The sequence below is a fragment of the Leiobunum rupestre genome, chromosome 11 (genome assembly GCF_980474605.1).
Source record: "Leiobunum rupestre chromosome 11, qqLeiRupe1.1.hap1, whole genome shotgun sequence".
In the NCBI taxonomy this organism is placed as follows: domain Eukaryota; kingdom Metazoa; phylum Arthropoda; class Arachnida; order Opiliones; family Sclerosomatidae; genus Leiobunum; species Leiobunum rupestre.
Genome location: NC_143394.1, coordinates 9,892,445 through 10,148,661, shown reverse-complemented (window position 1 = coordinate 10,148,661; position 256,217 = coordinate 9,892,445). Strand labels below are relative to the sequence as shown.

Below are 256,217 nucleotides of genomic sequence, written 5' to 3'. Positions count from 1 at the left end.
TCGTTTACGCTCTTACCTGTAAAGTCTGCTCGATGCTTTACATCGGTGAGACTGAAAGGCGACTCGCCGACAGGTTCAGGGAGCATCTCAACGTCGTTAGAAAGACGCCAGCAAAGATCCGCGTCACCAGTGTTGGGTAAAATACTTTACTTTCGGTATTTTAAGTAAAATACTTAATACTCCTACGATAAAGTATTTAAAATAATATACTTAATACTCATAGCATTAAGTATTTAAAGTAAAATACTTAATTTTAGTATTTTAAAATACTAAATACTCAAAATACTGCAATTTCTTGTCACATTATACTAGTGTGAACTGGGCTTTAAACCGATTTATCAAAATTTGCTGTTCAAAATGTTCATCTGTTAGTCTATTTCTTCTCGGAGTTTTTACAAGTGAACCTTGGGGAAACGGCATTCAACTGGAGCCGAAGAACACACAGAACCACGACCACGGTTCGAAAGTAGAGTCGTCTTGACTACTCCAACCGAGACTCCAACGTCACTACCAGCGATAAGCGGAATTAGAACGATTTTTCCATTTGCGAAATGTCCGCCGATTAGAGCAGCAGCTTTGGCTTTCGCCCGCTAGTTTTGTAACCAATAAATCCTCCTTCGTTATGAAGAAAGGATATTGTTAAAAGACGGCGCCAGTTTGAAATCGGCGCGTGGTATTATACCATTGCAGAAATCATTATAGTTACTTTCTGATTTCTATACTTGCGGCTTGATGGTATTTTGTCGCGGACAATTTAGTTGTATGGAGACTATATGATGGCTAAAGTATTTTCACTAATAATATTCAGTATTTAGTTCAAAATACCAGAAAAAATGTATTTAAAATAAAATACTAAATACATTTCTTTAAAAGTATTTGAAGTAAAATACAAAATACTGAAAAAGTATTTAAAATAGTATTTAAAATACAAGAATTTAAAGTACTACCCAACACTGCGCGTCACCCAACATTTCAATCACGTTCACAACATCAATGACGTTTCCATCCGCGTCATGAAAACTAGTAATCTTCCCACGAAAGGCCGCCGCACTGAAGAAAACCGCCTCAATTTTAATTTAGCCACAGAGTTTCCGTCGGGGTTAAACATTAAATTAGATTTTAGCTAGGTTGGTTCGTTTTTTAGGGGGTGTTGTTGAGTTTTTTGCTTCACTGAACGTAGCCCTGGGCGTCGAAATGACTATATTGCCACGGAAGAAACACAAAACAATTTAAAATAATAGTTTCTATTCATTTTCATCAAGCCTAATCCTTTAATACGCTTAATTACGTACCATAAGAGAGCATCAAGCAACGAGCTGGCAAACTCGAATAGCGTCTGCTTATACGCTACCTATCTAGTTTTCTCCAGCAGGGGGCGGCGCCAGTGGAGATTTTCCTCAATAGGCGGTCAAATAAAACATCTTCCAGGAAATCGCCGATAAGTAATATATTCGAAAGCCAGGAACTGCAAGTTACTGTTTATATAGTACTTGTTGAAATAATTGAAACTATTAGTGAAAATCTCCGGTAATCTTCGACCTCGACGCCTGACGGAAACCAGTGTTGGAAATAAGCCGGTGGAATCGGTCATAGCCCAGTTTATTTTGGGCTATGACCAGTAAATTAAATGGAATCTAGGGGGTTCACTAGTCATAATGATCAGTTTATTTTAAATTAAAAGTATAATTCTGTACCGAAAAGAGAAAATGGTAAAAGCGTTGCCCTTTCAGCTTCTCACAGCCAATGGAATTGCGGATTTTGACTTATTTCTACTCCTAAATCGAACGTATTTCCTGGCATCTGGCAGTAATGCAATTTGAAAAGAGTAGTCTTGACCAATAAATTATTTTTTAAGTATTGGAGGTATTGTGGTCATATTGACCAATACTTTTAAAAATATTATTTCCAACACTGACGGAAACACTCTGGTTGCCATTGAATATTCAATTGTAGACGTTTTGCTAAACCCAGGTACAATACTAAAACTAATACTTCCAACCAATTCCCAGAAATCAGAAAATTGTGCAATGCGTTATCTGTACCGAGTAAATAATTAAGCTAATTCAGATATCAGATTATCTTTATTTACGCTACTATATCAGATCAGTTTTATTTATAAAAAATGCTGAAGCCCGAAGCTTATCTGAATTTCCAGAAGATTATATATTTGATGAACGTATAAGGCAGAAAACTGTGCAGCAAACTGAATCTGGGGAGATGAATTATACCGGATCAGTTCAGATCGGTTACTTGGGATGTACAGTGTTAACAACGATTTCTGGGTTGAGGATTATAAAAGATTAACCTGATCCGACTAAATGATTAGCATTAAAAGTCGCTAGATGAATTGAGCCAAGGGTGGTGCCTCGGGTATTAGCATAGCTGATTATTTATTTATTTCTTCATATATTAACTTTTAAAACATTTGAACCATTGACAGTATTCGTTAAAGATGATTACCGAAATAATAGCAGGCTCAGTCATAGAAATCTCATAGGTAACTAGAATGCTGCCGCCTATGGCCGAGCTTGACGCCAGTTCGCCTTGAACCTTCAGCCAATGAGAGGCCGTAGAGTGGTTCCGCCAAGGAGGATAATAATCCTCCTTGTTTCCGTTACTATAGCGGGAGATAGGTGACGTCATTCTCTCCGGTGACATTAAATTCTTGGCAGAACCGCTCTTTGAGCTCTGATTGGCTGAGATCTGGCTTCGTCTGCCACGGCGTTTGGGCTATTTGCCAGTTACACGGCAGCATTCTAGTTACCTATGAGATTTCTATGGGCTCAGTCACTCAGACTGCCAGATGTTTTTTTTTTAATATTTTCGAAAAGTTAATTCACGAATGAGTTGCTTTTGGCAGTTGCAGGAATCCATACCTCTACTCGGAATGCTTATCTTGCCGTATCGTGTACGGTAAGATCACTCTGACGACTTTGGCCCCGCCTACGAGATAAAAATCCCCTCTGCGCGCGCTGCCCTCTTACGTAGTTGTTTTTTTAGTTAACATAGTGACGTCAAAAAAAACCGTCAGTCACATCGAGACGAAATGCTGCCGCGATAAGCATTCCAAGTAGAGGTATGGATTCCTGGCAGTTTCGTGAAATTAAATTTCCATTCTCTTAGATCTATCTATATATCTGAGAGGAACTGTCTTCGATCGCCTCATTTTTAGCTCAGTGCATCATAGATAGCGCCAGAATTATACTCCGATTAAGTGACAAATTTAACAAATTTCGTTTTATTTGACACGATTGCCAAAGTATGTCTTCAAACTGACTCCCAGGGTTAGTGAGATAGTATATGAATGGGGCTTTATTCCCCTTCACTTCGTCGCTGTCTGTTCTAGGAATATGGAGCCCTCTTTCTAGTGGGGCTGGAGAATAAACTTAAAAGCGGAATTTTAGAATTACATTAATATTAAATAACATGAAAATTAAAAATAATATTAATATTAAATTACATTAAAATTAAGAATTATATTAATATTAAATTACATGAAAATTAATAATTATATTAGTATTAAATTACATGAAAATTAAGAATTATATTAATATTAAATTACATGAAAATTAAGAATTATATTAATATTAAATTACATGAAAATTAAAAATTATATTAGAAAATTACATGAAAATTTAAAATTATAATATTAAGTTAGATGAAATTTTAAAATTATATTATTAAATTACCTGAAAATTAAGAATGATACTATTAAATTACATGTAAATTAAGATTTATATAAATATTAATATTAAATTAAATAAAATTTAAGAGATATTAATATTAAATTGCATGAAAATTAAGAATTATATTAATATTGAATTACAAGCGAATGAAAAATTATATTATTAAATTACATGCATATTGAGAACTATATTATTATTAAATTACATGAAAATTAGGTATTAAATTATTATTAAATTACACGAAAATTAGGTATTGAATTAATATTAAATGACATGAAAATTAGGTATTGAATTAATTTTAAAATCGATGAAAATAAGTTATTAAATTAATATTAAATTCCATGAAAATAAGTTATTAAATTAGTATTAAATTCCATGAAAATTAGTTATTAAATAAATATTTAATTCCATGAAAATTAGGTATTATATAAATATTAAATTCACATTTCGTGCTAAATTAATAGTAAATTAACATTGTGTACTAAATTAATGAAAGTGTGTTTAATGTGTATTAAAACAATACATGAAGTATCAGCAAGTAAATAAACGCTGGTTTCATATAGAACACATATAAGAATTATATATAAGGTTATCGTTCAATATCTTTAACAACATTTGAAAACGGAGGAAAAAACCCAAAATAAATAATGAATATTCTGTTAAATCGAAAAGACATCAAAATTAAATTATAGTTATGAAAAATTTAAGTTTTTAAGGTCGGAAATTGTGCATTATGTACTAAATTAATAATAAATTCACATTAGTTATTAAATTAATATTAAATTAACATTATGCACTTTATTAATATTAAATTAACATTATGTACTAAATTAATATTAAATTAACATTATGTACTAAATTAATTTTAAATTAACATTATGTACTAAATTAATTTTAAATTAACATTATGTACTAAATTAATTTTAAATAAACATTATGTACTAAATTAATATTAAATTAACGTTATTTACTAAATTAATAATAAATAAACATTATGTAATAAATTAATTTTAAATTAACATTATGTAATAATTTAATATTAAATTAACATTATGCACTTAATTAATATAAAATTATCATTAGGCACTAAATTAATATTATATTATCGTTATGTAATAATTTAATATTAAATGAACATTATGTACTCAATTAATATTAGGAATTAAATTAACAATATGTACTAAATTAATTTTAAATTAACATTAAGTTTATAAATTAATATTAAATTAACATTATGTACTCAAATAATATTAAATTAACATTAGCTACTCAAATAATATTTAATTAAATTAATGTACTCAAATATTATTTTTAATTAAATTAATGTACTCAAATGATATTATTAATTAAATTAATGTACTTAAATAATATTATTTATTAAATTAATGTACTCAAATAATATTATCAAGAATGTATTTATATATACCTAGGGAGAATGTCTATGTCGAGACGGTTTTCAGCCTATCTCTCAATCCACCCAGAACGCTCCTCCACTTAAAATAAAACGAATAGTCCCGGTATTTCATTGGCTGCTTAAAATTTACATACATTCTTGATATTATTAATTAAATGAATGTACTCAAATAATCTTATTGATTAAATTAACATTATGTAATCAAATAATATTATGAATTAAATTAACATTATGTAATCAAATAATATTCTGAATTATAATAACATTATGTAATCAAATAATATAATGAATTAAATTCACATTATGTACTCAAATAATATTAAATTAACATTATGTACTCGAAAAATATTATGAATGAAATTCACATTATGTACTCGAATAATATTATGAATTAAATTCACATTATGTACTCGAATAATATTATGAATTAAATTCACTTTATGCACTCGAATAATATTATGAATTACATTAATATTTAATTAGCATTATGAATGAAATTCATCAAGTTTGGGTAAAATTAAGAAAATTTCAATGAATTTAATAAATTTAATAAAAAATGCTTTTATCAAAGCAGTTGGAAGGTTGATTTAAGGGGTAGTTGGGATATATGAAGGCACAGATATTGGAAATGTTTTAGAATTAAAGAGTTATTTTTTGGAATTATTTTTAAAAGCAAACTATATTTCTAAAATAATTTCCATAAATTTTTCCTCACCTTTTATATATTTTAAAACCCTTTCCTTTAATTTGAGCCTTGAAACTGTAACAGTAAACCGAGCAAATTTTAAATCAACCTTCCAACTGCTTTGATAAAAGCATTTTTTTATTTAATAGCTGTCCCTTTGCTCTGCCTCACAGGACATATTTTTCCTAAAATTATAATTTAAATTAAAAGCCATAAGTTAGAAAATCAGTAGCTTTTATTTTTAAATATATTTTGAACAGACATTTTAATATTATTGAATGTAATTTAATACATTAAATATTATTTTAAATATTTTACTTAACCAATTATCATCATTATTTCCCAATGTTATCTCAAATTGAGTTTTAATTTCCCATTAAGACTTAGATAACAAGATAATAGGTGTATAACTGGTAATACTGGTTCTAGTAAGCAAGTGAAATATGCTAATTTTGGTAAAATGTTCAATCAAAAACAGACCTTTGATGAGATAGTGTTTATGGGTGAAGAGCTTTTAATCGTTTACTTTTATCTCAATCATGTATAAAGAGTTTCCAACTCTGCCGAGCTTTAAAATTAAAAACCAACCATGTGTAATTTAAATTAGATGAGGCTAAGTGTAATTTATATTCACGAAGGTAAACGTGTAATTTTTAGCCACAAAGGCAAACATTTAACAACAGTACTTGAATGGTGGGTCTCCAGCCCTGTTCTGGCTGTACTACCTTACAACGGTATAACTCCTATACTACTGATGATAACTGATCCTCAAATAACAATAATTTCAGTCTACTCACTCTTTAAGCTTTTGAGTAATTAAGACGCCTTTACATAGAGGATTAAGTTTGAATGCCCAGAACGTTTATTGTTATGAAAAATTATTCAAATATTTACCCTACGCATTACTGTAATTAAAATTCCGAAAATTATTTACACAGTGCTAGATGGATACACCTAAATTAAAATTCAATGATTCATTTGTTTTAAATCTGTAAAAAATCAGCTTGGTAAAAAAAACATATGGAAGAGATAAAACAAAACTAACTTTAAACAAAAATTTACTTTCCACAAAATTATTTCTAAACACGTTATTTTTACCTAGAATAGAGTAATGGCACTCCGTAGCTTTGACCATGGTCGCCATTTTGGTCGTGATTTTTTATCTATAGGAAAAGCATGGGTGTCATGCCGTGACGTCACACTGCCATTACTCTATATATGATCGGGTTCTACGGATAATTTTCCATACGAAGCAAAGGCTTAACGGTTAGATGTTAATTACTATTAAACTGCAATTAAATTAATTACTATAATGATAATTTTTTGTTAAAAAAATACTTATATACATATAAATAATGAGATTTAAATAAAGTTCCCATAAGAAATGGTTTATTATTTTTTGAGTAAATTGCGAAAAACAACGATAACTCGAACACGGACAAAATTTTATTTTTGCATTTTTCCGGGAAACTGGCTACGAGCTGATCAGTTGGCCTTCTATGTCAAAAATGGAACACTAACTCATTACAGTACGAAGTTTCTTATCAACAGTCGACTAACTTTCGTTAAATGACGGTATTCTAATACGTTTCTCGCTGAAGTTGACAGTAGCAACAAATCCGTATGTTTATCTCTGTACTGTACACCAACCCTGATACATTAAAATTAATTGTAGAACCGTCAGACAATAATTGTTGGCAAGAGAAAAGTGGGTGTGTATACCGATATGAGGTCCCGCGGGGGTGGGGGGTGAAACAGTATCCCTCGGGGGGTAAGCAGTCCCCCTTTGGGGGTAAACAGTTCCCCCATGGGTATACCGATAGCCCCCCATTTTGCGTACATTTTCGGCGGGGTCAAATGGTAAGCTGATTTACGAGGTCAATAGGTTAGACGATTTACGATGTTATAACCCCTCATAAAGCCTAGGTGGTAAGCATCACCCCCCATTTTCGGCAGGTCAATAGGTTAGATGATCTCCCCCTGTCGCTATTCGGTAGGTGGTGTGGAATCAGCTGACACGATGTTATGCAAACAGCGATAAACCCGAGTAGTTAAATAGGTCCGTCAAAACCTATCCGTCATAGTGAATGTCTGGCCTAGGGCACCTGTCTTTCGAGGTGGTAATAAATAGTTCAATGGGTTTTCGCCTCCAAACCATTATTTCCAAACACTTTCCATCTTATATGGGGGGGGGCTAAGGGTGTAAAAGGGTAGCGTAAAATAGCGGGCGTCCTCGCTAAAAGTGTTTTGGAAAATAGAGCAGAGTGTATACAAATTATAAGTTTTATTTATACATGACATTCAAAGTTAGAGTACATTAAGCGGATGAAAAATAACCGCTTAAAGATATCACAATTTTTTTTTAATATATTTATGGTTTGTAGATACCATAGCGAACAAATTGTAAAAGTTAAATATACAAAACATATTTTGGTTGGCAACGGTTTCTTTAAAATCTTCAATAATTTTAAATGCTGTTACGGAATTAGACGCGTAGCGTACAACGGTATCATACCTTTCATGTTCAACCGATAGAAATAAATTGTTTGGTGCGCATGGTTCTTTATACAATATTTCGTAAATTTTACGATAATTATCGGTTATAACGTAACCCATTAATTCAAAGAGTTTTTGGTCCACTTTAAGGAGTTGAATGTGCGAATTAATGAAATATTTGAGTCTGTCCAATTCTCGAGTTTCAGGCGCTCTGATTACGATCGACGCTTCGGATATCGTACTTTGCAAGGTTAATTCTTTTTGGTCAGACATGGCGGCGGTCACTAGCGCATCAGATAGCGGGAACGGTGATCGAAAGGAGAGCCTTTGTGGATCATTTATTTGTTCCCAGTGCCCGTATAAATCGTCCCAGGCGCGCGAAGACATCTCAAAGACCTGGTGTGAGATTTAATTGCATAGAGCTACAGATATATCGAGCTCAGACGTAAAACCGAAGTAACGAAAAGCTCGGATGAAAGTGAATACCGAGGGTTAATTTTCCGGGTCAAATTAAGACATTTTAGTCGGCCCTGGAACGTTATCTACACAGCTTCGTTTAGACATGATGCTCGAGAAACGGTTTGTAGTGTACTGCCGATGGATGACGGGGATGAATGTCTTATATATAGCGATAATAATTTGATGACGTAATCAGGATGACATAATGGGTTGACTCAATGACTCACGCGATTAGTCAAATTTTGCGGTGTTATGTGTATAGCGACGCCCATATTGGTAAACCAAAGAGATAGAAATTCTACAAGTCCCGGTAAAGTGTAGGCAATAGGTCAAATGATTTATCGATAGTTGGAGGATCCCCCCCCCCTTTAGCGTCCATATTAGGGTCGAGCCTTTTGTGTATCTATTCATAACTATTTTCACCGACAAACAATTTCCCCTTGTAACATTATTTTCAAACACTTTTACTACGAGCAAAGCTATCCGTCTTACGGAATAACCCCCCCCCCCCCCCCTAAGGGACAAAAGGTAGTGAATTGCCCTTAGCCACGTACGAAAAAAAAAACACAGCGGGCGTTCCCCCTTGCTAGCTAAAAGTGTCGTTTTGGTAAAAAAAGAGCCGAGTGTATTATAAAAACGGTTTAATTTTCTACGACATTCTATGATTTGTAGAGACCATGGCGAATAAATTGAAAAAGTGGCCCCCAACGTTTTACATCAATTGTGGATTCTTAGCGCTAAAATGGTTATAACAAACGAGTGTTCCCACCAAAAATGTTTTTTGCGCGTAGAATTTTATGGAGGCCCATAAACTAGTAGCGGGAATAGAACCTCTTAAGTATTTCAGTTTAAACTACGTGGGATTCTCATAGATTTTTGTTTTTACATCCCAAATGGCCCTACGTAGGGGGGGACAAGGTGTGTATGGGGGTCCTAGTGTGTATGGGGGTCCTTTTGGGTATAAAAACCCAGGGATTTGGTCCCTAAGACATCACAACTCTGTGCTTTTTTGTATCCAACCAAGTCCACTAGAAATCCATCTCCGCTGTTCTCGGATGAGGACGTAGCCATGTAAGTTTTTATCAATTTTTATATTTTTAGCTTGGTGATCTATTCCAAAATTAAATGGTAACCCTGTATGCTTAACAATTTTAATATGCAAGATACTCGAGAATATATATGATACAGGGTGGGTACCAAAATTTCAAAATAAAATTTAATAAAAGCTTGCTAAATGAAATTTTTTCACTTCCTGACATATTCAATAGGTGAACACAGCCTTAATAAGATAATTTTCAACTATATTTAACGGTAACTTCCCTTAAATTTCACCCTGAAAACACTAAAGTCTCATGCAATCCAATAACTTTGACTTTTGAAAATTTTTTACTCAGAATCATCACATTAAATGGGAGCCACTCTGTAACGTAAAATTAAAAGCTCAAGCAATTTTTTCCCAAATTCATTTTTAACTTATCTTAAAACACGCTTCCCTAAGTCTAACTAGCTCTGTATATTAATAATAAAATAGCTAAATATTTTTTGGAAGTCAATAATTTTGATTCTGAGTGAAATATTTGCATATATTACAGTATTAGTTTGGCTAATTATTTTTTTTTTAATCTGCTACCATACTCAATGGGGTGAACATAGAATAACAAAGGTAATTTTCCACTATATTTAAAGCCAACTGCCCTTACATTTCACTATGAAAACACTGAAGCTTCTTTCAATGAGATAACTTAATTACATGCAATTTTTTTCACAGAATTACAATAATTGAATCGAAAAATTATCCAATTCAGCTTATCAGACTTGGGCAAAGTGGTTTTTAAGTGATGGTGTGAAATAATAAAATATACTTCAGCTTTTGAATAAGATTTTTTTCTATCCAACCGATATCCTTTATATAAAAGCTGAAATAATTTATCCATTCAATTCAACAAGCATTAAAAACCCCGGTTCAAGTCAGAATAGCAGTGCAAATAACGTAGAACATGTTTTTGGGTTCAATTGACCTGATGAAAAATTTTCATATGGTAAAGTTACTGGACTGATGGAAGCTTCAGTGTTTTCAGAGCGAAGTCTTAATTACATGTTCTAAGTGTTTTTTTAAACAAGTTTATTTCTAGAAATGAAAAGGACATGTTTTATCGAGGCAAACTTTTTCCGTGTGAAGTGAGAAATGATAATTAAAGAATTAGCTATTTACGATACGGAAACGGAGAAGTATAAAGTCTGGACCTTTGAACCACCATATCCATATTCCAGTCTTACGGAAGAAGATAAATGGCAGTGTACATGGTTGTATTGGAACATTTGCGATCTCCGTTGGGATGACGGACGGGAAGACTACAACAGCCTAGGAGCCATCGAAAATTATATAAAAGAACAAGGGTTCACGTTTTTTTTGTAAAGGTTTAGTAAAGGCCAAAGTTTTATCGGATTTCATAGGAGTTAACGTCAAGAACGTCGCGGATTTAGACTGTCCTAAATTATCTACCATTCTTTGTATAAGTGCTCCTAAACATTGTCATTTTCACCGTGACCCTAATAATTGCGCCGTTGTGAAATCTCACAAAATCGCTTTGTGGTACCGAAAAATCGTGTGTAAGAAAATATAAGTCGTTTTAATATTATTTTTGCTACTTTTTCATCACATTGGTTTTACGTTATTTCTGTTTTCTAAAATTACGTTTCTTAAATAGCGTAACGTATTAAAGTTGAATAAAGAGTTTTTCATTTTATTTTCATTTTAGTGTTTTTATAATATCTTTCTGACTATATGTGTATTGTTTAACTACTTTCATTTTTAAAAATGTAATTGCTTGATTTAAATAAAGCGTGAAAATTATTAGTTTCGAAATGATATTTACAAATCTTATCCAATCTAAAGTCCATCGTTCGGGTATTAGTAAGTATTTCATACAAACTAACTTAATTAAGTATTTTTAGAAGTGAAGAGAAAAACATTGTGAAAAACCAAATGAAAAGAGACTTTAAACGGTTTTAAAATTCTTAATATATCTATTTAAAAAATCCAACGTTTCGGAGGAACTTTTCCTCCTTCTTTCATCCCAGCATGTATCCCCTTTTATCATGGTTTCTCTCCAAAAAATAGCCAAAAATCCTAAAATCAGTAGGTCTCGATCCTATTTATCACCCACCGCCCAAATTGTCAGCTTTATTATGTAATAACAAAGAACCAACTGCCCTCCTCGACAAGGCCATCATTTATAAAATCTCCTGTGATTGTGGTGATTATTACATTGGGCAATGCCGTCGCCCATTTCATCAAAGGCTTAAAGAGCACAAAAATAAAAACAACCCGTACAATAATTCTCCCCTTAGCGAACACCTTCGTGTTTTTGGGCCATAATGCTAGGTGGGACTCAATAGACATACTAGCTCAACCCAAAATTACATAAAACTCATTTTAATGTACGCGAATCGATCGAAATTTAAAAAAATAAATCTGCACAATGTTTAAACCGTGACGATGGTCCCTTTAACTTATACACGTTTTCTCCACTTTTTAAACGTGTTTATGGGCCTCACCCTCTCACACACACAACAAACCAATTCCTCCTCTCGAGTAGCCTCGAGCGCGAACGAAGATATCGAGCCCGTTGCTCATATAACACTTCGACGGGGTCGACTCGCCTTTGAGAAAAAACGCTCGCGGCTAAAGAACAGTAGCCTCCACTATATGTATAAAGCGCATAAATATTTTTTCGTCCCAAAGTTTTACCATTGTACTGTCAGACTTGTAAAAATCCCCGAAGAAGGAGGAACAGTTCCTCCGAAACGTTGGATTTTTTAAATAAATATATTGTGAATTTTAAAACCGCTTAAAGTCTCTTTTAATAATTAAGTATTTTTAAATATTTGAATATCGGAATTGTATTTTGTTGCGTTAAAAGTAGAGTTTAGATGTATAGTCGTTTTAAGAAATACTCGTGGTATAGGTTCAAGTGCCCAGTATACTTAAGTACTACAATGATATTAAAATAAAGTTTAAAAATATTTCCATTCTACGTTACTTTAACAACGAATAATCTATGACGTCAAAACACTCAAATCCATGTTTCAAATTCAAATTAACCGCGCAAAACACTTAAATCTATGTTTTCGTTTGATTTTTAAATTAACCACGACGCGCCCCCAGACCGCGCCCCCCGAGAAATCCGCACCCCCACAGGGGAAATCAGCGCACGCGCGCCGCCCGGGCTACGGCGAGGTGGAGAGGGCTTCGTATATCAACATATTGTGTTCAGGCCAACTTGTTCACTATGCAATATTGTTTTACTAGTCACTATATAATCTCTGAGTTTTACGCGCACTGTGATTTTCGCAACTTACCATTAATTTATTAGCATATCTGTATAATGTATATAAACAAGGTATTTCACAAGGCGTCGGTTAACTCGTTTAAATGGAATTATTTTTAAACTTCATTTTAATATCATTAGCGTGTAAGTGGTGCATATACCCAAAATTGAACCGCAAGTTCAGATATGCAAATACATAGAAAATACTATAAAAACATCTTAACTCTACTGTTAATACATCAAAAAAATTCCGATATTCAAATATTTCAAAATACTCAATTAATGTACTAAGTTACGTTTAAAAAGAACCTTTCGTAAACATGAATTCATCCAATTGTTAAACATAGATTCCAGATTAGATGGTGTATGTATGATGTGTAAGACTCTTGTCAGTAAGATGAATTCTGCTTTTAATATGATAAAATACATTTGGACTATACAAATATAGTTTTCGCACTTTAAATTTAAATATAGACTATTTTACCATTCTCGAGTATCTTGCATATTGAAATTGTTACGCATACAGGGTTACCATTTAATTTTGGAATAGATCACCAAGCTAAAAATATAAAAATTGATAAAAACTTACATGGCTACGTCCTCATCCGAGAACAGCGGAGATGGACTTCTAGTGGACTTGGTTGGATACAAAAAAGCACAGAGTTGTGATGTCTTAGGGACCAAATCCCTGGGTTTTTATACCCAAAAGGACCACCATACACACTAGGACCCCCATACACACCTTGCCCCCCCCCTACGTAGGGCCATTTGGGATGTAAAAACAAAAATCTATGAGAACCCCGCGTAGTTTAAACTGAAATAGTTAAGAGGTTCTATTCCCGCTACTAGTTTATGGGCCTCCATAAAATTCTACGCGCAAAAAAAAATTTTTGGTGGGAACACTCGTTTGTTATAACCATTTTAGCGCTAAGAATCCACACCTGATGTAAAAAGTTGGGGGCCACTTTTTCAATTTATTCGCCATGGTCTCTATAAATCATAGAATGTCGTAGAAAAATAAACCGTTTTTATAATACACTCGGCTCTTTTTTACCAAAACGACACTTTTAGCTAGCAAGGGGGGACACCCGCTGTGTCTATTTTACGTACGTGGCTAAGGGCAATTCACTACCTTTTGTCCCTTAGGGGGGGGGTTATTCCGTAAGTTGGATAGCTTTGCTCGTAGTAAAAGTGTTTGAAAATAATGTTACAAGGGGAAAGTGTTTGTCGGTGAAAATAGTTATGAATAGATACACAAAAGGCTCGACCCATTGAACTACTTGGATTTATTACATAACACCGCCAAAGATTCCACTCGCACGCTGAGAAAAGTGTTTGACAGCGACGGATAGGGCTTTGACAAGTGGTTGAGCAATAATGAGGGACCCATTGACCTATAGGTAAGTAGGCCAATTACTCGCGTTTATATCTACTGGCTGTTTGCATAACATCATGTCAGATGATTCCACCACCCCTACCTAATATGGACGCTAAAGGGGGGGGGGGATCCTCCAACTATCGATAAATCATTTGACCTATTGTCTACCCTTTACCGGGACTTGTAGAATTTCTATCTCTTTGGTTTACCAATATGGGCGTCGCTATACACATAACACCGCAAAATTTGACTAATCGCGTGAGTCATTGAGTCAACCAATTACGTCATCCTGATTACGTCATCAAATTATTATCGCTTTATATAAGACATTCATCCCCGTCATCCATCGGCAGTACACTACAAACGGTTTCTCGAGCATCATGTCTAAACGAAGCTGTGTAGATAACGTTCCAGGGCTTACTAAAATGTCTAAATTTGACCAGACTCAGCGGAAAATTAACCCTCGGTATTCACTTTCATCCGAGCTTTTCGTTACTACGGGTTTTACGTCTGAGCTCGATATATCTGTAGCTCTATGCAATAAAATCTCACACCAGGTCTTTGAAATGTCTTCGCGCGCCTGGGACGATTTATACGGGCACTGGGAACAAATAAGTGATCCACAAAGGCTCTCCTTTCGATCACCGTTCCCGCTATATGATGCGCTAGTGACCGCCGCCATGTCTGATCAAAAAGAATTATCCTTGCAAAGTACGATATCAGAATCGTCGGTCGTAATCAAAGCGCCTGAAACTCGAGAATTGGACAGACTCAAATATTTCATTAATTCGCACATTCAACTCCTTAAAGTGAACCAAAAACTCTTTGAATTAATGGGTTACGTTATAACCGATAATTATCGTAAAATTTACGAAATATTGTATAAAGAACCATGCGCACCAAACAATTTATTTCTATCGGTTGAACATGAAAGGTATGATACCGTTGTACGCTACGCGTCCAATTCCGTAACAGCATTTAAAATTATTGAAGATTTTAAAATATGTTTTGTATATTTAACTTTTACAATTTGTTCGCTATGGTATGTACAAACCATAAATATATTAAAAATAAATTGTTTTATCTTTAAGCGTTTTTTTTTTCATCCGCATAATGGACTGTAACTTTGAATGTCATGTATAAATAAAAACTTATAATTTGTTTACACTCTGCTCTTTTTTCCAAAACACTTTTAGCGAGGACGCCCGCTATTTTACGCTACCCTTTTACACTCTTAGGCCCCCCCCCCCCATATAAGATGGAAAGTAAATAATGGTTTGGAGGCGGAAAAGTGTTTGTCGGCGAAAACCCATTGAACTATTTATTACCACCTCGAAAGACAGGTGCCCTAGGCCAGACATTCACTATGACGGATAGGTTTTGACGGACCTATTTAACTACTCGGGTTTATCGCTGTTTGCATAACATCGTGTCAGCTGATTCCACACCACCTACCGAATAGCGACAGGGGGAGATCATCTAACCTATTGACCTGCCGAAAATGGGGGGTGATGCTTACCACCTAGGTTTTATGAAGGGTTATAACATCGTTCATCGTCTAACCTATTGACCTCGTAAATCAGCTAACCTTTTGACCCCGCCGAAAATGTGCGCAAAATGGGGGGCTATCGGTATACCCATGGGGGGACTGCTTACCCCCAAAGGGGGACTGTTTACCCCAAAGGGGGACTGTTTCACCCCCCCGCGGGACCTCATATCGGTATACACACCCACTTATCTTTTTGGCAGTAAGAATAATGCCGCTAGGCATCCACAATACTGAATCTTGGGCATGAAAATCTCTTAAAATAAAGTCTTAAATTTTTTAGCGACCCGACTATTGAATCTCCTGCGCTTGGCTGTATTAATATTAGCCGTAGGAAATGACGCTGACCCCTCAAGGTATATTTGCAAAATTTTACCTAAATAGGGTTTTGTCAAATACTTTTTTTAGAAATCTACAAAAATTGGACAAATTGACCAACATTGGGTAAAAAGACCAAAATTGGGTAAAATGATAAAACGTGGGTAAAATTATCAAATTTCGTCTAAATGACAAAAATTTGATATAATTGTGTTAAAATAACTAATCGACTCGGCTAATACCCAAGGAACCACGCTAGGCCTAAGTCATCGAGCGACTTTTAAAGCCTTTTTAATTCAGGTGGCCGGGTTACAATGCGTAGGAGGGTGGTGGCAAGCCCTTCAAGCCACGCGAGCCAACAGCACCCTACACTAACTATTACCGTTAACCTCAACAAGTTTTTATGGAAGGGGAAACCGAAGACCTCGGGGGAAAACCCCTTAAACCAGAAGGAGTTTTTCCAAGTTTTCACCCAGTGCCACAAGTTGGGATCGAACCCGGCTCCTCTTGCTGCGAGGCGAGAGTGCTAACCACTCCGCCACCCCACCTAATTTCGGATACAATTGGGTAAAATGATAAATTTTTGGGTAAAAAGACAAAATTTGGGTAAAACAGCCAAAAACCTGGTTAAAAATGTTTAAAATTGAAAAAATTATAGAAATTTGGTTAAACAACCGGAATTTGGGTTAAATAAAAGAAATTGACTAGAATCGTGTTGAACTAATTGTATTGACTAAAATGAACAAAATTGGATACAAAAAGCAGTATTTACTTAAAATAAATAAGTTTCGACTACAATCGTCTTAAATCAATTGAAATTGACTAAAATAAATCTGTCAAACTACCAAAAGTAGATAAACTGAAGAAAACCTACAAAATAAGGGAAAGTAAAAACTTATCGATTTCGTTGTAATTTCGTAAACACTAATTAATAACGAAAACTGCTATAACTTAATGATTTTTTCGTTAAAAACGTCCCTTTCGTTCTCATCCAAATTACCCAAATTTACAAATTGCAAAAAAATTGTCTCTCTCTAGCGAGTCAAATGTCTGAATGTCTGTAACGCTGTTTCTCAGAAACTACCCCACCTATTGTAATGAAATTTCACACACCTAAAGATCTAGGCGGCTTTGACAAGGCTTCATTTTCATGGATTTTGGCGGTAAACGAGGATAAATACATTGTTTAAAAAAATATACTTTTCTTACATCGATGATTGTTATTAGATCGATGAAATCATGAATAGAATGATTTAATTATAATTACTACTTGAAAATGGCCAGTTTATCTACTTTTGTTCCTTCATCACTTTTGGTAGTTTGACAGTTTTATTTGAGTCAATTTCAATGGATTTAAGACGATTGTAGTTGAAATTTTTTTATTTTAAGTAAATACTGCTCTTTTTTTCCAATTTCATTCATTTTAGTCAATACAATTAGTTCAACACGATTCTAGTCAATTTCATTTATTTTACCCAAATTCCGGTTGTTTAACCAAATTTCTTTCATTTTTTTCAATTTTAACCATTTTTAACCACGTTTTCGGTTGCTTTACCCAAATTTTGTCTTTTAACCCAAAATTTTATCATTTTACCCAATTGTATCCGAAATTAGTTGTTTTAACACAATTATACTAAATTCTTGTCATTTGGACGAATTTTGATTATTTTACCCAAATTTTATCATTTTACCCAATTTTGGTCAATTTATCCAATTTTTGACGATTTAAAAAAATTATTCAACAATACCCTATTAAGGTAAAATTTTGCAAATATTCCTTTATTAATCAAATTCATTGAAATTTTCTCAATTTTACCAAATTTTGTCTTTTCACCCAAATTTGTCTTTTTACCCAAAATTTATCATTTTACCCAATTTTAGCAGATATTAGTTGTTTTAACACAATTTCACCCAATCTTTGTTATTTGGATGAATTTTGATTATATTACCCAATTTTGGTCTTTTTACCCAATTTCGGTCAATTTATACAATTTTCGACGATTTAAAATAATTATTCAACAATACCCTATTAAGGTAAAATTTTGCTAATATTCCTTTATTTATCAAATTCATTGAAATTTTCTCAATTTTACCCAAACTTGATGAATTTTACCCAAAATAGTTCAAATTTAGCATTTTAGTTGAGATTTTAAAATTTTATTTAATTAATTTTTTTTCGACACATCCTTTTTTCAATGCAGATTTTTTCATTTGAAGTTGTCAAAAACATTTTCGGTTACCATAGCAAAACAGAAGCTCCCCCCCCCCCGGATCGGCGCCGCTAAGAGTCAGGATTTCTGAAATTTACACAGTTTCAAAGTTGCCGTGTTTAAATAACAAAACGCTTTGTGGTTACCAACGGTTTTCAACTTTAAATTCTAACGGCCGGAAATATATTTTAACACGATTCTACTTTTAGTTGGAAAGTTCTTTATCGCAATTTTTAAAGTTTTTCCTTGGAGCTCTATGTTAACTTAGCAATATTTAAACGAAAGGGTTTATGTAAATTACCGTTATATCATAAGAAACACAATAACCATAAGTATGGCACTGAACAACGTCATTTAAAAATATCTCTGTCGCGGGGTGATGGCAAAAATCGGACGCTTTGAAACCAGGAATTAGTCGAAAAAAATAACGGTTATGGCAGAGCTAACAGTCCTTACTTAGGATTTCGGGATTTATTTGGCCATTGTAAAGAGATATTATCAATAAATAACTTAACGTTGGGATAATAGGAAATATAATGGTTATAATTAATATTTTACTTTTATTTATAGTAAGTGTTGAATGAAATCATTGTTTATACAAATTAATTTTGTCTCATTGTTTAATTTGGATTAATTTAGTACACGGACACCACGGACTGCCTTTCAATTTGTTTTAAAAAGAAATCTTTATTTCAAAAATAAATTTAAAAGAATACGATGAAAATTCAAATAACAATACTGTCTTTAATATTATTATTTTTAAATAATATTTTTTTTTAATTACAAGGAATTTTAATAATAATAATTTTTAATAATTTCTATTATTGAGTATCTGATGCTAATTTTCGGAGCTTTTGAACTAAGAGTTTCAACACGAAAGCGTCTACGAATATATAATTCATGAACGACAGGTTTTGAATTTTAATTTATGACAACGTATTTTTTAATTGTATTAAAGTCATAACTTTGGCGTAAATTTTAATATGTAGGCGCGTAAGCCATCGGTATCAAGTATTCGTTACTTAGAAGTAATTGCGTCTGTAGCCTGTATGAACCGCATCTTTTTCAAGGTTGTCAGGTTGTAGGGGAAAGATGAACTTTCGTAGTAAGAGTAGTCCAGGCGTTTCCCCGAATTAAGCTGTTTGCGCGAACAGTAACGCGAACGCCCAGTCTCAATTTCATTCTACGTAAAGTCAACGTCAGTAAAGATCACTAAACTCGAACGTGAAGCATCTCTGCGAGGTAAAGGAAACTCAGCATGTCAACTACACGATTCGCGGCTTCGCGATAAAAAGGCGCGTAGGACACGGAAGAGAACATTACTTGTTTGGAAATTGCCGGAGTTTGCTTCCTTCAAATTTCTTTCTAGTAAGAATTTGCCTAATTATTTTAATAAACGTTTTTGGTAAGATAACCAAACAATCCTTTAAGGGTTCCGTTTCTGATTTATTTTACAAACATTCAAAATCCTGGGAAATAAATTTTAAATAATGTTAATTAATAAATAAGAGTATTAAAGTAATTTAATACAATACCATATTTCAAAATCAAAGAATTGCACTTGATATTACCATAACAAGTTATCTGATTTTTCCGCGACCCTTTAATTTTCACGCACAGTGGTGTTCCTTGATTAAGGAGATCTATTTGAAATTTTAAACTATTTACGGAATGGATTAACACATAGCGAGATTGAGATCAATATTATTTGTAGTCATTTGCTTAAAGTTAATGTTGTATGAACTCCACCAACAAAAGTGCAATGTTGTTGATCACATCTTTTTTCTCCCTTTTCAATCCCCATTGTCATAAGAACCAAGACCACCCCGAGAAACTGAGCTTTTAGAGATGTTAGGCAGGACGCTCTCGGCGTTTGAGCGACAGGAGTATTTAGACGTCCTGAAATTATTTTCTTTAAAATCAGTGAAGGTTGTTTTTATTTACGAAGTGTAACGTTAAAATTAAGCACCTATGGACTGTAATCCAACGATGATGAAATAAGCGATTAGTAGATTAGTCCATTATAAAAAGGGATAAAAAAGCTAAACCCTAAGCAAATTTGAACTACAATCAGTATATAGACCATTCTTTTAAATTTGCAACACGTGCTACAAGAGTCGGTACATAATCATTTTCATACAAAACAGTGTTAATGAATGTACTTCTCCGATCTAAAAAACAGATAAATTTTAAGGAAGCTACGAGAATTTGTTAGTTTCTTTCGAAAATCTCATCTTTTTCAATCCATTGCCTGAAGCCTTTAACCGCCGTGGTTGTATTGATTATTGGAAAATGCAAACGCTGAAGAAGGAATTATATGATACTTTTTAGATAAATAATATTAAATTGAACTATGTTTAAGTAAAAATAATGCTTTTGCAAGGAAATTATTGATATATTACGGTATTTCTTAATCTGCACCTGTCACGTATTCAACTTACACAAAATTATTAACTCTTAATGGAATTGAAATTGATTATAAAAAGCGAAATATTTCTAAGACATAACAAAATATTTAATTCATAACGTGGTTAAGCTAATTAAGTGGAACAATTAAGCCGGGTTAATTTTTCAGGAGTTCAAAACATCGGCTTACTGCTAGATATCTAACAAACATTAAATTTTCGATTTTGACCAATTGATTTCCCCAGCATTCAATGGTTGACAGAGTTTTGGATAAAATTTGAATTTTAATCGGCCGAATTTGAACCAATAACTTTTGATTCGTATTACTTTTCTGTTTTATTTGTAAGGACACAATGTGACCAAGAGCGTGAAGGGTTTATTTTTTGCTGTTCACAAGATTATAATATACATATATATTAAACTTATTCGTTAGATTGCTGTTTAGCTAACCGCATCCGGTGTATTATTTGAGTTATGATTAACGTGAAATTTCAAAATGGCCAATGGAAGCACTAAAATCACGAAATTCAAGCTTAAATTTACCCAATTTCGAGCAAAACGTTTTTTTAGTATTAAATGTAACTGCGTGAGTGGTAGTTACCGTATCTTTATGGCGCCATCTGCCATTCTTGACATAAAATCTCCAATTAAATTTAATTAAACTTCACTAGTTTGAGGCAGCTCACCAAAGTATTTATGAAGCTGACATACAAAAAGAAATTAAAATTGTAAGTTTGAGGTTGCGTAACTTACCATCATACTCCAACACCTCAATTTTGTCGAGTCATGATAATTTCTGGCTAATCATTTTCTTTTTACCTTATTTGTACGTTCAGAAATATTAAATTCAAAATATTAGCGCTCTTAAAACCCTTTCATTAAAAAAATCGATTTGAAAGTAATAAAAGTGGCTGCTCATAAATGAAGTAATAATCAAGCAGATGCTCATAAATGTTTTAAGGAAACTAAAGATGTTTAATATGTAAGAGTTTTTGAACATATTATAAGAAGGTTCTTAATTGTGTATTTAAACTTTATTTACTTTAATCTAATGACGCTGCTTAAAAATACAAAGAGCTAAGCTTTTCAGAGTAAAATGACAAATTGACTTATTCTTGTATTAATATGTTTTCTAATAAAACGTTTTTGATTATTAAGGTTACATTCCGGTGAACTGTACGACATCATGGGCTCAAAACGTTTAGTTGTTTTCTTGGCGTTGACGCTCTGCGCTGTCCTTGAAATTGGAGCAGTCGAAATGCGAGCAAGTAAGAAGTGAATTAAACGAGTGATCACGGATTTTTACGTGCGTAAAGAAAATAACATTATGACGCGCGCTAGTGGAAAACAAGCTTAACAATGAACTTAGCTTTTCCGTAGCAACAATTTTCTGGTTATCATAAGGGTATTTTAAAGAAACATTATTTTTTCAAAATCATATTTAATCCAATTTAACATAAAAGTAGGAAATAGGTTAATTAAGAGTGCTCTAGTTTAGTATCTTTCGTTTCGACACGCAAACCAAGAGTGATCGGGCTCGAGATCAATGACGTGAGATAAGGATTTGAACCATCAAATGCTACCCGGAATCTTGCGGATTATAAAACAATGGCGTAAAAAGAATAAAAAGAAATTGAATATTTTCAGATTGTAGGGGCATAGAAACAATTTGCAACGAGGAAACAAAATGGATTTTGCTTTAAAGTTTATGCTGGGGTATTTAATGACTCTGCTTGCGTTTGCAGCTGCACAACAAACGATGACTGCAAAACATTCAAAAATAAAAAAGGACGAGCTAGTAAATGCATTAGCTTCAATGGAAAAAAATTCTGCGTTTGAATGTATGAAGAAAATATATTATAATTAAATTTAACTTATACTTGAATGTGATAGCACTCTTTTTGTAATAATTAAAAATTCCAATTTAATTTAAAGGAAATATAAACAACTCATTCTTTGTGGAACACCCCCGTCACAAAATATAATATAATAAGAATAAAAAAGAATAACAACAAAAATAAAATAATAATAATAAAAAGAATTTATCCTGGGGTGTATTAACTACTCGACACGGTACTCAATGATATTTAACCATCAAAAGCGTCCTCCAAAAAATTGTTATCCCGGTGCTATTCCAAACAGTAGATTATTTTTTATTTTAATTATAAATATTACAAATGCTATTACATTAAGCAAATTTTCAATATCAATAGAACAAAAAACCAACTTTAGACCCAAAACATTATTAAATTATCAAAGCAACAAAATGAGAAATTCAAAATACAAAATTTTAATTTTTTAGAACGCTCACGAAACGTAAAATATACGTGCAAGAAACTATTTTATAGAGAAAAACCAACCCATGGCACTATAGGTCTTAAGCAATCAAATTTATATGAAAAAACGGCTTATAACGCACACAAAAAACATAACTGAATAGTGAAGGCTAAACAACAGCGTATATCTCAAAATATAAAACCAACGAAACCACATTAATGAAACGCAAACTAAATTACGAAGTTACGAGTAAAGTAAGCAAAACGAAAAAAGCGCTTTGTACACCACTTGAAATTGTATTCATAAATGACCCTTAACGGTTCAAAAAAACCGATAAACAATTTAAAACTAACTAAGTTCTACCCTTTAACCCTCTTATCTATTCTGACTGCGCTAAAACAAGATTTGACCTTTAAAATTTCATACGTAAAATAATTTAAGATTTTAAAAACTATTAATATACTCTTCCGCTTCAATGAGCAGTAACATGTAATGGTGATTCTTTGGTAGAACACTCTTGGGTCATGCTCGGGTTCGAAACCCTCCCGATGCGATCGCCAACTTATACTATGACGTATACCGTGAAAAATTGGTGGAAACCCTGCCATTTAGACGCAGCGATTACACTCTGCTCCGAAATGCGAACGCGTTCACAGCTCAGACAGACAGACCCACACGGTGATTGTATAGCCCCTCCTAAGGGACATAGTCACCTCGGAGAGTTAAAATCGAACTACACATAAGAAAGGTTAAAGGAAAAACACATTTAGTAATGTAAAAGAGGATCTCAGGGAGATAATTAACAAATATCACTAAATAAATTAATTATTTCATTATAATAAATGCTACATATTATTATTCAAAAGTATAAATATTAGCACTCTTGCCGTTGTCTTAAATAAGAACTCTCAGGCTCAATAGATCACCCAACCTGGCTTTAATAACGAGGTGGCCTTAGGCACCTGTAAATCAATTCGCTAAAGAAAATTTAAGTTTGAAAAAACGCCGGTAAAAGCGCTAGAACCACGTGCGTCATATTACTATTATTGATATTGTGAAGGTTTATTCAAATTTTGACTACCAGTGGCGTAGCGGAGCCAAGGTTAATTGTTCTAAGTTTAAAAACGCTCGTGCACGGCTTGCGCGCATTCATAATACATTTCGCGAAATGTATTTCAAAAATGCATAGCTGAGGACGTAGCCACTAGGAGGTGCGGATTTTGAATACCTACCTCTTAATAACGGGTATGTGATCGTCACAAATTTGGCCTAGACCTTTGCTTATGGGGACCTTATGATAGGCTTATGGTGTCGCCAGTTTGATAGTCGAAATTCCCAGGCTGAATGGTAAATTTCCCACAGCCCTACTTAATTAGCCCCGGCAGATATGGCGTATTGTGCTCACCAACAAAGGGTTGTTTTAGTACAGGAAATTTTTCCTCGAAAACTACCGTAAATAGCACGTACGTTTAAATTGTTTGTCTAAAATACCGGTCTCTCAGCCTAATACGCTTGTCTTTACGAACTAATGGCTTATGGCCACTATATCAGACCAAAAACGACGTCCAAGCGCATCTTCGTCTTCGCCCGGAGAAAATACGCGAAATATTGTCGCAATCGATTTTCGGCAGCCAGTTGCGGCTAATTACTCGCGAAATAAGGAAAGGGTGGGAAAAGAAGGCCGAGGCCCGGCAAAGGCTTATCGCGCCAATCTGTGTTCTAAAGAGACGTTAATTACGGCACTGAAACGAACTTAAATTATGAGGTTAATGGTAAATGACGAGGGAAACAGTAACAGCTCGTCATAGTTCATTTTCATCATTTAAGGCTCATCTAACTTCAACAGCGCCCCCTCATGGCCTTTTACGTTTTGGTACCGCCGCGCCCCCTTTTAGCGAGTGACGGAAGACTTTTCTCCATTCATTAACTTTTCGCCATATATCAACCGTAAACAATATAAATTTCGATACCCTCATAATACTCTTATCATTAATTAATAATTAAATTAGTATATTTATGTACTTTCTATGAACTTTTGCCGCCTTCGTCAATTAATGTTTAGGGACGGAATTTAAATATAATTAAAAATGTGAAAATATTTGACTTAACATCAAAGGGTAGTAATAATTCCATTTTAATCCATATTAATATGAAAACTGTCACGTTATTATGTGGCCCTTTAACAAAGATTTTAGCGATGACGCTCGCCATCACATTTTGCATTTTGAAAACTAGCAATAAGGAATAACAGGAATGCATACCTCTACTTGGAATGCTTATCCTGCCGTATCGCGTATGGTAAGATCACTCTGACGGCTTTGGCCCCGCCCTTACGAAAATGACTTGATCCAATTTTGGATATTGGATCCAATTTGTATCAAGCTATATCCTGAAGGGATCAAATAAGTATCAACTATTTCTTGATCAAATAATCTTTATCAAATTTGGATCCAAAAAAATCTTTTAACTAAGAACTGGTTCCAAGTTTGTTCCAAATTGGTTTGATCCAATAGCATTGGATCCAAATTTGAATCTTAATTAATTTGATCAAATAAAATTGTATCAAATTGAGATCCATAAAAATGTTAACTAAGAATTGGATCCAAGCTGGATCCAAATTAATTTGATCAAATAAAATTATATCAAATTTGGATCCAAAAAATCTTTTAAATAAGAATTGGATCCAAGTTTGATCCAAATTAATTTTATCAAATAAAATTGCATCAATTTTAGACCCAAAAAAATCTTTTAACTAAGAATTGGGTCCCAGTTTGATCTAAATTGTTTTGATCAAATAGTATTGGATACAATTTGGATCCAAATTCATTTGATCAAATAAAATTGTATCAAATTTAGATCCAATAGGTGATTCCGAAAAAGATTAGTGGTCACATGATTTGGTTACTTTCTGTTGTATGGTTAAAGTATTTGAGCGCGCGCTTTATTTTTCATTTTCAACGCGCGTGCACAATCGCGCCAGCCACAATCTACTAATAAATCAAGAGCGCGCGCCCATAAAATTAACTCTTTGTACATGTATTTGTCGATATTATATTTCAGAATCGCCTATTGATATTTCGCCGGGACACTTTCTTGGAATCGTGTATGGAATCTTGAAATATGTAGTCATCTACCGCCGGCGGTTAGAAACACTGAGAATAACTTAAGCCGGTGGCTTAAATATATTATTTCTAAAATAGATGACGGCAGGGCCGTGCAGAGGTATCCTGGGGCCCGGGGCAAACTTACTCGCTTGCCCCTTCGATTTGCACCCCCCCCCCTTGAGCCCTGAAAACGTCTCCCAAGTTATCTTGATTTGCACCCCCCCTTAAGCTTCTTCGATGGGCCCTACAGCTATGGGCCCCCTCGTGGGCCCTTTTCACCCAGGCCCCGGGGATTTTGCCCCCCCCCTTCCCCCCTCTGCACGGCCCTGGATGACGGCACCGTATAATGATAAATGACAGCCGCCGTAAGTGTTTCTAGAAAGTGGTCCCAACCGAGACACCATAGCGGAAATCAATTGAGTGTTCAAGAATCTAGAGTTTATATTCCTAACTCAATGGTATAAATATAATTATAGAAGGTGATAGGAGAATTTAGATGACTACTTTTTATGTCTGGCAAGACCGCCAGAACAATATCGATCTCAGTAAATATATTTTTATTTCAATGGTTAAATTTTTCGACAACTAGGAACATTTTGATAAAACTCTACAGCATAGAAATTTGAATGTAACTAGAACGATTTTTTCAATGGACCACGCGCCGATTTGAAACTGGAGGATTAGTCAGTAACGCCCAAGGTTAGTAAAAAATGCTATAAAAGGTAGCCTCGTTTGGGTGGTTTCGGTTTACGCTTTATCTTATTGTAAGTCTGTTCACTGCCTTCTACACTCTAGTCGGTTCTCTAATAGTTAGCCTTCTCAAAGTTGCAGTGACGTCACTCGGTTCTGGCTAATTACATTTGTTTGATTTATTTAATCTACCATCTAAGCGGAACCCGAAGTAAAAACAGGGGATTTGGGTGCGGATAAAATTAATTGTTTTTGTTAATTTTTATGTTTAATTTACCTCAATTATTATCGTTTTCCGCGTTTTGAGCACTTGGACCACGTGGTGCACGTGCCGTTTTTTGAACACTGTCTTTATTTAAGGCCAAAGTAGACGACTTTTGGCAGATATCGTAGGTTTCCTAGGTTTTTGGCCTAAAAATTAGCTTTTCATTATAGTACTTTATAGTTTCTTGGCATGATGTGTTACGTATGTAAGTAATTTTTCCAAGAAATTGGGGCTCGGGAGTCGTTCACAGTCTCTTAACTAAGATTCATTATCACGTGAGTTACTCTCACGGCTAAGTGGAAGGTGTAGTGTCTGCTGTTAATGTTATTAAATATAATTAATGTCACTAAAATTACCTTGTTTTCAAAGTATTGCCTACCGCCCAGATTCCGTACTTTTAATGCTGGTCGCAGTTGGTATCCAAATCCCTATGCATCTCAACTGGATCCAATTCTCATTGCATTAAGAGCGGATCCAAATCTAATTGGGTCCCGACCGGATCGAAATTTCTTTGTATAAAGATTGGATCCAAATTTCATTGGATCCCGACTGGATCTAAATCTCATTGGATCAAGAGCTGATCTGGATCCCGACCCGATCTAAATATCATTAGATCCAGTCGGTATCCAAATCTCATTGGATCCAAAATTTAATCCAGAGGAGTCTGTAATTGGATCCCCGTTTGATCTGTCCAATTTTTGATGAAATTTGGTTCAAATTTCGATCCACCATTTTCGTAAAGGATATTTCGCCTTGGGAGTGTCTGTGCTGAACTAAATCTGGATAACACAATCACTGTGAAAATCAGTGATAATTTTTTTGCTAATTGTCATACCTTTTGGTATTATATTACTTATGTTATTACATATATAAGGGACAGTGGCAAAGCTGATGGTCCACAGGGCCCGCGGCGCTGGAGGTCGCCGAGCTTCGGGGGGCCCCGCTCATTGAGTTTTTTGCGGGGGGGAGGTCTGAGTTCTCAGCTACGCCACTGATAAGGGATGGACTAGAACTATGTCGGCTAATGAATAATGATAGACCGTTGCTGGGTGATAACGATTTCCGAAGTTTCATAACCTGCATCCTTTTTTGGCCATAACATGTAGTGGTAGGCTAATTTCACCCGCAAAACCAATCTTAAAAGCCGCCAATCAGAACTTTGCCCCGTAGGGTAATGTCCATGTAGTTGTTTTGGGCAGACGTTTTCAAATGTAGATTGCAATCTAGCAGCTTTTACATTAAGTTACTTCGGCTGTTTATTATACACAGCATTTACAATATTAAATTTTAGTCTAATTGGAAATTTTATTTGCAATAAATATACTATTAATTGAAATAATTAGTCATTTTAAAACATTATTCAGTATCATACCACCAAAAATCAACAACTACGGGGACCATAGAGAAAAAAATCTTTGAAATCTAAACAGTTTTAAGGATTACACTTTTTTGGGAACCAACGTTTTTACCTCTCCGAGGGGACAAATTCCCCTAGGAGGGATTATACAATCACCGTGTCGGTCTGTCTGTCTGTGTGTCTGTCTGTCCTGCGAACGCGTTCGCATTTTCAGTGCAAAGGTTAATCATTGCGTACGCAGTTTCTCGAAATCTCTGCGTTCGCAGTTGCTAGGACTGTAGAAGGGTTGGCAAAACTACCGTGCGACGGTGAGCGTTAACGGATTAATTTGCGGTTGGGTTTGGTTTGGATGGTTTTTGTTTCGTTAACGCTCACAGTTTTAACTCAGTTTGATTGGATATGTGAATGTTGAGTTTGTGTTCTGACGGTTGTGGGTGTTGAGTTTGTTGTGTTTGTGTTATGACGGTTGTGGGTGTTGAGTCTGTTGTATTTGTGTTTGTGTTTGTTAAGTCTGTTGTGTTTGTGTTTGTTATATTTGTACGGGCGTTTACTCTTCAACCTCTTCTTATTGACTTTTGGGACGGACCGAGTGCTGAGTATTATGACAACCTCTCAACGTCCAATGGCAGGGTTTCCACCAATTGTTCACGGTATTCGTTTTGGTATCAATTTGCGATTTATTGGCGCCGGCCGGGAATTGAACCCGGGTCTGCTGTGTGCAAGAGATCTACTCTAATTTATTTATTCTACATCATTTTAAATATTTATAAATTATATTTATCTTATATTTAATTAAATATTTATAAATTATATGTATCTTATATTTAATTAAATATTTATAAATTATATGTATCTTATATTTAATTAAATATTTATAAATTATATTAATCTTCTATTTAATTAAATATTTATAAATTATATTAATCTTCTATTTAATTAAATATTTATAAATTATATAAACCTTCTATTTAATTAAATATTTATAAATTATATTAATCTTATATTTAATTAAATATTTATAAATTATATTAATCTTATATTTAATTAAATATTTATAAATAATATTAAACTTATATTTAATTAAATATTTAAGTATTTTACTGTAAAATTTGATTGCGATCAGGAATTGGACTCGGGTCGCATTGTTACCATACGGATATTTCACCGCCGAGATATGGACTTCCTTAGGGAAAATATTAAAGTAAAGGAACCATAATGATAAGGCGGGGTTTTTTACTAAACGGATGAATACAATATCTGAGGATATTGTTTATTGAACTTTGTTTTTTATTTTTTACGTATGAAAATTTAAAGGTCAAATCTTGTTTTAGCGCAGTCAGCAGATAAGATGGTTAAAGGGTAGAACCCGTTAGTTTTTTGTAATTTATTTCGTTTTTTCAGTCTTTTTTATCTATTGCGTGTGTTTAGCGTATTGGTTTTCAAGGGTAATAGTTCATTTATGAAGAAATTATCGAGTTGTTTACATAGTGGTCTGGGTTTTTAACTGGGTCGTCATTACTTCGTAATTTATTTTAAACGTTTTCTCGACTGATTATGATGTTTAATGCAGTTCATCAATTGAGTTCGTTTGTTTTATTTATAGAGAGTCCTAACTATTCCGTCTACGGTCATTTATTTATATACGAGCTGTCGTTTAGTCAAGTGGCTTTCTGTGCTTTGTGAATGGTAACCTTTTCGCTTCTTGTTAATTCATTTTTGTTAGTGTGGATATTTGGACATCTACGATTCCTAATGCAGTCATTGATTTCCTGGATGTGCGAGTCATTATATGATATTGGAAATTGGACGGTATTGGTCTTTTTCACGCGGTATGTGTCACAACGTCAACAGGAAGTCTACGAGTCGTCCACTACCAGATGTCGAATATAGCTATTCTACGGTATCTTCATCAAGGGCGAGTGTTGAAATAAAATGAGCGTTAAAGATGCGGCAAGTATGTCGTAAGCGAGAAAAATACAAATACCCTCTGTAGATATTTCTTTCATTAAAATCTGCTTCGTATTATATTTCACAGATAAACTTGTACTGTAAAAAGGGTTAAATTCAATTGTGCATTGTTTTAGTACGTCTAACTCACTGTTGTAACTACTTAGTTTAAAATATTCTGAATAAATTAAACTCGGTTGTTTCGTCTCAATTATTTTAATTAAAATTAAAATTTTATACCGGGCGGGATTGAACCGGGATTACGTTTTTAGTAAATAACTCTGAATTGCGGAAATATCTTTAAGGGTCGTCTCGAGAAATGAACACCACTAGGGACAATTCTTCCGAGGAGAGATATGTTTTGGCTTGCCAACTTGTTTCAATTTAAAATTTAACCGCTTTAAGACGTCTCTATTTTTAATTGGATTGGTAAATATCTTTATTGCAATTTTAAACAATTAGTTTAAAAATTTATATCAAACTGGCAATATTCTGAAATAATTATATAAATTAGCTTTATAGCATTAAGAAATCACAAGTATTACAACGAACGATGACGGTTAACGACGGCGGGAGAACCTTATGTGTCTCGAACGAAACTATACATGAGGACGTTCACCTTGATTCCCCAAAAATGAGTTATAGACCTATACTAAACGACGGTGAAGAGGAATGCAACCCTCCCGGCGTAAATTTGAATTTACAGTGGCGTAACTATCGTCGAACGCCCTAGGACCATTAGAAAAAAAGTACCGGGTATCTCCAATAAAACAACACATATGAGGACGTTAATGTGTTATATTAGTGTTAAAAAACGTTGTGAGGACCTTACTTTACATATGAGGACGTTATTTTTGATTTCCTGACCTATCGCCGTTGAGGCAGGACACAAAGTTTCCGTCTGTACTATGTGAAATTAAATTACTTTTACATCTTTTGGCAGCCTTATTTCTAATACGCTTCTTCATATTCATATTTGGCAAATTGTCATTGGCCCCCTTCTACCTCTAGTAGATATAATATTAATAACGCTATAAATATGTTTATATATAGACATATTTATGTGTGAATATCAAAACACCCGCCAAAAAGTGCGTTACTTTGGATTTCAAGCGATGAAATATCGAAATAGTCTAGAATTTTCAAAAATATCCCAAAATTTTAAAAATTAGATTTACGTTTTCGAAATCAGTGTGAAAACCGCAAAAACACGTAAATCATTGACAAAATCCCTAAATCTAAATCAAACTCCCGATATTCCCGTCAAATCTTGAAATCAAAGTCAAAATCTCAAAATCCCGAAATCTGTCCTAAAATCCTGATATCTGACTTAAAATCCGGAAATCTATGTCACACTCTGGAAATTAACGTCGAAATCTCATAATTCAAAATAGTATTTCTGAATCTATTGTTAAAGTTCCAAAATCACTTAAAATTTGGAAATTACTTTCAAAATCTCGAAATCAGGGTCGAAATCCAGAAATCTGTAATATAATCGCGAAATCTGACTTACTATCTAGAAATCACCGTTAAAATCTCGGAAATCAAAATAAGATTTCTGAAATTATTTTTAAAGTTCCAAAATTTTGAAATCAATTTAAAAAAATTAAAATACTTTCAAAATCTCAAAATCGGTTTGAGATTGACCCTAGGTATTTTTGCTATGACTTGCTTCTTTTCTTTAAATAGGAAAAACTTATGGGGACCAAATGATAAACCTTATGGGGACCCATTAAAAGTGTATTTTACCTGATGTTACGTCATAATAATTTATTTACCTTGTGGTGACACAAAAAAGTGTGACATTTACCGTATGCATATGTGACATACCTTGTGGGGACCATTAATAGTGTGTTTACAATTTATTTCTGTGTTTATCTCTAAACACACCAATCTAGTTTGAACTTTCAAATGAGGACATTAGGTGTGTATTGATAAATCTACACACACAGACACACAGACACACACACACACACACACACACACACACACACACACACACACACACACACACACACACACACACACAGACACACACACACACACACACACACACCGATTACTAGTCTTTTTAAAGTATGCCTGCCTTTCAATGCAATGTGTTTTATACAACAATCTTTTTTTTAAATAACAGAATTAGATGAAAATTTTATTACAAGGAATTTTACCCAATAATTTCTATGATTGATTATCTGTTGCTAAATTTCGGAGCTTTTCAACTAAGAGTTTCAACAGGAAAGCGTCTAAGAATATATAACTTTTATATATATAAATATATAATATTTAATTTATGACAAAACATTTTTAATTGTATTAAAGTCATAACTTTGCCGTAAATTTTAATATGTAAGCGCGTAAGCCATCGGTATCAAGTATACGTTACTTAGAAGTAATTGCGTCTGTAGCCTGCATGAACCGCATCTTTGTCAAGGTTGTCAGGTTATAGTGAGAAGAGGAACTTTCGGAGTAAGAGTAGTCCAGACGTTTCCCCGAATTAAGCTGTTTGCGCAACAGTGACGTGAACGCCCAGTCTCTATTACATTCTACGTAAAGTGAACCTCAGTAAAGATCACTAAACTCTAACGTGAAGCATCTCTCCAAGGTAAAGGAAACTTTGCATGTCAACTACACGATTCACGGCTTTGCCATAAAAAGGGGCGTACGACACGGAAGAGAACATTACTTGTTTGGTGTCCGTTTTTGATTTATTCATAGATATTCAAAATCCTAGGAAATAAATTTTAAATAATATTTATTGATAAATAAGATTTATTAATAAATAAGATTATAAAGTTGTTTAATACAATACGAAATTCCTTTAATCAAAGAGTAGCTCTTGATATTACCTTACAAGGCTATTTGATTTTTCCGCGACACTTTGGCTAACAATTCACGGAATGGAATACCAGGTAGCGAGATCTAGATCAATATAATTTGTGGTATATAAATTACTAGTGCTAGTAGCCATTCGCTTAAATTTGATTTTGAATAAACTTAATTAAGTGGAATTTTGTTGAGAAACAGCTTTTAGAGAGGTTAAGCAGGACGCTCTCGACGTTTGAACGACAGGATTATGAAATTAATTTCTTTAAAATCAGTGGAGCGTGTTTTTACTTTGACTGCTAAGAAAGCATTTACAATAGAATTTTGAAACATTTTAGAAATATTTGATAAACCCGGGTGCATGACGAAATTAAATACGTAATTAAACAATACTAGTGAATCCAATTACCAAACTAAACCCAGAAGGAGAAGTCCCGAGTTCACCCAGTGCCACAAGCAGGATCGAACCTGGTTCCTCTTGCTGCGAGGCAAGAGTTCTAACCGCTCTAATAAGGGTACAAATAAGTGTAGTTCAGAAAGGCGCGTATGTGACCAATGACGTGGAAAGTTTATATTTTTCTTTTTACAAGATTATATATATATATATATATATATATATATATATATATATATATATATATATATATATATATATATATATATATATATATATATATATATATACATTTCAGACATTCCACATTTAATTAAAAACGACCATAAACTGAGTAGGAAAATTATTACCTCTGACGACTGTAAAGTACTACAAAATGATCTTCCTATATTAAACGAATGGTGTCAAAACAATAACATCCCAATAAATAATGACAAAACCATAGTAGTTTCTTACACGTGTAAGAAAAATAAAATAGTTTATAATTATAATTTAAATAATAAAATTTTAAAAAGACTAGATAATATTAAGGATTTAGGTGTGTTATTTGATAGCAAATTTGTGTTTACGTCTCACATAAATCACGTTTTAGTAAAAGTAAATAAATTGATAGGTGCCTCGTACAAAATCTCTAAACAATTAAAGTCAATCCCTTGCTTCATAACTTTATATAAATTGTTGATAAAAACTTCTATTACTTATTGTTCTGTAGTATACAGTAGCACATGTAAAACAAATTGAAAAAATTAGAAAATATTCAAAAGAAAGTTTACCACTTATGCAATGTTATCAATACATATTCCCCTACAAATAATACAATGCACTTAAGTTATGAACAGTTTTTGTTAAAATATAACTTAGAAACCATTATACATACTTTATTAAAAATTGACATTAAATTTTTAACCAACTTACTAGTGTCGCGATCTCACTGTCCAGAAATTTTACATTGTTTATTACTTAACTCTAGTCTAAGATGTAGTAGGAAAAGAAATACCTTCTATATTAGGTCCGGTGAATAAAATTTGACTAACCGCATTATGTCTGTATTTAACGAATGTGGAAGTAGTAATGATATTTTTCATAAATGTATCGCCACAAAACATATCCAAATAACGTTTTAAGTTTTAGGTTTTAACATTTACAACCATTTTAATTTCTAATTGGTATTGTTTACCTTTCCAATATTTTAATATAATAGTTATATGACGTAGGCTTTTATTGAGCACATTATTAATATTATTATTAATTCTATACTAGGACTGTAGCATATTAAATATGTGACGAAATGCTTAGAGCATTATGTGTTATAACTTGTTGGAAATTTCTGTTTTATGGCACAATAAACTCAATTCAATTCAATTTAAGCGCTCTGTAAAAAACAAAACACCACCCCTCAGGTTTAGAAGTTTATAAAAACCAAAACTTGCTCCTCAATTTAAGCGCTCTGTAAAAAACGAAACAGCACCCCTCAGGTTTAGAGGTTTATAAAAACCAAAACTTGCTCCTCAATTTAAGCGCTCTGTAAAAAAACAAAACAGCACCCCTCAGGTTTAGAGGTTTGTAAAAACAAAAATTTTGCTCCTCAATTTAAGCGCTCTGTAAAAACCGAAACAGCACCCCTCAGGTTTAGAGGTTTGTAAAAACAAAAATCTTGCTCCTCAATTTAAGCGCTCTGTAAAAACCGAAACAGCACCCCTCAGGTTTAGAGGTTTATAAAAACCAAAACTTGCTCCTCAATTTAAGTGCTCTGTAAAAACGAAACAGCACCCCTCAGGTTTAGAGAATTGTAAAAACCAAAACTTGCTCCTCAATTTAAGCGCTCTGTAAAAAACAAAACAGCACCCCTCAGGTTTAGAGGTTTGTAAAAACCAAAACCTTGCTCCTCAATTTAAGTGCTCTGTAAAAACGAAACAGCACCCCTCAGGTTTAGAGGTTTGTAAAAACCAAAACTTGCTCCTCAATTTAAGCGCTCTGTAAAAAACAAAACAGCACCCCTCAGGTTTAGAGGTTTGTAACAACCAAAACCTTTCTCCTCAATTAAAGTGCTCTGAAAAAACGAAACAGCACCCCTTAGGTTCAGAGGTTTGTAAAATCCAAAACTTGCTGCTCAATTTAAGCGCTCTGTAAAAAACAAAACAGCACCCCTCAGGTTTAGAGGTTTGTAAAAACCAAAACCTTGCTTCTCAATTTAAGTGCTCTGTAAAATCAAAACAGCACCCCTCAGGTTTAGAGGTTTGTAAAAACCAAAACTTGCTCCTCAATTTAAGCGCTCTGTAAAAAAAAACAGCACCCCTCAGGTTTAGAGGTTTGTAAAAACCAAAACCTTGCTCCTCAATTTAAGTGCTCTGTAAAAACGAAACAGCACCCCTCAGGTTTAGAGGTTTGTAAAACACAAAACTTGCTCCTCAATTTAAGCGCTCTGTAAAAAACAAAACAGCACCCCTCAGGTTTAGAGGTTTGTAAAAACCAAAACCTTGCTCCTCAATTTAAGTGCTCTGTAAAAACGAAACAGCACCCCTCAGGTTTAGAGGTTTGTAAAAACCAAAACTTGCTCCTCAATTTAAGCTCTCTGTAAAAAACAAAACAGCACCCCTCAGGTTTAGAGGTTTGTAAAAACCAAAACCTTGCTCCTCAATTTATTTGCTCTGTAAAAACGAAACAGCACCCCTCAGGTTTAAAGGTTTGTAAAAACCAAAACAAGCTCCTCAATTTAAGCGCTTTGTGAAAAATGAAGCAGTACCCCTCAGGTTTAAAGATTTGTAAAAACCAAAACCTTGCTCCTCAATTAAAGTGCTCTGAAAAAACGAAACAGCACCCCTTAGGTTCAGAGGTTTGTAAAATCCAAAACTTGCTCCTCAATTTAAGCGCTCTGTAAAAACGAAACAGCACCCCTCAGGTTTAAAGGTTTGTAAAAACCAAAACAAGCTCCTCAATTTAAGCGCTCTGTAAAAAACAAAACAGCACCCCTCAGGTTTAGAGGTTTGTAAAAACAAAAACCTTGCTCCTCAATTAAAGTGCTCTGAAAAAACGAAACAGCACCCCTTAGGTTCAGAGGTTTGTAAAATCCAAAACTTGCTCCTCAATTTAAGCGCTCTGTAAAAAACAAAACAGCACCCCTCAGGTTTAGAGGTTTGTAAAAACCAAAACCTTGCTCCTCAATTTAAGTGCTCTGTAAAAACGAAACAGCACCCCTCAGGTTTAGAGGTTTGTAAAACACAAAACTTGCTCCTCAATTTAAGCGCTCTGTAAAAAACAAAACAGCACCCCTCAGATTTAGAGGTTTGTAAAAACCAAAACCTTGCTCCTCAATTTAAGTGCTCTGTAAAAACGAAACAGCACCCCTCAGGTTTAGAGGTTTGTAAAAACCAAAACTTGCTCCTCAATTTAAGCTCTCTGTAAAAAACAAAACAGCACCCCTCAGGTTTAGAGGTTTGTAAAAACCAAAACCTTGCTCCTCAATTTATTTGCTCTGTAAAAACGAAACAGCACCCCTCAGGTTTAAAGGTTTGTAAAAACCAAAACAAGCTCCTCAATTTAAGCGCTTTGTGAAAAATGAAGCAGTACCCCTCAGGTTTAAAGATTTGTAAAAACCAAAACCTTGCTCCTCAATTTAAGCGCTTTGTAAAAAATGAAACAGCACCCCTCAGGTTTAGAGGTTTGTAAAAACCAAAACCTTGCTCCTCAATTTAAGTGCTCTGTAAAAACGAAACAGTACCCCTTAGGTTCAGAGGTTTGTAAAATCCAAAACTTGCTCCTCAATTTAACCGCTCTGTAAAAAACAAAACAGCACCATTCAGGTTTAGAGGTTTGTAAAAACCAAAACCTTGCTCCTCAATTTAAGTGCTCTGTAAAAACGAAACAGCACCCCTCAGGTTTAGAGGTTTGTAAAAACCAAAACTTGCTCCTCAATTTAAGCGCTTTGTAAAAAATGAAGCAGCACCCCTCAGGTTTAGAGGTTTGTAAAAACCAAAACCTTGCTCCTCAATTTAAGCGCTTTGTAAAAAATGAAACAGCACCCCTCAGGTTTAGAGGTTTGTAAAAACCAAAACCTTGCTCCTCAATTTAAGTGCTCTGTAAAAACGAAACAGCACCCCTCAGGTTTAGAGGTTTGTAAAAAGCAAAACCTTGCTCCTCAATTTAAGTGCTTTGTAAAAAATGAAACAGCACCCCTCAGGTTTAGAGGTTTGTAAAAACAAAAACCTTGCTCCTCAATTTTAGTGCTCTGTAAAAACGAAACAGCACCCCTCAGGTTTAGAGGTTTGTAAAAACCAAAACCTTGCTCCTCAATTTAAGCGCTTTGTAAAAAATGAAGCAGCACCCCTCAGGTTTAGAGGTTTGTAAAAACCAAAACCTTGCTCCTAAATTTAAGCGCTTTGTAAAAAATGAAACAGCATCACTCAGATTTAGAGGTTTGTAAAAACCAAAACCTTGCTCCTCAATTTAAGTGCTCTGTAAAAACGAAACAGCACCCCTCAGGTTTAGAGGTTTGTAAAAACCAAAACCTTGCTTCTCAATTTAAGTGCTCTGTAAAAACGAAACAGCACCCCTCAGGTTTAGAGGTTTGTAAAAACCAAAACCTTGCTCCTCAATTTAAGTGCTCTGTAAAAACGAAACAGCACCCCTCAGGTTTAGAGGTTTGTAAAAACCAAAACCTTGCTCCTCAATTTAAGTGCTCTGTAAAAACGAAACAGCACCCCTCAGGTTTAGAGGTTTGTAAAAACCAAAACCTTGCTCCTCAATTTAAGCGCTTTGTAAAAAATTAAGCAGCACCCCTGAGGTTTAGAGGTTTGTAAAAAACAAAATCTTGCTCTTAAATTTAAGCGCTATGTAAAAAATGAAACAGCACCCCTCAGAGTTAGAGGTTTGTAAAAACCAAAACCTTGCTCCTCAATTTAAGTGCTCTGTAAAAACGAAACAGCACCCCGCAGGTTTAGAGGTTTGTAAAAACCAAAACCTTGCTCCTCAATTTAAGTGCTCTGTTAAAACGAAACAGCACGCCTCAGGTTTAGAGGTTTGTAAAAACCAAAACCTTGCTCCTCAATTTAAGTGCTCATTAAAAACGAAACAGCACCCCTCAGGTTTAGAGGTTTGTAAAAACCAAAACCTTGCTCCTCAATTTAAGCGCTTTGTAAAAAATGAAACAATACCCCTCAGGTTTAGAGGTTTGTAAAAACCAAAACCTTGCTCCTCAATTTAAGTGCTCTGTAAAAACGAAACAGCACCCGTCAGGTTTAGAGGTTTGTAAAAACCAAAACCTTGCTCCTCAATTTAAGTGCTCTGTAAAAACGAAACAGCACCCCTCAGGTTTAGAGGTTTGTAAAAACCAAAACCTTGCTCCTCAATTTAAGTGCTCTGTAAAAACGAAACAGCACCCCTCAGGTTTAGAGGTTTGTAAAAACCAAAACCTTGCTCCTCAATTTAAGTGCTCTGTAAAAACGAAACAGCACCCCTCAGGTTTAGAGGTTTGTAAAAACCAAAACCTTGCTCCTCAATTTAAGTGCTCTGTAAAAACGAAACAGGACCCCTCAGGTTTAGAGGTTTGTAAAAACCAAAACTTGCTCCTCAATTTAAGCTCTCTGTAAAAAACAAAACAGCACCCCTCAGGTTTAGAGGTTTGTAAAAACCAAAACCTTGCTCCTCAATTTATTTGCTCTGTAAAAACGAAACAGCACCCCTCAGGTTTAAAGGTTTGTAAAAACCAAAACAAGCTCCTCAATTTAAGCGCTTTGTGAAAAATGAAGCAGTACCCCTCAGGTTTAAAGATTTGTAAAAACCAAAACCTTGCTCCTCAATTAAAGTGCTCTGAAAAAACGAAACAGCACCCCTTAGGTTCAGAGGTTTGTAAAATCCAAAACTTGCTCCTCAATTTAAGCGCTCTGTAAAAACGAAACAGCACCCCTCAGGTTTAAAGGTTTGTAAAAACCAAAACAAGCTCCTCAATTTAAGCGCTCTGTAAAAAACAAAACAGCACCCCTCAGGTTTAGAGGTTTGTAAAAACAAAAACCTTGCTCCTCAATTAAAGTGCTCTGAAAAAACGAAACAGCACCCCTTAGGTTCAGAGGTTTGTAAAATCCAAAACTTGCTCCTCAATTTAAGCGCTCTGTAAAAAACAAAACAGCACCCCTCAGGTTTAGAGGTTTGTAAAAACCAAAACCTTGCTCCTCAATTTAAGTGCTCTGTAAAAACGAAACAGCACCCCTCAGGTTTAGAGGTTTGTAAAACACAAAACTTGCTCCTCAATTTAAGCGCTCTGTAAAAAACAAAACAGCACCCCTCAGGTTTAGAGGTTTGTAAAAACCAAAACCTTGCTCCTCAATTTAAGTGCTCTGTAAAAACGAAACAGCACCCCTCAGGTTTAGAGGTTTGTAAAAACCAAAACTTGCTCCTCAATTTAAGCTCTCTGTAAAAAACAAAACAGCACCCCTCAGGTTTAGAGGTTTGTAAAAACCAAAACCTTGCTCCTCAATTTATTTGCTCTGTAAAAACGAAACAGCACCCCTCAGGTTTAAAGGTTTGTAAAAACCAAAACAAGCTCCTCAATTTAAGCGCTTTGTGAAAAATGAAGCAGTACCCCTCAGGTTTAAAGATTTGTAAAAACCAAAACCTTGCTCCTCAATTTAAGCGCTTTGTAAAAAATGAAACAGCACCCCTCAGGTTTAGAGGTTTGTAAAAACCAAAACCTTGCTCCTCAATTTAAGTGCTCTGTAAAAACGAAACAGTACCCCTTAGGTTCAGAGGTTTGTAAAATCCAAAACTTGCTCCTCAATTTAACCGCTCTGTAAAAAACAAAACAGCACCATTCAGGTTTAGAGGTTTGTAAAAACCAAAACCTTGCTCCTCAATTTAAGTGCTCTGTAAAAACGAAACAGCACCCCTCAGGTTTAGAGGTTTGTAAAAACCAAAACTTGCTCCTCAATTTAAGCGCTTTGTAAAAAATGAAGCAGCACCCCTCAGGTTTAGAGGTTTGTAAAAACCAAAACCTTGCTCCTCAATTTAAGCGCTTTGTAAAAAATGAAACAGCACCCCTCAGGTTTAGAGGTTTGTAAAAACAAAAACCTTGCTCCTCAATTTTAGTGCTCTGTAAAAACGAAACAGCACCCCTCAGGTTTAGAGGTTTGTAAAAACCAAAACCTTGCTCCTCAATTTAAGCGCTTTGTAAAAAATGAAGCAGCACCCCTCAGGTTTAGAGGTTTGTAAAAACCAAAACCTTGCTCCTAAATTTAAGCGCTTTGTAAAAAATGAAACAGCATCACTCAGATTTAGAGGTTTGTAAAAACCAAAACCTTGCTCCTCAATTTAAGTGCTCTGTAAAAACGAAACAGCACCCCTCAGGTTTAGAGGTTTGTAAAAACCAAAACCTTGCTCCTCAATTTAAGTGCTCTGTAAAAACGAAACAGCACCCCTCAGGTTTAGAGGTTTGTAAAAACCAAAACCTTGCTCCTCAATTTAAGTGCTCTTAAAAACGAAACAGCACCCCTCAGGTTTAGAGGTGTGTAAAAACAAAAACCTTGCTCCTCAATTTAAGTGCTCTGTAAAAACGAAACAGCACCCCTCAGTTTTAGAGGTTTGTAAAAACCAAAACCTTGCTCCTCAATTTAAGCGCTTTGTAAAAAATTAAGCAGCACCCCTGAGGTTTAGAGGTTTGTAAAAAACAAAATCTTGCTCTTAAATTTAAGCGCTATGTAAAAAATGAAACAGCACCCCTCAGAGTTAGAGGTTTGTAAAAACCAAAACCTTGCTCCTCAATTTAAGTGCTCTGTAAAAACGAAACAGCACCCCGCAGGTTTAGAGGTTTGTAAAAACCAAAACCTTGCTCCTCAATTTAAGTGCTCTGTTAAAACGAAACAGCACGCCTCAGGTTTAGAGGTTTGTAAAAACCAAAACCTTGCTCCTCAATTTAAGTGCTCATTAAAAACGAAACAGCACCCCTCAGGTTTAGAGGTTTGTAAAAACCAAAACCTTGCTCCTCAATTTAAGCGCTTTGTAAAAAATGAAACAATACCCCTCAGGTTTAGAGGTTTGTAAAAACCAAATCCTTGCTCCTCAATTTAAGTGCTCTGTAAAAACGAAACAGCACCCGTCAGGTTTAGAGGTTTGTAAAAACCAAAACCTTGCTCCTCAATTTAAGTGCTCTGTAAAAACGAAACAGCACCCCTCAGGTTTAGAGGTTTGTAAAAACCAAAACCTTGCTCCTCAATTTAAATGCTCTGTAAAAACGAAACAGCACCCCTCAGGTTTAGAGGTTTGTAAAAACCAAAACCTTGCTCCTCAATTTAAGTGCTCTGTAAAAACGAAACAGCACCCCTCAGGTTTAGAGGTTTGTAAAAACCAAAACCTTGCTCCTCAATTTAAGTGCTCTGTAAAAACGAAACAGGACCCCTCAGGTTTAGAGGTTTGTAAAAACCAAAACATTGCTCAACAATTTAAGTGCTCTGTAAAAACGAAACAGCACCCCTCAGGTTTAGAGGTTTGTAAAAACTAAAACCCTGCTCCTCAATTTAAGTGCTCTGAAAAAACGAAACAGCACCCCTCAGATTTAGAGGTTTGTAAAAACCAAATACTTGCTCCTCAATTTAAGTGCTCTGTAAAAACGAAACAGCACCCCTCAGGTTTAGAGGTTTGTAAAAACTAAAACCTTGCTCCTCAATTTAAGTGCTCTGTAAAAACGAAACAGTACCCCTCAGGTTTAGAGGTTTGTAAAAACCAAAACCTTGCTCCTCAATTTAAGTGCTCTGTAAAAACGAAACAGCACCCCTCAGGTTTAGAGGTTTGTAAAAACCAAAACCTTGCTCCTCAATTTAAGTGCTCTGTAAAAACGAAACAGCACCCCTCAGGTTTAGAGGTTTGTAAAAACCAAAACCTTGCTCCTCAATTTAAGTGCTCTTTAAAAACGAAACAGCACCCCTCAGGTTTAGAGGTTTGTAAAAACAAAAACCTTGCTCCTCAATTAAAGTGCTCTGTAAAAACGAAACAGCACCCCTCAGTTTTAGAGGTTTGTAAAAACCAAAACCTTGCTCCTCAATTTAAGCGCTTTGTAAAAAATGAAGCAGCACCCCTCAGGTTTAGAGGTTTGTAAAAACCAAAACCTTGCTTCTCAATTTAAGTGCTCTGTAAAAACGAAACAGTACCCCTTAGGTTCAGAGGTTTGTAAAATCCAAAACTTGCTCCTCAATTTAACCGCTCTGTAAAAAACAAAACAGCACCCCTCAGGTTTAGAGGTTTGTAAAAACCAAAACCTTGCTCCTCAATTTAAGTGCTCTGTAAAAACGAAACAGCACCCCTCAGGTTTAGAGGTTTGTAAAAACCAAAACTTGCTCCTCAATTTAAGCGCTTTGTAAAAAATGAAGCAGCACCCCTCAGGTTTAGAGGTTTGTAAAAACCAAAACATTGCTCCTCAATTTAAGCGCTTTGTAAAAAATGAAACAGCACCCCTCAGGTTTAGAGGTTTGTAAAAACCAAAACCTTGCTCCTCAATTTAAGTGCTCTGTAAAAACGAAACAGCACCCCTCAGGTTTAGAGGTTTGTAAAAAGCAAAACCTTGCTCCTCAATTTAAGTGCTTTGTAAAAAATGAAACAGCACCCCTCAGGTTTAGAGGTTTGTAAAAACAAAAACCTTGCTCCTCAATTTTAGTGCTCTGTAAAAACGAAACAGCACACCTCAGGTTTAGAGGTTTGTAAAAACCAAAACCTTGCTCCTCAATTTAAGCGCTTTGTAAAAAATGAAGCAGCACCCCTCAGGTTTAGAGGTTTGTAAAAACCAAAACCTTGCTCCTAAATTTAAGCGCTTTGTAAAAAATGAAACAGCACCACTCAGATTTAGAGGTTTGTAAAAACCAAAACCTTGCTCCTCAATTTAAGTGTTTTTTAAAAACGAAACAGCACCCCTCAGGTTTAGAGGTTTGTAAAAACCAAAACCTTGCTCCTAATTTAAGTGCTCTGTAAAAACGAAACAGCACCCCTCAGGTTTAGAGGTTTGTAAAAACCAAAACCTTGCTCCTCAATTTAAGTGCTCTTTAAAAACGAAACAGCACCCCTCAGGTTTAGAGGTTTGTAAAAACAAAAACCTTGCTCCTCAATTTAAGTGCTCTGTAAAAACGAAACAGCACCCCTCAGTTTTAGAGGTTTGTAAAAACCACAACCTTGCTCCTCAATTTAAGCGCTTTGTAAAAAATGAAACAGCACCCCTCAGGTTTAGAGGTTTGTAAAAACCAAAACCTTGCTCCTCAATTTAAGTGCTCTTTAAAAACGAAACAGCACCCCTCAGGTTTAGAGGTTTGTAAAAACAAAAACCTTGCTCCTCAATTTAAGTGCTCTGTAAAAACGAAACAGCACCCCTCAGTTTTAGAGGTTTGTAAAAACCAAAACCTTGCTCCTCAATTTAAGCGCTTTGTAAAAAATGAAGCAGCACCCCTCAGGTTTAGAGGTTTGTAAAAACCAAAACCTTGCTCCTCAATTTAAGTGCTCTGTAAAAACGAAACAGTACCCCTTAGGTTCAGAGGTTTGTAAAATCCAAAACTTGCTCCTCAATTTAACCGCTCTGTAAAAAACAAAACAGCACCCCTCAGGTTTAGAGGTTTGTAAAAACCAAAACCTTGCTCCTAAATTTAAGCGCTTTGTAAAAAATGAAACAGCACCACTCAGATTTAGAGGTTTGTAAAAACCAAAACCTTGCTCCTCAATTTAAGTGTTTTTTAAAAACGAAACAGCACCCCTCAGTTTTAGAGGTTTGTAAAAACCAAAACCTTGCTCCTCAATTTAAGCGCTTTGTAAAAAATGAAGCAGCACCCCTCAGGTTTAGAGGTTTGTAAAAACCAAAACCTTGCTTCTCAATTTAAGTGCTCTGTAAAAACGAAACAGTACCCCTTAGGTTCAGAGGTTTGTAAAATCCAAAACTTGCTCCTCAATTTAACCGCTCTGTAAAAAACAAAACAGCACCCCTCAGGTTTAGAGGTTAGTAAAAACCAAAACCTTGCTCCTCAATTTAAGTGCTCTGTAAAAACGAAACAGCACCCCTCAGGTTTAGAGGTTTGTAAAAACCAAAACTTGCTCCTCAATTTAAGCGCTTTGTAAAAAATGAAGCAGCACCCCTCAGGTTTAGAGGTTTGTAAAAACCAAAACCTTGCTCCTCAATTTAAGCGCTTTGTAAAAAATGAAACAGCACCCCTCAGGTTTAGAGGTTTGTAAAAACCAAAACCTTGCTCCTAAATTTAAGTGCTCTGTAAAAACGAAACAGCACCCCTCAGGTTAAGAGGTTTGTAAAAAGGAAAACCTTGCTCCTCAATTTAAGTGCTTTGTAAAAAATGAAACAGCACCCCTCAGGTTTAGAGGTTTGTAAAAACAAAAACCTTGCTCCTCAATTTTAGTGCTCTGTAAAAACGAAACAGCACCCCTCAGGTTTAGAGGTTTGTAAAAACCAAAACCTTGCTCCTCAATTTAAGTGCTCTGTAAAAACGAAACAGCACCCCTCAGGTTTAGAGGTTTGTAAAAACCAAAACCTTGCTCCTCAATTTAAGTGCTCTGTAAAAACGAAACAGCACCCCTCAGGTTTAGAGGTTTGTAAAAACCAAAACCTTGCTCCTCAATTTAAGTGCTCTGTAAAAACGAAACAGGACCCCTCAGGTTTAGAGGTTTGTAAAAACCAAAACATTGCTCAACAATTTAAGTGCTCTGTAAAAACGAAACAGCACCCCTCAGGTTTAGAGGTTTGTAAAAACTAAAACCCTGCTCCTCAATTTAAGTGCTCTGAAAAAACGAAACAGCACCCCTCAGATTTAGAGGTTTGTAAAAACCAAATACTTGCTCCTCAATTTAAGTGCTCTGTAAAAACGAAACAGCACCCCTCAGGTTTAGAGGTTTGTAAAAACCAAAACCTTGCTCCTCAATTTAAGTGCTCTGTAAAAACGAAACAGTACCCCTCAGGTTTAGAGGTTTGTAAAAACCAAAACCTTGCTCCTCAATTTAAGTGCTCTGTAAAAACGAAACAGCACCCCTCAGGTTTAGAGGTTTGTAAAAACCAAAACCTTGCTCCTCAATTTAAGTGCTCTTTAAAAACGAAACAGCACCCCTCAGGTTTAGAGGTTTGTAAAAACAAAAACCTTGCTCCTCAATTTAAGTGCTCTGTAAAAACGAAACAGCACCCCTCAGTTTTAGAGGTTTGTAAAAACCAAAACCTTGCTCCTCAATTTAAGCGCTTTGTAAAAAATGAAGCAGCACCCCTCAGGTTTAGAGGTTTGTAAAAACCAAAACCTTGCTCCTCAATTTAAGTGCTCTGTAAAAACGAAACAGTACCCCTTAGGTTCAGAGGTTTGTAAAATCCAAAACTTGCTCCTCAATTTAACCGCTCTGTAAAAAACAAAACAGCACCCCTCAGGTTTAGAGGTTTGTAAAAACCAAAACCTTGCTCCTAAATTTAAGCGCTTTGTAAAAAATGAAACAGCACCACTCAGATTTAGAGGTTTGTAAAAACCAAAACCTTGCTCCTCAATTTAAGTGTTTTTTAAAAACGAAACAGCACCCCTCAGTTTTAGAGGTTTGTAAAAACCAAAACCTTGCTCCTCAATTTAAGCGCTTTGTAAAAAATGAAGCAGCACCCCTCAGGTTTAGAGGTTTGTAAAAACCAAAACCTTGCTTCTCAATTTAAGTGCTCTGTAAAAACGAAACAGTACCCCTTAGGTTCAGAGGTTTGTAAAATCCAAAACATGCTCCTCAATTTAACCGCTCTATAAAAAACAAAACAGCACCCCTCAGGTTTAGAGGTTTGTAAAAACCAAAACCTTGCTCCTCAATTTAAGTGCTCTGTAAAAACGAAACAGCACCCCTCAGGTTTAGAGGTTTGTAAAAACCAAAACTTGCTCCTCAATTTAAGCGCTTTGTAAAAAATGAAGCAGCACCCCTCAGGTTTAGAGGTTTGTAAAAACCAAAACCTTGCTCCTCAATTTAAGCGCTTTGTAAAAAATGAAACAGCACCCCTCAGGTTTAGAGGTTTGTAAAAACCAAAACCTTGCTCCTAAATTTAAGTGCTCTGTAAAAACGAAACAGCACCCCTCAGGTTAAGAGGTTTGTAAAAAGCAAAACCTTGCTCCTCAATTTAAGTGCTTTGTAAAAAATGAAACAGCACCCCTCAGGTTTAGAGGTTTGTAAAAACAAAAACCTTGCTCCTCAATTTTAGTGCTCTGTAAAAACGAAACAGCACCCCTCAGGTTTAGAGGTTTGTAAAAACCAAAACCTTGCTCCTCAATTTAAGTGCTCTGTAAAAACGAAACAGCACCCCTCAGGTTTAGAGGTTTGTAAAAACCAAAACCTTGCTCCTCAATTTAAGTGCTCTGTAAAAACGAAACAGCACCCCTCAGGTTTAGAGGTTTGTAAAAACCAAAACCTTGCTCCTCAATTTAAGTGCTCTGTAAAAACGAAACAGGACCCCTCTGGTTTAGAGGTTTGTAAAAACCAAAACATTGCTCAACAATTTAAGTGCTCTGTAAAAACGAAACAGCACCCCTCAGGTTTAGAGGTTTGTAAAAACTAAAACCCTGCTCCTCAATTTAAGTGCTCTGAAAAAACGAAACAGCACCCCTCAGATTTAGAGGTTTGTAAAAACCAAATACTTGCTCCTCAATTTAAGTGCTCTGTAAAAACGAAACAGCACCCCTCAGGTTTAGAGGTTTGTAAAAACCAAAACCTTGCTCCTCAATTTAAGTGCTCTGTAAAAACGAAACAGTACAACTCAGGTTTAGAGGTTTGTAAAAACCAAAACCTTGCTCCTCAATTTAAGTGCTCTGTAAAAACGAAACAGCACCCCTCAGGTTTAGAGGTTTGTAAAAACCAAAACCTTGCTCCTCAATTTAAGTGCTCTGTAAAAACGAAACAGCACCCCTCAGGTTTAGAGGTTTGTAAAAACCAAAACCTTGCTCCTCAATTTAAGTGCTCTTTAAAAACGAAACAGCACCCCTCAGGTTTAGAGGTTTGTAAAAACAAAAACCTTGCTCCTCAATTTAAGTGCTCTGTAAAAACGAAACAGCACCCCTCAGTTTTAGAGGTTTGTAAAAACCAAAACCTTGCTCCTCAATTTAAGCGCTTTGTAAAAAATGAAGCAGCACCCCTCAGGTTTAGAGGTTTGTAAAAACCAAAACCTTGCTTCTCAATTTAAGTGCTCTGTAAAAACGAAACAGTACCCCTTAGGTTCAGAGGTTTGTAAAATCCAAAACTTGCTCCTCAATTTAACCGCTCTGTAAAAAACAAAACAGCACCCCTCAGGTTTAGAGGTTTGTAAAAACCAAAACCTTGCTCCTCAATTTAAGTGCTCTGTAAAAACGAAACAGCACCCCTCAGGTTTAGAGGTTTGTAAAAACCAAAACTTGCTCCTCAATTTAAGCGCTTTGTAAAAAATGAAGCAGCACCCCTCAGGTTTAGAGGTTTGTAAAAACCAAAACCTTGCTCCTCAATTTAAGCGCTTTGTAAAAAATGAAACAGCACCCCTCAGGTTTAGAGGTTTGTAAAAACCAAAACCTTGCTCCTCAATTTAAGTGCTCTGTAAAAACGAAACAGCACCCCTCAGGTTTAGAGGTTTGTAAAAAGCAAAACCTTGCTCCTCAATTTAAGTGCTTTGTAAAAAATGAAACAGCACCCCTCAGGTTTAGAGGTTTGTAAAAACAAAAACCTTGCTCCTCAATTTTAGTGCTCTGTAAAAACGAAACAGCACCCCTCAGGTTTAGAGGTTTGTAAAAACCAAAACCTTGCTCCTCAATTTAAGCGCTTTGTAAAAAATGAAGCAGCACCCCTCAGGTTTAGAGGTTTGTAAAAACCAAAACCTTGCTCCTAAATTTAAGCGCTTTGTAAAAAATGAAACAGCACCACTCAGATTTAGAAGTTTGTAAAAACCAAAACCTTGCTCCTCAATTTAAGTGTTTTTTAAAAACGAAACAGCACCCCTCAGGTTTAGAGGTTTGTAAAAACCAAAACCTTGCTCCTAATTTAAGTGCTCTGTAAAAACGAAACAGCACCCCTCAGGTTTAGAGGTTTGTAAAAACCAAAACCTTGCTCCTCAATTTAAGTGCTCTTTAAAAACGAAACAGCACCCCTCAGGTTTAGAGGTTTGTAAAAACAAAAACCTTGCTCCTCAATTTAAGCGCTTTGTAAAAAATGAAGCAGCACCCCTCAGGTTTAGAGGTTTGTAAAAACCAAAACCTTGCTCCTAAATTTAAGCGCTTTGTAAAAAATGAAACAGCACCACTCAGATTTAGAGGTTTGTAAAAACCAAAACCTTGCTCCTCAATTTAAGCGCTTTGTAAAAAATGAAGCAGCACCCCTCAGGTTTAGAGGTTTGTAAAAACCAAAACCTTGCTCCTAAATTTAAGCGCTTTGTAAAAAATGAAACAGCACCACTCAGATTTAGAGGTTTGTAAAAACCAAAACCTTGCTCCTCAATTTAAGTGTTTTTTAAAAACGAAACAGCACCCCTCAGGTTTAGAGGTTTGTAAAAACCAAAACCTTGCTCCTAATTTAAGTGCTCTGTAAAAACGAAACAGCACCCCTCAGGTTTAGAGGTTTGTAAAAACCAAAACCTTGCTCCTCAATTTAAGTGCTCTTTAAAAACGAAACAGCACCCCTCAGGTTTAGAGGTTTGTAAAAACCAAAACCTTGCTCCTCAATTTAAGCGCTTTGTAAAAAATGAAGCAGCACCCCTCAGGTTTAGAGGTTTGTAAAAACCAAAACCTTGCTCCTAAATTTAAGCGCTTTGTAAAAAATGAAACAGCACCACTCAGATTTAGAGGTTTGTAAAAACCAAAACCTGGCTCCTCAATTTAAGTGTTTTTTAAAAACGAAACAGCACCCCTCAGGTTTAGAGGTTTGTAAAAACCAAAACCTTGCTCCTTATTTAAGTGCTCTTTAAAAACGAAACAGCACCCCTCAGTTTTAGAGGTTTGTAAAAACCAAAACCTTGCTCCTCAATTTAAGCGCTTTGTAAAAAATGAAACAGCACCCCTCAGGTTTAGAGGTTTGTAAAAACCAAAACCTTGCTCCTCAATTTAAGTGCTCTTTAAAAACGAAACAGCACCCCTCAGGTTTAGAGGTTTGTAAAAACAAAAACCTTGCTCCTCAATTTAAGTGCTCTGTAAAAACGAAACAGCACCCCTCAGTTTTAGAGGTTTGTAAAAACCAAAACCTTGCTCCTCAATTTAAGCGCTTTGTAAAAAATGAAGCAGCACCCCTCAGGTTTAGAGGTTTGTAAAAACCAAAACCTTGCTCCTCAATTTAAGTGCTCTGTAAAAACGAAACAGTACCCCTTAGGTTCAGAGGTTTGTAAAATCCAAAACTTGCTCCTCAATTTAACCGCTCTGTAAAAAACAAAACAGCACCCCTCAGGTTTAGAGGTTTGTAAAAACCAAAACCTTGCTCCTAAATTTAAGCGCTTTGTAAAAAATGAAACAGCACCACTCAGATTTAGAGGTTTGTAAAAACCAAAACCTTGCTCCTCAATTTAAGTGTTTTTTAAAAACGAAACAGCACCCCTCAGTTTTAGAGGTTTGTAAAAACCAAAACCTTGCTCCTCAATTTAAGCGCTTTGTAAAAAATGAAGCAGCACCCCTCAGGTTTAGAGGTTTGTAAAAACCAAAACCTTGCTTCTCAATTTAAGTGCTCTGTAAAAACGAAACAGTACCCCTTAGGTTCAGAGGTTTGTAAAATCCAAAACTTGCTCCTCAATTTAACCGCTCTGTAAAAAACAAAACAGCACCCCTCAGGTTTAGAGGTTTGTAAAAACCAAAACCTTGCTCCTCAATTTAAGTGCTCTGTAAAAACGAAACAGCACCCCTCAGGTTTAGAGGTTTGTAAAAACCAAAACTTGCTCCTCAATTTAATCGCTTTGTAAAAAATGAAGCAGCACCCCTCAGGTTTAGAGGTTTGTAAAAACCAAAACCTTGCTCCTCAATTTAAGCGCTTTGTAAAAAATGAAACAGCACCCCTCAGGTTTAGAGGTTTGTAAAAACCAAAACCTTGCTCCTAAATTTAAGTGCTCTGTAAAAACGAAACAGCACCCCTCAGGTTAAGAGGTTTGTAAAAAGCAAAACCTTGCTCCTCAATTTAAGTGCTTTGTAAAAAATGAAACAGCACCCCTCAGGTTTAGAGGTTTGTAAAAACAAAAACCTTGCTCCTCAATTTTAGTGCTCTGTAAAAACGAAACAGCACCCCTCAGGTTTAGAGGTTTGTAAAAACCAAAACCTTGCTCCTCAATTTAAGCGCTTTGTAAAAAATGAAGCAGCACCCCTCAGGTTTAGAGGTTTGTAAAAACCAAAACCTTGCTCCTAAATTTAAGCGCTTTGTAAAAAATGAAACAGCACCACTCAGATTTAGAGGTTTGTAAAAACCAAAACCTTGCTCCTCAATTTAAGTGTTTTTTAAAAACGAAACAGCACCCCTCAGGTTTAGAGGTTTGTAAAAACCAAAACCTTGCTCCTAATTTAAGTGCTCTGTAAAAACGAAACAGCACCCCTCAGGTTTAGAGGTTTGTAAAAACCAAAACCTTGCTCCTCAATTTAAATGCTCTTTAAAAACGAAACAGCACCCCTCAGGTTTAGAGGTTTGTAAAAACAAAAACCTTGCTCCTCAATTTAAGTGCTCTGTTAAAACGAAACAGCACCCCTCAGTTTTAGAGGTTTGTAAAAACCAAAACCTTGCTCCTCAATTTAAGCGCTTTGTAAAAAATGAAACAGCACCCCTCAGGTTTAGAGGTTTGTAAAAACCAAAACCTTGCTCCTCAATTTAAGTGCTCTTTAAAAACGAAACAGCACCCCTCAGGTTTAGAGGTTTGTAAAAACAAAAACCTTGCTCCTCAATTTAAGTGTTCTGTAAAAACGAAACAGCACCCCTCAGTTTTAGAGTTTTGTAAAAACCAAAACCTTGCTCCTCAATTTAAGCGCTTTGTAAAAAATGAAGCAGCACCCCTCAGGTTTAGAGGTTTGTAAAAACCAAAACCTTGCTCCTCAATTTAAGTGCTCTGTAAAAACGAAACAGTACCCCTTAGGTTCAGAGGTTTGTAAAATCCAAAACCTTGCTCCTAAATTTAAGCGCTTTGTAAAAAATGAAACAGCTCCACTCAGATTTAGAGGTTTGTAAAAACCAAAACCTTGCTCCTCAATTTAAGTGTTTTTTAAAAACGAAACAGCACCCCTCAGTTTTAGAGGTTTGTAAAAACCAAAACCTTGCTCCTCAATTTAAGCGCTTTGTAAAAAATGAAGCAGCACCCCTCAGGTTTAGAGGTTTGTAAAAACCAAAACCTTGCTTCTCAATTTAAGTGCTCTGTAAAAACGAAACAGTACCCCTTAGGTTCAGAGGTTTGTAAAATCCAAAACTTGCTCCTCAATTTAACCGCTCTGTAAAAAACAAAACAGCACCACTCAGATTTAGAGGTTTGTAAAAACCAAAACCTTGCTCCTCAATTTAAGTGTTTTTTAAAAACGAAACAGCACCCCTCAGTTTTAGAGGTTTGTAAAAACCAAAACCTTGCTCCTCAATTTAAGCGCTTTGTAAAAAATGAAACAGCACCCCTCAGGTTTAGAGGTTTGTAAAAACCAAAACCTTGCTCCTAAATTTAAGTGCTCTGTAAAAACGAAACAGCACCCCTCAGGTTAAGAGGTTTGTAAAAAGCAAAACCTTGCTCCTCAATTTAAGTGCTTTGTAAAAAATGAAACAGCACCCCTCAGGTTTAGAGGTTTGTAAAAACAAAAACCTTGCTCCTCAATTTTAGTGCTCTGTAAAAACGAAACAGCACCCCTCAGGTTTAGAGGTTTGTAAAAACCAAAACCTTGCTCCTCAATTTAAGCGCTTTGTAAAAAATGAAGCAGCACCCCTCAGGTTTAGAGGTTTGTAAAAACCAAAACCTTGCTCCTAAATTTAAGCGCTTTGTAAAAAATGAAACAGCACCACTCAGATTTAGAGGTTTGTAAAAACCAAAACCTTGCTCCTCAATTTAAGTGTTTTTTAAAAACGAAACAGCACCCCTCAGGTTTAGAGGTTTGTAAAAACCAAAACCTTGCTCCTCAATTTAAGCGCTTTGTAAAAAATGAAGCAGCACCCCTCAGGTTTAGAGGTTTGTAAAAACCAAAACCTTGCTTCTCAATTTAAGTGCTCTGTAAAAACGAAACAGTACCCCTTAGGTTCAGAGGTTTGTAAAATCCAAAACTTGCTCCTCAATTTAACCGCTCTGTAAAAAACAAAACAGCACCCCTCAGGTTTAGAGGTTTGTAAAAACCAAAACCTTGCTCCTCAATTTAAGTGCTCTGTAAAAACGAAACAGCACCCCTCAGGTTTAGAGGTTTGTAAAAACCAAAACTTGCTCCTCAATTTAATCGCTTTGTAAAAAATGAAGCAGCACCCCTCAGGTTTAGAGGTTTGTAAAAACCAAAACCTTGCTCCTCAATTTAAGCGCTTTGTAAAAAATGAAACAGCACCGCTCAGGTTTAGAGGTTTGTAAAAACCAAAACCTTGCTCCTAAATTTAAGTGCTCTGTAAAAACGAAACAGCACCCCTCAGGTTAAGAGGTTTGTAAAAAGCAAAACCTTGCTCCTCAATTTAAGTGCTTTGTAAAAAATGAAACAGCACCCCTCAGGTTTAGAGGTTTGTAAAAACAAAAACCTTGCTCCTCAATTTTAGTGCTCTGTAAAAACGAAACAGCACCCCTCAGGATTAGAGGTTTGTAAAAACCAAAACCTTGCTCCTCAATTTAAGCGCTTTGTAAAAAATGAAGCAGCACCCCTCAGGTTTAGAGGTTTGTAAAAACCAAAACCTTGCTCCTAAATTTAAGCGCTTTGTAAAAAATGAAACAGCACCACTCAGATTTAGAGGTTTGTAAAAACCAAAACCTTGCTCCTCAATTTAAGTGTTTTTTAAAAACGAAACAGCACCCCTCAGGTTTAGAGGTTTGTAAAAACCAAAACCTTGCTCCTAATTTAAGTGCTCTGTAAAAACGAAACAGCACCCCTCAGGTTTAGAGGTTTGTAAAAACCAAAACCTTGCTCCTCAATTTAAATGCTCTTTAAAAACGAAACAGCACCCCTCAGGTTTAGAGGTTTGTAAAAACAAAAACCTTGCTCCTCAATTTAAGTGCTCTGTTAAAACGAAACAGCACCCCTCAGTTTTAGAGGTTTGTAAAAACCAAAACCTTGCTCCTCAATTTAAGCGCTTTGTAAAAAATGAAACAGCACCCCTCAGGTTTAGAGGTTTGTAAAAACAAAAACCTTGCTCCTCAATTTAAGTGTTCTGTAAAAACGAAACAGCACCCCTCAGTTTTAGAGTTTTGTAAAAACCAAAACCTTGCTCCTCAATTTAAGCGCTTTGTAAAAAATGAAGCAGCACCCCTCAGGTTTAGAGGTTTGTAAAAACCAAAACCTTGCTCCTCAATTTAAGTGCTCTGTAAAAACGAAACAGTACCCCTTAGGTTCAGAGGTTTGTAAAATCCAAAACTTGCTCCTCAATTTAACCGCTCTGTAAAAAACAAAACAGCCCCCCTCAGGTTTAGAGGTTTGTAAAAACCAAAACCTTGCTCCTCAATTTAAGTGCTCTGTAAAAACGAAACAGCACCCCTCAGGTTTAGAGGTTTGTAAAAACCAAAACTTGCTCCTCAATTTAAGCGCTTTGTAAAAAATGAAGCAGCACCCCTCAGGTTTAGAGGTTTGTAAAAACCAAAACCTTGCTCCTCAATTTAAGCGCTTTGTAAAAAATGAAACAGCACCCCTCAGGTCTAGAGGTTTGTAAAAACCAAAACCTTGCTCCTCAATTTAAGTGCTCTGTAAAAACGAAACAGCACCCCTCAGGTTTAGAGGTTTGTAAAAAGCAAAACCTTGCTCCTCAATTTAAGTGCTTTGTAAAAAATGAAACAGCACCCCTCAGGTTTAGAGGTTTGTAAAAACAAAAACCTTGCTCCTCAATTTTAGTGCTCTGTAAAAACGAAACAGCACCCCTCAGGTTTAGAGGTTTGTAAAAACCAAAACCTTGCTCCTCAATTTAAGCGCTTTGTAAAAAATGAAGCAGCACCCCTCAGGTTTACAGGTTTGTAAAAACCAAAACCTTGCTCCTAAATTTAAGCGCTTTGTAAAAAATGAAACAGCACCACTCAGATTTAGAGGTTTGTAAAAACCAAAACCTTGCTCCTCAATTTAAGTGTTTTTTAAAAACGAAACAGCACCCCTCAGATTTAGAAGTTTGTAAAAACCAAAACCTTGCTCCTCAATTTAAGTGCTCTGTAAAAACGAAACAGCACCCCTCAGGTTTAGAGGTTTGTAAAAACCAAAACCTTGCTCCTCAATTTAAGTGCTCTTTAAAAACGAAACAGCACCCCTCAGGTTTAGAGGTTTGTAAAAACAAAAACCTTGCTCCTCAATTTAAGTGCTCTGTAAAAACGAAACAGCACCCCTCAGTTTTAGAGGTTTGTAAAAACCAAAACCTTGCTCCTCAATTTAAGCGCTTTGTAAAAAATTAAGCAGCACCCCTGAGGTTTAGAGTTTTGTAAAAAACAAAATCTTGCTCTTAAATTTAAGCGCTTTGTAAAAAATGAAACAGCACCCCTCAGAGTTAGAGGTTTGTAAAAACCAAAACCTTGCTCCTCAATTTAAGTGCTCTGTAAAAACGAAACAGCACCCCGCAGGTTTAGAGGTTTGTAAAAACCAAAACCTTGCTCCTCAATTTAAGTGGTCTGTTAAAACGAAACAGCACGCCTCAGGTTTAGAGGTTTGGAAAAACCAAAACCTTGCTCCTCAATTTAAGTGCTCATTAAAAACGAAACAGCACCCCTCAGGTTTAGAGGTTTGTAAAAACCAAAACCTTGCTCCTCAATTTAAGCGCTTTGTAAAAAATTAAACAATACCCCTCAGGTTTAGAGGTTTATAAAAACCAAAACCTTGCTCCTCAATTTAAGTGCTCTGTAAAAACGAAACAGTACCCCTCAGGTTTAGAGGTTTGTAAAAACCAAAACCTTGCTCCTCAATTTAAGTGCTCTGTAAAAACGAAACAGCACCCCTCAGGTTTAGAGGTTTGTAAAAACCAAAACCTTGCTCCTCAATTTAAGTGCTCTGTAAAAACGAAACAGCAACCCTCAGGTTTAGAGGTTTGTAAAAACCAAAACCTTGCTCCTCAATTTAAGTGCTCTTTAAAAACGAAACAGCACCCCTCAGGTTTAGAGGTTTGTAAAAACAAAAACCTTGCTCCTCAATTTAAGTGCTCTGTAAAAACGAAACAGCACCCCTCAGTTTTAGAGGTTTGTAAAAACCAAAACCTTGCTCCTCAATTTAAGCGCTTTGTAAAAAATGAAGCAGCACCCCTGAGGTTTAGAGGTTTGTAAAAAACAAAATCTTGTTCTTAAATTTAAGCGCTTTGTAAAAAATGAAACAGCACCCCTCAGAGTTAGAGGTTTGTAAAAACCAAAACCTTGCTCCTCAATTTAAGTGCTCTGTAAAAACGAAACAGCACCCCTCAGGTTTAGAGGTTTGTTGAAACCAAAACCTTGCTCCTCAATTTAAGTGCTCTGTTAAAACGAAACAGCACCCCTCAGGTTTAGAGGTTTGTAAAAACCAAAACCTTGCTCCTCAATTTAAGTGCTCATTAAAAACGAAACAGCACCCCTCAGGTTTAGAGGTTTGTAAAAACCAAAACCTTGCTCCTCAATTTAAGCGCTTTGTAAAAAATGAAACAATACCCCTCAGGTTTAGAGGTTTGTAAAAACCAAAACCTTGCTCCTCAATTTAAGTGCTCTGTAAAAACGAAACAGCACCCCTCAGGTTTACAGGTTTGTAAAAACCAAAACCTTGCTCCTCAATTTAAGTGCTCTGTAAAAACGTAACAGCACCCCTCAGGTTTAGAGGTTTGTAAAAACCAAAACCTTGCTCCTTAATTTAAGTGCTCTGTAAAAACGAAACAGCACCCCTCAGGTTTAGAGGTTTGTAAAAACCAAAACCTTGCTCCTCAATTTAAGTGCTCTGTAAAAACGAAACAGCACCCCTCAGGTTTAAAGGTTTGTAAAAACCAAAACCTTGCTCAACAATTTAAGTGCTCTGTAAAAACGAAAGAGCACCCCTCAGGTTTAGAGGTTTGTAAAAACCAAAACCTTGCTCCTCAATTTAAGTGCTCTGTAAAAACGAAACAGCACCCCTCAGATTTAGAGGTTTGTAAAAACCAAAACCTTGCTCCTCAATTTAAGTGCTCTGTAAAAATGAAACAGCACCCCTCAGGTTTAGAGGTTTGTAAAAACCAAAACCTTGCTCCTCAATTTAAGTGCTCTGTAAAAACGAAACAGTACCCCTCAGGTTTAGAGGTTTGTAAAAACCAAAACCTTGCTCCTCAATTTAAGTGCTCTGTAAAAACGAAACAGCACCCCTCAGGTTTAGAGGTTTGTAAAAACCAAAACCTTGCTCCTCAATTTAAGTGATCTGTAAAAACGATTCAGCAACCCTCAGGTTTAGAGTGTTGTAAAAACCAAAACCTTGCTCCTCAATTTAAGTGCTCTGTAAAAACGAAACAGCACCCCTCAGGTTTAGAGGTTTGTAAAAACCAAAACCTTACTCCTCAATTTAAGTGCTCTGTAAAAACGAAACAGCACCCCTCAGGTTTAGAGGTTTGTAAAAACCAAAACTTGCTCCTCAATTTAAGCGCTCTGTAAAAAACAAAACAGCACCCCTCAGGTTTAGAGGTTAGTAAAAACCAAAACCTTGCTCCTCAATTTAAGTGCTCTGTAAAAACGAAACAGCACCCCTCAGTTTTAGAGGTTTGTAAAAACCAAAACCTTGCTCCTCAATTTAAGCGCTTTGTAAAAAATGAAGCAGCACCCCCGAGGTTTAGATGTTTGTAAAAAACAAAATCTTGCTCTTAAATTTAAGCGCTTTGTAAAAAATGAAACAGCACCCCTCAGAGTTAGAGGTTTGTAAAAACCAAAACCTTGCTCCTCAATTTAAGTGCTCTGTAAAAACGAAACAGCACCCCTCAGGTTTAGAGGTTTGTAAAAACCAAAACCTTGCTCCTCAATTTAAGTGCTCATTAAAAACGAAACAGCACCCCTCAGGTTTAGAGGTTTGTAAAAACCAAAACCTTGCTCCTCAATTTAAGCGCTTTGTAAAAAATGAAACAATACCCCTCAGGTTTAGAGGTTTGTAAAAACCAAAACCTTGCTCCTCAATTTAAGTGCTCTGTAAAAACGAAACAGCACCCCTCAGGTTTACAGGTTTGTAAAAACCAAAACCTTGCTCCTCAATTTAAGTGCTCTGTAAAAACGTAACAGCACCCCTCATGTTTAGAGGTTTGTAAAAACCAAAACCTTGCTCCTTAATTTAAGTGCTCTGTAAAAACGAAACAGCACCCCTCAGGTTTAGAGGTTTGTAAAAACCAAAACCTTGCTCCTCAATTTAAGTGCTCTGTAAAAACGAAACAGCACCCCTCAGGTTTAAAGGTTTGTAAATACCAAAACCTTGCTCAACAATTTAAGTGCTCTGTAAAAACGAAAGAGCACCCTTCAGGTTTAGAGGTTTGTAAAAACCAAAACATTGCTCCTCAATTTAAGCGCTTTGTAAAAAATGAAGCAGCACCCCTGAGGTTTAGATGTTTGTAAAAAACAAAATCTTGTTCTTAAATTTAAGCGCTTTGTAAAATATGAAACAGCACCCCTCAGAGTTAGAGGTTTGTAAAAACCAAAACCTTGCTCCTCAATTTAAGTGCTCTGTAAAAACGAAACAGCACCCCTTAGGTTTAGAGGTTTGTAAAAACCAAAACCTTGCTCCTCAATTTAAGTGCTCTGTTAAAACGAAACAGCACCCCTCAGGTTTAGAGGTTTGTAAAAACCAAAACCTTGCTCCTCAATTTAAGTGCTCATTAAAAACGAAACAGCACCCCTCAGGTTTAGAGGTTTGTAAAAACCAAAACCTTGCTCCTCAATTTAAGCGCTTTGTAAAAAATTAAACAATACCCCTCAGGTTTAGAGGTTTGTAAAAACCAAAACCTTGCTCCTCAATTTAAGTGCTCTGTAAAAACGAAACAGCACCCCTCAGGTTTACAGGTTTGTAAAAACCAAAACCTTGCTCCTCAATTTAAGTGCTCTGTAAAAAGTAACAGCACCCCTCAGGTTTAGAGGTTTGTAAAAACCAAAACCTTGCTCCTTAATTTAAGTGCTCTGTAAAAACGAAACAGCACCCCTCAGGTTTAAAGGTTTGTAAAAACCAAAACCTTGCTCCTCAATTTAAGTGCTCTGTAAAAACGAAACAGCACCCCTCAGGTTTAGAGGTTTGTAAAAACCAAAACCTTGCTCCTCAATTTAAGTGCTCTGTAAAAACGAAACAGCACCCCTCAGGTTTAGAGGTTTGTAAAAACCAAAACCTTGCTCCTCAATTTAAGTGCTCTGTAAAAACGAAACAGCACCCCTCAGGTTTAGAGGTTTGTAAAAACCAAAACCTTACTCCTCAATTTAAGTGCTCTGTAAAAACGAAACAGCACCCCTCAGGTTTAGAGGTTCGTAAAAACCAAAACTTGCTCCTCAATTTAAGCGCTCTGTAAAAAACAAAACAGCACCCCTCAGGTTTAGAGGTTAGTAAAAACCAAAACCTTGCTCCTCAATTTAAGTGCTCTGTAAAAACGAAACAGCACCCCTCTGGTTTAGAGGTTTGTAAAAACCAAAACCTTGCTCCTCAATTTAAGCGCTTTGTAAAAAATGAAACAGCACCCCTCAGGTTTAAAGGTTTGTAAAAACCAAAACCTTGCTCCTCAATTTAAGTGCTCTGTAAAAACGAAACAGCACCCCTCAGGTTAGGAGGTTTGTAAAAACCAAAACCTTGCTCCTCAATTTAAGCGCTTTGTAAAAAATGAAACAGCACCCCTCAGGTTAAGAGGTTTGTAAAAACCAAAACCTTGCTCCTTAATTTAAGTGCTCTGTAAAAACGAAACAGCACCCCTCAGGTTTAGAGGTTTGTAAAAACCAAAACCTTGCTCCTCAATTTAAGTGCTCTGTAAAAACGAAACAGCACCCCTCAGGTTTAGAGGTTTGTAAAAACCAAAACCTTACTCCTCAATTTAAGTGCTCTGTAAAAACGAAACAGCACCCCTCAGGTTTAGAGGTTCGTAAAAACCAAAACTTGCTCCTCAATTTAAGCGCTCTGTAAAAAACAAAGCAGCAACCCTCAGGTTTAGAGACTTGTAAAAACCAAATCCTTGCTCCTCAATTTAAGTGCTCTGTAAAAACGAAACAGCACCCCTCAGGTTTAGAGGTTTGTAAAAACCAAAACCTTGCTCCTCAATTTAAGCGCTTTGTAAAAAATGAAACAGCACCCCTCAGGTTTAAAGGTTTGTAAAAACCAAAACCTTGCTCCTCAATTTAAGTGCTCTGTAAAAACGAAACAGCACCCCTCAGGTTAGGAGTTTTGTAAAAACCAAAACCTTGCTCCTCAATTTAAGCGCTTTGTAAAAAATGAAACAGCACCCCTCAGGTTAAGAGGTTTGTAAAAACCAAAACCTTGCTCCTCAATTTAAGTGCTCTGTAAAAACGAAACAGCACCCCTCTGGTTTAGAGGTTAGTAAAAACAAAAACCTTGCTCCTCAATTTAAGTGCTCTGTAAAAACGAAACAGCACCCCTCAGGTTTAGAGGTTTGTAAAAACAAAAACCTTGCTCCTCAATTTAAGTGCTCTGTAAAAACGAAACAGCACCCCTCAGGTTTAGAGGTTTGTAAAAACAAAAACCTTGCTCCTCAATTTAAGTGCTCTGTAAAAACGAAACAGCACCCCTCAGTTTTAGAGGTTTGTAAAAACCAAAACCTTGCTCCTCAATTTAAGCGCTTTGTAAAAAATGAAGCAGCACCCCTGAGGTTTAGAGGTTTGTAAAAAAGAAAATCTTGCTCTTAAATTTAAGCGCTTTGTAAAAAATGAAACAGCACCCCTCAGAGTTAGAGGTTTGTAAAAACCAAAACCTTGTTCCTCAATTTAAGTGCTCTGTAAAAACGAAACAGCACCCCTCAGGTTTAGAGGTTTGTAAAAACCAAAACCTTGCTCCTCAATTAAAGTGCTCTGTTAAAACGAAACAGCACCCCTCAGGTTTAGAGGTTTGTAAAAACCAAAACCTTGCTCCTCAATTTAAGTGCTCATTAAAAACGAAACAGCACCCCTCAGGTTTAGAGGTTTGTAAAAACCAAAACCTTGCTCCTCAATTTAAGCGCTTTGTAAAAAATGAAACAATACCCCTCAGGTTTAGAGGTTTGTAAAAACCAAAACCTTGCTCCTCAATTTAAGTGCTCTGTAAAAAACAAAACAGCACCCCTCAGGTTTAGAGGTTTGTAAAAACCAAAACCTTGCTTCTAAATTTAAGCGCTTTGTAAAAAATGAAACAGAACCCCTCAGGTTTAGAGGTTTGTAAAAACCAAAACCTTGCTCATCAATTTAAGTGCTCTGTAAAAACGAAACAGCACCCCTCAGGTTTAGAGGTTTGTAAAAACCAAAACCTTGCTCCTCAATTTAAGTGCTCTGTAAAAACGAAACAGCACCCCTCTGGTTTAGAGGTTTGTAAAAACAAAAACCTTGCTCCTCAATTTAAGTGCTCTGTAAAAACGAAACAGCACCCCTCAGGTTTAGAGGTTTGTAAAAACCAAAACCTTGCTCCTCAATTTAAGCGCTTTGTAAAAAATGAAGCAGCACCTCTGAGGTTTAGAGGTTTGAAAAAAATAAAATCTTGCTCTTAAATTTAAGCCCTTTGTAAAAAATGAAACAGCACCCCTCAGAGTTAGAGGTTTGTAAAAACCAAAACCTTGCTCCTCAATTTAAGTGCTCTGTAAAAACGAAACAGCACCCCTCAGGTTTAGAGGTTTGTAAAAACCAAAACCTTGCTCCTCAATTTAAGTGCTCTGTTAAAACGAAACAGCACCCCTCAGGTTTAGAGGTTTGTAAAAACCAAAACCTTGCTCCTCAATTTAAGTGCTCATTAAAAACGAAACAGCACCCCTCAGGTTTAGAGGTTTGTAAAAACCAAAACCTTGCTCCTCAATTTAAGCGCTTTGTAAAAAATGAAACAAAACCCCTCAGGTTTAGGGATTTGTAAAAACCAAAACCTTGCTCCTCAATTTAAGTGCTCTGTAAAAACGAAACAGCACCCCTCAGGTTTAGAGGTTTGTAAAAACCAAATTCTTGCTCCTCAATTTAAGTGCTCTGTAAAAACGAAACAGCACCCCTCAGGTTTAGAGGTTTGTATAAACCAAAACCTTGCTCCTCAATTTAAGTGCTCTGTAAAAACGAAACAGCACCCCTCAGGTTTAGAGGTTTGTAAAAACCAAAACCTTGCGCAACAATTTAAGTGCTCTGTAAAAAGAAACAGCACCCCTCAGGTTTAGAGGTTTGTAAAAACCAAAACCTTGCTCCTCAATTTAAGTGCTCTGTAAAAACGAAACAGCACCCCTCAGATTTAGAGGTTTGTAAAAACCAAAACCTTGCTCCTCAATTTAAGTGCTCTGTAAAAACGAAACAGCACCCCTCAGGTTTAGAGGTTTGTAAAAACCAAAACCTTGCTCCTCAATTTAAGTGCTCTGTAAAAACGAAACAGTACCCCTCAGGTTTAGAGGTTTGTAAAAACCAAAACCTTGCTCCTCAATTTAAGTGCTCTGTAAAAACGAAACAGCACCCCTCTGGTTTAGAGGTTTGTAAAAACCAAAACTTGCTCCTCAATTTAAGCGCTTTGTAAAAAATAAAGCAGCACCCCTCAGGTTTAGAGGTTTGTAAAAACCAAAACCTTGCTCCTCAATTTAAGTGCTCTGTAAAAACGAAACAGCACCCCTCAGGTTTAGAGGTTTGTAAAAAACAAAACTTGCTCCTCAATTTAAGCGCTCTGTAAAAAACGATACAGCACCCCTCAGGTTTAGAGGTGTGTAAAAACCAAAACTTGCTCCTCAATTTAAGCGCTCTGTAAAAAACAAAACAGCACCCCTCAGGTTTAGAGGTTTGTAAAAACAAAAACCTTGCTCCTCAATTTAAGTGCTCTGTAAAAACGAAACAGTACCCCTCAGGTTTAGAGGTTTGTAAAAACCAAAACCTTGCTCCTCAATTTAAGTGCTCTGTAAAAACGAAACAGCACCCCTCTGGTTTAGAGGTTTGTAAAAACCAAAACTTGCTCCTCAATTTAAGCGCTTTGTAAAAAATAAAGCAGCACCCCTCAGGTTTAGAGGTTTGTAAAAACCAAAACCTTGCTCCTCAATTTAAGTGCTCTGTAAAAACGAAACAGCACCCCTCAGGTTTAGAGGTTTGTAAAAAACAAAACTTGCTCCTCAATTTAAGCGCTCTGTAAAAAACGATACAGCACCCCTCAGGTTTAGAGGTTTGTAAAAACCAAAACTTGCTCCTCAATTTAAGCGCTCTGTAAAAAACAAAACAGCACCCCTCAGGTTTAGAGGTTTGTAAAAACAAAAACCTTGCTCCTCAATTTAAGTGCTCTGTAAAAACGAAACAGCACCCCTCAGGTTTAGAGGTTTGTAAAAACCAAAACCTTGCTTCTAAATTTAAGCGCTTTGTAAAAAATGAAGCAGCACCCCTCAGGTTTAGAGGTTTGTAAAAACCAAAACCTTGCTCCTCAATTTAAGTGCTCTGTAAAAACGAAACAGCACCCCTCAGGTTAGGAGGTTTGTAAAAACCAAAACCTTGCTCCTCAATTTAAGTGCTCTGTAAAAACGAAACAGCACCCCTCAGATTTAGAGGTTTGTAAAAACCAAAACCTTGCTCCTCAATTTAAGTGCTCTGTAAAAACGAAACAGCACCCCTCAGGTTTAGAGGTTTGTAAAAACCAAAACCTTGCTCCTCAATTTAAGTGCTCTGTAAAAACGAAACAGTACCCCTCAGGTTTAGAGGTTTGTAAAAACCAAAACCTTGCTCCTCAATTTAAGTGCTCTGTAAAAACGAAACAGCACCCCTCTGGTTTAGAGGTTTGTAAAAACCAAAACTTGCTCCTCAATTTAAGCGCTTTGTAAAAAATAAAGCAGCACCCCTCAGGTTTAGAGGTTTGTAAAAACCAAAACCTTGCTCCTCAATTTAAGTGCTCTGTAAAAACGAAACAGCACCCCTCAGGTTTAGAGGTTTGTAAAAAACAAAACTTGCTCCTCAATTTAAGCGCTCTGTAAAAAACGATACAGCACCCCTCAGGTTTAGAGGTTTGTAAAAACCAAAACTTGCTCCTCAATTTAAGCGCTCTGTAAAAAACAAAACAGCACCCCTCAGGTTTAGAGGTTTGTAAAAACAAAAACCTTGCTCCTCAATTTAAGTGCTCTGTAAAAACGAAACAGCACCCCTCAGGTTTAGAGGTTTGTAAAAACCAAAACCTTGCTTCTAAATTTAAGCGCTTTGTAAAAAATGAAGCAGCACCCCTCAGGTTTAGAGGTTTGTAAAAACCAAAACCTTGCTCCTCAATTTAAGTGCTCTGTAAAAACGAAACAGCACCCCTCAGGTTAGGAGGTTTGTAAAAACCAAAACCTTGCTCCTCAATTTAAGCGCTTTGTAAAAAATGAAACAGCACCCCTCAGGTTTAGAGGTTTGTAAAAACCAAAACCTTGCTCCTCAATTTAAGTGCTCTGTAAAAACGAAACAGCACCCCTCTGGTTTAGAGGTTTGTAAAAACCAAAACCTTGCTTCTAAATTTAAGCGCTTTGTAAAAAATGAAACAGCACCCCTCAGGTTTAGAGGTTTGTAAAAACCAAAACCTTGCTCATCAATTTAAGTGCTCTGTAAAAACGAAACAGCACCCCTCAGGTTTAGAGGTTTGTAAAAACCAAAACCTTGCTCCTCAATTTAAGTGCTCTGTAAAAACGAAACAGCACCCCTCTGGTTTAGAGGTTTGTAAAAACAAAAACCTTGCTCCTCAATTTAAGTGCTCTGTAAAAACGAAACAGCACCCCTCAGGTTTAGAGGTTTGTAAAAACCAAAACCTTGCTCCTCAATTTAAGCGCTTTGTAAAAAATGAAGCAGCACCTCTGAGGTTTAGAGGTTTGAAAAAAATAAAATCTTGCTCTTAAATTTAAGCCCTTTGTAAAAAATGAAACAGCACCCCTCAGAGTTAGAGGTTTGTAAAAACCAAAACCTTGCTCCTCAATTTAAGTGCTCTGTAAAAACGAAACAGCACCCCTCAGGTTTAGAGGTTTGTAAAAACCAAAACCTTGCTCCTCAATTTAAGTGCTCTGTAAAAACGAAACAGCACCCCTCAGGTTTAGAGGTTTGTAAAAACCAAAACCTTGCTCCTCAATTTAAGTGCTCTGTAAAAACGAAACAGCACCCCTCAGGTTTGGAGGTTTGTAAAAACCAAAACCTTGCTTCTCAATTTAAGTGCTCTGTAAAAATGAAACAGCACCCCTCAGGTTTAGAGGTTTGTAAAAACCAAAACTTGCTCCTCAATTTAAGTGCTCTATAAAAACGAAACAGCACCCCTCAGGTTTAGAGGTTTGTAAAAACCAAAACCCTGCTCCTCAATTTAAGTGCTCTGTAAAAACGAAACAGCACCCCTCAGGTTTAGAGGTTTGTAAAAACCAAAACCTTGCTCATCAAATTAAGCGCTTTGTTAAAAAATGAAGCAGCACCCCTCAGGTTTAGAGGTTTGTTAAAACCAAAACCTTGCTCCTCAATTTAAGCGCTTTGTAAAAAATGAAACAGCACCCCTCAGGTTTAGAGGTTTGTAAAAATCAAAACCTTGCTCATCAATTTAAGTGCTCTGTTAAAACGAAACAGCACCCCTCAGGTTTAGAGGTTTGTAAAAAACAAAACCTTGCTCCTCAATTTAAGTGCTCTGTAAAAACGAAACAGCACCCCTCAGTTTTGGAGGTTTGTAAAAACCAAAACCTTGCTCCTCAATTTAAGTGCTCTGTAAAAACGAAACAGCACCCCTCAGGTTTAGAGGTTTGTAAAAACCAAAACCTTGCTCCTCAATTTAACCGCTTTGTAAAAAATGAAACAGCACCCCTCAGGTTTAGAGGTTTGTAAAAACCAAAACCTTGCTCCTCAATTTAAGTGCTCTGTAAAAACGAAACAGCACCCCTCATGTTTAGATGTTTGTAAAAACCAAAACCTTGCTCCTCAATTTAAGCGCTCTGTAAAAAAATGAAACAGCACCCCTCAGGTTTAGAGGTTTGTAAAAACCAAAACCTTGCTCCTCAATTTAAGCGCTTTGTAAAAAATGAAACAGCACCCCTCATGTTTAGATGTTTGTAAAAACCAAAACCTTGCTCCTCAATTTAAGCGCTCTGTAAAAAAATGAAACAGCACCCCTCAGGTTTAGAGGTTTGTAAAAACCAAAACCTTGCTCCTCAATTTAAGTGATCTGTAAAAACGAAACAGCACCCCTCAGGTTTAGAGGTTTGTAAAAACCAAAACCTTGCTCCTCAATTTAAGTGCTCTGTAAAAACGAAACAGCACCCCTCAGGTTTAGAGGTTTGTAAAAACCAAAACCTTGCTCCTCAATTTAAGTGCTCTGTAAAAACGAAACAGCACCCCTCAGGTTTAGAGATTTGTAAAATGCAAAACTTGTTCCTCAATTTAAGCGCTCTGTAAAAAACAAAACAGCACCCCTCAGGTTTAGAGGTTTGTTAAAACCAAAACCTTGCTCCTCAATTTAAGTGCTCTGTAAAAACATAACAGCACCCCTCAGGTTAGAGGTTTGTAAAAACCAAAACTTGTTCCTCAATTTAAGCGCTTTGTAAAAAATGAAGCAGCACCCCTCAGGTTTAGAGGTTTGTTAAAACCAAAACCTTGCTCCTCAATTTAAGCGCTTTGTAAAAAATGAAACAGCACCCCTCAGGTTTAGAGGTTTGTAAAAACCAAAACCTTGCTCCTCAATTTAAGTGCTCTGTAAAAACGAAACAGCACCCCTCAATTTAAGTGCTTTGTAAAAAATGAAACAGCACCCCTCAGGTTTAGAGGTTTGTAAAAACCAAAACCTAGCTCCTCAATTTAAGTGCTCTGTAAAAACGAAAAAGCACCCCTCAGGTTTAGAGGTTTGTAAAAACCAAAACTTGCTCCTCAATTTAAGCGCTCTGTAAAAAACGTAACAGCACCCCTCAGGTTTAGAGGTTTGTAAAAACCAAAACTTGCTCCTCAATTTAAGCGCTCTGTAAAAAACAAAACAGCACCCCTCAGGTTTAGAGTTTTGTAAAAACCAAAACCTTGCTCCTCAATTTAAGTGCTCTGTAAAAACGAAACAGCACCCCTCAGGTTTAGAGGTTTGTAAAAACCAAAACCTTGCTCCTCAATTTAAGCGCTTTGTAAAAAATGAAGCAGCACCCCTCAGGTTTAGAGGTTTGTAAAAACCAAAACCTTGCTCCTCAATTTAAGCGCTTTTTAAAAAATGAAACAGCACCCCTCAGGTTTAGAGGTTTAAAAAAACCAAAACCTTGCTCCTCAATTTAAGTGCTCTGTAAAAACGAAACCGCACCCCTCAGGTTTAGAGGTTTGTAAAAACCAAAACTTGCTCCTCAATTTAAGCGCTCTGTAAAAAACGAAACAGCACCCCTCAGGTTTAGAGGTTTGTAAAAACCAAAACCTTGCTCCTCAATTTAAGTGCTCTGTAAAAACGAAACAGCACCCCTCAGGTTTAGAGGTTTGTAAAAACCAAAACCTTGCTCCTCAATTTAAGTGCTCTGTAAAAACGAAACAGCACCCCTCAGGTTTAGAGGTTTGTAAAAACCAAAACCTTGTTCCTCAATTTAAGCGCTTTGTAAAAAATGAAGCAGCACCCCTCAGGTTAAGAGGTTTGTAAAAACCAAAACCTTGCTCCTCAATTTAAGCGCTTTGTAAAAAATGAAACAGCACCCTTCAGGTTTAGAGGTTTGTAAAAACCAAAACCTTGCTCCTCAATTTAAGTGCTCTGTAAAAACGAAACAGCACCCCTCAGGTTTAGAGGTTTGTAAAAACCAAAACCTTGCTCCTCAATTTAAGTACTCTGTAAAAACGAAACAAACACCCCTCAGTTTTAGAGGTTTGTAAAAACCAAAACCTTGCTTCTCAATTTAAGCGCTCTGTAAAAAACAAAACAGCACCCCTCAGGTTTAGAGGTTTATAAAAACCAAAACTTGCTCCTCAATTTAAGTGCTCTGTAAAAACGAAACAGCACCCCTAAGGTTCAGAGGTTTGTAAAAATTAAAACCTTGCTCCTCAATTTAAGTGCTCTGTAAAAACGAAACAGCACCCCTCAGGTTTAGAGGTTTGTAAAAACCAAAACCTTGCTCCTCAATTTAAGTGCTTTGTAAAAAATGAAATAGCACCCCTCAGGTTTAGAGGTTTGTAAAAACCAAAACCTTGCTCCTCAATTTAAGTGCACTGTAAAAACGAAACAGCACCCCTCAGGTTTAGAGGTTTGTAAAAACCAAAACCTTGCTCCTCAATTTAAGCGCTCTGTAAAAACGAAACAGCACCCCTCAGGTTTAGAGGTTTGTAAAAACCAAAACCTTGCTCCTCAATTTAAACGCTCTGTAAAAACGAAACAGCACCCCTCAGGTTTAGAGGTTTGTAAAAACCAAAACCTTGCTCCTCAATTTAAGTGCTCTGTAAAAATGAAACAGCACCCCTCAGGTTTAGAGGTTTGTAAAAACCAAAACCTTGCTCCTCAATTTAAGCGCTCTGTAAAACCGAAACAGCACCCCTCAGGTTTAGAGGTTTGTAAAAACCAAAACTTGCTTCTCAATTTAAGCGCTCTGTAAAAAAGCAAAACAGCACCCCTCAGGTTTAGAGGGTTGTAAAAACCAAAACCTTGCTCCTCAATTTAAGTGCTCTGTAAAAACGAAACAGCACCCCTCAGGTTTAGAGGTTTGTAAAAACCAAAACCTTGCTCCTCAATTTAAGCGCTTTGTAAAAAATGAAGCAGCACCCCTCAGGTTTAGAGGTTTGTAAAAACCAAAACCTTGCTCCTCAATTTAAGCGCTTTGTAAAAAATGAAACAGCACCCCTCAGGTTTAGAGGTTTAAAAAAACCAAAACCTTGCTCCTCAATTTAAGTGCTCTGTAAAAACGAAACCGCACCCCTCAGGTTTAGAGGTTTGTAAAAACCAAAACTTGCTCCTCAATTTAAGCGCTCTGTAAAAAACGAAACAGCACCCCTCAGGTTTAGAGGTTTGTAAAAACCAAAACCTTGCTCCTCAATTTAAGTGCTCTGTAAAAACGAAACAGCACCCCTCAGGTTTAGAGGTTTGTAAAAACCAAAACCTTACTCCTCAATTTAAGTGCTCTGTAAAAACGAAACAGCACCCCTCAGGTTTAGAGGTTTGTAAAAACCAAAACCTTGCTCCTCAATTTAAGCGCTTTGTAAAAAATGAAACAGCACCCCTCAGGTTTAGAGGTTTGTAAAAACCAAAACCTTGCTCCTCAATTTAAGTGCTCTGTAAAAACGAAACAGCACCCCTGAGGTTTAGAGGTTTGTAAAAACCAAAACCTTGTTCCTCAATTTAAGTGCTCTGTAAAAACGAAACAGCACCCCTCAGGTTTAGAGGTTTGTAAAAACCAAAACCTTGCTCCTCAATTTAAGTGCTCTGTAAAAACGAAACAAACACCCCTCAGGTTTAGAGGTTTGTAAAAACCAAAACCTTGCTTCTCAATTTAAGCGCTCTGTAAAAAACGAAACCGCACCCCTCAGGTTTAGAGGTTTGTAAAAACCAACACTTGCTCCTCAATTTAAGCGCTCTGTAAAAAACAAAACAGCACCTCTCAGGTTTAGAGGTTTGTAAAAACCAAATTCTTGCTCCTCAATTTAAGCGCTTTGTAAAAAAGGATACAAGTTCAACGCTCTTCAATTTTCGCTCTCAGTAAAACTCCATCTATAAAAGTCGCAAAGTAGGGGCTCTGTATCATCGTAAGCTCTTCATTTCATTTTATAGCAGTTTGAAAAGCGATCAAAGAAATTCTCACAATGAACCGACAGACACGGTGATTGTATAGCCCCTCCTAAGAGACATAGTCACCTCGGAGAGGTAAAAATTGAACTACACATTAAGAAAGGTTAAGGGAAAAACACATTAAGTAATTTAAAAGATGACCTCAGGGAGATAATTAACAAATATCATTAAAGAAATTAATTATATCATTAGAATAAATGCTACATATTAAAAATTCCAAAGTAGAAATATTAACACTCTTGCCGTTGTCTTAAATAAGAACTCTCAGGCTGAATAGATCACACAACCTGGCTTTAATGACGAGACAGTGGCGTAAATAGCGCCCCTGCGGACCCCGCGGTGCGGGGGGGGCGAGAACTAGGGGCCCCCAAACGTGTATGATTAAAATCGGTGCTATTTAAAAGGGCCTCGAGTTGTTTTTCGCGCTGGGGCCCCGGAGTTCCTAGTTACGCCACTGTGACGAGGTGCACCTGAAAATCAATTCGCTAAAGGTAATAAAAGTGTTAAGTGTTAAAATACGCCGGTAATAGCGCTAGAACCACGTGCGTCATATTACTATTATTGATATTGTTAAAGTTTATTCTAATTTTGACTACAAGTGGCATAGCGGAGCCAAAGGTAAATTGTTCTAAGTGTCAAACGTTCGCGCACGGTTTGCGCGCATTCATAATACATTTCACGAAATTTATTTCAAAAATGCATAGTTGAGGACGTAGCCACTATGAGGTGCAGCTTTTGAATTAGTTCTTGACAAGATTATATATTTGATGAACGTTTAAGGCAAAAAACTGCAGCAAACTGAATACGGTGAGATGAATTATACCATGGACACTGTATCTCTAACCGGACGGGAAAAGCAGCCTAAAAGAGGTACCCCCTCACTGTCCGTTTGCGTCCTACTTCGTATTAGCTGAAATAGTCGACCGTACTCGTTTCGCAGGGCCGTCAAGGTCATTCGAAAGAATGTAAACCCCCATTTCAAACGGAACGTTTTGTCGACCACGTGACGAATTATATGGCCTTGACAGCCAGAAACTTTCAAAATTTTGAACCTCCCCCCGTCGGCAGATGATTTTGTATGGTGGAAGCTACAGCTTTTTCCGTCCGGTTAGAGATACAGTGTCCATGATTATACTGGATCAGTTCAGATCGGTTACTTGGGATGTATCAGATACAGTTTTAACAACGATTGCTGGGTGGAGGATTATAAAAGATTAGCATTGAAAGTCGCTAGATGAATTGAGACTCGGGTATTAGCCTAGCCGTTTATTCATTTATTTATTTCTATATACAGGTGTCTTCATTTGATCGGCCCAGGCATTTTTCTCCAAAACTTTACCTTCTAGAAATATGAAATTTTCAGTATGTACTCACTTGGGGAGATCGTTGTTATTTGTGAATATCAGAAAAATCGTGAAATATTTAGAATTTGTAGTTTTTGAACACTAGGTGGTAGACAAAAACTGTCAATGAACAAGTAAAAGAGCATACTCGAAAACCTCTAATGCAGTTGGTATGGTCAAAATCGTAATTTTGTCACTGAAATAATAGGTCATGAAAAATAACAAGTTGGTACTACCCAAATGTTTTTACGCCTCATGTTACTGTAATGATTGTCTCTGAAAAATGAACATGTTTTGAGCCAAATCAAAGTGCAATTTTATAAGGAATTACAGTAGGGCCCCACACACGTTGGTTTTCTATGGATAAAAAGTTGGTGTCATTGGGCCATTTTTTCTTCCGAATCGGCTTAATGGGGTGAGCTACTTGGTGTTTCTACGAAATGGAGTAGCAGAAGCATTAGTCAACCTGCCACGCCTTTGGTTCTTGCATGACGGTGCACCTCCTCACCAGGAACGACATGTCGTGCAATACCTCAACACCGAGTTGCCTGAGCGTTGGATTGGGAAAAAGGGTCCAGTGCGATGGCCTCCTAGGTCCCCAGATTTGACACCGCTGGACTTTTACCTGTGGGGATTCGTCAAGGAGGAAGTATACAAGACGTCAGTCACTAGCGAAGACGACTTGCGCCTGAGAATCATTGCAGCGTTCAAACTCGTTACTCCAGATATAGTCCGTTTTTCGTTCCAGAATATGCTTCATCGCGTACGGATTTGTATAGCAGTTGACGGTGGCATTATTGAACCGTAATGTAACAAACTTTCTGTAATTCCTTATTATAAAAATTGCATTTGTTCTAAAACTTAATTTGTAAAAGTAAAACAAAGATTTGGCCCAAAACATGTTCATTTTTCACAGACAATCATTACAATAACATGAGGCGTAAAAACATTTGGGTAGTACCAAGTTGTTATTTTTCATGACCTATTATTTCAGTGACAACATGTACGATTTTGACCACACCAACTCCATTAAAGGTTTTCGAGTATGGTCTACAACTTACTCATTGAAATTTTTCGTATACCACCTAGTGTTCAAAAACTACAAATTCTAAAACCGTGAAAAATTTAACGATTTTTCTGAAAATCCCAAATAAGAACGATCTCCACAGAGAGAGTACATACTGAAAATTTCACATTTCTAGAAGATATAGTTTTAGAGAACATTGCCTGGGCCGAACAAACAAAGACACCCTGTATATTAACTCTGCTCGAAAGAAGTATTTTAAAACATTTGAACCATTGACAGTTTTCGTAAAAGATGATTACCGAAATAATAGCATTCTCAGTCACTCAGACTGCCAGATATTTTTATTAAAACATTTTCGAAAAGTTAATTCGCGAATGAGTTTCTTTTGGCAGTTGCAGGAATCCATACCTCTACTCGGAATGCTTATCTTGCCGTATCGCGTACGGTAAGATCACTCTGAAGAGGGAGTTTGGCCCCGCCTACGAGATAAAAAATCCCCTCTGCGCGCGCTCCCCTCTCACGTAGTTGTTTGTTAAGTTAACATTGTGACATCAAAAAATAACCGTCAGCCACATCAAGACGAAGTGCTGCCGCAATAAGCATTCCAAGTAGAGGTATGGATTCCTGGCAGTTACAATTGGAAGTACGGCGTATTCATTATAATCCAATTTCATTCGAAATATTAGCAAAGAAAAAACTTTCTCATTTCGGACGAGAATAATTCATAAAGCGGAAACAAACTTCCTCGAAGCCAATATGGTTTAAGTGGCTCTCTACAAGATCTGGGTGTTTCGGGAAATTAAATTTCCATTCTCTTAGATCTATCTATATATCAGAGAGGAGCTTCCTCCGAACACCTCATTTTTAGATCCGCGCATCATAGATAGCGCCAGAATTATACTCCGATTAAGTGACAAATTTCATAAATTTCGTTTTATTTGACACGAATGCCAAAGGATGTCTTCAAACTGACTCCCCGGGTATAGAGAGAGAGAGTATATGCATAGGGCTTTATTCCCCTTCACTTCGTCGCTGTCTGTTCTAGGAATAGGGAGCCCTCTTTCTAGTGGGGCTGGAGAATAAACTTAAGGGGGAAGAATACGGTAAAAGCCTCTTTTTCGTTTAAGCTGAACGTTTCTGTTTTAACAATTACATAATTGAATTATATTTTTCTTATTAGCCTGAACCTTCCTCTAGTGCTTAAAATAATTTTAATAATTCTAATATTAATAGTTAACGAGATATAAGGTCCTAACTAAAGGGTAGTTTGGGTGCTTGCCCAACTTGTTTAGCTCCGGGGGTACGAATTAAAACGTAATAACTTAATTACTTTTAAATTTAAGATTGTCAAAATTATTTTAAGCACTAAACAAGAGACTGTCCTACACTTAAATATTAATTTTATAAGTTAAATTACAAAATTAAAAGAGTTCAGCTTGAAATAGCGCAAAGGTAAACGATGGCCACTGTAGTCTTCCCCCGTAATTAATATTATAATTTAGATTAATATTTAATTAACATTTTGATTTAAATTAATATTAAATTAACATTTTAATTTTAATTAATATTTAATTAACATTTTGATTTAAATTAATATTAAATTAACATTTTAATTTTAATTAATATTTAATTAACATTTTGATTTAAATTAATATTTAATTAACATTATAATTTAAATTAATATTTAATTAACATTATGAGTTAAATAACCATTATAAATTCGATTAATATTTAATTAACATTATGAATTAAGTTAGTATTTAATTAACATTATGAATTAAGTTAGTATTTAATTAACATTATGAATTAAGTTAGTATTTAATTAACATTATGAATTAAGTTAGTATTTAATTAACATTATGAATTAAGTTAGTATTTAATTAACATTAGGATTTAAATTAATATTAAAATATAACTATGATTTTCCCGGCAAATGTTCAGTTTCACGAATGTAGATGGCGACATTTAGCTGCGGATTATATTTCACCTTTTGACCATTTGTTTCTTTATTAAAAAAAGATGGCGTTCCGTAGACTAGAGAAAGAGAAACTGCGTTGCGTAAGTAAAAAGGGAAAAAAGTTTCGAAGATAAAAATGAGGAAAAATTAAAACAAAAATAATAAATGAAAAAGATGGAAATTTGGGGGATTGGTATTTTTCTTACGCCACCGGTCCCCAGAAGTAAATTAAGAAATAAAAATTAAATAATAAAGTTCGCTGGATTTTGGCCGTGACGAAAGTGTGACCGGGAGGAAACAGAAGGAGTCGTACTTTTAACAAAATGGTGATATAATTACAGCGAAAACGTTATTTTGTTGCATTAAAAACCCCAATTTAGGCATCGGTTGATCTTCGATAAAACATTAGAGTTTAGACCAACTAATGGTTTTCAAGTTATGCGTAAAGACGGGATGCAATTATTTTACAATACGGCTCCGTTCCTGTTCCTCCGTAGTTTTAGTCGTATTATACTACTAATAAGGAAGCTACCCGAGATGATTTTAACCGACTCTGACGAAACTCGGGGGTTTGAACCTTTTGGTAGACCATTAAGGGCTTTCGTTTTGCCATGGCAACCACAATAAGGTTTATATTTTTGCCATTTAAAATAACATGGAAAAATCACAAATTTTAAAAATTTCTAAAATTGAAAGTTTTTAAATTTATTTTGTTTATTTTAAAAACTACAAATTCAAGTAGTTTATTTTATTTATTTAGCCAAGAAAATTTGGTTAAACTCTAGTAATGGTTTTTAATTTTTTATCGATATAAAACGTCTACTAACAGTAAACATACTACAAACATTAATAGTGTTACATTTTTAATCAGTTTAAACTAGTCTAGAAGTTTCGTTTTACTTTTAGATTCGAAAATATTAGGTGAAAATTCTGCTTTATTGAAATTTGCAAACAATATTAGACTAATCATGGAATGAAAACTTTTTTTCTTTTTTTCGGAAAAATACGGAAAATTTTAGGGAAATAAGACCACGGTCATTTTTCGCGGAAATTTTTCCGACTTACAACACTAAAATTAACCCAAAATTATTAAACGTTTCTCAAATTTACCCACATTTACTCAAATTTGCCCATATTTATACTCAATTTATACTTATACTCAACTTTATCGAAAATTACTCAAAATTACCCAATGTTACCAACATATGCTGTTAATTACTCAAAATTACCCAATTTTACAAACAATTACTGAAAATTACTCAAAATTACCTAGTATTACCAAAAGTGACATAATTACCAAACGTGTGACAATCCCTGTACTTTCGTATGCTAAAAGTTTAATGAATGCTCGACTCGAGATCGACCTCATAAAAGACGGTTTATTGTCGCCTTTTTGGATCTTTATTTAGTCTATGGTATTAAATCGTAGGTAGATTGCGATAGCGTCTCCACAGAACGACGAAAAAAAATACACTAACTTTGACCAGTGCTACTTAGTTCCTCCGTTCCTCACTACGAGGCGTTATTTGTTGGTTTTAACTTCCTTCCCTCCCCAAGGCATACTTTCCCTTCTCTCCTCCCAACTTGTATTTCGCTCGTAACATTTATTAAGAAATAGATCCGATTGACACACTTTTGGTGATTATGTCACTTTTGATATTACCAACATTTATTCAGATTTACCTAATTTTACTAAAATTTACTTAATTTTACTAAAATTTACTTAATTTTACTAAAATTTACTTAATTTTACTAAAATTTACTTAATTTTACTAAAATGTTCCTAATTTTACTAAAATTTACGTAAATTTACTAAAATTTACTTAATTTTACTAAAATTTACCTAATTTTACTAAAATTTACCTAATTTTACTAGAAGTTACCTAATTTTACTAGAAGTTACCTAATTTTACTAAAATTTACATAATTTTACTAAAATTTACTTAATTTTACTAAAATTTACTTAATTTTACTAAAATTTACTTAATTTTACTAAAATGTTCCTAATTTTACTAAAATTTACTTAATTTTACTAAAATTTACTTAATTTTACTAAAATTTACTTAATTTTACTAAAATGTTCCTAATTTTACTAAAATGTTCCTAATTTTACTAAAATTTACTTAATTTTACTAAAATTTACCTAATTTTACTAAAATGTACCTAATTTTACTAGAAGTTACCTAATTTTACTAAAATTTACTTAATTTTACTAAAATTTACTTAATTTTACTAAAATTTACTTAATTTTACTAAAATTTACCTAATTTTACTAAAATTTACCTAATTTTACTAAAATTTACCTAATTTTACTAAAATTTACCTAATTTTACTAAAATTTACCTAATTTTACTAAAATTTACCTAATTTTACTAAAATTTACCTAATTTTACCAACATTTACTGAAATTTACAAATAAAGTGGTCAAGCGTGTTCGTTCTGTAGCGAAGCTTGTCCTCCATAAACTTAATTGTCGATCTAGAAAGTTGAATGAAACCCTGTACAATGGCCTAGTCTTGATTACTGCTCCTCCATCCGAACTCCACACATTGCCCCTGATCAGCTTGGCCTTGCCGAAAGCCCAGAATAGATTCTAAGTTAGTGACAAGTGGTGAGAAATTTATATACCGGTGTTTCAAGCGTATCAACAGCCTACTACACCGGTGGTCTCATAAGAATGCCCTACGCCAGCGTCCACAAGCCCGGACAGGTGACAAATCCAGCATGGTCGCACCGTTGATGCGAGCCACTCAACCCAGCAGAAAATGCAGCAATGGGACGACCAATACCCACTTCGCGCGCAGCAGTGGAATTAAGAGTGGATGCTATAGCAACTCCAGCCGACACCCTACCTACGTAGGTAAAGAGTCATACCCTTTGGAGATAGCTCGTAAAGGGCAACGACATATACACAGCAGCCCACGTAACCCGGCACAGCTGGCACCGGTCACCCGGTGTTACCCCAAAAGGCCGGGAAACAGGACCACTGCGCCTCATACGGAAGCCGAGGTGGAGAGTTTGCCTGAACCCTCTCCGTTACTCTGAGCCAAAGCCCAGTCAGAGGTGGAGATAGGACCATTTGATCAGAGCTGACATCTGCAGTGCACCACCGCCCTTATGGGTTACAAAAGCCGGACTCCAACTCCCGAGTAAAGCACACTATGACCCGCTAGTGGCCTCTAGTGGCAAGCCTCCAGAAACTACTAGACCCGGAACGGTCACAGTGTCTACAAGTCCAACCGCTCCTTACACGCCATACAATTTCAAACCTTTGCCTCTTGCATCATTTTCCCCCTTCATTACTGATTTCCCACAATACTGCTGTCCGCAAAAAACCGACGTCATACTCATTTGGATTCGTCGGCATTAGAGGTCGGGGATGGTTAACTTTTATTCAATAGATAAAGCTCTCAAAATTATTCGTAAAACGTTTTGATCAAGTAATTTATATTTCTGTATTATCCGATTAATTTTTTGATAAATTTGTAAAATTAAACGAAAGTTGTTTTTTCGATAAAAAGCTCAAATTTTACGAATAATACATGTTTTTTAATCATTTTCCGAAATATTAACCGGTAAATTTCTTTGTTTACATTTTTTTCCCGAAAAAAAACAATTTAATCATGGATAATGATTAACCGTCCCCGACCTCTATTCGGCATGGAGGTAGACACTACTTTTAGAGAGTCAAATACGATACCTCTAGCACGGGCCGATTGTTCGAAGTGCGGCTCGAAAATCCGTTAGAGGCGCCAGCCGTTATGCCCGGTTCGTGGGCTTTTAGCGACTCCTATTTTCAGACAGCCATTACGAATGCATAATGAAGTAGAGATATTAAAAAAAGCCGGGAGTAGTGGCTCACTCCTGTAATCCCAGGCGTCCGGGAGGCAGAGTTTGTGGATGGCCGTGTGAGGACGACCACCAATCCCCCAATGGGTGGTCGGAATACTTCCGCCACGGGTGTCCCCACCCCTGTCCCCACGTATCCCCCCGTTGGCGTGGCCGTTACACATATCTCGCCCTGATTAATCAGATGCCGTCTTCTCCGGGCTCACGGTCTTGTCAGACTTCATCGGCCCTTTCTTCTTTGACTTAAAAAAAAAGATATTAAAAAAAATCTCCGTTTTCTCGCTTACCAGCAGCGCTCGTGGCGGTAAAATCCGGCCAATTCTGTCTGTGTGCAGTTGTGCACAGTCATTTTCCCGTGCGCCAGACCAACGAGAATAGATGGTATGACTCGCCCGTTTCGTATTTTCTATTTTAATTTGGTACTGTTTTTATCCTGTACACGGATCTGATTATCATTTTGTTTTACCTATCGGTCGCAATGTTTTCCCATTGCTCTATTTTGCCTTATTTGTTTAAAAATCCAGTTCTGTACCTGTCAACCTGTGCAAAAGCCTTTCCTTGGCTTGCAAGGAGTTCTTTGAATGAATAAATTTAAATTTTACTAGAGTTTACCCAAATTTTGTTGGATATCACCCAAAAAACAGTCATCAATTTGTACTATTGAAAACATAATGTTAAAAAAACTTAAAATTTTGTGATTTTCCTGTTCCTTTTAGCCTTATACAAAATAAATAAACGTCAATTAACCTAAAGTAAGAGTTTACCCAATTTACCCAGATGTTGATGGATTTAACGTAACTCCTTAATTTTACCCAAAATGCTTGAAATCTTTACAATTTATTTTCATTAGTTTAATTTTTCTAGTAGGGCTTGCTACCACCCTCCTACGCATTGTAACCCGGCCACCTGTTTAAAAGCATAATAAGTCGCTAGATGACTTGGGCCAAGGGTATTAGCCAGCTGAGTATTATTATTATTAAATTACAATTTCACTCAATTTTCATAAGTTTATTGGATTTAACGCAAATTTACCTACTTTCACCCAATATGCTTAAATTTCATTTGTTTTACCTAATTTTATCCACTGTATCGCCAAGAAGTAATATTTCCGTGAGTCAGTACCTGCAAGATACTGTTTATATTGTGCTTGGAATTTAATCACATTTACCTAATTGTTTACGAATTTTATTGCGATTACCTAATTTTCGTCCAACTTTATAAAGTTTATTTTATTTTCTGCAGTTTATCCAATTTAATTTAATTTAATTTAAACACATTTACCTAATTTTTAATATAGTTTATTAGGTTAACCTAATTTTGGTATCTTTTCTCAATTTCGATATTTTTACCCAATTTTGGTGGATTTCAAACAATTTTATTTGACTTTACCCAATTTAACTTAAAATTATCTCAGTATTACTTTATTCCTGTAATCAGGAATCCATAACGCTACTTGGAATGAATATCTCCCCATATCCCCTATGGCATTTTGTGGCGGAACATTCTGGGTTAGGCCGAAAACGCTTACACCGCGTCATGGATTCCTGGTGTAATATAATGAAATATACCAAAATGTTTTTAAAATTTACCTAATTTTTTTTAAATTTACCTAAAATTAATTAATTTTACCCAAAATAGGTACAATTTATAATTTTGTTATGTTTTGAAAATTTTAAATTTTTGGGGAAAATAAAAAAATAATTGGTTTAATTACGTGTAACACTTTGATAAGACTTCTTTGCTAAGTCGCGAGCCCTACCCTATCAGTAATATTTCTCTAGTAAATACAACAGCGCCGATTCCGCCGCCGAAAATGCCGCAATACGCGTGTTAACTGTTATCTTTCAAAGATAATTACTCTTAATTCTAAACAAATATCTCTACTAATACAAAGTATATCATTTTACTATAATAAAGTTGAGCAATAATAATATTTCCAATTTGTTGGGATCAATACAAAAGATAAGTATGTAAATTATCAAAACTTGAATAAACTTCTAGCTATAACCCTTAGTCACTAATATCGTTTTTATTCAAGAGGATTCGAGGACATCGCACTTCTTTTGCGGGAAATGACTTTCTACGGGTTTATTTAAAATTCAATTATGTTATTAAGCCTGGTCAAAGGACCAAAATTGTCCATTGCCAATTTTCCCTAGCTCCTATAGTTTATCTAGTATCTGTGGTCAAAGTTGTACAATAAAGTATTTTTGTTACAAAAAAAAACGCATTGTAGACTTGTAGCTTGGAGGAATAAAACAAGTATACAGGAGTTGCGGAGAGCTGCGAAATCGGTTTCGTCAGTGACCGTGAACTCGTGCGAGACGGAGGGGTTCAAACGCGACTAGCGCCAACTGCATACGGAATTTTGCAACTATTATCGTTTTATATCATTGTTTTCGCGTCGTCTGGTTTGTTTTATTCCTCCAAACAAATACGAGTCATTTTGGAAAAAAGCGCAAAGAATTTAGAAATGTTTCAAAACAAACCAGACGACGTGAAAACAATGCTGTAAAATGATAATAGTTGCAAAATTCCGTATGCAGTTGGCGCTAGTCGCGTTTGAACCCCTCCGTCTCGCGCGAGTTCACGGTCACTGACGTAACCGATTTCGCAGCTCTCCGCAACTCCTGTATACTTGTTTTATTCCTCCAAGCTTGTAGTCTCGTCAACGGTCACAGATATAAAACGCAATAACTAATTAGTGTATCTGAACTCATGACGCACGATACTACAATGATAAACAATAGTTGTTTAAAATAAAGAGACTAAATTAAATTTTGCCCAACTTTGACCACTGATACTAAGCTAGGGAAAATTGGCTTAACAACATACTTAAATTTGAAATAAATCCATAGAAAGCACGTTTAGAACAGAAGAAGTGCGATGTCCAAACTTTGCCTTTGGAATACTGCGTTGTCATTTTAGCGGGAAAATATAGACAAGTTTTCTGCTGGGTCGCGGGAGTCATTCGAGACTTATTCTTGCCAGTGTTGGCGGACGAATTGGGTTATCACGAAATATTTTAGTGATCATTTTGTTTAACTTTCGCCGTATTTTAGAAAGGGCTACAAGACTTTCTGGTCGTATTTGCGAGACAAAATTTATAATTCCAAAAGAAACTTCGAACCAAACTTGTACAGCGTGACGCGTGATGAGTGACCGAGAAGAAAGAAAGTTCCAGTGCGCAGAGGGCGTTTACTCAACGAACCACAAGACACAATTCATTCGTCATAGAAGAACTAACTCGAGTGAGAAACCTTTTCAGTGTGGTCAGTGTAGGTACACGTCTACACAGAAGGGTCATTTGATTTGCCATACAAGAACTCACTCGGGTGATAAACCATTTCAGTGTGACCAGTGTAGGTACACGTCTACACAGAAGAGTTATTTGATTCGTCATAAAAGAACTCACTCGGGTGATAGACCATTTCAGTGTGACCAGTGTAGGTACACGTGTACAAAGAAGGGTAATTTGATTCGCCATACAAGAACTCCCTCGGGTGATAGACCATTTCAGTGTGACCAGTGTAGGTACACGTCTACACAGAAGGGTAATTTGATTCGCCATAGAAGAATTCACTCGGGTGATAAACCATTTCAGTGTGACCAGTGTAGGTACACGTCTACACAGAAGGGTAATTTGATTCGCCATAGAAGAATTCACTCGGGTGATAAACCATTTCAGTGTGACCAGTGTAGGTACACGTCTACACAGAAGGGTAATTTGATTCGCCATAGAAGAATTCACTCGGGTGATAAACCATTTCAGTGTGACCAGTGTAGGTACACGTCTACACAGAAGAGTTCTTTGATTCGTCACCCTCAAGAAGAACCGGCCAACAAATGCCCCAGTTGCGACCGGAACTTCGCTACCAGTAAAACCCTCCAAGGTCACCTTCGATTTCATGGTCCACCTGGAAACGAAAGTGGCGCTTCGAAAAGTCACCACCGAGAACTAGCGCAGCCACGTCAGTTTGACTCCTCTGGTCATCAAACGGGAGGTAGCTATTGTTTGGTGCAACTGCGACGTTTGACGAAGGAAGAGATTGAATCTCTCACTGATAACACCAATGGCGTCCACGCTGTGAAAGCGGAAGTTGACCAACGTGACGCGGACCCCGCAACCATCGAGAGAGTAGGGGTTTCCGCCTCTGGATGCCTCAACTTCGATGTCAAAGGGGTCAAACTAGAGCCTTTTTACGATTTCATCGACCGATTTCGTCAGTCGTCAGGAGAGAAGAGTTGGAAGGTCGCCCAGTTGGGGACAATAACGAGGGTGTCCCCAGGAACCCTGACCCTCCCATCAAGATCGAGGTTGCCCCCGAAGAACAAAACTTGTGAATTGTTTGAACGAAACTAACAAAAGCCATTGTTAGTTTTAATTTTTGCGTTTCTATACGTTTCTAATTTAATTTTCATAAACTTAGAAAATGTCTTCATTATTCATAGACATATTTTGCAATTTTAAACTCTCAGTTATGTTTCTTAAATTGAAGGAGATTGTTATTTTTTCACGTTCCGTTTCAGTTTTAACTAAGCCTAAATAAAAGTTTTTCTCTCCAATTTGTTCTTTTTAAAGCGTTTACTTTGAAAGCAGGCAAAATTATGTAGTTTCTCGACCACCATCTTAAGATTCTTCGCTGTGTCGCTGTTAAAGCGTCTATTTAGAGCTGTCATATGTTTCTAACAGGGTTGGAAAAAAAACGTTTTTTTAAATTAAAAAATACAGTATTGTTAAAACCAGATGTAACCGGTAGTTGAAACAGGTTAAAACTATGTACCTTTAAAAAAATGCTCAAATTGCTTATATCTAGCCCTTATTACTTCGAAAATGGTCAACTTGACAGATTTCAAAATGACGTTTTTGCGCGTGACAGTACCTTTACATTGTGTGGTATAGCAGGCTTATTTCCCCGCATATTAACCCTAACATGGCGGCGTATAAAATTAATTTTAAAATCGCCCAATTGCTTATATATAGCCCTCATTACTTCGTAAGACGATGTAGCAGACGACAAAAAGTGAAGGTTAAGTTTTAGTTTCGTTTGGAAATAAAAAAAATGCAGAGTATTATATTCCGAATTTATTATTTGAAATAAATAGTATTTAAAATTTTCAATATTTCTAATTCGTTTCTCAATATTTTTTTATGAAAAAAATAGTTGTTTTAACCATGGATTTTTCGGTGGTTAAAACCAGTCTGGTTGGTTCTTGGCAACCATCGTATCTAGCAACCGGAAAGATTCGCAAAAGGGAACAGTTAGTGGAGACGTAGCTTCATATTAATGTGGTTAGGCCGTTTACTATACGCGTGCTTCACCCTCTATTAGTTCAGCAAGCAATCTAGAGATGGCGCCACGTTCGCGGCTTCAGCGCGCTAGTTCCCAACTCTACATGACAGCGCGGGATCATTTTATATTTCGCTAGATTGCTACAAAAAGAAGTTTACCATATGTAACGTAATAAGTAGATCATTTGCACTCTTTCTTCAATTAGTAGTAGAGCTATAACAAATTCATAACCCGGAAGTATGACTACCCGAAAATCGAGGTAAGTAGGGAAAATCAGGGTATAATAATAAGTATAATAATCAGCTAGGCTGATACCCAAGGCACCACCTTAGCAGGGCCGTGCTTAGAGGTCTCGCGTCCCCGGGCGAAATACATGGGCGAAACTGATTGTAGCGGCCCTCAAGGTATATACATCCCTATGGTAAAATTTTAGAAGCCCTGCACCTTAGGCCCAAGTCATCGTGCGACTTTTAAAGCCATTAATTCAGGTGGCCGGGTTACAACGCGTAGGAGGGTGGTGGCAAGCCGTGCACCCGAGACAACAGCTCCGTACACTAACTATTACCGTTAACCTCAACAAGTTGTTATCAAAGGGGATATCGAAGAGCTCGTGGTAAAACCCCTTAAACCAATGGGGAGAGAGCTAGCAAACTCAACGCGGAAGAAGTTGTTCCGAGTTTTCACCCAGTGCCACTCCATTCATTTGTGGCCCTAGCGGTCCCAGAGATATCGAAAGTCTAATTTTGTGGGCCCCTATAGTGTCCAAATATATATTTTTAAAGCGAGAGTGAGAAAATTCCGAGGGGCTGGTCACTTCCTTGAATAACGACGCACCCCTCAAAAGATTAAATCCGATTTAATGGTGATTATTTTGATTAAATTCAATTTAATCACGATTAAGTTGATTAAGTCACGTTTAATCATGATTAGAATGTTTAAATCTGATTTAATCATGATTAAATAATCAAATCTGATTAAAATGATTTAATCTGTTTAAAATTATTAAATCCTGATTAAAAAAATTATATCGCGATTAGTATGATTAAATCGTACTTTATTTGTGATTTTATTGATAAATTCTCTATTCGGCCGATTACATTAATTAAATCGTGATTAAAATGATTAAATCTAATTAAAATGATTAAATCTAATTAAAATGATTAAATCTAATTAAAGTGATTAAATCTAATTAAAATGATTAAATCTAATTAAAATGATTAAATCTAATTAAAATGATTAAATCTAATTAAAATGATTAAATCTAATTAAAAAGATTAAATCTAATTAAACGATTAGATCACGATTAGAATGATTAAATCTCGTTTAAATGGTTAAATCCTGATTAAAAAGATTAGATCGTGATTAAAAAGATTAGATCATGATTATAATGATTAAATCTCGTTTAAATTATTAAATCCTGATTAAAAATATTAGATCATGATTAGAATGATTAAATCTCGTTTAAATCGTGATTAGATTTTTTTATCTTGGTTACCTTGATATAATCACGATTACCCTGATTTAATCATTTTACTATGATTAAGACGCACCCAAAATGGAAGTGACCTGCCCCTCGGATAATTCCAATCGATTGGTGTATCATAATCATTGGTGGCCGAAAAACCGCCTTCGTAAAATGAAAATTTCAATTTGGGGGCCAAAAAAACCCGCTTGTAAAAAGTGTGCGGGATTGCACTGGTAAAACTTGAAAATTCATAAAAGTATTTACAAGAATGGGCTTTTGGAGTTCCGTTGCTAAAGAAAGTGTTTTTAACCACTTACAACTTGAATTTTTTTTCCAATATTGAAAATTTTTTTAATTAAAAATGGAATTCAGAAAATGTGTCAATTGGTTAAATTTGGGAAAATATATGTCAATTTCGGTAAATATAATTAAATTGGATACACATTAAATTTGGTAAACTTGGATGAATACACGGAAATGCAGGATAATGAAAGTAAATTGGGTAAATACACGTCAATGGGGTCAAAATACGTAAATTTGGGTAAATAGAAGTAAATTTTCCAAGGATAGAGAAAAATATTAAAATGTAATATTTAATTTTCGAATTTATTTTTAGAATTGTTTTATTTTCTCGAGTCCCGCGTTATCTTAGATTTAACAATATTTACATTAAAGGGTATTTCAGATATTTACATATCACGATGAATGTGAATCCCGTAAACGTTGTATATTGCTTTACTTGCTTCATTTATTTTAAGATCTATACTATACCATTAGTAGATCACAAAGGAGTCTGGGTCGCTACCTTCCGCTGTACCGCGGCTAGAGGGCGTTTACCTCTCTAGCGCCGCCAAACGCACGAATTTGTACAAAACATTTAAGCCAATCAATGATCCCGAAATTTTACTTAGGGTTGCTGGGAAAAACATAAACTCCACCACTTGTAGAATCGCAATTTCGTCTGCTTATAAACGCCGAGGCTTACAGAGTAATGTTAAATTTCGGTTTGGTATTTTGGGTTTACAATGAATGTAAATGGCTGTTTATCTTATTTTGAGAAAGAAATAGTAATAGAAAACCAAACTGAATCGCGAAGTTAATGTATTGCAATCTTAAAAAGAAGTACTTCTCCAAATATTGCGGAATTTCTAGTTGATTTATTGGACAATTTCAAGCGATAGAAAAAGAGGTAATTGAAAATGAGCTTCCTAAAAATAGAAAAACGAAAATAAACCCAATTGCCCGATTTAAAAATTACGTTTTTGCGCGTGATAGTACCTTTACATTGTGAGGTATGGCTAAGTTTCTATTTAACTATCATGACCAAGCTACGTCAACATTTGACGCATACCTGAATTTGTAGAAAAATAAGGTCGCAGGCATTGCACAAGTGATTTTAAGTCCACGATCTCTCGCGTAGTAAGCGAGGTTTATGAATATGGCCAGTTTCTTGACCAACAACTAAAATGGAGTAAAGAATAGGAAATTCATAATCCTTCTTACGAAAATGAAACGTTGAGCGCTCTATTAAAGCTATAGGAGCAACAAACACAAGGAGAACGCAGCTAGCCTTTAAAAACGCTAACGCCGTGTTGTGTACCAATTGCATTGGACGAGCCTTTACGCGGAACGTTTTACGGGCGGGGGAAGACAATTTCCGAATTTCCCCTTTGCGACGGCAGCCGGCGTTAAAGCGTCTAACCAATTAAAAATGTACGCAAAAAATGCACGACTTTTGACGGGTTGCGGTCTCCTTGTGTGGGGTGGTGTGTTTGTTGCTCCTAGATTAAAGCTTGGTGGAGGAGGCCTGGGGGTTATTCGAAAATCCAGGGTTAAAGGAAAAAATCACATTTAACCGCGAAAGAAATTATACAACAACACCAGCTTTTCATAGTGACTGTGATTTTTAAGGTGGCAAAAGCTGAAAAAGAGAAAAACAACGCGACTGAGATCAAAATCCGTGAGGGTGGTGGTTTACTTCTATCGAAACCTGTCTTTTTACAATTCAGAAGAAAAGTAAATAACGAAACTAGACAATAGGCGAATGTGACGAGCTATAAGAAGTATGGAGTCAAATTAAAAAAAATGGCCGCTGACCATGTCTTTGATTTATTTGAAGAAGGAATAATCAAGGGAAATATTGAAGTAGTCAGTGTGGCACATTTTCTTTAAAATAAAGCTTAGCAAATTGGTACATGGTCGCATTCAAGAGTTTGTTAGTAGTTACTTTAAAATGCGAAAAGACAAGAAAACTGATATTGAGAGACAATTTGTTAGCTCTTACAACCCGGCAAAGTAAATGAAAGAAAGGTGCAATAAGAAATACACCCAATAAAACCACGAAGAGAAAGGCACACGTCTCAAAGAAATGACGATGAGAGTCATATTCCAGAGAATCAGAATATCTCCAGTCGAGTTGGTCGAGATAACACAAGTCAAGGTAGTCACAAAACTGGGAAGCGTGAATGTCCGAGGAGGAGAATTATCAAAAGTCAACTCTTATTAGTCAGTTCTAGTACAAAAAATATATATTTTTTTAAATATTACTTGTTCCTATTTTTATAATCAGTAATTCAGTATTATGATAGAAATTTCTAAACCAAAATAAATCTGGAATAATTTTTTGTTAACTTTAAAAACAAATTTCAAAATGGGATCTATTACAAATGAATTTGGTCTTTTGTACAATTCCCCTGTTCAAATATATAATGGAGCATCCCTGTAATGAGTGTAATCTTTATTGGAAGAATGTCTTTTTACTAAGTTAACTCTAGTGGCCACAGCCTTAGCTCTTAAAGTATCCACGCTAGGAAGTTGCGGAATAAAAAAATTCCAAAGAGCTTCATAAGCAGCTTTACTCCGGGTATAAATAGCCAAATCAATCCTATATGTTATTATATTCCACCTGTTTTGTTTGGATCCAGTTCGGCATTTAAATTGGTCTACAAAGAAATTCTTCGTCTCTTCACGCTGCTGCTCCCAAATTTCCTTTAAAACCTCCCGACTTGATGGTCATCCATTACAAATGTCATCTATTAATTAACTAACCTTCTCGGGACAACGAGCATTTATGGTGGATACCAAGCGTTTTGATTCAGATGATTGTTCGTCATTTAGATTAACATCTTTTTCTTTAATCTAATTTTCTAAATTTGTTTTGTAGATTTGGGTACATTTGTTCGAATTTCATTCGTCCGAACGGTGGTACAAATGTCCGAATGATCATTTGTCTGAATGCCGGAAAACAGGATCGTATGTCCGAAAACGTATTTCATTTGCCCGACAAATTTATCACAACTTTTGTTGGTGATTTAGTCGTTCAATTTATGTTAACTTTACTGGCGAATTTCATTTGTTCGAATAATCGTTTATACGTTTTTTCGAACATTAGGAATTGGTTGTTTTTTTTAATATTGTTGATATAAGAAAATAGTAACATTAACGTGAACCTTACCTAACCTAAAATATCCACAACATTCAACGCAATTCCCACTTACTTGTCCTTAACGTAAAGAAAATTTTCGAAACATAAACAATGACCAACAAATTTAAAGTTAGTGGCCATTATCGATATTAAGTAAATTATTATTAAGTAAAATATACAATATATAGATATAGCAGCAATTAAGAAAAAACAACTTGAACAAACAACGATATTTACAATGTAGTTTTTTATTTTTTATTCTTGCACTAAAAAAAATCCGGACCAAAAAAAACAGCAATAAGAAATACTAATTTAGCGACAGAATTCGGACAAGTGATGCTACCGATTTGGACGAATGAAACAAACAAGTTGTCTAATTCGAACATTTGAATTTTTTTTTTTCGGCGGTTCGGACGAATGAAATTCGAACATTTGTTTCACCGTTCGGACGATTGAAATAATGTACCTACCCCGTTTTGTAAAAATCTTCGGAAACTTTGAGCTTTTTTCAATCTTAAGCTTATGTTTATTTTGAAATTATATAATTGCTACTGATTCCCATACGCGTGAAGTTTCTAGTTGGTGTTTCTTAATTTTTACACTTCAAAACCCGATAATCATTTCTTGGCCAGGATTGACAGCTTTCACACTTGGCCAAGTAATTTTCACCTTTAACCGCAGTTGTTTTGTTTAAAGGGTAAAGTTAAGAATTATTAAAAAAAGGATGATCAAATTAGCGAATAAGTAGATTAGTCCATTATGGAAAGGGATAATAAAGCTAAACCCTAAACAAATTTGAAGAAAATTAAAAACTTATTAATAGCTCGTACCGATAGGTCTTCGAGCAAACAAAAAGACGCGAAACTCGGACCAAATAGATCTTCGAGTGAAAAATTAAATAAATTAGCCAGAAAATCCAACGGTGGACCGGTTTCGTCCTATTTGGGGCTCGTCAATACCGTGCGGGAAATCTGGCTCGCGATTATAACACCGAATAGAGAAACTAAAAATATTAAAAATTTCAAAACGAGTTGCATAGCAACGGAAAGCCGAATAGGGGGAGAGTGGTGGAGATTAGTATATACGCAATGTTACGTTAAAAGGAACCACTCAATTGGTTCCTTGACAATGCAGTCCATAGGTGGTTCCTTTTTCCAACTAGATAAAAGTAGGGCATTATTTGTAGCTTTTAAACCGGAAAATAAAATAAAATAATAATTATTAAAATATTTTTTGCCTCCACCTCCAAAACTAATGGTATTTGAGTATTTTGTACTCTTAATGATGTCAATAACTTTCGTAATGACTGGTTTCAAAATCCAGAGATTCATTGAAATCAGTTTGCGCGATACAATCACAATATTTGGTTTGGGGGTATACAAGTTTCGCTGTAGTTTGGACACGTTTATGTTTCGGTTTAGTAATGGTATTAATGTTAAGCGACTGAGTATATACGGAACGAGATTCAACTTGTAGTGTATCTTTTAAAGTTTCTAAAATATAGCATTGAATTTTTGCATCCTTAAATAATTTAGGTTTCGTAAGATCATGTCATTGGCTCAATTGGTGTAAATAAAGGATTATCGTAAACTTGAGATCGCGTGATACCTTTTAATATATTTTTATCCGCTGTTGATGGCTTAAAATTACACGCGTTTTTTCTCTTTAACCGTACTTTGAAGGTTGAAATAGTTCTTTTTATAAACTAACGTGGCCTTCTTGTTGAAATGTTGCTCTTACGTCACAGTCTCTTACTTTGACAAGCCTACGAGCGCGCGCTACAGTCGCGAGGAATATAGCTTTTTCTAGAGCGCGTGCAAATCGCTCGTGCGAAGAATACACAAATAAAGCTGGGTCTTGTGACGTAAGAGCAACATTTTAACAAGTTGGGCAAGACCACTTTTTATTTTATAAAATCAACTATTGCATGAAGTTGATTTATAGCAAAATAAACTCATCGCATCGGTGGTCGCCATTTTAGAAACTTCCAGCGTGCTTTAGGAACAACCAGAGCTTACGTTATTACAACGCCCTAGTTACTCTCTCTTTCGCGTGGTTTCATTTCTTTAGCGATAGATGGCGCGGTTGATTTCGCGTGAGTCTCGACGTCACAAAACCTCACTGGCCACCGTACAGCGGAAGGTGGCGAACCAGACTCCTTTGTGATCTACTCCTGACTATACTAACAGAATATGTTTTACAAGAGGAAGATAAATTAGTGGGTAAGAATAGTTGTTCATTTATTAAGCAAGTGTAGTAGAAATATGATTTATATACATATTTTAAATGCGACTAAAATAATATTCTTTGATGTTAGGTATTATTACTTGTAAATATTTATTAAAGGTAATTAGGCTAGAAATAGTAATACAGAGATCCTGGACATACCTCTTACAGCGTTTTATTTTGAAGCGTGCGCAAAATTGAAGGGCTTGTTCAATTTCGCAGCTATCTGATAATTACGATATTATAACCTGATCAGTTGCTTAATTGCTTCATTTTGGACAAATTTTGTATCGCTGTTGACCACGTTCTTTAGCGATAGAACTTTGACAGTAATTCGTTAAACGCTTCTGAACTTAACTACAGAAACGCCTACAGTGTTAAAAAAGCAGAAGCAGCGAGTCCCCTTACATTCTTGGTCGATGGCTAGGCTGAACGTCAAATTAAAAAAAAACAACGCCGCCATCTATCTGTTAAAGTTGAAACTGTGCTTTGCATTTAAAACCTTTTTATACCGCGAATCTACAGGGGGGGGGGGGGGGGTTGAAACTCAAATGAAGAAAAATGTTCCTCTGGAGAACGGATTAATTATTTTTCTGACAGCCTTCGTATTCTTCCATCTCGCGAAACAACTGAGATCGAAGACCCCGAAAATGAATAATGATTTCGAACGTCTTTCTGCTAATTTATATATTACTTTTCTTAGACATAGGACAAACGTTTAAAAAAATTGCCTCTCGTGGAACAATTTGCTCGAAGTGTGGTACCAAAAAAAGTATTTATTTCTATACTCTAAGTCACTGTTACCTTTGATAACTACCAAATGCTGGTTGTTTTCTGCCAGAAAAATAGTCCGCTTAGTAAAGTGATCTGTGCGAAATATTATTCGATCTGAGTTAGGTGAAATTTATTGTCTGCCAGTAATAAGAGCTTGATAAGGAAAATTCAAATTTTTTACAAATAAATAGGGATTCACCGATATGGGTACAGTCGATATATCGGCTATTCGTGGCCGATAATATCGGACGATATATCGGCGGTAATATCGGACGATATATCGGTGCATCCCTAAACATTAAAATTTAATTTAAAATAACACGGTACCTCAACCGCCGTCATTCGTAATAACATCCGCTTCTGTAGAGGTCGGGGATGGTTAACTTTTATTCAATAGATAAAGCTCTCAAAATTATTCGTAAAACGTTTTGATCAAGTTATTTATATTTATGAATTATACGATTAATTTTTTGATAAATTTGTAAAATTAATCGGAAAAATGACATTTTTTTCGATAAAAAGCTCAAATTTTATGAATAATACATATTTTTAAATCATTTTCCGAAATATTAACCGGTAAATTTGTTTGTTTACATTCTTTTCCCCAAAAAAAAATCCATTTACTCATGGATAAAAGATTTTACAACTGAGGTCTAACGAATGGACAGAAAACGGTTCATTTTTTTACCTAAATTAACACGAAGATTTTCCTTAACTTGCTAGATAATGTTTTATCTGTGGGTGCTTTTATTTAATTCTTCCGAAGTATACTTGCTTAATTTTACAGGAAAAATAACTTGTAATTTTACAGGAACTTCCCTGGTAATTTTCTGCCAGGTAAATTCCTGTAAAATTAACATTAATTTTTAACAGTGTATAAAAATACATTCTTGGTGGTAACCTAAGTAATACGATGAAGAAAGTAAGTACCTTCCATGGAGCTTGAATTTGATTTATATAAATATCTGAAATATTAAGAAAATTTGAAAATATTAGATTATTATTGGAAATATTGGAAGAAATCTCATTAGATATCGTAAAATGCGTAAGACAAGAAGTATTACAAATATTTGGATATTAGGAATTTAATGTAGATTTTTTCCGCGAAGTGGCTAGCACCATCCTGCCATCTTCGGTTGTTCTTTTACCGGAATTTAGATAAGCTTTTGGGTTATTTTAAAGCAAGTGTCGGCTCTAGGTGAAGTAGCTCATTTTTCAACAGATGTCGCTAGCGTTGAAATCAAAACTAGATGCCGAAGCTACATTTTGACCCAAAAGGCGGGACATAAAAGTATGCTTCGCGTTGATGGGCTTGTTTGTAAATTTGTCAATAACTTCAATTATAGTAATTGTTTGCAATATATTTTATATGGGATATATAATTTAGGTTAAAGATCACTAACGTCGTAAGTAGAGTAAAATAGTCTAAATAGAATACTCTATAATGGCTCTACGACGACGTTATTGTTTCGCTATTTTGAATTTTAGCTTCCGTTCCCATTAATAGATGGCTCCACGCTCTCCACGAAAGTCATTTTTTTCGAAGATTCGGATAGAGTCATGGCCATCTCTAATAACAGGGGCCTTTTCATAATATACAGGTGTTGTCAGAATTTATAGCCCGGTGTACCGGTAAGAAAAGAACCACATCACCGGAGGCCTATCATCAGAATGCCCTACGCCAGCGTCCACAAGCCCGGACAGGTGACAAAACCAGCATGGGTAGCAGAACCCCACTACGGATGGTCGCACCCTCGACGCAAGCCGCTCAACCCAGCAGAAGGTGCAACAATGGGACGACCAGCCCGCCACTTCGCACACAGCAGTGGGAGAGAGAACGGATGCTCTAGCAACTCCGGCCGACACCCCACCTACAAAGGCAGGGAGCCAAGCCCTTTGGAGAGAGCTCCTAAAGGGGAACGGCGGGCACACAGCAGCCCGCATAACCCGGCACAGCTGGCACCGGAGATCCCGGTGGGAGCCCAAAAGGCCGGGAGATGGGTCCGCCGTGCCCTCATACGGAGGCCCGCAGCCCCACAGCAGGCTACTCAATCCGCCGAGGCGGCCAGTTTGCCCGGCCCCTCTCCATTAGCCTGGGCCGAAGCCCAGTATCCAGCCCACACCTGACCGAAGTCGGAGGTCGGAGATAGGACCCTTTGGACGGAGCTAACATCTCCCAGTGCGCCACCGCCCTTACGGGTTACAAGAGCCGGACCCCGACTCCCCGGTAAAGCCACCAGTTATTGCACACTCCGACCCCTTGAGGGCCATAATATACAGGTGGCAATTATAGAGCCGACAGTCCCGACAGTTGCTTTAAAGCAAGTGTCGGCTCGACGTGTACTAGCTCATTTTTCAACAGATGTCGCTAGCGTTGCCATAAAAACTAGATGCTTAAGCTACATTTTGACCCAAACGGTGGGACATAAAGTACCCCTCACGCAGAGAGTGTAAAGTCGCTTCGCTACAGAGAGGCGCCTCTCTTTAAAAAATCCGTGGTACGATTTTATTCGCTGAAAATGTCCACAATTCCCGGCCGTTTGATGGCGCTAGTAGGATCTCCGGCGCGCGATATATTAGAGTTTGAGAAGACGCAAAAAGGAATAGTGTTTTTGGTATTTTTGTGAGTTTAATTTATTTTGAAATGTCTTGTTCGGCTAAAAATTGTAAATCTAATAAAAAGGTGACCTCGAGTCGTCTTTCTTTTTTCAAGTTTCCAAGGGATAAAGACCGGTGAATACGCGTTTTAATTTAATAAGCCTATTCTTATACATTAACATTTCTTAAAACTTAATAGTTCTGCTGTGTGGCTGCAAAATGTAAACAGTGAAAAGCTCCAAAATCAAAACTACAAATTATTTACACTTTAACCGCGTACTTTGCGGTCTTCATTTCACTGACGATTCTTTTATGAATATCAAAACCAAAAACAGGCTTACACCATTAGCTACACTTACTATTTTTTTGGAAAATTCCAATGAAACCACGGTTTTCCTTAGGTACACTGAAGGTAAAAACAAATCCCGCCATGGTCTCTTACTGCTATATGATCATTGATAATTAATTCAAATAGTAGCAAATGAAAATGAGCCCGAATATCATGTTACAACTACAATCGGGTGTAAGCACTACAAATGCAAAATTATGCCCTCAAAAATCAATGCAACGAAGAAAATGGTAATTTATATAAAATATTCCCAATGATGAACACTAGCTTTAAATTAATTTTTTTTTTACAGTGGATGAAGTCAATTCCTACGGAAAAAGAACTATGAATTTAAACCCAGAACTATCTATTGAATTCTATTCCATTTAAATATATTTGTACTGAACATAATTATATCCATTCAACTAAACATTTTGACAATAATGAAAACGATAACATTAAAGGTTTCGTAGACTTCGGTCCATATGGAAGGTCAAAATAGTACGCAAATCAGGCCCTAGTGTTCATGGTGAAGGGCATAAAACTGAAATTCAAACCACCAGCCTCAAATTGAATTGAAAATTTGGATGACTTTATTTTAAACAGACTGGTTTAAAGTACCATTTCCAGGACCATGATGAAGATTTGTCTAATTATGATAACCATTGGGTTTTGCAAGGTAAAGGACAATTCACTGACGAAGATTTAGAAATTTGCAAAGCCATTGAAAGTCCAAACCTTCTAAAAGAAAATGTTCTTAATTATATTTCAGAATATTTAATTCACCGCTGCTATTCAAAACACCAATGTTCTACTTGCCTTAGTCAGTACCATAAATATGGTATTTCCATTTAGTTCCCATTGTTTAAAATATCAATTATATAAATTTTTATTTATATTTTTACTTTTTGTAATTAACTTTGTTTTGTTATATTTAATTAAGACTTGGCCAGCCCATAAAATATTCCACTTTTGATTCCACGAATTTCTTTAGATATATTAAAAAGTATATTTGTTAATATTGAAATGAAATAGGGGGGGGGATTTTTCTTGAACTTACTTTTTATATTTCTTACGAAATCAACTGTTTTATTTTATAGTTAAATTAATTCAACATCACAGATGACTGAGCTGAATTCAACTTTAACCTACTGAGAGCAAAATTTATTTTTCTTTGATAAGAAATTTTACAGTGCCATCTTGTGTCCGGGAATTGCAAACACCGTCGCCTGCTTCTTCAACGCTCTCATGGGGAAAAAATGTACCACGAAATTTTAACATTACGGGGATAGGAAGAGGCGCCTCTCTGTAGCGAAGCGACTTTACACTCACTGCCTTATAGTAATTTTTAACAATATATTTTATATGGGATATATAATTTAGGTTAAAGTCCACTAACAATGGTAAGTAATAATAAAAATAATACTCTACAATGCTTCTCGAACGACGTTAGATGGCACCACGCTCTCAAATAGTCGTTTTTCGAACATCTCTAATAACAATGACGTTATCATAATACAGATGGCAATGATAGAGCCGACAATTGCTCTAAAAATAATTCAATCTATTAGTACAAAGAATAAACCTTACTTCGATGATCAAATGCCACGGTCACACTTGAGCTTCAAACCCAGTTTAGGTCGGTTTGAATGCCAGTTTTGACCGCCGACGATAATTCCTGGTTCACACGCGCGAAATCGCTTCACCCCGGTTCGCTTGTAGCCAAGGCTTAACGTCATTTCAAATTATGACCATAATTTTTAAAATACTAAAATTTATCCCAAAACAATTAGTTAATCGTATTTACTATACATACAGTAATATTATTTGACATTATTTAGAATTTTAATCCCATTATGTTTGAAAATACGAGCAATTTTATTTCCCCGCCTTGTCGTTTTGAAAGCGATTCTAAGCGAACCGACTTGGACGAGTTGCTTCCCGAACCAACACGAAGCTATTTCTCACGTTGGTTTTGAAAACCAGTTATCTAAACGAAGCGATTTTAGGGGTAAGTGTGAACGTGGGTGTTCTCTGTAATTTTAAAACAATTATTAAGCCTTGTTTGGTCGTCCCAAGAATTTAAAAAATTTTGAGATCGCTAAATACACCACTTTTGAATTTTTTGTACAAACGCGAGAATAAGAAATTACATACTAAACGTTTCTCTTTTCAAACAGTAGATGGCACATCAGTCACTGGACATTTTCAGATCGTATTACCATAATTAACATTAGTAGCAAAAATTACCACCGCACTGATTTTCGGGGCTATTGCGCAATCCAGATTTAGTTCAGCACATAACCTCTAGTATCGAAATTTGCCGAAGTCTAAATATGCTACTACCTATGACAATAATATACTATCCACTTCGGTTGGTAGTCTAAGTCGGAGATGGGCGAGTGTTCAAAATTATCATAAATACCACAGAACGTACCATACTTATTTTGTATTATGGTACTTATGTATTACCAAGAGTGGATTCAAGTTCCCAAGAATATTGGAGCATAGCATTAGCCTGTGGTACCATCCTCGCAGCTTTTGTAGAGAAAGTTCGTCTGCTTTTTTTACTTGCATCACCTTTACAGCGCACTCTGGCGTTTTAAAATTAGTTTTATTCCGTGAAAATGGCCGAGTCCAACCCAAAAGAGCTTAAATGCGAATTGTCTTCCTTCTTACGCCACGAAGCTCTCAGATTTAAATTATTAATTTCTGAATCTCTTTTTTCATTATAGCATTCTTTGTACTTTGATATACATTCTTAGCAAAAAGAAGTGACAATGGACTTAAAATATGAATATTCAGTTTCATTCTCACCTACACTAAGCCTAGGCGCTTCACGCCATAATTTTAGCAACTCTGCGTGTTGTTTTTGATTTAGGAACTTTTCTTAATTTAAATAATTAATTACCTGATCTAAAACCACTGTTTTATTTATACTTTCTAAATAATTAACATTTGTTACGATAGTTTCTTTAGATTTCAGGTTTTTTTAAGCCCTACCGCGTTTCGTGGATGGCTCCATATTTAAAAGTAATATTACGGTACAGTGTGAGAAATAAGGCACTATCACAGGCCAATCGCAAGTTTAAAAATTAAATGCTTGGGGTGTTAGTGGCCCTGGTGACCACTTAATTAATTAAAAGTTTTTTCCCTTCAAGATTTTAGTTCATTAATAAAATACTATATTAATCCCTAAAATTGTTTATTTAACACTCCAAAATTTTGAAATACCCATAATAACTAACCTACTAACTTCAAAGCCTATGCCCTAGCACATATTGTCAAGAATAGATAATTTGAAAATAAATTATGAAAGCCTGATTTTGAAGGTTAAAAATGGTAAGTGGCCGGTGTCCAGTTTTTTAATTAAACTACCTAGGGTCAACTGGCCACAGGTCCAGTTTAAAAAAATTCCTTATTTCTCAGCCTGTTACGGTAGCAATGGATCTTACTAGATGGCGCGCGTGAAAGACACGAAAATTGAAAGCAGACGAACATAGGCTACAAAAGCTGCGAGGATGGGGCTCAGAATCCCATCGTCCAATATTCTTAGTAACCTGAATCCCTTCCGGTTATTACTGAAGTGGTGTATTTACAAAACATTTAACGTCTTCATAAGCCTATCATAAGGTACTTAAGTACTCGCGTTGTAAAATTCGGTTGATGACTTAGGCCTAAGGTGGTTCCATGGCCTAGCTGATTATTATTATTATTATTGTCCATGCGATAAATTAATTGGATCTTAGTTTTAAAAATTCGTTCTAAAAGTATTCTCTTAGCTTCCAGATTTATTGCCAGTTTAGATCAACGACCAGAAATCCCACGAAGAAAGTGTTTACATCCTAAATTAAAAAAAAAGTTCCTTAATGGGGAACGGCCAAGCTTTTCCAAATATGGCCTTATTTCCGTATCAAAAGATTAAAAGACGTTCAATATACTAACACGAACCTTTTTTGTCTTGAAAAAAATAGCTTTTGGCCCCAAGAGTTGAAACGAAAAATAACGCCAGGTGTTTGGGTTTGAATTTTCGCCGCCATCTTAGGGGCTGCCGCCAGCGCCACTAACCCCGTATGAGCGATTTGCGAACTATCCTAACTTTTAAAATCGTGCAATTTAGGCTTAAGTCTCGTATGACTGGAACGCGCCGCGCGTGCAAAACATATTTTTTTTTGCTTCTTCAGCAGCGTGCGCTTTTACGTTGTTTTACTGTCTCACCGACTTCTCACCAGGTGTCGCGGCGGACGCGCGCTTTTCGATTTCCCGAAATTTCTTTATTTTATTAAAAATTAACCACTCTATATTTTTTGATACGGTTTTCGCCATAAATTTTAGTTTTTAATGGGCTATAGGGCTATCTAACTGGTTAGAGCTTGACTGTTCCCCTTTAAAAATCGAAACCATAATTGTTTGTAATATTCTATTTTACGCTCAGATTGAATAATTTATTATTTATTTGACCAAAAAAGCGTTAGTAAAAGTTTTCATCTCCGTATACACCAGAGGACGTTACTTGGAAGCGTATAGGAAGGTGATAAATTTGTTTGTAGCGTACGTTGGAAGCTTTGAAACGTTCGCAATCCCGAGGCCTTCGTGAAATATGTCACAAAACATTCCTATAGTTGAGGACGAAGCCACCATGAGGTGCCGATTTATAATACCTACCGCTAATAAAGTACGTCTGCTCGTCGAAAAACCATTCTCATTTACGAGACGTAACACTAATAAGTAAATTTTATAGCTACTCGGACTACAATTACTCTAGTTACATTGAACTAGTAGAAAAAAAGAGTCCGTGGTATAAGGAAACTGGTCTTTTTAAAGGTGTATTACTTTGCATGTAGATAACGGAATGGTCTGTTTGAAAAAAAAAGTAAAACATTTTCCATCGAATGTCAAAGCGATTCGTAACATTTCACGATTTGGTTGACAGTGAAGTTTGGTTCTCACAGAGACCAAAAACGATGCCCCGGTGAGCGATAAACTTTTAAAATATCCATTAGCCCTAAAGGCTGGTTTTCACGAAGCCTAGCTTCAACGCGAAAAAATTGTATTAGTCCTAACGTTCGGAGAATTTTGCGTCGACATTCATCGTCGCTACGTTTTTCCCCTTAGTGAAAACCAGACTTCAGTCAATTTGGGAGCTAAAAAGTTCAAAAACTAGGCCTTTGCTTCTCGAACAATTCCCAAAAGAAAACAGAATGGATCTAAACGCGTCAGCTTACGTCAAAATTCACTACATTTTATGCATGGCGAGTTTCTTCACTCCCCAAAGGGCTGTCAAATTGAAATATTCCTCGAAAAATAAAACACACTCGTGCCAAGGCTTAACCTTCGCGAATAGGAAAACAAAACAACGATTTCGGACGCAAAAATATGGTAAAGAAATCTCGGCGAAATAAATATAAATATACATCGACTTTTTATTGAGTCACAAACCCGAGGAGACAAGAGGAAAAGATAGTGAACGCAAAAGGGCACATCTCTTTTTGGCCTTTTCTGCTCTTTTTGTTTCGTTTTTATCGTTCTATGATATTTTTTGTTTCTTTTGTTTTGGAACTTGGAAGGAGTAGCGACAAGGATGGCATGACTGTTTGTACAGTCCGATACAAAAGTTTTTGCCAATGGAAGGGATAATATTTACCTTTGCCACCGAGGCTCAAAAATTAGTTTTATCCTTAACGTAAGTATACGAAATATTGCTTATTTTTCTTGCTATAAGAAACATTCTACTTCCGCTTGAAAATGCCTTAAAGCCGTCGTCTGCAAATATTTCTGAAAAATGTTATTTAGGGCAGAGTAAATATAGATTGGCTAGCGTTATATCGTAAAATGTTTTACAGAGCATGATCACGGTCTTAACGTTGTTAATTTGTTCAAAATTTTATACCACAATATGTATATACAATTTGATCTGTCTCCAATCTTTTCAATACCATATTACTTCAGTAGGTTGTATTGCTATTCATAGTACATTTACTCTGTTTATCTCTGAGGTAAGATCTTTGTTAATTAGCGGTTATTTATGGTAGTGTTTGAAGAATGCTTTAGCTAGAGGAATTAGTATGTTTCATTGAAAGTAATTTGAATGCAGGGTCATAACGGGTAGGTATTTTTTTAATTAAATTAGAAAGTTAATTTAGAAAGTGAAGTATTAGATTAAAAATAACACAAGCATGATTTTATCAAAATCTATCGCTATTCCCTCTTTCGGTGCCGGTTGAACGATTGAGAGGTGTCGTACAAGCAGACGTTATTAGCTGGTGATTCGTTAAGCAGACGCTACATAAGGAGTGACAGCTTAGCCTTAGCGCCATCTAGACTCGTTTCGGTCGCGAATAACTTTAACGCTAGCCTGCTAAATAAGGCGCCTAGGTTTTTTCGAAATCTACCTCAGTCTCGGGACGAAATTATTTTAGGATATATTCTTTACATTTAAAAATGGAACTGGCTTTATGATTTCTTTTGGTTACCTAAAATTAACAACTAATTTTAAATTATCTTGTAATTATCGATAACAAAAATTAACACTTAAAAATTTATATTTTTCTTTCATGAACGCGCATAGTTTCATTTCCGTAGCAGCCGACCGTGTAGCAGCCCGATAAACAGGTCTGCCAGATTTAAAGGTAATGAAAAATAAGGCGTGCTAGAAATAAGAGTAATTATTATCAACTTAAAAAAATGGACAGAAAAATAGCAAAAGTTAAGGTAGCCAAAAAAAACATTTCCAGAAAATGGACGTTTCAGTTTAATAATAATAATAATAATAATTTTGATAATATAATAATTGAAATATACTAAAAATAAAGTTAAGGCAACATTAAAATTAAGTCTCATGAAAACACTCGAGGATTTTCATTTCAAATTTATTGAAAAAGTCACGTATCTCAACTTGCTTGACTTTGGCTCTCAGGTGGCGGGTTGGGAAAATCCGTCTGCCAGTCTGTTTAAACTTCCGAAAACATATAAATGGACTAAAAATAAGAGCACCTTTAACGAATTCCGAGTATTTATCGATCCAAAAAATACAATGAGCTTTTCTTGATAATTATTTTTCAATATTTAACCCTTGGCAAAGACTTTTGGAACAGACTATATTATATCGGTGTAGTGTTGATAGTGAGCCCCCTAGCGGGAATGAGAGGGAAAGAGCTTGCCGCCAAAGGCGAAGACTTTTTTCAGTCTCCTTCCTGTTATGGAAAAGGACAGTGGGGTGACAATAGTATGTATGGAAAAACGAGACTTCCTCCAATAACATCACAGACCTTTCAAAAAACCATTTAAGCCCGCTTTGTGTCCATAACTCGCGATAAAAAGTTGCCGAAAAGTTTCTTTCTTTAGTCGTCCACCGAGGCTCCGCAACGAGCGCGCCCTGGTGGCGGATAACGCGGGTAGTAACTGGGTTGCCAGTTTTGGGGAAAATTCCCGATAAAACTATTTTCAAAAACCGCCTAGTTCCGTGGAAATGTAAGTAGAATAGAGTAGAATTCGTAAAATACTTGGCGAATTTCAACGCTGGTTTGTTAAAACGTGTAAAATCTGTTGAAATTTAGCGTGCTTATTATGTGCTAAGGGAACCTGAAGTTGTTAAAGAAACTCTGAAATATTTAGTTTAATTTAAATCTACGACGCTTTTCAATACAAAATCTACGCTTAAAGCAACACTCAACTCGCTATAGTACTGATTTAAACCGCTATAAGGCGCTCTTAAAGGGGGAGGAGTGCAGTATTAAAAAGGTTCGACGATTCAAATGTCGAGTGCGCTGATCATTAAGGACATATTTACATGATTAAATGATGCTAGTTGGTAGATCTCACTTTAAAGAACCACACTTTGCCGTTGTCTATTAGAATTAGTTTATAATTATGTTTCACAAAAGTGAGCCAGTTCCCTAACTTCCTCGATTTCAGTTTTATTTGAATGACCGTACATTTGTGGTGCAAAGGCGTAGGATAATCGGTTTTTAAGTTGCGTAATTTTCCGCTAGAGGCGCTTACCTTTTAGGGTATGACGTACATTTTACGTTACTCCACACAGTGGCGTAACCAACATTTTGCTTCAGTAGGGGGGTATTCAATGGAAAAACAACAAAAAGGTGCCCCCCTAGCTATACCACTGACTCCTCATAATTATTGGAACATAATTAAATCACTGAGCAGAGTGTTGCTTGAAGTCGATACACAGGGAGTTTCAAAACGTTATGCAAAAATTTGAAGGAGTTGTAGGGGGTGAGTTGAGAAGTATGCCTGTTTTTTCTCCATTTTCCCACGATAAGTTAAAAGAGCGCCAGAGAGCTTCAAAGTGTGGCCTAGTAGCCGCTGGAAGTATTCTGCAACAAGCGCAAAACCAAGCAGTAGGGAAACGCGAACATTAAGGTTTGTATTCATGTGATAGGTAAAAAAGGACTTTATATACAAATCGAGGTAATCAGCGTAAAATAAGTAAACTTAAACAGTATTTAAAGTCCTTGCTGCTTGGTTTTGCGCTTGTTGCAGCCTACTTCCAGGGGCTAGTAGGCCACACTTCGAAGCTCCCTGGTGCTCTTTTAACTCCTCGCAGGAAAATATGAAAAAAAAAAACAAGCATCCTACTCTACTCACCCCCTACAACTACATAAAATTTTTGCATAACTTTTTGAAACACCCCGTATAATTTGATTTACCAATCTTCCAAATTAAAATCCTTCGGCAAAACAGTCTAGAAAAAGCGCCCAAAAATGCGGAAAACCACGCGTAACTGGCAACCCTGCTCGTTTTTGGACGCGATACGCGACGATCCATTGTTACCTCCTGTTGTACACGTAGTATCACGAGCCTGCTGAGTTGTTAGTCTATACCGTTTGTTTTTTTTTATTATTATTATCTCGCTACGTATAAATTGCAGCGCCATCTCGCGCGTGTCGCCTATCGTTGTCGGCGGGGCAGACGTGCCACTCTTCAGATGTTCGTCTCTATTTTAGTGGCGGTGTGATTCCGGGTCACCTCGGTCCAGCTGCCGTCGCTGAGGCGGTCATCGTCGCACCGGCAGTTCTTTACGACCGCCAGCTCGCCCTCCAACAAAGGGACGCTCGTTGGAGATACTTGGGTGTTGTTAGGCTTCGTTTCCGCGTCGTCCTCGCGGCAATCGACTGTCAGCGCGGCCTCCTTTACGTCGGACAGATCCGCCAGCTCTTTCTCATCCTCGTCGGGAGTAGATTCGCCCAATAACCAGTACGTCGTTAGCTTACCCTTGCCCTAAAGTCAAAATTGATTTAGACGACGCAAGATGGCGCGTTTTTCGTGAAGATTTATCAAGGCTAACGCTGTATTGGATTGTCAGGGTTAACAAGAACAGTTATCTATGTGGTAGAATTGTTATCGACATAATTCGGTGATTTAAGCTAGAAGTGTTATTGAGCAGACGACGTGTTTTATCGTTCTACAGGGTTGCCACAAAAATTTAAGATTCAAATTCCCTGTTTTCCCTTATTATTTCAAAATATTTTCCCAGACTTTTTAAGGCCAAAATTTTAATTACATGCTTTACTTTTATCAGGATTTAAATGGACTTATATTTCAGTAAAAAAGTTATTAGAATGTTGAAAAAATTAGCCAAACTTTCAAGGAAATAAATGATAATCATAGAATTTGTTAAAGATGTAGAGTAAATTGACCTTCAAAAAGTGTCAAGATAAAATTGAATAGGCCTTTCTATAAAGTAACATTGGCCTTCTTGTTTAGATGTATCGGGCGCGTCACTCGTGACGTAGAAATGACGTTTCACTATGAAAATTCGAGGAGTCACCCTTTTTATAAAGATCTAACCTTCAAAACTGAACTGAACTCCAACGTATCTCGTGACGAAAGCGATACATTAAAACAAGTTTGGCAAGCGTAATGACTTTATAGAAAGGCCTATTCCCTGACTTTTCCCTGACTTTTTACATATTCTTGAAATTCCCTGACCTTTCTCTGACTTTTTAGGCCCATTTTTAGATTCCCTGACTTTTCCATGATTTCCCTGACGTGTGGCAACCCTGTTCTAGATAACGGGGGCTCAACGCTAGCTACGTACGTTCTACGTTAAATAGATATGTTCTTTTTATTTCTATTTAAGTATACACCTCATTTTAATGCTAAATGTTATTTGCTTGAGGCATGTAAATTCGCATGTTCCATTTTAGTACATTTATCACTCTAAATTTAATCATACCATACGGTACATATTATTCTTACTATTTTAAACTAAATTATATTCTAGATAACATTTTAAATTGATTATAAAAATGGTTCTGATAGTAATTGTTTGGAAAATACTTGCTTTTCTATTTGAGATGGTTACTTCTATCTTAAAGTATTAATACACTTTTGGTTTTACTAAAGCATTTTCGTAAGAATTAGCCTTGCTATGAAATAAGCTACGGCAGCTAAACTGGTTTTTATGTAGCTCATTCGTCACGAAATACTTAGAAGTTCAGTTCAGTTTATGCTTAAAAACAGGGTGCCTCGTGGAATTATTTCTTATGTCCTCGGCTTTTCGTAGTAAAACGTCATGGATACGTCACCCGTGACGAAGCAGCAACATAAAAACAAGAAGGCCAATGTTACTTTATAGAAACTAGGAGCAACAAACACAAGGAGAACGCAGCTAGCCTTTAAACACGCTAACGAAGGGTTGTGTACGAATTTCATTGGACGAGCGTCACGAGCCTTTACGCTGAACGTTTCACTGGGGGGGGGGAGACAATTTTCTAATTTTCCCCTTCCGACGGCAGCAGGCGCTAAAGCGTCTAGCCAATGAAAAACGTACGCAAGAAAATCCACGACTTTTGACGGGTTGCTTTCTCCTTGTGTGGGGTGTTGTGTTTGTTGCTCCTAGATAGAAACGCCAATTGAGCAACATTAAATTGGGAATATTTCATCCGAAATTTAAAAAGTCACCTTTTATTTGTAAAAACAAGAAATAGATGGAGCTTAATTAGCAAAGATTTTTCTTATTTCGGTCGAGATAAAAAAGTGTTCCCAAGAGATTAATTTAAGACAAAAAATACCAAAAAGGCGGAGGGGGGAGGGGGCGGGGGCACCTGAAAATGTAATTAGGGAAGTGGCGATTTCGTCCGAAGAGAAGCGGCAAAAAAGACTTACTTTCATCTCGACGTCGCCTCGTAATTCCAAACGAAAAGTTTTAAAATTGTCCAGAACCTTCTTTGTCTCAGGACTGATATGGATTTTTAAGGCTTTACGAAAAAAAAAGGACCAAATTAAGACTTGAATAAAAAATCCCATTGTCATCAAATTAGCAGAGATTTCCGATAAAAGGACTCATTCCAAAAGGTGAGACTAAGGTAGTTTCAAGCGAAGGCTTTCAAGCGATAAGCCATGGCTTAATATGTAAAAAAAGAGAGGATTAATTTTAAAAGGCATATTTTTTAGTGTTTAAAATTCAAGGATTTAGGTTGAAAACACGGAGCTAAACACAAGCCTATAATGTATATCATAGGGATTTTCTACAGGTCGCCAAATTTCAGGCACCATTGGATATCTATCTCAACGTTTCAAACGATGGTTCAGCGTAATTTTATTTGGCATTTAAATTATTTTATAAAAAGAGTTAATTAAAAATTAGTAAAATGTGTTTTTAATAATTGTACATTTTGTAGTGTAAATTGGTCCGTGAGCACCAATGTTACCCTTGTGCCGTTAAAAGGTGAAAAATCCTTATTGGCTTTAAATCCCTCTATTACTCGTACTTACGCCCAATCAAAGTTTAGAGATTTTCATAGTCTCCAATTCTGACATTACTTCTGTAGATAGGCCCTTTTTATTCCGTTAATTTTGACGTTAATAATTAGATTAAACAATGGAAATTTCCGAATCAGAAAATCGAATTCTATAACCAAGGTGAAAAAAGGTATATTATAAAATCATAAGTAACATAATAAGAATAAGTATGACACTTCCTGTTGCTTTAATGCTAATTTTCTAACCGAACCTTTTTTCGGCACTGATACTCTCTTCAAACTGTGACTTGAACTCGCGACTTACCGTTTTGGATGCCTACTTTTTGATAAAAAATTTAAGCCTAATATCGGAGAGCACGTTCTGGAGTCGCGAGGGGCTTTGGCTTTGTTTCGAAGCCCGCTTGAATTTTGTTTTTTATTTTTTCATTTTAGGCTAATATTCCGCCTATCTATCGGAAACCAGATGTTTCGGCTTAGCGGAAGTCTTGCATATTTTATATACTAGAGGGCTTTGTGCTGAGAACACATCTTAATTACGCAATAACTATGAAAACCAGTTTGGTTGTAAATCTCTTTAATTTTCATACTTATTGTTATTATGTTACTTGTGGTAAAATATGTACACTCATTTACGTTACGTAACACTATGCCGCTTACGTTTTACGTTACGTAAATGTGTTCTTGTTCGTGTAAATGTCAACATGACCTCTACATTGAATAGCGTTAAAATGGTCGAAAAAGAAAGAAATGAGGTACTTACGAAGCCCGTTGGATTCCATTCTGGAAGCGGTATTGACGGTGTCCCCGAAGAGACAATACCTCGGCATCTTGAGTCCCACTACACCCGTCACGCAAGGACCTGAGGACAACAAAGCAAAAACGAAATCTCAACGACTCAAACATTAAAACTGCCTCCCTCGTAATTAAAGAGACGCGCTAATTAGAGGCGGAATTTAATTACGCCTTTGAGAACAGCTGCGGGCCCGGGCCCAATATCGAGCCTTAAATACGTTGTTTACGAATACGGCAAAGATTCAAAAGCACCGCCATTGATTACGATGTATAGGATACCTGGGGACTCGCGATGTACAATTTAGACGAAAGTGCATTAAGGACGAATTTATTCCTTTCGGGAAATATTTATACTTAAAAGTAATGAATATTTATCGAACATAATTTAAATCATTCGTCACTGAGGACTATCAACATAGTCATTAGATTTTCGTGTCAATTTGAAGACAAATTTGATAGGAAATGTTTTCGAAAGTTAAATTATAAATGCTTGCCTCACGGAATAAAGACCATTAAAGAGAATATAGTGGCAACTATTGGCTTAAACTTCATGTTATTATATGTTAAAATATGTAGACAGGATTCTACGTGTAAGTAGATTATACGTTCCTAGTTTGGTATAAATGGATTCTTGGTGTAAACCCTATTGTCACGGCTGTTATAGACTTCTAACCCAATGTACCACCAGGTACCCGACGACGTAAGGATACTGTATCGACATGTTTAAACAATACTATTTCCGATATTCAATTTAACGAGAAACCGAGTATCCGAAAGGTTAGATCTATACTGAAGGTGGCGCTGTTGCCTATTTAAATTAAGCAATGTTGCTTAGTTAAATTAAGAACTGTTGCCTAGTTAAATTAAGCATTGTTTCATAGTTAAATTAAGCATTGTTTCATAGTTAAATTAAGCATTGTTTCATAGGTAAATTAAGCTTTGTTTCATAGGTAAATTAAGCATTGTTTCATAGGTAAATTAAGCATTGTTTCATAGGTAAATTAAGCATTGTTTCATAGGTAAATTAAGCATTGTTTTATAGGTAAATTAAGCATTGTTTCATAGGTAAATTAAGCATTGTTTCATAGGTAAATTAAGCATTGTTTTATAGGTAAATTAAGCATTGTTTCATAGGTAAATTAAGCATTGTTTCATAGGTAAATTAAGCATTGTTTCATAGGTAAATTAAGCATTGTTTCATAGGTAAATTAAGCATTGTTTCATAGGTAAATTAAGCATTGTTTCATAGGTAAATTAAGCATTGTTTCATAGGTAAATTAAGCATTGTTTCATAGGTAAATTAAGCATTGTTTCATAGTTAAATTTTATTTAAATTGTTTATTTTATTGATTTTTAATTGATATTTAAATATTTTATGCCTTTTTCGCTTTTAAAATTTATAGAAAATTTAGATACATTTTTAATCTAAACCAAAATTTATCTGAATTGAATTTAATTACTAATTCTAATTTTAGTGTTTTCGTTGCTACATTTTCATAAATGTAGTGTTGTAAGTCGGAAAATTTTCCGTATTTTTCCGAAAAAAATAAAAAACAGTTTTAATTCCATGATTAGTCTAATATTGTTTGCAAATTTAAATAAAGGGGCATTTTCGACTCATTTTTTCGAATCTAAAAGTAAAACTAAACCCCTACACTAGCTTTAAACTGATTAAAAATGTAACACTATTAATGTTTGTAGTATGTTTATTGTTATTAGACCAAAAATTAAAAAAATAAAAACCATTAACAATTAATTAATGTTTCAATTTTTTATTTAAGAAAATTTTCCGCAAATCAGAAAACTTTCTGGAAATTTTTCCGCATTTTATTTTTCCGGAAAATTAACAACACTACATAAATACATAGAAATATAGTAAGTGAGTGAAATCAATGATTTTCAAAAAAAAATATTTTGATTTAAATTGATTTAAATGAAGATCTTTGAATAAAATTATATTGATTTAAATTTTTTTAAATAAATATTTTAATCAGATAACCCTGTATACTATGCCAAAAACCTGCTTCTTGTATGGTAGTTCAAAGGTTTCGTCGAAACTAAAGGGTTTTTACATCGGGTAACCAGTTTTATCCACATCGTGTTAAAATTTTAAAATGTTTTGGAGTATACGTGTAAAACTTCCATTCAGGAAAAACTTTTTCATTTCATAAATATCCTAACCTTAATCATGGCGAGGCCTACGGCGCATGACTGTAATCGCGAAATCGAAAATACACATTTTGGGTAAGTGAGTGAAACTTCCATTGTTATTCCAAGACGAACTTGTTAATTTCATAAATATTCTAACCTCCACGGCACATACCTAGAAATTCACGATATTGAAAGAAAAAATTAGGGTACACGTGCAAAATATTCATAGTCATTCTAAGACTATCTTGTTCATTTTTGACTGCTACGGCGCATGCCTGTAATAGCTAAATCGAAAAAACAAATGATTGGAGTACATGTGTAAAACTTCCATTGTTACTCCAAGACGAACTTGTTCAATTCATAAATATTCTAATCACAATCACGGCGAGGGCTACGGCGCATGCCCTCCATCACGAAATTGAAAAAAAAATCAACACGGCTTATATAATAACGTAATGATAACAAATGGGTTTAGAACTTGACATAAGCACCCTGAAAATGTCGACAAACAGTACCCCAGACACTTGAATTAAACGCGGTTTTCGGCGTTTCGAAAAGGCGTATCCTGGTAAAACGCCTCATTAAAAAACAACGACAGCGTATTTTGCAACGTCTGGGTGGAGGAAAAAAACTGCCTTAATAACGGGGTATCAGGCGAGGCTTAATACATCATAATCTATCAAGATTAATATATGGAGGAGGGTTGACGGTAATCATGACTGATTTTTAAAATGACGCGGAGTTAATAGCTAAGTGAGGTTTCGCTCCTCACGAAAAAAACAACGCTAAAAAGGTTGGAGAGAGATTGTGGGAAGTTTTTGTTTTTAGCGCAAGGTGTAAGCCGCGAAAGGCTTCCGGAAGTTTTTGCCGCTTCTAAAAGTAGGAACCCGGTTGAAGGCCCTAAAACGTCAATTTCGTTTAAACGCCCAAAACTGTTTCTAACGGTCGATGTGTCCGTTTTTACCTTGAGGGGGACCGAAAACGCTATAGAGCGACTACGAACTCGCTATTTTATTAGCACGGTAAACGTGGTTTAAAATCGGAAGCCTTACTTCTAGAACAGGGTTATTTAACTTTAGTAACTAAAGATTGGATTAGGGAAGCTTTGGTATGGCGCCCGTTAGTCATACTTGCTTTTCCTAAATTTAAAATATTTTATCGTTATTGCATGGGAGCGCCATCTAGGTAACTAATTTATTAACTTTGTTAATTACGTTGAGTAGAGATAGCCATAGTTTTAAATAAATATTTACTGGAATTATTTATTGAATTATAAAATAAATGAAATTATTTTCATTATTAATCGACCTCACCATAGTTTTATTATTTTTACACGAGCTTCTATTTTTCTGCAATAGAGGTCGCTGTTTACAAATCTACATAAAATCCCCCTCCTTCACCTTGCAGGTGAGGATAGAAGCTTGTCTTACTTACTTGTATAGCGTCGTAATCTAACCTCCTAAGAAGTCGAATAACCCTGGCTATACATTAAATAAAGTATAGCACTAACATACACGTGGTGGCAGAAATGTTATATTATTTGATCCACTAATAAACATTTCAATTTGTACTAAATTGAACCAGTAGAAATATTTTTCTATTTGCTTTGACAGATTGCAGCGCCACCACAATGCAATTAAATTTTATTCTTGGAAAGGATCATCGTCCATATGTTGTTACTAACATCACAAGTAACATGTAAATTAATTACCGTAAGTAAATCATTTGACGTGATAGATTAAATCCATTTTAATATATTCATTATAAAATTAAAAATCGTCTGCTTACTCGAGCTACGCGTTGTTTTTAACGTACTTAGCGCCAGTTACCATAGAGTCTGTTAAACCTGGTGGCAGAACTGGAAAAACCGATTTTTCACTAAATATGCTATTAATTCATGTGTTGTCAGACCATAGTTTTTTCACTTTTTGACTGCTTTATATAAAAGAACAGACATTCAAATTTCAAGATTACAGATCTGTTAATTCTTAAGGGAAATATTCAACGTGTTCTTTAGGGATTATTTCCGCAACAAACAACTATATTCCCTTAAATCCAAGAAACCTGTTAGCACTACCAAAGGCCGGGATTTTTCGGCCTTCGCGGGAAATATTACATCAAATTGAAATTAATTATTTATTTGTTCATTAATTTGTTTGACAATAATATGGAATAAAATGTTTTACAGGCTGATAAATAAACTCATAATTTAAATAAACTTATTTTCGATTTAAAATTTAAAATAACATGTGTGACTGTAACGTATCTATTACCTACATTTTCGATTGCTAAGCAAGCGATAAGCCACAAAAGTTCCGTTTAGCAAACGTAAATCCACTATATTATGAGTGTCTCGCGTTGGCCGCCAGGTGGCTATGTGTAAACTGAAAAGGCTAATTGAACCAAAATAATTTAATTTTTCTAAGTATATTAAATTATTAAGTTTTCCTAGTCAGATTGAATGTTATTTATGGTAACGTTTAGATACCAAACGTATATAAGATTATTATAAGTATAATAAGTACGCGAGTTATTCAAAGAGTGCCGCCATTCCAGGAAACAAATCGCCCCCTAGCGAGATGTTTCTGGGTGTGAAGAATTGGATGCGTCATACAACAATATTATCGACTTATGAGAGGCAAGGTGAATCTAGCCATTAAAGGAGAACTGTCACCACCCTAAAATTGGTTAAAAACAATTTAAATGGATAGAGAACGTCCGAAAATGGTTAAACAAAAAATTTAATGTTAATATTTCCCCGGTTATATCGTTTTTCTGTCGGAACTGTCGTCTGCTACGACATTATCTTTGGCTTTTTAACCTAGTTATATTGGTAGATTGCAGTTTATCGTGTTTTTAAAATGCCTTACACACCGCACTTCTAAAATTTTTGCCGCTTCATTCTTTTGGCGCTGCACGTAGATTCAACCGCAATTTCTGAAATTTTTTGAGCAGTTTGATGTAGGTTGCGGAAAAAGTAGCGTAACTTTTTAAATACTTTTCCAATAACTATAAAATATCAGAGACATAATAATTAATATATTTTCTATCTTTCTGTAAAAAAACCTCGTAAATTTTGGTTTTGGTGACAGTTCTCCTTTAAGTAAAATAAGCACGCGCTTGGGGCGTCAAGGGAAGGGTTATGTCAAACCGAACACCGTTTTCGTAAATTCGGTAACGTAGATATCGCGAGGCGAGGAGCGCATTGTTACAGACTAAGCTACGGAGATAATAGGTAGTCGCTCCGATTTGAGCGTCCGCCGATCGTCGCCGGCAGAGGTCGTCCCGAAGCGTACTTCCGTCAGAGAGAGAGAGAGAGAGAGAGAGCGCTGCAATTACGCTAATGAACTCGAGAACCGGGCTTTGTGGGAAGCCGTATCTTTTAAATAAAGCTAAATCAAAAAGCAGAGCCCATTCCGCAGCATTAGTGAACGTGTTTTACGTTAGAATAAAAACGCCTTCGATATAAATGCGAGAAATAGTTCGAGTCAAGTCATTAGAATGTTTCCACCATAATGCAACCTCGACCTTAACGACGCTTATTTTTTTACGCTACTTTCAGACCACTTAAATATTTCTTTTTCCCGCTTGGCGCGGGTCGTTAGGCTAATAAGAAAGTGGCGGGCCCTAGCGGGAATGAAGGCGTCCTCAAACGTTCAGAAATGATTGATAAGATGAGCCGAGGCTTATCATCTTCTACGTGGGATTATAAAGCCGCATTTATTATAGACGCGATACAGTTAAGGACAGAAGTAAACAAGTTGAAGTAATCGGAGAATAGGCCTTTCCATTATCTACTTGTAGGAAATGCATCGTTAAAGAGATGAGGGTCAGTGTACCCAGCGCCGTAACCAGCCAAAAAAATTGAGTAGGGCACTGATTTTAGGGGCGTTGTATGAGCGAGCGAGGCACTCCTCATGTATATTTTTAAATTGATGAAAATTAGAATGTTTTAATCTGTCGTCCAATGCGCAATGGGCAGTCGATCAGCGCCTGTAACGAGTGACGGGCGGCCATTATCAGGTGTCACGACGAAGAGAGATTTATAGACTACGGTTGCGATAGTCCGACGAATATTTCACATTTATAGTTATTCGTATTTTTATAAATTTATAAATTTATTTGTTTGTATTGCTAATTGCTATTTTTTTTTACGAAAAAATTAAATTTTTTAATATTAAAATAAAAATGCGTTCAACCAAAACGAATATAATTCCAGCGCCATCTATAATACAATTGTTAACGTTAGGAAAAAATAATTGCTACTACTACAGAAAGTTGGATGACCCTTGTACATCTAAATTTGATTTCTAGCTACGCGTATAGGTCATTATTCCACCAGAAAGCAGAAACGTAGACTGATTAGTTACGGTTGCATAGTTATACATTCTATAAATAACCTGTTCGAAAATGTGCAAACATTATTGAAATACAATGGAATGCTTCTCAGTAATTTATGTACTCTACGTCTAGGAATTAAACGACCTAGTTAAGCTAGGGAATTAGAAGTTTAAAATTCTCCGGAGGAAAAGTTTACTTTAAAATGCATACGAAGAGTAGAGATGGAACTAAAAGATAAGGACTATACCTATAAGAATGGGTTTTTCGCGCCACCTATAGACGAGAAGGCAAAGCTTTATTAGAGCATCGGAAGCGGATGTAAGGAGGAAAATGAAAGCTAAAGTTTCTTGAAGGATTCGGGGCCCAGGAGGAACAGGAGCTGCACTTTTAATGAATCTCGGCTGCTGTTGGCTCCCAAGATCGAAAAAAAGAACTCTTTTAGCAATTCAATGGGAAGAAGAATTCTCCTTGACTGTATCTGGCTCTGTTTTTTGGAAGAACCTATTCTAGAAGTTCTCCAATCTCCATCAGCAAAAAGAGTAAACTATAGTCGTTATCTAACTAAGGACTCCGATACGAAAGAGATATTTTGAAGAAAAGGTCCGGGTGAAGATAGCGTTTGGTTCATTTAAATGAACGATAATTGTTACGGGCAATTGATCAATTTAGTTCCTGTCTATCGCAGCAAAATAGTTTCGATTTGTTAATTCATAAGTTTATAAGTATATAAGTGGGGTGGCGCAGTGGTTGGCACTTTCGCCTCGTAGCGAGAGGAGCCAGGTTCGATCCCAACTTGTGGCACTGTGTGAAAACTAGGAGCAACTAGTTTCGCGTTGAATTTGCAAATTCTCTTCACACTTGTTAATTGGGGTTAACCCGAGCTCTTTGGTTTTGCCTTTGCATAAACCCTTGGTGAGGATAACGCTAATAGTAAGTGTAGGGAGCTGTTGGCTCGCGTGGTATGAAGGACTGGACACCACCCTCCTACGCTTTGTAACTCAGCCACCCTAATTAATGGCATTTAAAGTCGCTAGCAGTGGCGTAACTAAGCACCCGCAGACCGTTTTAAGTATTGATTTTTAATTTATTTAAATTTTTAAATAATTAAAAAAATTATGCTTTAACTATTGGTAAAAACGTTTCATAAATCAAATAGTCTGTTATTAGAACGTTTCATAAATCAAACACTCTGTTATTAGAACGATTCATAAATCAAACAGCCTGTTATTAGAACGTTTCATAAATCAAACAGTCTGTTATTAGAACGTTTCATAAATCAAACACTCTGTTATTAGAACGTTTCATAAATCAAACACTCTGTTATTAGAACGTTTCATAAATCAAACAGTCTGTTATTAGAACGTTTCATAAATCAAACAGTCTGTTATTAGAACGTTTCATAAATCAAACACTCTGTTATTAGAACGTTTCATAAATCAAACAGCCTGTTATTAGAACGTTTCATAAATCAAACAGCCTGTTATTAGAACGTTTCATAAATCAAACAGCCTGTTATTAGAACGTTTCATAAATCAAACACTCTGTTATTAGAACGTTTCATAAATCAAACAGCCTGTTATTAGAACGTTTCATAAATCAAACAGCCTGTTATTAGAACGTTTCATAAATCAAACACTCTGTTATTAGAACGTTTCATAAATCAAACACTCTGTTATTAGAACGTTTCATAAATCAAACAGCCTGTTATTAGAACGTTTCATAAATCAAACAGCCTGTTATTAGAACGTTTCATAAATCAAACAGTCTGTTATTAGAACGTTTCATAAATCAAACAGCCTGTTATTAGAACGTTTCATAAATCAAACAGCCTGTTATTAGAACGTTTCATAAATCAAACAGCCTGTTATTAGAACGTTTCATAAATCAAACAGCCTGTTATTAGAACGTTTCATAAATCAAACAGCCTGTTATTAGAACGTTTCATAAATTAAACAGTCTGTTATTAGAACGTTTCATAAATTAAACAGTCTGTTATTAGAACGTTTCATAAATCAAACAGTCTGTTATTAGAACGTTTCATAAATCAAACAGTCTGTTATTAGAACGTTTCAGAATTAAACTCTTTGATTTATGAAACGTTCTAATAACAGACTGTTTGATTTATGAAACGTTCTAATAACAGACTGTTTGATTTATGAAACGTTCTAATAACAGGCTGTTTGATTTATGAAACGTTCTAATCTCGTTCTGATTAAATTATGAAAGGCTCTAATCACGGAATGTTTATTGCAATGTTCCAGTTATGAACTGTTTCATTCATGAGATTTAGTCATGGCCTCTATAATTTAAGCAATGTTCCAATCACAGACTATCCAAAACAATGTTCTAATTATGAACAGTTTATTTTATGGGGATATATTTTCTATGGAAAGCGAGGAAATCTCGGCCGTTCTCAGTCGCGTAAAGGGATTCTTGTTAATTCCGTTTTGTTGGAGAAACGACGATTTGAACAATTTCGTGTCACAAGCCCTTGAAACAAAGTCACAAGGTATACCACGCCATCCCTCGGGAAATATAAGCGTAAAATAAAGTGAAGAAAGCTTTTTTTCTTAAGAGCAAATTTATCGAGAATGAGGTGGAAAAAGGAAAGCTAGTATAATTTAGAGCCAAAATTCGGGTTCCTAGGAAAAGAAGCTATCCAAGAGTCAGCCCACCTTTAATTTAGGGCCGCCCATATTGGATAGGGTTGTCGCGAAATCTTAATTAAACTAAATCTTTACTCTTGTCTGGGATAATGCAAATTGACTGCGATTTAAATTTCATTAAAGCCAACGCCAAACAAGGCTGGACCCCAAAAAAGAACAAAATTTATTTAATACTAACTACATCGATGTGCAGACGAGGTACATACAAAAGTGACATAATTACCAAAGGTGTGTCAATCGGACCTATTTCTGAAATTCTGAATGAATGATACGAGCGAAATACAAGTTGGGAGGGGAGAAGGGAAAGTATGCCTTGGGGAGGGAAGGAAGTTAAAACCAACAAATAACGCCTCGTAGTGAGGAGCGGAGGAACTAAGTAGCACTGGTCAAAGTTAGTGTTTTTTTGATTTTTCGTCTATCTGTGGAGATGCTATCGCCATCTACCTACGATATTATACCATAGACTAAAAAAGGATCCAGAAAGGCGACAATAAATAGTCTTTTATGTGGTCGATCGCGAGTCGAGCATTCATTAAACCTTTAGCATACGAAAGTACAGGGATTGTCACACTTTTGGTAATTATGTCATTTTTGGTACATATAATAGAAAGGGAAATCTTACCCGATAGAAATATGGTTATTCTAATATGTTAAACCAAGATTTTATTCGGGTGAGTAAAGAATACGCGCGCACATTGCTGAAGGGTCCCGCATTCGTACAAATGCCGTACACTCTAGAGAAAAATAATTTTAGAAATCCACTTATACAAGATGGCGGCCAAGGCTTTAAGGGAGGGTGGTATTTAGGAAAAGGTGACGTCACTAGCCTTCCACAACAACGATGGTGACGTCACGAGAATCTTCCTTATAATACTTTTTTATTTAATTCTATTAATAATAATAATCAAGGTACTGCATTAGGCCCAAGTCGTCTAGCGACTTATTATGCCTTTAAATCTTGTGGCCGGGTTACACTGCGTAGGAGGGGGTGGAAAGCCTTTCATGCCACTCGAGCCAACAGCCCCCCTATACACTAACTATTAGCGTTAACATCGAAAAGTTTTTATGGGAAGGGTGGAAAACCCCTCTAACTAGTGGAGAGAGAACTTGCAAACTTGCAGAAGGAGTAGTTTCTTGCTGCGAGGTGAAAGAGCTAACCACTCCGTCACCAAACTTTGGTCTTATGCTAGTAATGTTTCAGGGTTCGTACAAAATTTGCGGAATTAAATTCCCTGACATTTCCAGGTTTTCCCTGACCAAATTGCAAAATTTCCCTGACCATTTTTGTAGAATTAATTTATGTTTTGAGGTAAAATCTTGAAAAATATTTATTAAGTATATTTAATACATCTTTCAAAAATTATTTGCCGGATTTTTTTGGGGTCATTTTAAAATTCCCTGACTAATCACTGACCATTTGGAATTATTTTCAAATTCCCTGACTTTTCCCTGACGTTTTGGAAATATTTTCAAATTCCCTGACTTTTCCAGGTTTTCCAGGTCGTGTACGAACCCTGTGTTTATGCAATAACAGAAGTAAATAATATATCTTACGAGAAAAGTATTAATTAGGCCCTATAAATGAAAGACGGTCCTTCGCAGCCTCGAAGTAGTTCTAGTACCATAGATAGATAAACACTTATCGTGTTAGAAAAGATTATGCACTTCTGTTAATACACGAAACTATTACGGGCTATTTTTTCTAAGAGGTCTGCCGGTTTATTTGTGAGAATTTCTTATTTACGCACTAGTTCTTAAAAGGGGGGTATTAAAGGTATTTCACTTAATTAATAATTGATTAACCGACAATTCCCATTGAACCTAACTTTAAAGCAGACGAAATACCCATTAAAAATTAACTAATCAAGTATTTAATTAAATAATTCGTTTAAATTAGAGTTTATAGATGAAACTACTTTTCCTTATACAACTTTCGATTTTCAGTATATCCAACTAAGACTTTTAAAGAAACGTTTTTAATTACTCTTTCAAAGTTAGGCCTGATAATATTGGAAAATAGATGCTCTCCCAAGACCTTATCACGACTTTGTTCTACACAAGTTGAATAATTTAACTTCGAAAAGATTATAAACAACAAGGTATCCTACTGGAATCAAGAGGCGAACAGGTCAAGAATATAAGTTTAAAGGAAAATTTAATATATTGGTAATTTTTCCATATTGTTTTATAAATAAATAGGTCTTAAAGCAAGTGTCGGCTCTAGGTGAAGTAGCTCTTTTTTCAACAGATGTCGCTAGCGTCGAAATCAAAAATAGATGCTGAAGCTACATTTTGACTCAAAAGGCGGGACATAAAAGTATGCTTCGCGTTGATTGGCTCGTTTGTAAATTGGTCAATAACTTCAATTCTAGTAATTGTTTATAATATATTTTATATGGGATATATAATTTAGGTTAAATTTCACTAAGCAGAATAAAATGTGTTCTAAATATAATACTCTATAATGGCTCTCTGACGACGTTATTGTTTCGCTATTTTGAATTTTAGCTTCCGTTCCCATTAATAGATGGCTCCACGCTCTCCACGAAAATCATTTTTTTCGAAGATTCGGATAGATTCATGGCCATCTCTAATAACAGGGGCCTTTTCATAATGCAGGTGGCAATGATAGAGCCGACAGTTGCTTTAAGTTTAATTTATTTCATATTTGTTAATAAAATAATTAACTTATAATGTTCAAAATACAAAAATTATATTTTTAACAAATATTTTTTGAGTTATAATTGCTTTTTGAATATATATTTATATTTAAATATAAAATTAGTTAGTACACTTCTATAAATACAGATGGCGTTGGGCAACTATTATAACCTAAGAGCCCGCTTCGGTAGTATGTACAAGAGCTCTAACCCTTTGTCGAAAAAGTCGTGACTTTACCGTTGACCAGGGCTTATACTATTATTTCCAGCCGCCAATAGTCAAGCCAAGGTCCAACTTATCGGTTATCCAAGTAAACCAACATTAAATTCTAGACGATCAAAATAAGCTTAAGGTCTTAAATCGCTTTTTAGTTTTCCGGCCATTTTTCTTTCGCGGGGCCCAGCGCCATCTATCCGAAAACCCCACACACTAATATCCTTCCAAAAACGCGCTCGGACGTAAAAACGAAATCGGGTTAGAGTCATGCACTTAAGCGGTTCGATACGACACCTAAGCCCGTAAGGTTTCTTTAACATAAAATAAACAAAAAATATCTTTGTATAAAACTGAATATTTTCTTATCTAAAGTTCTATTTCAAGTAACGGCTCCTTTTCTTTGGAATTTGTAAACTTAAATAGTTTGGTCTCGACGTTATTTTTTTGCGCATCGCCATACCCTCTTCACTACACGAAGACTATTATTCATCAAAATACACCTTAGGGAAAAAAAGGCTTGGAACTTTTAGCTCTAAGGAACTACAATGTATTCACATAAACAGTATGTTAAAAACCACAGCTCCTTTTGAGTGGAGACAAAATTTACTAAAGCTTAAATCTACCAGAAATATTTAAAGATAATTAAAATATAAATATACGGGAAGTATATTAATTATTTTAAATAATTATTTTATTTTATTTAATAACTTCAACCATAAGTATATAATATATTTTTAGAGATAAGTACGTACCTTCTTATACTAATAATATTGCTAGTTTAAAACTAAATTCCTTTAATAATATGCATCTTTCTACTTCTTACGTTATTGGCTAATTACCTACAAAATACATTTGGGAAGAGAAAATAGTGCAAGGCGAAATACATAATATAGTAATTTTCTAAAACTATTTCATTGTCAAAATATGGTTTATAACTCTTTCCGTCGTTAGGCGGAGTTATATCAGCGGTAAAAATTAAGCCGTTTGATGAAAAACTAGTGGCCTTTGGAAACTGCATTGAGTTTGCGAAGGTACATTTTCACTTTAATAGTATTAGGAAATACTTTTCTATAAGTGGTAGCTAGTCGATTGCTTTGAAATTATTTAAATAGTTTTGTTATAAATGAAGGGTTAAAATGTTCTAAGGAAAAACTAAAAAAAAAGAAAACATTTGCGTGAGCCGAGTTACTTACAAATTGTTAGTTTTGGAACTGAAGTCGATAACTTTAAAGCCTAGCGTTTTTTATAATAATTATTATTATTATTAATTTATATACTTATAATAAGACATCTTTTATTTATTTGAAATAACGATTCCATATTTATGGTGGGTTAATTATTTTTAAATTTCTACTACCATATATATCAGAAGATGGCGCTAGTTACGGCTAATACAAGTCGAAGAATGATTTTTTATTGTAGAATGTACTCGCTTTGAAGGCTTTTTTTCACTAGGGATAAAAACACGCAAAGACGTTCGTCAACGCAAAAAACTATTATGCTTAGTTTCCACTTGCGCCCGTTTCTCAATTTTGGGACGTTGAAGCCTTTTCACGCGCGTAAAGAAATACATCATTAAAGGCGCTAGTGGAAACTATGCTTTATGTCTAATGCTTAGTTTCCACTAGTTCTCGTAACGTGGTGTCACTCAACTTTGACACGTACAATATTTTTAAACGAGTAAGATAAATACATGATTATGCACGCTAGTGGAAACTAAGATTTATGTCTAATGCTTAGTTTCCACTAGCGCGCGTAACGTGGTGTTACTCAACTTTGACACTTAAAATGTTTTTAAGTGCGCTAGTGGAAACTAAGCTTTGTGTCTAATGCTTAGTTTCCATTAGCCCCGTAACGTGACGTCACTCAACTTTGGCACGTATATGGTTTTTAAGCGTGTAAAAGAATATTTATTATTACTAACGCTATTGGAAATTTTAGATCTGAAGCTTGTTTTCCACTGGCGCGCGCAACGACGCGTTTCTCAACTTTGAAACGTTCAAAGGTTTTTACGCGCGTAAAGAAAATAACATTATGACGCGCGCTAGTGGAAAACAAGCTTAATGCTTAGTTTCCACTAGCTCAAAAAGATCTATTCTGGACCGAAACAAGTCCAGGTGGCGCTGCGGCGTCAATGTTCACCAAGATAGCGCCTATGATTTAGCGTTTGATATGGACAAATTTGCCAATAAAGTCTAAATCTGGTGGCCGTGATTGATCTATGTTACCATAAAGGAAATACGAAACAGGGTATAATTTAAAAAAATGCTTCATAAGCTACTTATACGCGTAATGGCGTACCCTAAAAAGTTCTTACGTTTTTAACTGCGAAACGCTAATAGCGCCTGGTAATTCGTAAAGTATCTAGTTGTCGACGTCAACTAAAAGAGGGCGTAGCGATAGCTTTGGGTCGCGAATTAGTCCTAAAGGTTGTTTTTCACTATGCCAAAATGAAGCGAGACGAGCAGCTACGCAAATAAATTGTATTAGGCCTAACAGAGATTTTAAGCGTCGACGAACACCGTCTAAGCGTTTTTGCCATAGTGGTAACCATCTCTTAGGTTACAGCTACCGCGACGTCACTCGAATTTTGTGAGAATCTAAGCGTTGGTTTCCACCTAGGAGCAACAAACGCAGCACCCCACACCAGGAGAACGCAAGCCGTCAAAAGTCGTGTACAATTTTCATCAGAAGGGGAAAATTTGAAAATTGTCTACGTTCAGCGTAAAGGCTCGTCCAATGAAATTTGTACACAACACTGTGGTAGCGTGTTTAAAGGATAGCTGCGTTCTCCTTGTGTTTGTTGCTAATAGGTTTCCACTAGCGCTAGTAACGGCTCGTTACTTTGCGAAGTACACACGTTTTGACGCGCGTAAAGAAAAATGTAATATAACGCACGCTAGTGGAAACCAAGCTTAATACCTAGTTAGGCTTTCGACGCAAAACTAATTTCGACACGAAGTAGGCTTAACGGCGCCTTTCTCCGGGCTCTAAATAACGAGGAAGGATACGACACTGACCCGTATGTATCCCAATGCGTAGTTTCAGCTGGTCCTGCGGCCTGTGTCGGATGGTAAACGTCTTGACAGCTTCTAAGAGCGCCAACGACATGCGACAGATTTCCCTGCCGTGTAAGTTTCCGTTCCTCATCGGAAGACCCGACACCACCATATAAGCGTCTCCTATCGTCTCCACCTTCACGGAGTCAAAGGGAAAAAGAGTATTAACAGCGACATCTAGGAGCCTCTAGAGGCGGCGTATCTTTCCGGGAAAAAGTGGTTTCGCTTACTTTGTAAACGTCGAAATTTTCGATGATGGAATCAAAACACGTATAGAGATCGTTCAGTAGGTCGACAACCTGCGTTTTAAAAGACAGAGTGCAATCAACTGAACGGAACGGATTAGTAATAGCATAAGTGTACAATATTGTTACATAAGTGTGACATTTCCTATTCGACGCCCACTGAGAGCTATTCACGAGACAGACTGCATTACGGGCTTGCTCCCGCGTCACACGTAGCCTTTGACAGCGCCTCGCTAGGGGGAGATTTTCTTCTGGTGATGACGTCACTCCATTACTAGCTCTCAGTAAAATATTCCCCAAAGTGACAAACTTATGGAACAATATTACAGACTTATCGTAATATCTTAACCGGCGGCGATCTGATTATTTTTCAGCTGCGTTTATGAAAAATTCCAATTAAGGAAGACACGCCGGCGTTTGAAAAAATCGGAGTAAAATCAAGTAACTATTCCCTATCCATTACCTAGTGATAGCAGATCCGGCCAATCATAATATAGAATCTTTCCAGCCCAATTTCCGAAGCTCATGAAACAGGTTAAATTCGAACGCCGGTTTGGTCTGTTAAAGGCCTCGGTTTTTTTCTGCCTGTCGCCCTTTAAATTAACTTAGTGGAGTACAAATACCCTGGTGGTAGGCCAACCGCTGAACATGTTGGCCTAGTTTAAAGGGGGACAGGCAGAAGAAAATCTAGGCCTTTAAAGTTAGGAGCAACAAACACCAGGAGAACGCTGCTAGCATTTAAACACGCTAACGCAGAGTTGTGTACAAATTTCATTGGACGAACCTTTACTCTGAACTTTTTACGGTCGGGGGGAAGACAATTTCCGAATTTTTCCCTTCCGACGGCAGCAGGCGCTAAAGCGTCTAACCAATGAAAAATGTACGCAGTAAAATCCACAACTTTTGACGGGTTGCGTTCTCCTTGTGTGGGGAGTAGTGTTTGTTGCTTCTAGGTTAAAGTGTGCGCTAAATGCATTTTCCAATATTTTCGCGCTTCAAAAATGAATTAATTTTAAAACAATTTAAACATTTTAATTTTTTTTTGTAAAACCTTCAAATAACAAATAAAATAAATTAATCGAGTTTTTCAATTTCGTTTCCGTGAAATCGTGGAAATATGGTCGGTTTCACGTATGCAAAAATAGTCAACTGGCGCCCGTCATTAGTTCCGCGGCGTCGGGTACGGATCTAGACAGCAATAGCAGACTTGTTACTTTTAACGTTTTATTGGTGCAACAGAGTACACGAAGACGAAATAATAATTTGGACAAAACTACAGCGCAATTATGTCGGGAGTTGTATTAGGGGCAGCAGCTTTAGAGTAAGCGTAAAAAGCAATTTGGTCAGAAGCGACTTTCCGTGTTCGTCACTTTACGAAGGAATGAGAATATTACCTGCATCGGTGTACTGGACGCTGAGAGTGACGTGAATCCGACGATATCACTAAAATAGATGGTGACGTTATCAAACGCTTCAGCCGTTACTGATTCCCCGCGAATTAACTGACTGGCAACGGACCTACACCAAAAATAATTATTATTATTTAGTTATGTTGGGAAATTCCCACTCCTAGAAGATTTTGATATTAAATGAGCTAATGAGCAATTTTGAGAGAAATTAACTTAATTTGTAGCACTGCATTTGCAGAGGAAAAAGGTTCAGTGTGCTTTTGAGGGCAAATAAGGTAAACGGTTCTTTTGGGTGCTTAAAAGGAAAATAAAATATTAACCGGGCCTTTTAATGAAGATTGGGGAAATAAGGGGATCGGGAGATGCTCAAGCAAATGGTTCTTGGATCTTTCCATTATTCAAAGTAAAGAGAAGCGTGTGGAAAATGTCTAAGGCAAATTAGCCTTTAGAAAAAAACCTTTACAAATATTCCAATTCGTACAGACGATTTTTCCCCTTATTAAATTTAGATCAACAATTTATATCTATGATTTGATCGACAATTCCACAGGCAAATATTCATTTGTATCCAAAGTTGAGTCAAGTACACCTAGCAATTTTGGATTTAATCTTGAACCAATATTGTATCAAATACAAATAGCAATTTTGGATTTAATATTGAACCAATTTTGTATCAAACACACAAAGCAATTTTAAATTTAATCCTCATCCAAAATTTGATCAAATACACCTAGTAATTTTGGATTTAATCTTGATCCCTTTTGAATCAGATTTAGATCCAAAGTTGAATCAAGTACACCTAACAATTTTTGATTTAATCTGGAACCAACATTGTATTAAATACACATGAAAGCAATTTTGGATTTAATCTTGATCCAAAATTGTATCAAATAGACCTAGTAATTTTGAATTTAATTTTGATTCAAAATTGGATCAAAACACCTGGCAATTTTGAATTTAATCTTGATCCAATTTTAATCAAGTAAGTATCAGATTTAGATCAAATTGTCGTTAATGTTTTGATCCAATCTAGATCAAATAGGAGTAATATTTTGCATACAATCTGCACCTCAAACGGGTCTCAGACTTAAAATCATATTTTTAACTAATAGAAAGAATATTTTTGATCCAATTTAGCTAAAATGGTCATCTTATTTTAGATCAAATCGGGATGAAATATATATCAGATTGCAAGATTATATTAGTATAAAAAAAGTAAATACATTTCGGAATCAATCATGGTCAAATTTGAGGTGATATTTGCAACAAAAATAAATACTTTTTTGGATCCAATTGTTATCCAACTTATCATTAAATCATATAAAATGTTTGCCAGATTTAAGATCATATTTGTAACCAATGGAAAGAATGTTTTGTATCCATTTGTGATCAAGTTGGTAAAATATTTTGGCTCTAATGGATAATTTAGGAAAAAATTTGAATCCAATAGATAATTTAAAATTAAATTTGAATCCAATAGATAATTTAAAATTAAGTTTGAATCCAATAGATAATTTAAAATTAAATTTGAATCTAATAGATAATTTAAAATTAATTTTGAATCCAATAGATAATTTAAAATTAATTTTGAATCCAATAGATAAATTAAAATTAAATTTGAATACAATAGATAATTTCAGGTAAAAATGAATCCAATAGATAATTTCAGGTAAAATTGAATTAAATAGATAATTTCAGGTAAAATTGAATCCAATAGATAATATGAAATTAAATTTAAATCTAATGGATGATTTAAGATCAAATTTCTATCCAATGGGTATTTGTAAATCAAATTTGGATCAAATGGATAAATTTATATCAAATTGGATCAAATCCATAATTTTATATCAAATTGGATCAAATCCATAATTTTATATCAAATTGGATCAAATGGATGATTTAAAATAAAAATAGATCCAATGCATAATTTGAGTTTAAATTGGATCCAATGCATAATTTGATATTAAATTGGATCCAATGCATAATTTGATATTAAATTGGATCCAATGAATAATTTGACATTAAATTGGATCCAATTAATAATTTGATATTAAATTTGATCAAATCCATAATTTTATATCAAATTGTATCAAATGGATAATTTTAAATAAAAATAGATCCAATGCTTAATTTGATTTTAAATTGGATACAATGCATAATTTGACATTAAATTGGATCCAATGCATAATTTGATATTAAATTGGATCCAATGCATAATTTGATATTAAAATGGATCCAATGCATAATTTGATATTAAATTGGATCCAATGCATAATTTGATATTAAATTGGATCCAATGCATAATTTGATATTAAATTGGATCCAATGCATAATTTGATATTAAATTGGATCCAATGCATAATTTGACATTAAATTGGATCCAATTCATAATTTGATATTAAATTGGATACAATGGATAATTTGATAATAAATTGCATACAATGGTTAATTTGATATTAAATTGAAGCCAATGGATAATTTGATATTAAATTGGATCCAATGGATTATTTGATATTAAATTGGATCCAATGGATAATTGGATATTAAATTGGATTCAATGGATAATTTGATAGTAAATTGGATCCAATGGATAATTTGAGATCAAATTTGGATGCAATGGAAAATTTGAGATCAAATTTGGATTCAATGGATAATTTGAGATCAAATTTGGATGCAATGGATAATTTGAGATCAAATTTGGATGCAATGGATAATTTGAGATCAAATTTGGATGCAATGGATAATTTGAGATCAAATTTGGATGCAATGGATAATTTGAGATCAAATTTGGATGCAATGGATAATTTGAGATCAAATTTGGATGCTATGGATTATGAACAATTGTCGATCAAATTTGGATCCAATGGATAATTGTTGACAAAATTTGGATCCCATGGATTATGGATAATTGTTGATCAATTTTGGATCCAATGGATAATTGTCAACCAAATTTCAATCCAATGGATAATTGTCAACCAAATTTCAATCCAATGGATAATTTGAGATCAAATTGGATCCAATAGATAATTGGATATTAAATTGGATCCAATAGATAATTTTTTATAAATTAAGGATCAGTAGAATACCAAAATTCGGGATAAAACTGGTATGAAATAGCAAAAAAGCGGGTAAAAGTACTTGGGTAACAGTTGGTAGAGCAAGTCTTCGGCCTTCCTCTTCTCCTCGAGATAATCGGCGGTGCGCTCCTCGACCAGACTCTCCAAGTTATTGGCGTACTGCTCCATCCGGGACAGGAGGTTGTCCAAGATGTTGCCCTTTTCGTTGGTCCTTGGAAGGCCCACCGAGAAAAGATCTTTGCAATTACGAATGTTTGTTTAATGGTCGTCGAGTGGGGCGCTCCGAGGTCGGGCGGACAACACTCACTTGTTCAGCCGGCGCACGATGACCTTCAGCGAATGGAAGTCCGGCCTCTCCAGCGGGTCCTCCGCCCAGCAGCGACGGATCATGTTCAGCACTTCCGGTTCGCACGAGAAGTCGCCGCTGTCGAGCAACGGCCTGAAAAGGCCTGTGGCCGTTTTGCCGCTATGCACGTTGCCGACTATTTCTGCAAATATAGACGGTCAAAACCATTGGTTGGGTTTCAGCGCTTGTGCCTAAGTGGCGTCATTGCGCGACAGTGTCCTGAACTATGAACGGATTCATTTGACCTCTGGGGCGCGTCAAAATTCTAAGAATTCTTCCCTTGATAGTGAGAATTCTCACTTCCCAAAACATTGACGGTCCTTCTCACAGGAAGTGACGTAATTTCTTCTCACAGGAAGTGACGTAATCTCTTCTCACGAGTTCTCTCGAGAAGAGTGAGAATGTCTCGACCAACTCCTTCCGAGTTGAGTTTGCCAGTTCTCTCCCCACTGGCTTAAGGGGTTTTTCCCGAGCTCTTCGGTCTCCCCTTCCATAAAAACTTGTTGAGGTTAAAGGTTATAGTGAATGTAGGGAGCTGTTGGCTCGCGTGGCACGAACGGCTTGCCACCACCCTCCTACCCATTGTAACCCGGCCACCTGAATTAATGGCTTTAAAAGTCGCTTGATGACTTAGGCCTAAGATGGTGCCAAGGGTATTAGCCTAGCTGAGATTTGATTCTGGTTTAACACGAAACATATCATAGGCGCTTAAATTAAACATTGCCAGGACCTGCAAGTTACAATATTTACTCTTTTATATAGTGCTTGTTGAAAAAATGAAAGCTTTTCATCTGTACGGTATGCAACAAGTGTCCCCTTTTAACCAAGTAGCTTTTTTTGATAAATTAAGGCTTATCAAACACACGACGTACTGTTTACAGGTGTGAGGTTTCTAATATTTCAACCAGCACTATATAAACAGTGACTTGCAGCTAAGAGCAACAAACACAAGGAGAACGCAGCTAGCCTTTAAACACGCTAAGGCAGTGTTGTGTACAAATTTCATTGTTTCATTGGACGAACCTTTACGGTGCACGTTTTACGGACGGGGGGGAAGACAATTTCCGAATTTTTCCCTTCCGACGGCAGTAGACGCTAAAGCTTCCAACCAATGAAAAATGTACACAAGTAAATCCACGACTTTTGACGGGCTGCGTTCTCCTTGTGTGGGGTGCTGCGTTTGTTCCTCCTGGCTGTCAACGATTTCTTTGAAGATGTTTTATTTAAGCGCCTATTAGTGAATCATTACAATCCTCGTGCTACGGAAAATTAAGGTTACCATGGAAACGAAAATACGTGCTAAGCTATAGATCGTTCAAATCTCTTCCTAAAAGTCACTAACATTTTGCAGCCCCATTTCTGGAGGGCGGGGGGAATTTAAACTGCTAAAACCTTCCTAAATCCACCCTTGCAAACTTAAGAATGTTTATAATCGGATAATCTGCTTTTTCACCGCAAAATTCCGAAATTAGTTCTAAAAAAGGCAGCATGATGGAGCGGCCGAGATGTAACTTTATCGACTATGACGCTAGTTAGGGCTCAACATTTTGAAGTTGGGTTTCAAAGGGGAATTGTAATTTACACCACTACTTATTGTGATGTTACTTACGCTACGAGATCTATTACGTACGTCTGTGAAAGCGCGAAGCTCAAACGAAGCTTACCTTGCGGCGTGAATTCTTGGTTCCCCATGAAGAAGGGCCCTTGGCGGAAAACAATTTCGTGAGCAATGATGGCGAAGGAGTAGACGTCCGCTTTGGCCGTTCCTTCCGGCGGAGGCTCCTCCATTCGAAGTACTTCCGGCGCCGTCCATAGCTTCCCTGCAGACGCCGGACACGAACAAAAAACTCGCTTTATTTAAGTCCGTCTGGCCAAACCCCGTTTACGCGAACTAAGACTTGGCCTTTCGAGAAAGTTATTCAAACCGAGACTTCGATACAAAAACTGTTTCCATATATTTTTCATTTTTACTGCTGGGGAGTTAGCGCTTTCGCCTCGCAGCGAGAGGAGCCGGGTTTGATCCCAGCTTGTGGTACTGATGAGTGAGAACTGGGAACAACTCCTTCCGCGTTGAGTTTGCAAGCTCTCTCCCCAGAGGCCCCCCCCCCCCCCGAGCTTTTCAATTTCCCCTTACCATAAATTCTTTTTGAGGTTAACGGTAATAGCAAAAGTAGCGTAAGATCCAAAAGTGTGTCAGCTGTACCTTCGCCTATTAAAATTTCTAGTGAGACCTAGTCGCGCTATAGACTACATAACCTACTAGTTGGAATAGTACTAGCAACATTATATTTAGTCTATAGTCTGGCGCGATTTTCTGTCTTCGACATACGTTCTAAAACGCCTCACTCGGCGGCGCTGGAGTACCTCGATTTTGATGACGTATTTTCCGACTCCCCCCCCCCTTCGTTTCCCTTTTTTACTTTGCGACAAACTTTCATTAACTACTATTCCGGTCTGACACACTTTTGGGTCTTACGCTGCTTTTGGTAATAGCGAGTGTAGGGAGCTGTTGGCTCGCGTGGCACGAAGGGCTTGCCACCACCCTCCTACGCATTGTAACCCGGCCACCATAATTAATGGCATTTAAGGTCGCTATATGACTTGGGTATTAGCTTAGCTGATCATTATTAAAGTCCTTTTCAATATATCAGTTAAGAATGCTAGTTCTTTATCTTCCGCGTGCGAGACCCAAATCTAGAGTGACCGTTCAAATTTGTTTAATTATTCTATTGTATAAAATTTGTAATTTCTAGCAAAATTTCACCACTTTTTAAATTCTAAATTTCCATTATGTTCTAGTGACTGTTTATTTTATATATTTCTTTGTTTTAAAATCTTGTACTAGCATATTTAGCTGTCAAAGTATTGCGGTTTATTCCGTATTGTAATGCTATCGTAAAGCCATAGTTTGTTGTTATTTTGAACTGTTTGTCTTACGGGTCAAAGTGGGGACTTTCCCGAAATACGAACCACGTGACGTCACTTCCGGTGACCTTGAAAATTGATATGACCTGATATTGGTATCATTAGATTGGTCTCAACGTGCTCTTACCAAATATCGCTAAATTAACGATCAAATCTGAACCAAACGGCGTATAAGACAAAAAAAGTAATTTTGTCTTATGTATGAAAATTTGGGAGGGGCTCAAAATTAGTTTTTTTAATCATATACGCCTCTTGGTTTTTACTTGATCGTTAAATATTTCGTAAGAGCACGTTGAGACCAATCAAATGATACCAATATCAGGTCATATCAATTTTCAAGGTCACCGGAAGTGACGTCACGTGGTTCGTATTTCGGGAAAGTCCCCACTTTGACCCGTAAGACAAACAGTTCTTTGTTACAAATCACTAACCTAATTTAAAAATATATTGACCCACCGTGTACCTTATCACATGCTTATTTTGTCATGGGCTCTTGGACTATTAGGAGCATCGGCAATTTTTATCTCAAGGGTTTGCCACCAGCCTCCTACGCATTGTAGTCGGGCCCCCTGACTTAAGGCATGAGAGGGCGGAAGGAAAAACGTCACAAGCGTGCTCTTCAATAGCGTCAGAAGACATCAGTTTGAAGGAACCAATGACAAACCGGGTTGATTTGATTGAGAGTAGGGAGGAGTGAACTTACAGTTAGAGCACGAGGAGATTGAGAGCAACGCCAAAAATCGTCTCAACGTAGTCATTCTCGTTAAGTTTAAATAAATATATTCTTGGGGTAGTTTGTTTCTGTGCGTTATATTAGAAGAACTCATTTACGCAACTGAGAATATAAAAGGGAATTTTTGAGTCCCGGTGTATGGTTGAATCGACGAGCATTATCCCAGACTGAAACAACGAAATGTTTGACGTCGTCGTAGGCATAGTAAAAGTTAAGTTTATAAAAACCACATATACATGTAAAAACTGCATAGAAAAGTCCATAGTAAAAAAGGCTAAACCCTAAAAACAATTAGAGTAATTACCGAATTCGCGATCTAAACCGAAAATATAAGATATTCATTAAAAATTTCAAAACTCGTTGCGTAGCAGCGGTAATCCGAATAGGGGATAGTTGTCAAAAATTAAATATACGAAAAGTAAGGTAATAAGAACCATCGATGGACTCTAATGCAAAGAATGGAGCCCAAATCCTAAATTCCCATCTGTGGTCTGAGATATTCGAGGTTCAAGTGCTTAACAGAGAGTCTACGTGAACCTACAATCACGTAGTACTTCCAACTGATACTAGCATAACAGTTTCAAAAAAAATTATGAAAACCAAGGCTATAGTTGCAGCTTAAAACTCTGTTAACTTGTATGAATTCTTGATAAAATATCTAACACCATTATAATCGTAAGATGTTAAGCCTTTGCTAATTTAATTAAATTAAATTAAAAATCACTTATTAGAAGGAATTAATTTACGTTTAAAAATGCCGCTACCTGGAATTCATTTTGAAAACTCGAAATTAAATTATCTCAGAACGAAATAATTTTGCTGTCGTGGCCAGAATTCTTATCAACTTAACGCACCCAAGAAATTGCTCTCTTACACGTTCTCAGATTAATAAATGAGTTCTCGCTGGTTCCCGCAAAAAAACGTAATTTCCACAACCAAAATATCAAAATTTTCACCAAAGCAGAAATTGCTCAAAACAATACTTACTTCTCCAATAAACGTAGGTATCTTCATTCTCGTTTTCGTCGTAGCTAAACACAAAACATTTCCAGTTACATTCGTGCAATAAACCCATACTATGAAACGTGTACGGCGAACGCGTAGAAATTAATTATTCAGTGAAAATCCTTTCGAATAACCGTAACCAAAAGTCAATTCGGGCCCTTGGGGCTTCTGGGAAGAATTTCATCTAATTTTTGATATTGCCAAATTATCCATTTATCACATTATCATTATATTTAATTAAAAAACATAATTTGGCAATAGAAATGAATAACTTTTAATTATTTAATGCCATGAGCGGAGGTGGCGATATTACTTAAATGTTACGAAACATTTTATTTTTATATTAGAACCAAAATAGGAAACTATTAATTAATAATAGCTTGTTAGTTTACCAATGGTAAAAATTAATAATTAGGCTTAATTTTAACAGAACTTTAATAATTTTAAGGTTAATCGTAATATTATAATTGAAGGGGTTTTAAATATTATTAAGTAATTTAATCAGTTGTGTTATTTGTACGAGGGGGTGAAGTCTAAAAAGTTTTAGGTATGTGTTGAACGGCCCAAAACTGTAGAATGTTATTTTTAACCTCAATAAAAAGTTAAATATTTGTAAGTAGGACTGGAAGTTGAAAGCGAAGTTAAACAGGGATGCCACAGTTTTTAATTTTCAAATTTTCTGACTTTTCCAGGTTTTGACTGTGATTTTACCCGACTTTTTTTAAGGGGAAATTTCAAATTTTTTAAACTATATTTTAATAAAAGTTTACCATTTTCATCCAAGATGAAATTCCTGACTTCCCCCCATTTTTTTACTAGTCCTTAAAATTTCCGAATTTTTTCAGGCTTTTTCAGATTTTCCAGGTAGTGTGACAACCCTGTAAAATATCTCTTCGCGCTAGCCGACCCAAGTCCAAGTTACGTGTAATTGTTGAAATAATAATAAATTGCCCCTTCTCTAGGCGTTCATCGTACGCGTTTTATCCCGTACGTTTAACTTCCTTTCTTTTTGCCTGTCCAGAACTTACCTACGCAAAACGTGGAGACCAAAATCGGTGACTTTAAGAACGAAACGCGAGTCAACGACGCAGTTGGAAGATTTGAGATTTCCGTGGCTCCTGATTTCACTGTTGTGAAGATAGGCCATTCCCTGTTGTACAATGAGCCAACAAAAGTTCACAAAAAAATCGTTAATATCAATGTAGTAACCCCAACGAGAAAAATGACCTCAAAATAATAACGGGACCATTTTTCAAAATATTAAGTCTAATAATAATAAATCAATATTATAGCGAGGACCACGAGGGAGCGCCGCGGCCGGAAAATAAATGCGTGGTGACAAAAAGCACAATATTTGTTCCATTATCGAGCCTTTAATGTTTTTTGGGATGAAGCCCATTTTCCCATCAGAAACTGAACCAAACAAGTTCGGCAAGTCAAAAATTGCATCGCGTTATGATAAAAGGTTTAAATGGTAGATATAAAGTTAATTTAATTCCACATTTTCCCCTCAAAAAACATAAGCTTAGGTGCAAACCCAAAAGTTTCATTTAAAAGGCGTAACGCAAATATTTTTCACCAAAAACCGCATTCAGAAATTTCTTTATTTTAAATTCCAGCAAGTGAAAAGCACAGCTGCAGAAAATATCCGAGTCGTTCTTTAAGAGCAACGAATTTACGTAGATTTCCAAATATATTTCTGAAATTACGCACTAACACAAGAAACCTAGTGGCGAAAAAAATATATGGCCAAAAGGTCTCGTTTTATTATCAAAAATAGCGAAATTTTGAAATAAAATTTTTATTTAATACCCAAATCCATTTTTAATACTTTTAAAGAAAAAATGCCCCGATGAAACAATTGTAGCACCTCGCGGAACACCTTCCAAATGTACGAGGACGTCGTAAAAATGACGCTATATTTTGGTCATAATATTTTCGGCGCCAAGATTAGCTGCCAAAAAGAAAATTGAAAGGAGATGGCAAGACGCAACCGGCTCTGGGGCAGAAGCGGGAATAATGGGAATTGGCGGAAAAGTAAGTCCGCCGCGACCATGGAGAAAATTACCTGTTATCGAGATAAAGGCTGTGCCATAATTCCTACTTATGGAAAACCTAGCCGATAGGGGTCTCTGACGCGAGCCCTCTCATCTCGTCCTCATCGCTTCCCTCATTTTTAGTCGGAAGACGGTGCCGTTTGCCCGCCCCGTTATCGCCTGAATCGTTTAATCCGGAGGGTGTAAAAATACCCTCTCGCCTTTGGCTGGTCGTCTTTTATTTCTAAAACTTTATTACGAGATTACCAGAGGATTTTCGCGGCTGGAATTGAGAGTCATTTTCTAAAGGAAACCTTCCTCGTTTCTTGGAATATAATATCGACGGGGAAGTTGAAGGTGTTGCTTTGAATTGCGAAGTTGCTTAACTTAGTTTGTATAAGCTAATAGGACTAGTTAACTCGAAAAGGAAACCCATGCAGGGCCGTGCAGAGGTATCCTGAGGCCCGGGGCAAACTTACTCGCGGGCCCCTTCGATTTGCACCCCCCCATTGAGCCCTGAAAACTTCTCCCAAGTTATCTTGATTTGCACCCCACCCCCCTTGAGCTTCTTCGATGGGCCCTACAGCTACGGGCCCCCCTCGTGGGCCCTTTTCACCCGGGCCCCGGGGATTTTGCCCCCCCTGCCCCCCTCTGCACGGCCCGGAACCCATGGGTTGGGTGTAAAAGAGACAGGTAAAGGGTAAAGAACGATTGGGTAACAGAGTAAGTGAGGAATTACATGGTAATTATTTATTTTAATTATTTGTGGACGGACTTCCTGTACATAAACTAATTTGTAACTTTGTAATATAAGAGAGTAATAACAAAGGTAAGAAAAATAAAAGGTAAGCCCAAAAAAATGCTAGTAAGCTATAGGAACGCGGGAAACGGGCTGTAAACGCGGGAAATAGACCTGGGACGAGGGAAACAGGCTAGGAACGAGGGAAATAGACCTGGGACGAGGGAAACAGGCTAGGAACGAGGGAAATAATCTAGGAACGAGGGAAACAGGCTAGGAACGAGGAAAATAATCTAGGAACTAGGGAAACAGGCTAGGAACGAGGGAAATAGTCTCGGAACGAGGGAAATAGGCTAGAAACGAGGGAAATAGTCTCGGAACGAGGGAAACAGGCTAGGAACGAGGGAAACAGGCTAGGAACGAGGGAAACAGGCTAGGAACGAGGGAAACAGGCTAGGAACGAGGGAAACAGGCTAGGAACGAGGGAAACAGGCTAGGAACGAGGGAAATAGGCTAGAAACGATGGAAATAGGCTAGAAACGAGGGAAATATGGTAGAAACGAGGGAAATATGCTAGAAACGAGGGAAATATGCTAGAAACGAGGTAAATATGCTAGAAACGAGGTAAATATGCTAGAAACGAGGTAAATATGCTAGAAACGAGGTAAATAGTCTTGGAACGAGGTAAATAGTCTTGGAACGAGGTAAATAGTCTTGGAACGAGGGAAATAGTCTTGGAACGAGGGAAACAGGCTAGGTACGAGGGAAACAGGCTAGGTACGAGGGAAACAGGCTAGGTACGAGGGAAACAGGCTAGGAACGAGGGAAACAGACTAGGAACGAGGGAAACAGGCTAGGAACGAGGGAAACAGGCCAGGAACGAGGGAAACAGGCTAGGAACGAGGGAAACAGGCCAGGAATGAGGGAAACAAGCCAGGAACGAGGGAAACAAGCCAGGAACGAGGGAAACAAGCCAGGAACGAGGGAAACAAGCCAGGAACGAGGGAAACAGGCCAGGAACGAGGGAAACAGGCCAGGAACGAGGGAAACAAGCCAGGAACGAGGGAAACAAGCCAGGAACGAGGGAAACAAGCCAGGAACGAGGGAAACAAGCCAGGAACGAGGGAAACAGGCCAGGAACGAGGGAAACAGGCCAGGAACGAGGGAAATAGGCTAGAAACGAGGGAAATAGGCTAGAACCGAGGGAAATAGGCTAGAAACGAGGGAAATAGGCTAGGTACGAGGTAAATATGCTAGAAACGAGGTAAATAGTCTTGGAACGAGGTAAATAGTCTTGGAACGAGGTAAATAGTCTTGGAACGAGGGAAATAGTCTTGGAACGAGGGAAATAGTCTTGGAACGAGGGAAACAGGCTAGGTACGAGGGAAACAGGCTAGGTACGAGGGAAACAGGCTAGGTACGAGGGAAACAGGCTAGGTACGAGGGAAACAGGCTAGGAACGAGGGAAACAGACTAGGAACGAGGGAAACAGGCTAGAAACGAGGGAAACAGGCTAGGAACGAGGGAAACAGGCCAGGAACGAGGGAAACAGGCTAGGAACGAGGGAAACAGGCCAGGAATGAGGGAAACAAGCCAGGAACGAGGGAAACAAGCCAGGAACGAGGGAAACAAGCCAGGAACGAGGGAAACAAGCCAGGAACGAGGGAAACAGGCCAGGAACGAGGGAAACAGGCCAGGAACGAGGGAAACAAGCCAGGAACGAGGGAAACAAGCCAGGAACGAGGGAAACAAGCCAGGAACGAGGGTAACAAGCCAGGAACGAGGGAAACAGGCCAGGAACGAGGGAAACAGGCCAGGAACGAGGGAAATAGGCTAGAAACGAGGGAAATAGGCTAGAACCGAGGGAAATAGGCTAGAAACGAGGGAAATAGGCTAGGTACGAGGTAAATATGCTAGAAACGAGGTAAATAGTCTTGGAACGAGGTAAATAGTCTTGGAACGAGGTAAATAGTCTTGGAACGAGGGAAATAGTCTTGGAACGAGGGAAACAGGCTAGGTACGAGGGAAACAGGCTAGGTACGAGGGAAACAGGCTAGGTACGAGGGAAACAGGCTAGGTACGAGGGAAACAGGCTAGGAACGAGGGAAACAGACTAGGAACGAGGGAAACAGGCTAGAAACGAGGGAAACAGGCTAGGAACGAGGGAAACAGGCCAGGAACGAGGGAAACAGGCTAGGAACGAGGGAAACAGGCCAGGAATGAGGGAAACAGGCCAGGAATGAGGGAAACAAGCCAGGAACGAGGGAAACAAGCCAGGAACGAGGGAAACAAGCCAGGAACGAGGGAAACAAGCCAGGAACGAGGGAAACAGGCCAGGAACGAGGGAAACAGGCCAGGAACGAGGGAAACAAGCCAGGAACGAGGGAAACAAGCCAGGAACGAGGGAAACAAGCCAGGAACGAGGGAAACAAGCCAGGAACGAGGGAAACAGGCCAGGAACGAGGGAAACAGGCCAGGAACGAGGGAAATAGGCTAGAAACGAGGGAAATAGGCTAGAACCGAGGGAAATAGGCTAGAAACGAGGGAAATAGGCTAGGTACGAGGGAAATATGCTAGAAACGAGGTAAATAGTCTTGGAACGAGGGAAACAGGCTAGGTACGAGGGAAACAGGCTAGGTACGAGGGAAACAGGCTAGGTACGAGGGAAACAGGCTAGGTACGAGGGAAACAGGCTAGGTACGAGGGAAACAGGCTTGGTACGAGGGAAACAGGCTAGGTACGAGGGAAACAGGCTAGGTACGAGGGAAACAGGCTAGGTACGAGGGAAACAGGCTAGGAACGAGGGAAACAGGCTAGGAACGAGGGAAACAGGCTAGGAACGAGGGAAACAGGCCAGGAACGAGGGAAACAGGCCAGGAACGAGGGAAACAGGCTAGGTACGAGGGAAACAGGCTAGGTACGAGGGAAACAGGCTAGGTACGAGGGAAACAGGCTAGGTACGAGGGAAACAGGCTAGGTACGAGGGAAACAGGCTTGGTACGAGGGAAACAGGCTTGGTACGAGGGAAACAGGCTTGGTACGAGGGAAACAGGCTTGGTACGAGGGAAACAGGCTTGGTACGAGGGAAACAGGCTTGGTACGAGGGAAACAGGCTTGGTACGAGGGAAACAGGCTAGGAACGAGGGAAACAGGCTAGGAACGAGGGAAACAGGCTAGGAGCGAGGGAAACAGGCTAGGTACGAGGGAAACAGGCTAGGTACGAGGGAAACAGGTTAGGTACGAGGGAAACAGGCTAGGTACGAGGGAAACAGGCTAGGTACGAGGGAAACAGGCTAGGTACGAGGGAAACAGGCTAGGTACGAGGGAAACAGGCTAGGTACGAGGGAAACAGGCTAGGAACGAGGGAAACAGGCTAGGAACGAGGGAAACAGGCTAGGTACGAGGGAAACAGGCTAGGAACGAGGGAAACAGGCTAGGAACGAGGGAAACAGGCTAGGAACGAGGGAAACAGGCTAGAAACGAGGGAAACAGGCTAGGAACGAGGGAAACAGGCTAGGAACGAGGGAAACAGGCTAGGAACGAGGGAAACAGGCTAGGAACGAGGGAAACAGGCTAGGAACGAGGCAAACAGGCTAGGAACGTGGGAAACAGGCTAGGAACGAGGGAAACAGGCTTGGAACGGGGGAAATAGGCTAGGAACGGGGAAAACAGGCTAGGAACGGGGTAAATAGGCTAGGAACGGGGGGAAATAGGCTAGGAACGGGGGAAATAGGCTAGGAACGGGGAAAACAGTAGGGATGTGCGAGTAGTGGTTTTTGGTGATCGAGTCGGGTATCGAGTACTCGACAATCTTTCGTCGAGTAGTCGAGTCGGGTAATATTTTGGTCGAGTCGGGTACTCGAGTACTCGACAATCTTTCGTCGAGTAGTCGAGTCGGGTAATATTTTGGTCGAGTCGGGTACTCGAGTACTCGATTAAGCTAAAATTTTCCTTATTCGAGTATCGAGTATTTAAGAAAAATTGTTCGGGTACTCGATTAGTCGGAAAAATCGCCCGGGGTTGTCGATTAAAGTAAAACCAGTAGCTAATTAAAAAAATTAATTAATTTTAATAACTTTAAAATCTAAATTAACTTAATTATATTATTCTTCTACTTAGCTTTAACATAGTTCCGTACGGTTTTTAATTGTTAAAAGAATACGTTAAGCCTAACACCCGAAAAACGCCCCCGTCAGAGTCGTGAAAAACCACCTAAGTGAAGCTCGATTCGAAACCGAAACTTTAGAGAAAGTTCTAGAAGTACAGGAAGTCCGCCTTACTTGTTACTACTACCAATTCAAAGCTAGCCATCGTACCGTATGCCTAAGAGTACCAGGTAACGGTGGCATTTATTTTTACCATAGCTGTGCACTGCGCAGCCGTGCGTTGAAGATAAAATAAAACGCTTCATCGGTGGAGAAAAGGGCTAGACGAAGAGAAAGAGACTCTTTTAGAGGGGGAGTGTGGCGTTTTTTAGACGATTACACGACGGGCTGAATATTATCGACGGGGAAATAACTCGACGGGGAAATAACTCGACGAGTTTAGCAAGCGGCTTATTCGAGTAGTCGAGTACTCGAATAAGGCAAATTTTTACTACTCGATAATCGACGAGTATTTAAATTTTCTTATTCGAGTTCGAGTTTCGAGTACTCGACCTCAAAAAACGTCGAGTACTCGATGATGATCGAATACTCGCACACCCCTAGATAACAGGCTAGGAACGAGGGAAATAGGCTAGGAACGAGGTAAATAGGCTAGGAACGAGGTAAATAGACTAGAAACGAGGTAAATAGGCTAGAAACGAGGGAAATAGGCTAGAAACGAGGGAAATAGGTTAGGAACGAGGGAAATAGGCTAGGAACGAGGGAAATAGGCTAGGAACGAGGGAAATAGGCGGGGAATGAAAGAAATAGGCACTCGAACCGAGTAGCGTGTTTTAGTCCTTCGTGGTAGTATATTTCGCCGGAAGCATATTTAGACACTAGGGGGCTCTGTGCTGAGACCTTAACGTAGATCAGCTCGGCATGTAAGGTTACAGAGCGGCAAATCGAACGGAGCAGGAAAAGCGCAATATCATCGAAAGGGGAAAGGGGAAAGGAGAGCCTCTTACCTTGACCAAGTCATGCATCAGCGAGAAACGGAACATCCAGTCCAAGGAGATTTCGTCGTTCTCGAGGATGTCCTGCGAAGGCAAAACAGACCCCGTTATTCATAAACCATTATTCGAGACGGACATAACGCAGACGTGACCATTTTTTGGCCCCCTGCCTAGTTCCCCTGTGGATCATATTTGCCGTTCGCCACAACCTGATGTACATTATACGCTCCGAATCGAATCTAGGCCCTGGAAAGAAGTTGCCCGCAGAGCTAAGAAAATCTTGGCCAGTGACGATAACCGTACGTGCTTCCGAATGATTTACGGTTAAAAATCCCCCTCGGAAACCTTCGGGCTTATTTTCAGCCCTATTTAAGGCGTAGAAGTTGAAATTTTTGTTAAGAAACAGCATTCAAAGCGGAACAAGATTTAAGCATTGGGCAGTTGGGGAACTAAATTTCCTAAAATTAACTATTAGCCATTTTTATGTGAACTTTAACTGAAAGTTATTTCATTTAAGACTGCATGCACTTTGGCCAATAAATTAAATGTTCCACCCTGAATTAGAGAGACTGTCGAATTTCAGTGGCGTAGCTAGGAGAGGGCACAGGGGGAAATGCCCCCAAAACGTATGGTTGTAAGTAAAATTGTTTAAGTTTTTAACTTAAATTAATATAGGCGAATATTACAAGCAAGGGATTGGTAATTATCTATTCTCGACTTTCTAAAAATGCTCTTTTTTCGTTTAATGAATTAAAATGCTAACTGAAAGTTATAGTGTCATCATTTATTTCAATTTCAGGGGAATGACTATGTTGAGACTATTTTAGCGACACTCCCAAAACCGTTCCTGATCTAACAGCGTATGTCACATAATTACTCATAAGTATGCCCCTGTACCTTTACTCCATTCAATAAGAAAAATAAAAGGTTGGGGATCGCTTTCCGAAAACGGAACAAGTCGTCGAAGTGGGACATTCCATCAGGGTTATTAAAATCCATACCAAGCCTAGAAGAGTTAGGCCTAGGCTTAAAAAAATCTGCAAAGACTCCAACCTTGCGCCAGAAAAGCTGAACCTGAATTTCAACAATTTTTTCCCATAAACCTGCTTTTTTATTTGAAAATGCCAATTTGTTTTAGAACCAGAATCTCCGAAAACTTCATTAATTTGCATATTAATTGCATTAACAGCACTTGACAGTATATTGTAGTTCATTTTAGCTTCTAAGCCTTTGTTGTTCAAACCAGTTTGTTTACTAATATAATGGCCGTTGGTTTATCAGACGTAGAGCTAATTGCGCGAAGGCATAATCGGCGTTTGAGATTCGATGACGTCAAATATGACGACAAATATTACGTAGGGTACGGATAACGCAATATCTGTGAAACAAACCGTTACTGAAGAAATAGAGCTAGTGGCATACTTATGAGTAATTATGGCACATATGCTAACAGTAAGCTGCTTCTATGCAAAATATCAAATCATCACGGTATGTAATTGGTTCCCTAACACTGACGTCATCCGACGCGATAGAAGCATACGCCGGTGACGTTTTTCCTTGCCCCACCATCGAACAGGATTAAATTTCGACCATGATGACCTCGGATCGATTCAATATATATAGGAAGGATCTTTACGCTAAAGAGTGTTCAGGAAAGGTAGGATCATTTAACTGTACAATTCAGAACCCATAACTACACATAATACTTAAATTGCAAAAATGATACAGTAGATTAACCCAGACCCTAAACAATGCACACGTGCCAACAATTTTAGTAGACACAGACGGGTAGACCTTGTTTGAAGTGCAATATTTCCAATAGAATGGTTAACAAGTAACCCCGCACTACGCTTAGCACGGCACAAAATGATATCTATAGATTGATATATGTAAAAATTTTAACATTAAATCTCTCATGCTGATAAAAATTTTCAGATATCTGAAGATATTCAGTTAGTTAGGTAAGGTCTGATGTAATTACGTGATTCATTATCACAAGTAACGGATCTGCTCTGATCCCCTATAATTAATCTGAACAATTTATTTAGCTGAACAATTATCTGATTTATACGTTTAGTAAAAAGTAAATCAGAATTAAAGTAAAATTTTAATAGAATTAAATCGGGGGATGTGTAAAATCGATAACTGCGAGCAATCTGTCTGTCGGTTTTGCTGCTTTTGCAATGTATGGTTCGGATTTAAACTAGCTGTTTTGCATTTTATAATGTCTTAACGTTAATGCAGATAATCTGATACTTGTTCTATCGTTATCCAGTAAGGTCAAATAACGCTACTGATATCTGAAAATCCGTTGGAAGTAATATTATTGCAGCACTCTTAACGTCAATACTACGTTGAACTACTAAGTCAACTCCGCATATTCTCTCTTACATAAAAAGGTTCTTGATTGGAACCAAATATCAAGGTTTATAGTGGCCGTTATATTCTCCGAAATCTGGTAACAATAGGCGTTTCACGTCAAGGGTAGACAAATTGACCATTCAGTAGAGTCTATATGGCTGAAAGAAACCGGATGTAAACTAATCAATATGGCGCGGCTTCCGGCGAACAAAAATAACGAGAGTAATCGGGAACCTCAAGTTTCTGCGGAAGTTTGGAAGCTTACGTAGTTTTTTGGGTAAAAAATAGCAAAAAATGGTCTCTAACGCCTGAGATAGGAGGCGTCAATCTGAAAAACTTTGGCTAAAATATATCGCAAATCGATAAAAAGTTGCGGAGAAATCTTCGATTCATTTTCGGGCATCGCTATCAACTATATATTTTTGTCAGTTTTCCTTATATTAAACGCGAAAGGAGACAGATAAGTTAAAATGATTTATCTCCGAGGGACGCCAAGAATTTGCCACGTTCCAGAACAGCTGTCGATCGCGGCTCAACTTTCCCACAACGAAATACAATTGCACCCTGAGTCCGACTTTAGTGTGTTTTTTGTTTACATTCGTTAAGCACATTGCCGGAAAACTTTTATACAACTATGGTCTAAAGCGCCTTTCCTTCGATGCATTAGCTAAGCCTAAACTTTTCTAGATGCAAAAGCCCTGTAAAAATATCGAATACGCTCGATGTAATAACTAGGAACGCTTAATCCGCTTTCTGTACTATTGTACATGGATTGAAATGCTGAATTTTACGGATTATTTTGTATCGATTTTCAACACCGCTTTTAATGGCCTTCTCTAAATAATTTAATTTTACTTTTTGAATGACATAAATTTTATGTTTATTTATATGTTCAGCGGGAATCATGGTTTTCCTCAGAACTAGAGAAGGGGGAAGGGAAAATGTCACCGGGGTGCGCTTCAATCGCGTCGAAAGTCGTCAGATTTAGGGAACCAATTAGATCACTACCTACGTAATAAATCAACCCCCGTGCATGGTCGCAAAAAACTTATTTACCGGTCTTACGAATTCTCCGCAAATTAACACTAGGTGCGCATGGACGTGGAATCTTCGTGTCAGGCCTTGTCTGTAGCATAGGATTTTGTTTCATTTCATCTGTTAGTAATGATGCAGGGTATGCGTGTTTCATACTTATTATCGCTTAGATTAATATTTATCTCGTAAAATTATATAATACACTAATATCAGAAACTATAGTTCTAGAAATTTTCACTTTTTAAACAGGGTGGTAATTTTCAAAGCTACTTAAAAACAAAAGTCTAAAATAATAATTATATAAGAAGTTAGTGGGAATATTTATTGATATTGACGTCATACCAAAAAAAATAAACGTCTCTAGCGTGAAAAAAAGGTAACTCATAAACAAATTATCACCTACGTCTACCTGTACCTAGTCTAATAGATTATTTGCAAATTTAAATAAAGCGGCATTTTCGTCTCATTTTTTCGAAACTAAAAGTAAAACTAAACCTCTAGACTAGTTTAAACTGATTAACAAAATGTAACACTTTTAATATTTTTTAGTATGTTTACTGTTATAAAACATTTTATATCGACCAAAAGTTAAGAACATTAAAAACCCTTAAAAAGTAATTGATATTTCAAATTTTTATTTTTCCGATTTGCGAAAAAAATTCTTAAAATGTTTCCGCATTTTATTTTTCCGGAAAATTAACAACTCTAGATATTTCCAACCTTACGGTTAAACCGAAACTTATAAGAACTCTGAGAAGGAGTAACATCTCCGGAACTCTTAACTAAAGGCGAAACGGGATCCAACTCGGATCTATTGGTAAGTGCGATAAAAAAGCGTCGTTCCTTTTGGAGTTCGTCAACCCAGAGAGAAAAATGAAAAACCCTCCAAGAATGAAGAAGTCGTAAAAGAAGGGCTCTCTTCAATTTAATCAAATCCGGGCGGCGCGAATGGGCGGACTCACTCATATTGGACATTCTGCAGGCCGCCGAATTCAATAAGGACGAGCTATTATTGGTCTACAATGAGAACCGCGCCAAATACCGAAACGAATAAATACTGACTTCTACCCACCGAGAAAAGCCAAGATCGTACCAAATATATAAGAGGAATAATGAAATGCATTTCAACCGGAAATAGCCATAGATTTGGAATCTGGAGGTACTTTTTAAAACCTCTTTAAAGCTAGAGTTGCTATTCTTCTTGTAGATTTTCTTTGGATTTTTATTTTATAATTTCTCGGCAACTGTGCTCTGCTAATCTCTCGGCAACCGTGCTCTGGTAATCTCTCGGCAACCGTGCTCTGGTAATCTCTGGGCGACCGTGCTCTACTAATCTCTGGGCGACCGTGCTCTGCTAATCTCTGGGCGACCGTGCTCTACTAATCTCTGGGCGACCGTGCTTTACTAATCTCTGGGCGACCGTGCTCTACTAATCTCTGGGCGACCGTGCTCTACTAATCTCTGGGCGACCGTGCTCTGTTAATTTCTGGGCGACCATGCTCTGTTAATTTCTGGGCGACCGTGCTCTGTTAATTTCTGGGCGACCGTGCTCTGCTAATCTCTGGGCGACCGTGCTCTACTAATCTCTGGGAGACCGTGCTCTACTAATCTCTGGGCGACCGTGCTCTGCTAAACTCTCGACGACCGTGCTCTACTAATCTCTGGGAGACCGTGCTCTACAAATCTCTGGGCGACCGTGCTCTGCTAAACTCTCGACGACCGTGCTCTGCTAATCTCTCGGCGACCGTGCTCTGCTAATCTCTGGGCGATCATGCTCTGCTAATCTCTGGGCGACCGTGCTCTACTAATCTCTGGGCGACCATGCTCTGCTAATCTCTGGGCGACCGTGCTCTACTAATCTCTGGGCGACCGTGCCTAGTGCCCAATAGTCCCCCATACACTCAGAAAATAGGCATAATTTTACGTTACTTCATTGGAATTAAAGTCATAATACCCTAAATCGAAAAATCTTCCGCTAACACGCTTCAAAATGTATTTTTAACGTAACTAGCTCCAATAACGCTAGCTTCTGATATATTTGGTGTCAGAAGTGTGAAATTAGGAACAAAAATATATAACTTTTATACTTCTTTTAACGTCGAAATACAATCAAGTTTGTCACTCGATGTATTTATTTCTACATGATCCCCTGCACTAGAGGGGGAACAAAAACGTCAGTTTCAAGGTTTTCATCGTGGTGTTTTGTATCGGGTTAAAGTCATTTAGACTTAAAATTTCAATTCACACACTTTTCAAATTGGAACCATTTCTCCAAATACATTTGTTTTCGAGATAAAATTTGAACGACCTTGAACCATGAGTTAAAGTTTGAAATTTATAAAGACCCCCTAACAGATGAGTACGTCCAGCAAATTTTGATACTCTAGCATAAGTACTTTTCAAGTTATTAGCCCTTCCACCTGGTCTCCGGTACATTATCGTCATCACGAAAAAATCCCTCGACTTGTTATTGGTCAAATTAGGTGGGAACAAAGCTATTTAGTTCTAAAATTTGACTTGGAACACGTTTCTAATTGAAACCAACTTTGTATCTCTAACGATTCTCGAGATACATTATAATGACCTTGAAGACATGGTTCCAGGTCATGGAAATTTCCCTCGTCGAGTGAACCCAGCACGTACTATTTTTCCTGAAAGTTTCAAATTCCTAGCTAATACACATTTTGAGTTATTGGCCCTGAATCGTTTTTTGTTAACACCATGTGTAAGAAGAAAAATACCTGTGTGCATGTTAAAATTTCTATTTAAGCCTTGAAGTAGCATCAAGCTTATGGTATCTTTAAAAAATCTTTACTAAACAAGAACAGGTAAATAGGTGCATCCTGTCTCGACGCACCCCAAACAGCCACGCAAACAAGCGACAGAAAAATTTGACAGTGAGTTAGAAGTAAGACTATTGCCTCACCTGTAGGCTTCCCTTGGGACAATATTCGGTGATCATACAGCAATGAGGACTTTCGATGCAGACGCCGATGAATCGTACCACGTGGTCGTGCTGGAGATCTTTCATCTGGAAATTCCGACAGAGAAGGAGGGGGGGGGGGGGAGGCGAAGAGGTTACATACGTGGCCAAGGCCTAAGATTAATGAATTCCGCGGCAGAGTGTCGTGTACTTCTTACCCTTTTGACTTCCAATAACAGAGGTCGGCTGATCTCGATGCGGGCCTTCGGTATTGGTTTGAGCGCCACGACCATTCCCTGGCGGAGAGAAAACACAAGAGGATTGGGAACGTGTACTCTTCGAAAGAATGCCTCGGATTATGGATTCTACATATTTTGGGGATCGCCTCTTACCCTTTTATTTACTTAACGCAGGGCTCCCACCAAAATCGGGAATTAAATTAGGGAAAAAAGGGACTTTTCACGATAAAAATAAGGTAAAATAGGGACAAATTTTTTCAAAAGAGGAACCAAATAGGGACAAAATCTTTTCAAATTTCGATAGGCCTCGGTAAATATGGTAAAAAGGCTGGAGGCAACTATTTCTCGAACTCCGTTACCTTACCAAAACTATTCAGAGTTGTCAGTTCGTAGCCAGGTAATAACTTTTATGGTCATGGTGATTATCATTAAAAAATAGCGTAGGTAGAATTGGATATTATGTTACTTATAACAACACTGAATAAAAGAGAAAATACGAAATCCATAATTCGTAAGTTTACAAATTAAAGGTAGTTTTAATTTTCACTAATAGTCAGTAGAAAACGGAAAATTTAAAATCAACTAATCCGATAAGTTATATAAAAGTCGCCGCTACGTGGCGTGGTTTCTGTATTTTTTTAAATAAATGATAACCTAATACATTAATAAATTACCCCCGCACGTTCCAATTATGCTAATGCTTTCTTGGAAGCGATACATATTAATTAAAAATTAATTACCTTGTAATATCCCGTTTTAATGAACAACTGCCTTCCGACTTCTGCCATTGCCAACGTTTCCGACGAATAGGAACTCTAATTAGAAATAATTAAGGAAAAAGTTCATTAGAAGATATTAAGGGTAGTGGTTCTGATTACGTTTGGATATTTCACCGCAGTGGTAATTAGTCCAGGGCCGATATAATTAAAAAAATCTTAAAATTAATATAATAGTTGTAACAAAAAATAAAAAATAAAAATTACAATATCGCCATTTTGGAAAATGGCCGGATTATTGGTAATTTTTCGGGAATTCTAACTCGACAACGGATGTAATCTATAGAAATGTAAGTCTAACGGTTAATAGATTTGAAAACTTTTCCTACCACATAAAATTTTAAAAGAAAATTTTAAATTAAGATTGGTTTTTATTTCTTAGATATTTTTTACTTTTAATTGCAAGTTGATAAAAGCATATTATTTAAGAGTAAATAAAATTTAATAATCGTATCTTTTACATAAAAATTTAAAAATATTTGACGGCCATCTTGAAACATTACCGCCATTTTATTTCAAAATTTCCAATGTTTCACTTTCAACTTGAAATTTAAATAAGGTTTCAATCACTGATTCATTTGAATTAACAATTTTTAATTTTCCCACTCTAGTCTTCGTAAATGAGGCTATTGAAATTGCAAATAGTTTAGTAGAATTAGGTTTTAGAGTAGAAGATTAATGGATAATTTGAAATTTTCGTGGCCGTAGTATTGCAATTACACGCGTTATAAAATGTCGGCCATTTTTCAAGATGGCGAATAATCTTAACCAATTCAGGTCAGGCGAGCAGCATTTTGGAGTGCCCTAAAATACCAGCTATACCTTAAAAGGGAGACTAAGAGGACATCAAAAACTGAAAGAACGTGGTAGTTCCGAGTTTAGAATTTACGAATTAAGCAAGATGGCCGACAAATATTTTTTAACTTAAAATATATAATTACTTTTTAATAACAGTTTGAATTATGCTTCCATAAAATTCTATTGAAATGTGAAATCCTTTGGAAAAATGACGGGAAATATTGGCCATTTTACTTATTTAAAAATTTAGGCAACGGTGTTTGTTTTCAAACATTAATCGTTGAAATCAAATTTCTACTGGCATCCAAGTTTAACATTTTCCAAAAATATTCACCATATCGGCCATTTTACAAAATGGCGACAACGCAAGCGTCTCAGAGATGGGTGATTTTCAATATAAAAAATTGTTACACTAAAAGCGATAGTTTTAATTGGTGGATTAAATGTCTAAAGTTCGCGGTTGGAAAGGAAATAAACGTACAGGAAAAGCTGGAATTTCCTTTCCGTCACTGTTTACCATAAACGCCCAACTATACGACGCTTTATGTACTCAAACAATGAAAAAAAACGTAATTCGATGAAAAGAACGAAGGAACGAAGTACTTTTACAATGGCCACTAAATTAATGACTAGGTAGGGGTATTAATTGGTTGTAAGATTAGCTAATTTAGCTAATTAGTGCTTTAACCGTAATTAGGAGTGCATAAATAATTTTGCCGTATTTTTCGTTACATTTCCTGTAAAAAAACACGAATAAAGCTAGATTTAATTGACAGAAAGTGTGGATCAATGATTTGCAACAGAAGTAAATGAATAAACTCTTTTTGAGAAGTATCCATCGTTCTCTATGTTATTCGCTTGAAACCTTTTTCTTCGCAAGCTCCCGTTAATTTTATAATACGCAAATTCACGGATTTCTAAGACAATAACTTCTACTGCTATTTCCCTGCATGCTTCAATTGAACATACTTTATGCAATTGTTTTCTAACTCACAAGAACCTCTTTCTTTCTCTAATATTCCGATGAACGACCATCGGCCAAAATTCGCCGGTAACAAAGAAGTTAATTCAGTGAGCTACCATACAAACCAATAGAGAAAGTTCCCAGTCTCTGTTCGTGGTGTTAGGGGGGAAAAATACGGCACAGCTTAAAACCCAGTTTAGGTCGGTTTGAATGCCAGTTTTGACCCCCGAGGATAATTCTTGGTTCGCACGCGCCAAATCGCTTCACCCCGGTTCGATTATAGCCCAGGCTTTACATCAGTTCAAATTATGACCAGAATTTTGAAAATAGTAAAATGTATCCCAAAACAATAGTTTATCATATTTACTATACTTACAGTAATATTATTTGACATTATTTAGAATTTTATTCCCATTATGTTGGAAAATACGAGCAATTTTACTTCCCTGCCTTGTCGTTTTGAAAGCGATTCTAAGCGAACCGACTTGGACAAGTTGCTTCTCGAACCAACACGGAGCGATTTCTCAAGCTGTTTTTGAAAATTAGTTATCTAAAGCGAAGTGATTTTAGGGGTTAGTGTGTACCTGGCCCAAATCGCGTATGCGAAGAGGTTTTTAGCCTCGCCTGACAACGGCGGCGGCGGACGAAGAAATTTTAATACTAATATTTCGGAGCCTCTCCTCCCGGGGACGACGAAATAAAAATGTAATAACCTGGAGACTGGCTCTGTTGAGGGAGATTCTGGATCCCATGGCTCGTTTCGTTTTGCGTCCTAGTCGGCCAGTGGCGATGTCTTCCCACTTGATAATCCAAGACATGGATGCCAGTTCGTACTCCAATTTGTAGTGTCTGCAATATACCCAGACAGAATTACCATCAGCTTCGCGATGCCCAAAATACAGGATCTTTTAAATTGATCGATCCAAGCGTTTTTCTCAAACACTACGTGACGGAAAACTGTGACATTTTCAGGGTATATCCATCGTATAGTAATCAATCGAGTTTGTAAATTTCAGAAAAAGCGAATTTTTTTTTTCACCGGTAGGTCGGAGACCAAAAGTGTCAAAGAGAAAGTTGAAGAGCATATTGAACAAAGTAAGAATACAATTGTTTCGGTAAAAATACGGTTATTACCCCTCAAGGTTTGAGGGCTTGAAAAAAGACAAGTTGGCCGTAGGAGGCCATAGCTTCTTTGGAAACCAAAATAAACAAATAACAAAAATGAACGATTTTTTATGGAAAATCTGAACTTTTAATTCCAATAAACCATTGAGTTGGGAATATTAATCTAGAAGTCCAATCAAAACGTCGGATTTCAGTATTTCGCGTACCAGTTTTTAATAAATAAGAATACTGCCGTCTGTTCCCAAATGACGAGAAACCTTTATCATTCTACCCGTGGCGCCGTCTATCTCTCAATGGTTTGTTCAAATAAGACGCGTTTTCCGGCAAAAAGATTTTTATTTCCAAAAATAATGGATGGCGCCACGGGTCATATGATAACGTTTTCTCGTCATTTTTGAGGAGACGGCACATTCGTATTTTTAAAAAACTTGTTTCGCGGGGAGCAGATTTGATTGGATTTCTAAATTAATATTCCCAACTCAATGCAATAAACGTACGATTTTGTTATTTTCTTATTTGGGTTTCAAAAGAAGCTAAGTCCTCCTACGGCCAACTTGTCTTCTTTCAAGCCCTCAAAACTCATGGAAAAATAACCGTAACTTGACCGAACCAATAGCTCTTTATATAAAATACGAGAGGTCACGTGATTACGTTAGATTCATCGTGCAGTTAAAGTTAGAGAGCGCGCGCATATTTTTGTTTTTGTTGGGCTAGCGCGAAAACGCACGAGACCCTCTACACGGAAATATTAGGAAGCGCGCGCTCCAAAAAATGTATGAGTATATTATTATATAGAAAGAGCTATTGTATTCTTAATTTGTTCAATATGCTCTTCAACTTTCTCTTTGACACTTTTTGTCTGCAACCTACCGGTGAAAAAATAAATTTTCTAAAACGCACAAAAATGCGTCTATTACTATGCGATGTATATACCCTGAAAATTTCACAATTTTCCATCACTTTGTTTTTGAGAAAAACGCTTGGATCGATCAATTTAAAAGACCCTGTATTGGTTGCTACGGTATTTTAGGAGGCGCCTGATCGTTAAATTCACAGACAACTTTAAAAATGTTCAGATTTTTATATAACTTAAATTTTCACTTCCCATATTTTGGATACTTACATTAAAATGTCAGTTAAATATGTTAACTCATACTATGCCTACTACGATGACAAAACATTTCGCCGATTGAGTGGTTTTAAGCACTTAACAAATGTAAACAATTAGTAAATATAATACCGATGGGGTTTTATAAATGCCATTTCAACTACGAAAGTTTTATATCTATTAGGTCACTATTGACGGATTTTGAAATGACGTTTTAGCGCGCGACACTACAGGTACATGTCTTGGGCACACAGCCTTCTTTGCGTGCTTTTTTGACCATAACATGTAGAGGTATTTTCACGCTCAAAATGAATTTTAAAAGTCGTCAATTACGTATGATAGAATTACATACATTAACATATGAATAATATCATAAGTAACATAGTGTTGTAAGTCGGAAAATTTTTCGTATTTTTCCGAAAAAAAATAAAAAGGTTTTCATTTCATGATTAGTTTAATATATTGTTTACAAATTTAAATAAAGCAGAATTTTCACCTAATATTTTCGAATCTAAAAGTAAAACGAAACTTCTAGACTAGTTTAAACTGATTAACAATGTAACACTATTATTGTTTTGTGGTATGTTTACTGATATTAGACATTTTATATCAATAAAAAGTTAAAAACATTAAAAACACTTTAAAAAGTAATTTATGTTTCAATTTTTATTTTTCGGATTTGCAGAAAAGTTTCCGTAAATTTTTCCTCATTTTACTTTTCCGGAAAATTAACACCACTATAGCATAACATCAATAAGTATGTCGATTAGCATTATCGAACGATTTGTGAGTATGACGGAAGCTCGACCTTCCCTGCTAGCGTTATATTCCCTAGTTTGAAATATACCAAAGCTACCTTTGGCACCACAATCTACTTTACACAATGCAAAGGATTGTTAAATATATAACATGATTATATTTTTTTGATACATACGAATATTTTTTCCATTTTTAGCTCAATATAATTTTAATATTATTCATAAATTAATATTTTTCAATTGTTCTATTCGTGAAATGAAATTAGAAATTCAACAAATGACAATTGATAATGAACATGGAAAATAAATAAATTAATTAAGCAATTTCTAGGTTTTTCCCTGTCTGTTTGAACAATTTACAGACAATTAGCAATTGGAAACCATAAAACGTTGATCTCGACCTTGCAAATGGTCATCTTGACCTACAAAACGAAGATCCTTTAAAATATAAAATTGGGCACTCCCGAACTAAAGAAAACCTAAAACGCTCTACAGATTCAGCCGACACAATTCGAGCATCTTCGCGCTGACAAGAAGAGGGGCCTAGGCTTAAAAATCTAAATTCCACTCCCGAGTTATAAACCAAAAGTTGATTCCCAACGAAGGCTTAATTAGAAAACGTCCGAAGAGAATATGTTATAAGAGACGCGAGACGAAATGAGGGGCGGCATACCTGTTCGCGGCTCCATCTGTGTGAGATTTGTCGCGTTATTAACGGAAGCCTGCCTCCTGTCTTCACAGGGAAAAGTTGGACTTGGGTAACCGCGCCGCTTGGCTCGCCGTAATCTTCAGAGATCTTATTAAATAATGAGCTCGCCCAAACTTCGGCACCCTTGTTCAAATTAACTCTCTATGCAAGCGGTACTCTTGAGGTTAAAACTACTTGGAAGAATACTTAAGGGACTTGTTACGCAAGAGTCATTTCTCTGTGATGTAGCACGTTCAACGAAGAAGAAAATACTTGTCATTCTTGTTAAAAATGCCCTTTCTGATCCAAAATGTCTTTATAGTAAGTGTATAGACTACCCTTAACGCCTATTCGGAGTAACCAACATTTTTGTAAGACTTTGTTGGTGACAGCAAGTTTTGTAGTCAGTTTGAAGCCTATTCCGAGTAGCTAACATTTTTGCCACACTTTGTTGGCGAAAACATGTTTTGTACTCAGTTTGAAGCCTATTCAGATAGAGTAGCTAACATTTTTGCAAGACTTTGTTGGTGAAAGCAAGTTTTGTACTCAGTTCGAAGCCTATTCGGGGTAGCCAACACTTTTTGCCAAACTATGTTGGTGAAAGCAAGTTTTATACTCACAGGGATACTACCCAAGGTGTTTATCTCCGATTTCGTTTAAACTCAGGTGGTCAGTAAACCTTCCTGTAACTTGAATATCTCCAAAAAGGGTGGACAAGAATGGCCTTTCGTTTTGCCATGGTCACAGAAAATGTTTTGGACAACTTAATTAAAACCTGATTTTATCTACGGAAAGTGACCCATATATCAAGAAATTTACCCAGAATTACCTAATTTACGTATACAAACCCAAATTTACCCCATTTAAATATATTTACCCAATTTACACATGTTCTGAACTCTGTTTCTAATTAATTAAACTTTTTAATTATGGATAAATATTCCAAACTTTGTTGGTGAAAAGAAGTTCTGTACTCAGTTCGAAGCCTATTCAGATTAGACAACAATTTTGGACAACTCAATTCCTAAAACACGATGTGTTTAGTTAACAAGTTGTACGATAAGTTTTTAAGATTTCGTGCACTAGAAGGCCACAATCATTTGAATTTTGAGGTTGGGGCTATATAGAATCACGTGTTTTGCTACCTGTAATTTCTCAACCGATCCAGTAGACTTTGAACCGGCGAAGAAAACTACTTTTCATTCTTACAAAACCACTATTATACAACTTCAATTTAAATTAATAAAAGTATTTAATATTAATATTATCCTTTAGTTTTGGGTAATCGAAAGAGTATGTTCGAAAACTGTACGATTAAAATATTCGGAGCTGAACTTTGCCCAGAAAAACCGGTCATTCTACAAAACTTGGCCAAGCAAATTGCTTGTGGAAATAGTTTCTTCATTCACACGGAGAAACTCGTGTTGGCCAACAGTGTTTTGGAAAAATGTTAGCTCGTGTGAATAGGTTTAAATTCTGCACGGAATTATCCCTACACGTTATCCGTGCCTGTTTTCTAGAAAGGGATTAAGAGAATGCGTTCAGTAATTAGTGCTCATAGAAAGAATTAACGAGCCCCAACAAATTCTGAATTTTTTATCTCTATTTCGAGGTAGCAAATTGTGTTGGGCAACCAGGTTGGAAGAACTCGGTTGGCCGACGTGGTTGGGCTGAAGCCACTCTGATAACCAACCGTGTTGGGCAACCAGGTGGGAGCAACTAGGTTAACCGACCGTGTTGGGCAACCAGGTGGGAGCAACTAGGTTAACCGACCGTGTTGGGCAACCAGGCTGGAGCAACTAGGTTAACCGACCATGTTGGGCAACCAGGCTGGAGCAACAAGGTTGACCGACCATGTTGGGCAACAAGGCTGGAGCAACTCGGTAGGATGCCCTTGTGGGCTATTTATTGAATAGGAAATAATGTCTTGTAACCGATATGCCTAATTTTAGAGTGAAAAATTCTGACCTGTATGCGAAGAAAGATACGAATCCCATTATGAAGATAACCAATGAAAATGCAATGCTGACCACAGTCCAGTGTGGGAATGATTCTGAAATTTTATATACAAGCAAAGTAACGCTTAAAGGTAGAATACTAAATTATAATATGAAAAGATTGGATATTAAGTCGAACCTTGTACGCAAAGCGAGCCGTCGAAGCCGCAAGGCGGAACATCCGGTGGCGGTGACGTCCTTCCTCCGGGCCAATGAACGCTCTTGTTCTTCACAAATATAAACTCGCTACTCGCTCCGTAAAAGTTGGCAACTACCTAATCCAAAGGCATAGTTAGAGATGAGCATACTTTACTACTAAAAAGTGAACAAAACCCTACCAACAACAACCAAAAAATAGATTTGTCTTGGTTGCACGAGGAGACTAAGGAAGTTTCTTGAACATTGTAGCCAGTGATGCCAAGTCACCAAAATGAAATTTCCCTCACAGAGTTCTTAAATTTCCCTTTTTAACCCAAATTTTCGCTTGTTTTTCCAAACTCGAAGAACTATAACACTTGGTTACAAATTTTCTCTATTGGCCTCCAGAAAGTGATATTGAATACCAATGTTAAACTATACGCCCCCAGTTCAAATTAATGAATTAGTTTTATTGCTTAATTATAAAATATAATGCATGGTTTAACCAGTTATAATTTATAACTGATTAAAACAACATCGTATTCAGACGTTAGGTCTAACTTACCACAATGATAAATAAAAATTACGCCGCCGCTCCGGGAATAATCAATTCCCACCACTCCGTTAATAACCCGAATCTCACTCTTGAGACTCTTGTAGCAGACGAGTCGTCGAAAATAAGACTAAAATGTTGAAAGCAAAACTGCAGGGGTGCTCGGTCAATCGAAAACATTTCGCTTTTTAGCTCTATTAATATTTTCTTCAAAATAAATCAATTAATTTAAATATTGCGATTAATTAGGTTAGTAGCCTCACTTTAAAATCACCCTACGTCGAATTTCCGTAGATTTCGCAAATTTTTGGTCTGATTTCGTTTTTCGTATTTTTAGAGGTTAAAATTTCCCTAGGTCTGGGAAATTTCCCTCGACTTGACATCACTGATTGTAGGGTAAGTCAAACTACTCATTATAGTCCAGTTAACTACATGTCTATAGCCACGGTCAGACGATAGCTTAAGTCCAATAACTACCTACTTATAAACCGATTGCAGTCATAATGGTACACGAAGCAATTTAATTTTAATTACAAAATAATTAAATCAAGATATCAAACAATTTCTACATCAAATTTGGAGCAAAATAAAAATAAGATAACTAAGACTTTCGGTATAGCCGGGACCTCTACAGTATTCATAAAAAGTCAAAGAATAATGCTTCGAACGACTAACTGATCAGGTTATTCATAATTCTCAGATAGCTGAATATAATCAGAGAGTCATATCAGGTTTAACATTCCCCTCAACAATAAATCTGATCTCATATTGTATGCAGGGTGTTTTAAAAGGTTATGTTAGACTTTTAAAACTCTTTTTTCCTTTATAGTGTCTTATATTTCCATTTTATACTTTATAGGCTCTTATACAGGGTGTTTCAAAAGGTTCTGCAAAAATTTTAAGAAGTTGTAGGGGGTGAGTTGAAAAGTAAGCCTGTTTTATCCCTATTTTCCTACGATGAGTGAAAAGAGCGCCAGAGAGCTACAAAGTGTGGCATTATTATTATTATTATTATTGAGTGGGGTGGCAAGCCAAGCACTTCGACCTAAGGTCCATTGTGCATCCCCAAACTGGATGACTTAATTAAGTCCTATTGCTGACATAAAGCTTAAATTCTGCCCGGCCGTGATGTTCGAGACGTCATACGTCTCCAACCGGTGCACACCCAAATTCTCAAACCTCTGGGCTGCATAGTAATCGCAGCTACAGAGTACATGTGAGGCAGTTTCCTCCTCAGCTAGACAAGCTCTGCAAATCGGGTCATCGCTGACCCCAATAAGAGTTAAATGTGGCATACTAGCCCCTGGAAGAATGCTGCAACAAGCGCAGGGCCTTTAAATACTGTTTAAGTTACCCTTTTACGCTGGTTACCTCGATTTGTTTACAAAGTCCTTTTTTACCTATCACACGAACCCAAACCTCAATGTTCGCATATCCCTGCTGCGTGGTTTTGCATAACCTTTTGAAACACCATGTATGTATTCGGATTCCAAATAACCAACCTGAACTGATCGGCAATTATTCATTTCATCTGACTTATACGTTTAGTACAGTAATAAAATCTTGTGGAAAACAAATCAAAATAAAGTTATAAAAATCGGTACTGAGGCATGATATCTGCTTACCATTGATTCCGATTTAATTATTGTTAAACTATCTGCTTTACATTTTTATTCAGATAAGTTGAACTGATAATATCTGAGCGTAAATACAGATAATATGATATCTGAACATGAACCAAGAATCTAAAGGGACTGGGAATAGCAATTTAAATCACGGGTAATTTTAATTCAATGTGACCCAACTTGGCGTCGTTGAAGTCGATTTCCGACTTAGTTTCGTAGAAAATCTGGAGCTCTCTCGTTCAATTTTGACAAAATGGCGCATTTGTTACCGGGTTAATTATTAGGCTTAGTAAGTTTTAGACCTTTTAATTTTGAAATTGGTTATTTAAAAGTTTAAGTAATGATAAATAACCATTGTGTGAAGTAACAATAGCCAGTGAACCTCATGGCCGAGGTTTTTAATTATCAAATTCAGTGGAATCCATTTCATTTCTAAACTTAAAAATTTAACGAGCTAAGACTAACCGATAAGTGTATTGTTAAATAAGTGTGACACTTCCAATTCTTCTTATGCAAAAGTTTTATCAAGAGCCATTTTGCGTCCGCTTGCTAACGCGTAACACGTAGCCTTTGAAAGCTCTTCGCTAGGGGGAGATTTTGTTCTTGTGATGACGTCATTCCGTTACTAGCTTTTAGTAAAATATTCCCCGAAGTGACAAACTTATGGCCTAACCTAACTTTCTCGCACGTACTGTCACCTAAGCCCCGACTAAACCTCTCGTAGTGATAGTTGAACAGAATTCTTGAGGCCTTTCGATTTAGGCCACGCCTACCGTGTCAAAATATCGGGAACAGTGAGTACCCTTAGATTCTTGGTCCATGATCTGACATCAGTTGGAAGCACTAACAAAGATACGCTAGCCATCTCAGTCGCGTTTAAGAGTTCTTGGTATGTTTTTATTAAATTCCACAATTAGCAACGAAACTTTACTTGAAATTTCCCCGTGCGCGGATCCAAATCTAGTACGGAATAGTCCACGTGTCGATCGCCATTGTCGTCCAAACTGACGTTGCCGGTGATTCCGCGAATGGTTCGATTCCACATGCGCTCCGTGAGCAGAGTGCCATTCTTCGGGTCCCCGCCTTCCAGGATGACCTCGTCCAAGGCCGTGACGTACAGCAGGACCGCCTCGGCGAACGCGGTGACGAATATGTTGACGAAGGACAGTCCGTTTTCGTTCTCCGTCAGATTGTCCTTCTTGGCCTGGTCCGTGATGGCCGTCTCGAATTGCCTGTACTCCTTGGTCTGCGGGATCATGGCGCGGATCATCAACAGGGCCTCGAAGGCCCTCTTGGCGCGCTCGTTCTCTCGCTGAGTGTCTTCGCTGCGGTACCACAACGGGACATCTCCCATCTGACTAAATAAATCGAAGACCTTTCTTACACATTTTATCACTTCTGGAAATCATTATAAATTGTTTAATCAGTACAAATAATAAATAGCTCGGTTAACGGTAATAGTAAATATAAGCTGTTGGCTCGCGTGACTTGAAGGGCTTGCGACTACCCTTCTTCGCGGAATAGCCCTACCATCTACATTAAAGGCATTAAAAGTCGCTAGATGACTTGAGTATCTAGCCTTGGGTATTAGCCTAGATTATTATTATTTTATTTTAGGGTACATGCAGTATCTCTCAGCGATAACATCGATTGGTAATGGTCCAATTGCGCAGTTCTCAATTGCGCTATTCCCATTAGCGCTTATGCAATTACGTGAGTTTCACTTGCGCAGTTTCCCATTTTCGCGGCTCCTCATGACTTAAATAATATATATCAAGGGTTTTTCCTTGGAAAAAGGTATTTCGTGTTGTTTTTTTTTTGTCATAACTTAGTATAGCATCCAGCTGAACTGCTAGTGCAGGGCCCCCACTCAAATCTTCATTTTTTTATAGGAAAAATAGGATTATATTTCTAAAAATATAGGACTTTATAGGACTATTTTTACAAAATTATAGGATTTTATAGGACTTTTGGGGGATTTTGTTAAAAATATAGGATGTTATAGGACATTTGTGAAAATATAGGATGTTATAGGACATTTGTGAAAATATAGGATGTTATAGGACATTTGTGAAAATATAGGATGTTATAGGACATTTGTGAAAATATAGGATGTTATAGGGCATTTGTGAAAATATAGGATTTTATAGGAATTATAGGACCTCTGGGATCCCTGCTAGTGTATGTTTTATGTTCGGTCGTGTTGTAAATACCAATAATTTTAATGTTTTTCTACGGTTAAATATGGTTCGTTGAACTATTCTCTAGGGTATATACGTTTAGTCGAACTGTATATATCAGTTTTTCGGCTAAGATTAAAATTTAGTATCTGTTTAGTTGTGAATAAGTTTCTCGGTTCGAAGGAATAAATGGAGTTATTTAAACCTATTTCGGCTGTATTTTGGAGAAGTTAAGCTAAGATTCAAGTGAAAATTTCAGAAATCTAAGGTGGACCAGGGTTAAAAATGAGCGGTTTCTTAAATGGGAATTTCGTATTTCTCAGGGTGCAAGAATTATTTTGGATCATAAATGATTTCTTTTACTTTGATTTTTACGTTCACTTTTCCTTTTCGTATGGTTATATATGATAGGCAACCCCGGTATTGGTCATATGAATATCCACTTTTTCGACATCAAGTTAGATGGGAGGCATTGGGAAAATATATGGTTGCGCTTTAAAGGTACTTCAAACTTTATGGGGATCAACGAATTTCACATTTCTGCCACCAGATTTAACAAAAACTAGGAATAATTGGTGCTAGTCACGTTAGAAAGCAGACGATTGTTCGATTTATTTTTTACACCCTTTAAAGGTCCGGACTTTTTACTTGGCTACGATACGTGATGTGGTTGGGTTGATATTAAGTTGGACAACACTTGGTTCGTTATGGCTAGGTCCTGCCCTCTAGGTCGCGATATAAAAGGCCTATCATGATAGCAAGAACGAGGTTGGGGTGGCACCAATACATAGCTTATGGTACTTAAGATTATCTGCGCAAATGAAAAAACTGCGGAAACGAATAACGGCGGAAATGGGAAAATTTGCGCAAATGGTAAACTGCGCTATTGAGGAACTGCGCAAATGACCACTGCCCAAATAGGAAAAGCACCAAAAAGAAAGTGCGCAAAAGGAAACTGCGAAAATGGGAGCCACGGAAATGGGAACTGCGCATACGGACCCAAATCCATCGATTAGTAGTAGCTGACACTGAAAGCTTTTCCGTTTGACGTCATGCTGCTCAACGGCTGCTCATTGGCTGGGGTAATCAGTTTTTCCGAAGAAAGAGGCAAGTTCATTATTTACTTAATATAAACCTTTTTTATTTGGTTTAACTGGCAACACTACTTTAAAAAACGGAACTTTCAAACAAATCGTACAGTAACTTCATACGCTTCGTAGTTCATCAATTTATTTTTTGAAACTGGATTTTACGCGATGACTGCTATACTGAACGCAGCCTTAGTTTCTATGTTGAATAGACTTGTATATATTATCAGTAGCAAATGCACTCAACTTACGAAGTAACTGTAATATTACACGCAAAAATATTTCATTTAGTTTCTTTGTTCCAAATATGTAAATGCTTTATAAAGGGTGATTTTTAATAGCGGAATAAACAACAATCGTTAGAATAAATTATTAAGATTGAGTGCAAATTTTCGATTGCTAAACTGTTTTCACAATTTTCGAAAAACAAATATCACAGAAATCAAGTAAGGCAAGCTAAAATAAACTTCAGTTCCTTCTGAAGAGTTTTTTAATCTTTATTATCAAAGATAACATTTTCATTTAATTACCAAGGAAAGATACCTCTTTTACAAATTAGTATGAATTCTGTTTAAATTACATATACATAGTTTAACAATTTGGTAGAAAATACGAGATGGTTTCGTTGAATATATGATAGCATTTTGTAATATATTCCTTCATCAGCTGAAAAAGGTTTTACCACGTTACGGGATATAGTGAAAGAATGCACGTTTGATCATTTCTAGTGTTACTTCTTTGAACGGGAAATTCAATAATTGCACACGAAATGACACAGCTTCGTTAGATCGGGGAAAAATGCTGGACAATGATCAGAAGCGTTTATTTTATCCACCGTTAAGGGAACTTCATATTTCCACTCGGAACAATTAGAAAAAGTTAACTAGGAATTCCATCAAAGATCGAAATCAACTGTTCATTGAAGTATGATTTATTGCGGTTTTATCTGATTAAAGTTGGAGAATTTCGGCAAAATATTGAGAATAAAGGCCTGTTTATACGAGTCAACACGTTTGAAAAACATTGTTGGTCGACACGAGTCGCAAACCGAGTTGTTACGTGAGAAAGGATAAAATATTTCCACAATGTGTTTGTCAAACAAACACCTTTGTTGGACAAGTTTTGAACAGCAGGTTTTTGTGACCGAGGCTTAGCTAGAAATAATTTTTGTACAAATCCTTTTGATGACCTAAAACTAAATGATATCATTAATATTAAATATCTGTATTCAGTTAATTAATATATTTTGTAATCGTTGGCCAAAAATGTTGACTTATCTGAATAGGCTTTAACACCAGGAATCGAATGTCGGATTTTTCACCTATTATGGCACAACGAGTATATTTAGTGTTGTAGCTAATGAAATTACCTTTATAAATAAATGCTTTAACGTTTTCCACGAAAGAATCTATTTGAAAATCTTCAGAGCTACTTGACTTTAATCAAGTAATTAGAAAAACGTTTTTTAAATCACCATGTTTATCAATGGAGGTATAGAAATGGCAAAAAAATAGCTTCTAAAACCATTCTATTACCAAGAAAGCCAAACATTAAATAGTAATTAAATTTAATTCAGAAATACTTTAATTTTAATTTATATAACCAATAGAAGCAAAGTATCTTACAATTAGATTGGAAAAGAACCAATAATTGTTGGAAGATCAATAAAATAAACTCATTAAAATGAAATAGAAAAATCCGTGTTAAATGAAAACTTGAAAGGCTTGATTTTTATTTGAAAAATGAAAAGAATTTCAACTCTGCTATTGGGCAATTTAAAGATTATTTGGTTTCCACGAACACACAGGCTTTTGTAAAAGCTGGAGTTTTCAAAGGAAAAAGAATGAATAGTTTTAATAAAGTGTACCAAAATATTTTTCAGAATGAACTGAAATCTTGTTGTGGTTTATTTACCAAAGTCGTGTGTTCCGTGAAGTTTTTTTTTTATCGAACCAAAGATATTAAGTTTTCAATGGCTTTTCTAAATGACAAAATTCTAACATTTAGTGTCGAAGTAATAATTTTTCGAAAATTGTGAAAATAATTTCAGAAATTGTCAAAATTTCACCATAATTCATAAAGAACAACCCATAAAAATTTCAAGATTCCGGAAATAAGAATTTTTAAAGAATATAGCCTTTCCGAACAAAAAAACACCGTTTATAAGTATTATTAAATGATACGAAAATATTTATGAGCTCAGTAAAGAGTACTGCTTGCAATGTAATCTAAAAGGATAAGAATATTACGTTCTAGTTTCTTGTTCTTAGTATAAAATTGGATTCTAGATGCCAATATCTTCTAAAATATAAATTTAGCTGTGCAAGAGAAGTTATAAATTATATTGTTACAATATGGCATTATAAATTATATTGTTACAATATGGCATTATAAATTATATTGTTACAATATGGCATTATAAATTATATTGGTACAATATGGCATTATAAATTATATTGGTACAATATGGCATTATAAATTATATTGTTACAATATGGCATTATAAATTATATTGGTACAATATGGCATTATAAATTATATTGTTACAATATGGAATTATAAATTATATTGTTACAATATGGCATTATAAATTATATCGTTACAATATGACATTATAAATTATATCGTTACAATATGGCATTATAAATTATATTGTTACAATATGGAATTATAAATTATATTGTTACAATATGACATTATAAATTATATTTTTACAATATGACATTATAAATTATATCGTTACAATATGGCATTATAAATTATATTGTTACAATATGGCATTATAAATTATATTGTTACAATATGGCATTATAAATTATATTTTTACAATATGACATTATAAATTATATTTTTACAATATGACATTATAAATTATATCGTTACAATATGGCATTATAAATTATATCGTTACAATATGGCATTATAAATTATATCGTTACAATATGGCATTATAAATTATATCGTTACAATATGGCATTATAAATTATATCGTTACAATATGGCATTATAAATTATATCGTTACAATATGGCATTATAAATTATATTGTTACAATATGGCATTATAAATTATATCGTTACAATATGGCATTATAAATTATATCGTTACAATATGGCATTATAAATTATATTGTTACAATATGGAATTATAAACTATATTGTTACAATATGGAATTATAAATTATATTGTTACAATATGGCATTATAAATTATATTGTTACAATATGGCATTATAAATTATATTGTTACAATATGGCATTATAAATTATATTGTTACAATATGGCATTATAAATTATATTGTAACAATATGGCATTATAAATTATATTGTTACAATATGGCATTATAAATTATATCGTTACAATATGGCATTATAAATTATATCGTTACAATATGGCATTATAAATTATATCGTTACAATATGGCATTATAAATTATATTGTTACAATATGGCATTATAAATTATATTGTTACAATATGGCATTATAAATTATATCGTTACAATATGGCATTATAAATTATATCGTTACAATATGGCATTATAAATTATATTGTTACAATATGGAATTATAAACTATATTGTTACAATATGGAATTATAAACTATATTGTTACAATATGGAATTATAAATTATATTGTTACAATATGGCATTATAAATTATATTGTTACAATATGGCATTATAAATTATATTGTTACAATATGGCATTATAAATTATATTGTTACAATATGGCATTATAAATTATATTGTAACAATATAGCATTATAAATTATATTGTTACAATATGGCATTATAAATTATATTGTTACAATATGGCATTATAAATTATATTGTTTTAATAAAATGGCCAAACATACCTGTTAACTAAGTCAATGGTAATGAAGACGAATTCACCGCTGGCCACCATGCCCATGGCCTCGGCGGTCAGCAGGAAATCCCGGATGCTATCTTGAGTCTTCAAACAGAGTGCAATCACTAGAACACACAAAACACAAACTAATTTAATGCCAATAAAGGTAAACCATCAAGTCAGCTTAGCAATTCCACAATTAGATTCTATGAAGAATGGATTTATTTATAATTAGAGATAATGACTATGTTAAGCGTCATAGTCTAATCCTCCCCCGGTACAAGAGAGGGGGAAGGAACAAGTTGGCAAGCCAAAATATACCTCTCCTCGGAAGAGTTTTTAATTTTCAGTGAAGCGTAACTGTATCCGTGGTTCTGCGGTAGAACGCTCACCTGTCGTATAACCCCTCCTAGGGTACAAAGTCCCCTCGGAGAGGTAAAAACGACACGGGTGTACACTTCAATCGTGTCGTAAGACGTCAGCGTTAGGGAACCAATGTGATCCCGCGCTGAATTGATAAATAAATATATTCTGGTTTTACGAAGAATTAATAATTTGAAACGCCAAATAAACTGATTTAAGCAAGTTGGCATCTCCTCGGAAGAGCTTCTAATTTTCAGCGAAGCGTAACATGTATCCGTGGTTTTGTGGTAGAACGCTTACCTGTCGTGTAGGAGGGCTCGGGTTCGAATCCTGCCCGATACTAACGCAAATTGATTAAAAATTATAATTCACCCAATGACAAAAAGAAGGCTCTTTTGGAAAAAGCTTTTCCCTAATTCTAAGAAACTGCGAACGCAGTGATTACACTTTGCCCCGAAAATGCGTACGCGTTCGCAGATCAGACAGACACGGTGATTAAGATTAACAGTGGGGAATTTACGAGGGGCTGATCCTTCCTCATAATCAGTGTAAACTCTGTTGCTTTGAATCCTCATAGAGCTTACAAGTTAGTGGCTCGGATCCAACGCCGCCGTCGCCGATATTTTCTCTGGCGCCGAACCAGCGGTGCTTAGTCATTTACTTTTCGGCGCGGGCGCGTCGTCGATGCCGCTGATAAAATTTGTTACCTCCGCCGAAATTGTTTGAGTTTTCCTACGTTTTCAAATACATTTTGGAATTTTGTTTTGAAATTTTCAAAAGGGGAGAGAGATATTTTTTCGCCTTCACGCCACCGCCGCCGCCGAAAAAAGATTAATAATTTAAGTCATGTTTTCAATCACGCGCCACTAGTTACAAATAGTTTAATTCTGAGGAGAACGTGTGGTGACACAACGTTAGATCATCAAATAGGCGCTTCAATAAAACATCTTCCTGGAAATCGCCAAGAAGTACTATTTGCAAAAGCCAGGACCAGAAAGCTACTGTTTATATAGTGCTTGTTGAAATAATGGGAACCTTACACCTATAAACAGAACGTCGTGTGTTTGCTAAGCCTTAATATATCAAAAAAAGCTACCTACTTGTTGCATACCGTACATATGAAAAGTTTCCATTATTTCAACAACCACTATATAAACAGTAACTTTCTGGTCCTGGCTTTTGCAAATATTACTTCTTGGAAATTTCTAGGAAGATGTTTTACTGAAGCGTCTATTTGAACGCAAAAAAATTAAAAATCATGTGTTAAATAACCATTTAAAAACACTCACGATTTAAACTGTGTTAAACAAGTTCTAAACAAGTTTTTAATGTAACAATTTATTTGTAATAATGTTTTTATTTAAATTTTATTTTTAAGCAAAGTAAAGAAGGTTGCAAGTTTAAATTTTGTCAACGCTAGAACAAACATTTTATTGCCAAATAGACCGAGCATAGTTCTTTGGTTAAAACTGTTTTCTTAAGTTGTCAACTATGTGATCTATATCATAGTTTATATTTCAAAATAGAATAAATATACACCGATGATTAAATATCAATTCTAAAACTAGAATTAAAAATTATTACAATCATTTGGTAAAGTAATATTTAATTAAAGTTATCATTTTAATCTAATTAAAGGTGAACAAATTATAATAAATGCATATGGAGGATTAAATTTATTTTAAATATAAAATAGTTATAAATTTACTATGAACAATAACAATTTTATATATTTATATGCTCTATAAATGACGTATAAGGAGGTTTAGTCGAACTTACAGCAGTAAAAAATGTTCTAATAAATTTAAGGTTTTTTTAAAAGTCGTAAAATTTAAATAAAATAATTAATTTCCTTCCTTTAATAATTTTAGAAGGAAAATTCAGACACCTTGTAAAATAAAAATGCGCATTTAAAATTGTTCCAAGGACTCGCATCTTGAATATTTAAGTGGAGTTTGGATTTGTCAAATTAAATAGCGTTTACACTGTATTAATTAAATTCGAATATTTTTGAATTAAAAAAAACTTGAAAACGAAGTTTTATGGCAATGTTAGGTCCAGATTTAAGATCTTAATCTCAATTATTTGCATAATTGAAAATTTAAAAACTTTTTGGGGCGTAATTTTCCGCTTTAATTAAGTAAACCTAGCGAAAACCCGGCTAAAGCTCTATTATAAGATCAGAAGGGTTTTAAAGGGTGGAATAATAATAAAGCATAGGAGACGACGCTATTAAGTTTACAAGTTTATTTACGTTAGCGCAGCCGGCCGCTATCTTTTGTACGCTAATTTTTTTAACCCCACCTTTATATTCCGAATAAGAAGCTATTACAATCTTGCGCTCGTTGTTGTGGTTTATAAGACCGATTTTTAAGAAAATAAAAACATGGAGAAAATATCTTTCTTATACATTTATATTTTCTAGAATAAAAGGGAGAATAACAATGAAGTGGCCGTCGTCATTATATACCCAATTTAATATGGATGATTTCATTTTATGCTTAATACATTGAAGCTCCAAATTGGGGAATAAAATATAAGTTGTCTGTTTCTAAGCCCAATTCGACCATTTCTTCGCGACAAAATTCACGTATCAACAAATATAGAAATTATGAATATAATGAAATAATAAAGTAAAATGTGGTTTGTTTTAAAACCAAATTAGATAAAACATGGTTGTTTCCACGAAAATTCGCATAGTTTTCGTAATGAATGTATAAAATTTCACTGAAACTTTAAAATCTTTGAAAAGATCTAATTCCACAACATAAGTCCAAATAGTCATAAACAAGGACCGCAACAGAAAAACTATGGCATTGGAAAAATACTGCTATTCTGAAGAATCTAAATATTAACTTCGTGAGCTCTCGGGACGTTGGAACAGCGCATTTGTACAACAGCCATTAGCAAAGTGAGCAAAGGCGCGAGGTTATCAATATGAACGCGCCATTCTTGTTAATTTGACACGGCGAAACAGAAGACTTACTACCCGTCAATTACTACTTCTAAACTTACGGGTCAAAAAAGGCGTAGCGCATCGCTTGACCACGGCTTAAACCGCCGAGTAACGTCAAGGTCTTATCTACAACTTGGCTACTCCGCGTACAAAACGTCGAGAGCGTAAAAAACGCCATCTATCGTCACGACGGTTACAAAGGATTCCTATTAACATAACTGAGGGCTTTGCGAGGGCCATGAACGCCAAACAAACACCGGCAACCACCGCTACGGTCGCCTCGAGATTTTTCCGCTCTCATCATTTTGGAATTAATTTGAGAAACACGATGTAAGGGCGAGACGTCCGCTCCGTCGGAAAGATTACGAAACAGGCGTTGTCAAGAAGACAGCGCCACCTGTTGCGAAGTGGACCAGTTATATTAATAGCGGATCCTTTTCAATTACAACGAAATTGAATGCTTCGTAACGATCATGAAGACGAAACTAAGATTACAATCTTTTCCAAGAAACGGTGTTCCTCGATTTCTGTTGCAATAAATACGTCTTAAATATCGGGTCTCGATTTGACAGAATTCAGATTACAAACGGGCGTATTCGGAAAATAGACAGGCATTTAATTCCAAATTTCGCCAACTGGAAAATGTCTATAATGTGAGGAAAAAGTTTGGGTGTCTCAATTTCCTTGTAGGCGGTATGGTTTTTACAAAAACTATACAACATTTTTTTCTTTAAATTTTCAGGTTATCCTTTAAAAACGAAGAGATAAATTGAATTTCGGAACCACCCCTCCAAAATGTGAAGGAATAACTTCTAGGAATGTATATTTTATACGATGAAGATACGTCTACAATCCTACACGTTTTCTAGCGCTGGTTCTAGCCGTGTCTATTATAAAATAAAATGATTTTTCAGCGATTTATATTTTTAGCAAAACACGCTAATTTTAGAATTGCTCTTAATTAACTTAATTTTCTCGCTTTTTTAAATTTGGTGCTACAGGCGATGCCTGCTTCATTGTTATTCCATGGATAGTAGATTTTAGAGGATCGGTAAAAAGCCTTGTTTTTAGCCCCCTTAAATCAATCACACTAAGGGAGTCGGTCAAGGTTATTTGAAAAAAAAAACAAGTATCGCTAACAGTGGACGATACTGTTCGAAAAAAGAAAAAAGATAAACACGAAGTACATTTTTACGCCAAAAGGTAATTTTTTCACGTTTTTATAGATTAAATATGATATACTAAATATCAGTTGATAGTTTTTATTGAATTAAAAAAATAAAATTAAAAATTACTAAAATATAAAGCGCAATAAATTACGTAACAATATCAACCGCGTTAGATTGACATTTTGAAATTTTAAGATCACATGGTACAAACGACCTTGCAAGACTCCCTCGGAGTCTCTCGAGCTGATTGATACGCGGGGAGAAATCAAATGCACTGTAGAAGGCTATCGAAAACCTGTCCTCTTAATTTATTGTCCATGGTTTTTCGTCCTATTATTCTTCACGTTTTAAATAAACCTGTATATTTTGCAGAAAATTGACAATTTCCGTCAATATCGTTTTTTCGACTGTGTCTTTCAAATTTATTTCAAGTGTTTATTTCGAAAAAGTTGTCGATTTTGCTGAAAAATATATTTTTCCCAAGTTTAAAGTCTACCTGCTACCAAAAATTTAAATTAAAAATTTTATTAGATAATGTATAGTTGTCAACACTGTCAAAATTTCATACTAAAATATTAATTATTTTATAAGTTATTCCAAATAGAAAATGTGAATTTTAGCAGACAAACTTCCGCTTTCAATTGACCCCAAAACACGAAATCTTGAAGAAGTCAAACAAAATATATTTTACTCAAACCGCCAAATTGCCTAGATCATGATTACGTATGGCATCGTTTGGCTACACCCTAGAAATTAAAAAAGCCAAATTTCCTTCAATTTCATTTAATCCGAAAATCTACAACTTGTTCGTAATCTTGGACACGCAACATTCTTACCCCTAGAGTGCGACTGAAGGTCACCAAAGGGGAGACAAAGCCCCAAGAAAAAGAAGCGAGTCATTGGGAGATTTCCTCGGTCCCTCGAAAACAAAGGCAAGGTAGAATTGGTTTGAAAGCCCACTGTGCGGGTAAAAGCATCGTGCGCCTCTTAATTTTTTTGTATCTTGAAAATTTGTAACGGTGCGCTGTTAGTTATTAAACTTGCGTTATGTTTTTAAATTGTGGAGTAAAGTTCCTAAGTAAATCTATTACGCGCATAATTACGTGCCAGTTCCCAGTTATAATTTAAGTGCAATTAGAATTCGATGTTTCAGTCCGTTGTATTTTAACTTAAGTTTAGCTACGTCGGGCCAAAGAAAACGTAACAGGGGGGGTAGTAATTTTTATCGGGTGAAGTCCTACGTATTTAGTATTTTGGAAACAAGCATCTAAAGCGAGCCAATCCTAACGATTTGTTTAGAAGGAAGGAAGTTACTCGTCGAGCGTACAGGGGATTGAGAGCAAGGATAAAAATTATCTCAACACGCCCATTCTCCCTAAGTAGAAATATAGCTTTAGTCCCATTCGACCGAAGGCGGTTTTTGAGGTGTCCCATTCGACCGAATTCCGCCGAAACATGCGGTTTTTATGTGTCCCATTCGACCGAACGCAGCTATATAAATTGGCTTTTGGAATGAGCATGAATTATATTTTTATCTTCACCTAGTCAAGAAAAGTAACTGAACCGAAACTGAAATAGTAAACTTAACCAACTCTAACCTAACCTAACCTAACCTAACCTAACCTAACCTAAACATGGATCTTCGATAGTACATACCTTATAAATAAAATACCAAATCACCCCGCCAATTGGGCTACATTTTAAAATTCTTTCGGTCGAATGGGATTTGGTCGAATGGGATTTCGGTCGAATGGGAATAAACGGAAATATATACATTCTTTTCTAATATTAAAAGATACTGAAAAATGAGAAAATTCCGTCAATACTAAAATACTTGGGCTTAAAAAAACGTTCTAGATTTCTTTCAACTTAAACAAAAATCAATATTCCTTTGCATTCTGAAAAGAACTTCTAGTTGACTGCAACTTGATTGAAAACTAATGAAAAACGAAGAGCGATGTACAGAAAGCAGTCTTCAATCCAGGCCTGCTACGTTTATTTGATTTTTAGTTTTTCTCGGCGAACTTCTTCTTAGACACGAGAGTCTACAAACGGAAGAGTCGGGTTTCAATCTGATTAGAATCCGCTGTCCCAGTTCTAAGAAATCATTAATTGCTTATGGGAAATTGCGACTCTACAGAATCTACAAACGAAAAATGTTGCTCTGTTTGTGCCACTAACGCTTCTCGATAAGTTCCTCCAGAGTTGAGTTTCTAATTTATGGATTTGGTTTTGAAGTATATAAGATTTTTAAGATGATTAGCCTAAGTATGAATGTTGGTAATACCATAAGTAACGTAATACCAATAAGTATGTCATTTAGGAAAAATTATCACCGAACTGATTTTCAGAGCTATTGCGTAATCAAGGATTTGTTGAACACAGAGCCCCCTAGGCTCTAAATATGCTCGAGGCGTAATAAACTCTTATCAAGGACGATAACACGCTACTCAGTTCGAGTGCCAGTCCAAGGTTCGATCAGGAAATTAGCATTAAAACCAGAGGAAGTGTCACACTTAATCGTCTTATCCTACTTAAGGTGATACTGGAAATATTAGACATCTAATAATTTAGTATCAGATTTGAGATCGAAGTTGATATGGCCTGGTTAAAGTTAAATAAGACGATTTTGTGAAGTGAAATTGATTAAATAAATTTTACAAACTGAAATCGATTAAATAAGATAATTTTACCAACTGAAATCGATTAAATAAGATAATTTTACCAACTAAAATTGATTAAATAAGATCATTTTATAAATTGAAATTGATTAAATAAGATCATTTTAAAAAATGAAATTGATTAAATAAGATCATTTTATAAATTGAAATTGATTAAATAAGATCATTTTACAAATTGAAATTGATTAAATAAGATCATTTTACAAATTGAAATTGATTAAATAAGATCATTTTACAAACTGAAATTAACAATTTCAGATCACCGTTTAAACAAAAATTGATAATTTCAGATCATGATTTTTTAAATTTAATTATATGATGAATATCGATGATACCGGTAATATTTACTTTGTAATAATTTATCAGATTTGAGATTATTATGGAACTAAAGTTGATATGACAGGGCTAAAGTTTATGAACTAAAATATATTAAAGAAGACGATGATATGTACCGAAATATTAAAGAATGCTATTAAAAGAACGGTAATTAGTAGATTATATATACATCAGATGATAATTTAAATAGAAATTGAGGATATAGGACCGGTGTTAAGGACGATTATAATAAATTATACTGATCAAATAAGTTAAATTCTTAAGTCAGAAAACCAAATACAACAACTTAAACGACTCGAACTAAATTTTAACTAAATTAGAGCCAAACTAGACTACACGTAAATTAACTAAAATAGACCAATTAAAAACAATAATTTAAATTAATAAATTAACTAATTTAAGAAATACCAGATTATTTTCCATTGAACTTCATAAATTAAAATTGTTATTGTTCACAAAATGATTTTCTTAAGAAAAGTGATATTATTTATAATTATAGTAAAACGGGCAATATTTCGCTACACGAATAATAAATCTCATCCGGTTATTTAAAAGAAAATACGTTTGAAGCACCAACAATATCGATAAGTTGGAGACCGTCTATACGTTCATCCTACACGTTATATCATAGAGGCCTTAATCTCTTTAATAATGAAGGTACCATTTAAAAAGTTGTTACGAGCTCAGCGGGGCGACCATAAAAAGCTGAGCCTACAGGTACAATTATCAATGAAACTTCCATTGGAAAATGAGTAAGAGACCTCCGCCTAGTTCGTTCCCGAACTGAGAGATTAAGCTCGCTGGGAAAAATGTACGGGTAGAGCGTATACTCGTTGCCTCAAAGTAAACTTAAGTACGCGTTTCATATTGATTTGTTTTGGGACCGGGCTTAATCTCCGCGAATCGGCAAGCCCAAAGGTTGTTGATCGACCGGCCTCGAACAAAGCGACTCTATATAAAAATAACGCTTAGGCAAGGTAATTTCGAGGCAGTTGATGAAAGACTGTGATTTTGCGGCGCACAAAAGACAGGGCGTGGACACTGGCTCGAAAGAAAGACAAGGGAAACGCCACTGCCCTGCTGATGCGCGCTGCGATAGGCCGGGCTAGGCAGCAATCTAAGCCGCAAAAATGGACCCATCTCAAACCATATTGGCAGTGGAGAATAAGAACTAGTCGTTTTTGACGAAATACCAGATAAGCACCGCGAAATGATTACCATTAACGAGCCAACACTTTTTGCCAACTTAGTTGTCCAATGCTGTATTCGAACAGAGTTCTTTCTGTTCCAAGAATAATTACATCATTTCAAAAAACTTCCCGGAGAAGAGAATTTCCGATAATTCTTATCTACGACACTTCCGAGAACCTCATTAACCCAAATTAGTGTTAATAAGCTCAACCAGATGTGTTTGGGTTACCAAGTTCGTTCTACAGAATAGCCTTTAGTTTCGTTTTGGTCATTTTGTTTATGGCGATTTCTTTGTGACCCACTAACGGAAGTGTTAGTTTAATTTCTACTTTCGTAAATATTAGTGAACCTCATGAAAATAATCTATATGAAGTTGGACATAATTAACATTTATTAAGGAACATTTTCCCAACAGAATAAATTAATTTTTACTAACTCTTAAATCAGAGAAGAAAAATTTAATTTAGAAACGTTTGTGAGAAGCAAATACGATGCACAATATTAATTCTAATAGAATTTTAAATTAGCGAAAAATATTAATTTAAAATTTATATTGATATTTTATGCAGAATATTTCCTACTTAGTTGAACTTTTGTTTATAGATTTTACGTAAAACAGCTAAAAATAGTGTTAGATGATGGTTTTGTTTTGAAGAAATCGGCCAGTAATAATTTCCTTTAAACTTGCGTCATCTAGTAGAAATATAAACATTAAAATCGAACCTCTAATGGTTTCGTTCTAAATTTTTGTTTCCCCTTAGGAAAATGGTCAATGGAATTTGATTTTAAAAACTATATTAAAAATTTCGAGGTTCCTTACTCTACTTTTATTGAAACTTGATATAATTACAATTTATACAATTAAATTTTGTTTTTACGATTTGATCAAAATTATTTGATTTAAACTGGGTGTGTCTTGATTATGATTGAACCAAAATTTATTTATTTTAATTTTTGCGCCCCTCTTGAGACCTAAAATTAACGTAACAATTCCCTAAGCCCCCCTAAAATAGCCCTTTGACTGGATCCAAACATGGATATTGGATTGTCCTTTTCATAAGGCTTGAAATAAACGTGTGTAGTTGTGAAACGTCCACTATCTTAGAATGTCCCTTACCTGACATTTCTAAAAATAGTAACTGGACCCCGACGGACAACGCCGAAAAAGCGCTGATTTGATTTATGCAACCATTTATTAAGGGACCAGGACTTCGCTGCCAGTGGACAGAAAGGTCCTAGAAAAAAAGCAACTTTGACGGGCGAAGGTCTTTCTTCGGAGGTCCTTTGTATTCATCCGCCGCGTGCCATTGTGAGGCCCATGACTGCGGCTGACAGAGAAACAAACAGTAGTGGCGAGTTTCTTAGCTTCCCTGTCAAAACCTTCACTCGCGTCTTTGACGTTTTCCCCAAGTTTTAGAGACACGAAAAAATACTTTCATAATTCGACGCGATAACATAAACAAGCTGGCCGCGACATAAGCAGTTTGAACCTCGGAAAATATACAAGAGGGGTAGGCAATGCGATAATATAAACAAGTTCGCCGCGACTTAAGCAGGTTCACCCTTGGAAAAGATAAAAGAGGGTTACGCAATGCAATAACCTATACAATCTGGCCACGACATAAGCAGTTTGACCATCGGAAAAGATACAAGAATGTAATTAATTATAATTCGGGAAAATGACCTGCTTTAAAGGCATTAAAAGTATCTAGCTGATTTGGGCTTAAGGTACCGGTCAGTGTTCCAAAAATAACAGTTTTTTCTAATATTGTGCATAGCACTGGTAAATAATGGTAATTATGGAAAATATTGGTTTATATTGAATATGTGAAATCAAGCAAATTATTCGAAACACGGAATATATCAACTTTAGAAGATCTTAAACTACATTCTAAATGTAGTTTTAAGTTTAAAATACTATAAAAATTTCTTGGAAAATATGTTATTAATCATTACCTAGCACTTTTTAACACGTTTAACCATTTTATAGCATAACTAGGTGTGCTTGAAACGCGTCATGACACGTCAATTTCCGGGAACCACTGAGATACCGGGATGATTGGATTTGGTTATTTGGGTATTAGATTATTCTTAAATCTCTATGAAATTCTTAAATAATATTTTACGTTTTCAACCCCTTTCTTCCATAAAAACTTGTTGAGGTTAACGGTAATAGTGAGTGTAGGGAACTGTTGGCTCGCGTGGCTTGCAGGGCTTTCCACCACCCTCCTACGCATTGTAACCCGGCCACCTGAATTAAAAGGCTTTAAAGGTCGCTCGATGACCTAGGCCTAGGCTGGTGCCTTGGGTATTAGCCTAGCTGATTATTATTAGACTTTAGGGATGCTCATTTCCCCCGAGTGAAAACCAGCTTTATTTGGCCATGTTAATGGTTGATATATTCAATCGTATTGAATAAATAATAATACAAATTGAAATATACAGGGTGTTTCAAATGGTTATGCAAAAATGTTAAGGTGTTGTAGGGGGTGAGTTGAGAAGTATGCCTGTTTTTCCCTTTTTCCTACGATGAGTTAAAAGAGCTTCAAAGTGTGGCCTACCAGCCCCTGGAAGTAGGCTGCAACAAGCGCAAAACCAAGCAGCAAGGAAATGCGAACAATAAGGTTTGGGTTCGTGTGATAGGTAAAAACGGACAAATCGAGGTAATCAGCGTAAAAAAAGTAAACTTAAACAGTATTTAAAGTCACTGCTGCTTGGTTTGGCGCTTGTTGAAGCCTACTTCCAGGGGCTGGTAGGCCACACTTTGTAGCTCTCTGGCGCTCTTTTAACTGATCGTAGGAAAATGGGAGAAAAACAGGCATACTTTTCAACTCACCCCCTACAACTCCTTAAAATTTTTGCAGAACCTTTTGAAACACCCTGTATAAGAGCCTATAAAGTATAAAATGGAAATATAAGACACTATAAAGGAAAATAGAGTTTTAAAAGTCTAACTTCTTACTGTCTATGAAGTCAAATGGATAAAAAAGTTTAAAATAAATACTTAAACACTCTACAAAAGGACTGAATTTGTAGAGCAGAAGGTTTCAATATGTTCTAAGGCAGCGGTTCCCAAAAGGTGTTCCGCGGAACCCTGGGGTTTGTGTCAAGAGTTTAAGATGATTAAAAAAAATGAGTTGGGGTTCCGCCAGAATTAGGTGGATAATTTAGGGCTCCATAGCAAAAAAAAATTGGGAACCGCTGTTCTAAGGCAATATGGTCCTAAATATTGAGATTATAAAATAAATTGAATAATTGATACTTTATGTTCCGGCAAAAAGTTATGAGATGTGAGATTTGAGTAATTTTATTTACGTATTTATATTGTGAAAAGATATCTTTTAAAATTAATTTGGTTGAATAATTGATTAAAAAAGCGATGGTTTCTACAAGGAAATATTTTAAACTAGCTGGGAAGCCCGTCCTTCGGCCGGGCCCCAGCTAGACCTAAAATCCCGTGGAGACAGAGTCATGGCATAAACAAAACTCTATCCCCCCCCCCAGCGCAGCAACTAAATTGACTGAGGCAGAAAAATATTGGTTGTATAGGTGTATGTAGATTTCGACTCGCTTTTTAACATTATTTAATTAATTAACTTAACCCAAATTGGAAATCGATGAAAATAGCGCGACTCGCTGCCTTTGAGCCATAAGAATAGCTGTGAGAAATATGGAGGTTCTAGGTTGAACGGCTCGGACGTCTATAGAGAAACAGACGCAAGACAGACAGACAGACAGACAGACGGAAGACACTTAGGAATATAGTATAGATAGAATAGAATATGCGTGACGCAATAGCTCACGTAATTTCGTTCGGAATGTTTTTGTAGTTTTTTAAGAATGTCATCTATATCAAAACAAGTATTTGCAACGGGTAAAGTAAGAAAAATATGGAAAATAGCGCAATTATAAAACGTTATAGGAAAACATTGAAAATGTAGGAAATTTTTATAATATAGATCCGAGGGGTTGTACTTTCGTAAGAATCCCGTACACGCTAAAGAAAATGATTTTAGAAATCTAGAAAACTTTAAAATCCTAAATTCTGACCGAAAATCAGTTTCAAAATCTAGAAATTTGCCTTAAAAACCCGAAATCACACGAAAATCGGTTTATGATTTCTGAAAAAACTTTGAGATTAAGAACCGCAAAAACCAAATTTCCAAAAAAATGGTATTGGACGACATAATTCAGCTTGCCTTAGAAAGACGTCCGTTTTAAATCATTAAAAAAATAATTACATCAAATTTTAAAAATAATATATGAATGGCTACGGCAGCTACAACATCATCCCCGAAAACATAAGCTTCAGACAGACCTTTAAACCAGGACGTAAGACGAAACAATGAACACTAGTTCGGAACAACAACCCTACTGGTATTAAGAATTCCTTCATTTTAAATCCAGGTCGCACGTGGATATTTTTCCAAAACAGGTAGCGGCAATCTTAGTTATAACGCCACAACCCAAATATCCACCCTCTATCGCGATACACTCTCAAATGCACACTGTAAAAAATATCATCCCATATACGACAGATTTACTTGATCTCGACCATGTCTCCCATACCATCAATTCAAGGCTACGGAATTTCCGGTCTATGTACAATAAGATATTATTGAGTATAATCTCCCGATACTCCGTGAAGGGATTACCAGTTAAGTCGTTCTAGAAATTGAAAACGCCTCCCGTTTGGACATTCTCACGTACTGACGCACCACGGTATGAGATTAAGCCCGGTACTTTTAATTGTCTACGGAGAACGCGTGGAACGTGTACGTTTCCCTACACGAATTTCTTTACCAAGACCTTTCGTTGAACTTACTCACGTTAATAAACCAATTTTTTTTAAATTGCACACCGTCTAGGCGTTAACTCTTCACGTTTTATGGTGCTGGCTTAATCTCCCTAACGAAATGAAATCGTCAACGTATTAAGCCTACTCTGACATATTTCAATTAAGAGGAAGTCCTGAGTAAGTAGTGTCTCAATGAAATCTGGCAATTTCTAAATTGAAACGTCGCGTAAAAGGTTTAAAGTCATTTTGAATTACGGCTTTTACGATAGCCGACTAACGCCAGGCGCTCACTGCTCTTCGTAACGTCTCCGTCCTAGCTTTCACAAGCCTTTGCTTCGTAACTGAGACAATGCCTTGTGGAAGGTAGGAAGGATACGAAACGGAATTCCAGTGGGCGCCTAGCCTAAAAAAGCTAGAATCGGACTCGAGACGAACGTTTTTTCAATACGCCAGTCGCAGCTTACAAACGGAAGAGGTTGCTTAAACAGCTTCAGCTAGAGCAATTTATCAACAAATTAAACTTTAATTAATCTACAGCTTTTTTATTGCAACGGTGAAAGCGCCCTTATAACTAATAGGCCTAGCGCACCACCTTTATTTCAAAATTTGAAGTGCATTGCTATTAGCCAATATGGCTAAAATATTTTGCCAAGTGAGCGCGAAAAATATTAGACTTTTATTGTATATAGGTCTTTTATGGATAGGGTTTATTGAGGTCTCCTTACGTTGTGGTTGTGTAATTTTAATAGAACATGCTTCGCCTGATACTTGTAATTTGTGTTGCGTTTTATTTCTTTTAAGTTTTTAATTTAATTTTACCTTTTAATGCATGTTCTTGTTAATGAGAAAAACCATTGTTCAATTTACCCTGTTGTTGTTAAATAATATCTTCCAATTACTGCTGTGACTCGGTAACCGGATCCCCCGGTATTCAATGTGGATAATAAATTCTTTAATAGGCTTAGTTCATTATTTTTTTAAGTTAAGAAATTAAATTTGTTCCAGTGAATTTTATTAAAAAAAACCTCAACTATACGCGGCTTACTGGTTATTTTTACCATTACTTAAACCTTTAAAGAACCAATAGATCGATTTACATTTTTAAAGGGGCAAAGACGACTTTAAAGGGGTAATATTCATCCGAGGTAACGTGGTGATGGCGTTATTTGTTAGTAGATGGCGCTCTGATAGCAGCAAGATGTTATAATTTTGATTTTCAACGATTGGTTGAAAGTTTTCAGTTTTTAGTGGAGAACGGTTTTGTCGAGATTTAAAATACAAAATTATCTTCCCTGATTGGATAGTTAAAAATCGTATTATAGTGCCATCTACTTCTGTTAAAATTAATTGTTAGTTTAAGTTACAAAAATTATATATTTTTAATAAGAATTTAAAGTACTATAATTTAGTAATTAATTGATAACTTTTTAAAACAGTTTATTTTTCATAAACTTTAAAGTGTCGCCATCTACCTCAAACATTATTAAATAGGAAGGTACCTCGGGTGGATTTCGCCCCTTTTTGCATATTTCCCTGTAGGCAATATGTGAATGCGTCTATTTCAAAAATAAAAGGTCTAAAACTTACTAAGCCTAATCATTTAACCGCCAACAACGACGCCATTGTCAAAATTGAACTTGAACTCTCCAACTTCTCTACGAAACAACGCCGGAAATCGACTTCAGCGACGCCCCGTTTGTCTACATTGAACTAAAATTAACCGTGATTTTTATATTCCCCATATTAACGCGTGCTTTTTAAAGCCTGAACAGCGAGTCCCGTTAGATTCTTCTTCCATTTTCTGACTTATCGGCACCATCGGAAAGCTTCCGTAATCCAATCCTCTATAGTTGAATAACCCTGGTTTGGCATGAGCCTAATAGGGTAAATATATATATTTTTTTAAATATCGAAATAAAGAACTAACGTTAATTTTATTTGAATTTTGAAAAAATAAAGAAAACACAATATTACATTTACGGTGAATGTTTAATTTTCCTTTTAAATATTTTACCGTATAAAACGGAAATTTGCAATTTACGCCATATTTAACCATTTTTAAAAATGGTAAAATTATATTTTCGGTTTGTTCAATAACTTTCGTCTCCAACACGTCAACTATATCTTTTGTTAAGTTAATTTTTCACTCGAAGATCTATTTGGTCCGAGTTTCGCGTTTTTTGTTCGCTCGAAGACCTATCGGTACGAGCTAATAGTAAGTTTTTAAATTTCTTCAAATTTGTTTAGGGTTTAGCTTTATTATCCCTTTTCATAATGGACTTATCTACTTATTCGCCAATTTTATCAACTATATCTTTTGATCAAAGCCGATACTACACTTTGATCTTTCTCAAACGCCTAAGAAGCTATAAGAAGATTAGCGTGGTAAACCTCAATTATCTCAGGTCATAGTTCTAAAATCAATATTTGAGCTTCGTTAGGACACGTAGACTGATCAATTCTGCCCACATGCAAATTTTCATTAAATTTAATCCGATAGTCTTCGAGAAACAGCCAAACAGACAAAACGCCTTTTGACTAGCTAGTAAGAGTACTTCGCTCACTGCGCTCTAAGTAATTAAATTCCTATAACATAGGATGCTAGTCAAAAGTCTCTAAAATCTCATTAATTTTAAAATATACAGTCGGAAATATTAGGGAAACAATACTTCCCGCTTTCGGGGCTTTCCCATACACAATATTTAACCAATTATTATTGGCTGTACGAAATTGATTCGCAACAGACAAATGTACATACGATGCGTGCCAACACTAAGCCTTGGCCGTATATTAATTCATTTAATCCCTCGAAACTAATTTAACAAATTTCATATTTGACGAACTACCAGTATACGCAATAATACCAGAAGTATCTGAACCGAAGTTATCAGACTGCTATACTCCCCATGTTGGAGGCGTTTCCTTATGAAGTTACATTTTGACCTCGAATTTTAAATTTGGCGAGCTCCTAGGCCGACAAAAAACTTTCTATTTTTATGAAACAATTCTTAATTAATTATAATATTAATAATCAGCTAGGCTAATACCCAAGGCACCACCTTAGGCCTAAGTCGTCGAGCGACTTTTAAAGCCTTTAATTCAGGTGGCCGGGTTTCAATACATAGAAATAGCTATACCCACAATTCCCAAGTGCAATTTATCGCGTCAAAAGCCGGGGATGGAAATTAGCTTTTTTTGACTCGATTTTCTCATCATTTTCATAAGGAAAACGCCCTACGATTCTGAGCGCTATTTCGATAACTTCGGTTCATTTACTTCTGATAATACCTAATAATAAGAATAATAGGGAGACAGAAGTTTAAACGGCAAATTCCGTTCTTGATGAAACGTCAGCGAAGCACTGTGGAAAGCCTAGACGTTCCCGTTCGTAACGCGCGTCGCTTAACTTCTCTAATAATAGAGTTGAAAAGCAATATAGATAACCCAAATGATGGCCATTGTGACAAAGAGCCCGGGGAGAGCTCCGAGTTAATTAGGGTTTTGATTTATGACTGCAGGCTTAAGTTCTTATCAAACAGGCGACCTTCCATCGATGCCTGATGCTGATGTATATAATTCCCCTTCGAACTTAACGCGCCTTTAAACCTATCGACACTTCAAAAGCGCAAATACCGTAACTACAATATACGCTATATACAGGAAGATCAGTCTAAAATTAAAATTGCGTTTAAGGGGGAAGACTACAGTGGCCATTGTCTACTTTCGCGCTATTTCAAGCTGAACTCTTTTAATTTTGTATTTTAACTTATAAAATTAATATTTAAGTGTAGAACAGCCTCTGGTTTACTGACTAAAATATTATTACAATTTTGAGATTAAAAGTAATTAAGTTATTATGTTTTAATTCGGACCCCCGGAGCTAAACAAGTTGGGCAAGCGCCCAAACTACCCTTTAGTTAGGACCTTATATCTCGTTAACTATTAATATTAGAATTATTAAAATTATTTTAAGCACTAGAGGAAGGTTCAGCCTAATAAGAATAATATAATTCAATTATGTAATTGTTAAAACAGAAACGTTCAGCTTGAACGAAAAAGAGGCTTTTACTATATTCTTCCCCCTTAAAAAATATTATCTTATTTTTCGAATATTTTAAAACATTTAGGTTTATACCTGTAGGAAACAACATTTTACTACATAGGACAATATATAAATATTTTACTTAATATATGCATATAAAAAAATTATTATAAAAAAAAATGAAGAATATTGACTTAGGAGCTACAGGATGGCTGGGTTGCCTGTTCGATATCACTAGCAAGTAGCACTAACAACTAGCACTAGCAAAGGCAGCGATTTTTCTACCTCGATCCGAAATACTGTCCACTACATCGTAAATCGTATTTTATTAATTTCCATGAGGTAGCAGAACTTTTATCAAATTTTCACCCTAATTATAACTGACCATGGAAAGGAATTTCATTATTTATAATGCGACCACGGTCAAGTTATATTTGGTTAGAGTTAGATTAATTATATAGTCTGACACAAAAATGAAGTTCTTGCTGTGTGTGCTCTTAATATTGATACTTCGTGTTAAATGCCTTATTACTAATAAAATCAGGTAAAAAAGCATTTCTAAAAATTTTCCTCTAATTTTTAATTCAAAATTTTAAAATTATTGACGTATATTTTAGTTAACGTTTTGAATTTTCAACCATGGCTAAATTCCCAGACTTTTACCGGACTTTGGAATCTAGGAGCAACAAATACAGCACTGCCCACACCAGGAGAACGCAACCCGTCAAAAGTCGCGGATTTTCTTATGTACAGTTTTCATTGGTTCAACGCTTTAGCGCCTGCCACCGTCGGAAGGGTAAAATTCGGAAATTGTCTTCCCCCTTTCCGTAAAACGTTCAGCGTAAAGACTCGTCCAATGAAATTTGTACACAACACTGCGTTAGCGTGTTTAAAGGCTAGCTGTGTTCTCCTTGTGTTTGTTGCTCCTAGTTGGAATCATTTTCAAATCCCCTGACTTTTTCAGGTTTTTCAGGTACTGTGCCAACCCTGGTTAGAGTACAGTTTTGAGAACTAACTAGATACTAAAATTGCATAATTATTTCGTTTTTAATCCGAAAAACTTTAATCGGCCAGAATGTTTTCGAGGTAGTTCGCAACACGTATTCAACATAATCAACTCATTGAAAAAATTGCCTTAGAAAACGATTACAAAGTAAGACAAATGTTAATGTCAAATTAAACTGATTTATTGTACGAAGAATCTATAAATATAAAATTGGAGACAGAAATACTAAAAAGAACTAACTACATTACTTATAAATTGTACTGATCTTTATACAATGAATAGCTTTTTTCCTATATAATTAACGGATATTTTACATTTATCAGTTACCTTACCTTGAATTAAATGAAATCATAATTAAATATAATTACTATTTAGTATTTTCAATTTCTAAAGAACCTATTTTATAAGATTTTAAATTACTACATTGAAATACATTTCGTGATTTAAATCAATTATTTTTTTTACTTGATTTAAATCAACCCTGATTTGAAATGTACGATATAATATTATTGTTAAAGTAATTTAATTAATTTTTAGAATCAAGCAATCGATGTGATTCTCAGTTTTGTTGGTAATCGTAGATACGACATTTTGTCAGTGAAGTAGCTCACTGACTGGATGACTATAATAAACAAGGCGAGCGCTATAAGCATTTTCCCGAATCCATTCAGCCTTGCAGGTTTATAGTGGCATTTCGACTATCAAGATTTGTTAATATATTATCTTTTAATATGAGACTACGAGAGAGAAACTTGGCCCTGTTGGGTAAACAATTGGGAATTTTACCATCGTTATACGTCAATTGAGTCATCAATTTGCATAGTTATCTTTTCATTACGAGGAAACCCGACCAATTCAAGCGCGAAATTGAGGGGTCCACATTCAATTGACGCTAGAGCCATCTAGTGGCAGAAAATGGAGGCTTTGAGAATTTTATTACCTAATCTCCTTCCAAGAACTGGACAGTTTCAGCAGCTCACGGAAATTTCAAACGCGAACGTCTGGACGTTACTGGAAGTTTAGTGCTCAAACTCGTTTAGCAAGTAACAGTTGGAACGCCGAAAGTTTATCGTAAAAGACAACACGTGGGATCTACAGTATGCCTAAAGTACTACTGGGAAGTTTTGATAATTCGCTGTTTCATGTACTTGGCGTAGACGTTCGCATTTATTCAAGCGAGAGGTTAAGCAATCGCTCTAGAATCTATCACCATTTATCCAAACGGTTTCTCCATAAGTACATATTATTTCCATAAGTGTGTCAGTTGGTAGAAATAGTTAGTGATAGCTAGGAGCAACAAACACAAGGAGAACGCAGCTAGCCTTTAACCACGCTAACGCAGTGTTGTGTACAAATTTCATTCGACGAACCTTGACGTTGACCGTTTTACGGGCGGGGGGAAAAACAATTTTAAAATTTTCCCCTTCTGACGGCAGCAAGCGCTAAAGCGTCTAACCAATGAAAAATGTTCGCCAGAATATACACGACTTTTGACGGGTTGCGTTCTTCTGGTGTGGGGTGCTGTGTTTGTTGCTCCTAGGTGGTAGCTACGTGTGCGTAGATTCCATCTCACCAAAGACAAAAAAAGCAAACGCCAATTTTAGAAAATTTCGAGTTAGAAGTCATTTCACGAAAGAATGTAAATTGTGCACCAACTCGAAATATTTCAAAGTTTCAAACAACCTAAATCATCCCTGTATAAGATATACCACTAACCACCATTAGTTTAACATAATAAATAATGTTAATCAAAATACCCAACGTAAAGAAATAAATGATCAGGCGCTTTGGCTACGCCTGGGCTCCTTGCGCGCGATCACTATGACGACGAGGCGATAAGCTCTTAATATGCCTAACTACTTAGTTTCACGCCCATCAAAATATACCTCCAAGTCAAAAGATAAAAAGTCGAAAATAAGGAATTGATATACTACTGTAAAACGTAATTATTCACTTACGCTAATACCCCGCCAGGGTGGCCACATTTGGTTCAGATTCCAATTACCTAACTTTTCCAGGTTTTCCTCGACTTAATTGACATCAAACTTTTCCATTTTTTAACCTTTATTTTAGTAAAGGTTTCCTATTTGCAAACAAAATAAATTTCCCCAACTTTGAGAGGGATATTAAAATTCCCCGACTTTGATAGGGATATTAAAATTCCCCGACTTTGAGAGGGATATTAAAATTCCCCGACTTTGAGAGGGATATTAAAATTCCCCGACTTTGAGAGGGATATTAAAATTCCCCGACTTTGAGAGGGATATTAAAATTCCCCGACTTTGAGAGGGATATTAAAATTCCCCGACTTTGAGAAGGATATTAAAATTCCCAGACTTTTCCAGAAATAACAGATTTATAAGGTACTGTGGCAACCCTGCCCGTACATTATGAGAATATCGTCAACCCAGCAGCGCTAGATGACAGCCAGTTGTGTATCGTAAACAATTTCCCATTAAGTCAAGAGCTATTGATATAAGAAAGATGGCTCTCCTATTTATAGAGAGCACTAATGGATTTCAGAAGCAGTAGCAATGTCCGATTGTCATGAATAAAATTACGTTTCGATCTAGTCTCGGCAGACGGATTCTCTTAAGCAAACCCTACCTTGGATTCCGGCCTCGCCTCCCGCGCTCTACTGGGCATTTTCACGATGTTGACACTCGGCTTACAAAACCACTCAGCTCGATAACAATGATTGCCTGTCATTTAGACTTAGATTAGTTCACTAAGAATTGATAAATTTACCAGATTTCAATTTAAGACGTAATGTATGAGCGGAGCTTGAGTTTAATTGAGCAATTTATTGTCGAATTCTGTAATATCGCTTTATAATTATATTTCTTTGTGTATCCACAATATGTCTATCGTTTATTTAACATTAAAATCTTAACTAAATTATTTGTATTTTCGGTGATTATGTATCGATGGCCTATTAAAAATTCGCCACAGCCAATCTCTTATCGTGCTCCATATCTTACATCCATAAAATCAGCTCTTTATCAAAAGCGAAAATTACTCATTACACTACTTGTGAATTTCATATTCGCGGTTATTAATAGCTAATTAGGCGTGTCAATAAAAAAACATATCTTTTACACACACATAAATACATAAATAATCAGCTAGGCCTAAGTCATCAAGCGACCTTTAAAGCCATTAATTCAGGTGGCCTGGTCACAATACATAGGTGGGTAGTGGCAAGCCCTTCAAGCCACGCGAGCCAACAACTCCCTACACTAACTATTACCGTTAACCTCAACAAATTTTTATTCCACATAACTCTCCAAGTATTAGGATCAGAAGGGTCAGGGCTATCTTAATCGAAAGGGAATATAATGCCCTCGGTAGCCCGTTATGGATTTTATAGATCGGGGGCCCACAAGATGGTCATTTGTCCATTTTAGCGCTATATGGCATTATTCGACTTAAAATCTACATACTTTTTAAAATTAAGACCGACTTGGTTGAAAATTATATTTTTGGTTAGTACTGATCATTTATGAACTACTTTTTCGGTTTCATTAAGAAGTTTTAATTTTAAGTGAGATTTCTGGCAAATTCGCGTGACCTCACAGCCCGCGTACGCACTATTGTCATATTTGAATTTCGTACCAATAGATACAGGCGTCATCTAACTCAAAAAAGTTTACGTTTCGCTACCTAATTTCCAAAACCAGGTAACTCGAAAAATACGGTTTCTCTATAAATTAATTTAAATTATCGTGTTTGCATTTCCAAATCCGATCAAATTCCGATGGGTTTTATTAAGTTATTGTAAATTTCTTATTTAAAATATATTTAATACATCGAGGGGATTGTGTGTACTTAAATGTCCGTGACATCTTGTTACTTTCGCATTCGTGTCGAAAAGGGGATCACTGAATGAAATATTTCTGATTGGTTGGTTACCAGATTCGCCTGGCGAACCAAAAAATCCAACTACAATTCATACTCAAATCAAGCCAAGTCAAATATGTTCGTCATTCGCTTTATAACTTATTGATGCCAAAACGGGTGACGGCGAACGTCGACACAGGAAAATCTCCATTAGGCCTAACAAAATATTTTCGCGTCGACACCAAAAATCTCCTAGTTTCCACTAGCGTACCAAAGTTGAGCGACGCGCCGTTACGCTCGCTAGTGGAAACCACACACAAGTTTTCTGTATCGACGCATTCACCATTGTGGCACTTTTGCCCTTTTTAAAACCAACTCAATACAAGGGCGTGTAAAGACTAACTCTTTACTAAAGAGTAACTTGCACGTCCAGGCTTTATGTATAAATACTTCGTAGGCAATTGCTGAATGGGTTTTATTGAGGCATCTCACATTTACCGCTCGCCAATTTCAGCTCAAAAAGGAGCTACGCGTGCCCATCACAGCCGCAGCGAATTCTCATTTTATTAAGGAGAATACGAAAATAAAGTAATGAAGTCTACCTTTTCCGTGTTTCTCCTGAGAACGAGCTCTTTTATTCTTAAGAACTTGACGTAAAAAATAACCTTTCGAAATTAAGAATTGATTCTAAGCCGCTGAGTGCTGCTGAGATGCGCTGAGAGCTAGTCGTTAGGATTTTATATTTATAGCTAGGAGCGTTAAAAATGTCGTTCCGGCTGTAAATGTTACAGCTTTTTCTTGGCGCGGAAGAAACGGTCATAGTTGAGCATAAACGACGGAATAACGGGACTGGAATATCTTCGCCCCCTGTTCAGACTCCACTTTCAAGTGAGCTACCTTAAGGGGGAAGACTACAGTGGCCATTGTCTACTTTCGCGCTATTTCAAGCTGAACTTTTTAATTTTGTATTTTAACTTATAAAATTAATATTTCAGTGTAGAACAGCCTCTTGTTTAGTTATTAAAATAATTTTAACGATTTTAAATTTAAAAGTAATTAAGTTATTACGTTTTAATTCGGACCCCAGGAGCTAAACAAGTAGGGCAAGCGCCCAAACTACCCTTTAGTTAGGACCTTATATCTCGTTAACTATTAATATTAGAATTATCAAAATTATTTTAAGCACTAGAGGAAGGTTCAGCCTAATAATAAAAATATAATTCAATTATGTAATTGTTAAAACAGAAACGTTCAGCTTGAACGAAAAAGAGGCTTTTACTGTATTCTTCCCCCTTAACGCCAAAGTACTGTATGTGGAAAATAATTATAATTATCTCTTTTGTATACAGGTAACTTTATTCGCTTGAAAATAATTTTCGTTCATAAGAAAAATTCTTTACTTCTAAAGTTATTACAGACTATATATAAATTGGTTTTTTTTATAAATAATTAAATATACATAAGAAATTTTTAATTTTACATTTTAGCTAAATGTTCAGCCGTCCATTTTTGTAGACTGTATAGTATAGTGGTAACAGTATATTGTATACTTTTGCTGTTATCTCAAATTGAGTAATTTTTTAGTTGTGAGAGTCGACATGAAATGACGGCGATAACGAAACGCGTAAGTGGGCGGGATTTATGATCCAGCCTCTTTGTGACCAGGAAATAAATATACCTTAAGCAGTTCTATAAATAAGAGAACCGATTTACGCTAGGGAGAATTTGGCACCAGTCCAGCTTTCATTTCCTCATAGTTCTACAAATTTTATTTATTTATTTTGGTATAACTCAGAAGCCGCCATCTATGGAACGAAATCGAAAGTATTAATAATGAAAACTTTCACAAATACTAAATTTCTAAATTAGGAATTAATATACTTTTAGGAAATACTGTAACGAGAATGTTAAATCTAAAATGACTATTTTTAACAACAAAATATGCATGCAATGTAATTAATAAATGAAATGTAATTGATTAATTTTTAAAACATAAATTATTATTAAGGTAAATTACAAAAACCTTATGAATGAAATGTAATTAATATATGAAACATCATTGTTATAAAATATTACAGATTTTTAAAAAATATTTAATATATTTACAAAAGTTAATGAAATAATATGTATGAACAATATTTCGTATTCCTTTCAAGGAAAGCTAAAATCAAGATGGAGGCTGAAATGGGGCGGAGCTTTAATATAACTACGTAACACCGGAGCTAAAAGCTGCAGTCACAAGTTCTGGCAAGATTTGTAAGAACGCTTTCGAGGTGGATTACAACAAATATCGTTGAAAATAACGATTGTAAAGTAATTTAAATTACCATTTTAAATGATTTAGCAGCCATCTAGTGACCCACGCCAATGATAATTTAACAGCTGGATGTTGCTTTTTCCAACGAAAATGTGATAATCCAATTCATATATTTTGGATAGCAGGGGTCGTTAAAGGGATTATCAATAAACTTAACATGTCCGTCACCAGGTTTAACGAAAGCTAGGGCTGATTGGCGCTAGTTACATTAATAAACCAGTCGTAGCAGAATCGTATTTAGTTCATTCTCCCTTTAAATGTCATTCAATCCATCGAATAAACCCAATATTAAGGAAAAACAATATTTATTGTACAAACGTAATTTTGGCTTTTAAGGTAGCAAGCGTTACCTAGCGGACTTCATAGACATCCTAGGCAGCGAAATAGCAAAACGTAGTAAAATAGCCGTGGGCTATTTTCTGGCGTTTATCGGAGCAAAATGGTAAAAAGGAGTTTCTATCCGGAAATGAGCGTTGCAGGCAGCGCCGAAGGGATAAAGACGAAGGCCCATTTACCGGAAGTGACGTATGTTTCCCACTCCGCTAAATATGTCCCCAATAATTCTCCGCCCAAAGACGGACGGTAGCCCCAACCCACGCGGCCCATCGCATCAACAGAAGGCTATTTTCGGAGTGCAAATGGACGCGCGCCCGAAAGATTCTCTTTCTCCGCCGACGAATGCGCGTTCAAATAATAAGAAAAGAACAGAAATAAAGATAGCGAGGGGCTAGACGGGATTGAACAAGCGCGTACCGGCAGAAGTGGCCTAGTTTCACCAAAGGTAAGACTCGTACTTTAGATTCGAAATCACTGCCTCGCTCGTAGTTTAGCCACTTCCTGAATTTCCCCGACAATGTTTATCGACTAATGTCCCGACAATGCATCGACTAATTTCCCGACAATGTATATCGACTCATTTCTCGACAATATATATCGATTCATTTCCCAATTATATATATCGACTCATTTCCCGACAATGTATATCGACTAATTTCCCGACAATATATATCGACTAATTTCCCGACAATATATATCGACTACTTTCCAGACAATATATATCGACTACTTTCCAGACAATATATATTCACTAATTTCGCGACAACGTATATCGACTAATTTCCCGACAATATATATCGACTAATTTCCCGACAATATATATCGACTAATTTCCCGACAATATATATCGACTAATTTCCCGACAATATATATCGACTAATTTCCCGACAATATATATCGACTAATTTCCCGACAATATATATCGACTAATTTCCCGACAATGTGTATAAACTACTCTCTTGACGATATAAATCAACTAATTTCCCGGCGATGTCCATTGACTACGACGATCTGTATTGACTAATTACACAATTAAAAGGTTTACAGAATCACTTAGAAAAATTCACGCTGGATTTCAGATTACCGGTTTGGACATAGTTTTAGCTTCCCAAAACACGGGACCTTGCAGCCACAACCTCAAAATTCACGAATATTGAAAACCAAATCCAGATTCCGGATCCAATAGTTTATCCGTCGAAGGTTTCACTGTCAACTCATTAACGCAACTGGGGTGGATTAAAGACTGTTTACAACCAATGACAACACCCACAACTTAGACACGCCCTTGTCGGAAAAACGTTAAATATTCTTTTAAGTTACACTTATGTAAAAAATTGTTTGTTGAGCAAAATAATTAAGGTAATTTTCATTTTATATTCATTTGGTAGTAAAATTTACATTTCTATTTCGTTAATTGCGAGTTTTACTTTAGATCTATCGAAATAAATAATTCGATACAATCGGTTATTTCGTCTGTTTTTGTACACCTAATGAACAACTAAATTTTATTCGGTTGTTTGATATTCTGAATTTGACCGAACATTGTGACGGTCGCGTACTTAGAAATACCGAACTTTTATTTAACCGATCAAAACCTATGTACGAGACAAAACTGAATCGAAGGCATTTAAATTTCTTTCGATGAACTGTTGAAGAAAAAGTTTTAATTTTTTAAAATTTAAATACGAAAATGGTAGCCTTCCATCCAGCTAAGACACACCAATATATTACTTTGACCCACTAGCCACGAAGTAAAAGTCAATTTACAGTAAGTACGATTGCATAAACTACACCCAAAAAAAGCGAAAGCTACTAAATCAGAATAAAGGCTACATCGTTTTTCCCGGAAAAAGAGGTAAAAGTTGAAACCCATATCTCGGTCTCCAATAATAGACACACCAAATAAAGATCCTTTTGGAGGGAACTTATCAACTCATTTAATCTTAATTATCTTGCTTTGTTTGTTGCCAGCTTTTATGACGTTACAAGCGTTTTTTATGGAATGGGTCAAAACGACAAGACTCCCCAAAAAACGAGTATCTTATGAGGACAACGAAGCTTTCCTTTGTACAAAACCAAACTAAGCGAAAAAAGTTGCTGCTAAGCGAGAATGAAAATAAACAAAAGGAAAAGAAACATAATCAAAGCTTCACGGTTTATACCAAGAAAAAACTCCTTTATGTTAAAATTAACTTGTACTAGAAATATGTCCGAAGAATTCATAAAAATCAAAGAAAATGGTTTATTTTTATTTAAAAATAATTTCTTACTGAATTTTAATATTGATGGAAAAATTGCTTTTATCCGTTATACAGGGTGTCCATTATAAAACTAAAAATGATAAATAACTGAATAACGTTTATTTTGAAAAATTTAAAATTTCTATGGGACATTTACTAGTGTAAAATTAAATGACCTTGAATCATGTCTTCAAGGTCATTCAAAAACGATCTCGAGAACCGTTGAGTTAACGGATTTGTTTCCAATTAGAAAGTTGTTGCTTGCCATATTATTAGTTCATATAACTTGGTTTTGACTAGAATTTGACCAATCAAACGTCCCCCTGCACGAGGAATGTTCCATAGAAAACGATTTTCAGTTATTTATAATTTTGGTTTTTAATGGACACCCTATATAATCTAAAATTAAATGAAATCCTAATTAAATTTAATTTCTATTCAAAATTTTAAATCGCTAAGATATGCTTTGTATTGCAATTATTTTAGAACCTAATTTTTTAAAATATATATTTTTTTAAATTAACAATAAGCTTCTTTTTTATTTGACTAACATCAATGTGTAGTGCCTTTTCTAATCAACACAATAGTTGACTGCGTAGCAACTATTTTTTTAAATTTATTAATAAGATTATCATTTGACTAACTACAAAGTGTAGTATAAAAAATAATTTACTTCTTACCCTATAATTGTTTCTTGAAATTTAATAATAAACTTCTTCGTCGTTTGACTAAGATCAAAGTGTAGTATCTTTAGAATCACCGGCGAAAGATACCTCACCACATCCACTATTAAAGTTCTACCAATTAGTAGCATCATAAATTCAACTATCTCTTAGTCTCTTTATTAGTTTCAATTAGCTTCTACGTACGGCAACATTCTAAATAAATAAAGTAGTTTCCATTCCGAAAAGAAAGGGCGTAGTAAAAAGCCGGCACGCGGTAATGGCTCCAATGTCTGAAAGCGGGAGAATAGATCGGCTATCGAACTGCAAATTTCGCCGTTGGAATTTCCGAGAACACTCCTCGTCCTCGTTAATTACGGAAAAATAAAAACCAGGGTGGAAGTAAACTAACTTCGTCATCAAAGATTTATACAACTCTGAAGGAATGGGGAAAAGTGGTTGCAGGTATAAATGAAACGAAAAACGGGATCTGAATAGTTCGCTCTCTATTAATTGAAGAGTCAGGCCTTTCCTTTGCAAGATTAAGCGTTCTACTCATTTAGCTCATTGAGCCGAAGAATCGGTGAGTAAGTTAATAGATTTTATTCATTTATATACACTCTTTTATATCCTTATCTCTGAGAGCTGCCATTTTATTACAGGTCTGATTTCAAATAGTGCATGCAAGGCCGCTTCACGCGGTCAAGTGCACGCGACGTCTCGAGCTGATGAGCACGTGCAGGCGTCCTTGCCTGTACTAAATATTTTAAATTAGGCCCAGGGTTGGCTGATTTAAATCAACTTGATTTTAATCACGATTTTAATCAATGATTTTTTTTCAAAAAAATCATTGATTTAAATCAATTTTTATATAGTATTTTTGAAAAAGAAAAACCTGGCCAATTGCTATAATTTAGGTTTAATTATAATCTTTCTCGTATTTCCCCCCTAATGTTGCATTGGATTCGACCTGTGGCTGGGGATTACGCCGAATTTGTTTTGTAAAGTACCAAGATAGGTTTTAAAAAATAAAAACTTCTATATGATTATTAGCTTAAATTTTACAAATTTATTATTCATATTAGTCTTTAAAAATTAAAACATATGATTTAGGTAAAATAATTATACTAAATTATATAAAACTTTGAAATTTTAATTAAAATCAAATAAATAAAAAAAAATCAATAAAAATCCGATTTAAATAAAAAAAATTTGATTTTTTTTTTTAAATTAAGAAAATGCCAACCCTGATTAGGCCTGTAATGAAATGGCTGACTTCGTAAAAAAGTGTATTGCCGAGGCTTAAGAAATCTTCGGAGAATAGATCACAAGAGTGATAATGAATTCGGGTACATAAGAATACGGGGTTATTGCATTGGGCTATTGTACCAACCTCTCATACTTCGTAGAGAAAGCTCGTCCGCGTATTAATCACAAAACCAGAGTGACCAAGGAAAACCTCCAAAAATGTTACAGGCAAAATAAGGAAGGATTTCGCGTTCTACGGATTTATTTCCAATTGACCATTGCCAATTTTTCCTGGCTCCTCTAGTTTGTCTAGTATCAGTGGTCAAAATTGTTGTACAAAACTTAGTATAGTCTTTTGGTTAAAAACAATTAACGGTATATTAGTTCGCGTGATAGTCTCGTGCGTCGCGGGTTCAGGTTGACTGTCAAATTCTTAACTTTGTCATATTTAAAATTCAAACTCGTTACCTATTTTTAATTCATTTTAACTTATTATTCGATGAATTTTCAAACTTGTAATTATTTGAAAATATTTCCCATAAGAAATGGTTTAATAAAGAAAATATAATAAGTAAAAAATAATAAATAAATCTGAATATGTGTTATAAAAGAAAACCGTTTCGGAAACCCACTAATAACGCAATAACTAAGTAGTGTACCTGAACTTGCTACGCCTGAAACTATAACGCGTTAGTTGTTTCTAAAAAAAAGACTATACTAAGTTTTGTCCAAATTTGACCACATTGGATAGTAATAATAATAACCCAGGCACCACCTTAGGCCTAAGTCATCAAGCGACTTTTAAAGCCATTAATTCAGGTGGACAGGTTACAATGCGTAGGAGGGTGGTGGCGAGCCCTTCGTGGCACGCGAGGCAATAGCTCCCTACACTCATTATTACCGTTCACCTCAACAAGTTCTTATGGAAGGGGGAACCGAAGAGCTCGGGGGAAAACCCCTTAAACCAGTGGGGAGAGAACTTGTAAACTCTACGCACAAGGAGCCGTTCCGAATTTTCACAAAGTGCCATAAGCTGGGATCGAACTCGGCTCCTGTTGCTGCGAGGCGAAAGTGTTAACCACCCCACCAACTATAGGAGCTAAGGTACATTGTCTATGGGCAATTTTGGTCCTTTGACCAGAATTAACAACGTATTTAAATTTAAAATAAATCCGTAGAAAGCAATTTCCCACAGAAGTACGATGTCCTTTGTGGTCGAATTATAGATTTTAAAAGAGATATTTTTTTGGAATATACTTTAATTTCTGTACTATTACTTTGTAATATTTGATTTCCAACTACCTCATATATAATTTCAACAGTTAAACTACCAAAAATTCCAAAAATAGAAAAAGAGGAAGACATTCGTAATGTAGGTGGCGCTCATCTGGGTGAAAAAGTGTCGCGAAGAAGTTAAAGCCTAAAGCCTGCGAACTAAAGCTACAAAGTATTCGAGGGTGGGCTTAGAATATATTTTGTAATTGTATGTAATTAATTGTAAAATTAGATTGTAGTTCAATTCGTTCCCACATTGTGTCGCTCAGTTAGCTTTTTCAGTTAGCAGATATAGATTCTTTTACGCGCGTATTTCATGGGAGTCGCCATTACCGTGCTACACGCGAGATAACGGGTTTTGGGGGAAAGAACTTTCCACGGAAGAGCTACGTGCAGTACGTCTATGGCAGCTGCCTGTGGAGAAAATCGTGGGAGGGTCCTTGATGGGGGGGAAAGACGCGCGTAAAAGAGTGTATACCCAGCGGCCAACTCGAAAAGATTATTAGTTAATGGATTTTCAACGATTTACCATTTGTAATGCATAAATAATCCCTAAAACGATATCTTGGCCATGGTTGGATAAAAGTAAAATAAGCTACAAGTATTGGATCAAAACTATCGACTGCCTAAATATCACCATAAAAAAACTATCGACTGCCTAAATATCACCATAAAACACTATCGACTATCTAATATCGCCACCAAAAAACTATCGACTGCCTAAATATCACCATAAAAAACTATCGGCAATCTAATATCACCATCAAAACTATCGATTACCTAAATATCACCATAAAAAACTATCGATTACCTAAATATCACCATAAAAAACTATCGACTATCTAATATCACCATCAAAACTATCGACTGCCGAAATATTGCCATAAAAAAACTATCGACTAATATCACCATAAAAAACTATCGACTATCTAATATCACCATAAAAAACTATCAACTGCCTAAATATCGCCATCAAGAAACTATCGACTGTCTAAATATCGCCATCAAAACAATCGACTACCTAAATATACTATCAAATCAATATTGCTCAGATGTAATCATATAAGTTTATTATTTTTTTAATGGCAGGCAAACCACTAAAATAAACTGTAGTCTGATACCTCTTTGTATTTAAAAAATCAATCTATAAATTAAAGCCCTTTTAAAATCTAGGCTTTGAAAGTTAAAAGAAATGTACTGGGATGTCTAACAAAAACGAATCCTGAAACCCCTAATTAAAATGAACGTAACTGAATCGATACAGTTTCAGAGATATTTCCTATTAATTAATTAAATTGGAAAGTAAAAATCCTGTTGCGGAATAATTTAACGACAGATGTAAAATACAGATTTTTCCTTTCAATTAAGCACAGATTAATGATCGACTACATTTTTGGTGGAAATTAACGATACACTAAAGCTTATTTTCGAAACAAATACTAATATGAATGTTTAGTACTCGCGTCTGACACTAGAGGGGAATAACAACTGCCACAGTATCGCGCTTTATTGAATAGTTAGGGTGAACTAAACCATCTGGAGGTCGAGGCGAAACCTACACGGTATGAAAACATCAATTTATATATCATCCATATCGCTGCGGTAAAGAAAGGTAATTAAAATTAAATAAAATAGTTGGAACAAGTTTAGAAGAGCAAATCATCGAAAAAAATGGGTTACTTTATGCACCTATAACATAATCTTTAGTAAATTTATTTTCTAAATTCAAAGTAGCTTTCCAGAAGATCTTTTAATGTTTGTCTTAGAAATTAAAGTAAACCACAGTTTTAATTGTAATCAATCCACTACCCTAAATCAGTACTAAATGCATTACCACAAGATAAGCATTAAACCAACTACCGCAAAATGAGTACTAAATCCCGTACCCCAAGATCAGTACATATGCATTACTAAAGCCACTAACCCAAAAACCAGTGCTTAGTCCACTGGCTATAAAACAGTGCTCAATCCACCCAAGTAGCAAAATCTCGTTGATAAACCGTTTGTGAATCGTTGAAACTATGTTGAGAGGTAAACGTTATGAAATGGTTGACGATGTCACCAAAACAGACGGTTTATAAAACGGTTGATATTAAGTCTTTTAATACTAACAGAAACCCAAGTATAAACGTTATTTGATTAACGTCTATTAAACGTCTATATGAAATGTTAATAAAACTATGAAACGATGCATAATGAACCTAATATAAACGTTATAGGACTTAAGTCGATTAAACGTCGGTTTTGAACATTTTGTAGATTACTATACTGGATAGGGCACCCGATATTTCCCGGGAATATGCAGCAGAAAAGAATTTATTCCCTTATATATATACCTTTCACCAAACAGCGCAGGCAATTACCTAATTAAAAGCGGCAGTGGCAAACATCGTCACAGTCATTTCGATAGTACAACGGTGCCCTAACTCTCTCCACGCATGGCGCCGTACCCCATATAACCAACCAGGGGCGTAGGAACCAGGGGGGGGGCAGGGGGGAAATGCCCCTCCCTAGAATTTTGCTGGGAGGGGCAACTAATGTTATTGCCCCCTCCAACTTTTTGGTCTGTTGAAATCTTCAAAAGGCTCAAATGCTCATTTTAAACGCATATAAAGCTTGTAGAACCACAACTGTGTTTAATTTTCAGTCTTTTCCCACCAATTCACATATAAGTAAAAATTACACATGCACTCGGAGAAGCTACACTCCATTAAAAATTCAAAACCATTCTTTAGGCCCCTTTTCTTTGCTCTTTGTCCCCTCCAACTTCTAGAACGTTCCTACGCCCCTGTAACCAACTGATTTATCCAAATTTAAACAATAATTTCCTTTTAATCATATGGCCTAGTGTCTATAGAAGAAGGCTTTTAAAAAATATTACTATACTTTAATCGTTTTCCGTGTGTAGGGCCAAAGAATTAAGAAACTCGGTCTTTTGGCTAAGACCAAAGTGTAGTATCTTGTGTATAGCGGATATACCTAATTTTTAAATTAATCCAATTAATTAAAGATGTTTTGCCGACCGTAACCGTTGAACACCACAGTCAGGGTACCATGAGATAGTATACCAAATTTGGTTGACCTAAGTTGAAAACTGTAGATTCCTATAGCGGACAAACAAACATATAAATACAGTTTATATTTAGTTAAATATTAACCACTTCTATAACATGTTTTAATTAGAATATTTTTATTAAAACATGTTTAAGAAGTGGTTAATATTTAACTAAATATAAACTTTTATTATTAGTTAGATTAAAAAATTAGTTGATAGCAAAAAACATAACGTCTCATGTTTGTCAAAAGATATATCCTTAAAAAGTTAAATAATATAACGTTATTTTAACCTTAATATCCACATTAAAAGTGACGTTTTTGAATGTGATAAATATTATGTAAATAACGTGGTTTTTTCAACCTAACTATTTTGATGAAAACATGAGTTCTAAAAGAGGTCAATATTTTACTAAATATAAACGTTTATAATTAGTGGGATAGGAACAATTAAACGTTATTTTGACCAAAAACCAAATATTGACCATTTTACAAACGTTATTTTGCTACCTGGGCACTGGCTTAAAAATCAGTGCTCAATCCACTGGCTTAAAAATCAGTGTTCCGTCCACTGGCTTAAAAATCCGTGCTCAGTCCACTGGCTAAAACAAAAGTGCTCAGTCCACTGGCTAAAACAAAAGTGCTCAGTCCACTGGCTAAAAAAATCCGTGCTCGGTTCACTGGCTAAAAAATAGTGCTCAGTCCACTGGCTAAAACCAAAGTGCTCAGTCCACAGGCTAAAAAAATCCGTGCTCGGTTCACTGGCTAAAAAACAGTGCTCAATCCTCTACCGCAAGATAAAAATTGCCCAAAAACAATATTTGTCACAAAAATGTAAAACGGAAATCCAATGTTATTCTCCGAGGAGAGTTCAGCAGCCACAAAAATCTTTCTTCTTGAATAATTCAACAAATCCAGAAAAGAACAGATCTTAAAAAGTTTGATCGAAGTCAAAACAATCGAATTTAAGGGATAAGCTGAAAAAATAAAATCTGAGTTGTTTTTAGGACCCTTTTAGGGGAAATATTTTAGAATTGAGCTAAAAAAACCCAAGCAAGAGCAAGAAAAACAGCATTGCCCTTCGCTATTTTAGAATAACTAGCCCAGAGTTTATAGAAATGAGGAAAAAGTTTTTCGGTTTTACTTTTCTCTTTGAAATTGCCCTCGGCGAGTAGAAGCCCCGTCTGAGAGCTTCAACAACTTCATAAGAACTTGAGAATGGTTTGGAATGAGGCAGGCGCGCTCGGGTAAAAGTTTCGAAGTTGGGTATAGCGCATTGGATAATAATATCATTGATGGAAATATATAAATGAAAAATGTATGAACCGTTGTTTTTCAGTCACGAATGTAAATCCTCTTATCATCTTTTCCTAAAAACTATTTTTGAAAGCCAAACTTTAAAGAGAAACTTGTATAAGTAACAAAATAATAATAATACGTATGACAATTAGCAAAAATTTATTTTCAGAGTGAGTACCATGGACGAAAATATACTACTCAGTTATATTTGCAGGTTTTAGTCGGAGCTGGAGGAGAGTGTCAATGCCGAAAAGGTTCGGTCAGAAAATTATCAACAATTTAAACGGAGGAAACGCAAGGATGTTTATTTAATTAAGATTTTAAAATTGAGCTTTTGACCCGACCAACTGAATTAATGGCTTTAAAAGTCGCATGATGATTTAGGTCTAAGGTGGTGCCATGGGTATTAGCCTAGCTGGCTATTATTATTATTATTATTATTATTATTATTAATTATATTTTTCCATGGATCAAAATAAAAATTTTAAGGTTGATTAAAATCTTTATTATGTTCGTTATGTCAGAATTATATAACATATAAAAGTGTGTATTATCAGAATTAAATATTCAAGAGAGCCATGGGTGGAAATGGGTGCAAATTTTGTACCTAACCATACACCGTATCACAACTTAACATTATTATCATGTAAAATGTAAATAACATATTCAATTTAACGTGTACATTTTTAAAACCTAATTTGTTTGGGATACGACCTGTACTATTTTCATCCGAGAAGTATTTGGAAAAATTAACATCATACACCTGCAATATAAGATGATTGATACTTATCCCTAAAATATTCATATACTTCTGTTAAACAGATTATATCTTTATGAAATAAAACGAATTGTGTAGCGCCTGAAAAATCATCCAGGTCCGATTGATTACATAATAAAAGGCTAAGCAAAAAATAAATTATTTGAAAAGTAAAAATAACGCGTAAACTTTGGAAATTTTATTGAATTATAGAAAATTTAATATTCCGACGAACTAGATTGGTTGTTTGAAGGTATTTTATTTTCAAATTTTTGCTTGTTAAATATTTATTTAACTTTGTAAAACCGAGGGAAGCATGCGCTGATAACAGGCAACTATAGGATTGGTTTCATGAGCATGGTTTGTCTTCGTGGAATCACGAAAACAACAACATGCTTCATGTATTACCGGTTCACCTGAATACGTTTTGGTAATAGACATGTGTATCAAAGAACATAACTTGACTCCTCAATTTGTCAACGAAATAAGGAAGACGAAAATATTTCATCTTGCTTGCTAGCTAAAATTTCGAAGTAGTTCAACTTGAATAACGAAATCTTTATGAAGATGTTCAAATATTAATATTAAATAAAATATTTCGGAGAAATCACAGAAGCTATTAATAAGATATTCCCTTTGAATTGGGTTTATACAGAAAATAGTAAAACATTACAACGAACATAATAATTTCGACATTTTAAAAGGGAATATAACTAAAAAGGGTTTGAGCGGAAGACCCCAAACCGGCGCGCTACAAAACACCAAGCAGCGGCGAAAATCTCAAAAGACAAAACAGGTAACGGAAAATATTGGAAAAATTTGGGCAGGGCAACAGAAATACTACAGGCTATATTCCCTTGAAGAGATAATAAAATCGAATATTTTCTACAAACAGGAATAAATTGCCATTTCATCAAACTTGTTCGTTATTTTTTAACAGGGCATATTTGTTTTATCAAAAACTATAAAAACGTAGAATTTTAAATTTTAATATTATATTTACAGCAATTACAAACTTGTAAAGAAAAATATTTTATTAAGAATATTTTAGAACTTTAAGTTCAAATTTAGATCACGGCAGACGACGAATACCATCTGCTGACCAGTTATGAAATTCTGTAGTTCAGGTAACATAGATTTCGAGTATAATAATGATGGTTGGAATTTCATTTTAAATATTCTGAAAAATAAACGAAAGAAAAATTTGAAAAATATACGAAAGAAATTTCTGAAAAATATAAGAAAGAAATTTCTGAAAAATATAAGAAAGAAATTTCTGAAAATATACGAATGAAATTTCTGAAAAATATAAGAAAGAAATTTCTGAAAAATATACGAAAGAAATTTCTGAAAAATATACGAAAGAAATTTCTGAAAAATATACCAAATAAATTTCTGAAAAATATACGAAACAGATTTCTGAAAAATATACGAAAGAAATTTCAGAAAAATATACGAAAAAGATTTCTGAAAAATAAACGAAACGATTGCTTGGTGTTTCAGACGATGCTCTACAAATCAGTTTTTATCACTTTTGGTGTAGCACTTTAAATTTATGGGTATTTTTCACATACCCATAAAATTTATTATTAATTTCCTAAATTAAAATAAAATAATTCTTTAAAAAAATTTAATCGAATGATTTTATATATTATATATTGTATTTATGAAAATGTAAAAAAAAAATTGTGTAGTAGCGCACAATAGTACTAATTAAATTTAATTAGGAGTTTTTTTAATTTTAGGTTACATTATCAAGAATGTATTTATGTCCACACAGAATAATCAACTGTTCACCAGGTGATATCCCGGAATAAAAACCACGCCCCTCCGCCTCGTGTAATCTTAGGTTATCTCTCAGTGTAGGCAAAGGATATCTTAAAGGGGAACGGTCAAGCTTTAACCAGTTAGATAGCCCTATAGCCCATTAAAAACTAAAATTTATGGCGAAAAACGCATAAAAAATATTGAGTGGTTAATTTTTAATAAAATAAAGAAATTTCGGGAAATCGAAAAGCGCGCGTCCGCCACGACACCCGGTGAGAAGTCGGTGAGACAGAAAAACAACGTAAAAGCGCGCGCTGCTGAAGACGCAAAAAAATTGTTTTGCACGTGCGGCGCGTTCCAGTAAGAGACCTAAGCCTAAATTGCGCGATTTTAAAAGTTACGCTAGTTCGCAAATCGCTCATACGGGGCTGGGGGCGCTGGCAACAGCCCCTAAGATGGTGGCGAAAATTCAAACTCAAACACCTGGCGTTATTTTTCGTTTCAACTTTTTGGTCCAAAAGCCATTTTTTCAAGACAAAAAAAGGTACGTGTTAGTATATTGAACGTCTTGTTAATCTTTTTATACGGAAATAAGGCCATATTTGGAAAGCTTGGCCGTTCCCCTTTAAATGAATCATGTTAACCTGAATATATTTTTGATAATCAATGCATGTAAATTATTAATAAATATGCGTGGCAAAAAAACCCAAAAAATTAAAAAAAATTATTAAAATAAAAAACCCGATTTAAATCAAAGGAATCGATTTGTTCCACTTTTTTAAATAAATAAAATAGTCAACAACCCAGGTTTTAGTTTCCGAGAAAAATGAACCGATCAAGCAAATTTAGGACACCCTGTGCATTCATAAAAAGGAATTTTTAAAGAAACACAAGATTGAAGGATTAGATTAAGCAATTTCTTTGAGCGTAGAGGGAGCGATTTTAAAGGGCAAATAAGGAGGCTTCGTATGAAGAAGAGCCCTCTGGTGCACATTGGGTTCGAAATGAAAAACAATGGAGTGCGCCTTTCGTAACGTAATACGCCCCTGAGTATTTCGGAAAATCTCGAACGAAGAAATTTAATAGGCTTAAAAATATAAAAATAAAGGCTCTCGGAGCTCGTGAAAGGCCGGCACACAGCCTCGACTGAAAAAGTAAATAACGAAAGCTCTGTGTCAAAAAAGGACACGGCAAAAAATTTATGTACTTTATCCGAGGTATTCAAGTTACGCATATGCTGCTCGATAAAACAATATGGACACGCACATAACTAGTTTCACCTATTCTACTTAATAATTGGGTCGAGAAAGTACGTGTTGAATCTACCATTCAATTAATGGGCCGAGGGAATATCTATGGTGCAGATGCAAAGAGATACGAAAAATTTACTTTCAGCATGAAGGTTTCAAGAAAAGTACGAACTAAAAATGGAAAATATTATTACGAATCTTGCAAGGAAAAATACGTGATGTACAATCCAAAATAGGACGCTTTTTCCAAGCCGAAATAATAGCAAACGCTGTTCTTTGAAGTTTTGCAAAAATGCTGTCGATGTAGCTTACAATAAAAACTGGAGATGACCACTCCCTCAAAACATTCACGTACTAAACAACGATTGGCAAGTCAGAGTCTCTTTATAGAGGTCAGAGCACTTGAGTATTTTTCTGTAACCCGTTCGTCAGTTCTAAGCAGATAATAAAAAGAGTGCCTATTTATTCCACCTATATTGGAGCTCCAAAGTATTTATAAGAAATTAAAACTATTTTATCGTATCAATATAAAATAATTTTAATCTATTATTATTAATAATTTTTAATTAATTTTAATTTTTAATATAGAAAATATAGACTTTAAAACAACAAATGTCGAGATTTAATAGACAGCGCCTATAGCTGGTACAAAATTAACTTAAGTGCACCATAATTAACAAAGTTCCACTAGCGGTTGTTAGATGGCGCAATTAGGCCTCAGTATAATATAAAAAAGTCATAGAAATACTTTATACAAAACAAACATTATGAGCTACTACTTAGTATTCAGTGGCGTGCAGATATTTTTATAGGCCCGGGCCAATTATGCAGTCAAATGACTAAATTTCTGGCGAAGGGCAAGGCAGCAGGCCCCTAAAATTAATACTAATGCGCGTTTGTTTGTCGAGCCCAGGTTAATTTTTCCCCCCTTGGCCCCTATGTTAGCATGCTTGCATGAGGCCAAAAATTTTAAATTAATCTTAGTAAATCCATCGGACGCATGCGCCGTAGCACATGTTAAGTAAAACTAAGGAATCCCCATAGTGTTGCGTGTAAACATTTAAAAAATATTTTTGAAGTACGTAATTTTTATGCAAAAATGAACTCAAATAAATTCGATTTAAAAATAAAAGCTTAAAATGGCATAAAATCTGTATGCTTGCCTACCTTAACAACCCATAGTTTCGTACGTTCTACGTTACGTATATACGTTCTTGTCAGCAGCCCACGTCAACAACGACAACATCTCGGCGTAAAACAATAACTCCCCACTTGTAGATTTCAGAGGTAAAATTCAAGCTCCAAATAAATAAGCGCTTGACGGTAGAGTCAAAGGCCAAGGTGACAGTACAGGCTGCTTTATTTAACAGCAACGCTTATGGCTAACGCGTGAAGTTCCCAAGTCGCGGGGTTAATGTAGCGTTTTAAATACAAGGGGGGAGGGTAACTGTGTTTGTTGGCTATAAATGTCACGGACATCTTGTAAATGCCACCGCGTTTAAAAAACGCTTACTCAAACGCGAATGACGTTTGTTGAATACGGCGGCTATTCATTCAGCGAGTAATTAGGTCTACAACTTCTTGTTTGATTTGCGGGACACTCCTGCATTAGCTTCGAGTACTTTCTGATTGATAAAGTGCTTACCACGAAACTAAGCATCTATTCACACGAGCGGACGTTGACTAACATTTGCAGCGAAGCCGTTAGTGGTTAGATTTTAATGCCTTTATTTATACGAGATGGCGCCAATTCAATCGTTTGTTGGTCAAGGAATTTATACTTACCGATTTATAACAAAAAAAAAATCCTATTTTGTTTTGTAAAAACTATTAACAAAAAAGTTAAATCATGAAAAAATCAATAAAAACATAAATTATTCGTGAATTATTATTATTATTTACTACTGTTGCCATCTGGGAAGACTTCAGGTATTTAAAAATCAACCTCTCACCCCTGTGAAAGCATTTATTTATAGTGCGAGCCCATGGTTACAGCTTTGCTCAAATAGTTTAAATTGAGGCAGGTCCCATGGTCTCCGCCTAAACAAGCCTGATGTTCAGTCTAAAATACGCAATTTCAATTGAGGTAAGTGCCCTAGTGTCCACCCACTTCCTAAACATGCCTCCAGCTTAACCTATAATCTAAAATAGTAATATTTATATAATAGATAAAATGGAGGTAAGTGCCCTAGTGTCCGCCCATTTCCTAGTTACGCCTCCTGTTCAGCCTATAACAATCTAAACCTATAATATTTATGCGGCAATTTAAAACAACAATAACTGAACAAGAATGTATCCTTCTAGGACGATGTTTTGTTCAGGGCCACAAAGAGCCGTGGCAACAAGTAGGGTAATGACAGCAAATGGGATCAAGGTAACGCTTGTCTCTGGGGCCGTATGGGCGCGCGTCTATAAAGCCTAACCCATTAACCAACGGTAACGACCAAATAATTCGCCAGGAATTAAACGGATTTATAGTCCTACTAAGACAAGGCTTACCGCATACATGTACCAAAGGCTTAGCCGCTCCGTGTAGCGACTCCGTAGATAATAGGAATGATATTGTAGGTATCTCTTTATATACGCGCTGAGCGACGCGGCTGTACTTAATCCAGGTCTTACGAACCAGGATCAAAACGGTAATCGTTAGTAATCGATAAATGATAAAATATAAATTGCTTACAATATAATTAGCAAAGACTTTAAATGTCGTACCTCATAAATTACAATAAATACATAAATGTCATAACATCACATACCCATAAATATAAAAACCCGAAAGCTATAAAATACCACGAATTTTTCGCATAAATTACAAAAAACGCATAAATATTGCAACAAATCATAATCATATATAAATAGCATAAAAACCTATAAATTAGATAGCCATGTACCGAAGACTGATGTAGGCCTATTTTAGAACAAGTAATAAAATATCGGTATTTATATATGCTTACAAATAAAGTTAATTAGTTCTACATTTCATATTATCCGATATCTGTAGGACCTATGCAATTTATAGGCTACTAATTTCATACTACTTCATGTTGTGTATGGCTAATGTAATTTATAGACTTTTTACCGATAATGCCATGCATGACTTATGTACATATTAGTTTAATGCTATGGGTTGCTTTTTCAATTTAATGGGTCTTTATTGCCTAAAACCTAGTGTTAGGTATGAATTATGCAAATTCAGGGTTCTTCATTACATATTATCAAATCTTAGGTATGGTTCGTGCCATTAATGGATTCTTTATCGTCAATTTATACTATGTATGGGTAATGTAATTTATGGTTTTTTACAGGCTTATGAAGTTTATGCACTAAATGGGTTCTCTACCACCAAAATGTTACTTATGGCTTATGTAATTGGTAATTTATAGTTTTTTCACCAATTTTGAAATTTAAGGATTCTATAGAATCCACCCAAATGTGTGATTTAAGCAATTTATGGTTTATTCGTAGATTATGCGACGTTTGACTTACGGAAGCTATGGATTATTCACCTACCAACGTTAAAGTATGACTGGTGTAACTTACGGTTTCGTCATCATATGGCTTATTTAATTTATGGTTTGTCACCGAGAACACTAAGTATGACCTATGCAGTTTATGGTTTCTTCGCCGACCAAAAGAGTGGAGCGTGTGGGAAAAGGTTGTTAAGGCGACTTAGTAGTCTGGAAAACAGGCGCATTGTCGACATAATGAGAAACGACCGGCTGCTGATAAATAGGCTGTTCTCGCGATAATAAGCTCAGTTAGCCCGGCCGCCTATTGACTTCATTCCGAAGCGTTTAATCCCGTTTCATTAACCTGCGGGGAGTCGGCCGTACTACATTTACGCAATATCTATTGCATAGCGACGGAATAGCTTCGGCTCGAGACGAGAATTCCAAGCCAATATACACGTGTATATTTAGACGGAGGGCTTGCAACATGATTCTACGACCGCCGCACCAGGGAACGCAGATTCAAAAAAATCATTCCTCATAGGAAATTGATTTCAATTTTTAGGATAATATATGGCTAAAATTTATGTTTTGGTCAATTTATAGGGTAATATATGACTAAAATTTATGTTTTGGTCAATTTATAGGGTAATATATGACAAATTTATGTTTTGGTCAATTTATAGGATAATATATGACTAAAATTTATGTTTTGGTCAATTTATAGGGTAATATATGACAAATTTATGTTTTGGTCAATTTATAGGGTAATATATGACAAATTTATGTTTTGGTCAATTTATAGGGTAATATATGACTAAAATTTATGTTTTGGTCAATTTATAGGGTAATATATGACAAATGTGTGTTTTGGTCAATTTATAGGGTAATATATGACAAATTTATGTTTTGGTCAATTTATAGGTAATATATGACTAAAATTTCTGTTTTGGTCAATTTATAGGGTAATTATGACCAATGTGTGTTTTGGTCAATTTATAGGGTAATATATGACAAATGTGTGTTTTGCTCAATTTATAGGATACTATATTACTAAAATTTATGTTTTGGTCAATTTATAGGGTAATATATATGACTAAAATTGATGTTTTTGTCAATTTATAGGAGGATTTATTACAAATTTATGTTTTTGTCAATTTATAGGATAATATGACTAAAATTGGTTTTGGTCAATTTATAGGATATGATATGACTAAAATTTAGGTTTTTGTCAATTCATAGAATAATTTAGGAATAAAATTCATTTTATCAATTTGTAAGATAATTTCGGACTAAAATTTCCATTTTGTCAATTTAAAGAGTTATTTAGGACTAAAATTTTAATTTTATTTTATATTTTGCACATTTAACCGAAATAATTTCAAATAGTCCCAAAGGGGTTTAGGGTCAAAGAATCTGTAAACATTCTTATAGCCAAAAACAGTTTCCATTATGTCACTGAAAATGTTGTTTTTTTTTCCGCTAAATTAATTTAGTTTATAATAAATTAAATACCCCAAGGCAGCGAAACTTTTCCATGTTACATCGTCACAGGGGCGTAGGAACCAGGGGGGGGGGCAAGGGGGGCAATGCCCCTCCCTAGAATTTTACTGGAAGGGGCAACTAATGTTATTGCCCCCTCCAACTTTTTGGTTAGTTGAAATCTTCGCAAGGCTCAAATTATCTTTTAAAAGCATATAAAGCTTATAGAACTTCAACTGTGTTTAAATTTCAGTCTTTTCCCGCCAATGTATATAGTATAAAAATGTACAAATGCATTCGGAGAAGCTGCACTCCATTACAAATTCGAAACCATTCTCCAGACCCCTTTTGGTTTCACTTTGCCCCCTCCAACTTCTAGAACGTTCCTACGCCCCTGCATCGTCAAGGGGACTAATAAAATTCGTGAAGTTTTAGCCTCGATGCGGTGTATTCGGTTTTTCGGGAATATTAAGCCTTTTTCCAACCTCCTAACGGAAATCCGGAAAGCAATTTCAAAAGACACCACGAGTTCCAAATGACTACCAAAGACACCGCTTAGATGGATACTTCCTTCGGTTGTCATAGAAGTCCCACGAGTTCAAAATCCGAAAAAAAAAAACATTGAAAAGACACCGCGAGTTCAAAATCCGGAAAATAATTTCAAAATACACCGAAAGTTCGAAATCCGGAGTATAAAATAAAAATCGACCAGGAGTTCAAAATCCGGAAAATTATTTAGAAATACACCACAAGTTTGAAATGCGGAAAATTATTTAGAAATACACTAGATTGAAATACGTAAAATTATTTATAAATACATCACTAGTTCAAAATTCGGAAAATTATTTAGAAATACACCACTACTTCGAAATCCGGTAAATGTTTCAGAAACCAACGGCGTGTTCGAAATATGGAAAATCTCGTTCATTTTTCTCCTAATCGTTCTCTGGGTAATGCGCTTTCTCGCTACAGGTTGTTTCGTAAAAGTTTAATATCAACTCACTGCCCAATGAATATTCAACACCAGATATAATAGTGGCGCGGTAATGACTGCGTTAACAGCCAACGCGACCTTTAAAAGTCGACAAAGCGCTGCCATAGGGGAGAGTGCGCAGTAGGACAGGATGTCAAGCCGCGGTGACTGTGTCACATTTATAGCCCCGTTCTCCCTTCCAACAGTCATTACGCGCCGCTTCAAAGCAACTTCCTATAAACCGATCATATCACGTTTAACGATTTTACGCCCCCGACCTTTGCTGCAATAACAAAAGCGAATAGTGAACGTTTGGCCAAAGTATTAAACGATGAACGAGCCAAAACGCGGCTACGAAAGGTAGCTAGGCAGGGGCGGATTAACCCCTTTTGCTGCCCTAAGCACTTTAAACCTTTTGATGATCCCTGGGCTCCTATGGAATAATGAAAACCATAATAAATAGTTAAATTATATTTTGATTTTGGAAATGACTAAATCACACTCGGAACTTTAGAAAACCGTATACCCGCAGAAATGTGTCTCAACTAAATTCAAATCATGCTTTTGATCTACCCCGTACCTGTTTCATTATCATTTTTTTAAATCCATTACTTATGTATATATATATATATATATATATATATATATATATATATACATATAGCCTCAATACGGCCGTGCCTCAACTATAATGAAGTTGATAAAATTAGTAAATTTGTAATTTTGTCTCTCCCCTCTGATTACAGGGGTTTATCCCCCGAGATGTACGATTTCCCCTTGCCATTGAGGTTAACGGTAATATAGTGAGTGCACGCCAGCTGCCTATTTTAAAGGCATAAAACGTCGCTAGCTGACTTGGTACTATGATGGTGCCTTGGGTATTACCCTAGCTGATTACGTTTTGAAGAAACGGGAGAGAAGAAAATTACATACTAAGTAATTCTCTTTTCTGCTAGGAGATGGCGCGTCAGTCAGTGTGTTTGCGTAAATGGTATGATTTAAGTATAGTATTTTAATAACTGGAATAATTAAGTGATAATATTTTACCCCTTATGTCAGGATCTAGCGGAAAACACGACTCTTACGAATCGACCAACATATTCCTGACATTTCACTCTAACTCTGATTAAATTGAATGAAAGCAAGTGTCGGCTCTAGGGGAAATTGCTCTTTTTTCAACAGATGTCGCTAGCGTCGAAATCAAAACAAGACGCTGAAGCTACATTTTGACCCAAAAGGCGGGACATAAAAGTATGCTTCGCGTTGATGGGCTCGTTTGTAAATTGGTCAATAACTTCAATTCTAGTAATTGTTTACAATATATTTTATATGGGATATATATTTAGGTTAAAGTTCACTAGGTAGAGTAAAATGATCTAAATATAATTCTCTATAATGGCTCTCTGGCAACGTTATTGTTTCGCTATTTTGAATTTTAGCTTCCGTTTCCATTAATAGATGGCTCCACGCTCTCCACGAAAGTCATTTTTTTCGAAGATTCGGATAGATTCATGGCCATCTCTAATAGCAGGGGCCTTTTCATAATACAGGTGGCAATGATAGAGCCGACAGTTGCTTTAAGAGATAGACTTAATTTTTTGAAAATCAATGTGTTTCCATAGACATTTCATGTCGTACATCTTAGAGGGTACGCCCCTTGAAAAAGACCAACACAAAAGTGCCGAGATGATGGTTCCAGTCCAACCAGTCACTAACGTACGAACATAGGCGCTGACCCCTCGTTGGGGCCCCTTCGCAAAAAGCCTGGTCGATGGTGGAGAGACTAATAGCCCTTGAGATCTAGGGCCCATGATGGTTCCAGTGTGGCCGTGTCATCTATTTTCAACTTCAAAAAGGAACAAGACACGAAATGGACGTTTAGGAGAAAAGATCGAAATTTGGAGGATTGGGCTGGTTTGGTCGCTTAATATTGACCTCCCGAGAGGTTAGGCGCGGAAGAAGGATATATGACATGGCAACAAGAGATATTAGACGCGTTACGATCTGGAGATGGCGTGGTAGAGGTAACCCAATTTACTGCCGGCCAAAGAAAATTAATCGAAGATGCTTTCGCGAATGCAGGAAATGTTTCTGCCACCAGATGGAGGCGGCTACTTGATTGAACAACACACTGGAGAGAACTGCTGGAGACACGCATTCGTTGGCATTCGTTGCCCGTCAAACCGAGGTAGGAGCCTCACACACTGAATTTAGGTATATTTAATAATCAGCTAGACTTATACCCAAGACACAACCCAAGTTATCTTGCGACTTTTAATGACTTTAATTAAGGTGACCGGTTTAAATTATGTAGAACGGTTGTCACTTACTATTACCGTTAGGTATATTTTGTGTATTGAATGTCCGAAATTCGACGTAGTGAGAGCGGAATATATGCACGCCGATGAGTTGGATAGGTCGGACGACTGTGTGTGTTTTCTACTGGGCTTGGGGACTGGATGTGCCGGATGGCAGAATATTCTTGTTACCAAAAGGATTATTGGTCGTTGGGGGGCTTACGGTTAAAAAGGACAATTTGATCTCTGGAAATTTCGGTTTGTGTTGATTGTACATAGTCAGTATATTCGTTGTATATATCACCCTTTTAATTTTTTTATTTTTTTAATTTAATCGCATTGTTTTTATTTTTGGCGCATTTTATATTTGATTTATGTTTTTTACCCACGAATCCAGTAAAAGGGATTTGTATTTTAAAGGAAAATAAATATTCATTCATTCATTCATTCGGCAGCAGGGAAACGCGAACATTAAGGTTTGTGTTCGTGTGATTGGTAAAAAAGGACTTTGTAAACAAATCGAGGTAACCAGGAAAAGTAAACTTAAACAGTATTTAAAGTGAATGCTGCTTGGTGTTGTGTTTGTTCAATGTTTCTGCGGTGGAATTGTCCAAACTGGCATTTTGTTGTCGTGAGTTCTGCTTTACATATGATGATAATTTCCAATATTCATCTCGGATAACGAGGAGGATTGGAGTTTTAAGCCTTGGCTCATAAATCTCCGATCAAAGAACGTTAGTTCTTGCTTATCGTCATCATGCATTTATTCATTATAAGCATAAATACAAAACTTGATAAACGTCAATTTCGAAAATGTAAATTGTACACTTATCATAAAAATTTTAAACCGTAAAAATATTTATCGATAAAATTTACCAGTAAGTAAATAAGAATTAATATCAAACCAAAAAAATATTATCATTGTCATTCTCCTGAAGTATAGATACCACTCCCAGTAATAGTAATGAACAAACTTGTAGCTTTGATTGTACTAAAGTAATGACGTCACTGATTACAAAATTAGCATTGCCAAAAGCTGAACTCAGTTTCAGCTAGCAGCAACAAACACAACACCCCACACAAGGAGAAAGCAACCCGTCAAAAGTCGTGGATTTTCTTGCGTACGTTTTTCATTGGTTAGACGCTTTAGCGCCTGCTGCCGTCGGGAAGGGAAAATTCAGAAATTGTCTTCCCCCTTTCCGTAAAACGTTCAGCGTTGAGGTTCGTCCAATGAAATTTGTACACAATACTGCGTTAGCATGTTTAAAGGCTAGCTGCGTTCTCCTTGTGTTTGTGGCTCCTAGATTTCAGATTCTTGAAATCGGTGTACGGAATTTTAGGATGTATGTATGGGACGTTCCACTTACACTTTTATCAGAAGTTAATAAATTTAAATGGACTTATATTTCAGTAAAATGGTTATTGCAATTTCGAAAAAAAATCGTTAAACTTTCAAGGGAATAAATGATAATCATAAAATATGTCATAGATCTAGAATAAAATTACCTTCAAAAAGTGTCAAGATAAAACTGAATTTTTTTTTATTCAAAGAAGAAAGGGCTGATTTGAGTCTGAGAAGACCGCGAGCCCGGCGAAGACACCATCTGATTAATCAAGGCGAGATATGTGTAACGGCCAGGCCAACGGGGGGATACGTGGGGACAGGGGTGGGGACACCCGTGGCGGAAGTATGCCGACCACCCGTTGGGGGATTGGTGGTCGTCCTCACACGGCCATCCACAAACTCTGCCTCCCGGGAGATAAAACTGAATTCCCTGAAATTTTACAAATTCTTAAAATTCCCTGACCTTTCCCTGATTTCCCTGTTTACGATGTTGTATCCACTAGGACTATCAGAAGTTATCAAATTATTTTATACGGGTACTAAGCTCGACCGCAAACACTTATTATCCCTCAGAACCAGGGCAACCTCAGAAACCATAGAGACATCCTAATTATTTCATTTCGATCAGATTCCGAGGCTAGAGAGGCCTCCGCAATCATGTGTTAAACATGAACTATTTGTAGGAAGGAACTAGGAGATCATGGAAATATTGTTACGCGGTATTCCCCGGGAGAGCGTCTCTTGATTGGACGCGACTCTGAGGAACCACAATCATAAAGTAGATCAAAGTCGGAATAAGCAGCGTAGGTGGCCGGCAGTGAAAGCAATCTCGTATTGGAGGCTATTGAATGAAACTAGAAATATTACCCTGGGACGTGTACCTAGTTTATTATGATCAATTCGGAGCTTACGCGGAAAATGAACAAGTTGGCGCGCTCAAAATATGGTTTCACTCCGCAAAAATGCTCCCAAGGTCGGGGTGGTAAAGTGGTTAGCAATTTCGCCCGCAGCGAGAGTAACAGGGTTCGATACCAGCTTGTGACATTGGGTACAACAAGGAACAACTTCCGTATTGAGTCTACTGGTTAAAGGTGTTTTATCTCGAGTTCGCCGGTTTCCCCTTTCCACAAAAACTGGTTGAGATTAACGGTATAAGTGAGTGTAGGGAGCTGTTGGTTGCAGTGGCATCAAGGGCTTTTAATCACCCTCCTACGCGTTGCAACCCGGCCACTTGTTTAAAGGCATTATAAGTCGCTAGCTGACTTCGGCCTAATATGGTGCCTAGCTGATTATTATAACTATATGCTATAGCTATAAAATATATTTTAGAATTTCGCCAAAGATAAATTTGTATAGTTTAATAACATACAGATCTGTCCAACAATCAAACTTAGTTTTGGGCTCGGTAATTTTTTGCAGACAAATTATTTTTCAAAGTCTTGTATTTAAGCCAAGACTACCTTGAAATACCCTATAACAGCAAAACAAATTTAAAACAATCATTTTAAAAAAGGTGAAATTTGTAAGATACTTTTGAAAAACCTTTAATTCAAATTCATTTTAAAACAGAGTATAACTACGACTAATTAATCTTTAGTTTTTTTTAAAACAGTTCCAAAATAGTAATCATGACTAGATTTTTACCAAGGGTTTCTAACTTTCAGCGTGCTCTGGCGTCGTTTACCATTTTAACCATTTCTAATTTCGATCGCGTTAAGAGTGCTTCCAGACCGTTCTCGGAGTAGTAAATGAAATTCAACGTAAAAGCGCCGAGACATTGCAATTTCGAATTAGTTGGTGTCAATCAACTACGACTAGAATACGAATGGGTCAGTTTCAAACGTTCCGTCAATAAGTGTTTAAAAGGCACGGCTTAAAAAATGGAGGGGGGATTGAAGGGGGGGGGTTGTCCTACGTACCAGTTTATTCCGTTTGTAAGTAAGGGCAAGTCGGCGGCATTTTTGTTGAGCGGCAGGACTATTTCGGCGGGTTCGCCTGGGGAGGACGCCATTTGCGCGTGTTTCCTGCTATCGTAAATATCCGCCGAAGCCTGAGCACGCCGAGGGAGTCGCGGCCCTTAAGCCTTTGCCTTATCTTTATGTATAAGGCGCTTCAAAAGGAAAAAATCCGCTTCGGCTTTTAATAATTCCACTTATTAGACATATTAAGCCCGGACAATCATACGCGTACGAATAACGCGTAGAAACGAAAGTAAATAAAGAAAGAAACGCTTGAACCAATCGTTGTAATCGGCTATTCTAACCAAGAGTATACAGGGTGTTTCAAAAGGTTGTGCAAAAATTTGAAGGAGTTGTAGGGGGTGAGTTGAGAAGTATGGCTGTTTTTCCCCCATTTTCCTACGATGAGTGCAAAGAGCGCCAGAGAGCTTCAAAGTGTGGCCTACTAGCCCCTGAAAGTAGCCTGCAACTAGCGCAAAACTAAGCAGCAGGGAAACTCGAACATTAAGGTTTGATAGGTAAAAAAGGACTTTGTAAACAAATCTAGGTAACCAGCGTAAAAAAGTAAACCATAACCGTATTTAAAGTCCCTGCTGCTTGGATTTGCGCTGGTTGAAGCCTACTTCCAGAGGCTAGTAGGCCACACTTTGAAGCTCTCTGGCGCTCTTTTAACTCATCGTAGGAAAATGGGGGAAAACAGGCATAATTCTCAACTCACCCCCTTTAACTCCTTAAAATTTTTGCATCACCTTTTGAAACACCCTGTATAGGACTTAGATGGCGACGCCGAGAAATTTTGATCGGCGGCGGTGGCGTCGCGCTTTTTTTGTTAAAGCTGCAATAAAAGACTCATATCAACGGAAAATCTGGTGGCCCTGTTCAAAAATATTATAAACTTAACCTTCACTTTTTGTCGTAAGTAATGAGAGCTAGATATAAGCAATTAGAGGATCTTAAAATTAATTTTGCGCGTGAAAACACGCCGCCATGTTAGGGTTTAAAAGCGGGTAAATAAGTCTGCTATACCTCATTATGTAAAGGGACTGTCACGCGCAAAGACGTCATTTTGAAATCGTGCAACTTAAGCATTTTCGAAGAAATGAGGGCTAGATTTAAGCAATTTGAGTATTTTTTTATTAATAATTTTAACCGGTTTAAACCACCGGTTATTACAGTATTTAACCATACTGGATTAATAAATTTAAAAAAGCCGATTTTTTGCCAACCTTGTCTGTGGCAAAACTTTGAACAGTGGTAACTATTGGCAAAAGTTTTAACCACTTTAGAGGTCTAAAATAAAACCTCTATTTTTAACAGTGAAGAACAACTACTTTTTACCGCGATTAAATCCCGTTTGCCCTCAACTAGTTGGTCCCATTGTTCTTTCGAAGTCTAAGATTATTTCCACTGGTTTACTTTTGATAAAAAGAAAGAAGATTTAATCAAAGTTATTTGAAAAAGGATCACATTGAAAAAACAATATGGCACCTAAAATACACAAGGACGAATCAAACAAAGCGAATGATTAATAAAGCAATTTACTTGAAAATTTGACAAAGGGTTTTGAAAATAAAATAATCTATTGTTTATTATGGGGTCTAGTTCTAAGATCAAAGAAAATGATTAGAACCGTATTCACAATACACTAATACACATATAATAAGGGAGAAGACACTTTTACAGGGGTACCACCATTGTGTGTACATTTTTAATAATCTACGTGTTACTAGATGGCGCCATCAGTTTACAATCCGAAATAAAAAAAATTATAATATCCGCGAAAGTCTAATTTAAATTGTGGTTATTTATTAGCTGAAATTTTGTATAACTATATTTTCTAAGATATTTTATATAAACTTTCAGCTTGAAATAGCACTTGAGGTATATAATAAATATAAATTTCAAATTTTGCGCCAAAATATCCACGCTGGTGTCATCAAATGTAGAAATATGAAATTAAAATTTTATACTCGATGGCGGTTTCTAAAGCTTTGTTTCCCTGTATGTATTATGTGAATTGGTGTATTGTCAGTTGCAAAAATGTTTTATCGAAAATGTTAGCTCGTGCGATTAGACTTTAAGACATTATTCTTGTCATAAGACTTCTTAGAAGTTCTTAAAATAAGAAGACAGTATTCTTGTCAATTGAACCAAGCCGAGTGTGGGGTTTAGGCTTTTTAAGTATTTCATTTCTGGGCATCGGAGAAAAGGGGCGACGCTCTAGACAAGATCTTCGCAGATTAGCCCGTCGCTTTGCCTATTAAAAGTTTGACGTTCAGCTTTCTCTACGAAGGGGTTTGCTTTTTCCCGGATTAAGGCAGCGCCTGGGTCCTAAATCCTTTCCCTCGATCCGCTATGGTCATTATTGAACGTAGTGGCCCCGCGGATGGTGCCCGACTCTTTGACAAGTTACAAAATGTTCCGCCGGTGGCGCTGGAAGCCTACCAATTACCTGGACGCAACCTCGATCTTACGAGTAACTACAAACGTGCCTTTTATTAGAGGTTAAGCGAAGTTGACGAACGCCTCGATAGCGTTACCACGTCAACTTGACGAACGCCGGCAAAGCGCCGTGAAAGCCTAGACGCTCCCGTTCGTAGCGGCGGACGCTTAACCTCTTACTTACAAGTTTGTTTCTCTCCATACATAAGTTACGTAGTTTCACTTCGTAGAATTGGCGAATTGGCATCGGACTTTAGTTGACAGGGCTAGCGAAAGCGAGCGATGGACTAACCGTAAGGAATAGATTTTACCAGCTCTCGCCTTTTTCTAGAACTGCCAACTGATTGTCGTTTCCCCGTTTCCGTTTTACGAGTCATTTGCCGCGACCAGCTTCGTCAGAAGGCCGCCGTAATATATTCTAAACTTAAGAAGTTTTCTCGAATTTTATAGCGCAGTCTTATTTTGAAAAGTTCCGTTTCTGCAAAGTTCCCTCTGGTTTTCTTCTCTTTCAAATCTTTTGTGCGTAAAATGCCCGTTCTATCCTTGAATACAGCCAGGCTTCGTGTCACTGAAACCTAATAAGTTGGAGAAGACCAAATATGTCACCCAGTTTTCAACTCCGATGAAAAATGCTCAACTATATTTATGAAGTTCATTTTAGTTACATGATATTCCTACCTATAATTTGCAAATTGATTATATTTTCAATTTAAAGTATTATAAAGGATACTTAGGATAATAGAAATCTAAATATTTTTAATATAGGCTAATAAACGTCTAAATACTTCAAATATAGCCTAATAAACGTCTAAATATTTCAAATATAGCCTAATATACGCCTAAATATTTCTTTTATACGCTATAACATCGATCTAATTATTTCAAGTATATGATAATGTAGGTCTACATACTTAAAAAACAATTGTAGTTGTGCGACGAACTTTAGTGTAGGGAGCTGTTGGCACGCGTGGGATGAAGGGCTTTCCACCACCATCCTACCTAGGAGCAACAAACACAAGGGGAACGCAGCTAGCTTTTAAATACGCTAAGGCAGTGTTGTGTACAAATTTCATTGGACAAGCCTTTACGCTGAACGTTTTACGGGGGGGGGGGGGGGACACAATTTTCAAAATTTCCCCTTCCGACGGCAGCAGGCGCTAAAGCGTCTAGCCAATGAAAAATGAACACAAGAAAATCCACGACTTTTGACGGGTTGCGTTCTCCTTGTGTGGGGTGCTGTGTTTGTTGCTCCTAGGTGGTAGCTACGTGTCGGTAGATTTCGTCTCACCAAAGACAGAACCAAGCTCCTAGCTTCTACGCAGTACTACCCGACCACCTAAATTAAGGGCACTAAAAGGCGCTGTAGATGACTTGGGTATTAGCCTAACAGATTATTATTATTAATGCAATTGCTATATTATAGCACTTAGTTATGTCAAACGATAACTCTTTTGACAGCGCAAATAAATTAACTGTGATTAAATCAGAATTTCGTGATGAAAGGGCGATAAAAATTATTAAATAGTGATAAATTTAATAACGATTGAAAGTGACAATAATTAAAGTTTGTCATTTAATAATGATAATTAGAATACCCTAAATCAGGGATGTTTAAATTTCCAATTAAAAGGTCGAGGTCATCATTTTGAAGATCGAGTTGGCCCCATTTATAGTAATTATTTATTATTATAAGATTTTAGTATATTTTCAGTCGAAACATTTTGAAGGTCAAAATCGCCATTTACAAGGTCAAGGTCGCCCCCTCTAAGGCACTTGACTTGGGAGTTAAGGCCCTTGCTAGAAAACGCGTACGAGGAACACGTAGTTGAGTGGATGTAGCTTTATCGCGCGCAGACTGTTTACCGTACAGTTTATTCAGCGTTTGCTAACGCGTGCAGAACCTGCTTATTCATATCGAAAAAGTCACGAAAGAGACAATACCCTGAATGTATTTCTGTTCCACGCAGAAAATCAAAAGTGACTTCGAAACACGCGAGACGCGTCAATCAATAACGTGGCGCTCGCAAAACATAAGAATATAAAGTAGAGTAGATTTAATTTGCGGAAATGTACCGGTAGATGGCTGGGATTTAATGTTTATAATCACAGAACGGGCTTATGCACGCGTCGAAGGCTGTTGTCACGGCAACAACATTACGTCTACCTTTCCTAATGTACCGTAACAATCTATAATGACGCTTTGCTGATTTTACAAAAAAATGAGATTAAATTTTGCCGTTATCAAAAGTATTGAACTGACTCTGGTTTCACGCTCTTCGGTACCATAAGCGTATCATATTTTATAAGCTATTCCCGTTGGTTCCTTTCCGTGCGCTATTTAAAGACCACGCGAAATGGCGACGAAAAGTAGAAGTGGAAATATCATACTTACTTAAATGTCATTGACTTATGATAAGTGTAAATGTAAATAGAAATGAGTTTGAGCCGTAAGAAGTCAATTTGTAGTGTTCTATATATACATTGTTGGTTTAGGAGAATAGAACTGAAATTGAATCAATGTATCGACGCTTGCAACAGAGAACAAACAAGCCTAGGTTTGGGCCCTATAGTGGAGATAATTAATTTCGTAATTAACCTCTGTTGACTGAAAAGGGAAACATAATGGTCGTAGAAGATGATCTTGATTTCATAAAATTTAATTTGGCTTCCTAAGTAGTTTCCGAGATTTTCCAGGGCTTCAAATCTTTATCAATTTGATTCCAACATTTAGTTTAGTTTCAAGGTTGATTTAGTTTTACAGAAAAAATGTGAACAGAAATTTCACCGGAAATTGTCATTTTATTGTAGCTCTATAAGCCTTGTTGAGTGCATTGGGAAAACGATAGCTACCTAACGATTAAGCTCCGTTCGCATTTTATAAAATCGACTATTAGATGATTTTATAAAATGGCTTTTCGCTTACCCAACTTGTTGAAATGTTGCCCTGGAATAGTTCAGCCAATGCCTACGAATGAGTTCATAAACTCTTTAATGGGAGAGTAAACGAATCCACAGCTAAAGCGGGGAGGCAACATTTCAACAAGACGGCCAAGGTTATTTTATAAAAAGAACTATTGGAGAGCTGCTTGGAAACGGTTCTTTGTCATTTTCCATGGTAACCGCAGAAATTCATGAATTTTTCTCATTCAAATCAAACTTTATTGCCAGAGGCCGAGTCCAAAGTAAGTTGTCGCCTTGAGGTAGGGGTGTAGGTTGGTTTAAGAATTATTTTATAATTGATAAGCATTACTCAAATCCTAATGATGATGGTTGTCTAGGGAGTGGGATGACGGGCAAGTCACTTCCTTGATTAACGACGCAACCCTCGAAAGATTAAATACGATTTAATCACGATTATGTTGATTTAATTCAATTTAATCACGATTATGTTGATTAAATCACGTTTAATCATGATTAGAATGTTTAAATCTGATTTAATCATGATTTAATGATCCAATCTGATTTAATCATGATTTAATGATCCAATCTGATTTAATCATGATTTAATGATCCAATCTGATTTAATCATGATTTAATGATCCAATCTGATTTAATCATGATTTAATGATCCAATCTGATTTAATCATGATTTAATGATCAAATCTGATTTAATCATGATTTAATGACCAAATCTGATTTAATCATGATTTAATGACCAAATCTGATTTAATCATGATTTAATGATCAAATCTGATTAAAATGATTAAATCCCGATTGAAACGATTAAATCATGATTAGTATGATTAAATAGCGGTTAGAAATTAGAACGGAAATCAGAATGATAATATTGGTGATTGGAATGATTATAATTGTGCGTGATTAGATAATAAAGAATAATTTAATGTGAAAAAAGTACTTCCCATTACAATGTTACCTTAATTACTAAACTGTAATAACTTGTTACAAAGCTGTGATGTTTTCGGATGTTTTAAATAAAATGTGATCAGTTATTTTTTCAATCATTTCAATCAAACTCAATTGCGATATAACCATCAATATTAAAAATTAATAGGAAATTATCATACTTTAGTTTTATTTTAATTATAAAATCTCGATTCGACCCATTATATTGATTAAATCTAATTAAAATGATTAAAATTATTAAATCTTGATTAAAAAGATAAAGTGACTAAATCTCGTTTAAATCGTGATTATATTGATTAAATTGTGATTAGATTTTTTTATCTTGATAACCCTGATTTAACCACTTTACTATGATTAAGACGCACCAAAAAATGGAAGCATGGACTCTGTATCTCTGCCCCTCGGAATGGGATAATCGGAAACGAAACTAAAGTGAGAACGTAGGTCAAAAAGAAAGGTAACACATGGATTTTTTTATCCAGAATGGAACAGGATACGGATTTTTTTATCCAGAATGGAACAGGATACGGATTTTTTTTTAAATGGAATAGAACGGGAATTGGACTTCATTTTAAATCCGGAATGGAACGGGAATTGGACTTCATTTTAAATCCGGAATGGAACGGGAATTGGACTTCATTTTAAATCCGGAATGGAACGGGAATTGGACTTCATTTTAAATCTGGAATTGAACGTGAAGTGGATTTCATTCTAAATCCGGAATGGAACGGGAATTGGACTTCATTTTAAATCCGGAATGGAACGGGAATTGGACTTCATTTTAAATCCGGAATGGAACGGGAATTGGACTTCATTTTAAATCCGGAATGGAACGGGAATTGGACTTCATTTTAAATCCGGAATGGAACGGGAATTGGATTTCATTCTAAATCCGAAATGGAACGGGAATTGGACTTCATTCTAAATCCGGAATGGAACGGGAATTGGACTTCATTTTAAATCTGGAATGGAACGTGAAGTGGATTTCATTCTAAATCCGGAATGGAACGGGAATTGGACTTCATTTTAAATCCGGAATGGAACGGGAATTGGACTTCATTTTAAATCCGGAATGGAACGGGAATTGGACTTCATTTTAAATCCGGAATGGAACGGGAATTGGACTTCATTTTAAATCCGGAATGGAACGGGAATTGGACTTCATTTTAAATCCGGAATGGAACGGGAATTGGACTTCATTCTAAATCTGGAATGGAACGTGAAGTGGATTTCATTCTAAATCCGGAATGGAACGGGAATTGGACTTCATTTTAAATCCGGAATGGAACGGGAATTGGACTTCATTTTAAATCCGGAATGGAACGGGAATTGGACTTCATTTTAAATCCGGAATGGAACGGGAATTGGACTTCATTTTAAATCCGGAATGGAACGGGAATTGGACTTCATTTTAAATCCGGAATGGAACGGGAATTGGACTTCATTTTAAATCCGGAATGGAACGGGAATTGGACTTCATTCTAAATCCGGAATGGAACGGGAATTGGACTTCATTTTAAATCCGGAATGGAACGGGAATTGGACTTCATTTTAAATCCGGAATGGAACGGGAATTGGACTTCATTTTAAATCCGGAATGGAACGGGAATTGGACTTCATTTTAAATCCGGAATGGAACGGGAATTGGACTTCATTTTAAATCCGGAATGGAACGGGAATTGGACTTCATTTTAAATCCGGAATGGAACGGGAATTGGATTTCATTCTAAATCCGGAATGGAACGGGAATTGGACTTCATTTTAAATCTGGAATGGAACGTGAAGTGGATTTCATTCTAAATCCGGAATGGAACGGGAATTGGACTTCATTTTAAATCCGGAATGGAACGGGAATTGGACTTCATTCTAAATCCGGAATGGAACGGGAATTGGACTTCATTTTAAATCCGGAATGGAACGGGAATTGGACTTCATTTTAAATCCGGAATGGAACGGGAATTGGACTTCATTTTAAATCTGGAATGGAACGTGAAGTGGATTTCATTCTAAATCCGGAATGGAACGGGAATTGGACTTCATTTTAAATCCGGAATGGAACGGGAATTGGACTTCATTTTAAATCCGGAATGGAACGGGAATTGGACTTCATTTTAAATCCGGAATGGAACGGGAATTGGACTTCATTTTAAATCCGGAATGGAACGGGAATTGGACTTCATTTTAAATCCGGAATGGAACGGGAATTGGACTTCATTTTAAATCCGGAATGGAACGGGAATTGGATTTCATTCTAAATCCGGAATGGAACGGGAATTGGACTTCATTTTAAATCTGGAATGGAACGTGAAGTGGATTTCATTCTAAATCCGGAATGGAACGGGAATTGGACTTCATTTTAAATCCGGAATGGAACGGGAATTGGACTTCATTTTAAATCCGGAATGGAACGGGAATTGGACTTCATTTTAAATCCGGAATGGAACGGGAATTGGACTTCATTTTAAATCCGGAATGGAACGGGAATTGGACTTCATTTTAAATCCGGAATGGAACGGGAATTGGACTTCATTTTAAATCCGGAATGGAACGGGAATTGGACTTCATTCTAAATCCGGAATGGAACGGGAATTGGACTTCATTTTAAATCTGGAATGGAACGTGAAGTGGATTTCATTCTAAATCCGGAATGGAACGGGAATTGGACTTCATTTTAAATCCGGAATGGAACGGGAATTGGACTTCATTTTAAATCCGGAATGGAACGGGAATTGGACTTCATTTTAAATCCGGAATGGAACGGGAATTGGACTTCATTTTAAATCCGAAATGGAACGGGAATTGGACTTCATTTTAAATCCGAAATGGAACGGGAATTGGACTTCATTTTAAATCTGGAATGGAACGTGAAGTGGATTTCATTCTAAATCCGGAATGGAACGGGAATTGGACTTCATTTTAAATCTGGAATGGAACGTGAAGTGGATTTCATTCTAAATCCGGAATGGAACGGGAATTGGACTTCATTTTAAATCCGGAATGGAACGGGAATTGGACTTCATTTTAAATCCGGAATGGAACGGGAATTGGACTTCATTTTAAATCTGGAATGGAGCGTGAATTGGATTTCTTTTTAAACCCGGAATGGAACGGGAATTGGATATTTTTAATCGGGAATGAAACGGGAAGTGATAATTATTTAATTGAGAAAGATACTAGAAAGTATAATTTTTTAATCGGGAAAGAAACGGAAATATTTTAATCGGGAATGAAACCAGAAATGGGAATTTTTCCAATCTGGAATGAAACGGTAATCTGAATCTTTTTAATCCGGAATGAAACGTGAAATAGCAACGCATCTGTTTCAATCGCTGTTCTACTTAGAATCGTCCGCCTATCAATTGTTTGTTCTCATTTCCTTGGATGCGATCTCGGTAAACTTGACCAATTCTCGTAACGATTAAAAAGCCGCCCAAAAACGGACGGTTAGCATTGCAACATCATTTAAATGGGGCAATGAGGGCGAGCAAACTTGAAAGGGTCTCGACGTGACGGGTAAGAGCGGCCTTGACTACGGGAAGGAATATAACTCCCGCAAGATTTATCGCGTATTAAATTCGTTCTTAAGCCTCGGCTTCCTTCCGAAGCGAACCAGAGAAAACTTCGAGTCGGCCAATTTCTCCCAAAAAGGAAACTTTTCTCTCGCATCTATTCCATTAAATAAAGGAACAAGTTGGCCCCGCTCAAAACAACGACGCCACGCCCTTTACTAATATTTTATTGAAGCCCATACTACAAAAATCTTCGAAAAGTTTTTATTGTTGTATCAAACCAAGAATTAATTTATTTATGCTTATAGCGAAAATGTTGCTGCGATCTTGGACTGGTTTCCCCCTGCCCGAGAGGGGGAAGGAAATACGTCACCGGGGTGCCCTTCAATCGCGGAAGACGGTAGTTTTAGGCAGGATTGGGAAAAAATCCGGTTTATTCAATAAAACCAAGAAATCAGGTTGTTTTTAACACAGCTTTACTTTACTTTTAATCTATTTTTCGCTTTTGTTTGACCGTGCATACATAATACCAAAAGTAGCTTAAGACCCAAAATTGTGTCAGACTACATAACCTACTAGTTGGAATAGTACTAACAACTTTATATTTAGTTTATTGTTTGGCGCGATTTACTCTCTTCGATTTACTCGCCCGTTGACATACGTTCTAAAACGCCTCACTCGGCGGCGCTGGAGTACCTCGATTTTGATGACGTATTTTCCGACTCCCCCCCCCCCCCTTCGTTTCCCTTTTTTACTTTGCGACAAACTCTCATTAACTACTATACCGTTCTGACACACTTTTGGGTATTATGCTACTTATGATATTACCAATCAACTAAAAATTAATATGAGTAATTAAAAATATGCCTAGATTAAACTCGGTCAGTGCAAATCATTTATTACAAGTCTCACCAGAAACGAAAGTTTAAGTTTCGGTTTCGATTATAACAAGTCTCACCAGAACGAGGTTTTAGTTTTAGTTTCATTTTCGATTTTGTATAAATGCAGGGTGACGAGGAAAAACCTCGAATTGTTTTTAGAAAAAATAGGAAATTTTCAAGCGAGTTAAAGGAAAAAAATCATAAGCATAACTAAGGATTTTTATAAGTTAAATATAGGATGAAGAAGGGTACACGACGACGGAATGTTTTCGGGTTATATACTGCATGAGGAAACCTAAAGAAAATATAGGAAATGTGGTCACCTTGTAAATGTTTTATAAATGTAATCATGTACAAATATTTTTGAATAATTTTAAGTTAGTTTAATAACTGGTTAAAACATGACTGATATTTAATGGTTTAACCAGTTATTAAACTAATATTTAAAACCATGGTAATAAAACGTTTGAACTTATACGATATTTTTAAGTTAATTTAAAAAAATTAAAAAACCATTGGTTTAAACCGGCCAACCCTGGTTTGGGGAACCAATGAGATACCGCCCTGATTGGACTTTTAAGGGGAAAATGAGTATAGAATCGCGATGAAATAAAATCATCTCATTTTTTCCTCAACATAATTAACACATTCTTAATCAAACTATATAATTAAAATATACAAAGCTCTATAAAATTTGTTAATTATCACCTAAAATCGATGTACAAATTTTCAAAGTCACAACATTTATTCAGAGGCGTTGTATGTTTGTTTCAATCGTGTGCCCCCTCTACCAAAATCCGGACTACGCCACTGTGAACCCAATATGTCGTAGTAGCCATCTGTCGGTTAATAATTACTATTATACATGTATTTACCAACAGTCAAAACAATTATATTGTAATTTAATAAAGTGTATGTTTTTTAATAATAAATTTAATATATTTCCAATTAAAAATTATAACTACTACAAATCAAATTAATTATTTTTAATATAAATCATTAAATTTAACACATAAATTTATCAATAATTACTAATTGAATGATACTTTTCAATTTATTCAAATAACTTAATATTAATGTACGTATTGAATATATCAAATTTTAAATTGCATAATCATTTCAATCAACAGAGGATGCCACAAATTTAATTGGACGAGCCTTTACGCTGAACGTTTTACTGGTAGGGAGGGTATTATAATTTCCGAATTTTCCCCTTCCGACGGCAGCAGGCGCTAAAGCGTCTAACCAATGAAAAATGTACGCGAGAAAATGCACGACTTTTGACGGGCTGCGTTCTCCTTGTGTGGGTGCTATGTTTGTTGCTCCTAGAATCAAGCTTGTGGCACTGGGTGTAAACTCGGAATAACTCCTGCGTTAAGTTTGCAAGTTTTCTACCCTCTTGGTTTTATCCCTGAGTTCTTCGGTTTCCCCCTTCCCTAGACTTGGGCCTAATATAGTGCCTAGCTGATTGAAATTATTACATGCTATAGCTAACCCTGCTGATCGTAATTATTACATGCTATAGCTAACCTAGCTGATTGTAATTATTGCATGCTATAGCTAACCTAGCTGATTGTAATTATTGCATGCTATAGCTAACCTAGCTGATTGTAATTATTACATGCTATAGCTAACCCAGCTGATTGTAATTATTACATGCTATAGCTAACCCTGCTGATCGTAATTATTACATGCTATAGCTAACCCTGCTGATCGTAATTATTACATGCTATAGCTAACCTAGCTGATCGTAATTATTACATGCTATAGCTAACCTAGCTGATCGTAATTATTACATGCTATAGCTAACCTAGCTGATCGTAATTATTACATGCTATAGCTAGCCTAGCTGATCGTAATTATTACATGCTATAGCTAGCCTAGCTGATCGTAATTATTACATGCTATAGCTAACCTATCTGATTGTAATTATTACATGCCATAGCTAACCTAGCTGATTGTAATTATTACATGCTATAGCTAACCTAGCTGATTGTAATTATTGCATGCTATAGCTAACCTAGCTGATTGTAATTATTGCATGCTATAGCTAACCTAGCTGATTGTAATTATTGCATGCTATAGCTAACCTAGCTGATTGTAATTATTACATGCTATAGCTAACCCAGCTGATTGTAATTATTACATGCTATAGCTAACCCTGCTGATCGTAATTATTACATGCTATAGCTAACCCTGCTGATCGTAATTATTACATGCTATAGCTAACCTAGCTGATCGTAATTATTACATGCTATAGCTAACCTAGCTGATCGTAATTATTACATGCTATAGCTAACCTAGCTGATCGTAATTATTACATGCTATAGCTAGCCTAGCTGATTGTAATTATTACATGCTATAGCTAGCCTAGCTGATTGTAATTATTACATGCTATAGCTAACCTATCTGATTGTAATTATTACATGCTATAGCTAACCTATCTGATTGTAATTATTACATGCCATAGCTAACCTAGCTGATTGTAATTATTACATGCTATAGCTAACCTATCTGATTGTAATTATTACATGCTATAGCTAACCCTGCTGATCGTAATTATTACATGCTATAGCTAGCCTAGCTGATCGTAATTATTACATGCTATAGCTAGCCTAGCTGATCGTAATTATTACATGCTATAGCTAGCCTACCTGATCGTAATTATTACATGCTATAGCTAGCCTAGCTGATTGTAATTATTACATGCTATAGCTAGCCTAGCTGATTGTAATTATTACATGCTATAGCTAGCCTAGCTGATTGTAATTATTACATGCTATAGCTAACCTAGCTGATTGTAATTATTACATGCTATAGCTAACCTAGCTGATTGTAATTATTACATGCTATAGCTAACCTAGCTGATTGTAATTATTACATGCTATAGCTAACCTAGCTGATTGTAATTATTACATGCTATAGCTAACCCTGTTGATTGTAATTATTACAGGTTATATCTAACCTAGCTGATTGTAATTATTACATGCTATAGCTAACCCAGCTGATTGTAATTATTACATGCTATAGCTAACCCTGTTGATTGTAATTATTACAGGCTATAGCTAACCCAGCTGATTGTAATTATTACAGGCTATAGCTAACCCTGCTGATTGTAATTATTACAGGATATAGCTAACCCTGCTGATTGTAATTATTACAGGATATAGCTAACCCTGCTGATTGTAATTATTACAGGCTATAGCTAACCCTGCTGATTGTAATTATTACAGGCTATAGCTAACCCTGCTGATTGTAATTATTACAGGCTATAGCTAACCCTGCTGATTGTAATTATTACAGGCTATAACTAACCCAGCTGATTGTAATTATTACAGGCTATAGCTAACCCAGCTGATTGTAATTATTACAGGCTATAGCTAACCCTGCTGATTGTAATTATTACAGGCTATAACTAACCCAGCTGATTGTAATTATTACATGTTATATCTAACCTAGCTGATTGTTATTATTAGTAAATCCCGACACCAAACCTCTTGGTAATATTTATTCTAAGGAATCAGAATAACCTAAAACTATTACATTTGAAAAATACGCTTCCTAAAAAATTGAACATTTTTAGACAGTGTAATTTATGCGGAGTGATACACGCCGCATATGTTCAGCCGCTTTTCGGTGTATGCTTCCGCGTTTAGGCGGGAACATTAAGCCGGCGAAGTTACATGTTTCAAAAATACAATCAGTGTATTGTTAAGCATTAGAATTGTTAACTTTCCGGAAAATTTAATTGCGGAAAACTTTCCGGAATTCTGAAAAATATAAAATCGAAACATACATTATTTTTTAAGGGTTTTTATTCTATACTAGTCTAAAGGTTTAATGCCGTGAATTTTAAATTTGCGAACAATATTAGGCTAATCATGGAACCAAAACCTTTTTCTTTCTGAGCGGGAAATTTTGGTTTCAAATAAAAAAAATGGGTTAAGCTTGACGTGAAATAAGGCAGGAAAAATCTTTGGAAATAACCACGAAAAATCAGGAAATTTGAATCTGAAAAAATGTGGTAACCCTGCAATAAATAACGGACGGTGCACTCAATAGTAAGCATTGTTAGCTTACAGAAACGCCTGACACGCTGTGGTGACTGCTTTGGGCAGTTTTTCTACTCAAATAAAACCATGTGATAAATCTTCAAAAAAATTAAAGTCTTATTCCTTTTTTATAACTGTTTAAATTTTATAAAGTAACTTAACGAATAACTTTATAGCAATACGGAGTTGTTAGTCTAAATCCTAATTAAGTTATTTAAAGCAAGTGTCGGCTCTAGGTAAAGTAGGTCTTTTTTCAACAGATGTCGCTAGCGTCGAAATCAAAACTAGATGCTGAAGCTACATTTTGACCCAAAAGGCGGAACATAAAAGTATGCTTCGCGTTGATTGGCTCGTTTGTAAATAGGTCAATAACTTCAATTCTAGTAATTGTTTACAATATATTTTATATGGGATATATAATTTAGGTTAAAGTTCACTAAGTAGAGTAAAATGGTCTAAATAGAATACTCTATAATGGCTCTCTGGCAACGTTATTGTTTCGCTATTTTGAATTTTAGCTTCCGTTCCCATTAATAGATGGCTCCACGCTCTCCACGAAAGTCATTTTTTTCGAAGATTCGGATAGAGTCATGGCCATCTCTAATAACAGAGGCCTTTTCATAATACAGGTGGCAATGATAGAGCCGACAGTTGCTTTAAAAAGAAAACATCCAGAAAGTCGTGTTTTTAGCGAAAAATATGAGCGCATAACCCCGGTACAAAACTGTGGCCTTTTTAAAACAGCCCCTTAAAAGCTTTTACCCTTATGCGACCGAGGCTGACGAAGGATTGGGGAAATTTGGTTAACATAACGAAAGGGCCCCCATTCAACATCCTAGCTCTCTTCGAAAACGAAATTCAATAAAAATAGCAACGGACGATCGAGGCCTTATTTAAATCGAGCGATACATCAGATACGCCATCTCAGAAATCAAAATTGTTTCGGAAAAGGCCAGTTTCAAAAGGTCTTTTAACCTAATGACGTGAAATATTTTTATTAGATTGAACTCGCTTTTCGATTACCTCTGATAGGGTCGCTTAGGGGGGTTATAAATGATCACTTCGATGATTCGCTCGATTTATTTGGAGGGGTTTAGTCGAACCAAGAACGTATTTATACTTAGAGAGAATGACCATTTTGATACGAATTATCTGGTGGCTCGAAAAGTAAACATTTCCCCGTAAAAACATCATGGTATTCAAGAATCTTTCAATATGGTCACTATCCCTAGTTACAAATAAGTGCATTCTTGCTTGAACCTTTGGCTAAACATGTTTTAAAATTACATTTTGTCTAATTAGATATTTGAGTAAATTTTATCAATACGGATATTTTACAATAGGTCGCCAGATGACTTCGGCCCTTATAACCTTGGCTGCATCTGGATGATAAAATAAAAAATTCGTATTTTGAAATTCTGATTCTGACGTTCGAAGTAATTTGATCAGAATTGAAGTAAAAAGATCCAATTTTAACATTTAAAGTCGGAGGCATTTTTACCGATAAAAAGATTTAAGTAAGAATAAATTCCACCAGTTATTGATATTTAAGAAGGCCAGTTAGATAATAAGTCAACCAAATTTTGGTAAATAAATCAAATAGATAGAGGCAAAGTAATCGAGTATTTGATATACTAAATATCTGGAATTTAAACTAACAAGGAGACGACCCGAGGTGATAATCACCGATTCTGTTCAAAGTCGGGTATAATATACACCTCTATGTAACTTGAAAAACCTGCAAGGGAAAAGTTGCGACGGGCTTTCGTTTTGCCATGGCAACCGAAAACGTTTTTGACACCATGATTTGGAATTATTTCCATTGAAAATAACATGGGAATCTGAAGGATTTTAAGGGTCCCCCAATTGACCAAATTGCATTTAAACTTGATTAAATTAAATTTTTTAAATCAATTTATGTGTATTTTTAACGTTTTTGAAATTTTAAATTTTTTTTATTTTTAAAAGGTTTCAGATTCCCATGTTATTTTCATGTTGTCAGAAACGTTTTCGGTTGCCATTACAAAACGAAAGCCTGTCGCAACTTTTCCCTTGCAGGTTTTTCAAGTTACATGGAGGTGTACATTATACCCGACTTTGAACAAAATCGGTGATTATCACCTCGGGTCGTCTCCTCGTAAGTACTGTCTAATGAAACCCAACCAAGGTTTAAACCAACATCATCCAGGTAATTATTGTGTATATCCATTAAATAAGCATCTTTAAAAACCAGAAGGTTTTAAAGACTTCTAAGGGTAAAATATCAACTATTTTAATTTCTTCAGACTTTTGAGTCAAAATATATCGTATATTTTAAGAAATCTAAAGAAATTATTTGAAGAAAAAAAGAAAGATGTTAAATTATAGGAAATATAGAAACTGTAGTCACCCTGAAAACGCAATATCGTGATCACGGACTATGAAAGATCCCTGGAAAAAGCGAGAACTATTTGAAAATGTCCCAGTTCGGCGAGTCCTTTTCATAATCTGCAATTGAAACGTATGTCTTCTGTTGAACGGGTAGGCGTTAAAAACCGACCAAATCTTTTCTGGGATATAAAATTTTTCTCAGGTACAAGGACAAGGTGCCCCGAGCTTAAAGCGATAACGCGATAAGTCCACTTTTGGACTTTTAAATATAATGATTTCTACGCTTTGAGTCTTTGCCAATATTACAAATTTAAGCAAATATTAAAGAACATGATAACCAGGTTCAACAGAAACTATAGATGTGATTACCGATAGATACGTTAAAATTAAAACTAAAATCCTTTATTACGTTTTGTGTTTCGTATTAGTCGCAAACTTAGTTAGTGGCTTTTAAAAATGGGGAAATAGAACTGATCAATTTTCCTTAACACTAACTGAAAGTTTAACACGGTTTTAACACCAGCTTAAAGATTTGGTGTTTACAATGAGCCGGCCCTCAAACTATCCAAAATACACCACTTGCCACTTTCTACATTCGGTACCATCAAAAGTCATAATCCACTAACAATGTAAGTGGCAGGACAAAAGTAACCAATACTTCGCAACATATAGTGAGATCGCATGTTGATAAATTGTTCGGAATTGGTATACAGCTCTGAAAATTGATATACACGTGCCTTGAGCTATACCACTGGAAAAAAGTTTATAAGCTAGTTGCCGAGGACGCATGCATCTTCGTTTGACTGTGTTTTTTAAATTATATATTCTAAGTCACACGCGATTTACCATTTTTCCCTATGGAGAAAAAAGTTAGATCTTAAAACACGTCAAGTAAAAAAAATATCTCGTTGTGGTTCCATATCAGGTTTTAAGTATTACTGTCACCCGTATCACCATAAAAAAAATCATAATTTTACCACCTTTACCACCCTAGCAACACTTGATTTACCAATTTTTATTTGCAAAGTTGCGGAGATACGGTGCAAAGTTGCGGAGATACGGTGCAAAGTTGCGGAGATACGGTGCAAAGTTGCGGAGATACGGTGCAAAGTTGCGGAGATACGGTGCAAAGTTGCGGAGATACGGTGCAAAGTTGCGGAGATACGGTGCAAAGTTGCGGAGATACGGTGCAAAGTTGCGGAGATACGGTGCAAAGTTGCGGAGATACGGTGCAAAGTTGCGGAGATACGGTGCAAAGTTGCGGAGATACGGTGCAAAGTTGCGGAGATACGGTGCAAAGTCGCGGAGATACGGTGCAAAGTTGCGGAGATACGGTGCAAAGTCGCGGAGATACGGTGCAAAGTTGCGGAGATACGGTGCAAAGTTGCGGAGATACGGTGCAAAGTTGCGGAGATACGGTGCAAAGTTGCGGAGATACGGTGCAAAGTTGCGGAGATACGGTGCAAAGTTGCGGAGATACGGTGCAAAGTTGCGGAGATACGGTGCAAAGTTGCGGAGATACGGTGCAAAGTTGCGGAGATAAGGTGCAAAGTTGCGGAGATAAGGTGCAAAGTTGTGGAGATAAGGTGCAAAGTTGCGGAGATAAGGTGCAAAGTTGCGGAGATAAGGTGCAAAGTTGCGGAGATAAGGTGCAACGTAGACTATATAATTGAAAAACATCCAAACGAAGTTGAGCGCGTCCTCGGCAACAAGCGGATTTTTTGCTTATAAACTTTGTTCCAGCACGGACTGTAAATTTTAGAGGACGAGTAAAGCGTTGCCTTCCCCTGTAGAATTTTGGTTTCCCCGTGCATCAATCATTTCGAAATAGAGAGAGAGAGACCGTCAAGGTCATTTGTAACACGCATAGAGATAGACCCCCCCCCCACGCATGTTATCTGGAAATCTGGCCGACCGAAATATAAGCGCTTTAGTTAATGACCTTGAGCGACTTCCGTCAGCCTGATCGGTGAACGGGGCGTAAAATACCTCGGGAATACCGGTCCTCTAAAATTTACAGTCCGTGGTTCCAGTAGGATTTTTTGAAAAATAAAAATTAGGTAGTCGAGCGTATAGTTAAAGGCAGTTGTATATCACTTTTCAGAGCTGTAAACCAATTCTGTAACCATGCGCTCTCACTAATATGAAAACATGAATTGAGTATAAAAAAAACCCGATTTTGGTAGTTAAGACATTTTCGTGTTAAGCGACAGTGGTTTCAGTTGCAGAACGTGCATGAAATTCATATTAAAAGGCGGCAGTCGACTGAGAAATTCAAAACACTTTTTTTTTCATCCTTATTTCAAAGCGACGACGCGGAAGAAATTCCAACTTAGCTCACTTTCTGAAAAAGATTTCATCTCAACAAGAGAGTCAATAAGATTTCTCCCGGGACGCTTCAAAAATTGGAACCCCCCCCCCCCCCCCGTCGCCACTGCCGCAGTTTCGTTACTTTTTATTACGTTTTTATTAAAATTGAAGCCAAGGGTTAAGTTTGTTCTCGAAGGGGCCAACTGGGAACGTGGCTTCTGTCAACTTCATCTTCCAATAATATCTGGAAAGGGTGAATTTCTCGTTAGCCAATGAGGGATCCAAGGAGAGATTAAGCCACTTCGGTATAACGGCAAAAAGGGGACGCGTAGCCGATGCACCATTTCTGGTGATTTTCATTATGTTAAGGGAAATATATCAGGAAATAAACCTTAATTGGTTCGTGGGGAGTGTTATAAAACCAAACGGTCCTAAACAAATGATTTAACCCAACCCTTTCAATCAAATTATTTAACTCAACCATTTAAAACAAATGATTTAACTCAACCATTTAAAACAAATGATTTAACTCAACCATTTAAAACAAATGATTTAACTCAACCATTTAAAACAAATGATTTAACTCAACCATTTAAAACAAATGATTTAACTCAACCATTTAAAACAAATGATTTAACCCTACCATTTAAAACAAATGATTTAACCCAACCATTTAAAACAAATGATTTAACCCAACCATTTAAACCAAATGATTTAACCCAACCATTTAAACCAAATGATTTAACCCAACCATTTCAAACAAATGATTTAACCCAACCATTTCAAACAAATGATTTAACCCAACCATTTCAAACAAATGATTTAACCCAACCATTTAAAACAAATGATTTAACCCAACCATTTCAAACAAATGATTTAACCCAACCATTTAAAACAAATGATTTAACCCAACCATTTAAAACAAATGATTTAACCCAACCATTAAAAACAAATGATTTAACCCAACCATTTAAAACAAATGATTTCACCCAACCATTTAAGACAAATGATTTAACTCAACCATTTAAAACAAATGATTTAACCCAACCATTTCAAACAAATGATTTAACCCAACCATTTCAAACAAATGATTTAACCCAACCATTTCAAACAAATGATTTAACCCAACCATTTCAAACAAATGATTTAACCCAACCATTTCAAACAAATGATTTAACCCAACCATTTCAAACAAATGATTTAACCCAACCATTTCAAACAAATGATTTAACCCAACCATTTCAAACAAATGATTTAACCCTACCATTTCAAACAAATGATTTAACCCAACCATTTCAAACAAATGATTTAACCCAACCATTTCAAACAAATGATTTAACCCAACCATTTAAAACAAATGATTTAACCCAACCATTTAAAACAAATGATTTAACTCAACCATTTAAAACAAATGATTTAACTCAACCATTTAAAACAAATGATTTAACTCAACCATTTAAAACAAATGATTTAACTCAACCATTTAAAACAAATGATTTAACTCAACCATTTCAAACAAATGATTTAACCCTACCATTTCAAACAAATGATTTAACCCTACCATTTCAAACAAATGATTTAACCCAACCATTTCAAACAAATGATTTAACCCAACCATTTCAAACAAATGATTTAACCCAACCATTTCAAACAAATGATTTAACCCAACCATTTCAAACAAATGATTTAACCCAACCATTTCAAACAAATGATTTAACCCAACCATTTTAAACAAATGATTTAACCCTACCATTTAAAACAAATGATTTAACCCAACCATTTAAAACAAATGATTTAACCCAACCATTTAAACCAAATGATTTAACCCAACCATTTAAACCAAATGATTTAACCCAACCATTTAAGACAAATGATTTAACTCAACCATTTAAAACAAATGATTTAACCCAACCATTTCAAACAAATGATTTAACCCAACCATTTCAAACAAATGATTTAACCCAACCATTTCAAACAAATGATTTAACCCAACCATTTCAAACAAATGATTTAACCCAACCATTTCAAACAAATGATTTAACCCAACCATTTCAAACAAATGATTTAACCCAACCATTTCAAACAAATGATTTAACCCTACCATTTCAAACAAATGATTTAACCCAACCATTTCAAACAAATGATTTAACCCAACCATTTAAAACAAATGATTTAACCCAACCATTTAAAACAAATGATTTAACCCAACCATTAAAAACAAATGATTTAACCCAACCATTTAAAACAAATGATTTAACTCAACCATTTAAAACAAATGATTTAACTCAACCATTTAAAACAAATGATTTAACTCAACCATTTAAAACAAATGATTTAACTCAACCATTTAAAACAAATGATTTAACTCAACCATTTAAAACAAATGATTTAACTCAACCATTTAAACCAAATGATTTCACCCAACCATTTAAGACAAATGATTTAACCCAACCATTTAAAACAAATGATTTAACCCAACCATTTCAAACAAATGATTTAACCCAACCATTTCAAACAAATGATTTAACCCAACCATTTCAAACAAATGATTTAACCCAACCATTTAAAACAAATGATTTAACCCAACCATTAAAAACAAATGATTTAACCCAACCATTTAAAACAAATGATTTAACTCAACCATTTAAAACAAATGATTTAACTCAACCATTTAAAACAAATGATTTAACTCAACCATTTAAAACAAATGATTTAACTCAACCATTTAAAACAACTGATTTAACTCAACCATTTAAAACAAATGATTTAACTCAACCATTTAAACCAAATGATTTCACCCAACCATTTAAGACAAATGATTTAACTCAACCATTTAAAACAAATGATTTAACCCAACCATTTCAAACAAATGATTTAACCCAACCATTTCAAACAAATGATTTAACCCAACCATTTCAAACAAATGATTTAACCCAACCATTTCAAACAAATGATTTAACCCAACCATTTCAAACAAATGATTTAACCCAACCATTTCAAACAAATGATTTAACCCAACCATTTCAAACAAATGATTTAACCCTACCATTTCAAACAAATGATTTAACCCAACCATTTCAAACAAATGATTTAACCCAACCATTTAAAACAAATGATTTAACCCAACCATTTAAAACAAATGATTTAACTCAACCATTTAAAACAAATGATTTAACTCAACCATTTAAAACAAATGATTTAACTCAACCATTTAAAACAAATGATTTAACTCAACCATTTAAAACAAATGATTTAACTCAACCATTTAAAACAAATGATTTAACTCAACCATTTAAAACAAATGATTTAACTCAACCATTTAAAACAAATGATTTAACTCAACCATTTAAAACAAATGATTTAACTCAACCATTTAAAACAAATGATTTAACTCAACCATTTAAAACAAATGATTTAACCCAACCATTTAAAACAAATGATTTAACCCAACCATTTAAAACAAATGATTTAACCCAACCATTTAAAACAAATGATTTAACCCAACCATTTAAAACAAATGATTTATCTCAACCTTTTAAACCAAATGATTTAACTCAACCATTTTAAACAAATGATTTAACTCAACCATTTTAAACAAATGATTTAACTCAACCTTTTAAACCAAATTATTTAACTCAACCATTTTAAACAAATGATTTAACTCAACCTTTTAAACCAAATGATTTAACCCAACCATTTAAAACAAATGATTTAACTCAACCATTTAAACCAAATGATTTAACCCAACCATTTAAGACAAATGATTTAACCCAACCATTTCAAACAAATGATTTAACCCAACCATTTAAAACAAATGATTTATCTCAACCTTTTAAACCAAATGATTTAACTCAACCATTTTAAACAAATGATTTAACTCAACCATTTTAATTAAATGATTTAACTCAACCTTTTAAACCAAATTATTTAACTCAACCATTTTAAACAAATGATTTAACTCAACCTTTTAAACCAAATTATTTAACTCAACCATTTTAAACAAATGATTTAACTCAACCTTTTAAACCAAATTATTTAACTCAACCATTTAAAACAAATGATTTAACTCAACCCTTTCAAACAAATTATTTAACTCAACCTTTTAAAACAAATTATTTAACTCAACCTTTTAAAACAAATTATTTAACTCAACCCTTTAAAACAAATTATTTAACTCAATCATTTTAAATAAATTATGTAACTCAACCATTTTAAATAAATTATGTAACTCAACTATTTTAAATAGATTTTCTTTAACAATGCCGATTCAGAGAAAAACACAGTACAGGCACTAAAATAAATGTAACTAAGCTGATTAATTTAAATTTTGGTTTACACAACCGATGCACGCAAATTATTAATCAATTTACCAAGAAGAATTAAAAAAGGTGTAAAAATCAAAAAATCAAGATGTTATTTAAATCAAATTAGAAAAATTTTAATTTATAAAATAAAAAATCAACAGACCTGCTATAACAGGGTTGCCACAGTTTTTTCACAATCGAATTCCCTGACTTTTCCAGGTTTTCCCTGACCATCTCCGGAGATTTTCCCTGACTTATTTTGTGCCAAGATTTCATATTTTTTAACCTTTATTTTAGTACAAGTTTCCTATTTGCAATCTAAATTAAATTCCCTGACATTTCCCTGACTTTTAGACTAATTTTTAAAATTCCCTGACTTTTCCCCGATTTTTATACCCATATTCAAATTCCCTGACTTTTCCCGGAATTCCAGGTTTTCCAGGTACCGTGGCAGCCCTGTTTAAGTCTTAGAGAGGGCGTTTTGCCCAAATTTCCACCAATTATTGAGCTGAATTTCGTTTTTAGAATTTAGAATTGAAAAACATAATATATTAAAAGTTACTTTATGTCCAGTTGATAAGAATTCTGTAAAGAATTTCAAGATTTCTTTCGTTCTCGCCCACTTGACACTTTTTAAAGGGCCTTAAAATCATTTGAAAAATTCGGCCCTAACTTCAGGTAGCTCCACACTTTGTGATAGCAGTTAAGACCTTTCCGGAATATTTCAAGCCCTACCACCAAAGTCCAAACGATTCGGTGACCCTTAAAGGCCTAGGTTTTATTCTGCCTGTCCCCCTTTAAATTAACATAGTGGAGCACAAATACCCTGGTGGTAGGCCAACCGCTGAACATGTTGGCCTAATTTAAAGGGGGACAGGCAGAAGAAAACCTAGGCCTTTAAAGAATAATTTAACGACGATTTACAACGAATTATTGATGATAACCGTGATACGTTAAGACACTCAAGTTGAAAATAACGACTGCAAATAGTAATAAATGACATGCAATAGAAAATCCTAACCTGTACTTAAATCAAATTCCCTCGCCAATTCCGGAGATTTTCCCTGACTCATTTTATGCCAAAAATTTTATAATTTAGTAAAGGATTCTTACTCGTAACTAAAATTAAATTCCTTCATATTAATTTACGAAATTCCCTGATTTTTCCACTCTGTTACTTCACCAAAATTAGCATTGTTACAACAGGGTTGGCATAGAACCAGCCATACCGGTTATAGCCACCTGGTTAAAACCGGTTATAGCCACTTGAAAAAATTCAGATTTTTGTGGCTTTTTAAAAAAAAATTACAATATGAATATTTTAGTAAATTAATAGTTTTTATTTAGAAATTTAGTTTATTTTTTGTTTCATATTTAGAAACCGGTTTACTTTTACCAGTTTTTCGGTAGGTTTAAAGTTCCAAAGTTCGCTGCCTCGCTTCTGTCGGTGCGTCATACACAAAAACTAGGGGGAATTTCCCGAGGAAATTAAAATAATTCAGTTATTTTATATATTGTTATTTCGCTTTACTTGTTTAGTTTCTTATTTACGAAAATAACTGCTGACAATTTGTACTTACATAAGTAAAAGGTACGGTTAAAATTTTAGCCGGTTATAACGGAAAAAAACCGGATATAGCCAATTAAAACCACTGGTCTGGATTTTTTCAAAAAAGCCGGCTTTATGCCAACCCATTGTAAAATTAAGTCCGACGAATTTACCGCACATTGGACACAGTGCGTAAGGCCTACGACGGGTATTTGTCAAACATTTGAGAAAAATAAATGTCTAAGCCTACGAACAAGAAATTTCTGGCACCGAATTAAATCTTTCAAAGGTCCACAGAACCCTTAAAATTAGAAGGATTTTGTAGCCCTTTAAATGAAATCAAAGACTCAGTGTTTGAGTTTTCGAAGTCAAAATATTCATAATCGAAAATTTGCTCTTAAAATAGAATTTCTTGGCCGACTAACGAAAAACTAACCATATTATTTTAGAAATATAAATTAAGCAATAAAAGATGAAAAATAATACAATCGCCCGTATAAAACCACGAAACTGTAACAGATAAAAAAACCATTAGCAATTTAAAATACGAACGCATTTGAGTCTTCGAAGCTTCCTTATCATTCCATCAATTTATGATGAGCAGGGCGGGCCCATATTTAGAACCAGACGGCCATGTTTGGGGTTACACAAACCAGACCCTCCCCCTCGCGTGGCCCCGGGCATATCACTCTTTTACTACCTTTTACCTGTTTAAGATTCCCAAAAATATGGGTGCAGTTTCCTCTGAGATTGTTTTTTACAGAATAAGCCCTGACGCGCTTCCTGCTGGCTTTATTCAATAATTTCATTTAAAATATAAAATATGTAACGAGTGTTTTTATAAAAGGAGTGTACCACCGAATATACGTGTTATAATTTTTGACAGGCGCTATTGAGACGTTCGTGAGACGCTGCTAAAATTGGACAGGTAAGAACTAGTCTACGTAATACATTTTTAAAGCCAAAGGCCAGAGCGGCCAGAGCTGAAAACGCTGGTGCTCCACACTAAATACCTGATTAATTAAAACTTATTGGAAATTATTATGGTACGTTCCAAGAATATTGACGTCCTTAATTCCTCTTAGAATTTTTTTCAAATACTAAAAGGCCTAGTAGTAGACTTGAGGTAACACAGACTTTAAAATTGTTTAAATCAATCTACCAGAACAAATAAACAGATTTAGATTTAAATATTCCAATCAGTCATGATGTGAAAAGCTCTTTCACCTTCATTTTATTTACATTATTAATTTATTCCGAAAAGGCGTTATTTATACATTAGTTTCAAATTGTAAGGATAGATAGCGACACCGTCACTATATTTTCGTATCTAATTCACATCATTTTGCTTAATTGCCTGCTGAAATAAGGACCGAAAATATTTATCTATTATAGGATATTATTCTAAATCGAAAAATCGTTTGTTAACGTAACAAGCGCAAATTAACCCTAACTTTTAAAGCTGGTGGCATAAATGTTCAATAAGGTGTGCCACCATAATAACTTAATTAGTTTATAACTATGTTGATATCAAAGGTAAGAATTAAAATACCAATTGGTAGTATAGACCGTAAATTTAAGTCAAAATATTAGTTAACCTATATCAATGTTTAAAGTAGTATATTTTGTCAATTTTTACAAATAAAACGTTTCGAAATTTTTAAGAAAATCTTTATTTTTTTATATAATTTTATATAGTTAATAGTTTTATTTGTGAAAATTGACAAATAGATATAGGTTAACCAGTATTTCGATTTTAAAATATGGTAATATAAATATTGAGATTTATAAAAAAAATACAAATTAATTTATTCTTCAAACGCTGTCCTTGGAAGCTGCGAAGCAGCCACTACCGGCCGTAGCCTACGTGATTTAATCACCACGGCCTATGCTATAGACAAGGCCTGAGCAGTTGATTCGACGTACATGCGCACCTAGCGGGAATTTGTGGCGAATTCGAAAGAACAAAATTTTTATTTTTTTCGAGCATGCACGGGCCTTAATTAATTACGTATGAATTAACAGGGTGACCAGGGAAAGGCTTTGAACATTTTTTAGGAAAAATAGGAAATTTAGAGGTGTTTTATAGGAAAATATAGGAAACTAAATAGGTCAATTATAGGAAAATATAATAATAATAATCAGCTAGGCTAATACCCAAGGCACCACCTTAGTCCTAAGTCGTCAAGCGACTTTTGAAGCCTTTAATACAGGTGGCCAATTATAGGAAAATATAGGACACTAAATAGGCCAATTATAGGAAAATATAGGACACTAAATAGGCCAATTATAGGAAAATATAGGACACTAAATAGGAAAATATAGGAAAAATAATAAGGTAATTATTGCATATCAGTATACTTTGACTCGAATCATACAGAATATTGATATTTTTTGTACACTTCTTTCTAGCATTATAAATAATAATAATAATCAGCTGGGCTAATCACCCAAGTCATCAAACGACTTTTAAAGCCTTTTATTCAGGTGGCCGGGTTACAACGCGTATTGGATCACTTAAAATTTACAAAGCCCATACATTTCAAGGTTTTGTTCGAAAGTGGCAGTGTTTTCACTAGATGTTCTAGACTATGACACGTACAAAATAAGTTCTTTCATTTTCAAAAGACCGTGAAATTATAGTAAAATATGTGAAAATAAAGGAATTTATAGGAAGGCATTAAAAATATAGGAAATATAGGAAATCTGGTCACCCTGAATTAAGTATGAATAAATACATTATCACTTGACTGAACGAGTCCAGGCGAATGTGAAACTCGCAACGTGCCCCGACCAGCTTGTTAATTTTCCAAATATTAGAAAGGTTTAAAACGCGCGAGGCGATTACACGCTTCCAATTTAGCTATAGATAAGAAGAGCACCCGCGGCGAAGCACGAATTTATGTTCTTGTCGGGGTTCTCGTAAACGATGACGACGGGCCCCCTACGTTTTTCGTAATTTAATAACGGGGATCTTGATACGGGGGACCAAATATTCTTATCAACGCTACCTGGCGAGCCAAACCGAACGAAGCTAAAATTGACGTTTAGAACTGGCGGTTTCCGCTTCCACTTGACAATGCTCGCGAGGCTATTTCCCAATGAAATACACGGTTGCTTTAACGCTTACTAAACTATTCGTATTTACGGTACCGTCAATTGGGATAAACTCGTAAATTAACAAGTCAGAATGGTTTGTTTATAATCGAAAGGGGGTTTCTACCTGTTGACTGATTTACGTGTTAGCGGGTTGTCACTTTTTGAGGTTGTATTTACGTTGGGATCGCTTATAAACGGAATAACTATATCAGGGCTCCCAGCGATTTTTTTTTAAATATTATAGGAAATTTCATAGAAAATATAGGAATTTATAGGAACATTTTTAGCCAAAAAATAGGAATTTATAAGAACATTTTTAGCCAAAAAATAGGAATTTATGCGAACAATTTTGAAAAAATAGGAAATTATCGGAGTATATTGAAATTATAGGAATTTATAGGAACTCTGGGAGCCCAACCGTTGGTGTTTTCGGGAACACCGGACCTAAGCCAGAGCTAAGCTCTATATAGAAGGCAAATTTTTCCCAAACGTTAAGGCTGTTTTCTAATACATTATATTTAAAATTATAGGAATTTCTGGATTTAGCTATAGAAAAACCAGAAAATTTCGAAAAAATAGGAATTTATAGGAACAATTTTGAGAAAATAGGAAATTATAGGAGCATATTGAAATTATAGGAAATTATAGGAGCATATTGAAATTATAGGAATTTATAGGAATTATAGGAACTCTGGGAGCCCTGCTATATACGACATAAATGTAACCAGCCATAACACGATTAACCCATAAACGGAATAAAGTATAAATTAGTTTCATCAATGTAATTAACGCGTTCAGTGCCTCTCGTGGCTAAAATTACAGCCTAGTTTCTTTGATTTTTTTAAATTAAAATGTACGAAAAGGTACATGTAGCAAATTCAAATTACAATTGGTAATTATATTTAATTGAAGTTAATTTAAATTTTAATATAAGCGATATAATGCTACTAAAATTAAATAGAAGACATATGCATGCATAAAAGCCCGTTTCAAATTTTTATAATTTTTTTAAAAAAATTTAAAATATTTACTGTAAAATATTTTAAAAGATTTGTAAAAAAAATATTGAAATTTTAAACAGATTTCTATGCGTATGTCTTCTATTTAAATTTAGTAACGTTATATGGGAAATAGTTTTTACTTATATACACGATTAATTATTAAATTAGACACGAAAAAGAGACGAAATACCTGAAAATAAAAGTAATTCAATAAAAAATTAAATAAAGTCAAATACGTAGAAATAAAAAAAATAACAAAATAAAATCATGCGAGTGTGAGCTCTAGTTTGTCTCTTCGACTTCTGATATGAGCTCCCAGTAGCAATGCAAATACGGCAGATAACACATAACCCTGAATCACCAGAGATAAAATTATATATTGCATCAATTTTGCAACGAAACAATAAAAGGCATTCATCAAATTTGGCATATTTTTTAAGTGACACGTCTGTGGAAATGAAAACCACCCGTTTCGACATTACAGGTTACACGTTTACAACAAGGCGGACTTAATTTCGCCGTCTATAGCTTAATGAATGTTATTTCAAATGTGTCGACGTTGACGTAGGCGTTCTCCGTACAAATTTCATTATACGAATTTAATCTCCTTGATTTTCAATAAATGTATTTTTATCTGTTGAAGTGAACAGGAACAAATTGATTTGATTCAATGCGGATGTAGCTTTGGTAAACTACTATTTAATTAAATATTAAATAAATGTAATTATTTCTTAATTTGTTTTGATTTCGAATTAATGATTTAATAAAATAACTTGATTTCAATCGTGATTTAAATCAACATTTTAATCACGACCATGGTTTTCTTAGTTTAAAAAATGGTGTCAATGGTTTTTGGGCGCAGTTCATGTATCCAAGCCAATAGTGCCCCAAAGAATATAAGAATTGAAGGATAAAATTTTAAAAATTACCTTTATCGTGGTTTTGGTTGGATAAAAATAACCGAATATATATTTATAATGGTTATATTTAAAATACGAAAAATGTCATCAAAATATTTAAAAATGGTGTAACGAACTTCAATTTTTTTGACTTTATCAATTACTAGCTGGGGTACTCGGTATTTCCCGGGGAAATATGCCTATTTTTATAACCTAGGAATAAGCGCTAGTGGCGAAACTCCGACACATGTAAACGAAAATAGAACGCTGCAAAAACTGCCTCCACGCATGGTACCATACCCAATATAACCAACTGGTTAATAACAATATTAACCAATTTCACGTTAACTACATAATAATTTGCCTTTTATTACACGGCCTAGTGTCTATAGAGTAGTGTCGTTCTGTAGCTTTGGGCTATGGCCGCCATTTTGAGGGCAGTTTTTTATCTATAGGAAAAAGCATGGGTGATGTCGACATACGTCACGCCAATATTACTCTATAGAAGAAGGCTTTAAAAAGCAAGTTGGCAAGCCAAAATATACCTCTCCTCGGATCAGTTTCTAATTTTCAGTGAAGCGTAACGTGTATCGATAGTTCTGAGGTATAAAGCTCGCCGGTCGTGCAGGAGGGCTCGGGTTCGATTCCCGCCCGATACTAACGCAAATTGAAAAATATTATACTACACCCACTGACAAAAAGAGGGCGCTTTTTGGAAAAACCTTTTCCCTAATTCTAAGAAGCTTTGTACGTGTTCGCAGCCCAGACCCACAGACACGGTGATTGTCAAAATTGCATTAATTTAAGAGTTTTTCGCCTAATGAACTAAGAAATTGATCAAAGTGTAATATCTATCTGTGGTACCCTGTATTTCCCGGGGAAATATGGCAATTTGTACAACCTAATTATTAAATTAATTCAATTAATTAAAGTTGTTTTGCCGACCGTATCCGTTGAAAACCACAGTCAGGGTACCATGAGGTAGTATACCAAATGTGGTCGACCAAAGTTGAAAACTGTAGATTCCTTTAGCGGACAAACATGAAAACTATAGGAATTGCGGTACAGATGGACACCTTACTTCGTACGTTCTCAATTCCGTAGACGTGTTCTTCGTTTACGGTTGAGTGAAAGAGTAAATAAAGAATATTTGCGGAACGCGGAAGGACTCCCGAGTCCCTCAAGATGTCATCGAAAATAATTCCGGACATATCTGGGAGGCCCGTCAACTTAGCAACGCTTCGGGTTAAGGCCGAGACAGAAAACGCGTAGATAGAACAGTCTACGCCCAATAAGACCACATCTACAATCCTACGCGTTTTCTAGCGCGGGCTTAAGCATACTGTTGAGAAAACGCGAAAACGGTGCATAAATTAGCCTCATTTGGTTTGTTAATGCGAAAATATTTTCAAATAATCTTCATTGGGTTACGGTTAATGTTAAGCAAATAAATAATTATTTAGTCTCGTTCTAAGAGGTTATTAACTGATCTAATTAAATTTAATCACTTGTAATTCTGAAATAACTAAGGAATTTTTCTTTTGATTACACAAAATTAAATGATAATACTAATTTAAAATACTTTTATTAATGTAAATTAATATAATCATAAGCCTATCATAAGGTCCCCATAAGCAAAGGGGCCCATGTTTACGGCGTTGTCCTGGAGATAAGAAAATGCACGTGCAACTATAGGGCAGTAGCGACATCTACTTTTTCCAAATTTCTACATTTAAAATATTGTCTTCCTTGGTAGAGCCACCACGCTCGGGTTGATAAATCACACACAAAACGTGTCTAAATCTCAAAAGTTTTTAGTTTATTACTAGTTAGTTAGTTAATTAACGAATCTCACAATTGATTTAGTTTTCAATCATCGAATACCAATAATTTACTTGGATTTGATTTGGATTTTTTTTAATAGAAACTATAAAAATATTTAAAGCCGATGCTTTTTCGTAGATTTTCTGATCAATGTCGTTTTTAGATTACTTTAGGGACCCGGGACCTATAAGAAAGTAGGGACTTTCAGATACTGTAGGCACTCTGAAAAAAAGTAAGACTTAGGTAGTTTAGCGACTTTTAGGTATTATAGGGATCTTGAAGAAAATGGTCTTTTGGGTTTTCTAGAAACCATGAAGAAAATATGAACTTTTTAGGACCTTGAAGAAAATATCGTTTTATTATAGGTATTCTAAGGGACCTTGAAGGTAACAGGTACTTTTAAGGTATTCTAGGGACCTTGAAGAAAATAGTATTTTTTAAGGTATTCTGGGGACCTTGAAGAAAATAGGATTTTTTAAGGTATTCTGGGGACCTCGAAGAAAATGGCAACTTTTAAGGTATTCTGGGGACCTCGAAGAAAATAGGGACTTTTAAGATATTCTGGGTACCTTGAAGAAAATAGGTACTTTTAAGAAATTCTAGGGACCTTGAAGAAAATAGCGACTTTTAAGGTATTCTAAGTTTTGAGTCGTTTATTTTCCCAATTAAGCTAGTTTTCGTGGTCGTTAAATTTGGTTTGTTAAAAATTATAATAATTACGCTAGCAGTAGAATTGGATTACCACAAAATTCCAGGTTCAAATTTCCTCAGTTTTTCACTATTTCTCTAGAAATTTAAAGACTTTTCTTAATTTTTTTTTACACAAAAATTTAAATAAAATAATCAACTCTCAATTTCTTCAAGCTAAAAATAAATTACTTGGAATTCCCACGCCTTTATATTTTAATCGGCCTTTTTAACAATTCGGTGAATATTCTCCAGTTATTCTAGACCGGAGTTGTTACATTACCCGTACACTCCTACGCGAGTTACGTCATTTTTTAAAGATCACGCGATAAAAATTGGTTTTAAATGCGCGATTGTATTGGATTCAATCAACCGTGTTATTTTGTGTTAAATTAACGTAGATTTGTCAAATTTCGCCTACATGTTGTCAATCAATATATTTTCAAGTGAATTAATTTGATTGGATAGGAACTTCAATTTTTTGAAAGTATATTAATCTTTAAGCCGCGTTCACACTACTGAGATTTTGGTCATGCAACTTTTGTGTTTTATTTTATTGCATGTTAACGACCAGTTTTTGTCGTTAGGACTTTCAATTTAATTACATGCTAATTAATACTTTTGTCAATTTTAATTTTAAATTAAAAAAATTGTAGGAAATTGCATTTCTCATTCCAAATAGCCCAATAAATAAATACGAAACATGAATTTTATTGACTCATTTCGCAATTAATTTTATTGAATAATTGCACGACTATACGTACGTAACGACCAATTTTACGACGATACCTATTGAAAATTTTACAGCAATAAGTATAAACTAATTTTACGACCATATGTACAGACTAATTTCACATTGACCTTTGTTGACTAATTTCACGATGATAATAGTTTCACGTTGACTTTTATCGACTACCTTCACGCCGACTTTTATCGACTACTTTCACGTCGACTTGTATCGACTACTTTCACGTCGACTTGTATCGACTACTTTCACGTCGACTTGTATCGACTACTTTCATGTCGACTTTTATCGACTACCTTCACGTCGACTTTTATCGACTACTTTCACGTCGACTTGTATCGACTACTTTCACGTCGACTTTTATCGACTACTTTCACGTCGACTTTTATTGAGTACTTTCACGTCGACTTGTATCGACTACTTTCACGTCGACTTGTATCGACTACTTTCACGTCGACTTGTATCGACTACTTTCACGTCGACTTTTATCGACTACTTTCACGTCGACTTTTATCGACTACTTTCACGTCGACTTTTATCGACTACTTTCACGTCGACTTTTATCGACTACTTTCACGTCGACTTTTATCGACTACTTTCACGTCGACTTTTATCGACTACTTTTACGTCGACTTTTATCGACTACTTTTACGTCGACTTGTATCGACTACTTTTACGTCGACTTGTATCGACTACTTTTACGTCGACTTGTATCGACTACTTTTACGTCGACTTGTATCGACTACTTTTACGTCGACTTGTATCGACTACTTTTACGTCGACTTGTATCGACTACTTTCACGTCGATTTGTATCGACTAATTTCACGTTGACTTGTATCGACTACTTTCACGGCGATTGTATCGACTACTTTCACGGCGATTGTATCGACTACTTTCACGTCGACTTTTATCGACTACTTTCACGTCGACTTTTATCGACTACTTTCACGTCGACTTTAATCGACTACTTTCACGTCGACTTTAATCGACTACTTTCACGTCGACTTTAATCGACTACTTTCACGTCGACTTTAATCGACTACTTTCACGTCGATTGTATCGACTACTTTCACGGCGATTGTATCGACTACTTTCACGGCGATTGTATCGACTACTTTCACGTCGACTTGTATCAACTACTTTCACGTCGACTTTTATCGACTACTTTCACGTCGACTTTTATCGACTACTTTCACGTCGACTTTTATCGACTACTTTCACGTCGACTTTAATCGACTACTTTCACGTCGACTTTAATCGACTACTTTCACGTCGACTTTAATCGACTACTTTCACGTCGACTTTAATCGACTACTTTCACGTCGACTTTAATCGACTACTTTCACGTCGACTTTAATCGACTACTTTCACGTCGACTTTAATCGACTACTTTCACGTCGACTTTAATCGACTACTTTCACGTTGACTTTTATCGACTACTTTCACGTCGACTTTTATCGACTACTTGCACGTTGACTTTTATCGACTACTTCCACGTCGGCTGGTAATTTTTTCACATTGACGTTTATTGATTAATTTTAAAATCAAAAGAAAAATTCTTGCTGAATTGCAGATCACCAAATATATTAAACAGCTAATCAATAAAATATAATCGTAACTAATCCTATATTTCAACTTTTTCAAAAAACTAAAAAAAAAGTAGTATTTGTAAGTTTGTTAAATAATTTTAACTAAGAATTGATTCCCTTCCCGACACGCGTGACTATGTAGACTACCCCTCAAAATTTAAACGATTCTGCGTCCCTTTAAATAACCTTAAAATTAGTAGACATGTTTTTGTCTCGGTTGTACGATAATATTTTCTGCCGCAGTGAAATTTGGCGCAGTGAGCAAGTTACTTTTAATGCATTATTCAAATCAGAATATTAATCCGAGAAAACGGAACTTTTGAAATTAAAAATAGGGTAAAATAGGAACCGAATATCTTTATTCGAATAAGGTTTAATCGCTCATATTTAATAACGACACACGCTCGGTGTCACGTGACAATGGGAACGTGCTTCGCCCTTCGTCATTAGTTAGCGGCGGGAACCCCCTACTAATGTTGTAAAGCGCCATCTTCAGTAGAGTCGGAGTAAAAATCTTACTAAAATATCTCGAAAACAGTCATTTTTTAGGTAAAGGATTCCAAAAATACACAGGTTTTTAAATACACAGATTAAGGGGGAAGAATACCTCTATTTCGTTCAAGCTGAACGTTTCTGTTTTAACAATTATTAGTGCTTAAAATAATTTTGATCATTCTAATATTTCTAGATAACGAGATATAAGGTCCTAACTAAAGGGTAGTTTGGGCACTCGCCCAACTTGTTTAGCTCCGGGGGTCCGAATTAAAACGTAATAACTTAATTACTTTTAAATTTAAAATTGTAAAAATTATGTTAGTCACTAAACAAGAGGCTGTTCTACACTTAAATATTAATTTTCTAAGTTAAAATACCAAATTAAAAGGGATCAACTTGAAATAGCGCGAAAGTAGACAATGGCCACTGTAGTCTTCCCCCTTAAGACAGCCCTCGAAAACGTGAAGTATAAACTTGAAGAATCGTAGAATCTGTACAATCTACACGGTTCCCCGTTCACGCTTTCGAAGGGTAGCTATTACCATTAGCTACTTGTAAGTTGCAACTCCGCAAAATGTCCTTGAACAGAAGTATAAAATATTGATGGTGCTTTTTCCCGGATTTATTGAAATAGGGTACTTTAGGGACTGCACTCCCGATTTGCCGGTGCTTTAGAGACCTTGAAGAAAAATAGGGACTTGGGTATTCTATGAACCAATTTAAAAAAAAATTGGCTTATAATATTGCTATTTTTAATTCTCATAATAAATAACTTAATCACTCATAAAATTTAAATAGACAAATATTTCAATGACACCTTGTTTCACACGGAAGGTACAATAGGCGTAACTATAAAGTCCAGGGGGGGGGGGGTCAATAGATGGTAGTCACGTGACTTAGTGAGGAACTGCATCGCCATCTATCTTAAGAAATACGAACTATTATTCATTTTAATTTTGCTAATGGCGGTTTAAATTTTGATCGATTCATCTAAATTATCTAATTATTATTATTATTTAAAACATCTTGAAATAGAAAGGGGGAAGTTAATTAGATGTCTGCAGTATCTTTCCGAATCTAAGTTGGCTGTGATATGGGAGTCACGTGATTTTGTTTTCCCATTTTAACAAGTTGGTTAAGACCAAATTTTCTTTATAGTTTCGCCTATTGAAAATGGAAAATTCGTATATTTCTTGTGGTATTGAAAAGGTTGCCACGGAAACGAAACGAGCGAAACTATAGATTGTAAAAACTAGCAACGCGTATTTTCAAAACTCCCCATAACTTTACTTCCGTTTAAGTAAATGACGCGTTTTCGTTACGAATTTGGAAGTGACGTAATCTACGTTATATCACGTGAACAAGGTTTTATTAAAGAAAATACCTTATTGGTATACTTATGAGGAATTATGTTACTTATGGCATTACGTAAAGGTTAATGGTTATAAAATTAATACCGTAACAAAGTAATGTGCATTAAAGACAAAATTATAATTAAATGACCACAATTCAAACCCAATTATCAATAATAAATTGGTAATTCCTCCAATTTGCAAATATTGCGAACGGGATTTTGAATCTCTTTAGTTATTTCATAAATGAGAAATTAATTTTAGATTTCAGAGCGCAATTTTCGTGTTGATTTCTTGTTTTTAAGGCTAAGTTCGAGATATTGGAACTGATTTTAGCCTACATTTCAGGATTTTCAAGTTCATTTCAATATTTATAAAATAATTTTTCCCAGGAGTGTGTGTGATTTCTACGAATCACAAATCGAAAGCAATGTTCAAAAAGATTAAACTAGAGGTCGGGGATGGTTAACTTTTATTCATTAGATAAAGCTTTCAAAATTATTCGTAAAATGTTTTGATCAAGTAATTTATATTTCTGTATTATCCGATTAATTTTTTGATAAATTTGTAAAATTAATCGGAAAAACGACGTTTTTTTCGATAAAAAGCTCAAATTTTACGAATAATACATGTTTTTTAATCATTTTCCGAAATATTAACCGGTAAATTTTTGTTTACATTTTTTTCCCGAAAAAAATCAATTTAAACATGGATAATGATTAACCGTCCCCGACCTCTAGATGAAACGGAATTTTTATGACCATTAATGCAACCCAACTATCAATAATTACATAGTAATCATTTTATACCAAATCCTACACAATAATCAACAATTACAAAGTAATTATTTGATAGCAAATCCTACACAATAATCAATAATTACAAAGTAATTATTTGATAGCAAATCCTACACAATAATCAATAATTACATAGTAATCATTTTATACCAAATCCTACACAATAATCAATAATTACAAAGTAATTATTTTATAGCAAATCCTACACAATAATCAATAATTACATAGTAATCATTTTATAGCAAATCCTACACAATAATCAATAATTACATAGTAATCATTTTATATCAAATCCTACACAATAATCAATAATTACATAGTAATCATTTGATCACAAATCCTACACAATAATCAATATTTACATAGTAATCATTTTATAGCAAATCCTACACAATAATAAATAATTACATAGTAATCATTTTATAGCAAATCCTACACAATAATCAATAATTACATTGTAATTATTTGGTCAGAAATCGAATCAATGTTCAAAAAAACGTAGTAAAATGATCTCATATCCAACTCAATACCGCAAAATACACGGATAAATCGGATGAATAAAATCAACAAAACTCACCCCTGGATTTTTTGCTTAGTTCCTCCAAAATCCGTCTTCGTTCTTCCGGTTTACTGGCGTCTTCGTCGTTGCAGATATGAGTAATCGTGTTGGTGGTTTCCTTTTTCCGGGCGGTATACACGGAAGACATGGCGAAATAGCATTCGGAATTTCCGAGACTTCGATCTCCGTTGTTGTAGAATAACAAGGCAACCACGTCCCAGCTAAATTTCCTCAAAATCTGCACGAAAGTTCGCGCCAACTGCGTGTAACTTCCGTTCATACGAGTCAACAAGGCGTAATTGGGTTTCTTCTGGTCAAAATTGTCGTTGCGACCCGTGGCCGTAATGACGGGTATATTCCAGACTCCGGAGTAACGGACGACGGGTCCGAGGACGTAGGAACACGTCGGGCCGAGGAAAGCGTGAACTTCCCCGGACAAATTGAAGGCTTCCAACGGGCCGAATACCGAAGAACATTTCGTGTCCCGGGCGACAACGTGGATTTTGCGTCCTTGCAAAAACTGTCTAGTTTCGAACTTTTCAACATCGTAACCAGCCCTTTTACTAAGCTTACTTTTACGTCTGGATCTGCGATAAGTCGCCGCTTCGTTTAAATGCAACGTTTTGACTGCGTATTCCACGGCTGGTAGCACGCGTTTCAGTCCGTAGGGGGACGAATCATTGGCGGTTAGAACGGCCAAGATTATGGGGGACAGATCCTTACTTGGCGGTAAAGCGCTACCCTCGCATTGGACTAGCGTTAAAAAGTAGATTAAAATACTACATATACACGACCGTTTCATGATTGTTTATTTAGGTTTCTTTTTAGGGTTTACTGTTGAATAGCGATGTGACGGAGCGAGGGCACGCCGGTGGTCCGGTTACAGCGCTCTTTGCCGATGGCCATGACTAACGCCGGCCCTAAACTCAACTGTGAGTGAGAGAATTTTTGCGTCGCTGTACGGAGCGCGCCCGTTTCTCCGATTCGAAGTCAAGTCGCGCCCCGGCGCGGAGCCACTAACGCCTCCCCGCGGCGGAAAACGGAAAAAGTAAACTTTGAAAGCGATGGAATGGCCTAGCGCGTGGTGTCGCGGACGATAGCCCCCCCTTGAGATAACGAAAAATACGAGCTTTACAAATAAGACCGTCATCGGGTTGAACAAAGAAGTTTTCTCTTAGACCATTTTCGGGACGGTAATGTTAGCTTTGAGTAAAGGCCTGACGCCAGCGCTGTGGTGACGGCTTTCGGAAACTTTTCTCCTCAAACAAAATTAAACTTGAGAGTCTACTGCATTTTGCTTAATTCTTTAAATTTCATAAAGGAAATTAACGTATAATTAACCTTATAGCAAAATTAAGTCTACTCGAAAAAACTTCGTAATAGATCGTTATAATGTATTAGCATATGTAACATAATTACTTATAAGTGTGCCTCTGTTTAACATCTCTGAATAAAAAATTTAAATGAGACCTTGTTTCACAGCCACCAAAGAAAATACGGACTAAAGTCGCGTAAAACTGGTTTTAACTTCCTTCCCTCCCCGCCAGAACTAGTTTTGATGGCTATAAAACCGTCATCAACTGGGAAGTGACGTCAATTACGTCATATCCTTGCAACAAGGTCTCATTGTGAAAAAGTTCTTTCTGACACACTTATGAGTAATTATGTTACATATGGTATTAGTATAAAACATCGACACATGGGCTACATTAAAGATAGAATACCAGCCGCTCTGAAGCAGTAATGAGCATTTTTAAAAATTTTGTGATAACTCTCCCTCCACCTCATTCCCGTTTCTAAAACTTTAAATTCAAACTCATCTCCTCTCACCACCGTAAACTAACTTTTTATCTCATCTCCTCTTATCAAATTTCGCTAATTAATCTAACCTCGCGCACACTCCCGCTAGCTTTGTTGAAAAATCTGATTTGATCATACGCTCTTTTTTGGAAGTAATCAAATATCTCCTTTCAATATCCTCTCTCAGAAATGCATACTTTGTGAAACTCCTCTCACGCTCCTCTCCTTTTGAAGTTTTAGCCATCTCATCCCTCTCAAATTCTCACTTTGTTCTCACAGGGGTAGAACAATGACCATCACTGGCCGGTGGCCCCATTAGATTTACTGTCTTTAACTTCTTTATAGCCAGTTCTAACATCAGCATATTATGTTATTGTACGTTTGGGCTTTGTTATTGGCCAAAGTTACATAATTATTTCCGAGAAGGTCATGTTTTTATATTTCCCTAAACTCAAACTCACCACCGCAAACTAACTTTTTAGCTGATCTCCTCTAGTCGCATTTCACTAATTAAATTAACTTTGCTCACACTCCAAATACATTCTATGAAAACTCTTATTTCCACTACTCTCCTCTCACTTAAATTCATAGCTTGGAAACTCATCTCATGCTCCTCTCCATTGGAAGCGTAGAGCATCTCACCTCCTCTCAATTGCTCTCACTGATCTCACGGTGAGAGGAGAGTGCCCATCACTGCTTTGAAGCGCCTCGAGAATTATATTCAACTAATTTTTTTAGTTTAGAAAAGAAATGGATTCCAGTGAATTTGATTTAAAAACATTAAGCCATACGCGGTTCACTGGTTATTTTTAGTTAACACAATGGTTATTAAACCATATATTAAATCATGGATAGTAGATTTTAGAGGATCGGTAAAAAGCCTGGTTTTTAGCCCCCGTAAACCAATCACACTAAGGGAGTCGTCCAAGGTTATTTGAAAAAAACAACAAGTATCGCTAAGAGTGGACGATACTGTTCGAAAAAAGAAAAAAGATAAACACGAAGTACATTTTTATGCCAAAAGGTATTTTTTCACGTTTTTATAGGTTAAATATGATATACTAAATATCAGTTGGTAGTTTTTATTGAATTAAAAATCCAAAATTAAAAATTACTAAAATATAAAGGGTAAAAATTACGTAACAATATCAACCGCATTAGATTGCCATTTTGAAATTTTAAGATCACGAGGTACAAACGACCTTGCAAGACTCCCTCGGAGTCTCTCGAGCTGATTGATACGCGGGGAGAAATCAAATGCACTGTGGAAGGCTATCGAAAACCTGTCCTCTTAATTTACTGTCCATGATTAAATTTTAAAGAACCAATTTCCAAAATAAAAGGTATAAAACTTACTAAGCTTAATCATTTTACCGACAACAACGGCGCCAAATTGTCAAAATTTAACGTGAACGTTCCAGCTTCTCTACGAAACCTAGGAGCGACAAACACAACACTGCCCACACAAGGATAACACAACCCGTCAAAAGTCGTACATTTTCTTGCGTACATTTTTCATTGGTTAGAGTAGACGCTTTAGCGCCTACTGCCGTCGGAAGGGGAAAATTCGGAAATTGTCTTCCCCCCGCCCGTGAAACATTCAGCTTAAAGGCTCGTTCAATGAAATTTGTACACAACACTGCGTTAGCGTGTTTAAAGGCTAGCTGCGTTCTCCTTGTGTTTGTTGGTCCTAGACGAAACTACGCCGGAAATCGACTTCAGCGACGCCAAGTTTGTCTACATTGAACTAAAATTACCCGTGATTTTCCAATTCCCAGAATTAAATCCTCTTTAGATTCTTGGTCCATGGTGTAGGTCGGATTTTTATTGACTACAGGCAACCAGGGCCATCTGACGAAAACAATGTAAATCATGTTTAAATATTCAAGATGCACTCTCGTTAAAACCTATTTTCTACTAGAAAATAGCAGGAATTCTCGAACTCTGGATTCCTGGTAGTACAATTATAATTAATTAGAGAGGTGAAAAATAAAAATTACTTTTATTTAATTTCCGAGTGAAATAAACTCGCGTTAGTAAACGTGTAGACTGTACGCAAAATAAAAGTACGTTAAAGGGAAACGGCCAAGCTTTTCCAAATATGGCCTTATTTCCGTATCAAAAGATTAACAAGACGTTCAATATACTAACACGTACCTTTTTTTGTCTTGAAAAAATAGCTTTGGCCCAAAAGGTTGAAACGAAAAATAACGCCAAGTGTTTGGGTTTCAATTTTCGCCGCCATCTTAGGGGCTGCCGCCAGCGCCCCTAACCCCGTATGAGCGATTTGCGAACTATCCTAAATTTTAAATTCGCGCAATTTAGGCTTTGGTCTGTTAAAACTGGAACGAACCGCGCGTGCAAAACATTTTTTTTTTCGTCTTCAGCAGCGCGCGCTTTTACGTTGTTTTTCTGTCTCACCGACTTCTCACCAGGTGTCGCGGCGGACTAGCGCTTTTCGATTTCCCGAAATTTCTTTATTTTATTAAAAATTAACCACTCAATATTTTGTGATGCGGTTTTCGCCATAAATTTTAGTTTTTAATGGGATATAGGGCTATTTAACTGGTTAAAGCTTGACCGTTCCCCTTTAATTTAATTCAATAATTGGCCGTTCTGAGAAACTAATAGCGTTTTCC

The 256,217-nt window shown here is 35.8% G+C and overlaps 1 protein-coding gene and 1 long non-coding RNA gene across 2 annotated transcripts; one reads left to right on the top strand and one right to left on the bottom strand.

The window, feature by feature from the left end:
• Positions 1-19,548: 19,548 nt before the first annotated feature.
• On the top strand, positions 19,549-22,819 carry LOC149921291 (uncharacterized). The gene is made up of 3 exons (XR_016477462.1): positions 19,549-19,891; positions 22,088-22,197; positions 22,577-22,819. It is a non-coding gene; the product is annotated as an uncharacterized LOC149921291 (long non-coding RNA).
• Positions 22,820-99,325: 76,506 nt separating this feature from the next.
• On the bottom strand, positions 99,326-252,690 carry LOC149921290 (atrial natriuretic peptide receptor 1-like). Its single transcript, XM_090164170.1, has 23 exons — positions 251,797-252,690; positions 163,363-163,480; positions 157,171-157,597; positions 154,063-154,198; positions 153,895-153,979; positions 148,961-149,096; positions 146,450-146,524; positions 145,689-145,766; positions 145,474-145,578; positions 139,164-139,235; positions 132,304-132,425; positions 131,258-131,301; positions 128,277-128,432; positions 126,574-126,754; positions 126,328-126,477; positions 123,175-123,298; positions 121,766-121,834; positions 121,497-121,671; positions 106,410-106,508; positions 105,054-105,145; positions 102,593-103,163; positions 101,195-101,527; positions 99,326-101,119 (listed from the first exon to the last, which is right to left on the bottom strand). Exons 1-21 carry the CDS (start codon positions 252,578-252,580, stop codon positions 102,867-102,869), a joined length of 3,525 nt encoding a protein of 1,174 aa, XP_090020296.1. The 5' UTR covers positions 252,581-252,690; the 3' UTR covers positions 99,326-101,119; positions 101,195-101,527; positions 102,593-102,866.
• Between the last annotated feature and the right edge of the window lie 3,527 nt (positions 252,691-256,217).

Excerpts from the sequence above, each read along its gene's own strand:
- LOC149921290 (XM_090164170.1), bottom strand. The coding sequence starts at position 252,580 with ATGAAACGGTCGTGTATATGTAGTATTTTAATCTACTTTTTAACGCTA. Across the intron at positions 145,579-145,688 it reads TGTTATTGGAAGTCAAAAGG|ATGAAAGATCTCCAGCACGA; the intron begins GTAAGAAGTACA and ends CGGAATTTCCAG. Across the intron at positions 105,146-106,409 it reads AATGGAATCCAACGGGCTTC|CCTTAAAAATCCATATCAGT; the intron begins GTAAGTACCTCA and ends TTTTTCGTAAAG.